Here is a 250359-nt window from a genome sequence, read left to right as displayed (position 1 = left end):
CTGAATAATATAAGGAAGTTGTGAGCAGGACATGAGGCATGCATAACGACATGAGAAATTTGCACAGTATAGGGACCGTTGGTAAGCCCTTGCAAACGGTAGTGAACGTTTGGCTTCCATAATAGGCAGGGAACATCCTAAGTAATTCAGCATACTATCAGCTTCTCAAGAACGACTGTGTTCCATGGAATTAGTTGCTTTCAATTAACTGCATGTCCTCCTCCTTATATTAGCAAAAATTATTTGGAGTAAAGTTCTCTTACTCTGATAGAAAAATGTAGATTGGCAGTGAGTAGGAAATTCTGAGGAAGTTACTTAGAACCTATGAAAAGTGAATTAAGACAGGAGTAGAGAAAATTACTTCACAAGGTACTTCATAATTTGTACTATTCGCTTAATATTCTTACCTTGATTAAATTAAGACAGATGAGATGGGACAGATATACATTGTTGCCAAATATGAGCAGCGCATACAGAATTTTGGTCAGAATGCGAAAGAAAGACTTGTTGATCGACTAATAGCCATGTAAAGGAAGACCATGTACAATAGAAAACCTATTTCTACATTGCACAGGATAATACATGTTTAATAATATTACCTATGTGTATGGTTAAACGTACTTGTATTATGATAGTGACTGTAGTCAAAATGACAGATGAAGAAATAGTACTTTTTCGTGAGCCAAGACATGAAATTTCATACAAAATCAAAAATATGTTTATGATCTATCTGCACATTAATTCAAAGTTCTTTGTCACTGAAATAAAATGCTGTGTTTACCATAATAGAAGCACATCTTTTTCATTAAATATTATCTGGGAAGTACATAATAAATTTGAAATAATGTTTGTAAAGTAGAAATATATCAAAGTGTTTTATTGGAAGAGAAGCTTTCTTCAAAATCTCCCACTAGAAAAAGCAGGCTGTCTATAAGTCAATTAAATATTGTGTTTGTTTTGGTACTACTGTTCATGATTATGACCGAAAGTTTGAAGTAATTCCTAACCCTGTGAATAGCTAAATATCTAACAGAGGAACGAGCATTACCTAAAGTTTGGTGCCAGTGTCACTGTCCGCTCAGAACTGAGGTAACCGCTGTGAGGGTTGCATATCCATAGAAACAGAGCGCTCACTTCTACCTGACACAGTCCCAGTGTCACCATCCATAGACTGGATTTCCCTTTGATCTCCATTCTGCAGGGCATATCTCCAGAGAATCTCGCCTACAACACAAAAGTAAGTGTCTTGCTACACCATGATTTTTGGTATTCCACTTTCTTGTCCCTCATACTCTCGTTATTATCATGCTGCGGAACGTGAGGTTTGCAGTGTTCCTTATTCTCTAAATTAGTTCTGCACTTTCTGTAATACCTTACCAGTTTCTTGGTTGTTCACATCATCACATGTTTTTTTTTCAGAATTAGTGGAAGCCGAACATATGTTTGCCAAATTCCCATCTCTTCTGTAATATCGACTTCACTGTGAAAATTGAGACCTGTTGTTTTGAGAGCCATGTTGTTTGTATGGTCCATTTTATTGTAACAATTTGTTTTTGATGCTTTATGATCCTAAGTATTTCTACTATGTGGGTATTTGGTAACTGCTGTTGCATTATCTTTACACTTCAAGTGATAACTGTGTCTTGTCACAAAATACTTTGAGTCGGTAGAGAAAAGTGATGCTCACTCCCTTGCAATATCACATGTACAAGAAACGTCGTGAAACATCGCAGCTGCAAAATATTTACCCTTCTGGGTTTTTCTGCATCTTTTTGCCCAGCATTATATTCTGTTGAACATAGTTGTGTGTTGTTCAAAATCTTAATTTTATTAAACATAGTGAATGTTTTAATCGTAAAATTGTTAGAGATGATGTTCCAGGGGAACTTTCATTCTTTAAAATTTTGTTGATTTTTTTAAGAAACAGGACTGGTGCTCACATTGCGCACCATGTTGTTCATTATTTGGGCAGTAAGAGAACTGTATTTCTGTAATTGGTCCTCCATTCAGTCACACAGTATTGGCATTATTGAGTTGGCACTCTGTAATAATGGCACAGTTTATTGTTTGTCATTTTACTGGTACCTGTTATATTCATGTTGTTCATATAGTGTATAGATTGTTTTTTAAGTTAACTATCTCTGATTATCCTTGGGGGGGGGGTTCCCGTGCCCAGTAATTTATGAGAGAGAACGAATGCATATTCATCTGTGTGTGTCGCATATGTTTAATAACAGACATGCATGTAAATAGCAAGCTTATTTATGGGTGATGGATTAATCAGGATCTAATTCTGCAGTCCCTAGTAAATGCAGCATTATCAGTTTCACATAAAAATTTGTGCTGTTATAGTCACTTGAGGAGACCTTTGAAAAAAATTGAAACTTTTCAAAATTTTCGAAAAATCAAAAAATGCTGGAAATTGTCTGAAAAGCGCACAAAACCAAATAAAATTAAGGTGAAATTTTTCAAGTTTTTTTTTTGGTTTTGTGCATTTTTTGGACAAGTTCCAGCATTTTTTGAATTTTTTCAAAATTCCACACCTGTGCCCTTCAGAACCGGTCTCTCTCTGCCTGTATCTGATGTACTGTGTCTCTGACGAATGTGATCTTTGCGTGACTCGGGCTGTGCACGGACCAGTCTCTGTATGACACGGCTCTGACGTGCCGTCCATGAGAAGCCCAGGTGCAGCAGACATCACGTGAGGCAGCCACGGAGCTGCAGAGACCAGAGGCCGGTTGGTGCAGACACCAAGGCATTCAGCAACTGGGTGAGATAGAGGCCGAGTACGGCAGAGACAGGATGTGGCATTCACCGAGACTGGCATACATCTCTTGAGGAGACTTTTGAAAAAAACATTGAAAATTTTCAAAAAATAAAAAAATTCTGGAAATTGTCTGAAAAGCGCACAAAAACCAAATATTTTTGAAAATTTTGAAAAAGTATTGAAGGTATTTTTTTGCGCTTCTTGGACAATTTACAGGATTTTTTATTTTTTAACATTTTTCAAAATTCCACCACCTGATGCCTTGCAGAACCGGTCTCTCGGACTGTTTCTCATGTACTGTGTCTCTGACGAATGCGGTCTGTGCCCGACTCGGGCCCTGCAGGGACCGGTCTCTGTATGACACGGCTCTAACGTGCCGTCTCAGGTGTGGCAGATATCACGTGAGGTAGACACGGACCTGCAGAGGCCGGTTGGTGCAGACACCGAGGCAGTCAGCAACTGGGTCAGATAGAGGCCGAGTCCGGCAGAGAAAGGATGTGGCATCCACCAAGACTGGCATACATCTCTTGAGGAGACCTTTGAAAAAAAATTCGGTGAATTGCTCCTGCAGTTTTTTCAAGTTCTTTGTTTACATGTAAAGGATTTATTAAGTTGGTATTTGATTTGTCAACCTGTTTTATTGCATACATGTAATATCCTGTGAGTACGATACTAGTTCAGTTTAAATGCACCTTAGGAATAGTCCTAAAATTTGTATGTGCCGAACTAGAATGACTATACAGAATGGGGCAGCATTCATTCATCATTTTGATTCACGTAGTACTGTGGTGGCCCCAGGGAGGTGATGAAACTGAGTGCACTATTATGATCGGCTAGGGACATTTCAGTAAATATGAGTCAGTGATTGGCTATGCATGTGCATTCCCTGTACAGACATTTTAAATATTAAAGACTGTGATAGCAACAGAACAAATATTCAGATGGAATATTGACATTGAGAGACATGGGAAGGTCCCTCATCAGAACACCGTACAGAGCTTGTAGAGACGTTTGAAACCACAGCTTCTGCAAGAAACAGAAAAACTGGAGGCAGTGTCAGAACTGTGCAGGCACCAGGAAACATTTAAAGGGCATGAGCCTCCATTGATCGCATATGGCAAGTGAGTTGTTATTTTCAGAGTTGCGCTGTAATGACTTTGACCATACTGCTATTTGGTTCCAACAAGATGTAGTTAAGGGCATCCTACTCAGCAGTTTAAAGAATATGTTCGAACATTGAATAATTTCCCACTATGGCAACATTTCTTGGCCATCACATTGCCCGATCTGTCGGCTTCTGATCTTTATGGGCTGCTGAAGTAAAGCGCCCCGCTACATGCCTATGCGGGCACTTGGGGGGGGGGGGGGGGGGAGGAGAGGTATAGCTCCTACTCTTTGTTGACCCCATCACCAGATGGGGGTGAGTGGTCAGCATCACACCCCGGCCGTGCTTTGCCCCCGGGAAAGGACCCAAGTACCCATTGGATATGAGGCTGGGTGGGATCCAGAACCACTCTGGACACGGAGGTTAGAAAAAAGTACTCTGCCCCCATCGGGGATCGGACCCCGGCCGTCTAGTCTGTAGCCAGTCACTATACTGACTGAGCTACACCAGCTCTTTATACAGAAGTTTAAAAAATAGAAATACACTTCCATGTAAAATGACAGTCCATTATCTTTAACTAGAATTAGGGCAGATATTAAGAATACATGTCCACTAAACATCTTCATGGCACAGTCTTATAAATATGAGAACTTTTCCTTCACCTTATATCTTACTACAGTAGATACAGCTATGATAATCTGATATTAACACTTTCTACTCTGCTAGGTAAACAATGGTTTAAACATGAGCCAAATGACTAAATGTGAAAAAATATTGCAATCATCAAGAGCAAGACAGAAGCTATACTGTAATGCAAAACGTAGACATCTCACAGTGGAGACATTTATATTATCAAATGATGAATAATTTAGTCATACAAAAGTAAGTGTTTATATTCATGAACAAAAACTTAATATGGTGCTTCTTGAATTAATTGAGGTCTGATTCATATTTCACTTGAAATCTGATATCACAGCAACAAGTATAAAAGTAGCTGTCTTATGAAATGTTACGTCATATGATTGGCAGATATTTCAGATGAGCTTACTGCATCAGGGTGATCTTCAGTTGATATCCAACAGACTGCCACCTAAACTTTTTAGTTGATAATTACATCTTTCTTTGCATAAGCTTCATTCATGACAATTATAGCACTAAACAATCAATTACTCTTTTCATAAAAGATCCTGAGAGAATATTTACTTTATTACCCATTTTAGAACCTCAACTTACTGTACAGTTCACAGCATAGTTTGAATGCACATCTTGATCAGCAGCAGAACTGAGACCAGAATTGACACAACATGACACACAGGCGTGTTTGTCTTGCTACCAAACGTCAGTGCCACCACAGTAAGAAGAAGGAAGATGAAATTTACTGCACATACCTTTGGAAAAAACATTAATACAATCGCAGACACACTGGATAACGGAGGAAGGTTAGACGCGATTATAATCGATTTTTCGAAGGCCTTCGATTTAGTTCCTCACGATCGGCTGCTTATGAAAATCGCGGCATCGGGCGTGGACTCGAGGACAGTCGCATGGATAAGAGAATTTCTTTTAGGCCGAACGCAGAGAGTTAGAGTAGGAGGGCAATTATCAGAGGAAGTCAGAGTAACGTCAGGAGTACCGCAAGGGAGTGTATTGGGTCCACTTCTATTCCTCACGTACGTAAATGATATTTGGAGGAACATTGAATCGACTATTAGACTTTTTGCAGATGACTGTATAATATATAGGAAAATTATAAATAGTAAAGATATAGAAAAGATGCAGATGGATCTGAACAGTCTGGGGGAGTGGGCGTTTGAAAATGTTATGAAAATTAACCCAAGTAAAAGTAAGGCAGTTAGTTTCACGAGAAGTCGGGCGAAGGAACCACCAAACTATTTGTTACGAGACCAAATAATTCCGGAAGTGAGCAGTTGTAAATACTTGGGAATTCTCTTAAGCAGCGATTTAAGCTGGGCTGATCAGGTAAATTATCCGGCGAAGAAAGCCTGGAAGGCACTTCATTTTACAATGCGTGTTCTCAAAAAGGGGAATAGTAACACTGAAAGTCTAGCCTACACGTCACTAGTGCGTCCGATTCTGGAATATGGGGCGGTGTGCTGGGATCCTTACAGGGAGGGGCAGATAAATGGATTAGAAAGGGTGCAAAAGAAAGCATGTAAATTTGCATATCACAGGAGCGATTCGAACTGGGAAACCCTGGCACAGCGTAGAAAGATAGGACGGCTATGTGCTCTCTTCAAAGCGTACACGAGAGAACGGGAATGGAAGGCTATAGGTGACAGATTGCAAAGGCCATACTATCTGAGCAGGGTCGATCATATACGGGAAATTAGAAGCAGAAAGCAAAGAACAGATATCGAGAAATATTCCTTTGTAAATAGGACCATCCAACTCTGGAACCAGCTACCTGAGGATGTTTTAGGGACTCTCTAATGTACACCAAGTGCTTTTAGGAAGAAGTTTAGAAAAGTGATAAATGATGTGGAGTAAAGGGAATACATGAGTGGGTGCAGTAAATTGGGGTGAGGATGGGAAGGCTTCATAAGTGTAGTGAAGTGAAGAGAAGGTCCTGATGAAATGTGAGTGCATCAGTTCATAACTGTTACTGTCCTATGTCTAGTTGGTATTAATTTTTAAGTTATGTACTTTAGGTTATATGGTTTTGTAATATTATGAGTTGTTTTATTTTGAGTGTGGTGTGTTGTTCTGTTGTGTCTTACGTCTTTTTGTCTTACTGTTTTGTTGTGTCTTATTGTAGGACCACTGCCACCGGGTAAAAACCCATTTGCAGTCAAATAAATAATAATAATAAAAATATGTAAATATGGATCGACAACAATGGTTATGTTACCTAAGAAACTAATTGTTACGTAATCTGTTTACTCGGCATTGTTGTGTTTCATTATCGCCGTCAACAATCCGCTTTCGTCATTCTGTTAAGAGCTGAGCTGTGAGTCGCTTGTAGAAAAAGTGCGTCGTAGAGTAGACAATTTTGTGCTGTTAAAATCCTTTTAGAACATCGCAAGTTCTTTTCTTATATAAGAATTATTAAGAAATCTGTGATCTTTGCCCGTGGACGTCGTGGTCTCGTACAACTGAACAAAGTTTGAGGTAAGGGATTCCTAATTATAAATATTGTTATTCATCACATTTAATGTTTTCGTCTGCATTTGTGAACTCGTGTAAGAGAATTAAACTTTTTTAACACAGTTTCAAGTAACATTAGATTGACTTCTGTTTGTTCACGGCATCATTGATAATAAAAGAATATTCCAGTAGGCAATTAACATTTTAAAGGAATAAAAGGTGTTTCGTAGCCCAGAATCTTAATAAAAATATGTGGATGCTAAGAAGTGGGGGTTTATATTCTGAACAATAATTCTAACACTTTTAATCTCTTGATACATCGACAATATTAAAGCGTTTTAGGGAACAATGAAGAATATTTATTTCGGATTTACAAGCCTAATTATCGACGATCTCCCTATATCAGCAGATTAAATCCGGGGAATGTTTGCTATTATTGAGTGCAAAGTATTTATGGGTGCAAAACGTGGTCTTTAACTTTGAGGGAGGAACATAGACTGAGGGTCTCTGAGAACAGAGTGTCGAGGAAGATGTCTGGACCCAAAACGGGGGTGGGACAGATAAGAGAGACGAGCTCCTCACCCGATGTTGTTAGGGGGTGAGCAGGGGAGGGGTGTTTACAAGTTATTGGGGAGACCTCGGCGTAGATGGGAGGATAACATTAATATGGGCCTTACGGGGATGGGACTCGATGGAGCGAACTGGATGCAAGTGACTCGGGATAGACCCCGGTGGCGGGATTTTGTGAACATGGTGATGAGCCTTCTGGTTCAGTAAAGGAAGTGGGCTGTTCTTCGACGAGCCGAGTACCACTCGACTTTTCATAGAATGTCTTGTACATTGCAGTATGTGAGTGGCGTGATCTAGGCCTCATCTGCGCATGCGTTAGAACAAATTAGAGCTTTTGTGAGTGTTCCCAACTGTAAATCTCGCCTTCATTTGATAAATTTAAGTGACGTATTGCGCTCGTGGTTTATATAAACGTGTAACTTAGGCAGGAAAGTCCTTAGTCATGTAACCTCTTAAGCACTTTTACTTCTACAGAGAAGAACTCGAAAATTTTATGCTTATGAAAAAGCGTAGCCTTCTTTTTCCAAAATTTATTTCTTAACTGTCTGGATCTGCATCAAAAGTCACGCAATTTCTATGGCATATTTTTTCGTAATTTTTAAAAATCGGTTCTCCAGAGCAGAGGCATGTAAGACTTAATGGATTACATTGATATTTTATAAGCAATGTCTACGTAGTTTACATAAAAGAAGATTTAAATTATGCGAGTAATGACAAACAAGCGGCATGACTTAATATTGCCTAAATCAGTCACATCTTCAGGGTGATTAAGCCAAGAAGTGTGAGATGGGCGGGGCATGCGGAGCGCATGGATGGGACAAGAGGTGTGGAAGCCTGAGGGGAAGAGAACTCTGGGGATACCTAGACGTAGATGGGAGGATAATCTCAGGCGGGATCTGTGGGAGATAGGAGCTGAAGGAGACTGGATTTTGTTGGCCCAGGACAGGGTCCGGTGGAGGGCTTTGGTTAGTTCGGTGATGAACCTTCGGGTTCCGTAAGCCATGTGGTTGGTTGGGTCCACTATTTGGGAAGCCTGAGGGGAAGAGACCGCTGGGGAGACCTAGGCGTAGATGGGAGGATAATCTCAGGCGGGATCTATGGGAGATAGGAGTTGAAGGAGACTGGATTTTGTTGGTCCAGGACAGGGTCCGGTGGAGGGCTTTCGTTAATTCGGTGATGAACCTTCGGGTTACGTAAGCCATCTGGTTGGTTGGGTCCACTATTTGCGAAGCCTGAGGGGAAGAGACCTCTGGGGAGACCTAGACGTAGATGGAAGGATAATCTCAGGCGGGATCTATGGGAGATAGGAGTTGAAGGAGACTGGATTTTGTTGGCCCAGGACAGGGTCCGGTGGAGGGCTTTGGTTAATTCGGTGATGAACCTTCGGGTTCGGTAAGCCATCTGGTTGGTTAGTTAGATTAGTCACATTTAGAGCTTTGTCATTTTGTATTGAATCTCAACAGGCATTTCTATAAAAAAAAAAGAAACAAACTCAGCTTGAGAATTTAACAGTAGCCCAGGTAATCCAATATCTCGCCTTTATGAAACATGAAGTTTCATGTCCGTGTATACAAGACCCCGCCTCTAAACCACATCCACAAGCAGATGAAGTGAATTCACACATTCATTCTTCACCTCTAAGATCCATTTTAATATTATCCCAGTAACGCATAGGACGCTCAAGTGACCTTTTCTTTTCAGGTCTACCGATTAAAAAGTTGCACTTCTTGTCTCTGCCATATGTTCTACATTCCCCGCCCATCTCTTCACCCTCGATCTGTAAGCCTACAATTTATTAATTAGTGAAGAGACCTATTAAGCTCCATTTTATGCAATTTTCACCATTCCCTTGTCAGCAACTCTCTCGCAGGTCCAGATATTCTTCTCAGTGTCGTGTTTCCACTCAGGCACTCTCAGTTGATGTGCACACTCGTGAGTATGAAGAAAACCTGTAACAGCGATCGACTGTTTTTCAGGAGATGGAGTCAAATCAAAGTTGCAGCTGTTTCCAAGTCGGCGGCAGGTGCACGTGCACCAAAGCGTTGGTCCGTCTGAATAAACTAAGAGAGAGGAACGTCTTGTGTGACGCGGTGTTGAGGTCGGAGGACGGCGGCGTCTTTCGAGTCAGCAGAGAGATTCTGTCGATGCGCAGCGAATATTTAAGGTTTGTTTATTGGCTAACGTGGTTTATTAACACGTGAATTAAGGACACAAGAGACCTCAATTCGTATGTGAAATGTTTTATCCCCTTTGATGCGGAAACCTGTATTTTTATACGGCTGATTGTCTTTTGTTATTTGTTCGTTGTCATGAAATCTCACGGCGCCGTAGAAACTGAGTGGCATTTCAGACGTACTTACTGCCTTCTTTCCTTGATGATGGAGGCAGTAGGCACCTCTGAAACGTCCGATAATTTCTAAGACACAACACGACGCAACATCCCAGAAGACGTAGATGGATTTTGTACTAACTTTTAAGTGTGGTTGTACCAAAGTGACAGTCAATCGATCTGGAAGGAGAATTAGAAACAATCCATTTCCAAAACGTCTTGGTTTTAATACAAAAAGACGACCGACTCAGTCCAGAAGAAAGTTGGTAATGGCCGGAACATTGAAAGCTGCTCTGTGTTGCTCTGTCTGAAATATAATAAACTATAACAAAGATCTTCGTGAGATGTGTTTCATTGATAGGAGAAACTCGATCGAGAATTTGTGCATACGTTATTTTGCTTGTGCTTTAAATAAATTTGCGGCGAGTTCTCAAAATGAGAAATGAATTTTAACCACGAGCCATTGCTTCTGTTTCCCAACAGACGTTGTGTCCCTTTTTCAGTTTTCCGACAATCAAATCTTTCCGTTTGTCTTGCACTGCGAAGCCCTTAATTTGTAATAGGAAATTGTTTCCTGGTTGGTCTTAAAGGCCGCGTAGAATCATCGGCTTTTCATTTAACTTGTTTATCGTCGGGAAAATGTTTTTACAGAACAAATAGATTTCTTATTACGAACTGCTCAATCAGTGGAATGTGCAGCCCGCGATGTATGTTGAAATATTTGCGTTGGTTTTAAAATATCTGTAATAATTATTATAACCTAAGATATCTCTTGAAGGCGTCAAGGTTATCTAAGAAACGAGGTAGCCATTCCATAGTACAAATGCTCGCTGCTTGCTTTCCGATTTTTAAGTTAAATTCTGTTAAGCCTACGTCCGCCCTTTACGCTCTCGCAGTTAATCCGGTCCCATTCGGACTTATTCTGGGAGTTTTTTAATTATTCAGGTAACAGAAATTCATTCACCACATTGACAAAAGATACTTTTATTTGGCTACGTGAGTCATAAAAACTTAAACTTTATGCGCGTGACTTGTAATTTTCTGCTCGCCGTTTCTCCAAATCGACGTTTCAGGACCCTCTTCACGACAAAACTGCACACCAGTGCGAAGACTGATGTTCTCCTCCACGGAATTAGCTCAGACATGATGACCCAGATACTGGACTTTGTTTATTTCGACGAGGTGGACATCCGCTCCGACAACGCGCGTCAGCTGCTCGAGACGGCTGACTCCTTTTTCATTCCGGACCTTCGTAAACTCTGCTGCGACTTCCTCATGGACGCGATGGACGCCGACAACTGTGTCGGCATCTTGCAGTTCGCAAGGTAATTGATGTTCATTTGTCATTTGCTGAGAGGTCAGCTTTACTCAAGAGATCAGTCGAGTGCCAGGTCGGAGATTAAAGTCTCTGACTGAGCACTGGGCAAATTATAATATTTAGCAGGTTATTATTAACGTCCCTCTAATTTAAATGTTCTGATTTAACTGCGTATGTTTTGATCGTCATTATGACCAGCAGATGACCTATTGCAGGGTCATACTTAAATCTGTCTTCCTCTCGAAATCCTTTTCTTCTTTCTTTCTTTCTTTCTTTCTTTCTCTGTGGAATTCCTTGCTTCTTACATAATCCTCCCAATTTCAAAATCAACATTCAGCCCCACATATTTCTGCATACAGCAAAACCTCTGTAACCGAGCCTCGATTATCCGATTCCCGCATTAAGCGACCGAATTTCAACCAGATCGGTTGCGATTGGATTCCACCGGCGAGAGTGGTTAAATCGATGTCCACGCGGCACAGTTCATTGATCTAACCTCACCCCAGATTTTGCTGATTATTATGAACACTTCGAGACATTTAGAGAACTGGTTATTATAGGGAAAAGACAAGAAACAACCCGCTGGTTCCCGTAGACGCTGAATCCTTACTCCTTCTTGTTCAGGACAACACAGCAAGCAAATCAACTGACATCGGCAGAATCACACCAGAAGCTCCAGTTCATGCGATGGACAGAATGACTGATAAATTCACTATTTTAAAACAGGGACTCCCTCGAACAGCGCCCTCGAGTGACTTTCGCCGTCGGCTTGTGCGTGCGACACGCCCGCATCATCCGCGGACGAGGAAGATCTGTATTGAGTCTCTACTTATTTGTTCAATTCCATGTCCACGTTCCCCTTCGCCCCGCTCATCAGACACGTGGTTCCCCCCATTTAGTCCGGTTACACGAGGTTTCACTGGATTAACACACGCAGTTACCAAAACGTCGTTTCGCCAAGGTTAAGGCCAGAATTAAAAATTCTACACTTCTCATCTCACTGCCTTCTTCACTTGCGTACGCCGTGCCCTTGTTTCAACATATAACCTTATCACGAGGACGAGCGGGCATTGCCTGGGTACCTTCAGAGCCGAAAACTTTCTATTTTGCCCCGGTTAAACGGAGCATCCTTAATCGTTGCCTCTCCACGTTTCTGCTCTCAGTCTCGCTAATTCGGGCTTCAAACGGCTAAGATCAAAACTGCAGGCGAAATGCTGTGGTGTGCAAATAGTTGAGAATCCAGTTCTTGCTGCAGTATTTCAATGTGTCAGAGTCCGAAGGAGATCGATTCTGAATCGGCTCTTACCCTCGCTGTCGAAGGTTGCACTTCATCGCCGACCTCGAGACTCACGCTCGTAGCTTCGTTCTGCGCCAATTCGTGGAAGTGTCTCAGCAGAGCGAAGAACTGCAGGAACTGCCTCCAGAGGAGCTGCAAGCGATAATCGAGGCCGAGGAATTGAACGTGAAGGACGAGAAATTCGTGTGGGAGTGCATTCTCCAGTGGATCAACCACGACCCGGACAACAGGAAAGGTCACATCGCGGGCCTTTTGAAGGGCGTCAGACTGGGACTCCTTGACGAAAAGTTTTTCAAGGAAGAGGTCAGTACGCCCCTGAAATCGTGGATGATTATGGGAAGTGAAGCCCGCATTTTCAATTCCATATTCACACGTGTTCGTAACCAATTAATGCAAATCGGGAGCCTTTTTCGTTGTCACGTGTAAGCCCATCTGTCTGTCCGCAGTTCCAGCTCGTTCATTAGATTTAATACTGATACGTTTTAACGGAATCTGTCGACATATTCCAATTCTGGTTAAAATGTTACAATGACATCGTAACATTCGGTCGAAACATGCAATGGCTCTTAATAGACATCGAGCCCATAACCACACGCCGTTGTGTTGATGGGCCTTCCGCCCAACCATCAGCATGTAGCAGGTTCCCTCTCTTGGCACTCAAAGCAACTAATTGTCATAATTTTCTTTAGATGCCACGTAATTTTGACGATTAATTAAATTTATAGAATAAAAAAAATGTGGTGATCGCATCGTGCAGCTCTCACGGGAGAGAGGAGAAATAAATTACGATTTTGAATGTAACTCAAAATGCAGCCATTACTGAAGTATTTCACTTTCGGTTGAAACACATTTCAATAGTTTTCTCTAAGATCGATTGAACTTTGATTTCGCTTCTCTCCTCAATCTGTGCATTTGTTAAAAGCGTCGTTACATAAACCAAAAAATATATTTTCCTGTGTATACCATAATTTATTTCGGTGATTTCAGAACCAGATTATGTGTGAATTTCTTGTCTCCTCTGCAATGGAACATTCCATTTCTTCCAAAAAAGTTCTTAAGGTCCACATTGAACTGTTCAACAGGTGTCAAAGCACCCTTACGTGACGGAAAATGAGGAGTGCAGACCCGTGATCTCGGAGACGCTCAAATTCCTGGACGACGTGAAAAGGTTGACGAAGGAAGACAAGGAATTCGTGACACCAAGGATTGCCTACCCGCGAATCCCACAGGACATTCTTTTTGCTATTGGTGGGCGTGGCGACGGAACAATGACAGATGTGATCGAAGCCTACGACGCACGAGCAGACCGGTGGAGTGTGGTGAGTTGTACGCATTTCTACTCTTACCGTGCCTTAGTTAAATGACGCCTCTGGGAAAACTAGTTTTCCTTATTTTACCAAGTAATTGTTTATTTAAGCTTAATCATGGACGTACTGCCTCCATCTTTGCGTCGATGAAACCCAAAACACCAACATCTGTCTTTGCCACCGTACGGACCTGAAATGTTGATCAGAAATTGATTCTACGTTTGTCTGTCGAACTTGACGAGAGCTTCTGTTCGAGTCTTCCTGTTTCCACCTTCGCTCCAAGTTAATTTCTCACGGTCTTTGTCGAGTGCCTCCCTCCACGGTGTAGCAATTTCGGTCCACTGTTGGGGAGTGCGCCCCTGCTCCGGTGGTTGGTAGCTTGGACTCTAATGTAAGGACTTCACTTCAGTAGACTAAGTGACCCAAAGAAACATAAAGCCATGACCTGTTCTTCCTGTGCAGGTGGAGGGGGCCGACTCGATCGGTCGTCGAATGGATCACAGCACGGCAGTGGTCGGTTTCGACATTTACGTCATCGGAGGTTTTGATGGCAGGGATTCATTAGGCTCATGTTTCTGCTTCAACGCTGTTACGAAGACATGCCGTCAGGTGGCGCCTATGCACGAACGCAGGTAAGATGCAGCTTGGTAACTGAGGAACTCCTGGGAACAGAGTCCTTCTTAAAAAAGCTGATAGTCGCTGTCTTAGTCAAGATATAAATCTGGGCAGGGGTTGTAAAATTGTACCACTCACATACAGGAACATCGTGCAAAGTGTGAATATGTGGGAGGACTTTTGCGACAATTTTGGTTTTAAGAATGCGATTTACTTGTTAATTCGTCTGAATTAAGATTTAACAATGACGAGCGAACAATTGCGTTCAGCGAGAGGAAATGCATCTCCATCAGAAATAAATGAGCATAGCAGAGCGTGTACTTTTGTTCGTTTCAGATGGGGTTTAAGTGTGGCAGTTCTGCGAGGTGCAGTGTACGCCATGGGCGGTGAAGATGGTCATGTTAATCAGAGAACGGCGGAAAGATACGACTGCATGGCGAATCAGTGGTCGTGGATCGCTCATATGAACACAAAGCGACGCAGTGCAGGTGCGGCTGTACTGAATGGTGCGTAAATCCTGTGAAACAGAAATTTGTGCAGAAGGCGAGGCGTCTGTCTGTCTGTCTGTCCGCGTGTAAAAACGCCAGAACGGTTCAAGAAATCTCAGGATTTGAGGTTCTCACGGCGGGGAGTACGAAGATGGCTGTCGTTTGACTTCTGCCGACGTTTCGGACGAACATTATGCCTTCATCATCAAGGCATTCCTCCTCGCTCTTGAACTTAGTTTCCGTCATTCCATCGTCCCATATTCTTTCAATATCCCTTTCTTTTATCCGTGCCACGGACTTCGTTATTTCACAGACTGCAACGGCTTGAAGTTCCGAGTGCGTTATGGTTTCTCCTGCTCTCGTAAGCTGTCCCTGTGCGTCGTCTTCTGCCTTTGTAGTGTGCACTAGGAGTGAATTCAAACAACCATCAAACTGGCTCTCAAATAATACGGATGTAATATGTTTTTGAGACAGATAATAATCTCATGTAAATAGCGCATTGTATTGTAAATGTAGAGCACCTTTTAGCAGCTCTTTCCGTACATCTCTGGCACTAAATTTAATAAAATTCGTTTCACAGAAAATGTAACTTACCATCATCTCCATTGTGCATTAATTTAAGCATTTTAAGCTGTTTATATTAAATTTTATCAGTTAAAATCATTTCCTTTGACACGCCGATGGCCTGCATTCGAAAGAAAGAAACAAATGAACAGAGACGGCCGTGTCTGTGCAGTTTCTGAGACACGAAGGGGGACTTAATGGATTTACAAATTTAAGTACGGATTGTCAATGTCTGTGCTCTGCATAGACGAGTTTAATTTTGGCTAATTTGTTTTTACAGACAAAATATACATCGCTGGTGGAAGATATGTTCAGTATTCTCTAAACTCGGTGGAAGTTTATGACCCGGACACCGACCAATGGACGTACGTTGCTCCAATGCTTTCTAGACGTTCGTTTCTTTCTTGCGTCGAGTTCCACGGCTGTCTGTACGCCCTGGGTGAGAACTCTGGACATTCCGAGTGATGTTCCTCTATCCTTCTTACAGAAATCGCTATTGCGAAATGTTTTCCAGGTTTTCTTTGAGTGACTGAGACTTTATCAACAGCATTTCACTCCCGTCATCACAGAGTTAGTTTGTCAGTAATTTTACCCCGATTCGTGGTTTCGATTACATTCTCCATAAAGAACACTTAACTAACTAACTAACATTGTATAATCTCTTGTGGTATCCAAAGTAACGTATGCCCTATTTTTCACAGAGTTCCAGTTTTACAGGTAAATATTTTGTTCTTGTAGCAGGGAAATTTCAGTTTGCCGCGCTGTTATCCCCAAAAAGCCGATGGTTTAAAGCAGTCCCTTCGCAAACTTTGCTTTTCGTCACTTCTTTGTGTAACGCCGTTTTGAACAGTGCATCTTGTGTTGTTGTTGAACTCTATTTTCGCAATCAGTTTCATGAAGCAAACAACAGAAGTCAAGCGCAATTTCCTGATGCTACAAGTACAAAAATAAAATTGTAGCTGTTCCTGGTACTAATTCCGACAATGCAAGAGGGAATGAATTTTCTTTGTTGTAATAATTCATTCGTTCCGTTCACGGAATTACCAATTTTAAGAGCGTAAATCCGTTTGTAAGACGGTCGGAGTGTGAAGCATTGAAGTTACGGGAAATACAAACATCTAGAAATTTGTAATTGGTAATCTTGAAGAGAAGATACCACTTGTGACACATTGGCGTAAAAGGAAGGATAATATTAAAATGTTTTTAAGGATTTAGAATATGTGAGATGAGGTCAACTACCGACTTTTGTGAATAAGGTAATGAATCTTGTGGCTCCATAAAAGCCACACACTTCGTTTTCAGTTCTCAGAGTAATACATAAGAAGAAGGGAACCGCTGAATGGGGTTAGGATAAGTTCCCTTTGGCAGCTTTTTTTATATCCTGTGACCTGTTACTGAATCTGTGTGTGTGCAGGAGGAGAAAACGAGACATTTCGCAGGCTGAAAACCGAAAAGTATGACGCTGCAGAAGACACGTGGACCGAAATCCCTGCCATGAATTTCTCTTCACATATACAAGACGCAAAAGTGATGGACGACAAGATCTTCGTCATCAGTGGAAAGTTTATCGGTGAAAACTTCTTCTCCCACGTCGAATGTTTCAATGACAAGGAAAATCGATGGTTTGTCTCTTTGTTTGTATGATTGTTCACAAACTGTTACTTTTGAAAAGCGCTAGGAAGTGAATCATTTCCGGTCAAGGTATCCGCGATCTTGCGGATGCAGCGCCTTGTAGTGTCGAAGAAAGTGACCGACGTTTCGGAGGTTATTTCTGCTTGCTCAGGGCCTCGAATAAACGCGCGAAAAGTGTTTGAGAGGAAGGGGGTAGAATGAAAGGCGGCAGGGCGACGTTGCGGTCAAGCTGAATCGTTAAATCAGAGGGCGAATGACTTTGTGATGCTAATCAGACGTAAACTGTAACCGCATTAATAAGAAGCTTTTGACTAAGTTTCCTTGATCAGTGGCTCTCTCTTGGGCAGGAAGTGTCTGGCGTTCAGCACATCTGCATCGCCATAACCTTCGGCTTTCGTCAAAGTGTTAGGCAGTTTCAGGTTTAACGACGCCTATTAATCCCATGTTCCCATTTCTGATGAAAGTTTATTTCAAAATGGCTGTCTCTTGGCGTGTTTGACCACGCAGTCTCCTGCCATCTGTTGACGGAGTGAGTAAGCAGCTCCAAAAACATCTCAGAATACAAATTTCTTCATATTCGTTTGTGCAAGAGCCAAAAATCCCAGAGAAATTCATTTAATTTTGGTTTTTGTCTATCTTACGTGTAGCAGAACCTCTCCAGAACTATTTTTGGTGGAACAAAATTTTTTTGAAAATATTTTCCTAAAAGAGGGAAATATTGTCATGGGCGCAAGTCTCAAACAAGACACGCTTATCTCTCCAAAGAGAGCGTGTGATAACCTCTCCCTCCACTTTGATGTAATAAAATGTATTACGTTATAATAGCAATATGGCCCGTGTTCTGTGTGCATCTGAGTGAAAGAAAGATCAAGTGGGAACTTAAGTGAAATATGGTGCATTGAATTCCGATTGGGGGAATTTTTGTTAAGGTTGTCAGGAAACAAATTATAAGCAACGACATTTCGGTGGAAGCCCGTGCCCTTAGCTAAAAGCAGTTTTCCATTCAACCCAAAGACAGAGCCAACCCATCAGACATGGATATTTTTAGGGCAAAACATTTTACGACTCCCAAAGATAATTCTTTTATTCTTATTCTACATCGAAATCTCTGATATTTTAGAACCCCAAAAGTACAAGTATATATACACACATATTTTCTGTAACTGTGTCTGCGAAATGTGATAAAAATTATATTGAGTGTAGATTATACTGATGGACGATGAAAGAGAATTTGTTTTCACTTTTAATATTTCCAATTGCAGGGACAAGGCGGCAGACATGAATGTTTGTAGATCCGGGATGTCGACCTGTGTCATCGAGAACCTACCGAATGCAAGCGATTACGCCTACAAGCACAGAGAGAAATTAATGGAGGAGAAACGTAAAAAAATGTTGAAGGAGAAACGTAACACTCCTTCTGTTGATGTAGCGACGGGTTTGAACCTGGTGTGGTTACATCGTTTCTTACTTTGGTGCGTGGAAAGAGTTAAAGGTTTTCTCTGGATACCTTGACATAGATTCAGTCGGTGGGCGAGGATCTCCGACTCTCATTGAATACACGGAGAGGCCTTAATTGGAGCGGCGCTCGCGGGAGGGCAGCGAAGTCACTGAGCTGGTGCAATTCTTCACGACACAGTTGTTGTTGTTGTTGAAAATAATGTAGAAAACTAGGAATTGGTGTAGTAGCTACAAAAACATAAAATAAAGAGAAATATTGTTTGCAGCAAAGAAGGAAAAATTATTTCTTTTCGTTATTTTCTGCTCAAGAAGTTTTATTGAAATTAATTATTTTAAAGACGTTTGATTTTATCTAAAAAATTACCATTCATCAACACACAGCAGTTTCTCTTTACGTCTTGTATTAAATGAATCCACTTGTGGCGACATGTTTCGAGTTACGAAACCATCTTCATGGTATTAGGGAAAGATTCATGAACATCGTTTACAAGAACGTCATTATGAAGGCAAGAGACTGTGAATTTTGTATCTATTTCTGATCTACGAGTGATATTTTAAAAAGAATTTTGAAAATTCATTTTACTAAGTTGCTCCAACATACCGGATAATTGTGCCATGTGCCTGAGGAAGAACCAACTGTAATCGTCTAGCCATGAGGTCGAGCTCGGACTACGACCACCCATCAAGGATGAAGCAATGTTTCCGTTTTCAATGCATTCACTCCCGCACATGTCGCGAAGGGTCACTGTCATCTGTCCTTTCGAAAAATCCACATCCAAGAAGTTCGAAACTTCTTTTAACTGGCCATTGCAGTATTTCACCCCTGGGAGGTCGGACCTCTATTAATTGAGTTTATGCAAAAGTAGGCATAAGTGACCTAGCGTCACCACGCGATGTAAACTGTCAGAGTTGACCTCGAGTATCGAACCGACCAATCAGAGAAAAGTTATTTTGACTTAAATTTAAAATATTCCACCAATCACAAAACTAAGCGGGAAGTCCAACCAATGATGTTACAAAATCTCAGATTTCGGAATGAGTGGGGGAAATTAATATATTTGAAACGCAGACTTCTTTTGAGAGGAGTCGTCAGTTGTTGCAAGTTGAAACGGTATCACGGACTCATCGGTGAATTACATTAACTTAACATGATGATGGAAACAGAGTTAGTCTCCGAAACATTTGTCTTTGACGCTGCTAGTCGCCTACTCTACATGGCGCAAAAACCAGGAACACGGCCGTGGACCTTTTAGTGGTCAGAGTCTGAACCCAATGCAAGGAATAAAAGGTCATTCCTACTGACCTGTTCTATGTGAACCGTGGACCACATGACAACGGTTTATGAAGATGGCCGACAGTCATTGAAGTCCTCTTGCAAAATGCACGAGATTTGAAAGTAGTGTGGAAATATTTTCGCGTGTGAGAAAGTCGTCCTTTTAATCCTCTGACGGTAGACGCGGAATGAGCTCGTCGCAAAATGCGCAGCTGCACAGCGCAGAACAGATAAAAGGCGAAAATGTCGTCAGCGGGATTCGAACCAATGATCCCAGTGTCTGATGACCCTTCTACACCGCAAATATGAGCGTTGGCTTCATAAATCTTGTTACAAACAAACACAAAAAATCAAATGTTACAACTTCGTTTATAAATAAATCTTAAATGTAGTGACGAGTATACTCGTCAACATTTAAATTTTAAATCCAACGTTTACAGCGCCGTTCTACTCGCATGACAACGGCGATACTTCGGGAAAGAAATTTCTGCTACAGGAGGTAGAATAAAAGAGATGATTTGCCCAAGGGCCAAAAACAGATGGCTCTGTCTCCATTTTTCCCCTCCTTCCAGTCCTTGGCTCTAATAACGCGGGTTGGGGTGGAGGCGTGGGGGGTTGTACCGATATATTGCGACTCCTCGGTGTGTGTTGCTATTGGGAGGTTTCGGTTGTCGAATGCCAGAACGCAGATCCGTGGAAAAGCCAAACATCGAACGAGAGGTAACATCACAATTATTATTGTGTTCCCTCTTGTTTCAGCTCCATCTTTTCCTATTCTCCTTCCCTGTTTCTTCTCCGTACATTTTATTCGTTCGCCGTTGTCTGTCTCTGTTTTCCAATGATACGATTCGAATTCAAAAGAAAAGTTACTTTATTAGAAAAGGCATCGCGTACGCCCCACATTTCTGACTACGGTTTACGCCGAGCTCATAAGGAAGTCGGCGTCCGCTGAATTTCCAAGATGATATACAAAGTATATAAGTAACGCCTCCGTCAATCCGGATTGGGGCCTCTGAAATGGCACGACGTTTCTTTCAGGCTACTAGCTACGAACTGGGCGTTCGGGCTTCAATTCTTGGCAGGACGGGGGTTTCCTTCCCTTTTCCACAATGTCTGGGGACAACCTAGAATCTAGGTGAAGTTATTATAGGTCCATTAACCTAATTAACCAATCAGAGATTGTAAGAGAAAGTAAATTCTACAGCATCTTCTATGTCACTTTAAATTTACCATGAAACATAAGAGTAAGTTGAAGGATGATATTAAAATGGATTGTAATGAAGTTAAATGTTAGAGAGTGGGTTGAATTTGAATAAGGATAATCTTGTGAACACGGTGATGAACCTTTGGATTCAATGAATTTCTTGAGTGATTCCGATGAAGGACTCTGATCCATGCAAAACAGAAATTAAAAAGTAGGAACAAGAAATAGACACAGCTTATAATCCTTTTAGTGCAAAAGAATTTGGAATGTAATCGCAATAAACCTTCGTTAGACTCCGTCTTTTGTTTAGATAGTTCTAGAAGATGAAGAATGTGCAGTAGAAGCCCATACTGACGATGGTTTTGAAGTGGCAGGCTCTAAGCCTCTTTTACGGTCAAAATTTCTCTCCAGATGACCAATATTCATGGGCCATTGACTGGTAATCATTATATCATATATTAATTATGAACCGATAAGTTGACAGTCCTTATAAAGTGGCATCGTTAAAGAATATTAACTTAAAATTCAAAAGAAGGCGACTGTCTTTTGGATATTTGGTCATGCAGTCTGGCATTAATTTATTTCTTTATTTACTGAGACGAGACAACAGATTTCCCGCGAATAAACTTTGTGTTGTTGGACCAAAAATTACCATTTGCTAATTACACGCCATAGTGAATTATGCTTATAGTTAAACACGTGCAAATTAATATACGTCGTCATTACATGCGCTGTACGAACAGGCAGTGGAAGTATTGACACGCGCGCTATCTGTGTCTGCGAGCTGAACCTAGCTGCGTGCATGGTCTACATCAACACTCTCCTGCCATCTGTCGGACGAGGAACTTCGGGACATTATTGATTTTTCTGTGCTTGAGGAAGGAAAGATGGAGGATGACGACTGTGTCCTTGGTTGCAGCGCCGATCAGTGGTCAATCCAGAACGAAAGAAATTTCGTTCTTACCGCCGTGAGAACTTTAGATTCTGCTGGTGTCCTCGAATAAATGAAACTGATCTGTCTTGTAACACAATGGACTCGGGCCGGAATAAATGATGTGTTATGTTAACCACGTCCTGGTTAGTGGCGCATTCTGGTGAGGTATTGTCCAGGTACCAGGCAGTTAAAAGGCGTAGTCTTCGTTCAGGCCCGGCTTATCATCTGTTAAGCTGATTCTGTATTCGATTTTATCTCCTACAGATACTTCGAATTCCCCGTTTGATTAGAGCTGTCTCATTTTTCCATTACTCCGTATGTACCTTAACTTAAATCAAGTTCCTAGTTTTGTGTATTTTGTAGTAATATTTTGTGCTTATTCATTAAAATACATAAAAGTACCTTACGAAATACCGTGAATAAATAAATACACCAGTTAACTGAAAGCATGGCATTTGAAGAGGTTGTGTAACCGTTCGCTTTCTTCTTTGCTTTGTTGCCAAGGTGGGATCGAGTTCGATGAACGGATTTATGGGACTCTTTTGCTGGGTTCACGGGGTTTAATTAAAGATCGCCTCAGCTGAGGCTTTAGTTATTTATTTTCAGGTGAAAAACGAGTTGACAAACAAGTTACAGAAAAGAACTCCGGACACCTGCAATTTCCCACGATGAGGCGCAGGGGAGGACGGGGAGGGGACCTTGAGACACGATGCACGTGCACTGAAAACAGGGGATCCGGACATAAGGGCTAAAGCGATCTAATCAGCGCTGTACGTGGCAAAGCTCAGCTACTTAACAAGTGCCTACCAGACTTCGCGGCGCTACAGCGCAGAAGACGGGCGTCTTCGTACTCCCCGCCGTGAGAACGTATTCTAGCTGAGAAAACATTTTCCTTATGCTCTGCGCGCACTACCAAGGTCAAAGCTTTTCTCGTTTTCTCGTAACTGGCGACAAATCTCCCACAACATTTTCCGATTTAACGGGCTGTTCTCCATTTAGGTTTTTCCGGTCACGGAGCACGGAACACTACGTCTGTGTGTACGTGCTCCATCACGCTCTAAAGTTATTTAATTATTTGACTGTACTTTGTAGAAGCTTCATTAAGTTATATCGCAGTAAATTTTACATGTTATTATTTTGAATATTCGTGTAGCATTGAAGTAACGAAGACGACAGTGTATAATTATTATGATACTTTGACATTCGGTCACAAATTGTCCGGATTTTTTATAAGCATACATTTATTTTAATTCGTACATCGAATCTAATAAAAGTGACATATGAGTCTAACAACGCGAATACACGTCCACCAACACAACACGAGCAAGTCTTTCGAGGATGAATCTTAACTTTTTTTTATCCAAACCCCACAATAACGACGATTATGCAACTTTACAAAATCTAAACCCGAAGTGGAAATTGAACCGCCTGTAAATGAATATGATAAAGACTTAACTAATTCATTCAACCAAGCGCTAAAACAATAGGACGAGTTAAAAATAGAATAAAATTTATAAATAACGTAAAGATAAGGAAAAGACATTAAGGTGTCGAAAATAAACAAAATCCGAGTGCACAGAATACGGACAAAATAAAGTTAAAAGTAAATTCTGGGTGTGGCTGAGGTCTAAGATTATAAGATTTGAACAAGCGAAACTTTGTCTTCCTTGTAAGTGGCAATTACTGCATAAAAACACGCAGTACGCCTCTGACCTTGAAATTATGACCAACCGTAAATGTACAGAGGTCAGGACAAAGGCAAAATCAAACACGGAAAAAGCTAATTTTGTTCTTAAACGAATTGAAAAGGGAAGTCATCAAGACGCCGCCTGAGATATTTACTGTAACTAAAATGCATTCGTAATTACCGTGGCACAAAGCACGAAACTTTCTCTGAACTCTTTCGAATTTGGATGATTCCGTTGTCGTAATGGAGTTCCAATTTCGACCGCACAAAACAGAAACAAACTCTCAGAGACAGAATCGAAACAGACGCCACGAGGAATTGATAAAGATGAGGCAATGAAATGTATCAAAGGCGACATTTTAAGCCCCTGAAAATATGACGTCAGGTGGACTTAAAACACAGCTCTCAGTCCAGTATCTTTTATACCATTTTACAATTCATAATTTCAGTTAATACTAACAATTTATCTCGTAAATAGTGACAGAAGTTTTAGCAACATCAATTTCAAAACAACATTTACACAGAATCAAATACGAGCTGCTAAGTACTAAGATTTGTGTTCATCCATCGCTCAGCGTTTCAGGAGCTGGCTTTGTTTCTAGGATATTGAACGACAGAGAAACAGCTGTACTGAATACATTGCACCACCATTAGAACACACGAGAATTATGTTTAAAAACACACGAAGGTTTGCTCCTAATATAATAGTCAATTCTCATCATAATTTCCTATGCGAGTGCGACGTAGGAGACTTTGGTAGCACGAGATGAAAACGAGGTGATGGTGGCGCCTCTTGTGGAACTGGGAGGAGTCTGGAGTAAGGCGCTCGGTTTTATTTACGTGCTTTTGGTAGTCGCCGTGAAGGTATTTTTACATTTAATTTACTCTAAAGAGAAATATTATAAACTGCGTAATTTTAATGTGATTTGTATTGATACTGCTGGAATAAATTGTGTTAACTGGACAAAGTTAAAATTAACATTTTACTGGACGGTAAAGAGGCTAATTGCACTTTCGAAACAAATATATTTTTGTTGAAAAATCAACATTTCAGACGCTGTAACACTAGAAAAACTCACTGGATGCAGCTCGTCTCAATCCCCAGGAAATATCCAAAAACATGCATCAAGTTAACAACAAAACTTCGTGATGATGAATTGTTGAAGGCGTAGCCCCTCTGCTCTGTGTTCTGGACGTCCTGTGCTCAAGTATTGGACTGCGGATGAGCTGTCCTGGTTTTTGTTAGTTGCTCCAGGTACCAGCAGGCGTAGTACCTTCCGATAAATCACAGATTTACGTACATCATTTTCACAAAATGTCAAAATTCAACTTGAGCTAGTGATGACACGAGTTACCTGAAACCTTTCGATGAACATTAAGCCCTCCATTCCACAATTCTTATACGTGACGTTAAGGCAAATGTTAAAAGTATTCTTGTGATAAAAGTCGAGTTAATTGACTCATGTATAGTTAGAGAAATTCTTATAAGAATGACTATTTCAGACATTAAATTTCAGAAACTGGATCCAGGCACTGCTATTACTACAGACACGTGAATAATTTCGGAAAGATTCAGAAAATCTCTTCGGTTAACATTCAACACGTGACATCGCTAACATGAAAATAAATTTAAGGTTGCTAGGTTACTGGTTCAGACTGAAATGGCAGGATTTGTAAGAGGGAACTTCTTGAAAAGCTAAATACTGAATGCATTTGAAGCTGTGAACGAGGGCTTGGTGACCAGGAAATTATTTAAAATTATCAGGTTCATCCTGTTTGGCCAAGGAACGATGCATCCCCATAATTTCTAAATTACCAGATTCACGAATACAACTCTGTGGTCACACAACAGAGGTTTAACAGAAGTTTATATCATCACACTTCCGTTGCTTGGCCAAAATATCAAAACGTTCTTTCATCATTCCGAGCATTTTTGGTCACCCTGTCAAATTTTTCAATTCTGTACATTCATGAAAGCAAATAATTGACACTTTTATAAGTGCCACAGAGTGTCACAATTAAGAAACCAAAACAATCCCCCTCGTCTGTGTTTTTTTAAAGACCACCCGTTAGTCTCATCGTATCCGTCCGCGAGTAATTGTCCAAATTACCCGAACGATATTAATCAAAATCGATGAATCACAACTTCGTAAAATACTGCCCGGACATTTCCATTATAATTTCCACGTCACTTATGTGCATAAGTCGACTCTCCTATTCAAATCCTCACAACCTGGAGAAAATAAGACAGACGAACACGTGTCAATAGGCGACGCGAAATAACATTGAAACGTTTAAAGGACAATTAACTTGGGCAAATCACGAATCATAACCGCACACAGACGAAACAGTGTGACCAAAATGGACGGATTTCCGTCAAAGTAAAACCGAACACCAATTTCGGGCGTGCATCGTTCTTTGTTTCACCCGCTCGCCACGTTGAGGCACAGGAAATGAGCGGGACCTGTAACAAACAAACAAACAAAACGACTTCTGTAAGAACGGCACAACAATCATACATTGGAAGTAAGAACACGAAAGCAGAAAACTTACCTGTGCTGTTCGTTGACTCCGTGACTCATCTCTTCTGCTGTGCGCATGCGCAGAGTTCAGTAGCCATTTATGATTGCTCACTGCAGTTGTCCGTTTTGACAAGCGCAACTTCGAAGCGACACGACTGAAGGGCATGCACTTCGGCGAACGAAAACGCAGACTAAAATTTATCGAGCTTTTACGACGTCGCAATAAGATCGGAAATGAAACGAGAACACGAAATTCAGATTTGTCGCGCTGGAAAGATGGTCACTGAATCGAAGAACGAAACGTTGGAAATGAGGACCAAACAACGTCGAACCTCTCTCACTCACCTTTATTCTGTCACTTACCTTTACGGCCGTGCAAGGAGTTCGCCGTCCTGTAAAAAAGAACACAGCGACACGGATTCGCGGCCCGGAACAACACACGAAACCAAAGCGCGTTATTACGTCGGCGAAGTTTTCGTCGTGTAAAATCCTAACTCCGGCGCGAATTCCGCGATTCTCGCTGACAAACGAAACGCAAAATGTTCGTGTAACTGATCTGCGTTCGATAACGCAGAATTACGCTTTCTTAAGAAAAAACACAAACGATGTCTTTCTCTAACGTCGAATAACCTGTAATTCAGTTCACAGAATAAAACACACAACAAAACATAATACGAGGGTCGCTCATTAAATAATGCCCCACATTTTTTTTCTCAGCCAATAATGAAGATAGAAAAGTGTACTTTTACCTGCTTGAGATTTGATGTTTCTCGCGTTCGTGTACGGAGTTTCAAATGATTCCAACCGATGGCGGAGCTGTAGTGAACTGTTAAAATGGCGTCTGTGAACGACTCTCGTTACAAGCAACGAGCTGTAATTGAATTCTTTTTTGCTGAAAAAGAAACGGTGGTGAACATTCATAAACGTTTGTGTGCTGTGTATGGAAGCTGTGCAGTCGATAGGAGCACTGTTGGTCGCTGGGCTAAGAGAGTTAAAGCTTCAGGAAGTGAAGAAACCGAGCTCCATGATCTGCCGCGCTCTGGGCGTCCTGCCACAGCCATCACTCCAGACATGTTGAACCGCGCGGATGCCATTATTCGTGAGGATCGGCGCATCACAACTCGACAATTGGCCCAACAGCTTTCAGTCAGCAATGGAAGTGTGATTGCAATTATCCGGGCTCTCGCATATTCAAAGGTGTGCGCAAGATGGGTTCCACGAAGTCTCACAGCAGACCACAGGATTCAAAGGAAAACGATTTCTTCTGAATTGTTGGAGCGTTTTGATGCTGAGGGAGAGGTCTTTCTGTCCCGGATCATTACAGGTGACGAAACCTGGATACACCACTTTGAGCCGGAGACAAAAAGGCAGTCAATGGAGTGGCATCATCCTCAATCACCGAGAAAGAAGAAATTCAAGACAACTCCCTCCGCCGGGAAAGTCATGATGACTGTCTTTTGGGACAGTGATGGGGTCATTCTTGTGGATGTGTGCGACCATCAATTCAGACGCGTACATCAGGATCCTGAAAACCCTCAAGAAGCATTTCTGACGAGTTCAGCCTCACAAGCATCCAGCAGAAATTTTGCTCCTGCACGACAATGCACCCGGGAAGAAATCACCAAATTGGGTTGGACGGTGCTGCCCCATCCACCCTCCGACTTCCATCTCTTTGGGCCACTCAAAGATGCTATCCGCGGAACAAGGTTTGAAGATGACGAGAGCGTAATTCAAGCAGTGAGGACATGGCTACGTGCACAGGACAAGAGCTGGTACCGGCAAGGCATGCATGCACTTGTTCCACGCTGGCGTAAAACTGTACAAGTTGATGGGGACTATGTGGAAAAAGAGTATGTGTAAAGGAAACATTGATTTATATTGTCACTAAATTTCAGCCATCTTGAATAAATATATTCTGAGGAAAAAAATGTGGGGCATTACTTAATGAGCGACCCTCGTATTTCTCTTCAGAATTCCTGACAATAAATAACCTTACAGATTCAGACAAATCTTTCAGCACTGAAGCGAAAGACTGAAGAACCAAAATACGTATTTTGGCTTTACTGAATCTTTTTCCTTGCAATGCGATTTGTTCACAGGAAGAGAATGCAAAAGTTCTTTTTGTCTGTCTCTCCTTCTCGCATTGATTTCATTGGTCGTGCCGACCGAACCTGTCAAGTTGTGCACCCTGTGATAAAAAAAAACACACAGAAATATCAAACCCTCCTGACTGAACGTCCATTGCCATGGACACAAAAGCTAAGTGCACGCGACCTAACTTGGGCACCTATCGGGGAGGGCAGGGAGGACACTTACAAACTATAAAAAAAAGTATAAAGTGCACAGGGTTGCCAACTTGACCTTAACCTAACATGCCCTCAGTCGTGGCGGGCGCCGCGTCAAATACAAGTTGCCTGGCACGGACCGACGTGGTTATCGTTGGCAACCTGGGGCCTGGCCGCTCTGATAAGACCGTGCCGATGCTATGGCGTACAAGATCTGCCGCGAGCACCCAGCCCATCCTCCAGCGGATGGGTCCTCGTCCACTAGGGGTTCGGCCGACACTGGTTTTTTCTCTTAACTTTACTGTTTGCGCGTTGCTCCTCTTGCCATGGTCCCTGGTTCGAAGTCTCTCGCTGGCACAACACAACACAACACAACCACAAATACTCAGAGGGCCGCTTCACTCACATACAGACTTTACACTCTTTCGAAGCTCTGAGCCAATCTTTACTGAACACTTAACACTTCGAAATCCCTGACGAGCAAATATTCTCTTATATTTCCTGGTTTATCGAAAATCTTACCGCAATGACCAGAGCCTGCCTGTCTCTAATACACCGCGCGAGATAACTACGAAATTTCGACATGTCTGTTAGTTCGCGATGAATGCGTACGCCATCGAATTCGGCAAGTTATATGATCGTGTAAGATGCGAGAACATCACAGCCATGAATAAATCAAAATGGTTACGATTGGCTGGACATTTAGACAGCGTACATAACACGTTGCGTATAAAATATAAGCTGTGGGGGGGGGGGGCTCTTCAATGGACAGACAACCAATTTTAAAAAGATTTGTTGCTGATGTCTGCAAATCTCAATTTAACAATAACAAAACAGTTTTGGTTTTCCGTGCTCCGTCCACCACTGGTTGCATTCATAAGCTCCTCTGATCAAAAAACTTCTCCTCTCTGCTTGGTTTCGTGATTTTATTCAGTCTCACATAGCGAAGACGGCCGTCCGATGTTTGGTCAAAATGAATTATTTAAAGTTTTGATTCCGGGTCCATGGAATCATCTTTTCTAGCGCAGAACAAATTAGAAAACTAAGGCAACGCCTACATAAGTTCATACTCTACAATAACTTAAATTATTCTCGACTCGAAGCATGATGATATAACAACGATGTATCAGTTGAAGGAGTTTCATTTATTTCATTCCTTCCTGTGATTACATCAAGAAGGCCACGCCCAAGGAACTTGAAACCTAGCACAAAACTTTGACACGGAAACACGTGACACGAGTTAAGGGGACTCGGAGTGGAGGAGAATATTATTAAAACGGATTTAAGATCCGAATTTAAGTTAAATGGTTCGGACTAGGAGTAGAATTTCGGTTTTTCTGGTGACGAGAATGAACTTCCGTGTTCTTTTGTGGCAGTGAATTTCCAAAAAAACGTTGTAATGTATGAAGACGTGGAAGAGAATCGAGAAGTCGAAACAGAGAGCCTCAGCGTCGAGATGTAAATTAATTAAGAGCTCTTATTGAAATGTCAGGATAACATAACACCTGATATGGAAGCTGTGTTCAACATTTGGAAACTTCACTGTGGTAATCCTGACCGAAACTTCAGAACAAAACACCTTAAACAGCAGGTTCTGTCCAACTAACCCTCACACGTAACATATTTAGCGACATTTTTAATATTATCATACAGCTCTTTATAATATTCCTTGAATTTGTGAGTGGGGACGCCTTTGGTCCCATTTATTTACTGTCTTGAATTCGACTGAAGTTCATTCTTAAGCTCTTTCACGAAACGAAATTTAAAATTTGTCTACATTCAAAGAAGCAACGGATGGCAGGGGCACACGAGAACGTACAAATCATGAAGAGTTAGTGTTCGCCGGCCATGCACACAGAAGGAAAGAATTATTAGGTTTATTAGTGAGTTAGTCATGCAGAAAGAATGATAATTTGTACGATTCGTGTGTGGAGTCTGCCCTCAAATAATTTTATATCAATGTTTAATTTACGTGACGTCAGCGGATTTGACAGTTACTGCTCTTACTCAGTCACAATCCAAGAACCTTGGCTATAATGGGGAATAATTTATTGGTGCAGGCTAAAATGTTTCAAGTTTTGTACAAATCCTGAATGCAATAAACCGAACTTTTTAAACGCACTGCAGTTTAGACTTCGTAGCCTAAGTAGAACAAACGACGGGAGATTACGAGGAGATGAAAAGTTTTCATGGTTTCCTATCCTGGAAAATGAAATAGTGGAAGAATTTCTAACTCTAAGGATAATGGGAATATTTTACGCGAGAGTACAGGAAAAGCTGCAAAGATGTAACAAATCATTTAACGTGTCGACGTAAAGATAAAATGCAACGTAGTTTGAAGGGGTGGAATGGTGCAGACATCCTAAGAAAAGAATTTCACAAGCAATTAGCTTTTTCATTTAATCACAGGAAGACAATTGTCCGTCATTCTATTGCACGCATCCCAAATCTGAAACATCCCAGGATCAGCAAAATAGTGCCCACGACTTAACTTTGGCACATTAGTGCTCATATCCTTATGCAGCTTCGAAAATAAAGTATAATATAAGATACAGTGACTAGTTATGCGCTGAGAAACTGGATAAAAACACGAAACCTTCTGTACCAGCTCGGGAATCTATCCGAGAGCCTTCCGGATGGAACAAGCAGTGAGCCGAGCGAGGTCATTTTACGATAATGTCACATGTAAATTGCTGATTATAAATATGTAAACAAAACTATTTAATATTAGCAATGACATCTGAGTGCATCGTAACCCTATTTGACGGAAATGTACTCATCAAATTATATGAAACCGAACTGACATAATATTATCACAATAATTATTTAAGTAAGTGCATTTAAAATTATTTGCATAAAAATATGACAATAACTTTACAATGGGACCACTGAATTTTTAGACTAAATCATAAGAATGACAATCAACAATTAATTTGATTCCCAAACGTTCGCCATAATTTTGAAGACAAACTTCTAGAAACTTTACAAAACTCATTCATTATTAATATGTAATATGATTCAGATCAGCTTGAATATTCATGTCGGCGAAAAAATACAACACTCGGAAAAATCAAATTGTCTACCACTTTCGAAACTATTTAATTATTCATATTAATGAGTACTCGGTGCAGTTCCTATAGGCCATGCGGATTACAAAGCCACTGGTCAGCAGTAATTTTGTTTTCGTGCTCAAATGTCGGCAAACAAATTTAATATTTTGGAAAAATTCTTCATTTCTGAATGACTTGAATATTTAATACTTCTACATCGCAAAAAGACGCCATAATGGCTACCAACTTCGCACGTAATTCTCCATTTTCGAATGGATATCGTGAATAATGATTTTGCAATTGTTGACCGAGCAAATGAAATCAAAGTCGAAGTTATTTCAAATCACGAAACTGTTACGACGTTTCTAGCGAACACTTCTTCATTGTTTCACACGACCTGATTTGCACACACCACGAACTACTTTTTATCCAACTATACAAACTAAAGTGAAGTAGCTTTTGGACGTGTCCGAGAGCATTTAATTTGTCTCTATTAATACGAAATCACAATTAATTTCACGTAAACTATTTAATACAACTTATGAACACTAGTTGCTTATTCTACAATACCAGATTCGTACGCTGTAGGCCAAGATAGACTGCAGGCAGGCTCACGTCTCACCCTTACGAAGGCTAATGGCTCTCTGATGCTACGCGATTAAAAAAATGAAGAGCGATTTCGCCCGTTAGATGTCACCCCACCTGACATCCTGTGACGGTTAAAGCTAAATCTAACAAACGGACGGCATTTAATGATCAAAATAATAAGTGCAGATGTCACTAAATATATTTAGTACGCCTATTATTTGGGTTTTAAAGTTCGACACACATAAAATTATATAAATTTTAACCTGGGGTAAGTGACTTCACAGACCAGACAAGCAAATGGCGCGCCACGGTTCCCACGCTATGTCACTATGTATCCCTCCGCTGTTACTAACCGAGTGCCCAATGTTTCATGCTTTTCAGCACAAAGAATTCGTCCAAAACGCAAAATGTAGGCGTTTGTGACACTGCATAAATGCCACTGACCAAATTTCGGGTCGTAAATAATCCAAACACAAGAGAATTATTGAACGTACATTAACTTGAAAACATCCAAGGTTCCCAGTTAAAATCTGAAGGCCCACAAAATTGAGCCATCGTAGGTTTAGCTTCATGAAATTCTGTATCCATTATTCAGTCTTTGTATAAATGTATTCAAATACATTAGGACTGTTCTCGTCACGTTATGGGCTCTAGATTTGACTGCGAAACAAACTATAGAACAGAATGCTTCTTGACAATGTAATAGTCGCTGAGCTATTCAAGAAATCTGACTCCATAGACTTCTGGAAAAGTATTCTAGACTTCCGTGGTTTGCCCTATTAGAACACAGCGCATGGAGCATTGCATTTGTTATTGAAGCTGAAAACCAAGCAACGAACACACTAAGACAGTGAAGGACGCTGTCTTGCTGCTCTGGGTACGATCAGGCAGCGACGCGCGGCTTGGGAACTGGGCGCTGTGGAATGGGGTTCATACTCGGAAGTTTACCGGTTTGAATCCAAGCCCGTATGCTCTGCTGTTGTACTTAGTTACTGTGTTTTAAGCGGAAACTCTGGATAATAAAGACAGGTGGATAGATAGAGATCTGCTCTACCATAATCTTAAGCTCAGAGGGGGTTGGAATCATTTATTACATGAATAACCATCCCCTCATACATAAAAAGTAAAGATCGAAACAGGTGTGTCATATATCTAACGAATATTAAATTTTATTTCAATAACAATTAACATGAAACACCCTGTTTCAGCTCAACCTTCTTTTAAATGGGGGGTGGGTGGAGTCACATAGGGTGTGTCACCAAGCAAGCTACCACAGCTGTAATTTTAGTAAGTTCACTGTTCAAGAAATTCAGGAACGCTAAAATTGTTGAAATAACACGCACGTTGCATTCTGCATTCATGGTCAGTTGCTTCGTAACTCAGTAAAGTCTCAAAATTTAAAAAGTTTGCTTGCCGCATTTGAACGTTAAACAGTGAACGAAAATTCTGACAGCTGACTCCAGCGACATGCCAGCACATACAAGCAGCATTGAGGTTCTACGCAGAGACACAACCTCTTGCACTCAAGAATTCAGTGTTGCCATCCCCGAATGTTAACCTAAACTACGAGAGCAAAGGTTTCTGGTCCATCTTGAAGTTCATTATGATTTATAGTTTTTGTGTGTATGTGCACGAGTGCGTGAGAATGTAAGGCAATTTCTGGCTCTGATGAAGCCATTATCAAGGCAAACAGAAGTTGCAGTGGGAGGTACGAGGTGCGATCAGAAAGTTTCAAGACTATGTCAATAGAGGGCGAACCGGATGTAGTACGAGCTTCTGCCGCTAGGGGGTGCGGCCTACATTCATAGTGAATCAGTGTGCCAGCCGGCATCATCGAATTAGCATTTCTTTCTTAGTTACGGGCGTTTTGGTAGTGCATTACACCGACCCTCCTGCGATTTCGGAATGGCGTGTGCATCAAATTTTGCCAAAACGGCTACGGAAACCTATGAAATGCTAAAGCAAGCATTTGGGGAGTCCGCAATGGGTCGTGCACAAACTTTTGTGTGGCATTCACGTTTTAAAAATGTCCGAACCTCTGTCGATGATGACGAGCGTTCTGGACGACCATCTTCGAGCACAACGCCCGAAAATGTTACGAAGATTCGGCAGGCCATTCACGAAGATCAACGTCGTACCATCAACGACTTGTGCGACATTGTTGGGATAGGCTATGGGACCTGTCAGCTGATTCTAAAGGAAGAACTCCACATGCGACGCATCATGACAACGCGCCAGCGCACACCGCCCTCGAAGTTCAGCAGTTTTCGGCCTCAAACACCATGGCCGTCATCCCGCACCCTCCTTATTCGCCGTGCGACTTCTTCCTCTTCCCAAAGATGAAAATTCAGCTAAAGGGAAGGAGATTTGAGAAGATAGAAGAGATTCAGGCATAATCGCAGATGGTGCTTGACAGGCTGACAAAGAAAGATTTCCAGGGATGCTTCCAGTCTTGGCAGCGGCGCTGGGATCGTTGTGTTCACTCCCAGGGGAACTACTTCGAGGGTGATGGATGAATTTAATACCTGAGATAAGTGTACGGGTTTTTATAGGCGTAGTCTTGAAACTTTCCGATCGCACCTCGTACGTATGAGAACTCCGTATTTGTTTTCAGTTTATTTAATGCTTTCGGTCTCTAAATTTTTGACTGGTGTTTTTTTTACAGTGAATTCTTAATATCTACAGTAATTGAGGGTTGAAGTAGTGCAGATGATTACAAATAATAGAAATACAATAATTTTATTCACCGTCTTTTACACAAGCTTATAGATTGTTAAAATCACATAAAATTATAACATTTTAACATTTGATATTGTTACATTTTAAAATTGACGACATGTTTCGATGTTCATTCCATCATCGTCAGGTCTATCAATTAAAATTAAAAACTGTTGCACTTGCTGCCCTGCGTATACTGATTTGTTCTACCCGTTAGATTTTATTTGTTTAAGCTCCAGGCTTCTTCCATTTACTTTTGAAGACTGCGCCTGGATGTCTTAAATCGGGTTGTGTGTGAGGTGCGTGTCCGATATTACGGAGCTGTAGACTGCAATGAAATGTTATAATTTTATGTGATTTTAACAATCTATAAGCTTGTGTAAAAGACGGTGAATAAAATTATTGTATTGAAGAACACAAGCATGACGCAATTAAGATATAAGTTAAATAATAGAAAATCCAAGAATCTATGTTACATTCAGCTCTGAAATCCACTTCGGTATTACTTAGAAATAATGCTATAGACTTGTGTTCTTCTGACTGTTGATGGTTTCATCATTGTTTTGGTTTTATAAGCTGCTCGTAGAATCAGAACTGCTAACAAAATGGACTAATTTATTTAAAAAAATTTCCGAGTGTCACGGAAGAGTTTCCTTAGACTTCTGTTGTTTGTTTCATTGCTGAAACCACATTTATCTCCCCCTCGCTTTTTTAACAGAATCTTGCAACATAAAAATGGATAGTAGTAAATAACACTGTGCAACTAATTTCCTTATTTTGGACTTTATCCAACATCTATTGAGAGTTTTTAAAATGCCTTAAAAGAACACATTTTGAAGAAAGGTGCATCCTTCAAGAATGATTTCTTAAACTATTTAAAGAAACTTACATGACAATTCAATTCAATTAATTTATTTACGTGTTTGCCAACAGCAAGAAGCCAATAACAGGCAAACACTGATAATATATACAATAATAGTGAAATAATAATGGATAATATTACACAAACGGATTAACTAAACTTATACATGTAAAATATTAAATATAACTGCCAAGTACAGGCAAACCCAAAATATAAACAATATTAACACAGAGCAAAAAATGAAGAAATATAAATAAAAACAAATAATCCACCTAGGGAACACTAATATAATTGTAAAACTTTAAAAAATATAAAAAGACAGATAACGAAGCTAGATCATTTCCCTTGTTGAGAACGTTCGCTCAAGGGAGACAATGTTTATGCGAAATACGTCCAAAGATCTACATACGTCATTTGCAGCGATGACGCACCTCGCTGAAGGACTATGTCTTAGTGCACTGCTCACACTAAAAGTAGAAAATTCTCTATTTGCCTCGCCGGCACACGTAAACCAACAGCGTCCATAATGGAATGGCAATTGACTTTGCCCTTAAAATACATACAATGGATAAGGCCATAATAGAAAGATTAGTAAAAACGGCCGTGTTCATAGAATCTTCTGTACTTGATATTTTCGTGATTAGTTAAGTACATTGACTGCAGATGGCAGTTGTCTGGAAGGGAGGATGATAGATAATTTATGTAGTTCATTGATTTTTGGCAAGAGATGTATGTCTGAGCAGAGTCTAACAAATCATTTTCTGTTTGCAATTGTTATGATGATTAAATTCCACTATCCTAATTCTTGCTTTGTTTCCCACTTCTGTCCAGAGAAGAAAGTGTCTACAGTAATAATTAAGTTTCTTTAAGATGGTAAAGTTGCGTCATATTGTGATATAATAAGTATATATTAAATCTTGTCCGTCTAATCACAATAAATTCTTATTAAATATTAAAATATTACAATAATTAACATTTCAACATTTATATATACAGAACAACATCGAGTGTGTTATTAAAAATGGAATAAAAATCTGAAAAAGAACATCATTTGATATCTGGTAAAAAAATCTGATAAAAATGTACGCTGGTATAATGTATGAAAATTGTATTTAAATTATTTATCGTTTTGAAGCTTTATATAATTATATACACCTGAGGATGGTTCTTTTAGGAACTGAAACATGTCGTGAAACATGAAGAATGATGGTCTAATGTAAATCGAATATCTCGTTAAAGAACATCATTTGATATTTTAAATGTTAATTATTGTAATATTTTAATATTTAATGAGAATTTATTGTGATTAGACGGACAAGATTTAATATATACTTAAGTTTCTTTGTACAATTTCATGTTGCAGGGTTTGTTTTTTAAATATTCCAATTCCTTGGCATATTATAATATCATGCCTGGTACAGTCATCAAAGCATATCATTTAATCGGTTACTATTCAGTATCTCTAATTGCAGATGCTCAAGCTTGGTAGGTTTCATTCATACAGAAATCATTCACAAAATTTGATAAGCCAATCCAAAATTCAAGTAGCCGTGGGCACAGAAATTAGAAAGTAGTGATTGGTTTTATGAAGAAGCACCATTGGGATAAGTGTGATGTGGTGGCATGCTAAATAGTGTTGAAATGCAATGTGCTGAATTCTTCCATCAATCGGGCGTTCTCCTTGTCAGTAGTCAAGGCGTCGGCATTGTAGCTTCTTGGCGGATGCCAAGGTGACAGTACTGGATGTGTTGCCATCAGGCTCTAACCTCTTCAGGTTTGTGAAATCTCAGCTGAAGGATGCTGTTCTGAAGATCATTCCAGGAGATGGTTTTGAGTGGTACTTCCAAGAACTGCACAGCTGACAGCAAAGTGTATAGTTGCCCAAGGACAGTGTTCAGTAATCTCAAATTTGCATCATCGGTTGGTGACAATAAATCCATATCAGAATTTTCTGAACCAACTTTATTAATGGAATGCAGCATTCCCTTCACAAATTGGACCCAATTTCTTAATTGTCTTAATATAAAAATATAAGATGAGATAACTTTCCTTTTGAAGTAAACAAGGTTACAGTCTGAACAGGATCATCACTTGGTCTGTGCTGTGCACTTGCATGGAATCAAAATATTACGTACACTAGCAGACCTTTCCTTTTTAGTATGCAATTTCTTATATGTATCTGAGACATTCTTCATCAAGAACGGTCTAAAACAAGGAGATGCTTTGTCTCCCTTGCTCTTTAACTTTGTGCTAGAATACGCCATCAGGAAAGTCCAAGATAGGCAGGAGAGTTTGCAATTGAACGGGACACATCAGCTATTGGCATTTGCTGATGATGTTAATTTATTGGGGGACGATATGAACACAATAAAGAGGAACGCAGAAGTTTTACTAGAGGCTGGTAGACAAGTGGGGCTGGAAGTAAATTCAGAAAAAACTAAGTACATGTTAGTATCTCGTCATCAGAAGACAGACAGAATTATCTTGCGGTGGCTGATAAATACTTTGAAAGGGTTTCAAATTCAAATATCTGGGGAAAACAATAACAAATCAAAATGACACTCATGAGGAAGTTAGGAAGAGATTAAATTTTGGAAATGCTTGCTACTTCTCAGTTCAAAATATTTTGTCTTCCCGTCTGATTTCTAATAACCTGAAGATTAAAGTATACAAAACAATAATTTTGCCTGTTGTTTTGTATGGGTGCGAAATATGGTCTCTCACTCAGAGGGAGGAACACAGATTGCAGGTGTTGAGGATGATTTTTGTTCCTAGCAGAGAAGACGATGGGGGTCAGGAGAAAACTACATAATGATGAACTTAAAAATTTATATTCCTTCCCCAGTATTGTCAGGAAGAATGAAGTGGGTGGGGCATGTGGCGAGCATGGATGGGGGAAGAGACCGCTGGGGAGACCTAGACGTAGATGGGATGATAGTGTTGGGTGGGATATGTGGGAGATAGGTGTTGAAGGGGATTGGATTTTGTTGGCCCGGGTCAGGGTCTGGTCGAGGGCTTTGTTTTATTCGGTGATGAACTTTAGGGTTCCCTAAGCCATCTGGTTGGTTACTTCGTTATATTTAATCGTGTTGAATTTTTATTTTCAAATATATAGTTAGTTAAGACTCATGTTTACTCTTTAATGCCATATACCCAGAAGTACATGGTTCTTAATTCTCTTTATAAGTATATATACATATACACGTACATACATAGAGTGAGTTAAAAGTATGTTTACAGTCTTTATGTGCTTGTACTGGCAGAAGGCATGCCTGATGATTCGAGGAAACCCTGGTGTGTACGGATGAATCCGTCAACCTTGTGTATGTCATGCTCGGGCATGTGTGGAGAATGGAGGAGCAACCTTTGAGCATCTGTTACAAAGAAACGTCCCTGTCCTTATTCTTGGCAATAAAGGCATACATTGAGACTTATTTTGGGGTATTATTTTGAAAAATAAGCATTTGCTGCGACATGTTCATAAAAACATTTTTTCTTATTTTTGATCCAGGAACACACACACACACAGAAAGTTTGTAAACATACTTGTGACTCACTCTGTATATGATTTTTTTTATTAAATTATGTTGAATTTTTGATTTTAAATATATTGTTATATACAAGACTTATCCTGACTCTCTTAATGTCATGTACCCATAAAGTAGTACATGGTTCATAGATCTCTTGAAAAGTAATCAGCTATTTGGCCTTTATATATATGTGTGTGTGTGTGTATATATATATATATATATATATATATATATATATATATATATATATTTAACAAACAATTCGTAGAGTATTAGTGTTTGAAGAAGGAAAAAGAAATAAGAACTTCATATTTGCACATAGTTGCTGATAACCCACAAAAATATAGTAACTTCTTCTCCAACAAATTTAAGGAAGAATTTTTAGAAGTGCTGAAAGATCAATTCGGCAAAAAGGATGTCAAGGCAAATATTGTCTACCAGAGTTACATAAAGGTGGAAAACGTTAGCGGACTTCGTGAAGTGGCTTGCACGGGAAGGTTTGTGTTGTGTTGAAGATACTGACCATGGTTGGTATATAACGTATATAGATCATGAAACCAACGCACGGCAAGAGGCCCTTGTCCGAAACAGGAAAAATAAGGCGTTAAAAAGGTAAGCATCAGCCCTTGATGATGAAGACAGGAAGAGGGAGCGTACTTAATTGGAATCCACCAGGATATACCGCAGTGCTGCTGGACATGCTGTTGTCATATGTGTGTATGGTGGTGTGAATTTGAACTGCACTTTCCAATTTTGGACACATTTTGTGCAACCTTGTACAGTGTTTTGGCAGCTCATATTTTGTGTGAGATCATTACTAGATGGTGTGGGGTCTGTAAATGATAAAAGTTTCAAGTGAGGTTATGTTCTGACCAACTGGACTATTCCCTTCTAAGGAAAATAATGTGTTTTTATATACTTCTAAATTTAGAGCTTATGCCAGTTAGAGTGTAAATAGAAGTGTAAATATCATTGCTGTTATTGGACCTTTGTTTCATTTTTGTGAATGAATTAGTAAAGTATAAGTTTGCACCAGAGAAGACTCAAATATCCATTTTTTGCACCTTGTTCTTATGCTGTTATGTATAAAGGAACAAACTTTGTCACATACAATATATCATCATCTTCTTCTTCATCGGTGTATAATTAAATTCTGGGCATCAAGCTTCATTCTCTCTGGGTCGTCTTTGGTTCATCATGGATACATTTCTTATTCTGAAGCAGAGTTATATGCGACTTGCCACTGTTTGAGATTATGTTTTACAAAAATTAATATTAAGATTAGAATTAGAAATTAAAAACTATAAGTTGTGTTCTCACAGTAATTTGCATTATTTTTATAAGCATATTTTCCTTCTACAGTTCCACCTTCATGCTTATCTGAATATATAAATCGTATATTGTATATTCATGCACTTTTCATTTTGACAAAAAAGCATTTCTGCTCTCAACTTTTTTTAATGTTTTTGTATTCTGTATATCTGTGATTATAGAGATAAAGGGACAGTAGCAAAATTAAATTTCAGGTTGACCTTCCATAAATGTTAACTAGTTTTCATTAAAATTGTATATTGTAAATACATGGATTATTGGGTGTATTCTTATATTTATTAAGTTGTAGCTGTCAATATTTGGTTCTATGAAGTATGTGGACTTCAAAAGAGACAGGGACATCTTAGATCTTGAAATGTTGCTGCATTAGGTATTTTTATGTCTTGTATGACAAAATCAAGGAGTGTATCTGACAGAAAAAGGATTGAATGGCTGAGGTAGTCAGTAAATAACAATGTTAAAAAATTAGTGCCAGAACTTTATTTCAGGACAGTTGTAACAAACATAACATTTAAAATTTTAATAATGTAATTTTATTTAAAATAAATCATTACAGGATTAAACCTTTGTTGCCATAAGAACGAATGTGTTCACTTGCACGAGCGCACACACACGGACACATCGAATTGAGGAATACAAATATTTCTTCTTATTGTACTTCAAACATTTAAATTTTCAAATTCGCTGCCATATGTTATTCCTAAATTCAGTAAATTGTTTATTAACATATTTTCAGACTTAAAATAACTCAGTCTGCAAAGTGACCAGCTAATGCAAATGAAATTAGCTTAATTAAATATTCTTGAAAATATAGCTGTACTGGATGAAAAATATCTGCAAGCATGAGCTGTCACACTGTGAGGGGAAAGGGCAAGGAGGCAGCAAAATGCCTTCCATGTTACTGCTTGCCCTCCCTCCCCATAACTCAGCTAGCTAGAAACTAACTTGTGAATTTCTAACAGTCAAACACTCAGAGAGTCTTTAAAGCCAAGAAAATTAACTAATTCAGATTTATTAACAACTTGCACTTACATCATGCTTGACTGAATTATATTTCCAGTACTAAATTATATTGTAACTATAGCGACATGAAGGTGGCTGTCGTGTGGGTTGTGGCACTGCGTAGTCTGGTGCTACCACATGCGGAATTCTGGTTGCTCAAGGATCTGTGCTGGGACCAACATTGTTTATTGCCTGAGGGTGCCACTAGCGAGGTATTCCCCTGGGATGACGAACCTCCATAAGTGGCTGCCCTCTCAGGTCATAATCCGGATCTTCCCAAGGCAAGCTGAAACGGGAACAGACTAATGGTGAAAGCCATGCTCTGGGGAGGGGGATGTAAGATTAAAGGCTACGTGAGTGAGGGACCACCTAACGCAAACACCTGGGTTCCCTTTGTCCCCTGGGGAATACAAAGTATTTGTGTAGTTCTTAGATGGTGGATGAAATTGAGGGAGACAAAAATGGCTCATAAAGCAATGAAGATGTTGGTCTATTGACATCTGACTGTGATCAGCTTGCTTATAATAATAGTAATAACGACAACAAGAACAATAACTTTAAACGTTAACTGAATGACATTTAACAAAATGTGTGTTCAAATATCAAAATATTAAAAACTAGATTATAAAAAAGTACTGGGATTATGGATATGATTCTAATCAGTTTTTTATGGCTGTAATGTAGAAGTCACTAATTCCTAATTAATAAATATGAAATTTGTTAAAATAAAGTCTAAATGAGAAGAGTACTGAAATGTTGTGAATTTTTTAATTTATATTGTCTGGTCTTTTTGTTATTAGTTTATAGAGGTATTTTTTCTACAAGTGAGTCTAAATGTAGATATGTTTTAAAGCCAATCCGTCCTTGTAAATGCTGCTGTCAAGGAAGATGCTGAATTAATAAAAATTATTTTAGAAATTAATTTTACTGCAGGAAGGCAAACACTTAATTATATTAAATTTTGTATACACAAAAAGCGTAAGTTTTCATCTCTGTAGATGTTACTTTAAAGAAATTGATATAGAAAATTTAATGCCAAGCCTTTTAAAGAAGATTGTCAGCTCAGAAGGTCCGATGCTAAATATACCATCATAACACAATTAACCATGTTTATACTAATGTTTGCAATTCCGGGTAACGAAATAAGTGATCACCTTAGACTTTGGAAGAGGCGAAGTCACACACTTCACTGTGCTTACAAATCAGGATCGCTATAGGACATATTGGGTTAATTTCTTCCATCATCTGATTTTGGTTTGGGTACCTGATAGAACTGCTCTCATTACAGTTCTCCTTGTGCTGAAAGTTCTGTGATTCATGCTGCCATTTCAATATTAATACTTAGCTAGACTGCCTTCCCTGTAAACCCTATTCTGTATTGGTTATGTGTAGTAAATTATGAAAGTGTTATTGTTCAGTGTTTCTCATTGACCAGACTTCAAAGAACATGAAAAAGCATCGTGACTTGAAATTAACTTACAAGCTTAGAAGTTCTAGTAGACAAAAATCCAGTGCTGAGGTGAGATGTAAAGTAGTTTTAATGGTTATTAATATCTGTTATATGATGTGTATGTATGAAATTGTTTTATTTGTTTTATATATACTTCTCACATATTATTTTCATTCAGATTGTTCCATCAGTGGAAATAAATTTAGAAATCCTTCAGGCATTTCTGTTGCTCAAAGAAAAGAACAGAGCAGAACAACAAGGGAATCCCTAAATGAGGTAGAAGAAATAACAGACCTGCATATTTTATTGTTTTCTTTTGATGCCAGAAAGATACATGAGGCAAAATGTAACAAATGATACAAGATTATGTTATAGACAGTACAGGAGCATTTTCACAGTCAGTGTAAATAAAACAGATGTAAGAAGTGGTTTTAGTCTGCTCTTTGATTCCATTCCATTACAAGCGTGACAAAGTTCAAATATTTGGGAGCAACAATAATAAATCAAAATGATACTCATGAGGAAATCAGGAGGTAACTATATTCCGGAAATGCTTGACACTTTTCAGTTCAAAATATTTTGTCTTCCCGTCTGATTTCTAAGAAACTAAAGATTAATATATACAAAACAATAATTTTGCCCATTGTCCCTCACTGTGAGGGAGGAACATAGATTACAGGTGTCTGAGAAATTTTGTATTTGGTCTTCCATTCTAATATAGACTTACATTTTACACATGCATTAACAATTTAAATATTTTGAACATGTGTAATTATGTAACTAATATAGTGCAAGACATTTTTGAAAGAAGTCCTATTCTTTTACTTGTGTGACCATGTCCATCTAACATTTGCTCCACGACAGTTCACATTTTATGGTAAAGTTTCATGCAGTAATCAAAACCAAAAAATATTGCTCCCCACCAAAATATTTAATCATGTTAACACTATAACAAAATAGTCACTAAAAGACAGCTGAGAAATGCTTCTTATGCATACTATACGAACAGCTTTCCTTAGTTTTATTTTTGATGATTCTCTCAAAGACCTTGTCCATCTACCGGTATCTCTGCATCATTATGTTGTTTCTACATTGTTCATAGATGGAAGGATGAGCACTTCGCAATTGTGGTTTGGTAATCCATCTTCTATCGTCAATCATTGAGCTGTGTATGTTCTAATCTGGTAAGGTTTAGACGAGAGTGGCTGGCATAAATGTACATAAGGTAAGTAATTTGTGATTAAATGTCCTCCTAAATTAACTGTCCGTGTGTCATTGGCCAGATTATTTTTACCTTCCTTGTTTTAGTTCATATGTGGTACAATTAATTGCTTCAAGCAAGATTATTATAGGTTATAATTTAATGTGAATTCTTACTGCAATTTCTTGTTCATCTGATAAAGATAATTTGGTGAAGTTTGTTTGTTACCGATTGATAGGTGTATGTGGATGAAGTGCCCTACTTTTGCCCTCTCCAATTGAACTCTGATAATTTATAGCAGTTATGTTGGTGCAGTTTTATCCATTGCTCTGTACTTTATTCCATTATGATTTCCAGTTGTATGTATTTACCAGTATTGACCGAATAAAGGTATTAAAGTTAAGATGTTATGCTATGTACCATGGGAGGCAGTTGGGGGAGAAGGGAACCTGAAGCAGTAGATCTGTATGTCTTTATTTCCCACACAAAGTAAACTTCTAAACCAATTTTTTATTACTTCTATAGTACTTGTTTCTTGAGGAACCTTTGCCACATTCTTATGTTAGGTTTCAGAATTGTTTCCCATAATTTGATGGGACTCCTTGGATGAGTGGTAGGTCAGCAGTTCAGAGGAAAAACTCCCTTCCCTCCAGTAGGATTCAAACCACTGATACCAATTTCCATGTGGCCAAGACCCATGCCTCAGACTGCGTGGCCACTGCCGTCATCACACAGAAGAGGTAGTCTTGTAATGACCAGAAATCATATGATGCCATTTGCAGACAGCAGAGGGCATTGTGTCTGTACTCAACACAATTCCTTAAAGTGTCCATTGACTTTCAGGAACAAATGTTCAGCTTCGTCTTTACTCACGTGGTGCGTTTCCCGAAGAGCAAAGATCAGTGCCTGAAACACATTAGGAAGACAACACCTATTTCAGAACTGTGATGATCTCAAGTAGAGTTATACATTCTTGTGTGTTTTCACTCTTAATAAGTATTCTTAATGTAAATAAGATATTGTAGTGTTCAATACAATATTGTGCACAGATGTACTACACATTATGAGACCAGGATATGATACTAGACATGAGCTATGTGTCATATTATCAAGGATGCTGTAGGCTCAAAGAGCTATGTTATCATGTAATCCTGAAATAATGTGGATACCCTCAGTTAACAGAAGCAGAGGCTTATGTTTGACTGATAGATATATCATTCTGCTGATTCATGAAAGTTAATTATTATTATTATTATTATTATTATTATTTATTATTGACTGCAAATGGGTTTATACCCGGTGGCAGTGTCCTACAATAACATACAAAACAATGAGACAGAACAGAACAATGAGATACATCAACACAATGAGACAGAACAAAACAATAAACAAAAGGACACAACAAAAACAATAAGACACACTTCCACTGGCCAAAGTCTCTGGAAGTAAAGCTGTCGTGTTATACACCATATAGGCGCTTGGGGGGAGAAGTTAGTTTTGTCTCTACCCGCAATCTGAACACAGAGATAATACATTTTATTGGTACTGAAATTAGTAATTAATACTGTGATGTGTATGACTGGCCAATGGTGATGACATGATTTTGAACAGTAGGCCAGCCATATACAGAGGATGTGGAAGCCGCATGCACCAGTTGTTCTGGGACCGTCATAGGAACTGGAAACATCTTCAAGCTAGTTGAAGGATGGGGACTTTTCTAGAATCATTACAAGACCTTTCATACCAGCCATTTGGCTTCAGAGACAATTGGCGAGCAAGCAGTGTGTGCATTGGTGGTGAATAAATGAACAGGACAACTTCGTACTATACGTGTGTTCAGATGCGAAGACAAGAACAACCATTACCAGTGTGGAGGTCATATATAATCAAGACCATGATCCAATGGCAAAGCTGCCATCAAGTAAACAATTAATTGTAACAATAGTGAGCAAAATAAATCCATTTTTCAACAAGAACCCACAGATAGTTACTGATATTCATTACAATATAATGTACCTACATCTCTAAAATTTAGCATATTTCTAACATGTATAGGCCATTAAATACTACATATCTTATTTATCCATGTAGATGGGACAGACTAAAGGGCTGTGAGAAAAACATTATGCTTAAACAACTCTCACTGAAGTCATTCTGAGCTCTTACCTCTGGCACCCAGACATAGAACATGTAGTCTGACTGATCTCGCACAATTCCAAGTCTATCAACATACTTTTGTAATGTGCTGGTAAATTCAAGTGCCTGAAATCAAGTCACAACAGAAATGAGCAGGCTAAAATTATTAACCCTTAATGTACAAGTAGATAATTATTTTATCGAGAAGTTTAAGCCTTTAATCATGATGAGGGAATAAATATCCAGCTAACAAGACCTTTATTTAATGTCCATGAGAAGATAATTTTCTAAAAACATGATATTACTAAAGAAGTCCTTGATTGTGGCACATGCAAACTGGTCCCACTTTATCTGTGTGGTATAAGCAGAGGACTGTTGAGGGAAAACTGATATTCTGAATTCCACGGACTTTGGATTGACACATCCAAAAGTTAGTATAAAGATAACTGTCTTCTGGGATGTTGCACCATGCAGTCAGATTAAAGTTTACTGACCACGACTGACTTCTATAAAGACCTAATATTCTGAACACCCACTGAAACAAATGTGGTGTGAGTCGTAGTTTATGCGGCGAGATGTATTGGCTAGAGAAAGCCAAAACACATTGCAGAATAGAGCAGTCTACTGCATTACACTTTTGATAAGGAAATGACACAGCATTACCAGCTTAAAGTGTCTACAGCTGAGAGACATTTCCTCTTGCTAAACACATTTCAATTTAGTAAACGCAATTTTTATCTCAATTTACTTGGGTTCATAAATCTTGAAAATGCTCTTTGTTGCAATGCAGTCTCTCAACAGGTTATCAAAAATATGGGCAATTTAACAGATGGAGAGAAATCAAGAACTTGACAAATTAAATCCATCCATTTGGACGTATATTGTTGTTTTTAATGCTTGACAAAGCTAATGTAAATACAGTCATACCCAAAATGTTTTTAAAGGGTTACAATCTGAATGATCTCTTTCTATCTGGTTCTTTCCTTAGCAACCGAACACCAGTTCCCAGAATTTTGACCTCAACTTTTCCATACTCAGTGACATAAACTCTTATGACAGAACTCTACTTCCTTTCTCCACCCTTTCTGGACCTTGAATGCTGTAAAGGAAGCACTGACCTACATGTGGACCCCCATATCCCAGACCCACACTTGTATAAATTACTAGTAATGCTGTGTTGTCCTCATAATTTCTCCTCTCTTTACTGCCAGAACTTAAACTTAAGCGGCCCATCCACGTACGAGTCTGGCTCGGCAAGCTTGACTCGTGAGTCTGGCTCGGATATATTTCACCACACATGCATAGCAGACTCGGCTCGTGACACCCCACCCACAAACGAGTTTGGCTCAATGGAATCCGAGCCGAGCCGGACTCGCAAGCCAAACTCGTATGTGGATGGGCCGCAGAGAAATGAGCACAAATGGAGTAACACTTCATAATTAGCAGACAACTGAACTACATACAAGTAAGGAACATGTCTCAACTATCAAATTTGCATGTCCTTTCAGTGTCAAGTACACAGAATGTCTTACATGACTTGAATGAAGGGACTCAACACAATTCAAATAAATCACTCAATGAAGAATATACAACAAGGTTACAATACTTCGGTACCTTTAGTTATGCCGAGTGGGGGTTTTACTGAAAGGTACTCACCATGCTGTCTGTTGGGAAGATGTGAATGCCTGTGAAATACTTCAGATTAGCCTTCAATTTATGATTCCCAGACATGAAGCATGAGTGCCTTTGACTGTAAACATCTTCATGGTATATCCTGCACAGGTGGTTCCAACAAGTATCACTCTGTATTACCCTCAGCAGTTTCCCGGCTTCCTGCTCCTCATGTCTGAGCTCCTACAAAAACCAAAACTTGTCACATAGAACCACAAATTAGTGACTTCTACAATAGATATATAATTTCAAGTTATTATAGAATTCATGATTTCAGACATTTTGAAGTAGTCAGAAGTCTACATAAATCTAGCAGAACAACCAGGCATTTACCATCCTGGCTGAAACATCTGTGCAAGAATGGCTTACATGCATCTTTGGAAAACAGTTGCAAACAATGGCCTTGAATAGCTTTAGTGCAACAACAACCTACCTGATGCAGTGTACAGAACACCTTCGGAATATCAGTGTACTCCAAAGAGCACACCTTCCAACCTTGTTTTATAGTTAAATCATAAATGCTTCAATATTCTTAAAGTTGGAAAACTTGAGTCCTGGTATCCAGATTTATCCTTGAATGCAAATGCTATTTTTTACTGGTAGAATTCTAATCCAGAGAAATCCAGCACAGTTCTATGCACAATATATTTATAGAAGTCATCTAGGTTTGTCGCTTTCTCTGGCATGTTAATTTTCTTACTGGGTGACTCAAGCTGGATCTCCCTGTGCACTAAATTTCTTTGTAGCCCTAAAACACATGATTTATGAATACCACATGCTTTCGCTGTTAGGTCTTGACACCCCAAGAAAGAAGTCTGCTTTATGCAACTTCAGATGAATACTTCTGAAAGAAACATTTGATTACAATACAGGAAACAGTAACACTTACTGATAACATGAATGTTGCTGAAAGCTAGCCTCATCATGTGATATGTATTATTGCATATTATAGGTAAAAAAAATTATCCCCAAACCAAACATTTTCACCGAGACTTGACACCACAAAAGATTTTGGGTTTGTGACCTCTGTTCCTGTAATCTCCTTACTGAAACAAACAACTTTTGGTTTAGCACTGTTCTTCTACGGTGCTTAGTTTTTGAGCTACAGGAACCACCCTCACTGAGACACAAACTGAGGACAGTTTTCAAAGTTCTGACCTTTCTAAAAACTCTTCCTGGTTCAAGGCAAAAATATGCCATGTCGGTTTCTGAGCTATAAGCAAACATACACATAAATACACACATCCACTCACAATTTTATGAATAATACAGTTAAATTATGTTACATGAAGACATCATCTGTTAAATGTTGAAAACTACTTGGAAAGGTCAAAAAATCTAACTCCTTTTATTCTGAAGCCTACAAGTCACAATAAATTATTTTATAATCATAGTATTTGGTGAAATGTACAAATTATGAAACTACTCACTGTAGGCTATTTTCTATACTTCCGTCACGTAAGCTATCTTAGGTCCAAATATTCTCCTCACCAATACCACACAATACAAAATTACTGAAATTTGAAAGAACCTGTGAATTTATTTTTAAGCAACACTTTCGAATCCTAGGCTGAGCTATTACTTTTTCATATGTAAGTATTAAAACCTGTTCAGGCAGAGTTGTTCACAGATAAAACGTGCCAAAGCCGGCCAAGAAATTCCCTGCTTGTATGCAAACCAAAGGTACATCGCCATATTCACAAAAGGTCACCAACAGACTGTAGCCTGAACCAATTCAGTCCAGTCACTGTTTTCCTATTCCATCTATGTCTATGTCTGTGGTGTGGTCTCATGGCCTTTCAACAGACAATAAATAGACCAATAATTATACTCACATCTTCTGACAACACTGTGCTACAGCATAGAGTAATATTATCATCAACTGCAGAATAAGAATCACTTTCTGAATCAGATTCAATCTCTTCCTCAGACAGTGGATATACAGGTTGTTCACTGGATGTACTGTTAGAATTTTCTGACACATCTGCATCTGGTATCGATCCACATGGTACGTCTGTAACGTACACAACCCATTATAAGTGTACATTGCTGGTTTTAAGATGCAGCCCATAGACTGAGTGTAGAGCCAAGAACCCATTAAGGCTCAAGTTTATTTTCTAATTTTCAAAAACTGTTTTTTAACATAATTTCATCACAATATAACTAATGCAATTAAATATATTTCTTCACTCATTCACTTTCATTTATATGTTCATCCTATTGGGCATTAGATGGTATCAAAGTAGTAACCTTATATACAAAAGTAATTATTTATGCTTTAAACAACAAAAATAATAATTTTTGCTATTGCTTCAGAAACAAGTAACTTTACTGATCGATTAGAGGCACAAAAATAACCTGTTTAGCTTAAATATTTACATCACTTACCACTAGGATCAAAAGTCAAGTAGCGAGCAGCAGACAGATTGTGCTGGTGATGCTTCCCTCCATAACAATCCTCTTTTGGGACTAAATTTATAGCATCTTCAGTAAGAGACTGTAACCCTTAAAAAGATGTCTCTAGTGCATTTAATTTTGACAGGGAAAGCATTGTTGCTCCATGTACTACAGGCTACACCAAATTTAAAACTAATCTCTGTAGCAAATAAGAGAAACTTCCATAACTAAAATGTCTCAGAAATACGGCATTACTTGCCTGGTCAGACTCAGAATTCCAACTAGACTCATGTACCATAGGATTCTTAGCTGTGAATAATGTAAATAAGTAAAGCTTTCAGAGACTCACACCAACACAAGGGGACTCACCTTTACTATCCCGGACTGATGAAAATGCAGGAGGTAACTGTTCTTCTGAATCAGACTTTTCATCAACGTGCAAATCTGGGCAAGGGACAGATTTTGTGGAAAGAAACCCCTGGTCTTTTGACCTCAAACAATAGGCAGGCAATGGGCTTTGTACCATGCCTGGTGAAACCGTTGGTCTTATCTGAGTCTGTGCATTCTCAACTATTTTTGATACAGAAACTCTCTGCACAGGATTTGTCAACATTTTTGGTTTTGGAGATGAAAGTCTTGTTATGGATTGAGATGTGCTACTATTAGCCTGTAACTGTCCAGTAGTTGTTGCTACAGGTTTGCCAAGAACAGTTCCTGAAACTGTGGTTCCTTGTGTTGTATTTGACTGAGGTTTCAGGGTACCAATAACTGGAGAAGCCTCTGCTACAGGAAGCAATTTTTCTCGAATCTCTTCATCATTTTTCTTCTTCTTTGCAGGCCTTTCACCTCCCCATTTAGAACCTTTCCTTTTCCCAAAGACAGGGATCTTAGATGATTTCCTTTCTGGAGTTTTCAACTGTTTTTCTCGACTCTTTGGTAACTGTTGCTTGGAATTTGCACCCAATTCCTCATTCGTTGTTTCTATGCCAGCCATATCAAGTTTCCTTTCAGGAGCACTTCTTTCTGCACCAACCTCAGCTCTGGGAGTATCAAAAGATGTTGGCACAGTTCTACTACGAGTTCTTGACCTGTAATCTGGATTGCTTCCAGAAGCTCTTCCTGCACCTTTACTCCTGTTAGCTGACTTTCCCTTAATACCAGCACCTTGGCAACTGCTGGTTGCATTTGCACTGTGAAATTTACTGTGCAGAACAATAACATTCAGTCTACTGGAGGTGAAGTCACAATGATGGCACTTGTATTGAGAGCTGGGAGTAGCAGCTTGGTCATATCGACTAGGCTGATGCCTAATATGTACAACATGATCAGAATTATCTCTCACCTCACTTATAAAACATGGGTGTGTAATCTGTCGTGGATGTTGAAGTACTTGAAGTGAAGGTGATGCAAGTTGACTTCGACGCCCATTAGCTGATTGTGACAGTCGTCTTACCTCCCATTTAACCTGATTTTTACCGTGGGAACCAATAAGCTTGCTCTTTTTGTCTGGTGAGCCAGGCTTTTTCTCAACCCCAAATATGTTGCGATAATCTGGCCGTTCTTCTGGTGCAAAAGCATTATCCCTTATAATGTTTGGATCACCTCCTGTAAGCCTTTCAGCAATAGCTACATCTTCAGGGAACTTATTCATAACCGTTGAACCTTCTCGACATCTGGTGTGATACATATCTGAAAAGAAATCTAATATTACTTTAAACCAGTAATTCAAAATAACTGTACATATGTACAAAATGGTTTCAGGACAAAACATAAAAATTTCTTAGGCTTCATAAGCGAAGTAGATGATTTCTTGGAAAGGCAATGGGTCAATATGGAACCTGCCTCATACTTACCAAAATTCAAAATACAACACTTTATAACTTTTACAGTTTTCTTCTTAAGGTGCTGAATCTGTTACTGTATGCAAATATCTAGACAAGGGGGTTTTCAGAAGTTCAAATATGTGGGCCTACAACATGAAATTTAGATTATAATTTGTGTGAGTTGTGGGAAAATTTTACCCTCTTATTTTAAGGGAATTATAAACATCTACAAGGTAATTCCTGTGATAACTGCATTTTCTTTGCATGTGTAATCTATTACTTACTGAGAAAAAGTATGAAAAATACTACATACACACATACAAAGGAATTCTGAATGTTGTACATTTTATCACTAGAAATGAAAATTACCAAGGCCTTTTTGGTAAATTCTTTCTTTCTCTGACAGTTGTACATACAGATTTCCCACATACTCACTGTTGGAAAAAAATCAGTAACCATAATATACATCACAAAAGAAGTAAACATTGAACAGTAAAGAGACATTCCACATGAAAACAAGACAGGAGCTGACATAACCACCTAGGATTTCAATTAAATCTTGAAAAGCTACAGCGTCTGAAAAGAAAGTAATCAATATGAAGCTATTCTTTCCTATGTCAATTCATTTCAGTCATTACATTTTGCATTTTTAAGGTTTCCTTAAATCTTCATGCATTCTTGTTCACCAAAATGCTTCTAACTCTCCTAACATACACTTTTAGTAGAATCAACAGCAAAATGACCACTACACATTGCTGGACTGTCTACATCCGGTGGTAACCCATTCGGCAGCATACCAGATTGTCTCTGATGTGAAGGACTTATGGAAGCTTGAATCCACATGTTCCTTTTGTTCTTTTTTTTTAATGCATACATTGTATTCAGGCAAATATTCATTTAAATAGCACAGCTGTATATTATGCAGCTATGTGTTTCAAAAGTTCCATGTGCAATTCAAAATAAGAGTAAACAGAAATGGATATTAAAATTCAAATATTGTGATATCTGAAAGAGAATGTGTACGTAATTATTGTTTGTTAACCAGACACAGACCACGAGCCTTTGTTAACCAACATGAAGTAATCATCAGTATTATCATTTACATTTTCACTGCAATATTTATGCTGCGTTGGTTAGGCTAAGTGTGAGGGAAGGAGTATCACTTTTTTATTATTTTTTGTTCAATGGCATTCTGATTTGGTGGTTCTGATAATTTTAACTGGGAAAAGCACATTTAAATATATTATCCTGAAACAAAGTTCAGCACGCTTTGCCATGAGAACAGTCATACCACTGTTCAAAGTAGTTACTGTAAAGTTAGTTTGCTTATTTCCATTCAATCACATGATATGGAATTATCTTCTGGGGAAATTCTACAGACAGCAAAAGAGTATCATATAAATTAAAATCATTGCAATAATTACAGGTGTTAAAATTAGTAAGAAGAAATAATAGTAGAAAAGAGTAACTTGCATAGAACTATTTAAGAAATTTGTATACTCCCTCTTGTGAGTTAATTCGTACTCTCATAATATCTTTCGTTGTGGACAACATACAGAAGTTCCAAATAAAGTCTGACATTCATAGCATAAACATAATACATAAGTACGATCTCCATCAGCTAAGCGCTAACCTCACTAGTTATATGAAAGGTGCTGAATATGCAGGAATCAAATTATTGAATACTCTTCCAGATAGAATTAAAAGTTTAAATCATGATATAAATGTATTTAAGCCAGCATTGAAAGATTACCTTTTATCTCACTCCTCCTAATCTGCAGACAATTTACTTCCATTAAAAATTATGAAATACTGCAAATATTTATATAAATAGGTGGCACAAGTTTGTTGTATTGGTATTTTATTACACAAAATGATCACAATATCAGTATGACATGTTCTACATTCTTGGATTTTGTCACGAAAGATCCACCGAATGTAAATAAATTCTAGGGTAACCTGAAGTAGTTATGTATTCTCCCCATGTTCTAATTGCCTAGCGTCAGTTACGTACATGTGGGGCATGTAAATTATGTATGAAGGCAATAAGCACATTAATTGCTGGTGATATAACCTCAATGTTGTAATTGTATAATATTATGTGAATTTGCTACATAGATACAGGCTGACTGAAACTAATGATAAAAAAGGCTTGAAACGTAAATCATTCAAGAACTGTTGCAATACTCTGAAAATAAGGAACACCACCACCACTGGACAACAAATATGTGAGATAAATTTTAAAAGTATGAAGGAAAATATTAAACAATTAATTGGAAACAAATGGTACGATACCGCAACTGGGCGAACTTGTCAAATATTGAGCTGACACACCACCCCCATCAACCCATAATATGGGGATGTATTCCACTCTCACCGAAAAGCACAGCTGCGAACTCAAACGATATAGTATTATGGTTTTAACGAACGTCAATTATAAACTTACAAACAGAAATACAAATGAGAATATCTCAATTCCCACTAATGAACAGACATATTTAGTTCCCACAATGCAACATCAGTCGCCGTGAGTTATTATCCCATAAGTCTTTGCTTAACGACAAATGTCGGTATGTGTGCGTTTTTATTGAATTTGGTGTGTAGCGGTGTCGCAGGAGTTTGACAGATTTAAAATCGTAGGTGAAAGTAAAAGGACAAACACAATGTATTTTATCAGTGTGGTATAAATTTGAATCACAAATTAAACCCTTTGATTTGAAAAGGTGTTGAATTTCTGCCTCGTACTGTAATTGTAAGTAGAATAATGGCGACAGCAGTGGCCTCCCGGTTTGCTGTTCTTAGCATGGACGATGATGAAGATTCTCCGAAAAGAAATCAGAAGAAGAAAGTCGAAAATAGGAAAGCTGGAAACGGCATACCAACTCAAAAGACAGATTCAAGTCAAAGTAAGAAATCTGATTCCGGGAAAGTGAGTTTTAAATGCATACATCAGTTAAATATGCAAGAATTAGACATTTTTAATTGTTATTAGTAAGTAATTAGTAAATTGAACTTGAAATGTTCTGAAGAATCACTGCTTCCATATGTGTGGGTTTTGAACTGTGGCTCTAAAACATTTAAGAAATTCACAATCTACTGTAATTTCATGTTTCACTTAATAGCATATGGAAGATGAGGATTTTTCAATGTCATCTCATGTGACAGGGTAGTCTGAAGTTGTGTTCTGTTTCAGAGTGAGTACATCTCACTTCATGTTGGCAAAGCTGGAGTAGAGATTGGCAATGCATGCTGGAAGTTCGCACTGGCAAGTACAGAAAGATATTCCACCCTGACAACTTGATTACTGGAGACAGACATGCCGCTAACAACTATGCCCGAGGTCGCTACACCATCGGCAGTCAGTTTCTGGACCCTGTTGTGAACTGCATTTGAGAGGTGACTGAAACCTGCAACAACCCTGAGGGTTTCCTGATCTTCCATTCATTTGGTGGTGGCACTGGCTCCAGCTTTACCTCTGCTTATGGAAAGGCTGTCGATTGACTACGGAAACAAGACCAAGCTTAACTTTGCTGTCCGCGCCTCCCGTCGGGATGCTTCAGTTTTTGAGACTTTCAACACTGTCCTCGCCACATATGCCATGCTTGAACATTCTGACTGTGTTTTCATGGTTGACAATACAGCTGTTTATGACATGTGCCAACTTAACCTGGGCATTCAACGCCCCACGTACACCAACCTTAACAGACTGATTGCCCAGTTTATATCTTCCATAACCGCTTCTGACTGGTTCAGTAGCCTACTGAAGGTTGACCTAACTGAATTGAAGTATACCTTGGTGGCCAACCACTGCCTGTGCTTCCATGTTGTTAGCTATACCCTGGCCACCTCAGCTCGCAAGTCACCATTTGAGCAGTTTTCCATACCTCAAATTACAAATGCTTGTTTTGAGATTGCGAACCAAATGGTGAAGTGTGACCGAAGACACGGAAAGTACATGGCCTGGTGCATGCTATACAGAGGAACTTCGTGCCCAGGGACGTCAACATTACCATAATGTCCATCATGGAGGAGCGCTCGTACCCATTCATGAACTGGCGTCCATCTAACTTCAAGCTTGATATTAACTCCCAGCCACCAACTGTGGTTCCAGGAAGAGACCTGCATGCTGTCCAACACGACCGCCATTGGCAAGGTCTTTGCTCAGATTAACAACAATTTCAACCTCATGTACACTGACAGTAGATATATTTACCTTTTCTTGCGTGATTATATTGAAAGAAGCGAGTTAGATGCTCGCGCGGATCTTGGAGCCATGGAGAGGGAGTATGAGGAGGTAGGCGGGCTTTCTGTTTAAGGAGAAGGAGAAGGTTCACAGTAGTAGTAAATGTCTGCTCCAATTTTGGTTATCAGTATTGACATGGATCACAAATTTAGCACTAGAAGCAGAAACCACTATAAATTTAATTCCCATACAAAAACAAGACCATATACGACATATAATAGCTAACAAAATTGAACTCCTAATTAAACAAAACAAAAGGAACAATCAATACAATAAAACACATATCAATGAATGGAAAACAATAAAAGGTATCAAACAAAAATTACAACAAAATAAATTAACAATTACACAAGCAGATAAAGGTAAAACCATCATAATACTATCCACAGAACAATACCAACAATACATTACTCAATTTATTAATAAAAATTCATTCACACAATTAACACAAAACCCAACATCAAAATATCAAAAAGAAATACAAAAAATAACCCAAAAATGTAATAATATTTTTAACCCACCTAAAACTCAATATTATAACCATAGTGCTACTTCACCCGTAATTACAGGACAAATAAAACTACACAAGAATCCATACTCCATTAGACCACTAATAAATTGGACATCCGCCCCAGCATATAAAATATCAACAAAAATAGCAAACATCTTAAAAGAATATTGCAATTTACGAAATACATTTAATATAACAAATTCCATCAAATTAATAAACGAAATTCAAAAACTAAATTTTAATAATAACAAAAATATACAAATTTGCTCATTTGATATAAATAATATGTATACCAACATTCCCACAAATATGTTACAAGATATTATAAGAGATATTCTAGATGGACAAAATATAAATACGGATATAATAAACGAAATTACGACTATAACTAACACCATCATTAACCAAAACTATTTCCAATTCAACAAAGAATATTGGAAACAAAACACTGGATTACCAATGGGTGCACCTACATCAAGCATACTATCCGAAATATTCTTACAATACCTTGAGCATAATTACATTATAAATATATTAAACAAAAACCAGATCAAATATTACAGCAGATATGTAGACGATATACCTATGATTTTTGACACAAAAAAGACAAAAATAAAAAGTGTCCTAAATGAATTTAACAATATAAACCAAAATATACAATTTACTTTAGAAACGGAACAAAATAATAAATTAAATTATTTAGATTTAACCATAATAAGAAACATTAACAATTTCGAATTCAAAATATACAGAAAACCCACAAACACAAGTACCATGATCCATGCCTCTTCATGCCACCCCAGCGAACATAAACAAATGGCCATCAGTTATTTAATAAACAGAAAAAATACATATCCCATAACTACAATAAATAAACAAATTGAATGTAATATAATAAAACAAATTCTAATAGAAAACGGATATAATAATTACCAACTAAAACCCAAAAACAAAATAAAAAATTGAAACAACATAAACGAAAATAATAATGAAAACGAAAATATACAAAACAAATGGGCCACTTTTACATACATAGGAAAAGAAACCAAGTACATAACAAAAATATTTAAAACAAATAATATAAAAATCGCATTTAGAACAAATAATACAATAAAAAACATTTTAAAACAAAAACCACAATCAGATATAAAAAACCAATATGAACAGCCAGGCATATATAAGTTAAAATGCAAAGATTGCCCACTAACATATATAGGCCAAACAGGACGTACATTCAACCAAAGATACAAAGAACACATAACAGCCATTAAACATAACAAAGACAACTCAGCATACGCAAAACATATATTAAACACTGGACATGCATACAATAAAATAGAACAAACAATGGATATTATAAGAATAGTACATAATAAACGACACAGAGATACAATAGAAAAATACTACATACAACGAACACACAAACAAAACATTGCACTAAATGATAACAACATCCATCTTCAACACCATACAGTTCATCGACCCAACCCCGTGAAACAACTTTCTCCCTATATATATAACCATGCTCAACATACATACTCCAGTTACAGTTTATCGTCTCCTGCTATCAGACGTAGGATACGTCACAAATACAACTTGGTATGTTTTTCATTATATTTTATATTTACAATCATATTAATATTTACTTAATATTTATTTCCTATGTCAATTCCATACTCATTTGCATAATAACACTTGGAAATTAATTCCACAGATAATGAACGTCTGAATACAGACACCAGATCATTATGAAGACGGAAAATTCTACAAACATACTAAAAGATCAATAAATGCAATGCATCAAAATGTATAATAGTTTTTAAAATAATATAGATTGATAAACCTGAAGATGATGTCATAAAACATCGAAACATGTCGTCCAAAAACAAAAATAAAAGCGCTGAATAATGTAATGTCGTACTACGATAAAGGAGCGCCATAAATATAACATAATATACTTTATACTGTAAATGTTATAATATTTTAACATTATTTTAAATAAGTTTGTGTATAGACTGTAAAATAAATATATGTATTTGATTCAACACAAACATGACGCACTTAAGATACAAAATGAATCTTTTTGTTGCATAAGTGCCATTTAACAAATTGAGTTTAGTTTTTTGTGATAGTGAGAAATAATTGAGTGTTTATGTATTTAGTATGAAAATGACTTGTAGAAATTTTGACAGTTCAGAGGTGCTTACTGCTTCCTTCATCATGGCCAAACCAAGGCAAATGGTGAATTACTCTTTAGAATCTTACCTGATAAATTTGAATATTTTAACTTAGTGCTCACCCATGTGTCCAGTCCCTATAAAAGGGTTTGTATTGCTAAAGAGTTTTAAGGTGTGAAGCTTTGTTTTGGGCAAGAGGAAGATTGTGGGTGGAGACTGCTATTACAGTACATTTTTATAAACTTAATTTCAAGTCTCAATATAATACTGCTTGGCAGATATTCTTTATTTCATGTACGTTTGAAATAACATTCACATGTTAATAAAACTGAAGGTAAACTCAGTGAAATTTCAAAAAAATATTTGCGTAGTTACAAAAATGAAGCATAAACATGGATTATGATGGTCTGCTAGAAGATTGCGTTTGATAACGTGAGTATGAGGGAATTGGGAACACAAATGATGATGCTTCCAGTGGTATTACCTTGGGCATGCCGCAGCTCAGATGGTTAGTTGCGCTTCTTCACGCAGTCCTGGGTTTGCACCTAGGTCAATCCAAATGAGAATTTGTTTCGAACAAAGTTGCACAGACACATTTTGCTCAGAGACCTTTGGTTACACAAGTTCTGATGACTGTTGCCTGTACAGCGTCTGGAGTTTCATAACACCCAGTCTCGTTGCCTGGCTTTCCTGATCCCGCTATCCTGCTACTCTGTACATTCACAGCCTTTAGTTTGTGATTGTACGAGTCTGCAACGTACAGAGTTTTGTTTTGATTTTTGTCAAACTGCTTTCCGTCTTTGTCCCCAAAAGCAATCAGATTCTAAAAATCACCAAAACATTTATCCCATTCAGTTTATATTTGAAACACAGGGAAAAAGGATGTGTGAATATCTTCAATGCTGCAAGAACTTCAAACCTCACAACAAATCAGTATGTTTACTTTACTTACTGAATTATTTGAGTTTTATTAAGTCCTACCGTGCAGCATCGAAAATACAGTAGGACATCAAATGAAAAAATCTCCCAAACTAAATTAGCGTTTAACAAATTACAAATTTGTAAATTAAAGTATATTTTTGGGGAAATTAATAACGGATACATCAGATAAAATGGAAGTTCAGATAGTCGGAACTCTGCCATATCTGTTTTACTGGAAATAATTATACTTTATGAATGCACATGTAAATGTTTCAGGTATGTTAAACTGTGTGTATTTGGTGTACTTAACATTAGAGACATATACCGTCTTTGCTGTCCGTGTGCTTTGGTCCCATACCAATGTCTCGTTGAATTTATAGCTACAGGAGTAGTGCTGAGGTATCGGAAACCTTCCCATGATATTTAAATAGGGAAAAGAAGTCTGCACTTAAAGTTTAAAGATTGTTAAAGACAATAAATATTTGTCTTTGTTCTGTAAGTTTTCAGGTTTTGGTATATAAATACTTTACAGCACTTTGTTGAAATTAATCAAGAATGCGATACCATGACATCAGTCGGATAGAAAGCTGCATATGTGCTAACAAGAAATAATTTATGAATGCGTCTTAACAATCAGAGGTTGGGCCTCCAGGGTCTGTTCCAAGTCTCAAAACTGATCAGACCATCTTTTCTTCTAGGCTCTCCCAACATTTCTTCTTTTCTGAGGTTTGTATAACAATGCTTTTCTGTGCAGTATGTTGTTCTCCATTCTTTCTGTTCTCTCCAGTGTACTTGGTATATCTCTGTATCTTCTACTGTATTAGTCATGCAAACACAATCTCTAATTATTAATTGATTTCAGGTATAATAACCTAATGTAATGAACTCGTGTTTACAGCAACTCCAATTGCAGGCAGTAGTAACATGCCTGCAAGCCAGCAGGAGACAAGTGAGGACATGGTCCAGACAAAATTTCAATCAGACAAATGTGCGCAAAATTAGTGTTAAAGAATGTATGAGGATGTAGGGACAACTGAACTAGTACAGGAAGCTTTTGAAAACGTGTTGATGAATCTTTGATTTCCACAAAAATGAAATTGTGTGCTTGGCTGAGCATCTGATGATTTTTAATTTTCTTTCATCTGTAGGCCCAGAAAAATGCTTTAGTGTTAATTTTTCCAAGGGAAAACAACAAAAGTAACTGCTGTGGAACGTTTCCACTGTCGTCGTCCACAGCTCTGGAACCGTACGTTTGTCAGAGCTGTTGCTGAACTGTGCCAGCAGTTTGCAGACTTGAATGAATGTGTGATGTGTTTTTTATGTGAGAGCAAGAGCCTTGTGACTGTCTAATGTGATTCACATGTGCAGCTGTGCAGGCTGCATTTGGGTGCATCAGTAGACATAATTTAATTCATAGACTGGAGACAGTAGAATGTAAGCTTTTTAAGAAGTTATGATCTAGGTGTATTTTTTACCCTAGGAACCATTTATAAAATTGAACTATACATTATATGTTACGTGTTCCTTTTTTCGTAGTTTCCTGATCACGTTCTGAGACTGGATCCATATTGTTACCTCCCTTGTCCTTCATACTTATCAGTCCTAATGCAGCATGTTTAATGCTGGTAAGTTATATCAGTAAGGAAGTGTTGAATATTTTAAAAAAGAATACAAAGAAACAGAACTTCTGTTTTTAGAAACATATTAGATGAGATTTGGATAAAAGATAATTTTATGTGTCACCATTTAATTATAAAATGTTTTTTTTAATACATAACCCTATAATTCTGAGCCTTGGAAGTTAACTGACCAGGATGTGTACTCGAGTGATGGAATATACATAAACCTCTTCAGTTTATTATTAATCAGATTCAAGAATTTATAAGCTTATTCTGTACTGTATTTGTATAAGGGCTAAATTAGCTGCAAGATTTATTGAATACTGGTACACAAAAAACAACTGACATTTTTGTTTGGATTGTGATATTCTGGTTAGTGATGCTAGTCTTGTGGAAGGTGAAAATTGGTAGTCGTAAGAAAAGTGTTCTCGCAGAAATACATACAATCATGATCATTGTCATGAATCTATGTGAGTAGATGTCTGTGATTTAAATAGTCAAAATACTGAATTATTTTATTTCAGCAGTAGTTCAAGAAGTATACGATTTAAACCTCAGAAAACCATAAGATTGTTGTTTATATGTATGATAATGTTTACAGGTTGCACCTCAAATTTTGAAATTCTTCAAAAATGTATGCAATCGATGGATATTTTGCCAATTCTTTATTTCTTTTGTAAAGTATTCAATACTTTGGTCAAACCTAACACAACTTAAATAAAACTAACAACCAAATTTACCCTAACCTGAAAACCACAACTAACGTTTGCCAGCTTGAAGGGTGTGTGCTTTGAGTTTTGAAAAAAAAAATATTTTTGTGAGATTTTCAGCTGATGTTAAAAAAATTTTATAATTCAAAATTTTAGAACAGGAATGCACACTATATATGTTATCAGTGGCACAATGTCACGTTCCCCAAAGATGAAAATTATACTTTTCAAAATTGATAAGAAATATGTGTCTTGGTTATGGGAATGCATTGAGGTTATCTGTGTTTCTGACGGAGCTACCATAACCGATCGTGTGTATGTGTATATATATATATATATATATATATATATATATATGCAGCGCAATGTCGTAAGTAAATTAATTCAGCATGCAAAATATAATTATTCAAAAATGTTATAAAAACCCTATTTTAACTGGACATAAGAAACAGCTAAATTATTGCAATAATGGAGCAACGTTTTAAATTAATCTTTCTGTTAGAATGGTGTGAATATTACCAATTGAACAGAACACATGTACAATAAATAACGTAATTACTTGCCGGACATAACCACAAACTATTTGTTACGGGACCAAATAATTCCGGAAGTGAGCAGTTGTAAATACTTGGGAATACTCTTAAGCAGCGATTTAAGCTGGGCTGATCAAGTAAATTATACGGTGAAGAAAGCCTGGAAGGCACTTCATTTTACAATGCGTGTTCTCAAAAAGGGGAATAGTAACACTAAAAGTCTAGCCTATACTTCACTAGTGCGTCCGATTCTGGAATATGGGGCGGTGTGCTGGGATCCTTACAGGGAGGGGCAGATAAATGCGTTAGAACGGGTGCAAAAGAAAGCATGTAAATTTGGATATCATAGGAGCGATTCGAACTGGGAAACCCTGGCACAGCGTAGAAAGATAGGACGGCTATATGCTCTCTTCAAAGCGTACACGAGAGAACGGGAATGGAAGGCTATAGGTGACAGATTGCAAAGGCCATACTATCTGAGCAGGGTCGATCATATTCGGAGAATTAGGATCAGAAAGCAAAGAACAGATATCGGGAAATATTCCTTTGTAAATAGGACCATCCAACTATGGAACCAGCTACCCGCTGAGGTTTTAGGGACTCTCTCCTGTAAACCAAGTACGTTTAGGAAGAAGTTTAGAAAAGTGATAAATGATTTGGAGTAAAGGGAATACATGAGTGGGTGCAGTAAATTGGGGTGAGGATGGGAAGGCTTCATAAGTGTAGTGAAGTGAAGAGAAGGTCCTGATGAAATGTGAGTGCATCAGTTCATAACTGTTACTGTCCTATGTCTAGTTGGTATTAATTTTTAAGTTATCTACTTTAGGTTATCTGTTGTGTTTAAGTAGTTGTGCGTTATGGTTTTGTAATCTTATGAGTTGTTTTATTTTGTGTGATGTGTGCTGTGTCTTATTGTAGGACCACTGCCACCAGGTAAAAACCCATTTGCAGTTAATAATAAATAATATATCACAAGAATATGCACACCCTGCACATGCATTGATGCACTGGATTATCCTATTAACGAATAGATTTAATGTCACTGAAATACAGTGTAGTCAATAATGAGATTACACTGGCAAAGGAATCATTTATTATATACATCACAGGAATATGGCCGCTCACCACTATGTATGCGTTGATGTCTCTTGAGGTCAACCTTTCTAATGAATGATGTATTACATACAAGGCACGTCCACAAAGTAAGTTTCCCTGGGGCCGTTTACAGAAACAAAACACAATTTCATGGAAATATTTATTGCAACAGATACAGCAAGTGTCTAGCTATTTTTCAACATATTCGCCACCGGAATTGAGACATTTGTCATACCGTGGGACCAACTTTTGAATACCTGTGTCGTAGAAGTCTGCCGCCTGGGATTGGAACCACTGTGTGACAACCATCTCCGCCTCTCTGCCTGCTGACCGGACAGGAATTTCTTGAGGTGTAGGAAAAGATGGAAATCACTGGGAGCGAGGTCCGGGCTGTAGGGTGAATGATTAAACACCTCCCAGCTGAACTCCTGCAGGAGACTTGCTGTCCGTCGAGCCGTGCGCGGCCTAGCGTTATTGTGCAGGAAGACAATACCGGCACTAAGCATCCCGCGCCGCTTGTTCTGAATGGCCCGTCGCAATTTCTGCAGTGTTTCGCAGTAACGCTCAGCATTCGTCTCACCTCTGGTCAGGAAGTCGACGTGGAGAACGCCCCGTCTGTCCCAGAACACCGTGCACATCACTTTCCACGCCGACATCTGCTTGAATTTCGTCTTACAGGGAGATCCACTGTGACGCCAATGCATTGACTGCTGCTTGGTTTCTGGGGTAATGTGTGCAATCCACGTTTCATCACCTGTGATGATCTGGTCCAGAAACTCGTCGCCGTCATCATGGTACCGCTGCAGAAATGTCAATGCTGACTCCATGCGCTTTGTTTTGTGTTCTGGTGTCAGTTGCTTTGGCACCCACCTGGCGCACAATTTCCTGAACAACAGGTGCTCCGTGACAATTTCGTACAACAAGGAGCGAGAAATCTGCGGGAAATGACTGCTGAGTTTCGTAATTGTGAAGCGACGATTATCCATAATGCGTTCCCGCACAAGCTCCACAAGGTCGTCTGTAATGATGGATGGCCTCCCACTGCGCTTCTCATCATGCACACTTTGTCGACCTGCTGAAAATTGTCTGCACCAGCGATGCACCATCTGCTTGCTCATGACGTTAGGCCCATAGACCCGGCACAGCTGACGATGAATTTCAATCGGCGCTATGCTCTGTGCATTCAAAAACTTTATCACTGACCGCACTTCACAGTCGGCGGGAGCTGGAATAAGAACCTCCATCTCCAACAGCTGCAATGATGCTACTGTGAGAACGCGGGAAGTACTGTTAGTGCATGCGCCATGCTACGTCATTGCTCTATCATGTACGCACAGTCGCTTCGCGCAATATAAGGTTTGCTAGGTGTGGGACGAGTGGGAAACTTACTTTGTGGACGCACCTCGTACATCACAGGAATATGGGCGCTCACCACTATGTATGCGTTGATGTGTCTTGAGGTCAACCTTTCTAATGAATGATGTATTACATACATCACAGGAGTATGGCCGCTCACCACTATGTATGCGTTGATGTGTCCTGAGGTCAACCTTTCTAATGAATGATGTATTACATACATCACAGGAATATGGGCGCTCACCACTATGTATGCGTTGATGTGTCTTCAGATTACCCATCTGATTGAATGCTTTGTTACACACATCGCACTCATATGGACGCTGTCCACTATGTATGTGTTGATGTTTCTTCAGATTACTCCTGTAATTGAATGATTTGTTACACACATCACAGGAATATGGCCGCTCACCACTATGTATGCGTTGATGTATCTTGAGGTCATCCTTTCTACTGAATGATTTATTACAGACATCACAGGAATATGGGCGCTCACCACTATGTATGCGTTGATGTATCTTGAGGTCAACCTTTCTAATGAATGATGTATTACATACATCACAGGAATATGGGCGCTCACTACTATGTATGCGTTGATGTGTCTTCAGATTACCGATCTGATTGAATGCTTTGTTACACACATCGCACTCATATGGACGCTGTTCACTATGTATGTGTTGATGTTTCTTCAGATTACTCCTGTAATTGAATGATTTGTTACATACATCACAGGAATATGGGCGCTCACCACTATGTATGCGTTGATGTATCTTGAGGTCTTTCTTTCTAATGAATGATTTATTACACACATCGCACTCATTTAGACGCTCACCACTATGTATGCGTTGATGTGTCTTGAGCTCATCCTTTCTACTGAATGATTTATTACACACATCGCACTCATATGGACGCTGTCCACTATGTATGTGTTGATGTGTCTTCAGAATATTCATCTGACTGAATGCTTTGTTACATATATCACAGGAATATGGGCGCTCACCACTATGTATGCGTTGATGTGTCTTCAGACTACCCATCTGATTGAATGCTTTGTTACATATATCACAGGAATATGGGCGCTCACCACTATGTATGCGTTGATGTGTCTTCAGATTACTCATCTGACTGAATGCTTTGTTACATACATCACAGGAATACGGTCGCTCACCACTATGTAACAAGTTCTGTTCATTCGGAGGACTCTAGCAAACAAATACAAAGAAATAATATTAGGGTAAATCTTATTAGGAAGAAGAATGATACTGAAAACAAGATATAAGTAAGCTCAATAAATATTGCATTAAGAAAGTTATGTTCTTTTCAGAACAGATTTATTTTCTCAGCGGGATAGCATTATATTTCCTATTTCATTTAGTTCCTGGCTATCTGTGACAAATAGGTTAAGTCACTTGCCAAGACTGTAATTGTATACATAGCAAACAAACTTTCGACTGACAACATGCAGCAATGCATAAGAGTTGCATATTCAAACCACATATTCACATCCTAACATGATGTCCAAGTTCAAGTTTGCTTCACCCAAAAAGATTCGCTGTTAGAAAAACCTACTCGCAATACTTAGCCTGATGGGGAGAGAAAAAAGAGAAATTAACCAATCTATTTGTTGGTATCTAAAGCATCGAAGAGCAAGGATACACGGATGTCCTTATAATGGTGACACATAATTTAATGCATTATAATGTATCTTCTGATAAAAATCTTTCAAATAATATAGTTAACCATTAACTGGGCTCAATCTACGGTACAGATAATAGTAAAGTAAAGCTGTCCCGCTATACACCATGTAGGCACTTGGGGTGAGAAGAGGTATAGCTCCTACTCATTCTTGACCTCAGCACTAGATAGGGGTGAGTGGTCAGCATCACGCCCTGACCAGCTTTACCCCCGGGAAATGACACCGGTACCCATAGGATAGGAGGCTGGGTGGGCCCCAGAACCGGTGTGGACACAGAGGCTAGAGGAAAAATCCTCTGCCCCCGTCGGGGATCGAACCCCGGTCCGTAGCCAGTCACTATGCCGGTTCCTTACAGATAATAGTGAAAGGAGAATCTACAATGATTTTCTATTACAACTTGCATCATCTACTTATTAACCTGTTGTAATCCTTACATCTCTTTATCCTGAGAACATTATCTCATAAACACTGAATAAGTCGGCTTGGCAAATAAAAGCAAATGAGGACAAGTGTGCCAAATGCAACAATTCTGACACATTCACAGCAATTTGGCATTTGTGAATGATGCCAGTGACCTCAGCTTGAGCAGGGTGTCTGGCCTCTGTTTGGACGGCTGATGACGTCAATATGAAGAATGACAACTTAGATTTGCTCAGTGTCATTGCGTAGCTAGCTGGTGATTGTCCACCACTACAACAAAGTCACTTTCACAAGCAAAAGCACATGTAGGCATTAATGTAAAATACCAAATGTTGCCAATATGACACTGAAAAAAACTGAAGTGTCTCCTCAAATAGAAAAATTCCCAAGCATAAAACATCTAGAAAATCCAATCAGCTGTTTGTTCTCATGTTCTTACATATGGACAGAGGAATAGGTAAAGCAAAGCTAATAGGTACATTTCTGTACCCTCCAGTTTCAAATGTGCTTAAAAATAAATCTGGGAAAAGTCTTTATGCGAGTCCCTAGTAACTACATCACAAAATGTCTTCTGGCTGTGGATTAAAGAGAAGAACTCATGAAGTAGGGGTAATTATTTCATTCTAAATACATCCAAGGAATTATTTGGGATCATCACTCATGAATTTTATGTAATCAGTCAACACTGATCAGACATCCCGCATCTTTCCGGTACTGGAGAAAAATCAGGATTACAATAGGAGACATTATCAGCTATTTATAGCCTTCAGGAAATCCTATGATTCAGTTAGGAGGGAAGCATTACGCAAGTATAAGGTTCAGATCATCTACCTCCCCAACAATAAATTACCTATCAGACCATAATATCCAGTAGCTTATGAATAATATAATGTAATATTTTGTATTAATATAATATTGCTGTAGCAGGTAACTTCTCTTTTAAAAAAGACAAAATTTCAAAATATATGTTTAACTCATTTTTGTATTTTTTTAAGTATCAATGAAGGTAGCTTTCTTAATAAATATAATAATATAGGCAAAATAAAGAATGATTGGATTACGCAAGGATTAGAAATATATTGCAAATATAAGAGGACTCATATCCACAGCAGGAACAGTTAACACCCAAAAACAACAGTATTCTATATTAAGTACAGTAAAATCCTGAATGATCTTATAAAATAGGCTAAAAAGCAGTGTTACAGTAGACTAATAACAAAATCTGGTAATAAAATAAAAAAGAACATGGTACATAATAAAAATGGAGACAGGAAAGATAAATTTAACTGAACTGTTAACTACTTCTTTGGAAGTATGAGGTTAGGTTATGTCATCATATGCACACTGGTCCCAGAAAAATCTGGCTTCAGGAAAGGTGCGTCCACTGAAGAGACAGCCTTCAAACCAACAGGCAACCAAAAAATGCTTGTCAGAGGAATTTACTGTGATTTAGCAAAAGCTTCTAACTGTGTAAGTCATTAAATTTTGTTAACTAAATTACATTATCATGGCATTAGAGGAATAGCTGCAAAATGGCTCACATCCTATTTAAGAGAAAGAATACAAAAGGTTTGAGCCAAATCACACAAAAAACTATCAATTTTTTTAAAATTGGGAAACACTTTTTACACTTGAACAGAACCTCCAATTATATTGTAAGGTTCCATACGAGTTTCTACAGTGAAAAACCCTGAATACCTGTTTGTTCATCTTTTTCCAGAGAGGCAGTTTTATGGCTCATTACATAATGCCCCACATTTTTTACCTCAAGATGGCTGAAATTTAGTGACTATATAAATCAATGTTTCCTTTACACATACTATTTTTCTACATAGTCCCCATCAACTTGTACGGTTTTACGCAAGCGTGGAACAAGGGCATGCATGCCTTGCCGGTACCAGCTCTTGTCCTGTGCACGTAGCCATGTCCTCACTGCTTGAATCACGCTCTCGTCATTTTCAAACCTTGTTCCGCTGATAGCATCTTTAAGTGGCCCAAAGAGATGGAAGTCGGAGGGTGCCAGATCTGGACTTTAGGGTGGATGGGGCAGCACCGTCCAACCCAATCTGGTGATATCTTCCCGGGTTCTCAGACTTGTGTGAGGGCATGCATTGTCGTGCAGGAACAAAATTTCTGCTGGATGCTTGTGAGGCCGAACTCATCGGAAACGCTTCTTGAGGGTTTCAGGGTCCTGATGTATGCGTCTGAATTGATGGTCGCACCTCTTGGCATCACATCCACAAGAATGACTCCATCACTGTCCCAAAAGACAGTCATCATGACTTTTCCGGTGGAGGGAGTTGTCTTGAATTTCTTCTTTCTCGGTGATTGAGGATGATGCCACTCCATTGACTGCCTTTTTGTCTCCGGCTCAAAGTGGTGTATCCAGGTTTCGTCACCTGTAATGATCCGGGACAGAAAGACCTCTCCCTCAGCATCAAAACGCTCCAACAATTCAGAAGAAATTGTTTTCCTTTGAATCCTGTGGTCTGCTGTGAGACTTCGTGGAACCCATCTTGCGCACACCTTCGAATATCCGAGAGCCTGGATAATTGCAAATCACACTTCCATTGCTGACTGAAAGCTGTTGGGCCAACTGTCGAGTTGTGATGCGCCGATCCTCACGAATAATGGCATCCGCGCGGTTCAACATGTCTGGAGTGGTGGCTGTGGCAGGACGTCCAGAGCGCCGCAGATGACGGAGCTCAGTTTCTTCACTTCCTGAAGCTTAAACTCTCTTAGCCCAGCGACAACGGTGCTCCTATCAACTGCACAGATTCCATACACAGCACACAAACGTTTATGAATGTTCACCACAGTTTCTTTTTCCGCAACAAAGAATTCAATTACAGCTCGTTCTTTGCAATGAGTCATTCACAGACGCCATTTTAACAGTTCACTACAGCTCCGCCATCTGTTGGAATCTCCATACACGATGATCGCCCTGATGACGGAGGCAGTATGACCTCTGAAACGTTGGTTAACATCGACCAGACTACACAGCGCAACAACCCAGAAGACAGAAATCTTCATACTCATCGCCCTGATGATGGAGGCAGTATGACCTCTGAAACGTTGGTTAACATCGACCAGACTACACAGCGCAACAACCCAGAAGACAGAAATCTTCATACTCATCGCCCTGATGACGGAGCAGTATGACCTCTGAAACGTTGGTTAACATCGACCAGACTACACAGCGCAACAACCCAGAAGACAGAAATCTTCATACTCATCGCCCTGATGACGGAGCAGTATGACCTCTGAAACGTTGGTTAACATCGACCAGACTACACAGCGCAACAACCCAGAAGACAGAAATCTTCATACTCATCGCCCTGATGACGGAGCAGTATGACCTCTGAAACGTTGGTTAACATCGACCAGACTACACAGCGCAACAACCCAGACGACGTGAATCTTCATACTCACCGCTGTGAAAACCTCAAATCTCAACTGATACATGTTTTATGATGTACACAGAAATTTATGAATGTGAGAAGCAACAGCAAGACAGGGAAAGCAATGCGCTCAGTGTGGTTCAGCATACCAGAACACAAGTATTTATTTTTTATTTATAGTGTTCTATCTGACGACAGGTCCATATATTATGAACAGGATCCTTCCATCCTCTTCAGGCTGTCAGGGACCTGTTTATATATATATATATATGATATATTATTCTAGTTCACAAGTGTGATTGTATGAATGACAGTTTTATGCTCACCAATATCACAATAAATGACTGATGTATCACGTACTTGACAAAAATTCATATCCTTTATAAAAACAATAAATCTTAGCCATTTTTTTTGGCATTTCATCACAGGAACATTTAATTGTAATGAATATTATTTGATGTCCTCAAACAAAATAATATTTTTTGAGATGTTAATATACAAAGAAAACAAGAGAATTTGCAGGGACAATTATATATAACTAACTAGATGGCTTACGGAACATTAAGGTTCATCACCGAATTAAACAAAGCCCTCCACCAGTCCCTGTCCTGGGACAAAAAAAAAATCCAGTCTCCTGCAACTCCTATCTCCCATAGTTCCCATCTGAGATTATTCTCCCATCTACGTCTAGGTCTCCTGATTGGTCTCATCCGCTCAGGATTCCCGAATAATACCCGGTGAACACACCGCACCCCATCCATGTGTGCCACATGCCCCACCTATCTCATGCCTCTTGACTTAATCACCCTGATAATATTGCAGGAGTACAAATTTTTAAGCTTATTTTTATACAATTTTCTCCATGCCCCATCGTCTCCTCTCCTAGGCCCAAATATCATCCTCAACACCCTATTCTCGAACACCTGCAATCTATGCTCCTCCCTCGGAATGAGAGACCATGTTTCACATCCATACAAAACAAGTACATATAAAAATCACCTGCCAGTGACACGGTAACAAGTTTAATTAAAAATCGCTTATGTCAGAAGATTCAGGAGGATCTGAGGAACGTACATCTGTTCATCATTCAGTAATAACCCTAATTATGAATCATGTCAAGGAAGAACTTTCAGACAGTAATCCAGAGATTCTGCTTACCTTTTTCTTTTAGTAATGAGTAACGCAAACTTAAACCTAAGTATGTTGTTTACTGGAGAAGACCTCATTTGATCCAAACTGCTGCTAATCTAAAATTGTCAGTAAATTACAATGAATTACCCAAAGACAGGAATACTGACAATGCATTTTACATTTGATGGTGTCTAATAATTGATGTAGCATTTCCCCCCCCCCTAAATACCTACCATTAAATCAAGTGTGTCTTACATTGATGCAGTCTTAAAATCAAGGCAATATAATACTTCAGAAAATTAACAATGTCCAACATAGTCACATAACAAATCAATTAATTTTACAATTGTAGAGGGTCATCAATTATCCTGTTAAAGGTCCTTAATGGAAATGGCAGGTCTATGCCACTGTAGTGATACACGCTGCAACAAAGTTAAAGAAAGAAAGGGGGAAAAAAGGACAGCAAGAGAAAACCTTCAAACATTCACAGATCCACAAAAATGTGCATAGAATTCAATGGGAATTAATGTCATCAAAACAAGGCTTACTGGAAAGTGTGGACAAACTAACAAAGACTTGTGTGGCTACAGCTGTTTAAAACACTTCTTGTATTTCTAAATATTCAATACCACACGTCTTAAAATAAATAAAACACAAAGCAGAAGCGATATTCCACAAACAGTAGGCAACAAATAAAATTCCCTTCAACTATTTTGCAACGGACACTTCAAAATCTATTCAGCAGAGCGGAATTGCTTCATGTGGACAGACAAATGGAGATGCAACGTACCTGACAATACTCACACAACTCACCTCATGCTCTGCGTTTACTACTGGAGATATTATCAGGAGAGGATCCTCCTCTTTCACACCTCCAACATTCTCAACTTTGATATCGATGACTTGATTGTCATCATGTGAAATCAAGACAGGATCCTCCTCCTCATCTTTCACACCTCCAACATCTTCAACTTTGATAAAGGTGACTTGATTGTCATCATATGAAATCATGACAGGATCCTCCTCCTCATCTTTCACACCTCCAACATCTTCAACTTTGATAAAGGTGACTTGATTGTCATCATGACAAATCTCGAGACTCGTTTCACCATAAGAATCAGGTACAACTTTCTGTAAATTTATGGAGTCCTGTAAAATAACCATACTCATTATGAGTCTTGACTTTGCTCTCTCACTGCATGAAATGGAATAATTATGAACACAATTGTACTGAATCAAACTAACAGCAGCTGCGGAACATCTTTAAAGGAGCCTGACGATGGTGCATTTCATTTAATATTGCTCTATTTCTTTACATGATCTATCACTTAATATTTCAAAACAAGATCACTACGATCTGGTCCCATAGAAGGGACTAATCCCAAAGGATTAATAAGATTCTTCTATGGGACAAATCAGAATAGGTATTTTCACCTTAAGACAAGAGCAGATCCAGATCTCAAAATATAGCAGATCTATTTTAGAATATCAAACTATGGACAAAGTCCATAAAAACACCAACATGCAATCATAGTAGCTGTTTCATAAAGATTTTCTTCCTTACAGCTATCAAAATCATTACTATGAACAGGATGTTTCTAATAAAAATATCACTTCAATAGTATTGTCTCCATGTAATATGAAATCAAAGACATCCACGTCCGTTTCCTTGGCATTTTCATGCCAAAGCAGTGACAATGGCCGATCTGATTATGGCTTGGTTTATGTAATAAAACAGTAAAGCACATATTCAATGGTCACAAAAAATTTTGTTACAGGGGTTTATTCCTTAGTTACATGTACACATCACTAATAAAGTGCACACAATAATGAAATTACATGTTGTATGTTCTGGACAGAAATACCGAGCAGAGTATCACATTAACGATCCTCCCTCCCAGCCAACTTTATATATGAAGTCAAGTTAACCTCTTAAATATTTGATTCAATCAAAGCTGTGCCAAAATTACAGAGCAAAGGAGAATATTTGGGTCTACGGAAACAAAGTCGAAAACAAGGCAGAAAATGTTATGACACAATTTGCTTCTTCATTAAAAGTCTCCATAGCTGCAAATTTCAATATTACATACTCAATGTTAGCTTCCCATATGGAAAGAGTTAATGATGCTTAACAGAAATGACAACACTGTTCTAATATATGAGTACAATTTGCATCAAGACGCAGAAGAAATAAAAGATAATCTTAAAACATTCATAGTTCCTGTGAACTGTATAGCAGGCAGTATTTTGAATATGAAGCCCACATAATATACAAGATTTATGGGCCACATTTGTCTAAAATATATCTCATTTTGGCCTATATTTAATTTCACATGTTTTAAAACTGATGCAACAGAAACTTAAAATGGTATTTCATAAACACTGAGCAACAGAATTCAGGCCCCAGGCGCCATTTTGCAAAGGACACTTCAAAATCCAATCACCGGAGTAGAATTGCTTCATGTGAAGAAGAACAAGAGAGACACAATAGGTAATCCTACATATTTCTTAAAAGTTAATTGTAATGTAACTTTATTAATGGATGTTTTGCTATAGGATCCTCCTATTCTTGTGTATCAGCAAAATCCTCAACTTTTATATTCATGATCTGCGAAAGAAGACGTTAGACAAGTCTCATTTTATGAACCAGGTACAACTTTAAGTAAATTGAAGTTAGGCAAAACCTCCATACCTGATGCTGATCACAAACACGTTTTGTCCACTTACAATTTCCATGTAAAATGTAATCATAACGCAATAAGACATGCTTGCAAAATAAAGGGCTAGCGCAAGGATCGATAACCTTTCTTGGGTGACAGGTAACTTGGAGGAGTTGATAATTATAGCGAGCATCATAAAAGAGCATCTATATATATATATATATGGACTGAAAGAATTAGATTACAACTGTGGTAGTGCATGTGCTGTACAAACAGCCTCAAGAACAACTGAACAAATTAAACATGTAAAATGGAATGTTTAATTTCTTTACTAAACAAAGTCTGCTGAACAGACTAGTTCTCAGGCAGTAAAGAAATTAGCCGCATATACGGAACCCAAAGGTTTACAGAGTGAGTTCAAAGAGCCTGCCACTGGTTGCTATCCTTAGCCACAAGGATCCAGTCCTTGTGATTATATCCTACTTCTTTAAGAACTATTTTAATATTATCCTCCAATCTTCATCCACCAAGGGGTCATATCTATTCAGGTTTTTGAACTGAATTCTTGTATTCATTTCAAATGTTTATATTCCCCACACATCCTCCTTGATTTGATAACCACGATAATTAATATTTGATGTAGACAAATGATTAAGAAGCTCCACATTAAGCGTCTTCCCCAGTCCCCATTATTTCCTTCATTGTTCCAAATATTGTGTTCTGTACCCAACTGTCAAAAAGCATCAACGACTGTTCTTCCCTTAACCCTTTACAGCTGAAGTCGTCTAAATATTATTAAATAATTCATTCAATACCTGCCTCAAAGGAAACACCACACATTCGCATTACAAGATCAATTAAATAAAACATACTGGAAGCAATCTCTAGTAAGCATGACTGTACATCAAACATGTCGTCATTCTACAGAACACAAAACAGCGACAATTTCCTGTTCAATCAAGTAACAAAAATATCCATCATAAAATTAAGAATCAAAGTAAGAAATTAAATTCCACTTGACAAATAACCAAAAAAAATTATCATAATACAAATATATGGAACAAATTTAACAACAGTAAACACATAACATCAACATAAAAACAACATAATAGCACAAATAAACAAACAAAGGACATAAGGAGAAATGGACCACATTTGTATACACATGGAAACAAACCTGGCATATAACAAAATTAAAAAAAACGGATAAAAATAGCTTTCCAAACCACTGATATCTTTAAAAAAACAACAAAAACCTAAATCACAAAAAAATTGATGATGGAGGTGCAAATAAACTAAACTGTAGAGACTGCACACTGATTATATAGCACAAAAAGATCACACACTTCAAGAGAGGTTTAAAGAACACGTATGTTCAATATGGAAAAAGAGATCATCAGGTAATGCACATCATATCCCAAATACAGGAGAATCCTATGGCCCCACAGAAGATTCTTGGAAATAATAAAAACAGTCAGTAAAGAAAGATGTTTAAATTATTAGGGAAACACCACATATACTGTACTCAAAACCAAACAAACAGCTGAACGATATCCACACAGTCATAACCTGATCTCTGACACACTATACGAACATTATTACCAACAGCACACATCCTCCCCCTAACGAGTGAAGTTTGAAAAGTAATGCGACTACTCGCATTACTCACCATCTGAGGATTCCTGAGGCTTTGGCACTTTCTCTGCCAAAGTTAGCGGCCTTCACGTGCTATACATTTTTGCAGCTTCTCACCAACTTTTCAAACATGTGCAGTAGCCCATTTCCAGACATCTTGCGTAGGGCAGCGGCGGCTTGTTTAACTTGTGTCATGTTCAAGCGCTGGAAATGCCCAAAAATCACATGGAGCAAGGTCTGAACTGTGGGATGGGTGTTCTACAGGTGGTCCATCGATGTACGGCAGCGCCTCCGTCGCCACAAGCAGGGCTGCGGAGTCGGTATTGAAATCTCTGACTCCTTCATATAAGCTAAATATGTATTAATATTGGAAAACCTACTACAATATTAAATGGTTCCACAAGAGATTTCATCACCACCACGTGGATCATCAGGCTACTTTTTAGACTTATAACCTATATTTAAATATATGCCTAATGGTTATTGCAGAAGTCGGTTGATTTGTAGACAGTTTGCATTCTTGGGGTGCCGGAGCCAAATTTACAAAGTATTACTAACACACCATGTGCCTCAATGTGTCGTTGAATCTCACTAAGCGTGAGGCTGCTGGCAGCTCACACAGTGGCGAAAGTGTTCTTAAGATGTTATATAGAGGTAGGAGTCGGTACATTTTCACCGACCCCGCAGCCCTGGCCACATGTGCAATATGTGGTCGTGCATTGTCTTGAAGCAGACACCACCTTTTCGTCAAGAACCCTGATCACTCCTTTCTCAACTGCATTCCCCAAATAAGTTTCAAGTATATATCCATAGTAAACACCATTCAAAGTTAGCTGAGGTAGCCTGTGCTGAAAAAAATGCCTTTTGGGTCAAAAAATTACCAGCATCATTTTTCCAGATGATGGTGCTTGGTCTCCCTCTTCGAGCGCCGTCAACCACCCATTTGTTTACATTTTTAAAATATTTCAAAAACTGAAACATTGTAGCTCGGCTAATTGTTTCTGTTCCATACACATTCTGTAACACCTTTAACGCCTCTTCACCGCTTTTTCTGAGCTTCACTCAAAATTCCATTGCACATCTCTGCCTTAAACATATGAAATGTCGTTCTGTTCCACCATCGCAAAACAGGATTTTCGTATAAGAGCTTTTACACACATGCCTTGGAAAATTATTATATCTGTATTAATAGCTAAACACACTTGAGAAAACAAACAACACAAGTGCCATCTTGATCAAGGTCACTAAAGATGAGTTGCCAATCTCATTACTCTTCAAACTCCCCTTGTACATAGATCATATAGCATGACATTATACTATGATACACAGTGCAGTACACTCCTCCACAACAGACGACATACGAAAGCCACAAGACCAACTGTAAGTATTAATGCACCACATCAGTCTCAAATATATTTAAATATATACACAAATATATGAAATGTTATTTATTACACATATTATTGTTGATCTTATTTACTCCACAGACATCTAATATCACAGAAGATTGTATCAACAGAATTCACAGAGCAAGAAGCAAGATACCAAAATGCAGTAAACATATCTACATAGGAGGAACTGCGTCAACCGAACATCATACGAGCATCCAGCCTTAACACGAAAACATAACAAAGCCACTGACGTTTGGAGTTCAATCGACACTAACAGTAACAGAAATGTAATATGAATATGGAAATGGAAATATATTTTTCACTTATACTAACTGTTGCATGTAACCTTAATTATTTTAACAGGTGACTGTGGTGTTGTAGTAATTCAGTGTATATATGGACATGTATTATAACCCAATAACACAATTATGGCAAATAGGGCATTTCAACATAAATATTAACTTTTAAATATTGCACTGAACATGCTGAAGTATATCATGATTAACAAACTACCACTTTAATAACATTACCAAATAGTTTGTGAGAACAGACACGTTTACTTTAGTTTGTGTTGTTAAAGTAACGAAAGAAAAAATATAATGGGCAGGGCTGTAATTTATAAATAAATCTTCACACCAAAATATAAGATTTAGTCAAAACAGATTTATCATAAGACTTGTAAGTGGAAAAATAACATGTAAATAAATCTAAAAAAGACATAAAGCAAATTAAATGAATAATGGAAAGAAATTCTTACTCATAAAAATTTCCAGATAAGCACAATCATTACTACTGATAATGTCTCTCCCTCACACACATGCATAAGTGTATACAGACAGCACTTATGCATAGTCAATGGAAATCTGTAAAATGGCTGCCACAAGAGCTTGGTTTAAAACAATCATCCATTTTAACCATAATAAGAAATGACTCAAAAATGTTTGCTTATAAAATTCAGATCCAACAAGCAGTGACGGATGATGAAGTCAACTTTTGTGATTAATTTCATTAATATTTAGAAGAAGAGCAAACAGTTAATCAACGCATGTTGTTCTCTGAAGCTCAGTTTCACATAAATGGACACATCAATAAATAGAATATGCATATCTGAGACAATGATGATCCCCAGTCAATAATGCAACAAATACATACATAACCCAAATTCAAGTATTTCTTCTCCATGGTTTTCCAAGTCACTACGTTCCTCTACTTTCTGAAGAAATTCAATGTTGTTCCTCGAATCAATACAATGTCCTCAGAGGCCGCCTCGGATAGTATGAGACGCATGCGTGGCAATAAGTCATACGCTCGATGAGGTTGTGAACCAGGATGGCCAACTAGAAAAAAACAATTCATTACACATGTTATCATGTGACGACTACAGATGTCACTTCTGTCATGCAATAAGCTTACATATGCAAGTGAATGAATGCCTGTAAAATTAGGAGGAAAATATGTATAACAAAATTGAAGTAAAAGAAGGTAAAGTATTTCACTAGTACCAAAAGCGATGAAAAAATGCTATTGCATTACTTAAAACATAACAAAAATTATGTTTGAAAAATATAATAACAATTTACAATACGGAAATGTCTCTAGAATATGATCTGCTTACAGGAGAAAGTGAACGAATTCAATTTCTTACGTACAAAATACATTAAATTATTTCTTCATATTGGGAAGAGAAATTACGGTTCGCAGTGAAGTTACACAAAGACGGGGAATCGCAAATAATGATGATCACACTGGACTGAAATATATTGTTCTACTGAATGGTCGGTGAATTGAATGTGTGAAAAGTGACGAACAAGAAAAACCAAAAATTTATAAAATTATGTGTAACATACCCTTCCACAGATGTAAGGAATTTTGTCACACTCTTTGAAAAATTGTACCTCGCAAGCAAGGACAACTCTCCAAGAAGCTAACTTGGTTTTTTTTAGTCTTCTGGCACATCTTCATAAGCGACGTTATGTTGAACTCACTGAATTAATGAGTATAACCTCACTTTGAGATTTGGTGCAGTCAAAATTAACGCGGCTTACAAACCGATATTTATCAACCCACTATCTGTACAAAAAGCTTTGGCCCAAATATTAAATTGCTTTTAAAAACACATTTCCCTGTTGAACTTTTTTTAAAAACATATTTTTCCACTATCTTATTTCCACCCCATGTCCATCAGCAACCAAGTCACACGCAAAATACATCTGAATAGCATGTCATTTTTTTCGCTACATGAACGGGTTATATGCTTGGACATTTATTTGTTGCTATGGTATTTTGGTAATCGACAGTAACGGCCTGTTCGTAGTGGGAGCGAATGTGCACGGCTTGTAATTAGTAATGGTAAAATCAAATAACTGGTGAATAATTCGCAAATTATAAACCATACTAATAATATATATTACACTAACAAGTCAGTATGGCAATTCATGATGAAATCCATAGAAGAAGAATTTCAGGGAATGCTTCCTATTATTCAGTCCTAAATGTTTCGTCCTAACTCCTAATATCATTACAAAGACTAAAGTACTCGGAAGTGTAATTTTGGCATCGAGAAGACTAAATTCTTGGACTGTCAATCATCTGTGTTTTTAAAAAGAACACTGCCTTTCTGAAGCTCGATCTACTTCCTTCCACAGTTTATAAAGTGGGGAAGGGCGCGTACTCAGTTGGGTCAGATGGAGAGTTCCTCTGACACTGGACCCTTCATTATTGATTTGTAATTTTCCAAGTTGTGCTGTATGGATGTGGAACTTGGTCTCTCACTTTGAAGAAAATTGATTGAGGGCCTTTCAGAACAGTTCTTTGAGGAAAATATTTGGGCCTAAATGGGGGGGGGGGGGGGGATGTATCACACAGAAAAATGCACAATGAAGAGCTTCACGGCGTATAAGATTAAGAATTAGTTGGATCTATACTACCTCTCCCCCAAGTGCCTACATGGAGTATAGCAGGACAACTTCACTTTACTTGCCAGTCATTACAGTAGTTATTGCTTCCTGCTTAAATTATCTTCATTGCCAGAGAACAGATCCTTGTCAGGAAGTAAAACTCTTTTAAATGCGTCTGATCATGGATTGTAGTTCCATGTTCAGGATTACGACAGCTGGGTTCCCTCTGGAAGGCTGCCATGCGAATACATCATTCATTCTACAAATATTAAACATATTGTTCTGAACACATTTCTGCTGAACTACTTTGTAATTTTGAATGTAAGACTGAGAAGTGACATGGTTACTTCAAAGTTGCTGCTAACCACCCCACAGGAGAAACAGTATTATAAAAATTTGATTTTTGTTCCTGTACGGATAATATATCCACAGACTAAAATTACTTCTTGCCTTTTCTGCAGAGTCTGAATGAGCCTGAAGCAGAGTTGATCAACACCTGGGCACAGCATAACTAGCATATATAGCCCTTAAAGGCATCACAATCATCGACCTGTGACGATTACGATGCAGGAATGAATTCTCAAGCTTACACAGTAATACTTAATACTTTCCTTACATGCATTTGTCATTTCCCTGATTTCTCCTACTAACTGTGAGAATCTTCCACCCGTGGCTCAGTTCATGAAAAAGGTAAAGATGGTGGAGTTATTCGTGTACTTTATTGGTGACTAAAGTATGAGGACATATCAACCTATGATCAGATATGACGAAATGGAACTGTAGTTCCTTACATTCTTACTATTGGTACTACATGGGGGTGAGTGATAAGATTCAAGCCCTCAAACTCAACCAAGACACTTGTTGGAAACAAAACACACTTACGTACTTCACAAATTCCTAGCATGTATCATCTGAAGTTTCCTGGACAAGGTTAGTATATTATCCTTTGATAACAAATAGTGATTAGAATATAAAATAAGCAAACAAACAACTATTAACACCATAAAAGAGATACTAGTGCCATACACGTTTCAACCTCAAGAGGTCATCATCAGTGGCATCAGGGAAATTAATTCTTTAATCAAACGGTATAAACTATATTTAGAAAATAAATAATGAATAGCCTTTTCTTTGTTACACACAACTCAAGTACTATATACCCCGACATCCTCAAATTTCGAGATGAAGATCTTTTATCATTTGCACATCTTCTAGCCCCCTAAGTACATGCTTGTGTGTGTACTTTCCTTTCCCACTACTTTTCAGTTCATTGTAAATTACCAGCGACCTGTTTTCTTTCTTACTAAGTCCCATATTCTGTGTCTCAATAAGCGCACAAATTTTGCTTACACAAAATGTTTTTTTAAAATGTCATGTGGCCTGGCAATGGCAAATATAACAGCCATGGATTTACAAGATCAAATTCTTATATCCAATCTATGTTGACACTGCACTACAAATCTAATCCAACACAGAAAGAAACTTTTAACCTTTACCATTTGGGAATAAGATATTTAAACCTCCCATACTACATGACTGTAGGACAAGCATTGATTCTTCTTCTTCTTAAAGTGCCTATCCATTCTGGATGTTGGCAATCAGCATGGCAGCTGGCAGCTACTTGAAACAGTCCTTCAGTGGACATCAAGAACCAAGTTTTTAGGTTCTGAAGCCAGGAGATTCTTAGCCTGCCAGATCCCCTCATTCCAAATACCTTTCCCTGGATTATCAGCTGAAGCAGCCAGTATCTATCACTAATTCTCATGATATGATCAAAATATTCCAACTTTCTCTTTTTTATGTTTTTAACAACCTCAACGTCTTTGCAGAGTTTCTCGAGAACTTTTTTGTTGGTTACACGGTCAATCCAGGAAATTCTGAGAATACGTCAGTACAACCACATTTCGAAGGCCTCCAACTTTTTTGAAGAAGCATCGGTCAAAATCCACGAATCAGCGCCGTATAAAAGCACAGAGAGAATATGACATCTGAGTAATCTTAACTTGGTGATTAATTTTATGTCTCTACTCCTGAACATTAACTCTGGTGTTTAATAATTTATGTCAAGCTGCTCTGACATATGGCCAGTTAGACCACACATATTCCATAACACATGGCTGGTGAAGGTTAAGAACTCTTAATTAAGACAAATACTGTGTTTAGAACCTCAATGCTGCACCCCATCTTAGAATTCTAGAATAGTCTGTTAGTTAAGATACATATTTTTTGTTGTGAAACAGAGTTGTATGCAACTTTCCATTGTCTAGAATTTTGCATTACAATAATTTAAAAAGTAAGTTTAAAATTGCAATCTGTGGTCTGACAATTAACACAATATTATAAATGTATTCACATGAAGGCACGCACAATTGTTGGCACTCCGGGACACAATAAGCGTGTATACATTTCTTGGTGTCTTCTTGGGCATGAGACACAGTCTGAAGGACACACGTCCAACATTACAGTCTCCATTGCAACACAATACACACACACAGCTGACATCCTTCAGATGGCGACTCCTGGAAACACACTACAAAATGAATATACATATATTGTGCTGTAGATTATTATTTTAATATGGTCTATAGGTAATTACTTTGAATAACTAAACTAATGTTTACAAATTTATGTTTAATTATAGGACTGTGTGTTATTGGTTTTGTATGCACTTACATTAATACAACTTGTAATTTTTAATCTCTGAATCTAAACTTAATTTTAATGTTTGTAATACACAATTTAAGAGAGTGGCAAGTCACATATAACTGTTTCATAGTAAGAACTGTATCCATGATGGACTAAATATGGTCCAGAATGACTGAAACTTGATGTCCAGAACTTAATTATACTCTGATGAAAATGTTGATGATATATTGTATGTGACAAAGTTTGTTCCTTTAAAGATGATGTAAATGTTGTTTTAAATTTTAACATCACAATAATTATAATTTAAAGATACATTTAATATTAGCTGAAAACATGTGAAATGTACTCTGTCTTATAATACGTAAAACCAAATATAAGGTATTCATATCCGACCATATCGTCCGCATTAATGCAAATTAACATCAACGTTAATGAAAGTATTTCAGCAGTACATTAAAGCACATTGTAGGCATGTAAAATACATTATAAATTTATGCAGTACTGAAATGTAAGAAATGTGTAATATTTACAAGAAGTATTTCTATATAATTTACATCAAAGTATGGTATAACCTTATTGCCTGACTCATTATTTGGAGAGGGATTTACTTGTAGGCTTGTAGCACCAATAGTATTGGTATTTGTAAATCTAACGTCACTCCTTTTTCATATTTAGTGTTCCCATTGTTTGCCTCATCACAAGTATTTGGTCATGATGCATCATGTTTAATATTTTCATTATTTCTTTCTGCATTTACATCTTTCTTACTTAAGGGTTCTTCAAAACGCTCAGCCCATATCTAGAGGGCACGAGAATACCATCTATTTAATTAATTTGGTTAATACCTTCCTGTCCTGATGGTTTCCAGGTACCTTTGTAAATAAACTTAAGGTAAAACCAGGTACTCATAATCATTAAGTTATTCATTTAGGTAAACTGAACTAATGGATTGCCATTAACACTAGTTTCATCACATATAGTCTATTTACCCTTAACTTGTGATACAAAAATAATAATTCTGTTAATTTGGTGCTAAGTTTCACAAAAGTGTCATTTTTTAAATACAGACAGAAGTATGTTGACTCAATTTAATCCTTGACTCTGTTCTGTTTGTGTGTTCTAGTACAGATACTGTGACAATGGAAGACTTAGATGCCTTTATCAACAGCATCCTGGATGATGAAGGTAAGACCTCTCTCCTCCCAAGAAAGTGAAGATTTTGATGTGTTTCCTCAGCTGTCATTTTCAGATTTTAACTTTGCTGTCTTATAAACAGCAATTATTGAAAATGTTTTATTATTTGGGCTCCTCTTTAGGACATGTTGGATTGTTCCGCAAATTTGTGCAAGTGCCTTCAGTACAAAAGTTGATCAAAATTACTCCATTGGTTTCCAAGTCATAAAAAGACAGCATGAGTCAACCTTGTGGTCCATTTATCTCTACAACTACTTGGCAATTTATGTTCAACATCCTGCCTGAGAAACAATTTCAATCCTGTAAAATATTTATTATATTTGCCTATTTCTTACAAGAAATTTAATGTACAGAAAACTTGAAAAATCTGTAATATCAAATTTAATGGAGATTCATTCAGCTGTTCCAAAAGATGCTTATGAAAAGTCATGAGAAAGCAGTTTTACAACTTTAGTGGTTGGTCACGTTAAAAGGTAGCTTTATAATAAAGTGAACGTGCTCTCTGTGGTCAGCTTCAGATTTAATTCAAGTGTTATTGTGAATTTGAGCCCTTAATGACAATTTAATTTTTTTTTCTTAATTTGCTATCTTTCACCAGGAGACTTAACGATAATGTAAATATTATAGGCAGATGTTCTCAGAAGGAGATTGCATTAAAGTGGTTTAATTTATTCAAGGTATGCGACTTGTACATCTATTTTTTTCTATCTCATTCTATATACATAAGCCTATTCCCTAAATATTTTGGGACTCCTATCTCCATAATGTGACCTTAAATGAAAATGAGTTGAGATTGCATTAGTATAATAAAAGTATCATTTATGACTTTCATAAGACTTTTGACAGAAGGGTTGACCATAAGTTATTACATAAAATTTCACTCATCTCTTAGGTCAAATTTCTACCAAGAAACGAAAGCAAGTTAGTTGGAAGGAAAAATTAGCAAGAACTGTTCTTGGGACACTGTTACTTGCATCACAAACAGCAAAACTAATAAGTTAGTTGCTTTATGGAAATAACTTATCAGATAGACAGAAAATACTGGAATATAAAAATCATGTCGATTCAAATTTGTAAATGTGTGCATTCAACGTATTTTAGTTACACAACACTTGAAAATCTTTCTTATAAATCAAGAACAGTTGGTCAACTAACTCTTATGGAATCAAAATGTTTGTTACCGTTTACCAAGAGCCCACCCCTGGACAGTAATGTGAGCCAGACAAATTCAGTAATACTATTTACGATCCATTTTCATTATCCTCCCGTGCATGCTTGAGACTTCAACGAGGTCACTTTCCTTAAGGTTTTCCAACTAAAATTGCATGTATTTGTGGATTTCGCATCTCTACCGTTGTCAGTACTATCAATTTTTGGACAGGATGAGGCAAAATACATTCAAAAAATCTTATGATAAGATGATTAGCTCACAGCAACATCCATTATGTTCTGTTCTTTAAACAATACTATAAATGGGCACTACTAGAAAACATTTGATTTTGTAAAAATTCTGTTGTGACACCATTAACTGCGTCTTTAATATTTCATTACCCACTAATATTAAGTTGGCCTAATTTAGACACAGATATTTTTACAGTAGGATAGTGTCTGAATTGTCATATATTAATCCTCTTTATGATCAATGTGTGCATCTACAGACCACCAATGCCAGTCCTTACCAGAGCTACGAGGCCATATGAAACAATGCTACAAAGCACATGGGAGAAATATCAATATCTCTAGCCAATTGTTGTGTACATTGTGGTGCATATACTAAAGACATAGAAGAACCTTTTAGTGTTTCTGTTCATCTACAAAATCATCTGGTTGTTGTAACTGATCTGTGGAATTAAATATAGTCAATTCTAATAATCTTAAACACCGAGTAAAAACATTGTGTGATCATTAGAGTGACAGATTATAAATGCCCATCCAGTATAAAGTCAAAGACCGCTATTTTTGGCTGCCTATGACTGTTTATTTGCATCTACTTTTATATCTGAGGGCCACATCCTCCTCAATCTTCAACCGGAGGAGGCGTCATACGAGGTGCGATCGGAAAGTTTCAAGACTGTGTCAATAGCGGGCGAACCGGATGTAGTACGAGCTTCTGCCGCTAGGGGGTGCGGCCTACATTCATAGTGAATCAGTGTGCCAGCTGGCATCATCGAATTAGCATTTGTTTCTTAGTTACGGGCGTTTTGGTAGTGCATTACACCGACCCTCCTGCGATTTCAGAATGGCGTGTGCATAAAATTTTGCCAAAATGGCTACGGAAACCTATGAAATGCTAAAGCAAGCATTTGGGGAGTCCGCAATGGGTCGTGCACAAACTTTTGTGTGGCATTCACGTTTTAAAAATGGCCGAACCTCTGTCGATGATGACGAGCGTTCTGGACGACCATCTTCAAGCACAACGCCCGAAAATGTTACAAAGATTCGGCAGGCCATTCACGAAGATCAACGTCGTACCATCAACGACTTGTGCGACATTGTTGGGAATAGGCTATGGGACCTGTCAGCTGATTCTAAAGGAAGAACTCCACATGCGACGCATCATGACAACGCGCCAGCGCACACCGCCCTCAAAGTTCGCCAGTTTTTGGCCTCAAACACCATGGCCGTCATCCCGCACCCTCCTTATTCGCCGTGTGACTTCTTCCTCTTCCCAAAGATGAAAATTCAGCTAAAGGGAAGGAGATTTGAGACGATAGAAGAGATTCAGGCAGAATCGCAGATGGTGCTTGACAGGCTGACAAAGAAAGATTTCCAGGGATGCTTCCAGGCTTGGCAGCGGCGCTGGGATCGTTGTGTTCACTCCCAGGGGAACTACTTCGAGGGTGATGGATGAATTTAATACCTGAGATAAGTGTACGGGTTTTTATAGGCGCAGTCTAGAAACTTTCCGATCGCACCTCGTATGTGGTGAAAAGGGACCCACCAAATATGTTCATATAGTGCAGTACGTAATGTCAGTAGGATTGCAAGAGAAAATTGGTTTTTTTCTGTAAAATGTCATCCAAGGAATAATTTTTTCTGAGAACTTTGCGCATCAATCCATGTTTTATTAACTGAATACTACTGGAATAATACTAGGAAATGTATTCAAATGGCTGACGGATACAGAAACTGACCATGTAATGCTGTTCCGTGGTATTGGATATTTTTATTCGTAGTGTCATCTGAAATGCAAAACTATGTCTCTTACTCACAGTTCAGATATTCTCTGTTATATGGATGTTAGTGAAACCTCACCTTCTACACACAACCACATTCATATACGTTAAAACAGCATATTGTATTACTTACCATGTAATAAATTTATAAAATTGAAGCCAAATATAGAGTCATTAAAACAAATGTACACATCACCAAAACCACAGGCAATGCTGTATAACATTCCACATAAGTATGCTTCTTGAACACTTATGTAAGTTACTAGACAGTTCACAATGGTGACAAATTCCATCATCTAATTCCCTTAAACATGCTCGGAGCAGCCTTAGAGTCTCTTATGTCTTTCTTCTTCTTGGCAGGATCAGGAGCAAAACATTTCCACAATCTTAAAGTTTCATCGCCACCAGCAGACAACACTGTGCTTCCATCTGGAGATATAGCAACCTGCAAGACCCGTGCTGTGTGTCCAGTTAATTCAGCAACCTGAAATTAATTTGAGACTTGTTTTAATTAACTTAATCAATGCTCTAATTTTATTGACAAAATTATGCAAGGACTGGTTCTTCAGCTTCAGGGTTTGGCATGGGGCCAATAAACTCTTCCAGTAGCCGCGCGACTGAGGCATCATGCTTTGGACCGGCGATACGGAATGCGTGCTGGTTCGAGTCTCGGGGAAAGAAATCGTGAGGAAATTGGGGAGCTACAATGGGTAGCATAATCTGGTCATGAAAATTAGCAATGGCTGGGGGTTCGTCGTGCTGACCACACGTCACCCTGTATCTGGTAGGATGATCGTTCACCTCTGCTTAGGCATATGAACGTGAGGCCAGCAGTCAAGCTAGTCGGCTTTGGCTCTCAGAGGGCTGTTTCGCCATGGATTATTATATATTATTATATCAGGGACCACAGAAGTTATTAACTTCTGTGGTCCCTGTACAAATTTAAAATATTCACAAAGTGCAAATATGAAAATAAAAGAGTTTCAATCCAAATTAATAGGCATTTAAGGATCATAATTCCTACGTTAAATAGTAAAATCTTGAACTACTAGATTAATGGCAGCAGAGATGTGATTTTTAATTATTTATTATTATTTATTTGACTGCAAATGGGTTTTTACCCGGTGGCAGTGGTCCCACAATAAGACACAACAGAACAATGAGACAGAACAAACAGTAAGACAAAAAGACATAAGACACAACAAAAACAATAAGACACAACAAGAACAATAAGACACAACAAAACAACACACCACACTCAAAATAAAACAACTCATAAGAAGCAAAGACTGAAATACTAATAGAGATAGGATAAAGATGGGAATGACAGGTTAAGAAACACAAGAGAGAGAGAAGGAAGGTCAAGAGAAAGAAGCATAGGAGGTGTGGGCTGAGACCAAATTGAGAGGCCAGGAAAACCACCCCATTTTCTTCTTTCATTCCCTAAAGCACTGCAGAGTAAAGGTGATGGGAACAATATCAAAATAAACATAAATTACAAAGTTTGTCGTGACAGTATTGGAAAAACATTTTCTAAGATTTCAGGTTCTCATGTACTGCGGCATAAATACGTATACTGACTCATGATTTATGATGAAGCAAATAGAGAGTGGGGGAAGAAGACTTTCATTTACAAAATATTTGTTAATGGGTGCCTGACTGGGCATCAGAAACATCATGTTTGTGGTGCTAAACACTAAGACAGACAGGAAGACAATAATATACAAAAGTGGCTGGTTTCACGAGCCTGTTCTACAAGAATTAAATCTCAGCCACAGGATGCTCAAAAATAAGTGTGAAATAAATCTATCTTCCAACTAACCAATTATACATGTATAATTTTAAAATACATGACATATCCTGAGTGAACATTCGTAGACATCCCCCAATACAAACCTTTCAGAAATAACCAATTCATTTTCAATCACTTCTCTATTAACATTTCATCTCACTAAAATTATGATCATTTACCTTTGTCATTGATGGATATTTCCATATAATTAGTTGATTATTTGCAAAACCATGACCTGAGATGAGTTCTCTGTATGTAGTTGACCACTGAAGACCACATACCTGTAAGCATTTTTTTACAGTGTAAATATTTACAGTGGATTCAAGGAAGTAACAAAATAAATGTAGTACTCTTCCACTAAATAACCCAGTCCAAGAAGACAAATGACTGACAGATTTAAAAATTCAAGACAATTATTAACTAACAGGTAATAATGCCTAACAAACTGAAGACAGTAGTTGAATATGAAGGTAATGGCCATTTTATTACAAGCTTCAACAAGATAATCATGCAGTAGTTAGGCAACAGTCCACACATTTCAGATGTGTGTAAATTGACAAACACAAGTCACGTTACTTACGAGGTGCGATCGGAAGGTTTCCAGACTGCGCATATAAAAACCCGTACACTTATCTCAGGTATTAAATTCATCCATCACCCTCAAAGTAGTTCCCCTGGGAGTGAACACAACGATCCCAGCGCCGCTGCCAAGCCTGGAAGCATCCCTGGAAATCTTTCTTTGTCAGCCTGTCAAGCACCATCTGCGATTCTGCCTGAATCTCTTGCCAAAGACTCGCCAAAACGGCTACGGAAACCTATGAAATGCTAAAGCAAGTATTTGGGGAGTCCGCAATGGGTTGTGCACAAACTTTTGTGTGGCATTCACGTTTTAAAAATGGCCGAACCTCTGTCGATGATGACGAGCGTTCTGGACAACCATCTTCAAGCACAACGCCCGAAAATGTTACGTAGATTCGGCAGGCCATTCACGAAGATCGACGTCGTACCATCAACGACTTGTGCGACATTGTTGGGATAGGCTATGGGACCTGTCTGCTGATTCTAAAGGAAGAACTCCACATGCGACGCACGCAGCCAAGTTTGTGCCAAGGCTCCTGTCTGAGGACCAGAAGCAGAATCGACTTCTTGTTTGTCAGGAGCTCAAAGATCTTGCAAGAACCGACCCCAACTTCCTTTCTAAGCTCCGTGTGACTTCTTCCTCTTCCCAAAGATGAAAATTCAGCTAAAGGGAAGGAGATTTGAGACGATAGAAGAGATTCAGGCAGAATCGCAGATGGTGCTTGACAGGCTGACAAAGAAAGATTTCCAGGGATGCTTCCAGGCTTGGCAGCGGCGCTGGGATCGTTGTGTTCACTCCCAGGGGAACTACTTCGAGGGTGATGGATGAATTTAATACCTGAGATAAGTGTACGGGTTTTTATAGGCGCAGTCTTGAAACTTTCCGATCGCACCTCGTATTTGTTATAAAATCTTCTCAAATGACCAGACATGTCAATGTGGAGTGAAAAATCAATGTTTCAGAGACTACGTCTGTCTCCATTATCAGTGTCTCTGAAATGCTGGTTTTTGACAACAGTAACATGGCTGCCTAGATTTTTAAATAAAATAATAATTGTTCAACTAAGAACTATAGATGTGCCACTGTATCTACCAAATTTAACTTCCTACATTTAACAGTGCATCAGCCTAAGCAGTTATGTATTTTCTATAGTCATGGGGTTATAAATACAGTATCCAGGTCTTACCTGAGACTTAGTGTCGATGGTGTTCAAACAACGACCAGTATTGCAGTTCCAAAAGCGAATGCATCTGTCAGCTGTTCCACCACCGCTTGCCAATATGCTCGGCTGCCATGGGCACCATGCCAGTGCCTTCACAGCTGCTTGATGTGCACTACAAACAAACACACAACAGGAAAATAAACATCTCTCTGTTGGAATGGAATGTCACAATTTTTGCAGTGCAATTCTACTAAACTAAAAACGTGTTTGTCATTCCCTTGTGAAAATCATTTTTGTGACTAGAGCAATGATGGAGATGGTCCCTGAAACACTGGTGATTTTTAACCAACTGATACGACTGGCAGCCCAAGAATGTTTGAATAAAATACAATCAAGTTTGCAATATCAGAACAGTTTCAAGATCCAATATACATATATTGGTACTCAGAGGCTTCAATCACATTTTATTTTTTTCATGGAATTAATTTGATAGAGTACGACGTCCACTCATCTCACAAATACGAAACTACATCATCAAGTATCGACTTACCTGAGAGAGTATAATGGCTGGGGTTGTGAAAAAGCCTGTCCTGCTACAACTGGCCATATGTAAAGCATATTGTCATTTCCTCCACTGGCTAGGTATCTGCCATCTGGCGACCACTTTAGTCCACAAACCTGAAAACAGTGAAGTTATCAATAACACATCTAATATAAATGACGTTATGGCCGTGGGAGTTTTCTCAAGAGACTGCATGCATGTGAATATTTTAATCTAAAACCAGAGGTTAAAGAGGGATGGGAGGGGGAAAATGCACATTTTAGTAACACTTATCTGAAACATTGCCTATTTAGAGTGGTCTGAAATCAGACTTTGCAGCTTCACTTTAACTGCGAGGAATGAGGAAGGAAGATGGACAGTCTGGGCTGATAGGAAACAAGGAGCTAGAGAGATTATAAGTGGCACTTTTAGGGATCTTTTGAATAGGCCTGGACCATTTCCATCTCCCTTCTTCATTCCTGGTCTCTCACTGGACAATCACCGTGGCCTGGTCCTTTTCCTGAACCTATATAAACTGACCACTTCCCAACACTTCTCACTTCAGCCTTTGGGTTGGAGACAGTAAACACTGGTAACTGTCTACAAGTTCACACTGTCACAGCCCAGAAAACCCCCATGATCAGATATGTAGGGGCCTGTCTCTGCAAGTGGTATGAGAGGTTACTAATTTCTTGAGATGAGGTATAGTGCAAGGTTTCTTGCAGCGACTCCAAGCGAATAAAGTATCTTCATCTTGTGTTACTGTAGCAATGAACTTTTGATTTGTGGAAGGGGTGTCGAGATTTGTAGCATCAGAGTTCCTTCCCAATACTATAATCTTTTCCTGTATGTTGATGTGAATTCTGCCATGAACACAAACTCAGGTCCCTGCAGTTAACTGCGTAAGTTATGGCATGACCTTTGGTAGAGAGATGAAGCACATGGTGTGGTGGACAGGGATAGCAGACCAGGGTAATGTTAAAACTGTTTGTCAGCAGAGGTGATTAAATGGTGGGTAGTAGACCTTCATTTAGTGTTGTGGGAATGAATCTGTCTGTAAACATGCCAATGGATTCTGCATAGTTAGCACAAACTATTGGCTCCATCCTCCGGGAGTTCTCTATGCACGGTTTCTCACCTCTTGTGTATGAGAAGACAACTCAGCCACACTGTGATCTCTCTGTCGAACATCATGATGAATGATCCGACCACTACGAGAACCACTGCTCAGGATGTAGGAATTCCATGACAGAGAGCTAACACGTGCTGAGTGACCGCCCATGATACGCACTCGCGTCATGTTGCTGCAATCCCACAACTTTAAAAGCAAAACAATTCGATTAATCATTTTGGGTATTCTAACATTACAAAACAATGAGAACAAAAAAATATTTATTAAAATGTCATGAAATGAAAGAAGAACATAAAAGTCTTTTTGAATGGGACAGCAGATAACGGAATGCATAAGGCACTAAACATTTGCAATTCCTGTACTACTATTACTACCACTATCATTATTATTTATTATTTTCAAACCACATGACCACAAATCAGGCTCAAATCCCACCATCTTTGTGCTGTCGTCAGTTTTCTAATTACTTCTGATCTCACACAGCCCACGAAGTGCGAACTTATTGTTTACTACAGTAATACCGTTCACATAAATAGTTAAGAGAAAGAGAAGTACTTTCAAGAATAAATATCCATACAAACTACTAGCAAATGTTTTCTTCACACTGTGACTGTGTTCAATGAGGAGCTGCTACATGACATTTCGTGATTGTCATTTTGAACCGTGCTCTGCTCTTCAACCACATTATTTAAAATACATTTTACCATCTGATTGTTCCTTCTACCAATAACACCACCATATTTATATGAATATAAGCTATGTGCATACCGAAGTCACACCTGAATTTCAATAAGATATAATTTGCAAGCTGCATCAAAACTTTTAAATTAATTTTCCCTTAGGTACCAGTGATTTTTCTTTTTTAGAAAAACAAAGGGTGTCGGTTTCTCCAAGCACCTAGAATGGACAGCATTACTGTTATTCTAAGTTAGCCCATAGCCATGTTTAACATCAATATTGTCAAGTTGGTAGTCATATCAAAGAATACAGGTGTTTCATCTGCATTTCCCACTAAAATTGAAGGTAACATCTAACAATTAATATATTTTTTGGGTAACATAACAAACCTGTATAACTCCCATACTTGTTCCCACAGCAAGACAATTTCCTTCTTGTATCCAACTCAGAGAACATACTAAATCACTCCCTTCCAGACTGAGCAACTTCTGAATATCACCAGTACCAGCATTCCACAGATACACACTGGTGTTAAGAGCAACTGCCAGAATGTTGTTCGGACTCCAATCAATCAGGTTCAAATCTGAAATAAGGACAATTACAATAAAATTTGTGACTCAAATTAGAACAAAATTTTTAAAGCACAGCATATTATGCATAACCAGAAACTGTGCAGCGTAAAAATACAATATATTTTTCCAAAAAGCCTCAAACTTTAATGGGTTATCTCAGATTCAGATAGAACTAATTATGTCCACTGAAGGACATTCTCTGTATGAACACACACATACAGAGAAAAATAAAAACAATGGAGATATATATGAGGTAAAAGACCTTTTACAACGTAACAGAACAATATGTACATATACTCTGACTGCAAAAAATTGTAAGGTGAACCAGATTCAACACATTGCTTGAGTGGTGTCCATTATACTTTAAGTCATTTACACAGGGTTTGTTCATACAATATAATGAAAACTGCATTGAACAAATGTTCATTATGTGGATAAAATCACCAGATTATTGCCTAGGGTTTCTTGAAATAAACTGTACTGAAGTGCTAATTTATTATTGTAATATTATAAATAAATATATCCACTAAAAAGCACCATAAGTGGCACCAAGGGTTTTCTTCAAATAAGTTGCATGAAATAATGAAACTCCTTCAATCTTGTGTAAATGCCCTTAATTGACACATAAGGATTAATCAATACAAACCCTGGCTTCCAAAATATTCTCTTCAACCAGAAATGAAATGCCTTGAATTATAACCTAATATCAATGGATTAAAATAAGCAACATAACTGCAGTGTATAAAGTCACCTTTCACAAAAAGACTGCCGAAAGGCTGGAACACCTTCAACATGCGATACAATTTATTCCCAAAAACCAAAATCATGCTATTACTCAGAATAAAATAATGTTCATTCATAGATAAGGCTTTGGTCTTGCTTCCATCATATTTATGAACCAATTACAAGCATTAGCTGTCTGCTTTATTACTACATAGGTAATTGAGATGAGGGAAGAAAAATTTACCAGCTTCTGCCTGCTCTAAGTCAATTCTTTTTAAACTTCTCTTTGAGGCAACCATTAAGTGTTATAGTCAAAACAAATCACTTGCGCTTGGCACATGAAAGAGGCCTGCGTTCCACTCTAAACCTAAAGTTTGAGTCTTGATTGTTGGGCTTTCAGACCTTGTCCATTGACCCATTTAGGGGCTTAATCATTACAAACATCTGAATTTGATTTCTTACAAGATACATAAATACCAACACCAACTTACAATAGTCATCCACAATCTCAGGAGCATCAAGAATTCGGTCTGGAGTTTGTGGTATATATCGAGTTGAACTTTTTGTTGATGTTGGTGCCTTGGAATTGCTATACACGACTTTCAGAGGATTCAAAAATCCCTGCGTTGAACATACATAAAAGAGTTTATAGTACAATGGCATGAAAAAATTGCCAAGCAGAATTCAATATTAGAACTATTTATAAGCTTAACAAATTGATTACAAACAATACATAAAAAATATTCAAACAGTTGTGTGTGCTCCAAAATGTAAAATGGGCACAGCATAAATAATTTTTATTTTGGTCACACATTGACAGAATATCAAGACAAATTGATTTCTTGGAAAAACTACATCTAATAAAATATTTAGAAACAGTTTTAAAGTCAGATTATAAATTGTAGTTATAGCAGAACTTCTCAAGTGATTTACAAGATGCCTATTAATTTTCAGAACACATTGTTCAAATAACAGCTACTTTTAAAACACAGGAGTTGGAACATTTATATTACACGGTGAACAAAACTTTTTAAATAGAAGCTAAATTATACTTTTGGTTACTCTCCACATGCAGCAAAGAAACATTCTGCAGGCGATTACACGAAGGAAAGCTAACTGGCTGGGACATATTATGAGTGATATCATCGAAGGCCAGATTGAAGGAAAGCAAGGACTGAGAAGAAGACTGATACAGCTAACCGACGATCTGAAACAAGGAAAGAAGATGAAGTTCCAGGAATTAAAACGAGAAGCTGAGAATAGGGACAACTGGAGAGCTCTTTTTGGGCAGAGCAATGGACCTGTCGTAAGACAGAACACTGAATAATAATAACCACATGCAGCTCTAAAATATTTCAATGTGAAGACATTATTAGATTAAGTTGTTTAATTTTAACTTGTAGGTGCTAAAGTCCTGTTAATGAATGCAGAAGTTCTCTGGCTAACAAAAAACTGATTTAAAAATAAACACTGATAAAACTAAACACACGAGCAATCTAGCCCTATAAAACAAGCAACAAATCACCTGAAAATGATCCAGAATTGAAGTATCTGTAAACAACACACACATATGAGATTCCTGACACAAATAAGAAGATGTTATGTGTTATTTGCAGTGTCCAACATGCTACTTTGGGTTTTACTGTATGTGCTGATCTTCCACATCGCATCACTAATTCTCTCAGTTGGAAGCAGTAAGATTAACAATCGTTGCGTTGAGGCAATCAACTAAGATATACCTGTTGTACCACAATGAAACAGAAAACTAGAATCCTTACATCAGGCCCTCCTGGTGCTTTGTTCTTGTACGACAGAATCCTCATTTTATTAACATCTCCACCATAAAGATTCTCTGACACGAAGCGCTGGAATTCTTTCTGTGAAGGGCTAATCAATTCGTCATCTGGTTGTTGTTCCTGGGTCACCTGACAAGGAATCACATCAACTTCATATAAATTCAATTTAGTTACAATTACATTATAAATATAAAATAACAGTTAACTCTACACAGGCAAATTTTGATCCCCCCCCCCCCCCCCCCAAGTTCGAACCCAATTTTTCTTTGTTATTTTGACACACACTGACATGAATAATGAACGTAACTTTCGCAGGTAGTCACCCACTTCTCAAAGCAATGCATCATGGCACATTCCTCAAAATTGCTTGTACCACCTACAAGACAACATTTTAAACAGTGCCTATATACTACAGAAATACCAGCAAACATCACGTGTTTAGTGACTCAACACAGTTCTCAAACATTTCACGTATCATGACGTAATCTCTCAAGGTCCACAACCATTACAACCTGCATGTTTCATAAACACCAACATATTTATTACCTTATAATGTGCAAGTTCAAAATTGGTTGCACACCTAACAGGAATAAATCGATCACCACCGATCGGAACCTTGGATCTTTTGCCTGATGATGGTGTTTTTGAATATGAACAAGCACCTGTTAAAATACAGGAAATGGTTAAAATACTATTTAACAATAATATACACATAAACTATAGACTCCCAAATAAAATACGAAAAGACATGAAGCATAAATTTCACTGACACATTTAATATTTATTTTAATTTGTCATCTATTATGAATCTTACAGGAATCGCCTTTTATCGGCCACACAAAAACCCACAGCCAATAAACCGGCTTGCCAATTTGTAGATAACACACAACAATCAACCGCATGACCTTAATATTTGTCGTACAACTCTTAACCCTTTGGCCACTACGTGCAGGACATCCCTCGTTAGCACAGACCTTACCTCATAGTTTTGCCCAAGATATTCCATGATGGCAATGGACCCTCCTCTGACTTTATCACCAAAATATTGTGTCAGCCCACCACTGAGTCTCTCTGATACAAAATGTCATTTTCCATGATCTTTATTTTTACTTGATACTATATTCACGGTCTGGCTCCTATAAAAATAGCCCCATCCACCCAATTGGCATATTCATTGCCCTCATGAAACGTTGGTAAACGTCGACCAGACTACACAGCACAACCCAGAAGACAGAAATCTTCATACTCATCGCCCTGATGATGGAGGCAGTATGACCTCTGAAACGTTGGTAAACATCGACCAGACTACACAGCGCAACAACCCAGAAGACAGAAATCTTCATACTCATCGCCCTGATGATGGAGGCAGTATGACCTCTGAAACGTTGGTAAACATCGACCAGACTACAAAGCGCAACAACCCAGAAGACGGAAATCTTCATACTCTGATAACGGAGGCAGTATGACCTCTGAAACGTTGGTAAACATCGACCAGACTACACAGCGCAACAACCCAGAAGACGGAAATCTTCATATCACTGCTGTGAAAACCTCAAATCTTACTCTACAGACTTGATTGTAAAAGCCTGACTGAGAATCAAACTTGAGTTGCCTGCACCATAGCCAAACAACTGCTACAAACTGAGTTATGGCAGACAATGCAGGGATGCCTTCTGCAATAACAGTAGAGCAAGAGGAAAATAAAACTGTTTTTTACAAAGAAATTGTAAAGTATCAACAAATATGTTGGGCAAGAAGTCACAGGAGGGTCCACAGCAATGCCGAAAAACGGGCCAAAAGTGGTGGGAATCAACTGACCAGATTCCCTTGTAACTTCACTAGAAGGTAGTGCATACAGAGATTATTTTGATATCAATTAGAAACTTCTGAAAACCTTAATTTCACATTATACAAAACTCATGGCCTCTGGCTCAGTAATTCAGAGAAAGAAGAAAATTTTACTATTGCTAAGGAAAAGCAGATTTGGACAAAGACTTAAGTTTCTGGTCCTAATTAAACATATATATATTACAAGTAATGAACATATTTTATATATATACTTTACCTGGTGATTTCTTAGGTGTTTTTCCAGGTGTTTTCTTTGTAGCAATGGATTCCCCTGTCACATTGCACTTGTTTGGACTCTTCGATAAGGTTGCATTAAATGAAGTGGAAGCTGTTTTCTTGGATACATTCAGGCTTTTACATCTAATTAAAAGAAAATTAGTGTCATAATCAAAGTTTCATAAACTGAAATTACTTACCCTCTTAAGAATTACAGGAACAAATTATAAAGATTAAATCAGTTTTGCACTATAGTCAGATTTGTTGAAGCAAAGGATTCACGCAATATGAAATAAAGCTTAGAATATCTTCATACTGCATGGCACTGAAAGAAACAGCATTAATTTTTTAAAGTTCCACTTAAGCTATAAAACATACTGAATCATTTCCACAGACCACAAGAAACACTGCTTTCAGCCCTGTCACAAAAATAATTAAACAAAACTGCTATCAGCACTGCAAACAATGTTACTGCACACTCGCACCATATTCTATGCGTAACTGAACACCACATGAAATTACCAGCCATTTGAAAGGTTAATCTTAATAATTCCCATTCTGAGAGATCAGATTCCATTTTTATTGCAATGAGGTCATTTTTATAAATGTTATAAATTGCTACAATAAGTTGACTGGGTATGTTACATGCCTTTAAAATTTCCATTAATTTGTTCCTGTTAACTGTGTCATCAGGAAAGCTTGCTTCAGAAATTCTTAATTTGTTTAATAATGAGTCAAACTTTAGATCAACATGATATTGCCATATATTGATCCTCAATATTCACTTCACAGATAAGTTTTACATTAATTTATTAGTTCTGCTTGGCTTAATATAACCACAACTTCCTATGACAACTGTTCAGCAATTATTAAGTTCAGGATGCCTTCATAAGAAACAGTTTAAATGTGAAATTTCTGAAACCTTCAACTATACTGATTCGTTTAAACCAAATTAAATACCATAAAGAGCAAACCTTAAATCGGGGGCCTCAAGACACTCCTTCTGCCACCGTGGAATCGGACCTTTGGTTATTGGTTCATCCATTCTAACACTGTTCTTTAAATCATTCGCGAAAGCAAACTGCGACATGGTAGAAGGATGTATAGATACAACTGAAAAAAATGCGAATACTATAATACATGTTGCATAGTAATTTATACTTCTGATAATATTATCATATCACCATGTATCGTTAATATACATTACCACACTATTTCGATCTGCAGATTTCGAATACGTCCGTAATACGCAGAAAACAACTTTCAAAGACTAATTTCAAATCTGATACTATTATGTCGATATCCGTTATACAATGTGACCAACATATGAGAAATAAATTTTGTTACCTGTGCTGGTATATCGTACGTGTTTGGCAAGTATGACCACTAATAATATAGGAAAAGCGCACAGGTGTTGATGGATTTGGTTCTGTTTTTACATTTTGTTATGTGGTATCTGTCGCATCGTTGATCACATTCGCATTCGGGTCCTTGTTAGTGGTAGAGTTTCGTTTTGTAAATCTTGTGATGGTAGCCGTGAACTGGCAAGCATGACGCATGGTTGGTTAGCCTGTCCATGCACGGTCGGTCATCGCGCTTGTGGCATAGAAATCCTGCCATGTTTCCACTTCCTTTCTTCAAGTAGTCGCGACGAGTTCTCCGTAGATGGCGGCAGTAGTCTGTAACGTAGATCTTCCATCAAGAACGTTTCCTTCGCTAGCTCGTTGGCCAGTTTTGATGGCACGTATGTTGAAATTCCAAGAGTAATGACAACATTTGTATCAAAAATTATATTCTTTGAATGTAATGACTGGGAAAATTTGTGACTATTCTTGTAAAAGTTATGATGAAATATATTACAATATACTGTATTCCAGAAGGAATATTATAATATATAGTATTTCCCCTTAATTTTTAATGTAGTAGCTGAAATAAAATGCTGCTGTCCATCAACAAATGCAAGTATAATTTTTGTATTTAATGAATCATCCTACATACTCATATAATTTTGTAATATATACTAATATGTATTCTTTAAACATTGTTTAAACAACTTTAATTTGTAGCTTCGCAGTGCTAGTTAACTGTGTGGTATTGCACTGGTTTTGTGTGCAGATAATTATAGGATCGAATACTGGTCGAGTTATGCTGCTTTCATTCTACGAAGATTTACTGAACACCAGCTCTGTGTTTTTCAAAATTATATTACCACATGTTTAGTGGCGCTAGTGTCTCTCCCACCTTAAAGTTTTTGTCGTCACGTTGGTGTCATTGATTATAAGAAACTGAAAAGCAGGAGTTTAGGGTAACCTCTAATAGCGTAACGTCCATACCAAATTTCGTCAAAATCCGTCCCGTGGTTCTTCAGTTGAATCGTGCATTTTGTGCACATCGCAAAAAGAACGCTTAAAAATGCGGTCATAAACGGAACGAACCGAAATCCGATTTGGTAAGTGGGAAAACAGACGACAGATGGCTCACATATCAAAACGCTCGAAAAGCGACCCAAGGCGTTACACGGACAAGAAACCAGAGTTAAGTTCGTGGCTTTGAAATGACAATTCACTTGAGCGTAATCGGTGAAAGGAAGCTGTTAGGTTAGGTTAGATCAGGACTGTTTCTCGACTTTAAGCCATGGGACAGCCTTTCAGCTGGAGGTCGAAATGATATTACGAGACTATCTGACGCAATATCGTGTCACCCACACAGACGTCTGCTTGTTTGCTGATTGAAAGCAAGTCGCTCGTCTCTTCAGATAAATAATATTCTTACGGAAAACGTAATTCTGTTGTTTCCGGTCGTCGTGATTCATGGATAAGCGGAGAACAAGGAATCTCAGATTTAATCAAGTACACGGACATTCCTAACCCTAATAAGATTAATCGTGTAGAACGATGCCTCGTAAGAAAATTGAATTCGTACCGCGAAGCGACGAGGTGAATAATCAGAGGGCGACCTATAAGATACGAATGAAACATGTTCCAGCGAATCACAAGTGAGGGATATAATATAGAAGATTTAGAATTAATAAATTTAAATTGTGATGTTATAGAATCTGTTACGATGTTCAAAGTTCAACATAGGCTATGTATATTCAACGGTATATGGCATAATGTGAGTGTAAGAGAGACTTCATCCACAGAACTGAAGTGAATTTGACACGTTCGACGATTGCCGGAAACAAGATGGCCGAATATAAGAGTGGATGGAAGTGGTTCATTATCGCGTTAGCAAAAACACGCCTGTGATCCCGTCTTTTGCCAGATGAATCCAATTCACGAGAGGCTGCATGCCCCGCCCATTTTAACCTCCTGATAATATTAGGCGATCTTCACAATTAAAGCTTTTCACAGAGCGGTTATACGCGTGCGATTGAAATTAATGGCTTAGTAATTAATGGGCTTAAAATTAATAGAAATGTTAGCATATGAAGCGTCGAATTGAACACGATCTATAACCGATAAGCCAAGAATATCTCCTGATGTAATTTAATAATGCATCTCGTTTATGCGAAATGTACATTTCACGCCGATATAACACGGTTTCACTCATTGGGTGGTGCATTACATCGCAGTGACTCGGTTTCCACATCCTCGTTCATGACAGTGCGGCTACCACGTGATGCCCTGCATAATGATGCGTTCGTATTGTGATAATAAATATACGGGAAACAGATAACTGTCTCTTGCTGCATATCTTGCGGGATTAGCCACGGTGGTCTAGCGGTCAGAACGCTGGCCTTCTAATCCTGGGGTCTCGGGTTCGATTCCCGGCGGTGCCCGAATTTATAACTTGTGTTGGGCAAGGCCGTGGTCTAGGCACCACGGAGTTTTCCTCCGTGGCATCCCAACAATTACTCCATTCACACACAGAAGAAGGCAATGGCAAACCACTTCTGGATCATCTGCCAAGAACGTATATGAACAGGTCCCAGTCCGAGAAAAGGATGGAAGGATCCTGTTCATATGGACCTGTCGTCAGACAGAACACTAAATAATAATAAGATGAGGTGGTCTAGCGGTTAGAACGCTGGCCTTGTAATCCTGGGGTCTCGGGTTCGAATTTATAACTTGTGTTGGGCAAGGCCGTGGTCTAGGCAACACGGAGGAGTTTTCCTCCGTGGCATCCCAACAATTACTCCATTCACACACAGAAGAAGGCAATGGCAAACCACTTCTGGATCATCTGCCAAGAACGTATATGAACAGGTCCCAGTCCGAGAAAAGGATGGAAGGATCCTGTTCATATGGACCTGTCGTCAGACAGAACACTAAATAATAATAAGATGAGGTGGTCTAGCGGTTAGAACGCTGGCCTTGTAATCCTGGGGTCTCGGGTTCGAATTTATAACTTGTGTTGGGCAAGGCCGTGGTCTAGGCAACACGGAGTTTTCCTCCGTGGCATCCCAACAATTACTCCATTCACACACAGAAGAAGGCAATGGCAAACCACTTCTGGATCATCTGCCAAGAACGTATATGAACAGGTCCCAGTCCGAGAAAAGGATGGAAGGATCCTGTTCATATGGACCTGTCGTCAGACAGAACACTAAATAATAATAAGATGAGGTGGTCTAGCGGTTAGAACGCTGGTCTTGTAATCCTGGGGTCTCGGGTTCGAATTTATAACTTGTGTTGGGCAAGGCCGTGGTCTAGGCAACACGGAGTTTTCCTCCGTGGCATCCCAACAATTACTCCATTCACACACAGAAGAAGGCAATGGCAAACCACTTCTGGATCATCTGCCAAGAACGTATATGAACAGGTCCCAGTCCGAGAAAAGGATGGAAGGATCCTGTTCATATGGACCTGTCGTCAGACAGAACACTAAATAAATAAATAAATATATCTGATATAATAATTTAATACAAAAATAAGGCAATGAACTAACTGATAAATTCAGATATTTTGTTTCCAACATACAGTTAACGTTGCAATATGCGTTAGCTTTTATGTTTATATAAATGAATTATCAAATTATAAAGCAAAATACTCTCTCAGCATTTCATAATTATATAAGAACTAGAAAAAATAGTTGACAGTGGAACCACGGTTCCGGAGAATCTGACGTAAATACGTCTCTGTAATGTAATGAAATGTAATGTAATAATTATTATATAAGACGAGTAATTGTGATATTCTAAAACGTTCTTTCTCCAATGCATCATAGAAGCCCTTCTCTTTATCCAAGGATTCCTCAGTTGGGGCGTGACCATTTACAATGCTATAATTAAAAAAATCTTGGACTAATAGGAGTGAACCCTATCACCAGATGTTTCAGTTCTGGGGAGACCACAAAACCTACACCGAACAAACTCTTCTTGTCATCACAACTTTAGAATATTTTAAACCCGTGTTATTCCAAGATTCCTTTCACAGTCCATCTCATTTCTATTCCTCTTTTGTTAGCCCCACGCCCAACCCCCAACCTGGAGGACTAGGTCTCCATATTTATGTCCCCTGGAGACTGGTTGGCCTGGCTATACCCCCCTGACTCTGGGTACCTCGGGTACCTCGGGGACGCCGCTCCCCGTGAGGCCCTGAGGGTTCCCGCAGTATTTACAAAGGGAAAATACGACAGGTCCTTACAAATTCATCTTCTGGGCCACAGGACAATTTTCGAATTTGTGACTTAGTGAATCAGATCCTTTTCCAGGAACAAGAACATCATTTGCCTAGTGCTTGCTGTCCGAACAAAAACACCTTTCCCGGGATTCGAACGAGGGAAACATTTCCTCTGGCCCAGGGGCGATGGGCTCAACGGCGCCCGGGCCCCTCAAAAATAGTCTCCAAAATTAATCAAGTAAAATAAACCGGACGTTATTTTTAAATAAGCGAAAATGAAATTGCGGTTTTATTTTTCACGTCTCTTCCGAATATTTTTAAAATTATTCTCTATTTTATAGGAAAAGTACTTTGTATTAATTGTTGAATGTAACCAAATTATAAGTTAGAGTAAATTATTTTTTCAACTACCAACAATGTGTAAATATCGACCGACAATGGTCAGGTTTTATGTGAACACCTGCGTCTACAACAATGATAGAAAAAGGATTCGAATTTCTAACACACGCCTGGAACAATGTTGGCTGAGCACGCCTTAAGGCTCTTTTCTCATTTATTATGCATGCTGTATAATAGCCTGAATGAACCGTATTGCACTCCACTCCTTTACCTAAGAAACTAATTGTTACGTAATCTGTTTACTCGGCATTGTTGTGTTTCATTATCGCCGTCAACAATCCGCTTTCGTCATTGCCGAAAGAGCAGAGCTGTGAGTCGCTTGTAGAAAAAGTGCGTCGTGGAGAAGATAATTTTGTGCTGTTAACAAACTTTCAGAATATCACAAGTTCTCATCTCACATAAGAATTATTAAGAAATCTGTGATACTCCATTTTAGTTTTGATTAAATTGATAAGTGTCGGTGGACATCGTGGTCTCTTACTACTGAAGAAATTTTGAGGTAAGGAATTCCTATTTATTATTATTATTCGTCACATTTAATATTTTCGTCTGCATTTGTGAACTCGTGTAAGAGAATTAAACTTTTTTAACACAATTTCAAGTAATGACTTCTATTTGTTCACGGAATCATTGATAGTAAAAGAATATTCCAGTAGGCAATTAACATTTTACAATTTTAAAAAATAAAACGTTTTTCGTAGCCCAGAATCTTAATAAAGATTTGTGGGAGCTAAGAAGTGGGGTTTGTACTCTGAATAATAATTCTAACACTTTCCATCTCCTGATACATCGATATTGTTAAAGCAATTTAGGGAACTGTGAAGAATTTTTATTTCGGATTCACAAGCCTAATTATGGACGATCTCTTACAACAGCAGATTAAATCCTGGGAATGCTTACTGTTATTGAGTGCAAAGTATTTATGGGTGCAAAACATGGTCTTTGACTTTGAGGGAGGAAGATAGACTGAGGGTATCTGACAACAGAGAGTTGAGGAAGATGTTTGGACCCAAAACGGGAGTGGGACGGATAACAGAGCAAAATGCATGACGAATTCCTCACCCGATGTTGTTAGGGTGAGTTGAGTGTTTACAAGGCCTGAAGGGAGGAGACCTCTGGGAAGACCTCGGCGTCAGTGGGAGGATAACATTAAGATGGATCTTAGGGAGATGGGACTCGATGGAGCGAACTGGCTCAGGATAGAACCCGGTGGCGGGATTTATTATTATTATTATTATTTATTATTGACTGCAAATGGGTTTATACCCGGTGGCAGTGTCCTACAATAACATACAAAACAATGAGACAGAACAGAACAATGAGATACATCAACACAATGAGACAGAACAAAACAATAAACAAAAGGACACAACAAAAACAATAAGACACAATAAACAATGAGATACATCAACACAGAGACACAACAAAACAATAAACAAAGGACACAACAAAAACCATAAGACACAACATACAATGAGATACATCAACACAATGAGACACAACAAAACAATAAACAAAGGACACAACAAAAACAATAAGACACAATAAACAATGAGATACATCAACACAGAGACAGAACAAAACAATAAAAAAGGACACAACAAAAACAATAAGACACAATAAACAATGAGATACATCAACACAGAGACAGAACAAAACAATAAACAAAAGGACACAACAAAAACAATATGACACACAAACAATGGGATACATCAACACAATGAGACACAACAAAACAATAAACAAAGGACACAACAAAAACCATAAGACACAACATACAATGAGATACATCAACACAGAGACAGAACAAAACAATAAAAAAAGGACACAACAAAAACAACACATCCAACTCAAAATCAACCAACTCATAAATTACAAAACCATCCAACCTCAAGTACTTAACTTAAAAAAAAGAACTTAATACCACCTAGACATAAGACAATAACTGTAATGTATTACAACGTCATGAACTGATGCACTCACACAACAATACAATGAGACACAACAATACAACATACCACACTCAAAATAAAACATCTGACACACAATAAAAAAACACACATCCACTAATTAATCACAATACTTAAGAGTAGAATATAAAGTCCGCTCTCAGTACATGAAAATTTTATCCCAAAGAACTACAGCCCTTCATCACTTGGAGACTAAGACACTTCACTTCACTTATCACCATTTATTCCCAACTTAATAACCCTTAGCTTGTAACTACTTTTCTGACCCTCTCTCTAAAGGTTCCTAATTTACAGGGGAAAGACTCTAGCACGCCTGGAGGTAATTGGTTCCAGCTTCTTATGGTCCTATTTACAAAGGAATATTTGCCTACATCCGTTCTTTGTTTCCTAGTCCTAATTTTCCGAGTATGATCGTCCCTGCCCAGGTAGCATGGCTTTAATAATCTATCCTCTATCATTTTCCAAGCCCGGCCCCCCGTGTATGCTTTGAAAAGGGCGCACATTCGGGCTATCAATCTACGCTGTGCCAATGTTTCCCAACCAGATTCGTTCGTGAAATTAGCAAATTTAGCCGCTCTCTTCTGCACCCGATTTAGTGCTCTTACCTGTCCTTCCCTGTAAGGGTCCCAACACACAGCTCCATATTCAAGTATCGGTCTCACTAGCGACGTATAAGCTAAACGTTTCGTATTGTTATTTCCCTTTTTTAGTATACGCATTACGAAATGGAGAGCCTTCCATGCTTTAATTAGTGTATAATTCACATGATCTGCCCAGCTCAGATCACTGCGAATAAGTATTCCTAAGTACTTAAAGCTATTTGCCTCTGGAATTAATTGATCCCCAAAAAAGTAACTCAGCTTATCCTTCACCCTAGCTCTATTGAAGCTGACTGCTTTACTTTTACCTGGATTTATCTTCATTTCATTTTCTACCGCCCATTCCCATAATCTATTCATATCTGTCTGTAGCTTATCAATGTCACTACTATCCATTATTTTCCTGTATACTATACAATCATCGGCGAAAAGCCGTATATTTGAATCAATGTTTTTCCAAATATCATTAACATAAGCTAGGAATAGCAAGGGACCTAATACGCTCCCTTGCGGCACTCCTGACGTTACCCTGACTTCATGAGATAGCTGTCCTTCCACTCTTACTCTTTGCGAACGTCCTAAGAGAAATTCCTTTACCCATAACACTACCCTCAAGTCCACACCGGTTGCAGCAATTTTTGTAATCAGCCTATCGTGTGGGACTAAATCGAATGCCTTTGAGAAATCTATTATAACCGCATCAGTCCTGATTCCCTCGTCCAATGAATCAGCAACATCTTGACAAACCGTGACTACTTGACTTTCGCATGAGTACCCTGGTCTAAACCCATGTTGACCCTCATATAACCACTCACTCCTTTCCCAGACTTGCCTTAGATACCCTGCTATAACGTGCTCCATTTGCTTGCAAACCACCGAGGTTAAACTGACCGGTCTATAGTTCCCAACTACCGATCGATCTCCCCCTTTATAAATAAACATGTGAACATGGTGATGAACCTTCTGGTCCAGTAAAGGAAGTGGGCTATTCGTTGAAGAGCCGAGTACCAATCGACTTTTTATAGAATATCTTGCACATTGCAGTGTTTGAGTAGCGTGATCTAGGCCTGATCTGCGCATGCGTTAGAACAATTTAGAGCTTTTGTGACTGTTTCCAACTCTAAATCTCGCGTTCATTTTATAAATTTAAGTGACGTATTGTGCTTGTGATTTATATAAATGTGTAACTTACGCAGGAAAGTCCTTGATCATGTAAGCTCTTAAGCACGTTTAGTTCTACAGAGAGAAGAACTCGAAAATTTTATGCTTATGAAAAGGCGTAACCTTCTTTTTGCAAAATTTATTTCTTAACTGTCTGGATCTGCATCAAAAGTCACGCAATTTCTATGGCATATTTTTGTCGTAATTTTTTTTAAAATCGGTTCACCAGAGTAGAGGCATCTAAGACTTTATGGATCGCATTGACATTTTATACCTAATGACTACGTATAAGAAGAATTAACTTTATGCGAGTAATGACAAACACGCGGCATGACTTAATATTGCCTAAATCAGTCACGTCTTCAGGGTGATGAAGGCAAGAAGAGTGAGATGGGCTGGGCATGTGGAATGCATGGATGGGGGCGAGAGGTGTGCACCGGGTATTGAGGGGAAGAGACCTCTGGGGAGACCTAGACGTAGATGGGAGGATAATCTCAGGCGGTATCTATGGGAGATAGGAGTTGAAGGAGACTGGATTTTCTTGGCCCAGGACAGGGTCCGGTGGAGGGCTTTGGTTAGTTCGGTGATGAACCTTCGGGTTCCGTAAGCCGTCTAGTTAGTTAGTTAGTTGGTTATATGTCACATTTAGAGCTTTGTCATTTTATATTGAATCTCAACAGGCGTTCCTGTAACAAAGAAACAAACTGAGTCCATGGAGCGGAAGCAAGGCTTGATAATCTAACAGAAGAGTAGATAATCAAATGTCTCGCCTTTTATGAAACATAAAGTTTCATGTCCGTGTTTACAAGACCCCGCCTCTAAGCCACACCTTCATTCCCCACCTCTCTAAGATCCATTTTAATATTATCCCAGCAACACTTAGGTCTCTCAAGTGACCTTTTCTTTTCAGGTCTTCCGATTAAAAATTGCACATCTTGTCCCTGCCATGTGTACTACATGCCCATCCCATCTAATCACCCATTATCTGAGAGCCCACAATTTATTAATTAGTGAAGAGATCTGTAAAGCTCCATATTACGCAATTTTCACCATTCCGTTGTCAGTAAATCTCTCGCAGGACCAGATATTCTTCTCAGTACCGTGTTCCTTCTCAGTCACTCTCAGTATGAAGAAAAACGTGTAACAGCGATTGACTGTTTTTCAGGAAATGGAGTCAAACCAAAGTCGCAGGTGTTTTCATGTCGGCGGCAGGTGCAAATGCACCGAAACATTGGTCCCTCTGAACGAGCTGAGAGAGGAGAACCTCTTTTGTGACGCGGTTTTGAGGTTGGAGGACGGCGGCGTCTTTCGAGTCCACCGATTGATTCTGTCGATGGGCAGCGAATATTTCAGGTTTGTTTATGAACTGACGTGGTTGATTAACACGTGAAATAAGGACACAAGAGACGTCGATTCGTATGTGAAATGTTTTATCCCCTTTGATGCGGAAACCTGTATTTTTATACGGCTGATTGTCTTTTGTTATTTGTTCGTTGTCATGAAATCTCACGGCGCCGTAGAAACTGAGTGGCATTTCAGACGTACTTACTGACTTCTTTCCTTGATGATGGAGGCAGTAAGCACCTCTGAAACGTCCGATAATTTCTACGAGACAACACGAAGCAACATCGCTGAAGACGTACGTGGTTTTATTTTTATTAATTTTTAAGTGTGGTTGTACCAAAGTGACAGCCAATAGATCTGAAAGGAGAAATAGAATCCATTTCCGAAACGTCTTGGTTTTAATACAAAAAGACGACCGACAAAGTCCAGAAGAAAGTTGGTAATGCCCGGAACATTGAGAGCTGCTGTGAGTTGCTCTGTCTGAAATATAACAAACTGTAACAAATACCATCGCGAGAATTGTTTCATTATTACGAGAGAATCGTACGAGAATTTGTTCATACGTTAATCTGCTTGAGTTTTAAATAAAGACGCGGTGAGTTCTTGAAATGAGAAATGAATTCTAACCGTGAACCATTGCTTCTGTCTTCCAAGACACGTGTCTCACGTCTTGTTGCGAGCTGTGCCCCTCTTTCAGTTTGCGACAATAAAAGCTTTCAGTTTGTCCTGCACTGCGAAACCCTTAATTTGTAATAGGAAATTGTTCAATTCTTAAAACCGCGTAGAAACATCGGCTTTTCTTTTAAGTTGTTTATTGTCGGGAAAATGTTTTGACAGAGCAAATAGATTTCATATTACGAACCGATCAATCAGTGGAATGTACAGCCTGCGATGTGTGTTGAAATATTGTTTGGCTTTAAAATATCTGTATTACTTGTTATAACCTAAGATATCTCTTGAAAGAGTCAAGGGTATGTAAGAAACGAGGGTGACCATTCAATAGTTCAAATGCTCGCTGATTGCTTTCCGATTTTTAAGTTATATTCTGTTAAGCCTACGCAAGCTCTTCACCCACTCGCAGTTAATCTGGTCCAATTCGTACTCATTCTGAGAGTTTTTGAAGTCTTCAGGTAACAAAAATCCATCCACCACATTGACAAAAGGATACTTTTATTTGGCTACGTGAATCATAAAAACTTAAAGTTGACTTGTAATTTTCTACTCGCCGTTTTTTCAAATCGACGTTTCAGGAACCTTTTCACGACATCACTGAACACCAGTGAGGAAGCTGACATTCTCCTCCACGGAGTCAGCTCGGAGGAGATGACCCAGATACTGGATTATGTTTATTTTCGCGAGGTGAACATCCGCTCGGACAACGCGCGTCAACTGATCGTGACGGCCGAATACTTGAGGGTACCAGGAGTTATCGAACTCTGCTGCGACTTCCTCATGGACGAGATAGACGCCGACAACTGTATCGGCGTCATGCAGTTAGCAAGGTAATTGATGTTTATTTATCTTCGCCGCTGGAGAAAATCAGCTTTACTCAAGACAGCAGCCGAGTGCCGGGTCGGAGATTAAGGCCTCTGACTGAGGACTGGGCGAATTATAAAGCGTTGTAGGTCAGGGTTGTTTGGCGGGTTATCATTAACGTCCCTGAAATTTAAATGTTCTGATTTAACTGCGTCATTATGACCAGCCGATGACTAATTTCTCCATGTAGAAAGTTAATCACGCTCTATTGCAGGGTCATACTTAAATCTGTCTTCCTCTCGAAATCCTTTTCTGTTTCATTCTCTGCGGCATTCCTTGCTTCTTACATAATCCTCCCAATATCAAAGTCAACATTCAGCCCGACATCTTTCTGCATACAGCAAACCCTCTGTTAACCGAGCCTCGATTATCCGATTCCCGCATTAAGAGACCGAATTTCAACCAGATCGGTTGCGATTGGATTCCACCGGCGAGAGTGTTTAAATCGATGTCCACGCGGCACAGTTCATTGATCTAACCTCATACCCAGATTTTGATGAGTATTATGAACACTTCAAGACATTTAGAGAATTGGTTATCATCGGGCAAAGACAAAGACCAACACGCTGGTTCCCGTAGAAGCTGAATCCTTACTCCTTCTTGTTCAGGACAACACAGCAAGCAAATCAACTGACATCGGCAGAATCACACCAGAAGCTCCAGTTCATGCGATGGACAGAATAACTCATAAATTCACTTTTTTAGTACAGGGATTCCCTCGAACAGCGCTCACGAGTGACTTTTGCCGTCGGCTTGTGCGTGCGAAAAGCCCGCTTCATTCGAGGAAACTCGGTATTGAATCCCTACTTATTTGTTCAATTCCATGACCACGTTCCCCTTTCCCTCGGTCGTCCGACGTAAGTCTTATCCGACCCGTGGTTCCCCCCATTTAGTCCGGTTACACGAGGTTTCTCTGGATTAACACTCACAGTTAACACAACGTCGTTTAGCCAAGGTTAATTCCAAAGTTAAAAATCCTACACTTCCCATCTCACTGCTTTCTTCACTTGCGTACGCCATGCCCTATAACCTTATCACGAGGGCGAGCGGGCATTGCCTGGGAACCTTCGGGTCCAAAAACATTATATTTTGCCCCGGTTAAACGGAGCGTCCTTCATCGTTGCCTCTCCACGTGTCTGCTGTCAGTCGGGCTTCAAAGAGCTAAGGTCAAAACTTAAGGCGAAATACTGTGGTGTGTAAATGCTTGAGAACACAGTCCTTGCTGTAGTGTTTAATTGTGTCAGATTTCGAACGAGATCGATTATGAGTCGACTCTCACTCTCGCTGTGACAGGTGTCACTCCATCGCCGACCTTGAGACTCGTGCTCGTCGCCTCGTTCTGCGCCACTTCGTGGAAGTATCTCAGCAGAGCGAAGAACTGCTGGAACTGCCTGTAGAGGAGCTGCGAGCGGTAATCGGGTCCGAGGAACTGAACGTGAAGGACGAGAAAGTTGTGTGGGAGTGCATTCTCCGTTGGATCAACCACGACCCGGACAACAGGAAAGGTCACATCGCGGGCCTTTTGAAGGGCGTCAGACTTGGACGACTTGACGCAAAATTTTTCAAGGAGACGGTCAGTACGCCCCTGAAATCGTGGATGTTTAATGGAAGTAAAACCCGCATTTCAAATTCCGTATTCACACGTTCGTAACCCATTAATGCAAATCGTGAGCCTTTCTCATCGTCACGTGTAAGCCCGTCTGTCTGTCTGTCTTACCCTCATTTCCAGCTCGAGAACGTCTAAACGGATAACCATTAGATTTAATACTGAAGATCTTTAATAGAATCTGTCGACACATTCAGATTCTGGTTAAAATCTTTCAATAACAACGTAAAAACTACACAATGATTTGAAAGCCTTATTCCGCGCAAAATTTGCTTGCAGTAGAAATCCCGAGATTGCCTTAATTTCCATGGTTACAATAACTTCCTGTGGAATGCCTTTGGTAACACGCTCTCATGTGTGTGTGTACAATATAAATATTTGATTCGTAATTTTATTCAGATATGTGGTTGGAGTTAATAATCATCTTTTATTCATCGTCTGTGCTACAATCTTTGATTGCAGTCTCAGGGTTTATTAAGATCCATTACGTGTTTCAGTTCAACTACAGCATTCCACCGTTAACTCCATTCAAACGCCCACTCAGCTTGAATAGGAAAATCCTCCAACAGATAAGTCACTTCTTCTGGCGAAGGGTTCTACTTAACCAAGGATCCTACTGTCATAAGAAGCGTGTCTTAGCTGCTATAACAATTCCACGCATCTCCGACGATATATATAGTCAACCAGAGATCACTTAGCATGATAATCTTTAGCTGATTGACCACATAGGGACAACAGATATCCGAAAAATGTAGCAAGATAGCTTCGTTCTACATCCAAGAGTAAATTTCCCGAGGGGCTTCAAATTCGTAGACAGCTTTAACATTCAAATATTTTAACCGTCATATCACGAAGCAGCCATATAATTTATGATCCTAGAGCAGAGCGCTCTTTTCGGAGCTCCTCGGGTGGTTGGTTGCGATTTAAAATCTTGAGTAAGAAACTAAACCAAGTCTTACTTACTCAAGTCATTTGTTTACTCGGCATTGTTGTGTTGGAACAACAATGCCGAGTAAACAAATATAATGTAACATTGTTTGATGGCGTCATTTTTTGATAGACGACAAATCACGAATGTTTATAGTAGATCTTTCTTCCATTTCACCATACGCTTTAACCAGAGATGAAAAAGTTTTTATTCAAGGTCAAATGCCCTGTGATTTCAGCCACTCACCTCTTACTAATACGTGTGAAAAATCCGCAAAGATTCATGACAACGTTATCTGCTTCAAATGTCTTTACAATTTAGCATTGGTGTCTACTAATTTCCAATACTAAAAGAGAACCACCTGATGATGACCAATTAAGGTCGAAACATGAAATGGCTCTTAATAGACATCGAACCCAAGATCACACGCTGTTGTGTTGACGGGCCTTCAACACAAACATCAACATGCAGAAGGTTGCCTCATATGAAACTCGAAGCAACTAATTGTCATAATTTTCTTTCGATGCTACGTAATTTTGACGATTAATTAAAGTTATCGAATCAAAGAGAATGTGGTGATCACAGCATCTCGCACGGGAGAGACAAGAAATAAATTACAATTTTTGAATGTAACTCAAAGCACAACCCTTACTGAAGTATTTAACTTTCAGTTGAAACACATTTCAATATTTTTCTCTAAGAAAGATCGATTTAACCTTGATTTCGTTTCTCTCCACATCCTGTGCATTTGTTAAGAGCGTCGTTACATAAACCAAAATCATATCTTCCTGTGTATACCATAATTTATTTCGGCGAGTTCCCAATCAAATTATGTGTGAATTTCTTTTCTCCTCTGCAATGGAACATGGCATCCCTTCCTAAGAGTTCATAAGGTCCACATTGAACTGTTCAACAGGTGTCAAAGCACCCTTACGTGACGGAAAATGTTGCGTGCAGACCCGTTGTCTCGGAGACGCTCAAATTCCTGGACGACGTGAAAAGTTTGTCGAAGGAAGACAAGGACCTGGTGACACCAAGGATTGCCCGCCCGCGAATCCCACAGGACATTCTGTTTGCTATTGGTGGGCGTGGCGACGGAACAATGACAGATGTGATCGAAGCCTACGACGCACGAGCAGACCGGTGGACTGTGGTGAGTTGTACGCATTTCTACTCTTACCGTGCCTTAGTTAAATGACGCCTCTGGGAAAAGCTACTTTTCCTTATTTTACTAAGTAATTGTTTATTTAATCTTAATCACGAGGATCTCTTAGCCTCTTTATTTCGTGTTCGTTAATTTCCATTGCACTGAACCCTTTTTTAATAAAAGCTCCAAAGACATGAATTAAAAAGAATAAATAAATAAATTACTCACGTGCTGAGTCTCGTGTAAAATGTGAGTTCTAATAGGAATCGACGAAGGATGTGAAGTTTTCCTTAAGTACCGTTTACAATAAGCGTCCTACTTCAACTGTCATGGCGACCTGTCTGCTGATTTTAGACATCGTTGATCGTCAGTGGATTTCAACGTAAGAAATGAAGCACTGAGCAGTGTCGATGTCGGCCATCTGTGTGGTCACGCCTCGTGAATTAGAAGGTTCTGGGGTGGGGTGGGGGACATACTGCCTCCAGCTGTGCGTCGATAAAACCCAAAACACCAACATCTGTCTTTGCCACCGTACGGACCTGAAATGTTGATCAGAAATTAATTCTACGTTTGTCTGTCGAACTTGACGAGAGCTTCTGTTCGAGTCTTCCTGTTTCCACCTTCGCTCAAAGTTAATTTCTCAAGGTCTTTGTCGAGTGCCTCCCTCCACGGTGTAGCAATTTCGGTCCACTCTTGGGGGTTGCACCCCTGCTCCGGTGGGTGGTCGCTTGGACTCTAATGTAAGGACTTCACATCAGTAGACCGAATGACCCAAAGAAACATAAAGCCATAACCTGTCGTTCCTGCAGGTGGAGGCGGTCGACTCGATCGGACCGCGATTCGCCCATGGCACGGCAGTGGTCGGTTTCGACGTTTACGTCATCGGTGGTTGCAACGGCGAGGAAGTCTTAAGCTCATGTTTCTGCTTCAACGCTGTTACGAAGACATGCCGCGAGGTGGCGCCTATGCATGAATGCAGGTAAGACGCAGCTTGGTAACTAAGGAACTCCTTGGAACAGAGTCCTTCTTTATAAGCCACGGTGGTCTAGCGGTTAGAACGCCGGCCTTGTAATCCTGGGGTCTCGGGTTCGATTCCCGGCGGTGCCCGAATTTATAACTTGTGTTGGGCAAGGCCGTGGTCTAGGCAACACGGAGTTTTCCTCCGTGGCATCCCAACAATTACTCCATTCACACACAGAAGAAGGCAATGGCAAACCACTTCTGGATCATCTGCCAAGAACGTATATGAACAGGTCCCAGTCCGAGAAGAGAAAAGGATGGAAGGATCCTGTTCATATGGACCTGTCGTCAGACAGAACACTAAATAAATAATATAGTCGCTGTCTTAGTCAAGATATAAATCTGGGCAGGGGATGTACAATTGAACCACTCACATAGAGGAGCATCGAGCAAAGTGTGAATAGGTCGGAGGACTTTTGCGACAAAGTTGGTTTTAAGAATACGATTTTCTTGTTAATTCACTTGAATGATGATTTAACAATGACGAGCGAACAATTGCGTTCAGCGAGAGGAAATGCATCTGAATCAGAAATAAATGAGCATAGCAGAGCGTGTACTTTTTATCGTTTCAGATGCAGTTTAATGGTGGCTGTTCTGCGAGGTGCAGTGTACGCCATGGGCAGTGACACTTGTCCGAGTCACAGAACGGCTGAAAGATACGACCGCAAGGCGAACCAGTGGTCTTTGATCGCTCCCATGAACACTACGCGACGCGGTGCAAGTGCGGCTGTACTGAATGGTACGTAAATCCTGTGAAACAGAAATTTGTGAATTAGTGCCTGTCTGTCTGTCCGCGTGTAAAAACGCAAGAACGGTTGAAGGAATCGCAGGATCTGAGGTTCTCACGGCGGGGATTACGAATATGGCTGTCGTTTGGCTGCCGCCGACGTTTCAGACGAACTTTATGCCTTCATCATCAAGGCGTTCCTCCTCGCTCTTGATCTTAGCCTCCGTCATTCCATCGTCCCATTTTCTTTTATTATCCCTTTCTTTTATCCGTGCCACGGACTTCGTTATTTCACAGAGTGTAATGGCTTGAAGTTCTGAGTGCGTGATGGTGTCTTCTGCCTTTGTAGTGTACACTAGGGGTTAATGCAAACAACCATCAAACTTTTATTTAATTTTATTTATTTAGTGTTCTGTCTGACGACAGGTCCATATGAACAGGATCCTTCCATCCTTTTCTCTTCTCGGACTGGGACCTGTTCATATACGTTCTTGGCAGATGATCCAGAAGTGGTTTGCCATTGCCTTCTTCTGTGTGTGAATGGAGTAATTGTTGGGATGCCACGGAGGAAAACTCCGTGTTGCCTAGACCACGGCCTTGCCCAACACAAGTTATAAATTTGAGCACCACCGGGAATTGAACCCGGGACCCCAGGCTTACAAGGCTAGTGTTCTGACCGCTAGACCACCGTGGTTGTCAAACTATCAAACTGGCTCTCAAATAATACACATGTCATATTTTTTTGAAACATTTAATAATCGTATGTTATGAACAAATTATATTATAAATGTAGAGCACCTTTTAGCAGCTCTTTCCGTACATCTCTGGCACTAAATTTAATAAAATTCGTTTCACAGAAAATGTAACTTACCATCATTTGCATTATGCATTAATTTAAGCACTTTGTGCTGTTTATATTAAATTTTATCAGTTAAAATCATTTCCTTTGACACGCTGACTGTCTGCATTCGAAACAAAGAAACAGATGAACAGAGACGGCCGTGTCTGTGCAGTTTCTGTGACTAGAAGGGGGGCTTAATAGATTTACAAATTTAAGTACGGACTGTCAATGTCTGTGCTCTGCATGGACCAGTTTAATTCGTCTCCCTAAAACAAATATGTGTACATTTCGTGTCATAATTTGTTTTTACAGACAAAATATACGTTGCTGGTGGATATGATTGTCGATATTGTCTAAACTTGGTGGAAGTTTATGACCCGGACACCGACCAGTGGACTTTCGTTGCACCGATGCTTTCTGGACGTAGGCATTTTTCTTGCGTCGCGTTCCACGGCTGTCTGTACGCCCTGGGTGAGAACTCTGGACATTCCGAGTGATGCTCCTCTATCCTTTTTACCGAACTTGCTATTGTGAAATGTTTTCTCTTTTTCTTTGAGTTACTGAGATTTTATGAACAGCATTTCACTCCCGTCATCACAGAGTTAGTTTGTCAGTAATTTTACCCCGATTCGTGGTTTCGATTACATTCTCCACAAAGAACACTTAACTAACTAACTAACAAATCTCTTGTGGTATCCAGAGTAACGTATGCCCTATTCTTTACACAGTCGCAGTTTTAAAGGTAAATATTTTGTTCTTGTAGCAGGGAAATTTCAGTTTGCCGCGCTGTTATCCCCAAAAAGCCGATGGTTTAAAGCAGTCCCTTCACAATCTTTGCTTTTCGTCACTTGTCTGTGTAACGCCGTTTTGAACAGTGCATCTTGTGTTGTTTTTGAAGGATATTTTCAAACGCAGTTTCATGAAGCAAACAACAGAAGTCAGGCGCAATTTCCTGATGCTACAAGTACGAAAATAATGTTGTAGCTACTTCATCCTTAATTTCGTTCCTCGTACTAATATTAACACTTCAAGAGGGAATCAGTTTTCTTCATTCATTCGTTCCGTTTACGGAATTACACATTTTAAGAGCGTAACGTCCGTTGGGAAAGACGGACGGAGTTTGAAGCAGTGAAGTTACGAGAAATACAAACAACTAGAAAGGTATAATTGGTAATCTTGAAGGTATAAGATACCACTTTTGATACATAGCCTAAAAGGAAGGATAATATTAAAATGTTTTAAGGATCTAAAGTATGTGAAATGAGGTAAACTACGGACTTTTGTGATTAAGGTAATGAATCTTGTGGCTCCATCAAGTTCAAATATTTCGTGGCCATTTGACAGAGTAATAAATATCAAGAAGGGTTCCGCTGAATGGGGTTAGGATAAGTTCCCTTTGACAGCTTTTTTATATACTGTGACCTGTTACTGAATGTGTGTGTGTGTGTGCAGGAGGACAAAACAAGACATCAAAAAAGCTCAGTACCGAAAAGTACGACCCTGCAGAAGATACGTGGACCGAGATCCCTGACATGAACTTCTATGCATATGACTTAAACGCAGAAGTGATCGACGACACGATCTTCATCATCAGTAGATATTTTGACAAGTGTGTCGCATGTTTCGATGACAAGGATAATCAATGGTTTGTTTCTTTGTTTGATTGTTCAGGGCTGTATAATCACAAACTGTTACTTTCGAAAAGCTCTAGGAAGCGAACCATTTCCGGTCGACATAACCGCGATCTTGTGGATTCAGCGCCGAGTAGTGACGTAGAAACTGACCGACGTTTCAGAGGTTCTTTGTGCTGATCAGGGCCTTGAATACAACGCGCGAAAAATGGGTTAGATAAAGCGGGTAGAATGAAAGCAGGCAGGGCGATGTTGCGGTCAAGCTGATTTATTAAAGCAGAGGGCGAATGAATAGGAAATGGTAATCAGACGTAAGCTGTGACTGCATTAATAAGAAGCTCGTAGAGTAAGTTTCTTTGATTAGTGGTGCATTGAATTGCGATTGGGGGAATTTTATTTAAGGTTGTCTGGAAACAAAATACAAGCAACGACATTTCGGTGGAAGCCCGTGCCCTTAGCTTCAAGCAGTTTTCCATTCTACCCAAAGACAGAGCCAGCCCACCAGACATGGATATTTTTAGGTCAAAACATTTTACGACTCACAAAGATAATTCTTTTATTCTTATTCTACACCGAAATCTCTGATATTTTAGAACTTCAGAAGAAAAAGTATATGTATTTTTTACGGAAATGAATAATTTCTCTAAGTAAATGCACTGACATTAAAATTTACATTTCTATTAAATTTATATTAAATAAATTATTTATGGTAGAAGACGCATTCCTTCGTGAGTTACATCACCTCAAGTTGAGTTACATATTTTCTGTAACTGTGTCAGTGAAATGTGATAAAAATTGTATTGAGTGTAGATAATATTGATGGATGATGACAGAGTTTTTGTTTTCACTTTTAATATTTCAAATTGCAGGCACCAGGCGGCAGACTTTAATGTTTGTAGACACGGGATTTCGACTTGTGTCATCAGGAACCTACCGAACGCAAGAGATTACGCCTACAAACACAGAGACTAATTAAGCAATTAAGTTGCCAGTACAGATGCAACTTTCGCACAGGTTAGGTTAGGTTAAAGTTAAACCTAACCTAACTCGCGGTCATCGCACACATCAGTTCCCTACGAGGGCGTTGGTAGTGCTGGCTGCATCACATCCCCTGCTGCTGGAACTCAACCTTCGGCAATTCAGAACGGCCAATCTGATTTCACCGAGTTTAGAAAGAAGCTTTTGGTTTCATGAAAATAACTAGGCCTACTGAAGTCGGTGGAACTGACGGTCCGCAGGCCACCTCCGACCAGAGACCACTTGTAATCAGACCCGCGAAATTATTTGTTTTGCATTCTTGTATCGTCTGCAGCTTTATGTACACTTAACATGCAACTGACTTTAAAATATAATTTTTCCAGGGTATACAAACAGTTAGAGGAACAAATTTAAAACAGCCTGCAACTCTGTAGTAATATGCGCACATTTTAATAAAATTTATTTTTGAATTTGTCATTTCTGAATAAGTGATGTTAACGGTAACAAGAACTGGTTACTATCTTTCCGAAATAGTACGAGAAGAGGATTTTTGGCCCTCCGGCCCAACGAGAAGGGGAAACTGGACTACCCTGGCCTGCTAGCTTAATTTTTCCCTGTAAAATGATAAAACTACCCTTGTTCCAAAAAACTACGACATAAAGAAGAATGGTGGAGCGGAGGTATGCACTCATGCGTTCTTAATGCTGTTAACAGTTGGAGGTCAGCTTCAAGTCTCAGCCGTTTTATTCCAGTGAAAGGGCCTCTGTGGCCCTTTCTAGGGCCAGTATAGAAACAGTGGAGAAAGAAATATATTTGTACTTGTCGGGTAAAGAACTCGGTTCTTACAGCCCAAGGTTTAGTCTTTATACTGACGTAGCCATCGCTTATACGAGAATTTCCACTCTTGTAACAAATCACTTACATACTAAGAGACCACGTCGTCTCTTCACTTAATCTCACGAATTAAGCAGCATTTAAGATTTCTACTCCGCCGTTGTGTTTCATAAATCATTATTGCAGATTAAAAAAGTTGTCAGTGGAATCACGGTTCCGGAGAATTTGACGTAAATTCGTCTATACGGAAAGGAGGTTTATATATTGGCTTTATTCTAAATATTTCCTTTATACATGCTTTACAATTGAGATAAATTTGATTAAGACTTTGCTTATTTAACTTGAATTAGTTACACTTAAGATGGGTCTGTGGTAGCTGAATGTAATGTAAAGTAATGAAATGTAATGTAAGGTAAGGTATTATTATTATTTAGTGTTCTGTCTGACGACAGGTCCATATGAACAGGATCCTTCCATCCTTTTCTCTTCTCGGACTGGGACCTGTTCATATACGTTCTTGGCAGATGATCCAGAAGTGGTTTGCCATTGCCTTACTGTTTGCGCGTTGCTCCTCTTGCCATGGTCCCTGGTTCGAAGTCTCTCGCTGGCACAACACAACACAACCACAAATACTCAGAGGGCCGCTTCACTCACACACAGACTTTACACTCTTTCGAAACTCTGAGCCAATCTTTACTGAACACTTAACACTTCGAAATCCCTGACGAGCAAATATTAACATATATTTCCTGGTTTATCGAAAATCATACCGCAATGACCAGAGCCTGCCTGCCAGTAATATACGGCGCGAGTTAATTACGAAATTTCGACATGTCTGTTAGTTCGTGATAAATGCGTACGCCATCGAATTCGGCAAGTTATATGATCGTGTAAGATGCGAGAACATCACAGCCATAAATAAATCAATATGGTTACGATTGGCTGGACATTTAGACAGCGTACATAACACGTTGCGTATAAAATATAAGCTGTTGGTGGGAGGCTATTCCATTAACAGACAACCAATTTTAAAAAGATTCTGCAAATCTCAATTTAACAATAACAAAACAAGATGGTAAAGTTGCGTCATATTGTGATATAATAAGTATATATTAAATCTAGGAACTGAAACACGTCGTGAAACATGAAAAAATGATGGTCTAATGTAAATCGAATATCTCGATAAAGAACATCATTTAATATTTTAAATGTTAATTATTGTAATATTTTAATATTTAATAAGAATTATTGTGATTAGACGGACAAGATTTAATATATTCTTAAGTTTCTTTGTACAATTTTATGTTGCAGGGTTTGTTTTTTAAATATTCCAATTCCTTGGCATATTATAATATCACGCCTGGTACAGTCATCAAAGCATATAATTTAATCGGTTACTATTCAGTATCTCTAATTGCAGATGCTCAAGCTTGGTAGGTTTCATTCATACAGAAATCATTCACAAAATTTGATAAGCCAATCCAAAATTCAAGTAGCTGTGGGCACAGAAATTGGAAAGTAGTGATTGGTTTTATGAAGAAGCACCATTGGGATAGCTGCGATGTGGTGGCACGCTAAATAGTGTTGAAATGCAATGTGCTGAATTCTTCCATCAATCGGGCGTTCTCCTTGTCAGTAGTCAAGGCGTCGGCATTGTAGCTTCTTGGCGGATGCCAAGGTGACAGTACTGGATGTGTTGCCATCAGGCTCTAACCTCTTCAGGTTTGTGAAATCTCAGCTGAAGGATGCTGTTCTGAAGATCATTCCAGGAGATGGTTTTGAGTGGTACTTCCAAGAACTGCACAGCTGACAGCAAAGTGTATAGTTGCCCAAGGACAGTGTTCAGTAATCTCAAATTTGCATCAACGGTTGGTGACAATAAATCCATATCAGAATTTTCTGAATCATCTTTATTAATGGAATGCAGCATTCCCTTCACAAATTGGACCCAGTTTCTTAATTGTCTTAATATAAAAATATAAGATGAGATAACTTTCCTTTTGAAGTAAACAAGGTTACAGTCTGAACAGGATCATCGCTTGGTCTGTGCTGTGCACTTGCATGGAATCAAAATATTACGTACACTAGCAGACCTTTCCTTTTTAGTATGCAATTTCTTAATTATAAAAAGGAAGCACGGCTATGTACGAATTCCCTTTAAAATCTTTTTAAGTTTATTTAAAAAGTGAATTTGTACAATAAATGTAAGTGCATGATGGCAATATGAGTCATGGAGAAAAAAAAACATCTGGCAAGAATACAGTCGGGTTAAGCGTCTAGACCAGGGGTCGGCAAACTACGGCCCGCGGGCTAAGAACGGATTTTACATATTTAAATTCTTTGAAATTTCAAAGTACGCGCTATAACAAAATTTCAAGAGAAGAATCTAACAGAATTCTATAAATGTCTTCCAAGCAATGAATACGGTCAACTAAGATCATATGCTCGGGGATTTATATCTGTATTTGGCAGCGCCTACCTGTGTGAAAAGACATTTTCAAAGATGAAATATGTAAAATCTCAATACAGGTCAGCGTTAACGGATGAACATTTACAATCAATTTCGATGTTAGGGAGTACTGAATCTAAACCTCAGTTTGGTGAAATGATATCTCATAACAGGCAATTCCATTCTTCTCATTAGTAGAGCTGTATTTAAAACAATTGTAGTCTACTTATTATTATTATTAAGTTACATTTTGTTCAATAAATTTGTTAAAACTTGTTTGTTTTTTTGTTACATAAGTAGGCTTACCTATATAAATATCCTCGAGTTTGCCTCTTGGCCCGCAGAGCCTAAAATATTTGCTATTTGGCCCTTTAGAAAAAAATGTTTGCCGACCCCTGGTCCAGACATGTGGACAGGCTGATTGAAGACAACAGGTTTGCAGATGCACCTCACCATTGCTTTCTGAACTGTTACTCTCAGTCTGAAGTCCTGGAAGCAAGCAATTGCATTTATCACAGATTTTTCGTGAATCGTTGATGTCGACTCAGCTGTCAAGTAATTCCCTACTCATGGAACCTCAATGGCCAGTACTGTCAAGAACGGCCCAATGCTTGATCATAACTATTATGTCCATGTTACATTCAAACATTCTCCTTAAGACACATTTCAGTATGAAGCTGTCGTCTGTGACCGACATAAAACAAAACTGCAAACAAATATCGCATGCGAATGAGTTTTTTACCAAGTCACACTAACAATATTTTTCTAGTGCATTCTTAGTTCCTTGCCATTCTCAATGCCTCTAGATGTATATATGTTGTACATATGAAGATGACATTTGGATCATTCAAATTAACAATTTAAAGTTTTATAGGAAATGGTCGGACAACATTTGTGAATGAACAGTTAGTAACATGTGTTCTCTGAACTGAACAAGTAAGCGTGAATAATGAATTGAGGAGAACAAAATGTCAAGTGCACCTAAATTATTTCCACTGACTTCAAGTCAATATTCATGTTCACGTCATACACTCTGGAGCACACGCATAACCACCTGTCCTATCAATTGACTGGTGTGGAAATGTTTGGGCACAATTTGGCTGGTTTAGAGAGATCTCTGCATGTTTTGACAACAAATGGAATTAATGAATTCTTCTCAGGCTACCAGCCATATCAGGTAGTTGAGAGTTTTGAGAACCATTTGTCCTCATTCTCAGTGTACTGAAGTAATGGTAGCCCAAGAATAATTCATTATACTTAATTACCAGTATTTTTTCCATAACGAACTCCCCTCTCCGAGTGTCAGGTTTGTGTATGAGGCTTCGTCAGAACACATCAGCACTGAATCTGTAAGAAGTAGAATGTTGTGTTGATTTTGCAGGATCAATCCCATTCAGTGCACATGTACCACTGTTCCTGTCAGTGCTGGAAGTGCATCTAAAACTCAGTTTTTGGAATAATCAATAGCTGCATTGTGTTCCCTTGCTTTCACATCATCAAATGATTTCACTTTCAGGGCTTCTTTAAATTCAGAAACAGATATGAGTCACAGGGAGTCAATTAGACGCCATCTCAGTCGTGGAATACTGTGTTTAGCAAAGTACTGCTGCATGAGCTAGGCCGAGTGGGAAGGAGCGTTGTCGTGGTGAATTTGCCACTTGGACTGGCTAATTCAGGCATTAGGTAGTTCTCAGGAGTATTTGCAGATAAAAATTATGTGCCTATCAGCTTGTCTGCATGTAACAACCTGAGAACTGCTGAACAGGGTTTCATCATATCAGATGCTCAGCAGGTTTTGCCAACATGTCTAAATGTTTGAAACTGGACAACCATTACAGGCAAATATCTACATGCCTTTCTGTGCATGAAAATGATGGGAAATCCCCAGCCAGCCAAAGAATCACATGAGGAAATTCTCTGTGACGATGTCTACCGGACACCCTGAAAATGTGCAGGTCAGAAAAGGTCATTGGTGCCTTCCATTCAAAAAGGGCAGATTCCACTGAATAAGCCAGAATTGGTATGACGAGTGAATTTCGTGTCTTGCTCAGAACACTTTTTTCCCTTCTACATAGCGTTGAATAAGAGGTCCATTGTGAATAATGAATTGGAAAGGATGTGTAAGGAAGCGGTCGTGGCCTAATTTAAGGTATTCCAGAATTTGCCTGGAGGGACTGTCACTCCTTGTGCATGCCAGCATTTGAAAGTGTAATTTTTGTTATCTTTCGTGAAAGTAATTACATTAATTAATGTAAATTATCCTATTCTTTTATTCTAACAATATGGGGGCTATTATATGTGGGCAAATCTAGATCATAGGCTCTTACTGTGACTGAAAATATTAAACTGTTACTTGTTAAGCATGGAGAGTGATGGGGGGGTGGGGGGGTGGTAAATATTCACCAATATTTTACCATAGCTCTAGATTGTGGTAAATACTTAGCTTCAAGCCAATGGTGTCCATTTGATGGCCCCTTAGGGCCAGTCTAGATCGGAGTCTTCCTGCTGCAAGAAATCGAATGCCAATCCAGTCCGCAGCACAACCACTACAATGAGAGCCTGTCGTGACCTTTGGTTTCCATCATGTAGCAGTCTATATTATGCCTGTCCTTTTGAGGTCGATAGAATATTAAAATATACCAACTCCGCCCTTGCAATAACCCAACAGACCAGTGTTTCATGCCAATTGTTTAGACGCTTCTAATATGTTTATCGGAGTGAGAAAAGGTAAACCTTTACGACTGGAACTGAAGTTCCTGAGTCAGAATCAATCTCGAGGCGGCAGCTAAAAAAATGATCTTGCCCTCCTAGGAATTGTGCCCGGTTGTCTCGGCTGCAACTTGGTCTCTATACAGCGAGAGCTAACTGGCTCCATATCATGGTTAGCACTATTCACTAAACCTGAAAGGGTTATAAAACAAAAGAAAATTAAATGGGTGTGTTCTTAAACTCCATATTAGGTGGAAAAGCAGTGCTTCTGGGGACCACTGAATTGTTAAAAAGGTGTTGATGGCAAGAATACAAACTACCTTACTGGAAATTAAATCTGGGAGTATGGGGAACATCCAGTCATTTCTAAGAAATTACTATCACAAAGACAGTACAGCATCCACTCAGAGGAACAGAGGGTAACAAGACATTGGAATAGCTAAATCCAATCTTTCTTAACAGTTACCATAATACACCTAATTTTCTGTATCTCTAAAGGTGTGTGAGAATATTATCTGTCAGGCACTGCCTAATAACTGATCAAATAATTTAATCCCTTAAGTCATATTCTCTATGAAATAGTAATGTATCTCCTCACTCTAACAAGAATATGTCAGTGTGTTATAACTTGTTCCTAGGTGCACGCAAGAGAGTCAACTTTATGCTCCGAGCACCACTTGCATGAAAATTAATCTAATCCACATGAGGTAAGGCATCTGGCTTCCTTCTGTCCATAGCCTTTCATAACTCAGAGCTCAAATAGCTCCACTCATTCTCTGAACCACACCACAATATAAGACAGCTTCCGAGGATTAAAATTGTATGACTGCACTGTAAGTCTTACCTCCAGGACCAGTTTTAAGTTTCTTACCATCAGCATGAGTTATGTTCTTATTAACATCATTCTGACTTCTGTTTCAAAGAAATTATGTTTGAATAATTCAGATCAATGCACTATACCTCTTCTGACATTATGGAACACAGAAACCATTTATTTCAAGTGCTCTGATTAACCAACAAAATTATCAAACCTGTGAAACTATGAGAGTCCTTAAAGAGCCTCTACATATGATCTTAATCTTTCCATAAAAACAATCGATGCTTTAAAGTTTGAAATGTTGAATGAAAAATATGGGAAACCTAAGGAGCTTTGACAGTATGGATCAGAGAAAGTATACAAGCCCATACATACAAACTGGTTTATTGTACAATACAAACTTCTACAATCACTTACATTTTACGGCAACTTATGGTTTCCTTCTGTAGACTGAATGTGCTGATAGACACTCATTAATGTTGTCCCGAAATTCACACAAAACAGATGTATCATGTATTTTACAACTTTAAATATATGCCCCCTCTTTGGAGGACTAGCAATTCAAACATGAGGACCAACTTCTTAATGTCAGCCAACCAACAGGAAGTACATAACCAGGCATAAGACTGAACTGAAATGGGGTTCTTTAGTACAAATTTTGGTGTTAGGATTCCGCTACAAGTGCAGTTCCCACTTCACCTCACACACGGTGTCTTCACACAAAAGAAAGAATTGAGTAAAAGTCATACAAAATTTCTGAACGATTCCTTCACCAAACGTGACAACAGTTTGGCCAGGGTGTGAGAATGCTGAGCCCAGGACTTCATGGAAGCGCTGCCTGGCGTGTGGCTTCTACAGCCTTTTCTGAAATAAATGTGACTCCTTGGGGACAAAATAAATACTCATTCCCACACAAAAAACAAACGCCTTAACGTGTGTCTTCCCTCAAAATTCCTAATTTTTCAACGAAATGAAACTATACAACATGTGGATAGCCTTTACAATACAAGGTCATTATACATCTAATTACTACAAAATCAGACAGTCTGATTTTTGTATCACACTCTCTTTCACACATCCAAGATACATTACAGTCTCATCTATTTATCTCTCGTTGGCTTACGGGTTTTTACACCGCGTCAGAGGCCACGTAATATCTTCTTGGCTTACGGGTTTTTCACACCACGCCAGAGGCCATGCACACTCATTCAAAATCATTCTCTTGGGTTTCAGTAGGGAAATATTAAACCAATATAATAATTTCAGATTTAGGTAAAGTCACAATATTAATGCATCTCCAAAACTCTAATTACGGCCAACATTCGGCTTGCCATGACAGCTCCTGGTCAACATTCTCACTTATGTGAACACACTTTTCCTTTGTCGTAAAGAACTTCCTACATTAAGACACTTTCTTTAAATGGCATTGATTTAACTGTACGGCTAAGTGACAAATAAAATTAGGAAATACAGAGTGATCAAAAAGTCAAGCAACCTGTTCCTGACACACGGTCTAAAAATAATAAAAAATAAATTACATTGAAATAAAAAAACATACATTATGTCTCAGAAATATCCACTGTGCTCAGCAATTCACGCATCCATTCTTTAAATCATGTCTGAAAAGGCCAGTGAAGTGCAACTTTGTTATAGAAACGGTTCATGTGACAATATTCTCGATTTGTTTGGCACAGGAGAATCAGAAAATGTATCATTCAGAAAAAGTAAGTTCAAAGCGAGATGCCATATGGTGTTTGACGACGAGCACTCGTTACACTTATGAAAAAGATCTCTTTGCACTTACACTGTTAGAAAACAACAGACTGTTGTATGTAAGGAGCTTACAACTTCAGTGGGTTTTCTTGCGTGAATTTAGTAAAAAACTAAACTGAACATAAAATTACACATGAATTACTCAACTACATCTCACTCTCAGTGTCTGCTCAAACCCAAAGTACAAACACATCAGGTAATATGTAAGACTTGAGGTTCTCACAGCGGTGAGTATGAAGATATCAGTCTTCTGGGTTATTGCGCTGTGTAGTCCGGTCGATGTTAACCAACGTTTCAGAGGTCATACTGCCTCCGTCATCAGGGCGATGAACAGCGCAATAACCCAGAAGACGGATATCTTCACATCAGGTAATAGTTTTGACACCAAAGAAACATTCAATCTTAGTGTGACTTAGTTCCACACAGTTTTGTTCTGCAAGGCTGAGGCAAGAAATATGAATGACCCACAAAAGGCTTTTCTGTTCCATCTTGGCTTATGGAATGGAGCTCACAGCAGCTGCTGCTTCTTCATCTCAGGTGAGTGCTTGGCTCATCCAAGTTGACTTGTGCTGATGCCTTTACCCCTCCATCTAGTCTGTACACTTATACACTCCTATGTAACACAGATTGGTAACTGGTACAGTACACATTAAAACAATGGAAACTTTCATCCAGAACTTGACGGTTTAAGGCTTTCAGTTTCATTTGTAAATCCTGAACACTGACATCTTTAAACTGAAAATCACTGAAATCCACAAAGCTTTCACCAAATTAATTAGTCATATTGAACTGCTGAGTGTATAAAATTCCTCTTTTGAAATCCACTGATGGCTGATACTGATTCATTGTGATAACAGTTGTGCAGTGAGTTTGTCAAGGCATAATACATCAATATCAATATTCTGCCAGTGTACTAGTAGACTATGTGGGATTTGAGGTTTTCATGGCGGTGAGTCTGAAGATTCCAGTCTTCAGGGTTGTTGTGCTGTGTAATCTGGTAGATGTCCAACATTTCAGAGGACCATGCTGCCTCCATCATCATGGCGATGAATAAGCCATGTGAGCGGAAAGCGCTAGATTTATAGGAACAGGACATAGAGTGAGGTCCGAAAGACAGCCCTTTTGAGGGCCTCAGGGGTCCATCTGGTGTGACACACAGGAATTGGGTGATCAAGATGCGGGGGGAAGCAGGAGAGTGGAAGGGAGCACTGGTCAGGGCAAGATTTGTCTGGAAAAGGGCAGAGTATTGGTGGGTGGGATGCTTCCAGAGCCTTAGGAGAGAGTGACTGAGAGGCTTCCATGACCGGCTCAGGCGAAGTTCATCCTCCCTGTTGACGTTATTGGGATGCAATTCAATTTTGATGGCCTCCCTGATCATCCGATCCATGTATCCAGATCTTGTCGACAGGATAGGGGTGTCCTGGAGTTGGATGCGGAGGCATGGATTGTCTTTGTTTCTGTCAGTTGAAGGTGTTTTGTACACACGTCAAAATGATATGCGAGTAAGTTCAATAGCTTTCACTACAAAAGCCTTAGATTCAAAAGCAGTTTTCTTATCTTCCACAAGATTATGTTCCGTTGTTTTTGGACTATGGCATATAAAAGCCCATACATTGCTCAAAGTATGAAGGATGCTGTATGACTGATGGAAAATGAAGGCTGGCAACCTTACAAAAGAAAGTCATTTGAACCTGGAAAATGATTTCTAATCCCTCCAAAGTAAAAAGTGGAAGCATAAGGCAGTCCTTGGAGTAACCACCAATCAAGTCAGATGGGCAGCCTACAATGTTGTTGAAGTTGAAGGGATAAATTATCCAATTTATTTATGAAAGTCAACGTCTGGTTGGTATTGGTGGTTGAAGAGTTAATGAAACCCCAAAGTCAACACTGAAAATGTGCTGCCTGCAAGTAAAATACAGTGCAAAGTGCCTGGAAACAATCCATCTGCAGAAATATTTTCTCAAACTGGGCCTACACCAGCAACCTCCATCACCCTGTGGTTCATGTGGTGGATTGTATTTGGACAACAATAAGAAGAAGAATGTTGTCAAATGGATTCACTTATAGTGATGGATCAATTTCACTTCATGTGTGATGGGTGTGGGGACTCAGAAGACTGCATAATTACAGCACGTCCACAAAAGTGGTGGCAACGTCAATTTTGAAATTGCGCTAAACTAAACAACAATATGGGGTTACAGGCCAATCTCATTTTTTAAACCAGGCCACGTTTCTTCACGTTTTGCATTCACTACCAAGACTCCTCAAGAAAGCAATTAAAACTTGTACCGAAGAATTTACCTAATGACAGAATTGTTTATGTCACATATTAAAGTTTAAAACTTGTTTTAAATTTATTAATTAAAGCAACTAATTCTGCACTCTTTATCTGACTCTAAAGCCAAAAGTATATTAATAAATTTGAGGAGATTGTCGATAAGTATTAGCATAAAAAGTAACCTGAACTTTGATTTAGGAAACTCCCGGCAGTGAGTCCAATGATGGCTGTCTTCTGGGTTGCTGCATTGTGTAGTCTGGTATACGTTTTCTAGTGTTCCTGAGGTCCTTGCTGCCTCCATCACCACGGCGACGAGTTGCATGGTGCTAAACTCAGAAGACAGCCATCTTCAAATTACCGCACGTTTCCCCAGCCCTTGGTAACAGGCCATAGTGCAGTGAAAAAGGCTTTCAACTGCAACTAACTTTTCAGAATGCCTGTACCTGAAACTGTTGCCACAGTAGTCGGTACTCTCAAGACATGTCCTCAGCAACTCTTTGCAACTTTCTTTATTCCTCTGAAACAGAAAATATCCAGAAATGTTGGCTGGTGCCCCGTACCAGACTGGTGACCGCCGCGCCCCCAGACCTCGAAGATCGCAAAGTTCCATGGCTACACCACCACTTCTCAGAAACAGCGCTGCTGGGAGACTGAAACAAGAACAAAACCTGCGGGACACGAGGCTTATGCCTCGCCGCTGCATTTGCTTATGTTAGTGTGACCTAAGAAAACTTAATGTCTGTCTGTGGTAACTACAAAATAAGGAACCACTGCGACTAACAATATCGACAAAGTAGGAATCAGTCCTATGATTTGGTGAGTTGCAACTCTTGTACTTGGTACAACTCATGGTATTTATCGGCCAACTTCAGAGGCACGTCTGAGAATATCCAAATCTACTTTTGGTTCCCAATGCATGGACAACCACTGAAAAAAGTTGTGAGCACATGAAGACCATGAAGGAAAGAAAATCTGCAATCAGTGGAGAATGTGTAGTGCCCAATCCATTTGTGTACAAGATTGGAAAGTGTACACAATTACATGCTAACGCAATAATAGTGAAAGTATGGAAGTCGCTTAAAGTGGCGGCCACTATGTTACATGGGCTACATCACAAGTTGGATAATTCAAAATGGTGAACACAAGAATTCAGTTACAAAACATTTTGCTGTAGACCACTCTTTCCCACAAATAAATGACGTGGAAAATGAATTCTGTTTCCTGTAAAGGCGATTATTTCTGCAGGAAGACTTTCAGGGAGGGACAGTGCGTCCATAAGGGTTACTCAGACCACGTAATTGCTAATTCATATTTTTTTAAACAAGTCCAATTGAAGTGTAATTTCGCGTTCTACATAATGGATAATGTGCGGTCCAAAAGTTTCCGGACTGAACTTTTTACCGCTTTTCTACCAACGCCATCTTCCGGACCGAGGTTGAACCACGTAGTAGAGACCCTTTCTGACAAGGGTGCGAAGTGGCGTTAGTGTCGAGTTGTCTCGTACGAGCAATTCTTGTTGCGCAGTGTCAAAGTCGTGAGATGGGCGCGAAGGAGGAACGTGTGGCGATTAAACTTTGCTGTAAAGCCAATATTTCGGCTTCAAAGACTGTGGAGCTGATTCAGAAGGCTTACGGTGATGCAGCGGTGAGTGGCACAAACGGTTTCGAGAGGGCAGGGAGTCAGTGAACGACGACGAACAAGTCGAACCGATAAAAACATTACCGCCGTCGCCAAAATGGTTCACCAAGATCGAAAAGTGACGTCTCGGTTAATAGCAGACACACTTGGCATCCCGAAAACAGTGGCTCTGCGGATTTTAAGCGAAGATTTGCGAAAAAGGAAAACTGTGCGCCAGATTTGTCCCGCATGCCTTGGGGCGAGCGAGTTGTTAAACATGATTAACAGCGAAGAGAACTTTCTGGACAAGATCATTACAGGTGACGAGAGTTGGTGTTTTGCGTACGATCCCGAATTGCGCTTCCAAAAATCAGGAGTGAAGACGATGTTGATCGTGTGACCTGACAGCCAAGGCGTTGTGCACAAAGAGTTCGAGAAGCTGAGAACTCTTTTTGGGCAGAATAATGGACCTGTCGTCTGACAGAACACTAAATAATAATAACGGGGGACAGCACCTATCAACACAAAACCGCACAGGCTACCCGAATCCCAAAAGGCGGAGGTAGAGAGACAAGTGACTAGATTGGTAGAAGAAGGAACAGTCCACTTTTGATAGGACCAAAGAAGTTAGACGCGGGTGGAGAGGAAACCTGGAGGCCGGCGTCCGAATGAGAAAACGGTGGGAAATGCACACCCACGTCCTGACACATCCGAGATATTGGATCAATTAGGAGAGTCCAAGTATTTTTCGTGCATGGACATGGTAATGGGACACCACCAGATCGAGCTCCGGGGAGAAGACAGAGAAAAAACCGCAAGGTCACTGGGCCTACAAGAGACTACCTTTCGGGTTAAAGACGGCCTCAGCAACCTTTCAGTCTATGATGAACAACGTCCTAAGTGGCTTAACAGGTTCGTGTTCCTAGACGACGTAGTGGTATACGCGAACACAGTCTGTCTGTCCAATGGTGAGCCAAATTATTATAGTCCCGCCCTCTTTGTGCAATTTTAATATCCCCCAATCTATGCCTATCAAGGAACTTATTTTCGAGGTCACTTGCAACCACATTTTGTAACCCTGTGTCGAGTAGTGCGAAGGTCCAGGGTTACAGTGGAGCGAAGAATAAACACATACGTGGATGTTAACAGTCTTTAGTGCAGTCCATCAATGTTTGCTCGATATTTATGCTCTGTGACGTAGTCCATAATATTTCCGTGGAATTTCTAGAAGCTTCCATCACTGAATTAAGTGTGTGATGTGTAACGGTTGCATAAGTATTTTGAAAAAAGTTTTGAGAGTTGTAATTAATAACTTGCTCTTAGTGTCATTTTAGTTTTAACATACGCGGTTAAGTTTGCAACCAACTTCGGTCAATACAAAAAGGAGAGGAAGCAGTATGTAAGAAAGAGAACAAAGTTAAATTTCCACCAGTAAGCAGGTAGGGTAAGTTGCATGTAATTCATCAGTTGGAGGAGGAGTTGGAATTACAAGAGCATGTTTTGAGCCTGAAAGCCAGATGGTGAGGTGTCACCCAGCAGATGGAAAGTACAGAGCCGGCCTCATGCTATACAGAGGGAACGTCGTGGCCCGGGATGCCCACGCTTCCGAAGCGACCATCATGAATGAGCGCTCGATCCACTTCGTGGACGGGTTTTCATCTCGCTTCACTGTTGGCATCAACTGTAGTTCCAGGAGACCTGGGAAAGGCACCGCGTGCACTCTGCATGCTATCCAACACGACCGCCATTGGAAAGGTCTTTGCTCAGATTAGGGAGGAGATCTGGCATCCCGATCAACGGGATTGTGACGGAGAAGATTTGTAGATTTAGAGCGTGGCCTTGTCCAACCTATCAAGATGGACTAAGCCAACAACACAAATTCACCTGTACATGCGTTGTACAGAAACAAAAAGGTTCATCAGAAGACAGGTGAGTTTGGGGCATGCGACCCACTGGGTCTACGATGAGCGCTGTGTTTGTGGCTATCATGTGCTTAGGCATACCAATAGGTGATGATTTTCTGTGGTCACAGAAAACGGAGTTTTACCAGACCCCCGGAAGGTAGCAGTGATTGAAAACTTTCCAGGACCCACAACTGTGAAACAGGTAAAGAGTTTTGTGGGAATGGCGTCTTACTACAGGAAATTTATCTCCAGGTTTAGCAAGATCGCAGCACCATTGCACGCCCTGTTAAAAAAGGATGTACAATTCGTTTGGACGCCCGACCTAGAAAATGCCTTCCAGGCACTGAAGAGGAAATTGATTTCAAAACACATTTTGCAATACCCTGATTACTCTAAGGAATTTATACTAACAACAGATCAAGGCGATTCTGTAACAGGGAACAATAGGAAAGGATTTACCAATCGCCTACATTATTCGACAAGTGAGAAGGAGCTTTTGGCAATCGCATGGGGAGTAAAGCACTTCAGACCCTACCTTTCCGGACGGACATTTAAGATATCCAGTGACAAAAACCCTTAACATGGATCATGAACATCAAGGATCCGGGTTCGAGGTTACTGCAATGGCGAATCAAATTGCAGGAGTATGATCATGAAATTGTATATAAGGAAGGAGCTGTGAACACTAACGCAGACGCTCTAAGCAGAATCAATAGTGTAACCCTGGCTGGCAATGAAACGTGGGCGAAAAGGCACAAATCCTGTACGAATATCACGATGCTCCACTGGGGGGGCACCGGAGGTATGAACAAGACACATAGAGCCATAAAATCACAATATGAAAGAGAAAGTTGAGGACTACGTAAAACGCTGCCAGAGTTGTCAAATCAATAAGGTACTAAGTCCAAAGGTAAAAGTCCCCATGGAGATTACCACAACCGCGAGTAAGCCTTTCGAGATAAGTAGCCTTGATATAGTTGGTCCTCTAGCGGAGACCAAGAAGGGAAATAAATACGTATTAACGTTCCAGGATGAACTCGGTAAATTCATAACGGCAATCCCTATCGTACACGGCAGGACTCTGAAACAGTCGCAAAAGAATTCGTAATGAACATTATTCTGAATATGAGAACGCCTGAGAAAATCTTGACTGATCAAGGGTCAAATTTTTTAAGTGAGGTCTTTAATCAAAATGCTTCAAACAACTCCGTTCCATCCAGAAACCAATGGCGGTCTGGAACGCAGTCACACGGTGTTGAAAGAACACCTCCGGCATTACATCAAGGAGGGTCACACGGATTGGGGCGAGTGGATTCCGTATGCTGTCTACGTCTATAACACATCGGTCCACACAGCTACTGGATATACCCCCTTTGAACTCATGTACGGTTTCAAGGCCTCCACGCCATCAACACTCAGGGGAAACCCTAGTGTACAATACAATACGACGATTTACTTATGGAATTAAAGAGCAGATTGCAAACCGCCCACAGCGTGGCTACGGAAAAGTTAGAAAATATAGACAAAACATCGAAGGATTTTACGCTGTTTGTGGGGGGACAAGGTCCTCCTGTACGACGAGACAGTGAAGCTCACAATGGCTGGGGCCCTATGAAATCATTAGCGTAGACAAGGTAAACGCTACCATTAGACATGAACAGGCTAAAACCCTTCGATTAAGAACAGTACTACAAACCGCCACGACCGAAATATACCTCGGTAAATGAATAAATCAATTTTGTCATTAGAAATAAGGGAAGAAAGTATTACATTGTAGAAAGAAAATGAGTTTACACACATTCATTCCTTTTACAGATGAGATCAAGATATATGTGGGTAATCGGAGCATTACTGATATACGCAGTTGGAACACGAAAGCCTGAACGACGGATTGGAATATACGGTGGAAAGATATGATGTCTCGCCAGGAATTTACTACGAGAACCTAGGAGAAGCCAGTTTATTATATAACACAGAGTGGAAGATTAATAGTTCACGTAGACTTAAAAAGAGACAAATTCCGAAATAGAACGTGTTAACTCATTATGTCACGCCACTGAGGTTAGGAATTGGACAGATTGCAATCATTTTCGCGAAATGGCAAAAGATAAGTTTTAACCGAATCCTAGAAAGTGAGGAACAAGTAGTGAAGGAGTTAATCGGAGACGGCCAAAGTTTAACTCGCAAGCGAAGAGGAATTTTAAATTTTGTGGGTGAAACTAGCAAGATCTTATTAGGCACATTAGATAATGACGAAGCAGAATATTATAACGAGCAAATTAGACGGTTCGAAGACAATTCTGAAGACCTGACTAGCCTTATGAAGCAGCAGCTCTCTATTGTCAAGGCATCACTGGGAACAACAAACGATAGTTTCCGATATGGAATATAATGGCAAATTAGTACAAGATGGGTTGACCTATTTAGAAACGTTCGCCTCAGAAACTCGAGCGCAACTAAACGTATTAACAGTTAAAATATCAATTGAAGGACATATCACACACGTTAATAACACTCTCAGCCCGATACAGAGGAATTTAAATCTTATAGTAGATAGTGTTTTAAATGCTCAGAAGGGTATTCTAAAACCACAGATAGTACCCCCTAGTTTACTAATAGAAACCTTAACGAAAAGTATTCCGTCTTTTCGTAAGGACACCGTGGCACCCTTCACATTGAACAAGGATGCAATGAATTTGGTTTATCCATCAAGAACAGTATTTTAGGGTACATAATAACTATACCTTTGGTAAACAGAGAAACATTCAGAGTGTTTAGATTGCTTCCATTACCAATATCGGTAGGAAATGATAAATGTCTATATAGAAACAGGGAATCCTATATTATTCAGTGACCAGTCCAGACAATTCTACTTCAAGACTAATCAAGATGAGCTTAGCCCACTGTAAGACACGAGAACCAAGGTCACTTGTGTGTAAACGACAACCGGTCATATCCAGTCACATGCAAGAATCTTGCGTCGGAAAACTATTACAGCCTAGAACAGACACACGGATTGCAAAAATCGCTCACACAGTTTGGACACAACTAGAAAAAAAAATGAATGGCTGTATTTTATTCCTTCTAAGGAACCAATAGACACCATATTACAAGGGGTACAGCCAAGCAGCTGTACTGCAAACTACAACAAAGTATGGAGAAAACTTGTTATCCAAAGTGAAATCAAATTACGAATGCTCTGAAAATCTAGGTATTTCAATTAATCTTAGCAAAATTGATTTCGATATGAAATTTAAGCACGCGGTAACCCACGTACAAGACCTAAAGCTAGCCAGCTTCGAGGTCTCCGAAACTGCTCAAGGAACAAGAGTGGAAAAATTCACACATAAGCACGCATAACGCTTGCTCAGCAATTTTGTACGTTATTCTTGAAATACTTTGTCTCGTACAAATCGTATAATTTCTTTTTGTTTCACTGAACAGAAATAATAACCTCAGAGCAGCGACAGACAGCACTGGGTTATCTTCAGACACCAGTGGAGCCAGTAAAATAGTGAAAATAAATATAAAAACACGCAATGAGAGTTTAGCCGTAGCACAGGAAGAGATTCGTTCCTCTTCGAAACGACCACGTGCATCTGATAACTGATAACGGTCTGTCCTTTCATTTGTTACGTCGTCTGACAAGATCCCACTCAACCCCGTTGTGGTATTGAAGGAGATGGCCTGCTCCTACTTTTAGAGCGGGACCTACCCAAGAACGTTCCTACACGTTTTCCTGGGTTCTCATTAAGCAAGATAAAGAAATCGTCTTGAAACGTCAAGGAACTGGCGAGTCTGAGGCATGCGACCCACTGGGTCTACGACGAGCGCTGTGTTTGGGAATTTGTATGCTATCATGTGCTTAGGCATAGCAACTGGTGATGATTTTCTGTGGTCACAGAAATGAGTGGCTATATTTTATTTCTTCTAAGGATCGCATCACTATCCGGTGTCCTCATAAGGAACCAATAGACACCATATTACAAGGCACGGGAAAACTTAACAATCAGAGCGTCGTGATCACAAACAATTAAAACTCAAAGTCACAAACCAATCGCGGCATCCAAGCAGAATCTCATTTCCGAAATGGAAAATAATACAAAAAAAGAACTTCATAAAGAATTTAACGCGTTAAAACACAAAACCGCATAGGCTACCCGAATCCCAAAAGGCAGAGGTAGAAAGACAAGTGACTAGATTGGTAGAAGAAGGAACAGTCCACTTTTGATAGGACCAAAGAAGTTAGACGCGAGTGGAGAGAAAACCCGGAGGCCGCCATTTACAAGGTCTTCAATCAAATTAGAGACTCTGTCGCCACGTTTTACAATACACCTAATGCTGAACAGTTCAGGGGTGAGGGTATGAATGCACTAGCTGACCTTGCTCTCGCAGGCCTGGTGAGTGATTACAAGAAGGTAGGCGGGCATTCTGTTTAAGCGCTGCCATAGCGATCATCAAGGCAGACGGCTCGATCCAATTCGCGGACGGGTTTTCATCTCGCTTCACTGTTGGCATCAACTGTAGTTCCAGGAGGAGACCTGGGAAAGGCACCGCGTGCACTCTACACGCTATCCAACACGACCGTCATTGGCGAGGTCTTTAATCAAATTTGTAGCTCTTACGACACATCCTTGTATACCTAGGTAGAGTGGTCTGAGTGCGGAGTCATAATAATCACATATATGATTAATTATAAGGTAGAATCATTAAGTTACTAATTAAAGTGTAATAGTTATATTGTATACTTTGTACAGAAACCAAGACTTTCCATTTCCAGCTGTTGCAGACAGGGGCGACAGGAAGCCATTATGGTGTCTGCTCCAGATAAGTTTATTGAAAAGGGTTCCAATTATATTCACAGACAGAGAAGGCCTGCCGAGGTCAGGACGCCCGAACTTCGACAGGGCAAGGGGTCGCTTTCCTAGGGGTTTATCGCGTCCTCTAATTAGATCCAGAACCACGCCTTGGGGCGACACGTTACAGCTGGCATGTAAAAAGCCGCCACTGACGTCACAAGGGTGACATCGAGATTTGCTTATAACCAGTGAATTACGAAGACACATTGGACATTTCACGTTACTCGTCAGGGGGAACCTCTGCTGGTCTACGCATTTATCTATACATAGCCAACATTCTTTGTCATACGACTGTACTCGACTCAATTATTAAATAAATCATCAACCTTCCAACGTCTTCTCGTCAGACTAGGCATTAACCTTAAGCTGTGTATTCAAACCTACCATCGCCGACCATCATTGTGGCCCTACAGAAGAGTCCACGACGCTCTGTAGCACTCGGCATGCCAGATAGGAATGTTAGGAGAATGTGGATTTGCACTTTGATCCATTCAAAATTCAAATGGGGCAAGAATTACTGCCTCGTGATCTGAATATGCGAAGGGAATTTTGCACCAAGCTAACGGAAATGATTGACACACCATCGCTATTTCTCGCAAACTTGATAACATCAGATGAAGCCCATTTCCATCTAAGCGGGTTTGTTAATAGGCAGGATTTCAGGTACTCGGCAGAAGACTGTGTCAGTCACCTTTGTATAGCCAGAAGGCCACAGTCTGGTGTGCGCACAATTCATTTTAGGACCACAATTTTTTGAAGACAACAACGGACATGCAGGAACTACGCCGACGCCACGATATACGCTTAGTATGGTTTCAACAAGATGGCGCGACATCTTACACGGCACGAATCTCAATGAACACAGTTCGACAAATGTTCCCAGGACGTGTCATCTCGCTCTCTAGATTCATCCCCGTGTGACTACTTCTCATGGGGATATTTAAAGCACAAGGTCTACGAGAATCGACCTCACACCATTGAGGAATTGAAGGAATCCATCAGGACTACCATTCTGCAAATTCCAGTGGAAATTCTGAGGAAGACAACGGACTCTCTCAGGCGACGTGCAGAGGATTGCCATATTGGGCAAGTTTGTTACTGCTGACTAGTGTGTTTACTAATACTGTTTGGTAATATTGTGTTGGTTGTTTGTGTTCTATGTGACAAACATGCCACAAACGTGGATTCAACGTCTGACTATGGAGCAAGCCATTCAAATGGCTGAGCAGTTGAACGTACCAGCAGGAGATTCATTGGAGGAGATTAGGGCGCGCTTAATGGATAAGTGGGCTGAGATTGAGACCATCCTGCCTTCAAGCTCTGAAGTTCAGGTGAAGTTAGAAAAGGTTACCCCGGTTAGTGCCGCTGCTAATTCTCTGGTGGATACCGCTCTTATGCAAGTAAATTCTGATGCTGCGGTTGGAAAGATGAGAAGTCGTGTTGTGTCCGACCTGGTGAAAAATGTCCCTTTGCTTCTCAATACTGATCCTGAAGACATTTTAAAATTTCTGATTCAACTCAAGGAAGTTCATGATTTAAAATTGGTTTCTGATTTTGAGTTTCTGTCGTTAATTGTTGGGAGAACATCTGGTAGAGTGGCCCAAATTATTGGAAAATATTTGGTTGGTAAGCCCGAGTGGGGTACATTCCGTTCTGAGTTAATTGCAACTTTCTTTCCTCCCAGGATTAGGGAGAGATTTCTGGCTTCGTATGTTCTCGATCGTTTTCAGGCAGCAAACGAAGAACTTAATCAATATTTGATGGCTGTCGTAGCTGCAGCCGACATTCTTGGGTATGGGGGTCCAGAACCTCTACTGGTGAATAGGATTCTTCAGAATCTCCACCCGTCAGTTAGGTCATATCTCCAGTTTTCGGATAAGCCGACTTCAATTGGTGAGTTGTTTTCCTTGGCGACGACTGTAGCGGAAGCTGTGGCTGTTGAGAAACAGCGAGATACTGCAGGTAGATTAACTTCAAGTTCAAGGCCAAATCCCAAGGTCGTTCCTGTGACTTGTAGTATGGTTATTACATCTCCTGGTAGATCCTTAACTTCTCGTGTAACTTATCGTTGTGGTGGTATAGGCCACATTGTAAGAAATTGTCCGTCAACTCCGGTTAGTGGTAATGTTGACCCTAGGAGTCAGGGAAACGCCGAAGGCGTTCGGCCAAGACAAGCAAGAAGGCTGGAAACCGGACGCCAGTGAATATTAGGTCTCCTAAAAGTAACGTTAGTAGTCCTTGGGTAGTTGCGGTCATTAAGGAATGGCGCTTGCCCACTGTTTTTGATTCTGGCTCCTCTCGATCTTTCATAAGGCGAGATGTCTTTGAGCGCATGAAACAACTTGGTCTTCATCATACCCTAGAATCGGTTCAAGATAGTTGTGTTACAGCAAATGGTCAATCTTGTACGATGACATAGGCCGTGGTGTGTTCATTCAAAATTCAGTCCTTTTCTTGGAAATTTAAGTTCCTGGTCTTCGACCAGTGTCCCGTGCCCTGCATTTTGGGAGCAGACTTTATGTCATAAGCTAAAGTAAGGTTAGATTTTGCGAGTCACAGTTTTGGTTTTGCTCCTGATAAGCAATTTGAGTTTTTACCTTTGGAATCTTGCAGGAAGCAGTTTAATGTTTTGCCATGTTCTGTTGACGTCTTTGACAAGTTAGTATGTCAGTGTCTACCTATGTTTGATGCCGAGAAGGTAGACGATCTTGTGTCGAGTTTTCCCCAGTTGTTTTCGGAGAAATTAGGTACCGTAAAAGGAATGGTATGTAACATCGATTTGACGGATGAGGTTCCTGTCCGGAGTAGGCCGTATCAGGAGTTATTGGATAAAGGGGTGGTGTAGAAGAGTCAGTCTCAGTATGCTAGTCCCGCTTTCTTGGTTCCAAAACCAAATGGATCTCACCGTATGGTGATTGACTACCGCCTGTTGAACAAAAAGGTCGTCTTTGATACTTTTTGCAATGCTAAGGTTTTCTCGGTTTTAGACTTGAATTCTGCATACTACCAAATTCCATTGTCTTCTAAAAGCAGGAAGGCGACTGCTTTTGGTTTATTTGAGTTCACTAAATTGCCCATGGGGATTAGTGTTGGTTGTCAAACCTTATGTCGCGTGGTAGATTCATTATATGGCGATATTAAACTGAAATTCGTATATAACTTCATGGATGATCTTGTAGTTTATTCTCAAAATCTCGACGAACATCTTGAACACTTAAAGGAAGTGTTTCGACGCTTGGAAAACGCAGGTTTTACTTTAAATCGCAACAAGGTTCATTTAGCCCAGTCCGAGATTAAGTTCTTGGGACATTCTCTGTCGGCCCAAGGAGTGAAGGTTTTGCCCGAACGAGTGGAAGTAATTCAGAAATTTCCGACGCCTAAAAATCTAAAGGCGGTCCGCCGCTTCCTAGGAATGGCCGGATTTTATGCACGATTTGTGCAGAATTTCTCGCTTTGAAGCGTAAGAACGCTAAATTTGTCTGGGGCGAGAGCCAGCAAACTGCATTCGACCAGCTGAAAGCAGCATTGTCAACACCTCCTGTGTTGCAGGTTCCTGATTTTTCTAAAGAGTTCGTTCTTGTAAGCGACTCAAGTGATGTCGCTATTTCGGCTGTTTTGCATCAGAAAAGGGATGGCGATCTACCTCCCATAGCGTATGCCAGTCGTTTGTTGTCCCCAGCAGAAAGGAAGTATTCCATCTATGAGAAGGAATGTCTTGCTGTTGTGTATGGGTGTGAGAAGTATCGTGCCTATTTAGAGCACAAGGAATTCACTCTACACACCGATAATCAGGCTTTGTCTTGGCTTCTGAGACATGTGAAAGAATTAGGTCGAATTGGCCGATGGGTATTGCGTTTGACTCCTTTTAAATTCAAGGTTTGTCATATCCCTGGAAAAACCAATGTGGTGGCTGATTGCCTGACTAGGCAATATGAAGAAGTGCCAACTGATGCTAAATTCTCTTCCTGCAGCTTTCCAATCCATTCGTGAGCATCAATTGAAGGATACCTTTTTTGTGTAGAGATGCGTCAAACAATTGATGCATCGGATCCGAGTATACGACATTTTAAGTTGCATAATGATACGTTGGTCTATTTCCCCTCAAGAGCAAAAGGAAGGAGGTTTGTAGTTCCTGAATCTTTGAAACCTATGATCTTCGAGTATTTCCATGACTCTACCTCGAGTGCTCATTTAGGGATGACGAAGACACTTGCGTCGCATTTCTAATGTCTTCTATTGGCAAGGCATGAGGGCAGATGTCCTCGATTACGTGAGGAAGTGCCAAGCTTGCCGACGAGCAAAACCTGCTCGAAATACTCAAGTCGGATTACACCAGAGTCGAGTAGTTACTAAACTTATTGAAAGACTGTTCATTGATTTTGTGGGACCCATCGTTCGTACTCGTAAGGGAAATGTTGCCATTTTAGCTGTCTTAGATGGTTTCTCCAAGTTTGTGTCTTTGTACCCCGTGAGGAAGATAGAAAGATGAAGAAGTTCTTTCCTTGCTATGGGATTCCACAGTGTATTGTTTCAGACAATGCGACTGTCTTTAAGTCCAGAGCTCTTTATAACATGTGTTTCTCTTGGGGGATTCAACATGTAACGACGTCTCCATATTACCCTCAAGTCAATCAAATTTAAAGGCGGCGTTGAAGATTTACCATCATTCTCAACATACACGCTGGGATGAGAATCTCCAATCCTTGTCTATGGCATTCAATTCTGCCTGGCATGAGTCAACAGGAGCTACTCCAGCGAGATTATTCCTTGGTCGGGAATTAAACCATCCCCTCGGGTTGAAATGGGAATTGTTTGATTTAGACATGCAGAAGGATTCTGTAGAAAAAAAGGATTTTTGGGCCGATGCCCTGAGTAACCTTCGTAAGGCTAGAGAGAGGGTAGCCAACAGATACAATCAGTCAAGGAGGCAGGCTGAGTTCCGTGAGGGAGATCTGGTATTGGTGAGGCTTCACTCCACCAGCTCGAAGTTGTTGAAACGCTCTGCGAAGCTTGAGAATGAGAGAGAGATTAGTGTGCGGATGGGTTGACAATGAATATGCTTGGTCGTTTGAGAATGCATATAGTTCTAGATGGATTTTGTGAAGTTAAGAAAAACGTGTGAACCGTGCCATGGGGCACCTGGTGTTCTGTTGAAGTTGGACGATTATATGTGTCATCACATCACCCTGACTGAGGTTTTCTGTGCTTTTCCTCAGTTGTAAGGCGAATGCCAGGGTATAATCTAATAGGGGCACGGCCCGCCACCCCGGCTGAAATGATCTCCCCCCATGCCGCAGAGGCCTTCAGCCGAAACGGCCCCTCAGTCTCTGGGTTCAAACCCCGGAGTTCCAACCTACCAAATTCTTTTGGACAACTTGCCTGACGGGATAACCTCCCATCAGCAGCAAAAGATCCCAGTTGTAATGGTCGAGGCTCCCGCCACGACGAAACCCCGTTAGCGTTAGCAAAATTTCCGTTTATTAAATTAAGACCGTGAATCATTCCCAGCAATGCGCCTTGTGCACAGGAATGGTGTCACCTAGGAAGGGACGACGCTCCGCCCTTAGTTAGCTTTTGGGTTGGTTGCTTGCTTTCGTCAGTCTGGAACGAATTGTGCTGTGAAGAGGTTATGGATAAAGTACTTCGAGATACGTTTGTTGCCTTATTTAGCAAAAGCCTTTCTGAATAACTCGTGGATTTACGTTCTATGAATCAGTAACAATTTTGGGACTGTCCCGCACTCGTTCGATTAATATTCCAATTTATAATTCAACTTTCGCTGCCTGGGACAGCGAGGTCTCCTGTTCACAAAGGGTTTCCTATTTAATATTATTGATCATTACATTTACAGGTCATCATTTACAATTGTGAGAAGGCTTATTGCAGTGAACCGCTGTCTCTTACGAAAGTTTACCGCGGTTTTAAATGACGTTCTTCCCTTCTGGAAGCTGTCGGTCTCCGCATTCCTGCTCGGAATCTGAGAGACTCTTCTACGTTCAGTTGCAGTTGGAGAGTCACCAGTGGTGAAGACAAGACCAAGCGAATTAGAAGAGCACGAACTGTGGAGCCACTAGTTCGACTGCGATCATGGGATCAGCATATGTTTTTGGCTTTCAACTATACAACGAAGATGGCCGACGAAATCTTCGTAGTCAAAAGTAGCAAATTAGAATATGCCAGAGGGTATCGGAACAGAGAGGTTTAGAGCTATCTCAATTCGACGAGACCTTCAGCCGTCAAACGCGATTCGAAGGATGATTAAAACACAACGTTAATCGTGAAGTAAAACCGCATTACAAACGAGAGTTTTGGAGCGGACCAATGCAGCGATGAGCTTGACAGAATGCTAAATGCATGCTCGCATCTCGATCACCGTGATTGAGAGTGAGCACAGAAGATCAGTTTAACTCATCACTAGTGTACAGTATTCGAGGATCGACCTATTGTGTAATAACTGATTGTGCAGACGTCTTTCGATAAAACATTACCCAAATAAAAAGCAAGGGCCCAAGAGGGGCAAGCCTCAGCTTCAGACTGCAGAGCCAAGGTAATTGGAATAGGACATCTCATTGAAGTATAATAAATAATCTGTAGACAGCTGAATAATGCTTCTTCTGCATACCACAAATTTTCCTGTTTAATCTCAACAGCTTTTCCAATGTCTGGTGTGTGTTGATTTCTCGGGTACGCCGGCCTAAAACAGTGTTGAGTGACAACGTAAAATGGAAGAATACCTGCCTGTAATTATGATGCCTGTTACAGGGCCTCGTGGTATCCCCGTAGAAGATTTCGGGTCCATTAGAGGAAGTGGGGGGAATCACGCAGCCACATTAATTATTTTTCAAACGATTTGAATTGAGCGCGCTCTTTTCGCAATGACATCTCTGGTGACGCCATAGAAACAGTCTAGAGCTGTTAATGGCCGCCTTTACAGCCGTCATTTGCTTATGGTGAAGAAAAATCTCGTTGTAGGCGCATATCTACTAAGTTTTAAAGTTAACAGATTGCACGGTAGGCGTAACTGAGTGTTAGTTATTCATAATACAAAACACATTTACAGACAAGACAAGAAATTTATCAAAAAAACCGATGGAGATCGAGGATTTGAAGAGCAGAAATGCGAGTAAGAACAAATAAAATGTGCACTTCAATGAAGAAAGCAAGAGGATTCGAGTGAAAGTGGACACATGAATGGATAGTGACTGTTGGACAGTGGACAACTTAACAAGTGCACCTTCAGACAGTGGTACTGGGGCAGTTTTCAAAGGATTAGTCAATTACATAATGTAGATATAATAAAATTGCTCTATGTTCATCAATTTTGTCTTAGCAATAAAGCATTAATTTATTATAATAATTAATTATTAATTCAGTACTCAATTATTCTCTCACTACTGAAAAAGAATAATCTGGATTCGAAGGAAGGTAACATTTTCCCTGTCGCAGGGGCGATTGGCTCAACAGCTCCCGGGCCCCTCAAAAATCGCCTTTAAAATTAAACAAGTTTCAAAAAATGACGTTAGTTTTGAACAAGGGAAAATTAAATTGCAAAATTTCATTACTTTTAAATCAATTTCCTTTAACATAGAAAATATTTAATATTAATAACTGACTTCTTACATTTATGATGGAATGTAACCAAATTATAACTTGGAGTAATTCAATTTCTATTTCTTTAACTTCAAAAAATGTGTAAATATGAAACGCAGTTTCTCATATAAAATACGAACACGTGCAACAATCTCGGCCTGCATGCTATAAGGTTCATTTCTCAGTCCTTACGCACGCCTCAATGATCCGTATTGCACTCCCTCTACTCACCGTTGCTTCATAGGTTACGTCAGCGTGAATTTATGTTATATGATTTAGTAACAATTTTGGGACTGTCCCGCACTCGTTCGATTAATATTTAATTTTTAATTCAACTTTCGCTGCGTGTGGACATCGAGATCTCCTCCTGTTCACAAAGGGTTTCCTATTTAATATTATTGCTCATTACATTTACAGGTTATCATTTACAATTGTGAACTCTTGTAAGAGAATTAGGCTCGTCTTATTTTTAACACAATTGATTTCTGATTGTTTACGGCATCATTTGTTCTCGAAAAGAGCGTGGGGTGAGTGGTTTTATTAATAATTTTTTGTAATTACGTGAATCTGTTGGAACAAACATTAAGAAAAATGGGGAATATCAGAACAAACATGTTAGAGACCTCTACATGGTTTAAATGAATTTAAGAAAGCTCACAAATGAAAGAGTAACTGGGTAAAAAGGTGAGAACGGTGCTCTACTTGCAGTCTCCCACAGTATTCTGAGAAGGTTTGTGAATTACACGACTTAAATCTTTTGAGCGCCCACGGGGTTAAAGATGTTGGATATGATCGCATGTGTCTGCATTTTTAAGTTTACACTATTTCTGAACGCATTTATAACAGTCCGACTTTACATCAAGTCCCTTCTGACTATTAAAATTTTATTTGTAATTTTCTGTGGCATCGTGAGGATTGGTAAGCAATTGTTAAACATCGTTGTTGTGCTCCAAATACCGTCTGCATTTAAGGTAAATATTTCAATTTCTGCAGCAATAGAAAAAATTTCGTAGCTCTTTTAATCCGAAGAATATTTAAGAATTCCGAATAATCGCTGCTTACAGAGTAACCCTTAAACACGGAATTAAGCGTTAACTCGTGTACGAACTAGCACTCGGTTTGAAGTTTCGTGAAAACTGTGACGTTCTTCTTGAAGTTCAGTGCGGAGCAACGAAGCTTAGTAGCTTGTTGCGTTCAAGTTTGAAACGATGATGAACCAACTGACAAGTATGATATCGTCTTATTAACTGAAGGAACGAAAATTGTTTCTGGGAATTAAAATCGTAGTAAGTCGATGTGCCTGATCTTGTTTTCATCGAAAGAGCAGGAAACCTTTTCTCATTCCGATTTATCGGGCAGTGCGTCCAAGGATGAATAATACATACAAAATATCTTATCCCTGGAGAGACAACCCAGGAGAAATTATTGCCTTCTTTATGCTACAGAATAGGGGCACAGGGTTGGCCATAAAGCTTCCTTCACCGAAAAATGACGCATGTAAAGAATCCTCAGACGGATTATTCAGTGCCTGAATGATCTTATTGTCATCTGTATCTAAATAAGTTACCAAGTTCTTAAATAACTCTGATCAACATCACACCTACCATTACAAATAGTTTTTAGTATAATAACAGAATAATCGGCCGGTCAGAGAGCAAAATATTAGTAATATAAATATAAGCACACGTAGTACAAATTTGTATTCGAATTTCGCGTTGAATTTAAAAGGGCTCTGATGCTTTGATAGCATTGGAAGGTAATAAGATGTATCTTTTTTGACTGCAGGTGCCTGAGGAGAAAAGCGATCTTTGTTAACGAACATGGAGAACGTTAAGAGATTAACAGACGATCTGATATTTGCTGAGAAGAAAGAACAAATATTAGCAGAGAGGGAACCTTTATTTATGATATTAACTCATTTTGCTGGCGTGGAGAGAGAGCTGGAGGTCCTTCGTGAGAGAAACAAAGACGTCGAGGATCTGAGAACAAAAATCCAGGACTTACAGAAGCAACACGTGATTGAAATGAGAAAAACACACGAAACTATAAACGGACTGATTCATGTAGTCTCAAGTATCATAAGCAGCAGATTCAGAGCTTTCGTGGCTGCCACTATCAGGAATTGGCACTAGCCCGCAGTGAGAACTTGGACGAGGACTGCAGTGAGAACTTGGACGAGGATTCCAGTGAGAACTTGGACGAGGACTGCAGTGAGAACTTGGACGAGGATTCCAGTGAGAACTTGGACAAGGACTGCAGTGAGAACTTGGACGAGGATTCCAGTGAGAACTTGGACGAGGACTGCAGTGAGAACTTGGACGAGGACTGCAGTGAGAACTTGGACGAGGACTGCAGTGAGAACTTGGACGAGGATTCCAGTGAGAACTTGGACGAGGATTCCAGTGAGAACTTGGACGAGGACTGCAGTGAGAACTTGGACGAGGATTCCAGTGAGAACTTGGACGAGGACTGCAGTGAGAACTTGGACGAGGACTGCAGTGAGAACTTGGACGAGGATTCCAGTGAGAACTTGGACGAGGATTCCAGTGAGAACTTGGACGAGGACTGCAGTGAGAACTTGGACGAGGATTCCAGTGAGAACTTGGACGAGGATTCCAGTGAGAACTTGGACGAGGACTGCAGTGAGAACTTGGACGAGGACTGCAGTGAGAACTTGGACGAGGATTCCAGTGAGAACTTGGACGAGGATTCCAGTGAGAACTTGGACGAGGACTGCAGTGAGAACTTGGACGAGGATTCCAGTGAGAACTTGGACGAGGACTGCAGTGAGAACTTGGACGAGGACTGCAGTGAGAACTTGGACGAGGATTCCAGTGAGAACTTGGACAAGGACTGCAGTGAGAACTTGGACGAGGATTCCAGTGAGAACTTGGACGAGGATTCCAGTGAGAACTTGGACGAGGACTGCAGTGAGAACTTGGACGAGGACTGCAGTGAGAACTTGGACGAGGATTCCAGTGAGAACTTGGACGAGGATTCCAGTGAGAACTTGGACGAGGACTGCAGTGAGAACTTGGACGAGGACTGCAGTGAGAACTTGGACGAGGATTCCAGTGAGAACTTGGACGAGGATTCCAGTGAGAACTTGGACGAGGACTGCAGTGAGAACTTGGACGAGGACTGCAGTGAGAACTTGGACGAGGATTCCAGTGAGAACTTGGACGAGGATTCCAGTGAGAACTTGGACGAGGACTGCAGTGAGAACTTGGACGAGGATTCCAGTGAGAACTTGGACGAGGATTCCAGTGAGAACTTGGACGAGGACTGCAGTGAGAACTTGGACGAGGATTCCAGTGAGAACTTGGACGAGGACTGCAGTGAGAACTTGGACGAGGACTGCAGTGAGAACTTGGACGAGGATTCCAGTGAGAACTTGGACGAGGACTGCAGTGAGAACTTGGACGAGGATTCCAGTGAGAACTTGGACGAGGACTGCAGTGAGAACTTGGACGAGGATTCCAGTGAGAACTTGGACGAGGACTGCAGTGAGAACTTGGACGAGGATTCCAGTGAGAACTTGGACAAGGACTGCAGTGAGAACTTGGACGAGGATTCCAGTGAGAACTTGGACAAGGACTGCAGTGAGAACTTGGACGAGGATTCCAGTGAGAACTTGGACGAGGACTGCAGTGAGAACTTGGACGAGGATTCCAGTGAGAACTTGGACGAGGACTGCAGTGAGAACTTGGACGAGGATTCCAGTGAGAACTTGGACAAGGACTGCAGTGAGAACTTGGACGAGGATTCCAGTGAGAACTTGGACGAGGATTCCAGTGAGAACTTGGACGAGGATTCCAGTGAGAACTTGGACAAGGACTGCAGTGAGAACTGGAACGAGGACTGCAGATTAGACGACGCAGACGAAGTTTCGGCTCGTACCTCTGAAAAAGCCGAGGATGTTCGTTCTCCAAGTACGGTCGAACATTCAGAGACCGGCCTTCCGAGGCTCAAGGACTTCGAGCCGCTCCGACTTCTGGGGACAGGAGGCAAGTACGATTTCTTGTAGTAAAAACTTAGCAAATTAACTGTGGATTTCTCTGCTTATAAAACGTGGCCCTGATCTTGTGAACCGCTCCAATAGCAGTAAATCAACTGAGACAACAGCAATATAAGTGAGAAGAGTGAAGCTCAACCTCCGTCTAGGAACACTCACGCGACTTACATTTACGCAAACGAATCTGCAGAAACAATGAATATTTTAGACGTCAGACATTTGCTAATATGAACAAGCGTTGTAGGATCATAATCTTCCTAAACTCCGAGCCAAGTCTTGATTAATAATGTTCTATAAAAATTAAGCGTCAGAATATCAGAGAACGTTTATTGCTTCAAGAAGATGGTTGCAAATAGCTCGGAATTTTGTTCTGCCGAGCCTAAGGCAATCAAAATTTTCTGTCAACGATACTTTTCTCTTTCTGATCTTTCAGAACGACGACACTCGTGGCGAGTGGTTTAATTGCTTCTTGGATAATGGGCCTGTGCAGAACGTGAATCGAAAAATATTACCTTTAATCATGAAGGCTTGATACTGCACACACGTTTTACAGAATTCATGTCTTAGTGAAGAGACAGGGTCTACAAATATCAGAGCCCTTGTTGAGGACTAGTAACAGGAAACATGACTGCGTGCTGTTCCAGGTTATGGAAAAGTGTACCTAGTGCGGAAGATCGGCGGCGTAGATGATGGCACTAAATATGCTTTAAAGACGCAAGACATTAAAGAAATTATGTCTTGTGAGGCTGGCCGCCAACAATATCGAACCGAACGAGAGTTACTCGAGAAGGGCCTGGAGGCTCCATTCATGGTTGGGCTATATTATTCATTCCAGACACAAACGAAGTTGTGCCTCGTACAAGGTGAGTACATTTGAGACGCGGAGAAAACAATACAGCGATGCGAAGTGGAGTGTCAGAGAGGAATGTTGGCAGAAACACAGTAGTTTCGTTATTTTAAATAGTAGTACGGAAAGTATTTTGATAGGCCTTTAGGCGAGCCACAGGACTAATTAACGCTGTAAAAGTTATTGTTAATGACAAGCTTAGTATCACTTCCTTGGGGCATAAGCCTCTTTCTTATGATATAAACAAAATCTGAAATAAAAATGTACAATCGTCACTCAGACTAATGTACAATATTAATTTTGAAAGTAAATTAAAGGTTTGCCTAGCGCCTCAAACACCCTCATGCCAACCCTGTGCACGTAAGAAACAAGGTAGACCCTCACTCATAATCATGGTTGACGCCACAGCTACAGTTCAGATTGGTTAGGGTTAGTGGTATTTAAGTTTAGCATTAACAGTAATAAATGTGACAGCTTAGTTCGAGTGAGATGTAGCAGAAAAGCAAAATACTGATACTGCATCTCACCACCACAATAAGAACGCAAGATGTACCATATTTCATCCCCTCTGGCCAAGGACTTATTTGTTAATTTGTTCCTTTCAGCTAAGAGTCATACACCGAGACCCGAAGCTGAGAAATATATTGGAAGACATTCAAGGGCAAATTGCTGTCGAGGATTACGGCTTATGCAAATAGTTTGTCTGCTCTAAAGAGATAAATATTATATCCACCTTATCTTCTGTTCAGTGTGCGTACAAAGACACTTCCGTTATCTGCCGATGTGGATTATAAATATATGGACGGGTACTCAAGAATTTCAGGATGTCACTTTTAGACAGTATTAATTTCGTGCAATTCCGTTTCTTTCTGCCATCATCGCGATGACCACTACATGTCGTTTCCAAACCATAGAGATTCAGGAAAATGCGATAAGAGAACTGCGTTCCAGGAAGCATCCCAACGTTAGGAACGGTGTATCGCCAGTGGAGGGAACTACTTTGAAGGGGACAGAGCTTAAAATGTTGTAAAATTAGCAATAAAAGCAAAAGTTTTTTTTTTGAATACACTTCATATACAAATTCAGCAGACGTTCACCTCTACATGCGTTGTACAGAAACGAAAAGATCACTTGGAATAAACCCCTTCCAGATGTGGGGTCACGACTGCGACGGACCAATAGAATTTGAACACAGCTTATGGGCGCGTTCCCGCCGTTGTGGGGTCACGAATCAGGTCGCCGCACTTGAACCAGATTCAATAACAAATTACGTAATGCAGGGGTATTTAAGCGCGATGCTCTGCTCTGCTCTCTGAGAGTCTGGAACGAATGGTGCTGCGAACAGGTTGGGGATAACGTACTAAGAGAACAAGACACTTTTATATGATTCAGAGGAGAGGTCGCATCGACAGATCAAGAACGGAGGAAAACGAATTGGCCTTGCTTAAGGCCCACCTGCCCCAGCTCAAGGTCGCCATCATCGAGGAGACGCCGTGGCAGCCACCGCCGGCAAGAGAAAAGCCAACGTGCAGCGACAGACACCAGTGGAGCCAGTAAAATAGTCAACATAAACATAAAAACACGCAATGAGAGATTAGCCGTAGCACAGGAAGAGATTCGTTCCTCTTCGAAACGACCACGTGCATCTGATAACTGATAACGGTCTGTCCTTTCATTTGTTACGTCGTCTGACAAGATCCCACTCAACCCCGTTGTGGTATTGAAGGAGATGGCCTGCTCCTACTTTTAGAGCGGGACCTACCCAAGAACGTTCCTACACGTTTTCCTGGGTTCTCATTAAGCAAGATAAAGAAATCGTCTTGAAACGTCAAGAAACTGGCGAGTCTGAGGCATGCGACCCACTGGGTCTACGACGAGCGCTGTGTTTGGGAATTTGTATGCTATCATGTGCTTAGGCATAGCAACTGGTGATGATTTTCTGTGGTCACAGAAATGAGTGGCTATATTTTATTTCTTCTAAGGATCGCATCACTATCCGGTGTCCTCATAAGGAACCAATAGACACCATATTACAAGGCACGGGAAAACTTAACAATCAGAGCGTCGTGATCACAAACAATTAAAACTCAAAGTCACAAACCAATCGCGGCATCCAAGCAGAATCTCATTTCCGAAATGGAAAATAATACAAAAAAAGAACTTCATAAAGAATTTAACGAGTTAAAACACAAAACCGCATAGGCTACCCGAATCCCAAAAGGCGGAGGTAGAGAGACAAGTGACTAGATTGGTAGAAGAAGGAACAGTCCACTTTTGATAGGACCAAAGAAGTTAGACGCGAGTGGAGAGAAAACCCGGAGGCCGGCGTCCGAATGAGAAAACGGTGGGAAATGCACACCCACGTCCTGACACATCCGAGATATCGGATCAATTAGGAGAGTCCAAGTATTTTTCGTGCATGGACATGGTAATGGGATACCACCAGATCGAGCTCCGGGAAGGAGACAGAGAAAAAACCGCAAGGTCACTGGGCCTACAAGAGATTACCTTTCGGGTTAAAGACGGCCTCAGCAACCTTTCAGTCTACAGTACTGAGCGAATTAGTTTCCAGACAACCATTCATATTCATTTTCCACGTGAATTTGATTCTACATAATCCGTGAAGTTGGAACACAGTCAAGTAGTCCACTAGAAAAAAATCTGCTCACATGGCATTGCATTGAGCAAAGAATAGGAAAATCAGGCTACGGTAAAAAAGACCGCGGTCTTCTGAGTCATCGCCATGGAAGCTGGACCTTCAAAAAAGAAAGTTAAGCGTGCTGGTCCTAAATCTACTCAGGATCAGCTGTCTGTTGGCTCGCAGGAAGATCCAGCAGCACGTCCAAAGGGTAATTAATTGTCCATCACTACTTTTCTCTGATGTACAAGGAATATTTCCTTCAGAACAGGAAACCTGGATTTCAATCCTATTTATACTTTCGGCATAAAAGTTAGTTACGAAATGCCTTTGTTTTTACTTTCATTTTCTGTTCTGTTTTGTTTCGCATCTCAGGGTATCCGGTTCGCTGTATGGATGTTGAGGGAGTTCGGATACCCATGGCCACTACAACGCTTCATCGAAAGAGACACGTGCGCAATGTTGATACATTGTGCATTTTATCTTCACTATTAGCATTGCCGTTCATTCTATGATGCCTTCAGGTGGCAATATAACGAATACCACATGCCCCACATGCCCCACATATAGTGGTGATTAGGTAGAAGCATTCCAGTGCTCTAGAATTAGAACCTGCATTAGACATGCAGGGAGAGTGCACTCCACCCAGAGATGTCCAAGTAAGTGCAGCTCTTCCTGAAAGCAGTATGAACACTACCCAGGGTGGGGATTCAGAGTGGGAATCAGAGATAACACACCCGCAGGTCACCCAACAATTATCCCAATAATGGGTAGTCAGGACGACATTGCCCGGGGTGGGAGTTCAGAGTTAGAACTGGGGACCGATCGACTGGGTGACTGCAACCCGCCTGCAGATCACCCAAATGAACATGAGGATATTGACAGCATGTGGAGGGAGAGTCTTCGGGAATCACTCCTTGAGCTGGGGGGGGGGGGGGGGGAGATAGGTTCTCAAAGGATGCTGCGGAACTTTTCGACAATATCAAGAAATCTGTTGTTGCTGGAAACCTTTCCCAAGAGGTTATCGACGAAACTTATTCCGCCGTCCTGGATTTCCTCCTTCATCCACTGCATCCCAGAGTTGCCCTAAGCGCAGTAATAGCAAGGGCAGGAAAAGGAAAAGAGCGTTCAAGCGCTATAAATACGCAATCACTCAGAACCTCTTTAAGAAGAACCCTGCACTACTAGCAAAGCAGGTCAGAATGGGCACAGACTACCCCGAGAGGATGTCGAACATCTCTATAACATCCTCTGGAGCACCAAGCCCAGCCTTCGGCTTCCAGACAATGTGGCGACCCCTGAGCCAATATCCCTGGACTTGTTTCTGGGTGAGCTTAAGCAGGAGGAGGCATACAAGAGGTTGGGAAAGATGAAGAGGTCTATAGCTGCGGGGCCCAGATGGTATTAAAACTGATGCTTTGGGCAACAAAATTAGCCAGAGAGTTTTGTGCGCTTTGTACAATCTGATCCTACTCTCCGGCCACCTGCCATCAGCCTGGAGGCAAAATCGCACCACCTTAATCCCTAAAGAGGGGAAGGACGCAACAAAAGCAGTGAACTATCGTCCTATAACAATTAGTTCTGTCCTCAGTCGCCTCTTCTGGGGTATTATTAATCAGAGACTGGGGGGCGGTGGTGCGACAGAGCCCCAGACAGAAAGGATTCGTAGCGGAGGCGGGTTGCTTCGCTAACATACAGATTTTAACGAAACTAGTAAGGAGGATGAAAAGAGAAAAAGGCGGCGTCGGTATACAACTCGACGTCTCTAAAAGCCTTTGATACCATCCCTCATGAAGCCATAGGTCCCGCCCTTACCAGGAAGGGCTTGCCTAGTAGATTTGTGGACCTAGTGGTAAGTTCCTACAAAGGGGTGGAGACCTCCATCTCACACCCCAAAGGCGATATCAGAATTTCCCTCAAGAGAGGGGTCAAACAGGGGGACCCCCTCTCTCCTCTCCTCTATAACCTCGTTATGGAGCCGTTGCTAGAGGAGTTGGACGACATGTCGGGTTATGCAATTGATGATAAAAACATTTCTTGCCTTGCTTTTGCGGACGATATATTCCTCTTTGCGTCCGACGCCCCAAAAGCACAAGCTCTGCTGGATCATACCGTGGAATTCCTTGGGAAATTCGGGATGACGGTATCGGCCAGTAAGAGCTCAGCATTCCAGGTTAGGAAGCTCAAGGATACCTGGGTGTTAATAGATCCCGGCATGGAACGGCTGGGTGAGAGGATTCCCGTGGTGGAGACCGGGTCCAATCTCCCCTACTTAGGAGTAAATATATCGCCATGGAGTGGAATCGACATGAAGCATACTCGTTCGAGTTTGAGCAGCTCCTTGGCGAGGCTCAGTAAGCTACCCCTTAAACCTCATCAGAAGCTTACACTCCTAAAGGATTACCTAGTACCCAATTACCTGCATCAGCTGGTTTTAGCCGTGCCAGCTATCTCTACATTGAGAGAAATTGATCAATAAATGCGGGTAGAAATAAAACGATTTATGCACTTGCCGATGAGCATTACCAACGGTATTATATACTGCGGCAAGAGAGACGGGGGTCTAGGTTTTCCAAAACTGGAATATCTAGTGACTAGAGTGAGTCTTGGCGCCGGACTCAGGTTTGTACAGTCCGATGATCCAGTTATTCGAGCCCTCCTTGGTAATGCCAGCACGACTGCACGTCTCGAGCGTCTGGCAAAATCCGCGAGACTGCCTTATCCGTATACTGCGGCAGACCTACGACAATTTAAAACTCGCATGCAGAAGGAGGAGCTCAAACGATGGTCAGCACAGTTGGCCCAGGGGCGGGCGGTTGACAGCATGGCTGGGGATAAAGTGGGGAACTCCTTTTTGTATGAACCATGTCGTTTTATAACAGCCCTGCAGTTACGTACAAACACTGCAGGAAATAGAACCACCCTCAACCGGATCTTAGCTGCCGTAAATGTGCTGCGGCCAAGGAGACACTAGCACATATTTTAGGCCAATGCACATTTACTAAAGCAGCTACGATCCGGCGCCATAATGCGATACGTGGACAAAGTTTTAGAAAATGATATAGCAGCAGAAGTTACAAAGGAACCGGAACTCCACAGCGACTTGGGGAAACTCAAACCCGATCTGGTTATAAAGAACCGGGCCGGGGTCTTTGTGGTCGACGTAACCGTCCGCCACGAAGATGGGGATTACCTGAAAGTCGCTAAACTTGAAAAAGAAAGAAAATATGGTATCCTTCTGCCAGCTATGCAGCGGGAGCGGGCTGCCCCGTTTGCTGAGGTCCTGCCCATTGTGGTTGGGAATAGAGGAGCTATGCCAGTCGACACCATAAAATGTCTGGAAAAATTGGGCATGGCTAGGAGCCATCAGAAGACTATCTCTCTGATGGCGTTAAGAAGTTCCATAGAAATATATCACGCATTCATAGACTACAATCGTGAAATCCTCCAACACTATGGGCAGGCTACCTGCTCATATCTGGGGGGCTGCAACCTCTCCTAACCAGCTATGTAGCAGGTGAGGGTCAGGAGTTCGACCCTCGTTAAGCATAGCCCACTCTTCGTATAAATTTGAATGTTAATGTTAAGTTCTAAAATTTTCTAATACTTGAATCAAAAATCTTTTAATTTGCCCCTTTACACCGCCATTGTTAAATTTTGTTATCTTAGTTTTAAGTTATACGCCCTTGTTTGGCGTTTGTACTGTTGTACGATTTTATCATACACCTTCATCTGTTTTGGTGGTTATACTTGCAGTACAAATTTAGAGAGTACATGTTGTACACGTAGTATTAGAAATTGTATTTGTAAACGAAGAGCGGTGCGAGTCGTGGGTGGTTCCCTCGGCGGCGGGTCGACTAAGGTCGAGTGGACGCCTCCACGAGGCCTTTCCTGGAAACGCACAACACTAGTGCGGCTAAGATCCACCCCCCCAGATTGGGGTCCCGCTTGAAGCTGATTTTCCAAACAACAGCTAACCCGTTCCCAGGGTTGGTGGTGTAATCTCTTATTTATGATGGTAGGCGAAATGTGAGACAGCCTTCCATCATTCACGATATCACAACTACGGGTTACCACGCCCTATAAGTGGGAAGTTGGTACTCGACAACTATCTTCGGGCACCTAGAAACAGCCAAATGCCTCGTCATCTAATTAGTTACGCGCATTAATGGTTAACGGGATTCCCACTGTCCCTATCTACTATATAGATCAAATAACATGGCCGAGGCTCTAAGATTGGTAACGCCATTTGGAGGGAACAAACGACAAGTGCTTACGTTTATTTCAAATGTAAATACGGCTTTCGAGGTGATTTCTGCCAGTCTGGTTTTTAAACAAGACTTAATTATTAGGAAGTAAACTTTATCTTGTATTTGCAGGCACCATGTGTATGTTCATCGACGTGGGACTGGACAACTCCAAATACGACCTGCTATTATTGTGGACATAATTGTAATAATATTATGCTTTCATGTTTTCTCAGAATCCATATCAAAGTCATATCGAATCACTCCTTTCTGGATTAATTACATTACATAATAATACATTATAATACTAATAAATTGCAGTCATGCTATTATTGATAAAGGGGCGCTGTCTTCAAAAAATTACGTCATCAACAATGTCAACAGACATTTGTTTAATCGGCACTGTTGCCGAGTACAACACAACACAAGAGGTATCATCCAGGAGAAGTAAAAAGTACTCCAACGTTCCAGGGGACGAGAAAATCAAGATCACAGCGGGTCGGGTCGGGTCGGGCGACCCACTCACACATCAGCAGTTCCACGCACAACGCAGACCGACATCAGGAAGACAAAAGATCGGGGAGTCCTTGTTTAATCTGATGAGTGATGGGAGAACGATAAATTATATATTACACAAGCCCAATGGGGAACTCTAACAAGTGGCTGGATACGGAATAAAAATGTATAGTTGAAGAGAGAGGAGGTCAGTTATATGGGAAATACATTAAGTGCATCAGGAAAGGAAATCATACACCGAGAAACTTGCATTTCTTAAGGTTAATGGTAAGTTTGTGTAGGACCGTGTCTAGGTGTTGGATATGTTGGTTGTTGGTCGTAGCTCGATGAGAACGTGCCGTGTGAAGCCATGTTTTTTTAAACAAACAAATTACAGACCTTTGTTCCAGACACAAATCAAATTTCTGCCACACCTCATAAGTCAAAAGGGAGTATCTATCACCTGATCCAGAGAGGATTGCCGCTGTAATAAGATATCCAGATGCGACTTAGGCAATTCCTGGGCACCTGCAACTTTCACCATAGATTTATAATCAATTATACGTAACCCCATTACTTCCGCTTTTAAGGAAGGGCATGAAGTCGAAGTGGGACCAAAATATGCAAATTGCATTCGAAGAACCGAGGCAAGGGTTCGCGATGAGCAGCCCAGCCGTTCGCTATCCACACGGACGCTAGTGAATTTAAGTATCAGTCAAGTATAGACTATATCAAACTTTAATAATGAAAGTTTGTTGTAATTTTTGAGTAATAGTATGTAATACAGAAATGTTGTACTGTCCTATAGAATCGATAATTGTCAGAAAGAATTATTTTCATATAGTCACCTGATTTGATACATTTCACAGATGTCAGCCTATCAGCACACAGGTGTACTCTGTGTAAGTAACAAATACCATATATTGCATGTATGTAAACTCTTTTCTTTACGTAGCAATACTCAACTCCTGACGACGTGTTTCTTGAAATACCGTCACATGAGGAATTTAACAGACCATTTGATGCAGTCGTGAATTGTTACAGACAAGGAGCTGAAAAACCAAATCCTGTTCGAGCGACGGCAAGGGGAGAAACACAAAGTCAGTCTCCGAGCCGTCAGAGAGGAGAAGGACAAACTAAGGATAGAAAGAAATCTGCAGGCTGAGCAGATAAAGGAGCTGCAAGCAGAAAGTATGTTTGCTCTCATTCTATTTAAGTAACAAGTCAAAGATTACAGGCTGCAAATTGCCTCAGAATGAAATTCTGTTCATTACCATGTTCCTGCATGTCTCATGAGATATCGAGATATTCTCCTAGGCATTTTGTTATAGTTACCTTCGCCCTGAGTTGCAGACTAATTTATGTACCCAAAGAAGAAGAGAGTTTGCTCTCATATTTTGAACTCGAGCCTTAGGAGCTGAAAGGCATTAAGGTTTGAAATTATCCATTTCACAAAACATTTCGGTTCCAATCTTTGCCCCGAAGACGGCAACTCCATTGTTAGTCGAAATGTGGGATAATTTTCAACATTATCAGCTGCAACTCTTTACAGCTAAGGCCCAAATATTCTCCGCACAATCTTGTTCTAAAACAATCTGTGTCTGCGTTCTGCACTTAAAATGTGACACAAATTGTACGCCACTGCATTAAAAGAGCCATAATTATTTCTGTGTCACTTAACCTTAATTATATATAGCAGATGAAAGGGCAAAGCAGCAGACTGAATTGTTTGCTAACAAACATTCCTCATATTATTTTTTAGACCGTGGTTCTTATTTTATACGGTCACGTCTCCTTTTCAAAAACCACGAATAAATGAAAAATCATTAACTACTATAACCACACAGAATCAGCAGATTAATTTGGAGACACCCGGTAGCTTATGGGCCTCATCATTAAACGTGCGTCGTTTAATACGCCCGTAAAAATGACCGCAGAAACCAACATCCTAACAGAGACTCGAACCGAGGACTGTGTATTCGTGTCCGTGACCTTAGACCCCGTAATTTCCTCTCCGAAACGAAAGAATTTTGCCTTGGCGTCGATTTCTTCTCGTGGGTGCTTTCCCGTCAACAGAAACCACCTTTGTCGGGTCTCGAACTCGGTGTCGAGGCCTTCGTTTCCGAAATCTCCTCTTCGAAGCAAAAAACTCTGATCCCTTCTTCTGTCTCGCTTAGTTTCGCAGCCAAAGGAACCGCCCTTGAAGGAAATCGAACTCAGGACACTTCTTCCAGAGTTCTTGCCTTCCTACGTTCTCTTATTGGTCAAAATGAATAATCGGGATTCGAAGGAAGGAAACATTTTCCCTGTCGCAGGGGCGATGGGTTCAACAGCGCCCGGGCCCCTCAATAATCGTCTTAAAATTAAAAAAGTATAAAAAAATGACGTTATTTTTGAACAAGGGCAAATTAAATTGCAAAATTTCATTACTTTTAAATTAATTTCCTTTTACACAGAAAATATTTAATATTAATAATTGACTTCTTACATTTATGATGGAATGTCAAAAAATTATAACTTGGAGTAATTCAATTTGTATTTCTTTAACTACAAATAATGTGTAAATATGAAACGCAGGTGCTCATATAAAATACTAACAGCTGCGCGAAAGATTGGAATTTGTAAAGCATATCTGCGACGGTCACGTGCAACAATCTCGGCCGGCATGCCATAAGGTTCATTTCTCATTTCTTATGCACGCCTGAATGAACCGTATTGCACTCCCTCTACTGACTGTTGGGTCACAGGTTATGTTGGTATAAATAGCAGGACACACCCCCACTCATCTCTACTGCACGGCCTAGAGGACACGGTAGCAAGGCCTTGCGGCTGGCTTACTGGAACGCCGACGGTGTCCGCGACAGGAAGCTGGAGCTGGAGCAGTTCCTCGGTGACTACGGAGTCGATGTTTGCCTCCTGAACGAGACGCACCTCACGTCGGGTCGGGCCTTGAGGTTCGCGAACTACGTTTGCCACCGTACGGACCGCCCGACGCTAGGGGGTGGCACAGCGATCCTTGTCCGCAGGGGCATTGATCATTACCCTGTGCCGGTATCGGGTCTACAACAACTAGAAGCAACCGCCATTCACCTGGTACTGGCAACCAGGAAAGTCAAGCTAGTGGCGGCATACCTCGCACCCACCCGGCCATGGATAGAGTCGGACCTGACCGAGTGCTTGAGCGGGGGTTTCCCGGTCCTCTTGGCTGGTGACCTCAACGCGAAACACACGGACTGGAATTCTAGCCTTATCTCTACTAGGGGCTCGCTCCTGCGTGATTACGCCAACAGAAATTCCTGCTTCATCTACGGGCCGGATTCTCCAACCACGGCTCCCTACACACACAACGCCACACCTGACGTCCTTGATATTGTCCTCATCAAGGACTTCGTCCTACCGGTGCACCTGACTGTCTGCCCCGCACTCAGCTCAGATCACCTGCCCGTCCTCGTCGACACCACGTGCCGATCGTCCTTTCAAAACCTGCCTGATCGCCCGGACTTCGCGAGAATGGACTGGGTTGCATTCCAGGCTTGCCTCGAAAGCAGACTACCGGGGAACCCCGTGGTAAACGACGAGGAAGAAATTGACAAGTGCGTCGACGAGCTGACCAGTGCTATCCTGGAAGCCACAGCAGCGTCCGCTCCCAAGCTTCGACCCCGCATTGACAGGCGACCGCTTCTACCCGCTAGTATTCGAGATGAAATACGCCTGAAGAACCGGCTGAGGAGGCGATGGCAGGTCACAAGAGACCCCGCTCTTAAGACCCAGGTCAATCGACTCCAGAGGTCGGTGACCTATCGTCTCAACGAGTGGCGGAACGAACAGTGGAGCGACACGCTCGAATCCTTGGACTGCGAGGACCAGTCGCTTTGGAAAATGACCAAGCGTGTGATGCGAGTCCCCACTCCGTCGCCCCCCTTCTTAGTGATGGGAGGACTGGCTCTCTCGAACCCCGAGAAGGCAGAAGCCCTAGCCGACAGCCTTGAGGTCCAGTTCCAGCCGGTAGACTACCCGTCGGACCTGACTACAATTGACATGGTTAACGAGGCGATGCGAGCATACGAGTATGCCCCTGTAAATGAACCAAAATTAACCAGTCCATCGGAGGTCGCCCAGGCCATCAAGGGACTCAAGCTTGGCAAGGCTCCGGGCCCCAACGGTATACCGAACAGGGTCCTGAAACATCTCCCACGACGCGCGGTAACCTTTCTCACGAAAGTGTTCAACGCGGTCCTTCGCAGGCAACACTTCCCCTCGGCATGGAAACACGCTCGAGTGGTGTCCATACTGAAGCCGGGGAAGGACCCCACGCTACCTTCTTCCTATAGACCCATCAGTCTTCTCGACACGGTCGGCAAACTCTGCGAGAAAATCCTACTAACGAGGGTCCTACACGAGGTCAGTGAACGCGGGCTGCTGCGCGACGAGCAGTTTGGGTTTCGACCCAGACACAGCACATCGTTACAGCTGGCTCGCCTCGTCGAAAGGGTCAACAGAAACCTTGATGAGAAGCGGCTAACCGGCGCGGTTTTCCTGGACGTGGCCAAAGCCTTCGACACAGTCTGGGTCCAAGGCCTCCTATACAAACTGACCGTCCTCAACTTCCCGTCGTACTTGGTAAAAACCATCTCTTCCTACCTCGCTGACCGGACATTCCAGACATCCTTCCAGTCGGCCATGTCCACACGTCGTACCATGCGGGCTGGAGTTGTGCAGGGCGGAATTCTCTCCCCTGTGCTCTTCAGTCTGTATGTCAACGACATACCCACACCGTCCCGCCACGTCGAGTTAGCACAATACGCGGACGACACGGCTCTAGTAGTCACGTCCCGTAGCCCAACGCTTCTCGTCAGGTATCTGGAGACCTACCTCAGTAGACTTGAGCTCTGGCTCAGGGCCTGGAGGATTGCTATCAACGTCTCGAAGAGCACCGCGGTTCTCTTCATTTCCGCGAGAAGACACATCCAACAGCCCCGAGCAGTGCAGTTCCTCGGACAGCCGATCCAATGGGTCAAAACAGCACAGTATCTGGGGGTCACCCTTGACGCCGGGCTTACTTGGTCGGCGCACGTCAACCAAGTGGGAAAGAAGGCAGCGCAACGATTAGGTGTGCTAGGCCCGCTTATCAATAGGAGAAGTGGCCTGTCAATCAGGAACGGTGTACTACTCTATAAGCAGCTCATCCGTCCCATAATGGATTACGCATGCCCGATCTGGAGGTCAGCTGCCCACAGCCACGTCCAGAAGCTGCAAGTTCTGCAATCCAAGTGTCTTCGAATTGTTACTAACGCGCCCTGGTACGTTAGTAACAGGCAAATACATGAGGATCTGGGGGTCCCTTTCTTTGCCGACCACATCAGAGCACTAACTGAGAGGTTTGACTCGAGGTTAGCTGGTGTGGGGAACCCCTTAGTTCGGCAACTCGGAAGACACTCGTGCCGAATGAGGGCTGCCAGAGTTCACCCAAGGGCAACCGAGGGCGACTGATGTTCAGCAGGCCAGCCGAAGCCATCCCCAAAAGACGGCCAAGTCAGCACAACGAGTGGTTAGACTACTCGGCTACCCTGACTGAGGTTTTTCGTGCTTTCCTCAGTTGTAAGGCGAATGCCAGGGTATAACTTAATAGGGGCACGGCCCGCCACCCTTCCCCCCGATCATGGAGGCCATCAGCTGAAGTGATCTTCCCCCCATGCCGCAGAGGCCTTCAGCCGAAACGGCCCCTCCCTCTCTGGGTTCATACCCCAGAGACCCAACCAACCAAATTCCTTCGACAACTTGCCTGACAGGATAACCTCCCATCAGCAGCAACAAATCCCAGTTTGAATGGTCGAGGCTCCCGCCACGACGAAACCCCGTTAGCGTTAGCAAAATTTCCGTTCTTATATTACGACCGTTTACCATTTCCAGCAATGCGTCTTGTGCGCAGGAATGGTTTCACCTAGGTAGGGACGATGCTTGCGCTTGCGCAGGCCTCTGCCCTCAGTTAGCTTCTTTGGTTGGTTGGTTTGGCACTCATCTCTACTCAGTGTGAAACATATGGTGGTGTGAGCAGCTTGTAGAACAAGATAATTCTATATATAGTGAAAATCTTTCCTGCAACCTGTTTAATTTGTTATTCAAATCTTGCTGCCTGGGACATGGAGGTCTCCAGCTCTTCACAATGGGTGAGTCAAGGGTTTCCTACCTATTATTAATATTATTATTTCGTTATCTTGAGGGATTGTATGTCATTCTTAAGAATTCAAATGCTAGCAGCAACACACGTCGGCCATCATCAACAAAGTTACTTGAATTCCGGCTAAGCTAAACAGCTGATAGGGACCTATGACTGGGTCACTTGTCACATTCAGACATTGTTAAAGGTTGTTTTCAGACTTAATTTTTTCGTCTAGAGGAAAGTTATTGTTGAGTGAACAGCTTAATTTCTCAGGATCGTTGTTTTGTATTACAGATTAATCATAAACTGACTTGTATATTGCAATTAAAGCTTTGAAACGTTTCCTAACATGCTAATTTTAAAGGTAAATCATTGATTAAAAGGAAGCCCTCGTTATCTGACACAGCCTTAATTTCTCTTTCTATAAGTGAGGTCTTCTTAATATTTTCTGGCAGAAACGAAAATCGATAGCAGGGCCAAGGCACAAACAGCCAAGGCACATGCGATTTGTGTGTGACTGGGACAACAATTTCATAATAAATATTAACCTCATCAAGTTGCAGAGAATTCTTGGACTATAAAATGACTCATTTTTTGTCTGTCCTCAGGAAACAGAAGATACGAGGATCACTTGCTTCTTGATGAACAAGATCAGGATGCTGGCAGCAGAGAGTAAGTGTGGTTTAATTCCGTGCATGCAGTAAGTTGTGGAGTACAGTCAGTATGATGTTTATGTACGTCTTTCTAGATGTTCAGATATGCCCCCCAGACTTCCAGCAACTCTTCATTATTTTAAGTGATTTTGTCAGAAGGAAAACCAAGAAATGTTACATGCATTGCAATTTTGCTTTTTTAATAGTCATTCTCAGACATTTTAAATTTGCTGGACTTCAAAGAATCATTTTCTAGTGAATTATGTACGTTTACTTTGCTCTCTGAGAGTTGAGACCAAGATTAATTTTGTGTCCACGTGTCAGAAGCCATCTTGTACCTTGCGCCTCAGTCACAAGTGACGAGGATGAGGTCTGTCTGATGGTCCCCCAGGGTAGACACCCATCCCTCTTTCGGGAAGACTCGATGAGAGCCAGGCTGTTTAACGACGTCTTCCTTAAGAAGAATGTTTTCCGGTGACCAGCATGCAAATCCCAGTTTTAAACACTGCAAATAGCAATCAGTAATGCATTGCGTAAGAGACACTGGTTTTTCCAACAAATGGTTCCCTCAGCTGAAAGTGACTCTTAAACTGAATTTGGAATTTGATCACGGGCAAGAAAAATGCAATTTCAAAATAACAACTAAACTAACTCTTTTCTTTACGTAGTAATACTTAACTCCTGACGGCGTGTTTCTTGAAATAACGTCACATGAGGAATTTAACAGACCATTTGATGCAGTCGTGAATTGTTACAGACACGGAACTCAAAAACCAAATCTTGTTTGAGCGACGGCAAGGGGAGAAACACAAAGTCAGTCTCCGAGCCGTCAGAGAGGAGAAGGAGAAGCTTTGGAAAGAAAAAAATCTGCAGGCTGAGCAGATCAAGGAGCTGCAAGCAGAAAGTATGTTTGCTCTCATTCTATTTAAGTAACAAGTCAAAGATTACAGGCTGCAAATTGCCTCAGAATGAAATTCTGTTCATTACCATGTTCCTGCATGTCTCATGAGATATCGAGATATTCTCCTAGGCATTTTGTTATAGTTACCTTCGCCCTGAGTTGCAGACTAATTTATGTACCCAAAGAAGAAGAGAGTTTGCTCTCATATTTTGACCTCGAGCCTTAGGAGCTGAAAGGCATTAAGGTTTGAAATTATCCATTTCACAAAACATTTCGGTTCCAATCTTTGCCCCGAAGACGGCAACTCCATTGTTAGTCGAAATGTGGGATAATTTTCAACATTATCAGCTGCAACTCTTTACAGCTAAGGCCCAAATATTCTCCGCACAATCTTGTTCTAAAACAATCTGTGTCTGCGTTCTGCACTTAAAATGTGAGACAAATTGTACGCCACTGCATTAAAAGAGCCATAATTATTTCTGTGTCACTTAACCTTAATTATATATAGCAGATGAAAGGGCAAAGCAGCAGACTGAATTGTTTGCTAACAAACATTCCTCATATTATTTTTTAGACCGTGGTTCTGATTTGATACGGTCATGTCTCCTTTTCAAAAACCACAAAATTCTTTGCATTTCGGACATTAGTGATGACGAGCAGCTTTGTTTGATTGTTCCCACAATTAGATTCCTCCACTTCTGTGTGAACACCGAAGCAGACGCTGGCTTCGTATTGACATGCGTTTATTACATAGACAACAGTTTCCCAATGCGCAGTCTGCGAGTCCTAAACACTGCAAAATCCAATTGGAATTACGTCTAACTGGCAACACTGTTCTTAATTGCGGATGTCTATTGGGTGTGGTTATAAGATCTTGCCAATTTTAATGTCACATAAAGACTTTAAATTTTCATGTTCTGAATAAACATATTTCAGCATGGAGTTTATAAATACAGTCTCCGACCACTCTTTATGCTGCATGAGACATGGGTTTCTGGTCTCGTCTCTTTCCGTCTTTACATTCGTAACAGTTTCGGAAGACAAACTTTCTTGTTTGTTAACATATAGTCAAAAGAGGAATTTTACTATCTAAAATAATTATCGATTGTTACAGACTTTGCAGCAAGGCAACACATTGAAAAGCTGAAACAGGAGATTTCACTGGCAATGAAGAATGACAAAAATCAGGTACGTTTAAACTTTCTGTTGCATTGTGGGGCATGGCTCTGAGTTATTCTGTGCATTAAAGAACGATAACTTGAAATCATAAATACTAAACAGTCAGAAAATTGTCAGATATTGGAAAAATGAAGAGGTAAGTGCTTTCTAAGGCATGTAAATAAAAGTGAGAAGTCAAATCCATTTCAGACTGAATCATTTGTTGAGGAGGAGGGAGAAGGATTTCATCTGTAGCTGTCAGAGTGTAGTTTGCAGGACGAAGTATAGCTTAAGGCAGTTACTCGGTGACTCGCGATGTCGATGGGGTCGGACACGAGTATTCTCTGTCAAAACTGAGGGTACCCAAGGCTTTTACGGATGCAATAGCATAATTTGGGTGTATCATCTTTCACTGATGATGCAGTTGTGACCATAGAAACTGTGATAGAAAAGAATAAAGTGAACTGCAGCAGAGGAAATGTATTTTTTGTGAGAGGTGATGAACACAACACCTGGAGCCTAATTTCAGTCATGTACTGTTTAGGGCTTTATACACAGAGGTCTCTTACTATCTGAGATGTAGGAAGCATCGAGTAATGTATTAAATGCGTGATTAAAGCCAAAAAATTGAAAAATTGTACGTAATACTGTGATCAAAACAACATTTAAGAGTGAACACTTTTGGTTAATGTTGTGTTGCTTTGGTGTCATTCACAGCAGCCTGCAGCAAGGCCAGCCACTGAAACAACAAACACCAAGAGCACCAGGCCTGTCATGGAAATCAAACTCAATGACGTGAAAACACCTGGCGACCTGGGCGAAGGAAGCCGGCCACAAACAACCAGCAGGCTGCACAGACTCAGGTATGTTCGTGGCATTCATTTAAGGACAGGATCCTGGAAACAGTCAATAATGCTGAATCTGCCCCAATGCAAGATGGCCGATTGTAACAGTCCAGCACTAAGAAACTTGACAGAGAAAAAACCGCTGTTAGTACGAAGTAAGGTCACTGGGCCTACAAGAGACTACCTTTCGGGTTAAAGACGGCCCCAGCAACCTTTCAGTCTATGATGAACAACGTCCTAAGTGGCCTAACAGGTTCTCGTTGTTTTGTGTTCCTAGACGATGTAGTGGTTATGCCAAGTCACTGAACGAACACGACTCAAAATTGAGGGACGTTTTCGGTCAAATTAGGAAGTATAATTTGAAGCCTCAGCCTGACAAGTGCGAATTCCTGCGCACAGAAATAACTTACTTAGGCCAAGGATCACAGAAAACGGAGTTTTACCAGACCCCCGGAAGGTAGCAGTGATTGAAAACTTTCCAGGACCCACAACTGTGAAACAGGTAAAGAGTTTTGTGGGAATGGCGTCTTACTACAGGAAATTTATCCCCAGGTTTAGCAAGATCGCAGCACCATTGCACGCCCTGTTAAAAAAGGATGTACAATTCGTTTGGACGCCCGACCTAGAAAATGCCTTCCAGGCACTGAAGGGGAAATTGATTTCAAAACCCATTTTGCAATACCCTGATTACTCTAAGGAATTTATACTAACAACAGATCGAGCCGATTCTGTAACAGGGAACAATAGGAAAGGATTTACCAATCGCCTACATTATTCGACAAGTGAGAAGGAGCTTTTGGCAATCGCATGGGGAGTAAAGCACTTCAGACCCTTCCTTTACGGACGGACATTTAAGATATCCAGTGACAAGAAACCCTTAACATGGATCATGAACATCAAGGATCCGGGTTCGAGGTTACTGCGACGGCGAATCAAATTGCAGGAGTATGATTACGAAACCATCAAAGTGAAAGTAAAGGCGTGACTTTTGCGAGGAGATGCAGTTGAAAATGGAGGAAGACTGATCTTCTCTGATGAGGCCACATTCCACATCAGTGGCAAGGGGAACAGACACGATGTCCGTATCTGGGGAACCGAGCACCAGCGTGACTCTCCGTGCCCCGCGAGAAAGTGCTGAAGCGACTGGCGACTCATTTTTGGACATGTTGGAAAGCTGGTTGTTGCCCCAACTGAATACCAATTACGACGATTACATTCTACAAATGGACATTTTCACAGGAATGTACGAGTGCTTCTCAATCGTGTTTTTCCACACACACAAGGGAGAACGATGATTTATATATTACACACGCCCAATGGGAAACTCTAACAAAATTTGTAAAGTGGCTGAGTAAGGAAAACAGTGCCTTTTCTCACTGTTGCGTCATACGTTGCAATGTTATAAATAGCAGTCGACAATCGGCTTACGTCAGTCTGGAGCGAATGGTGCCGCAGAGAGGATATATGTGTACAAGATTCTTTTATATTTAGTAAAATGTTTGCCTTTAATCTTTTGTTTAATTTTATATTTAGTGACGAGTTTGCCTACCAACTTTTATTTAATTTTTTCTTCAGATCTTCACAAAGGGTGAGTCACAGGTTTCCTACTTATTATTAATATTATTATTTCGTTATCTTGAGGGTTTGTATGTGATTTTTAAGTTATGTAATTAATATATAAATGTGTTACAGATGTAGCTTATATTTGTGCTATGACATGTTCTTCATCTGTGGCTTAGCCGTATGAATGATCTGTAGCTTGTAATTAAATTCTGTTTAGCCGTTCATTTGAATTAGACAATTACACACTAGCGAGTAGTTTTTGCAGGAAAAATTTATCTAGAGGAGGAGTTAGTATATTTGTTAAAAATAATCTGAAATTTAGCCAGATAGAGCGAGTGCAATTTTGCAAGGAGCAGGACATTGAATGTTGTGCTGTACAATGTTTCTAAATTATGTTTTTTAGCAATATACAGAGCACCAACAGGTGACTTTGAAACATTTATTAACAAGTTAAACAGCATTATGGAGTAACTTTACAAACCGAAAACGGAATTTGTCATCTGTGGGGATATAAATATTGACTATCTCTCTGAAAGCTGCCATAAGCAATGTACGAGTGCTTCTCAATCGTGTTTTTCCACAGACACAAGGGAGAACGATGATTTATATATTACACACGCCCAATGGGAAACTCTAACAAAATTTGTAAAATGGCTGAGTAAGGAAAACAAATGTATAGTTGAATAGAGAGGACAATTATATGTACAGTATGTAAGTACACTGGGAAAGGATATCATACACAGAGAGGCCCGTAAGAGAAAAAAATTTCATGGACAGACACAAACAAGACCTAAAAACACATCTGAGGCGATCTTAATTTAAACCCAGTAACCCAGCATAAGAGTCTCGTGTCTCGTTTACCCAAGAGCAGAATCAAGGACAACGAAGAGAAGGGCATGCAGACGCCTCAACTGTACGCCCAACGGTAGCGGTGACATAACTGGATTCGAACTCCGAACACCACTAAGGGCGCGGAGAAACGTCCTCACCAGAACCACCGAAACAACAACAGTAAACCTAACACAAGGACCGCGCGTGTAGCGAAGTGAGAACGGTGGCGCACGGAATGTCACACCATTTAATTATCGCATTAAAATTATAATATTGTAGCATCGATCATCATCACATGTCGGAATTGGCCATAGCTGTAAGCACACACACACACACACACCTGTCTGTGAGATGGCGGACAATTGGCGTGTAATAAGAGACCTAAGAAAGAATAATTAAAAGTGTAAATTTTATTGTATGATAACATTGTGTGGCTCGATTCTTAGATTATGACTAATCGAGGGGAACAAAGGCTGCCTGACACAAAAGTGCACACATGCTTGTAGTTGTCACCAAGTAATAGGAACCAACTGTCTTTGTGCAACTCTCATGTGTCACCACCACGTGCAGACTGTTACAGCCCCCACTCCTTAGACGAACGCCTAAGACGAGCATTACAAATACTCATATTGGGAGAAATATAGGATTCATTCATTTTTTTGGATCGCTTTCAATAGGACATTCTGTAAGTGCCCCTGGGCACTACATTAATATCCGTTTAATGAATCCTTCTTCAATTGGAGTTGTGTTTTTGGAAGTTAAAAAGTCACCTCTAACTCTCCTTGAGCCGGACTTAGCTCCGCTCCGAACCAACGACTATCCCAACTAAAAGACTTGATCCGTGATCAACATCCACGGTTGAACAAGTAATTTAAATTGCAAGACATTTCAGTTCCTTGTATGTATTTTGAAGGAGTACGAAAAGCCGTGGCCATTTGAACGCCGCATCACAATGTTGATACATTGTGTATTATATCTTCTTGTTATAGCTGGGGGCATTATCAGCATTTCTGTACATTCTATGATGCCCTCACATAGCAAGAATATAACGACAGTGGAACCTAACCTAACCATCACTTGCCCTATGTATAGTAGTTAATAGGTAACTGCAGTTACTTATTTTTCCATTATTTATTACAGCTCTTCCATTCTTATACAGCAAATTGACTGAAAGTGCCAGTATTTAATTTCAAAATATTACCGTCTATTGCCAATGTGGGTAGAGCATTGTTATTGGGTTGTGTTACTTCATGACATGAACCCACGCCAACCCAAGAGACGGTGCAGCAGTGCCTGAAGCGATGCGAACACTTCGAACTGCCACGAAATGTCACCACCATATCAATTACTATTCAAAAGTATATTTGGAGGCATTTTTAGAATCTCTTAAACGAGACTTTAAAAACAAATGGGCAAACGCAGAAATGGTTAACGTGAATGACAGAAAGGAGAATCATAAAATAAAGTGGATAGGTAGGAAACAAAGACGTATAGTTGAAGAGAAAGGAGGACAATTATACGTACAGTACATAATAAGTACCCAGGGAAAGGTAATCCTACACGCATAAGTTGTGATAGCGGAACCGGGGCTTTCAAGATAGAAGGTGCTGAGTTCGCTAAACAAATGTTTAGTTCCAAGACAGGACAGGAAACGGAACCACAAAATGCTAACGCTGCAATATCCCAAGAAGAGCTTCGTCGAATATTTCAAAACATGTTAATGAGATGTGAAGCTTACCTGCAAGCACAAGGCAGTCACTTTGAACATCTTTTGTGATTTAAGGTAAGAACAATTAACGTAACAACATGTATCAGTGACGAGAAATATTTGTAGTTCGCTGTTACTAGCGGCACTGAAACTGATTCGCCTGTGACTCATGGGAAGAACGTGCACAATTCCCGCCCACGTCAACAGAGTGCCGGCCGACCACGCAATGCAAGCAGGACCGCAGCCTCATAAATTGTAGACCCGGTACTACGAATCTATCAAATGAGGTAAATATAGATAATTCCTAAATTACTTAATTGCTTATGAAACACAATTACTTTCAGAAGTCTATGGTCTCATATTATAACCTCTATTCCAGACCAGAATCAAATGCAAATTACTGAATTTGTGTAACATACGGTAGACAACACAAAATCAGCGTATAAAGCAGAGATTACTGAAACAAATGCAACCAAAGTTCACCCACTGAGAAAAGTCAGCGGCATGAAAATGGCAAACCAGAAGGGCACGCCCCTCTATGACATACCAGCAATACTCAAAGAACTTCAAGAAGCAAATACAAAACAGACATAGAACACTACTTAACAATGCTGCCATTCCCCCCCCAAATAAAACAACTTCATTATTTCTGATTACATCAATTTCTGTTCACCATTTTAGTGATGCTTTCATCAAAATTACAGAACACCGTATTTCTGATGTGTTCAATGTAATAGGACTCTTGTACTTATTTAATAACATCAACCGCAGTATAGACAGACTATTCGGTGGGGGTAGGGAGGATAAACTATTTGTGAAAAACTACTTTCTTGTTGCTGCATGAATGTTATTCCTTAATCCTCTCAGTTGGTACTCTGGGGTCAAGTGTTTGAATCATGACGGCTTGCATCAGCAACAGAAATTTGTCAGAACAACAAAGAAATTTTCCTACACTTGAGTGCAGAGACCAGTTTAAATAATAAATCCAAATTAACAAAAACAAAAGGCAGAATATAAGTTTCAGCATTTTTCAATATTCATATACTGGTACACGAATCAACACCAACAAATGGAAAAACGTTTCATTACAAAATTATGAAAATGCTCGTTACTTTCCTGCTTCAAATCTGATCAACAAAAGCCGGCAGTCGGATGTCGCAGATTTGCGGCATGTAAAAGAACCTTAAGAACATGACGGAGGTGCTTTGTAAGCACGCTGTGGTGACAGCATTACCCACGCAACCACCGCTCACCGCAGACCAACAACGGAAACCTTAACTTAGGCCAGCGGGCATTAAGCCAACTAAATTTACATAAAGCTTAATCATTCAGTGTGGTATTACATTAAGCATGGTTTCAAAAAGTGAGACCTTTTTATGCGGAGTGCATTATAACAAACCATCCCTAATACCATTTTTTCGTATCAGTCTATATAACAATTCATTATATTACACATCATCGTGTATATAAATGTTAATTCCCAACCCAAGTTCAAGAATTTGCTTTACACACTGTCACAGAATAAAAAGAACACCATGTTAAATATATGTGTGGATCAAGTTTTCCAGTACTTTCAGCGTTCGCTACATGTAATTCATTAATAAATAACAGTAATTAACGTATCAACATTTTTATTTTAATGGGCCTTTATTTCAGTTATATAGAACTTTCTTTTCCTTGATTATATTTTAAATCATGTCTCAAACAAGATATAAAGAATACCAAGTCACAAATATGTGTGAATCTATGTCTCCAGTAATTTCGGCATTAATTAAATATGACCATTATATAATTAATTTAACCAAACTTTCCTTATTTCAATGGACTTATATATCAGTTATATATAACTGCTTCACTTCAATACATTTTAAATCATCTTTTTATTCTGTTCATTTTTGTGAAATACTTCCTGGTATATTAATTTTATTGTTGGTCTGAATATAAATTTATACACCCTACCTGAGTTGTCATGGCATGCTTTAGACATTGTCTCAGACAAGATACAAAGAATATCAAGCCACAAATATGTGTGCATAAAGGGCTCCAGTAATTTCAGCATTAGCTACATAAATACATTACATAATCAACAGTAATTAGTGTATCCAAACTTTTCCTATTTTAAAGGACCTTTATATCAGTTATATATAACTGTGTTACTTCATTATATTTTAAATCATCTTTTTATTCTGTTCAGTTTTGTGAAATAGCTCCTGAGATATTACTTTTATGGTACAAATCTGCATGTAAATAATAAATACCACACCTTACATGTTCAATGCGCTGCTTTAGACATTGTCACAAACGTACAAGGAATACCAAGTTACAAATAAGTGTGTATCAAGTTCTTCAGTACTTTCAGAATTAGCTGCAAATACCCATTAGACAATTAACTAACTAGATGGTTTAGGAAACCTGATGGTTCATCATCGAATTAACAAAAGCCCTCCACCGGACCCTGTCCTGGGCCAACAAAATCCAGTCGCCTTTAACTCCCATAGAGCCCACCTGAGATTATCATCCCATCTATGTCTAGGTCTCCCCAGAGGTCTCTTCCCCTCAGGCTTCTCAAACAGTGGACCCAACCAACTAGATGGCTTACCGAACCCGAAGGTTCATCACCGGACTAACCAAAGCCCTCCACCTGACCAACAAAATCCAGTCTCCTTCGACCCCTATCTCCCATAGATCCCGCCTGAGATTATCCTCCCATCTACGTCTAGGTCTCCCCAGAGGTCGTTTCCCCCTCAGGCTTCCCAAATAGTGGACCCAACCAACCAGATGGCTTACGGAACCCGAAGGTTCATCACCGAATTAACCAAAGCCCTCCACCGGACCCTGTCCTGGGCCAACAAAATCCAGTCACCTTCAACTCCTATCTCCCATAGATCCCGCCTGAGATTATCCTCCCATCTACGTCTAGGTCTCCCCAGCGGTCTCTTCCCCTCAGGCTTCCCAACCAATACCCGGTGCATACCTCTTGTCCCATCCATGCGTGCTACATGCCCAGCCCATCTCATTCTTCTCGACTTAATCACCCTGACAATATTGGGGGAGGAGTACAGATTTTTAAGCTCATCATTATGCAGTTTTCTCCATGTCCCATCGTCTTCTCTCAAACACCTGCAATCTGTGTTCCTCCCTCTGAGTGAGAGACCATGTTTCGCACCCATACAAAACAACATGCAAAATTATTGTTTTGTATATTTTAATCTATAGCTTCTTAGAAATCAGACATGAAGACAAAATATTTTGATGAAGTAAACCCATTTTCTGGATATTATCCATCGTCCAACACTAAATAAAATCAATAAAAGCCACTACGTTTCTGATATGGGAATCCATCTCCATCTTCAGGTAAAACCTAATCTGCTGGGCCCAATCGATAGAGCTAATCCCTATTTTGAACTGAGAAGTAACACATATTTCCTGAATTTAATGTGCTCCTAAGTATCCCAGGAATATAATTTTGATGTAATTGTTGTTCCCAGATATTTGAACTTTGAAACCCTTTCAAAGTATTTATCAGCCACCCTAAGATAATCCTGTCTTCTGATGACGAGATACTAACACGTACTTAGTTTTTTCTGAATTTACTTCCAGCCCCACGTGTCTACTAGCCTCTAGTAAAACTTCTGCGTTCCTCTTTATTGTGTTCATATCGTCCCCCAATAAATTAACATCATCAGCAAATGCCAACAGCTGATGTGTCCCGTTCAATTGCAAACTCTCCTGCCTATCTTGGACTTTCCTGATGGCGTATTCTAGCGCAAAGTTAAAGAGCAAGGGAGACAAAGCATCTCCTTGTTTTAGACCGTTCCGGATGAAGAATGACTCAGATAAATATTTAAGTACACAAATTTTGCTACAGGTTTCATTTAAGCACATTTTTATTAGACTCACCAGTTCCTTTGGTACACCAAATTCAATGAGAATATTGTATAACACTTTTCTTTTAACGAAATGGTAGGATTTTCTGAAACCTTTAATTAACTGATGTACTGTCCCATTTTCTTCTCTAGTATCTGACAAATGCAGACAATCTGATCAATCGTTGATCTGTTACATCTGAACCCACACTGATGATTCACAAATTCATCAATAATTAACAGGAATCTGTGTAAGTAAATATTTATTTTAATGGCCTTTTATATATCAGTTATATATAACTGATATACTTTATTATGATCAATTGTATTTTTTAATCCATTGAATTTGGTGAAATAGTTCCTACGATATTATATAATTGTAAAAGTATGCATATAAAAACTCACCATTCTGCATTCTCAAAGCTGCTTCCTCCCACACAGGATAACCGTTCCACCAAACTGGAAAGGAGAACAGATATAGCAAGATAATTAATTATTTTAACATTAAGGAGTTATATTATTTTAATGGTCCCTTATATCAGCATGCCACAGATACTGCAATTATGCCAATCCCTCACCGCACTTAGGTCTTTCAACAAAACTCTCACACTTACAGTCACAAGTACCACATAAAATTGGACAGACTCATCTCTCACACGACAAGCACATCAAATACATCCTAATGTTCATGTACTTACACAACGCATGCCTAGTTCAGACAGAGATGAATCTCTTGCAAACACCAGGTTCCTTCATGCTCCCAGCAGGTTTCCTGTTATGATATCAAGTAAGTCTGACAACTGTTGCCGTACACAGTCCACTGCTTCTCTGCAGAGCAGTAAGTAGGTCACGTGACACACAGCATGCCTCTCAGTTGAATCTGAAGGGTCAACCACTTTCTAGCAATTGGCTATTCCTAGAAAGACAAAATACATTCACATTCAAGTAATCAAGATTCCTCCATACATGCATCACACCACTCTAAGAATGCACAATTTTACTTCACGACACACTTAACACTTCTACCTTAGCCAATGAACATGCACCTTCCATTTTCACAAGACAAATTTTGTCATGTTCAGTACAAATGCATTCACAATTTAGCACTTTAAATATGAGTAACAACAGTGAAACAACCAGCCACCTGACAAAAACTAAACTCAGTCTTTCACAGATTCATACTGGAACTTTTCTTAGTATATAAACGTCACTTATCAATGCCATAAACGATAGGGTTCATTTCTTTGACTCCTCGAGAATCGACACATAACCTCAACTGACAAACGACAACACCACATAATTTCCAGTCTCTTATTCGGTAACCCAATAACAACACACGAAGCACACTGTTCGCACACAGAAACTTACAGCAATAATTAATGCATTATTTATTCCCGCCTGAACCCAGTATGTTATAAGACTGCAGATTCAGAAAGGTAGATAAAACATTTTTGTACTTTCACATGTTATCATTTGTATTAAGTATAAAGAACACAAAGTTACACTTACCATGCAATCTGTTAACTTTAAAACTTAGAAGAGACATGCACACGAGATTTTCTTCACCACACCCAAACAAAGACTAACCACGCGGCCATTAACAGCTCTAGACTATTTCTATGGCGTCACCAGAGATGTCAGTGCGAAAAGAGCGCGCTCAATTCAAATCGTTTGAAAAATAATTAATGTGGCTGCGTGATTCCCCCCACTTCCTCTAATGGACCCGAAATCTTCTACGGGGATACCACGAGGCCCTGTAACAGGCATCATAATTACAGGCATGTCCGAATGTGTTTGTTACAATCAAGGAAGCGCCTACACCTCAAATGGCTTTCTCCTTGGCGGCTGCAGAGTTCCACAAGTTCTCTTAAATATATGTACTGCAAGTTACAATATCATTGGGCATTGCTTTTATTTTCGTCTTACACATTAAATGATGTTATATTAGTCAGTCCTCAAACATACACAAGAAGATCAACTTAATTATTTAATACACGGAAACATATTTTGGCTATTATTGCCATTTTCAGGCTATACAAAAATATTATTATAAAACAGATTGTTGCAACTGCATGTGTCATCACTGGCCAATAAAGCCCAGGGCTTCCCCTTAAGAAGCCGGTGACTGACCGCCTGTATTCTGGCACAGTTGCCAGCTATAACACACTATGAACAGCCTACAAGATATGCAGCATATTTTAAAAGCTGGATGCTCTGTAACTAATAAAGTACATCATTTTCAGGTTGACCTGACAGATCGAAAGCATGACCATACTTTGTAACACTCACCAAACCATTAACAACATGGATTCATGTGTAAGGACAACAGCTGCAAAGGCAAACAGTGGAAACTTATTGAATCATCCACTATGAACCCTGGAGAGTTGTTTCATAAACATTATTATATTTTTATTAAAAAATTGTTTCTATATTGCCTCGATATTGTTTATCTATCATACCTGTTTTGAACGATGGGTAACAGCAAACTTGACGGATTGTTACATAGCGGATACATTTCCTAACTTGTTCTTTCATATTAGAGCAGGAGTGATATCTTTTGTGATTTCATGCAGTTTATTCAGATTTAAATCAGACTTTTAAATGGCTCTTTCACATCTGTTCATATGAAAATTGCTGTCTTCTGTGTTGTTGCGCAGTGTAGTCCACCTTCGTACTCCCAACCATGAAAACCTCAACTCCTATGATTGCATAATCACGACCAGTATTTTCACACTAAACAGAACAATAATTTCTGTTACAATTGATTGGTTTGGAATCCATATTTGATGAAAACTGGTAGCTGAACTGTATGTTACAATATCTGTACTCTCATCCACAGTTAAAACGGCAAGGTTAGAAATTATATTTTTGTACTCTTTCCTTAGGAATAAGAAACAATTTGGACCGATATTTCCTCGGTTGTTGTTGCCAGTTTGAATCTCATGTAAAAGATATCCGGCCTTGCATGCAGTCTTACCCACCTTTAATGGCACAAGAGTAGGTTAGTTAAACTACTATTTCAAAGTTAAATGTGGTGTTGATGACAAGTAAAGGTATCATTATGAGTGGTCAGCAATGAATTATAACCAGGTTTGTTATTAGAATGCCTTTTACAACTGGATACACTTGCCTGTTAACTATCTACACCAGAAGTCTCACAAATCATAATTTGTCAGAAATTCAAATAAATGTTCACATTGCTTAATGGACTGCAACCTCAAATACCTCAAATTAACCTCAACCATATTTTGAGCTCCTTGCCTCACTTTATTGTTTATAAAATATTTATATAATTTAATTTTTTAAAGTTCGTTCTAAAATCCTTTTCTACTCATAAATTTGAAGATTTATGAAGTCATATCTGCTCTGTTAAGTAAGTGGTAACCAAGTGCTTAAGTTTAGAGAGCTTGTTGTGCCACAGCTTCTGAAAATCATTCAGTTTCTCTTTTGATTTGACATCCCTCACAACTAACTGACAGATTTCAGTCAGTCGCTTCTAGTTACGAGGCCTTCCCTTCACCTAGTCTTCCTTTAAGCACAGCTTAGCCACTGCCTCACGACCGAATCAAATGGTAGGTCCTGATCTGCATGTACAGTGGCTTAAATTAATTGTGTTTTATCCAAGACTGAAACAGTACCTTAAAATATTTAGCTCTGGCAATTGCAGAAAGGTCAAGAAGTTAATTTTTAAGCCAGCAAAAACTAAATTATAGAACCTGCCGGTGTTAAAATTCCACAGCTCTTTTCCATTCATTCAAGTTAAATTTCGCTAAGCAAACAACAAAAATGAAATTTGGAAATCTAATAATACTCAGATACTGATGAGTTCGTGACTGTGTGTTCTCAACTGCTTGGACTGTGGAATGTATATATACACTTTATAAACCTATTTCATAGTATCCAATAACATCGCACAGAAATGAGTAACAAAAAGAAGGAAACAAGATCCTAGAAGAACATTTTCATTAAATACATTTATCCATACACAAATTACAATGTAATAAGTAACTTATGTTCATAGCCTCTCACCACAGGGTGTCATGTTACAGTGAAGCACGAAGAATCACCATAATCACTGAAATTGCACTTTGCAGCAAAAACATTTGTGCTCATAACGGAAATTTGCAGTAGATTTATACAAGCCATTTGATAGTAGAGATTCAAATTCTGTTCTTTCAGAATGATAAAAAAAATCAACAAATATTAAATTCCTACACAGGTATGACATTTTGTGCAGGTGTATCTTGCCACACTGTCAGTTACTAAGTATGACACTTATACAATCTTGTCAAATTTGTAAAGGCTGCAGATCACTTTTATACGCATTCGTTGCACAATGTATAAAATGCAGAGTTTGTGTCCATCTGTCATTGAAACTTGTTATACAAAAGCAGGATCTACTGTGCAAAATTTTAATGAAACTTTGCATTTGGTGTTTCTCTAAAACTTCAGATGAAATTTTAGTTTTCGTAACAATTAGTCTAATAAGTATACTAATTTCATGAATTTTGTATGAATCTTAATATTTTCTGAGAGAAATCACTATACAATTATCTGTACATAAACAGCTTTATCATGATCATAATTTTCTCAAAAACAGTTGGTTATAGATGCAACTGTCGTGTAATTTAAAATACAATCTGTTGGGTTGTCTAAATTATTTTATATTAATTGCATTTTAATATGTTAAATGTGTTGCTTGAATTCACAACTTCATGAGGTAAGAGAACATATTTGAGACAACTCTGTTCATATTCACCCGCTCCTAACTCCAAGCATGACAAAGAAGTGGGATGTGTTTGTATTTATAAATACATGCACTTGTCACCTTAATGTAAAGCTTACTACAAAATAAAGGTTTCAGACTCACATCAAAAATGTGTTCCATGATATGTTCTGTCTGTACAGTGTACATTGAGATAAATAGAGAAAAACAGGATTTAAACAGTTGACATCACAACTTTCTCGTCATAAATTTGCTTCTTTTATGCAATATGTAGAATGATCATACACATACTCTCTGAAGGTGTTTGACTACTGATGTAGTGCTCAAATTTTCTTTGGAACAGAGATAATTTTATTGTCTACATGAGCTGCTTGTAACAAACCAGTAGACTTTACATCCATCTAAATAAATTAATTATTTTGGAACAGTGTACAGCAGATATAATTCTTGCACCAATATTTTCACATTTAAACTCCTAACCTTTCGAGACAATTCACATTAAAATTTGTGTCACTCTTTACAGATAACAGTACATAAAAATTAGAGTAAATTTCAGAAATCCTCACAAAATTTGGTGACACTTCTACACAAGTATGATAAATTAGAAAACAATGTATGGCTAATGCCAAGTATAACATTAACCAGTATAACTAAATTATGAAGAAAAGTCAGTTCAGAATAATTTCATTATTATTCTTTGGTCCATTTGTTTGCACTATGCCATCTGATCATATTGTCTTTGTTACGACAGCAGCCACCTGGACAAGGTGCGTCCATAGAAAGTTACAGAACCAGCCAAAACCAATTTCCTTAAATGCAAATTAAAATACGTAGAAAGGCCTCATTCATCAGCACACAGGGTTGCAGCTATGCAAGGGAGAAGGCAGTAAGGAACAAATCACACGAAAAATTTGCCAAAGGTGACGACGAATAGGCTTCTCCCCCAGTACACTTTTGCTGCAGCATTATGGAGCAACACACTGATGTTAAGTTAGGTTAAACAAATTAGCAGTTACCTTAATAACGCCAAGCTTCATGATATCTGCCTTCTGCACGTAGTAACTCCAGAACTCTACACAAAGTATCATGAAATCTGACTTTGGAAGCTAAACTAGAATTTTGGATGAGAACTAACAGCAATAAAAGACACGTTAAGATACATGCTTTAATGTATGCATCTTCAGCAGCATCAGATGTTGTGAATGCGCCTTTAAACATTAGCATCTCAACACCATCACGGAACACAAACTAATATTCAGTTAGTTCTCAATTTTGATTTTACTGTATTACAATAAAAAGAGAGTATCCCAAGTATGCTGTAAGAACAAAAAGGTTGAGAACCATAGTATCAGAATCACTGCCTTCTAAATAATCTTTCTGCTATGTGCCCTAATAAACTGACGAAGAACTAATGCTAACAAAACAAGGTTGTAAGAATGGGGACAGAAACAAAGATTATCTGTAAGAACTGATGATTAATAAGATGACGAGTGTTGATCCAAATCTGCTTCATAAAAGTAATATAAATAAAAAACTGATAATGAGAGGCCGGGTAGCTCAGTCAGTGTTTTGTCTATTGACTGAATGACTGGGCTTCAATCCCCAGCAGGGGGAAAGGATTTTTCTTTTGGTGTCTGTGTGCAGAACAGCTCTAGGGCCCTCACCGAATGGGTGCCATAAGCCCCTTCTTTAAGTGTGAAGCACAGTTGGGATGTGATAATGCTGACCACTCACCCTCATCTATTGTTAAGGCCAAGGACTAGCATCTATATCTCCTCTGCCCCATTTGCTCCATGGCGTGTATTGGAACAGCTTTAACTTTCTTAATGGTGATGTGAGTGAAGCCAGCATTCATGGAAATGAGAGCTGATGATATCCAGAAGGTGAATGACAATGCCGACACAAACTTTTAAAATAACGTGCATCAGCAAAGGACTTCAAGCCTCTAGTGGACAAGTCACATTCTTCCCCATCGTAATCTTTATGGCATTCTTGTCAGAGTATTTGCAATGATGAATTATGAATAGCTGAAATCAATATAGAAAGATAATATTAGAAAGCATAGCTTAAAAAGAAGAATCTAAGAAACTTCTGGACCTGACAGAGCTCAAAGGAATTCTTGATGTAACTCTCAACATGGACGTGAATCCAAATCAAGAACCCAAAGATTATTTTTCTGAAGACTACCTCGACAGATGTCTGTTTCTAAAAACATGTACTTACTGGGTGCCAGAGATCTTTCAACTGTTCCATGTTGAAACCTCCGAGCCCTGTTGATGCTAAAAATTAGGGGAGACAAAATTTGCAAGTGGTGCTTCACCCTCAAATGCCACAACCCACTGAAACACGTAAAGAGGCACTCCAGTTCAGAAAACCGAAATACAATAAAATTACGCAACATTCAATCGATCTCTGATGTATGACCTTTTATTAGTCATAAAGAAGACCCAAAAGACTACAGTTCTCTGTACCATGGCTTCCAAATGTCCTAGCAATGGTTTGATATTTTTGTATTGTTTTGGCATTTTATTGTACCAAATGTCCATATTCATACTATGACATCTTTCACATCCTTGTCGTGTACTGTGAGGGATATATTCAATGCAAATAAAGTCTAATTGTAATTCTAAAGATATGCTGACTTCGTTCAGATTGAATTACAGTAAAGTCAATTAAGAATTTACTCTTGTAGTCACTGCTCTGATAACATCCTTCAAAAATCTATACTCAACCTCTTCAGGCTGAGTCGTAATTGTGTGTTATGCATTTAACACACCGAGTATATTTATCGGTTTTTGTATTATTCTCAGATTACAGTGATTATTTCCTTACAAAACAATAAGCAAGAGTTCCTTTTAATATTGATAAATTGGTTTCTTTCCAGAGGGAACTGAATTTTTAAGCATTACTTAAATGAACTTTAAATGCAAATAATTAATTACTGAGCCAAGTTTGAGTAGTCAACGTAACGGAATAAAGTTGCAAGTTTCAGCTGTGATCACTACCCCTGTGCACCATCTCCTCAAATTTAATTGGTGCTCTGGTCTCATGCACAGATGGTCACATGATCAAATCCAACTCAGGTCAATTGCATTATTAACACCTGAAACTGTAAATGTGGCAGAAAATGTCATTACTTTTCAGGGGACAGAATTTATTATATACATGCTTTATGTCAAATTTCTCAAATGCAACCTCAAAGTTTTGACATCATGTCTGTAATTGTTGACTTACATTTGTATTTGCATTTATAATGTATCTCTGTACAAAATGTAATTTCCCCAGATACAATGGTTCATTAGTTATCGCAGTCAAATTTAAGCTGAGGACAATATTTGCAAACTGTCATGTTGTTGAAGATTTCTGTCTTCTGGGTTGTTGCGCTGTGTAGTGTGGTCGATGTTTACCAACGTTTCAGAGATCATACTGCCTCCGTCATCAGAGTATGAAGATTTCTGTCTTCTGGGTTGTTGCGCTGTGTAGTGTGGTCGATGTTTACCAACGTTTCAGAGGTCATACTGCCTCCATCATCAGGGCGATGAATAACTTTTCACTGTCCAGAAATTTGCATCACAAAAATTTATAAAGTAAGTTGTAAATTAAAATTAAAAATTGCAATCTGTGGTCTGGAAATTAACATAATATTATAAAAACTATTTACATGTAGGCATGCACATTTGTTGACCCTCTGGGACACGATAAGTGTATATTCATTTCTTGGTGTCTCCTTGGGTAGGAGTCACAGTCTAAAGGAGACACATCCAACATTACAGTCTCCAATACAATACATACACAAACATACACCTGACATCCTTCAGATGATGACGCATGGAGAGACACTACAAAATGGACACACTCATATTGTGCTTCAAGATTATAGCATGTACAAAGTAGCTTTAATATGGTCTGTATTTAATTATTCTGAATAACTAAACTTGTGATTACAGATTGATGTGATTAATTATGGGACTGTGTGTTATTTGTTTTATATGCACTTATACTACTGCAAGACCACAACTTGTAGTTTTTAATTTCTAATTCTCAACTTAAATTTAATTTTTGTAATACATAATTTCAAACAGTGGCAAGTCGCATATTACTCTGCTTCAGAATAAGAAATGTATCCATGATGAACCAAAGACGACCCAGAGAGAATGAAGCTTGATGCCTGGAATTTAATTATACACTGATGAAGAAGATGATGATGATATATTGTATGTGACAAAGTTTGTTCCTTTATACATAACAGCATAAGAACAAGGTGCAAAAAATGGATATTTGAGTCTTCTTTGGTGCAAACTTATACTTTACTAATTCATTCACAAAAATTAAACAAAGGTCCAATAACAGCAATGATATTTACACTTCTATTTACACTCTAACTGGCATAAGCTCTAAATTTAGAAGTATATAAAAACACATTATTTTCCTTAGAAGGGAATAGTCCAGTTGGTCAGAACATAACCTCACTTGAAAATTTTATCATTTACAGACCCCACACCATCTAGTAATGACCGCACACAAAATATGAGCTGCTAAAACACTGTACAAGGTTGCACAAAATGTGTCCAAAATTAGAATGTGCAGTTCAAATTCACACCACCATACACACATATGACAACAGCAAATCGAGCAGCACTGCGGTATTTCCTGGTGGATTCCAAATAAGTCTGTGAGCCAGACGCTGGGAAGACTGTGAAAGACTTCAGAAATGTCCGACACACACATACACAAGGCTCATGTATACCAGAAATCAAACTCACAAAAAGCATAGGATAAAACTATCTACAATTCTGTGTACTATAAATGTCACAGAAACGTAAAAAATCAATAACGAGCTTTTCTATGTCTTGGTCTCTGGAGTAACAGCGTGCACATTCTATCCCTAAATACCGTTTCAATATTAAACTTCCTAATTCTAAGCATAACTACAATGTCTATACGGCAGCAGAAATCTCGGGGTGTCTAAAATGTCAAATTTCAGAACGTGGGAGAAAAGCCGATCACAACGCTAATTCACTTTATTGATAGAGCTACCGAAACCGGTTAAAGTTCTTCAATTCCCGACAGACGGCACAACGAGGAAGAACCCTCCCTCTTCCTAGTACCAAGGGTACTCAATAGAGAGCAGCCGCTACCGCATTGTATTATAGATCATTCCCATTTATACTGAACCTTTCACATTTTGTTACTTCCTGGTATAAATTTACCAGATATAAATGGATAATAAATTAATTGTATAAAAATGAAAGGTTTCGTGTTAGATGCAAGTGCCAAATATTCTAAGTACATGGACATTAAGGGTGACATAACTGTTTTAAATTTTATCATCACAATTATTCCAATTTAAAGAGGCATCTAATATTAAGTGAAAACGTGTGAAATGTACTTCGACATAAAATACGTAGAACCAAATATAAGGTATTCACATCCAACCATATCGACTACATTAATATAAATTAACATCAAGGCAACCGAAGTGACTGTGATGAATATTTTTAAATTTTGAGATATATTTCCAAAATTGCTTAGGTTGAGATCTTAAATTATCATCAATGCATTTCAACCAAACCAGTCTACCTGCCTTAATAGCAATTTTAACTACACTACGATAATACGAAAAAATACTATAATAATAATCAGATTTAAATTTCTTGGATTTCCTAAAGAACTGAATTTTATTATTGATATAATATATAAGAGAAATGGAAAAGGATGACGATAGGTGGAATTCCTTGGTTTAAGAAAAGGAACGGCAAAGTTCACAGCCTCAGACTCAGTAGCCGTGAGGCTATAAACTGCAGATTCAACAGAATTCTGTTTAAGAATGAATTGCCAGTCGATATTGCGCGAGGTCTCACGTTCATTGCCAAAGTTACGTCGAGGAACATTAATTTAAAGTCGAGAACAACTTATCAGGAGCGACCATCGGAGAATTTGAAAAAGAAACACTCAAATGTACTCCATAAAAGGTGAAGAGATGGAATAATAATAATAATAATAATAATAATAATAATAAATAATCGTGATTTTACTCAGGTGCAACAGATTTAATTAACAGTAATTTTGGGAAGATTTCACATTTGTATCCGGTTCTTTTCCAACTGTGCTTAAAATCTTAAGATGTGGTCCTCAGTATGTAAAGATGCTGAGAATATTCCAGTGGTAAACTCTTGAGTAATATTTAGACGAGCTCCGGGTTTGAAAGGACAAATCTGTCTGGAGACGGAACGGGTTGAGTAGCCCAAACTCTGCTGTTTATGATGATGATGATGATATTGCGAAAAATAGTTGTAAAATTTCGCGTTTCTTGATACATCGAATTCGCTGAAGCTTTTTCGCAGTTGCGAAGAATTATTTTTATTTTGCGTGCGTCGGCCGAATCCTCGTATGCATTAAAATTGCCTCAATAATGCGTAAACAACTGAAGAAACATTCATAATTATTACGTCACAGTTTTCGCCGGCATTGTTGTATTTAAGACCGATTGTTGACGACAACAATAATGTATGACTTAGTATTGTCGTCAACAGTCGGTTTTTGTCATTGTGGAACGAACTCAGCTGCGGATCGGTTGTGAGAAAAGTGCGTCGTAGACAAGATAGTCTTTCAAATTAATCCAATACACACGTTTTATAGGAATTATTAAGACATTTTTAATTCTGTCCTAGACTCTGTGCATTTTAGTATCAATCGAGTTGTTTATTGCAGGTGGACATCCCCTGGAACGAAGAGTTGGGTAAGGACTTACAATTTATTATTATTATTATTATCCCATCTTTTCACCTTTTATGGGGTCTGTACTCCCATGTACCCGAGACAGACGTCGTCCCTGAGGTATTTCCGGGATCCATTTTGTTTTTAATATGTGTTACATGAATTATATAATTTTATTTTATGAAAGCGTCTTTTAATTAATGTTTGAAGTTCCCAAGATGGCGGTCTTCTGCAGTTCCCTGACGTCGTGTTCGCCCGGGATGTTGGCCAAATATTTCCTGAGTGACCTGGAGACAGTTCCTGTCGCTCCTAAAATTATTGGGATTACTTTTTCTTAAACCTTCGACATTCTCTGTATTTCTATGAGAAGGTCCTTCTATTTCAAGATCTTCTCCGCTTTCTTCTTAATTACGTTCCTGTCAGTCGGCGTTGCTACGTCAATTAAGAGGCAACTTCCGTTTTTGTTTCGGATTATAACATCCGCTTTGTTATTTGTGATGGTTCCATCTCTTCTGATTTGCTGGTTCCACTAAATAGTTATTTTTAAATCTCCACTGGTCTCCACTGTCTTCGGGAGGTGTTCATACCAATGATTCTCTTCTAGCCTTACCCCAGCTTTCCTGCTTATGTTAAAATGTAACTGAGTACAAACACGATCATGTCTCTTGCCAGCACGGGGCATCCGGACATAACGTGATCTGTCGTCTCATCAAATCGCTGCTGTAATCTGACTTTCAGTTTCCCCTTTCAGATCTCCTCTTGTTAGCCACAGAAACGAGTCCTCTTTGCTTATGAGTTGTCTGTCCAAACTTCGAAGATGTTTTTTTGTTCTCCCATTTTCTCTTTATTCTCTCTTGAATCAAAGTCTTACTTTGTTTCCCTTCATCTTCAGACTTTAGTTCGTCTTTGATTTTCGATGCTGTCTTAGTTATTGAGTTCGTTTTGCCTGAGAATTGTCGTGTAATTTTACGATATTAATACATGGATCCTTCTGATGCTTTATGTGCAAATACTCTGCCATATTAACTTTATTATTAATATTCATCACATTTAATATTTTCGTCTGCATTTGTGAACTCGTGTAAGAGAATTTGGCTTGTCTTCTTTCGACGTAAATTCGTCTCTACGGAAGGGTCGTTCGGTAAAACAGCGTTAAGTTACGAAAATGTGTAAGATTCATACCAACAATGTGTAAATATCGACCGACAATGGTCAGCTCTTATGTGAACACCTGCGTCTACAACAATGATAGAAAAAGGATTCGAAATTCTAACAAACGCCTGCAATACCCCAGAGACCCAACCAACCAAATTCCTTCGACAACTTGCCTGACGGGATAACCTCCCATCAGCAGCAACAGATCCCAGTTTGAATGGTCGAGGCTCCCGCCACGACGAAACCCCGTTAGCGTTAGCAAAATTTCCGTTCTTATATTACGACCGTTTACCATTTCCAGCAATGCGTCTTGTGCGCAGGAATGGTTTCACCTAGGTAGGGACGATGCTTGCGCTTGCGCAGGCCTCTGCCCTCAGTTAGCTTCTTTGGTTGGTTGGTTGGTAATAACGCGTCGCCTAAATCCTATCAGTGAGAGTATCTTAGGAGAAGAACAATGTGGTTTTAGGAAAGGTCGATCGTGTTCCGACTGTTTTTATAGTAGAACAAATAATTCAGAAAAGAAGAGAATTGAACTTACCAACTTATATGATGTATGATGTACGAAAAGGCCTTCGATAGGGTCACGCGACAAAATATGAGAATCATGTACAGCAAAGGCTCTCCAAATCATTTGATTAAAACCATTCAGGTCCTGTATTATAAAACAAAAATTGTAATTGACACTGGGGAGAAGATTAGTAATGTAGCAACAATAGGCAAGGAAGCCCTCTCTCACCATTGTTATTTGATATTTACGTTAACGCAGCTATAGAAGACCGTCACGGTGGTCTAGCGGTTAGAACGCTGGCCTTGTAATCCTGGGGTCTCGTGTTCGATTCCCGGCGGTGCCCGAATTTATAACTTGTGTTGGGCAAGGCCGTGGTCTAGGCAACACGGAGTTTTCCTCCGTGGCATCCCAACAATTACTCCATTCACACACAGAAGAAGGCAATGGCAAATCACTTCTGGATCATCTGCCAAGAACGTATATGAACAGGTCCCAGTCCGAGAAAAGGATGGAAGGATCCTGTTCATATGGACATTATTATTGCATCAGAAGATGAATTACAGATAGTCTTCAGCTTTTCATGAAAGAATATAATTTAAAAATTTCTAGCACAAATAAAAAAGTATGTCTTTGCAAGGAGTTGAGCATGCGCGATGTAAATAATAGAGCAAGTTGGATGATTTGATTATTTAGGCTGTAACGTCTCCTATTGTTACAAAGAAAAATAAATAGATTTCAGAAAACGTGTGGCACAACACCTCAAGTTTTATAAGGTATTGGAGCCTCCCCAGTCAACATATGGCTGTGAAAATAGGTCCCTAATCTGCGCAGATAAGCGGAAGATTGACGCCTTACATGATGCTGTCAGGGGGTGGGTACGAGACGCCCCCAAACAATGGTTTCGTGAGGCAATACGGAAATTGCCAGAGACCTCCAGGGAGAATATGTGGAACTGGCCGATGTGTAACCTGGGAGCCCAACCGTCGAGGTTAGTCTAAATCATTTGTATTTTAAAACACATTGTAGACCTGTAAAATACATTCTAAATTTATGTAATTTATATAGTACTGTAATGGAAAAAATGTGCGAGTTTCAAGAGAAATATTTTTCTTTTCGCACCAAAGAATGGTATAACCTCATTGGCTGAATCATTATTTGTACGCTTCTATCACTAATAGTATTGTCATTAGCAGTTCAGCGTTTGAGGTGTACGGACGCGCGTGTCTTTTGTTCCTGCATTCGCTGTCTCATCGTAATTCTAGCTACGAGTTGACGCGAGTTCAGTAACTCCCGTGGCCACCAAGCAGCGTCGTCAACCTCTGATTGGAGTGCGTAACTGTGTCGCACTACCAATTGTTTCCCGTTTTAGTCCAGAGGTGACATCTGTCGATGTGGAAACAACACTTAAAGAGGCTGGTCTGCACCAGACGTAAAGGTAAACTTGACTCATATGCGTCATTTCATGTTTTAGTTAATGAAGATTACTTTCCTTTAGTTAATAACACTGTGTGTGGCCGAATGGGTGCCTCATTGCCCCCTTTTATGGTAAATTGACTCCTGATCAAGTGCATTCCTTCCGCACTCCTGGTAAAACTATTACAGTAGGTGCTTTGTCTGATGGTAATATACCTATTGTGCCTGAGGAAGTCTCTGTTTCCCAATGATTATGGCACTGGACTACTATGATTTTGACATCTTTTATCAAAATGTTAGACGTCTGCGGACAAAATATTGCTATTTTTTTAACAATGTTTATGATAACAAGTTCGAAATTTATTGCATTACGGAAACCTTGCAAAGCTTACAATGTGTCCTACACAGCTGTCGTAGCCGTAACTATATTACTCCATTCGTCTTCGATAGAGGGAGCCACAGAGCAGAGACTGAATGCAGTTGAGTTCAATAATCGATCTATATTTCAAAGTCGAAAAACACTGGTAAAATCGATTTGTCAGAGTCATGTTATATATCAATCGATAGCCAGCTTTTTTCTCTACATGGTTACTGGAGCCAGAATACATAAACTACAAGGCCAGTCGCTACGTAGAAGGAGAAATCTTAGCGCGCATTGTGCGAGCAGTGCTCGGCACTCCACGCTATGGGATGATTACGTCATGACGAGCGATGTTCGGCACTCCACGCTGAAGGGTTGCCTTTACCCAGATGCAAAACTTGGACGTTCGTCCTCCGGTTCACCGTACAACCTTCCTGTGTTCTTACAAGTTTTGCTTTTTCTATTTGTGGAAAGCCATGTTTTGTCCAGACACGCCAGGCAGATACAGGGCGTAAGAAGAGATATCCCAGTAAGTAATTAAATCTCTTTTAATGTCAATAAGCTTCCAAAAAATGTACCCGAGAATTTTGAGAAACATAACCGATTCAGATTCATTTGAGATTGACTACTAGCGATTTTAAGTACGAGGTGCGATCGGAAAGTTTCAAGACTGTGTCAATAGAGGGCGAACCGGATGTAGTACGAGCTTCTGCCGCTAGGGGGTGCGGCCTACATTCATAGTGAATCAGTGTGCATCATCGAATTAGCATTTGTTTCTTAGTTACGGGCGTTTTGGTAGTGCATTTCACCGACCCTCCTGCGATTTCGGAATGACAAAGAGTGTGCATCAAATTTTGCCAAAGACTCGCCAAAACGGCTACGGAAACCTATGAAATGCTAAAGCAAGCATTTGGGGAGTCCGCAATGGGTCGTGCACAAACGTTTGTGTGGCATTCACGTTTTAAAAATGGCCGAACCTCCGTCGATGATGACGAGCGTTCTGGACGACCATCTTCGAGCACAACGCCCGAAAATGTTACGAAGATTCGGCAGGCCATTCACGAAGATCGACTTCGTACCATCAACGACTTGTGCGACATTGTTGGGATAGGCTATGGGACCTGTCAGCTGATTCTAAAGGAAGAACTCCACATGCGACGCATCATGACAACGCGCCAGCGCACACAGCCCTCAAAGTTCGGCAGTTTTTGGCCTCAAACACCATGGCCGTCATCCCGCACCCTCCTTATTCGCCGTGTGACTTCTTCCTCTTCCCAAAGATGAAAATTCAGCTAAAGGGAAGGAGATTTGAGACGATAGAAGAGATTCAGGCAGAATCGCAGATGGTGCTTGACAGGCTGACAAAGAAAGATTTCCAGGGATGCTTCCAGGCTTGGCAGCGGCGCTGGGATCGTTGTGTTCACTCCCAGGGGAACTACTTCGAGGGTGATGGATGAATTTAATACCTGAGATAAGTGTACGGGTTTTTATAGGCGCAGTCTTGAAACTTTCCGATCGCACCTCGTACATAGAAGGATAATATTAAAATGGGTCTTTGATAAATAGGTTGTGAGGATGTGAGTTTGATTTAGAGTCAAAGTTTATGGTTGTTTGGCTCACATTGTCAGTACCCCCCGGTTCATTCAAAGTCATCTGTGTTTTTATTTTTGAACCTGTAATTGCAGAATGGGCTTGCACAGAGTGAAGGTTAAATTTAACCAGTACCTGATATGATTTTGAAGCATATATTTTATCTGTAGATATGTACATATTATTTTATTTTTATTTTAAACTGTTCATATTTTATATGCTATGTATTTATAATTCCATTAATATGGAAATTAACTGTGTGTGATGCACATATGTATTTTCCATGGTTTGTATCGTGTTATTTGTTTTACGTGCCATGCGCATGTGATATTTTTAGTCCGTCTGTTACTGCATGTAATTTTTGTAAAATTTCTGCTCTTTATTGTATTGAGTTCTTACAGGAAAGAAAATTGTAGAAAAAAATATAAATTGTTTCCAATATCGCTGGTATAGCCAGTGAAATTTTGTTGCATGTATCATCATGATAAAACATTGGTCCATATCAAATTACATAGCTCCAACATTTGCAGCTGTTTCTGGTAGTAGATAGCTTTTAAAATACTGAGCTTCTGTCATTTGGCTGCAATTATGCTAAGTATATTATCGTATTTTGTACTAGAGGCATGTTTTGTATTTTCATGCTATCACGATAACCACTGGATATTCCATAATCTATATAGAAGGGTAAGAAGTCTGCGTGTGTACTTTTTTATGCAAATCAAATTTCCTTTCTTCATAATTATTATGATTGCTTGTTATGTGTGTGGCTGGAAAGTGGTATTATACCAAAAGGGTAATATTTTTTTAATGAGGAGGTAAAATAACACTCGCTCGGTCCAACTTAATAATTCTTGTTGGAGCGTATGTCAATTGCTTATGGGTGCCACTATCCAGTGCCTAATACCAGGCTGGATGTGATGGCTACGTATTGTCGATTATTATGCCAACATCATGGGCTGTGGTTACTTGAATAGAGCATTAAACTTCTCTCCATTGGCTGCCCTGCTGCCCTCAATGGCTGTGTGCTATTGGAGCTGAAACATTTGTCCTGCAGCAACTAAGAGCAGGCGTGATCAACATGTTTGCGGCCACTTGTATATGGCAAGCCTAGAAATACAAGTAGCTGCCATGAATTTTATCAAAATTCACACATAATTAAGTCGGAGAACCTGAAAATAAGAGACTGTTTGGAGACCTAAACATAGATGGAATAGTATTATTAAAGTGGATCTTAAACAGAATATGAGTTTGTGGATTGAATTAATGTGGCTTAGTGGTGCATTCTTGTAGACACATGAAACTTCATAAATTACAGCAACGGAGTACCTTGGTTTTTCAAGGATTATATTCCATGGAGTTAGTTACTTCATATCACTCAGTGAGGCAGTATCTGAGTCAAAGGAATACTGTTACCTGATAACAAGCCTGATAAATTCGATACTGTGTTATAGACATTTATATAAGATTTTCTGTATCATTGGCAGAGAAATTCTGGAGTGTGTGTTACAAATCCGTAGCTGATTTTATATCCCCTGCCCTCGGTTCATCTGCTTGATTGGATGTTATTGTGTTACTGTCTCCACAGAAGAATAACATGTACACCGTGATTTATATGAAATGCAATATTTAACAAGCCTGTGAATTTCGATCTCCGCTTTTATCCATTGTAAACAGATGATAAAGATACGTGTGTGATGACTGTGTTTGTTAAACATCGAATGTCATGTTTATTAGTGTATGAGAAAGCATTATGACTTAATTAGTGTGTTGTTTCCTTAAACTTCTCTCTTTATAGGACGTTTTCTTTTTTAATTTGCAGTTTTTCTGTAAGGAAAATAACACTTCTTTCACGTTGGGTACCTTTTGAGGGGTTTAGACCTCTAGGTCAATCGTTGTACAGTGAAACTTTAGATTGGAGTATTGGTGAGTCTTTGCTTTATTTTGCCCAGCTTCAGTGTGTAACACTGAGGTTGCAGTTTAATATGGTTAGTACACTACCGTCAGGATTACTTGACGTAGACAGATCACAGTGTCGAAGACCACATCAACGTAGTACAATTCAACAGCTGCTCTGATGCCTACACCAATAGGTGAGACAACCTTCTTTTCTTTAGCAAATCATCAGAATCAATTCATTACACCTTCTCTCATTCCACTTAATTATCTTATGATTCCACTTGGCAGGCTAGACATCGAATTCGTTAAATTAGTTTGGTCATTATTATTTCCATTTCGACCACAAGTGACTTACGTACGACAGTTTGGTTATGTCCGTGGCCTTTTATTACCTGTGCTTAAGGATTAAGGCTCAGAATCTTTTCTCTCCATTCTGATTAATTTTTGTGTGTTCTATAATCTGTGCTGTGTACATAACGGAAGGTTCTGGTAGTGTGTGCCATTTTTGAGTATGAAACTTGACTTTTCATGGAACGGGAAGCACGAAGATGAAATGCTACGAAAATAATCAGACCTAAACGAGAGGAAGTAACAGGATGACGGAGAATATTTTTTTCGCACAGTGAAGAACTTTTTGTTGCTGCCTCCATCATCTGCCCTGATGAAGGTAGACTTTTAATGGTTCGCATTTCTGCTTCGTATTCGGGAGGTCTTGGGTTAAAGTCTGGACCCGGAGACCGGCTATCCTGACTCGGATTTTTTGTGATTTTTCTCAGTCCTTCCATGCAAGTGGCAGGATAGTACTTTCAAATTGTGCCTTGACCATTTCCCTTTCTAACACACTGTTCACTGTCATCCTCAGGATGTAGTCTGATATACTGAAAAAGCGCCTTCAAATGGCACTGCAATGTAGAATAGAGCCTTTTTGCTACTTTGAGAACATCAGGTAACTTCATACTGTTATATTTTATTCGATATAATCTATTATAAACTTCACAGTTTGTTCACTTCTCCATATGCTCCTAGGGTTGACCAAATGAAGGTCATGTAGTATGAATACGGAAGGTCAAGTAATCTGTAGTAAATTTTAGTTGGGGAAAATTTAAAGAATAGAACACCTGAGAGAGAGGCAGTGATAGAATGATAATAGTAAGGTTAGGTGTCATTAAATATGCTGCGAAGCTGTAATTATCTTATTGATTTTCTAGGAATGTGTTTTGAATATGTAAAGTTCACCCATAAGGATATTTGTGGATTTCACATTTTTTTACCATGTTTTGGTCTGTGGATATGAAATCACTTCTGAGAGTATGTTTTGTTATTGGTTCAGCAAGTACCTTTCCAGTGTGCTTATGTAATGCTCCACAGTAAACCCCCTTATCACTTCAGTTTGTGAGCAACTATAATTTTGTGTTACTTATTCACTGTTATTTTATGGAAGCGGTCTGACTGACCAGACTTCGGTAGTAACATTATTGGTGGTGTCCATGATACAGAATTTTTAAAGGAGAAAGGAAAAAGAAAAGGATCTTCAAATGACTAGATGGTGATATAGGAAGTGGCACAGGTAAATGTGAAGAATATTTTGTTTTGTTTTAATGACAATGCTTACGTTTCTGAAGCACTTGCACCAAATGCTTGTATTTTAAGTTAAGCGATTGGAGATATTTATTTAATATAGGCAGTATTTTTTTCCTTTGTACAGCGTTGTGCAATATTTTTTAAAATATGTGTGGGCCATGAAAGACATGTTGATATGCCACATTGGCCTGTAGATTGAGAACTCTGTTTATAGAGAAACTAGTTATTGCTGGAGATCACAGTGCAGAACTGCTTAATCACATATGAACTTCAGGGATAAATGGAGATCCTGAATCAGGATAAAAAAACCGCAGAGAGAAAAGCACATGACTCACAAGTGAATGGAATAACTTCATACTTGTTTTGTTCAATGAGAGAACCAAAAATTATGGTTTTGAGGGTTGAAGGAATGTTACCTCTGAAGGGTTCAATGTTCTGTGCTAATGTGCACAGAAATGTGTGTAATTAGCTTGTTCACTTTGCAAGTCAAAGAAAGGAAATATTTTGTTACAACCATGTTATTTTTCATTTTCCATCCTCAGAAGTCTGCATGCACATTACAGAGATTCTATTTACATGTTGTGAATTTCATTGAATGTGACAATGCATAAAAAAAGATTTAAATATTTTGTCGTTCTTTGTGATAATTGATTGAATTGGGATTGAATGGGGGCTAATTATGTGTCAGTAATGTTAGTCTAGGTTATGTACTTTCTGCATATGAAGAGTAATTGTAATTGAGGTTATGTGAAACTAATTTTTTTCTCAGTGGCCTTACATTTGTGAAAGAAACTTAGCTGCCTCATTATGTGAGATTTCAGAGCTGTTCTTAAACAGTTGTTACGTCTCCTTGGATGAGGGGTTAGCCCATTGCAAGGCCTATACCTACACAGGGCTGCACAACATGCTGCTTTGAGCAGGCTTTGAACCCATGATCCCAGTATCCAAACAGTGAAGACCCATGCCTTAGATTACAGTTACTGAGATTGGCTGTATAAACCTGATACCTACCCATAAATTACCTGATTTAGAATTCCATTCAGTATCCAGTTTGTAAATTTTGTGTTCCTGTCTTCCTTAATTACTTGTGGCGAAATCAAAGATTAATGAAGCAAAAGTATCATATGAAGCACTACACAACCTGAGAATTGGCTATTCTATCATAAAAATTCTCATATACATATAAACCCATCAAGAAGTTTGAATACTGAGCATTTTTATATGTGATTCAAAACTTTTAAGACCTGTGAATGCAATTATTCTGGGGTAACCAACCATAGGAGTGTGAAAATAATTTTCAATGTTTCAGACAGTCTCTTCCATCATAATTGGAGTGATGTGATAAGTGAGGTAACAGATATTTATGCATCTTCTTGACTTTTCGAGCATAGCGAATGTCGACAGGAATATGGGATTAATTGTTTCATTCCTGAAATTCAGCTACAAAGACACCTTATTGAAGTAGGACCATGAACAAACAGCCGTCACCCATGGAAGGAAGTGGGGAATGATAGAACGCACCCCTCTTTGGCCAGGACTTCAGTGACAGAGCACGTGACTGTCTGCTGTTTTCTGTTGGTCATGTCTCAGACAAGGACACTGTCTTGAGTCTTCTTCCAGCACATGACATTGCCACATTTCTTGACTCTAAGTAAGAACTTTTGATGTCAAAATGGTTGCCAGGTGTAGTTTTATCCTAAAAGTATTTGGTTTTAGTGTGTGGACACCATGTGCTCTTTTCTGAAGCCCCGCATTTATGTTTATAATGTTGAATGTGGAATCTGTTTATATATATTCTGTGTCTTGTCTTGCATTTTTATTTCACATAAGAAATAAACCCATTGGAATTTGTTGTAATGTGTCCTTTGCACAACGTGCATAGTAAGAACAAATTTTGTTTTTTTAATGTTCTCCATTGTTACTATGGTAATCGTGGTTCCTACTGATTTAAGTAGGAATTATCAGGAGTGTTTGTGTATATGAAGATTGTTTTTTGTTGTGACAGGTTAGTTAGAACATATATGACACGTTAGAGTAGGCTGTCAGATCCATTTGGGTAAGTGAAGTTATGTTAGGTTATATTTCTTTAATTTCGGTTAAGTAAATTTTAGGTTGGGAAAGGTTTATAAAAGTTTATTTTAAATGTTGGAATTTTTAATGTGTACACTATAAAATATTCAGACTCACTGCTGTGAAAACCTCAGATCCTACATTTTTAATTCTGGATTTTGAAATTTCAAAAAAGTTTTCAAGTTTTAAAAGTTTAGAAGATTTCAAAACTTTAGAATTTTCAAAATTTGTAAAATATCTTGTGGAAAGACAGACTTAATACCTCTGAATGCATGCTGCAAAGAATTTGTGAAGATAATGTGTGTATTCTGTTACAGAATACACTTTGCTGACTTATTTACAATGTAGAACATGATGTGGGTGTTCTGAGTGAAGAAGGTTCGTCTGGCATGAAAACTGACGAACTTTACGTACCATTACTATTTTTCATAGAAATGGCCGAATCTGAAGTAAGCATTGTTTTTGTATGAGTTTCGTGGTTGGTTGTGTAGCACTCACATGTGTGTTCTTACAGCTCAAGTAATTTGTAATGTAATAGGTATTGGTTGAATTCTGGACATCAGTTCAAGCTGGAAGTAATACATCGTGTTCTGAGCATTCTGGGACCCTGTACTTCCTTCTTCAGGAGCTCTGCCTAGCTTGGCTTTTTATTCTGTTGTTTACTGTCACGGCTTCCATCATGATGGCCTAGACCAGTGTTTTGTTCCTGTGTGCTGGAAATTTTTATAAATAATTGGATATTTTGACATAATAGTTCAAAAATATAATATATTATGTTTTGCATTTGGAGAGAGAGCGAGACACGTGCACAAAAACACACACACACAAGTTCAAACTGATCAGTGAATTTAGTTTAGTGATAAATTTAAGGATTTTTCTAGCCATATGTTTCACATGCATACTTTGTGCTATGATTTCATTCTGAATTAATTTTTATGTGTTAATGGTAAACATTGCCTTGTGCTAAAATTAGGCTATTTAACTTGCTTGAATTATGTAGTTTTCCGAAGTAGGATTTGAGGTTTTCACAACAGTGAGTCTCAAGATGGCTGTCTTCTGGGTTGTAGTGCCATTAGTCTGGTAGAAGTTTACCAATGTAAGGGTGATGATCTCATTACTCTGATGATGGAGTCAGCAAGGTCCTCTGAAACAGCAAACTTCTACCAGACTACACGGAGCTACAACCCAGAAGACAGCCATCATGTAACTTTCCTGTTATAAGAATAATGTAGCGTTGTGTCTTATATTAAATTGTACATTGAAGTTGCGTTTTTAAAATGAAGTGTATGTTTTTGAAATTTAATTTATTAGTAATAATTATGATTCATATAAAGAATATAATCTGTATGAAACTGTTGTTATAACTTTGATACTGTGCAAAATGATTGCATTGAAAATGTATTGTGTGTCATAATGAGAGTGCACAGTTATTATTGTTTGGTATGTGGTACGTTGTTTTACAGAAGTGCATTGATTATTTGAAAGTTGTACCTGATTTGTATAGTGAGACATGTCTCACACCTTCTCATGATGGAAATCAGGTCATCAGTATAAAAGCTGAAGATTTCACAGATACAGAAAATGAGGAGGAGGATCCTCTGCTAATAAAATTTCCAGTAATAAAGCCTGAATTTGAGGTAAGTTGTGTGTCTATGTGTACATAGTTATATTCTAGTTACTTACTGTCTTTCACATCTGCATCTCTCTGTAGTAATTCCACTCTGGTGAATGGATTTTGAAAAATCCTTTCAAAATGTCTCGAGACGATTGTATTTTGTTTCAGATTGTTTTTGGAGTACCATATCTATTTTCTCTGAAGTCAGTTTTTAGTCATGGCACAGTGCATTCACCGATAAACTGGAATGCAGCTGTCACTTCGTGGCTTCTGCCTGGAACTGCTGTAAAATCAGTAATTTGATTTTATTGTTCAACTGTAGTGATACTTGACTTATATTAACAAACTTTGTAGTGCTTGGCTGCAAATTGTATGGTTCCAGCCTGGAGCCAGGAAGAGACGGTTATGTTCTGGTTTATAAATGAACGTACCTTATAAATGTTGTGTAAATTAAAAATATTGTAGCTGTTGGGTAGTTTGTCCAACATTTCTAGTTATCCTCATTTTGATACCACTACCTGTCATTGAATACATTATAAGTTTTCCCATGAACTATGAGTTTTTTAAGGTTGAAGGTTGTCATTTGTTACTTGTGTAATTTTTGTAAAATCTGTATCCATAATATGTGAGGAAGAGTTGTCATTACTGCTAAGGATCTGGAACATTGATGTGAGCATAATGTGCAATTTTTGTCATGTTGGAAATGACGTGTTTCCACATCATGCCTTATGTATAATTACAAAACTGTGGCACTGCAAATGAAAAAAAAATATCCAGTTCTGAGTAGACATGCTTTCTTATTTGCGTATCTTGTGAACCATTCATTTCCACTTCAAGGAATAGGCCTATTGACCCATTCTGGGATAGTTGCTCAAGGCAACTTGTCCTTATAAGTCTTGTAGGGTGCATTTGAGTAATGAGTGACAAGCCCACTGCCTCTGCACAACTTCTACACAATCCTGATTTGTGTTCTAGAGCCATCTAGTAGAGAATCAGGACAGACATGGGTCAGAAATGACAGCTGAATTTTGCTTACAGAACATCTCATTCTTGCTTGTAAGATTCTTTTACACGCCTTAAATCTACGACATGGGACCACCGGCTTTACCTCCCCTTCGAAGGAAGTTCTGCTACAGATGTTTATCACCCTTAAAAATCCATTGACCTCAGCCGGGTTTGAACCCGCGAACCTTGGGTCAATTTTGTTTATTGTTTCACTATGGGTGGTAAAAGCACCTCAGAAAATGTTAATCCTTGAATTGAACTATTATAAGGAAAAGTTCACAGTTTCACATAAATAATGACGGATGTTGTTTGTATTTACTGGAACGTTGTGGAGTCAAATGAAAAAGATTTTCGTTAAATTTGATGTTGGGAAGCTGTAACTAAATTATGTCAACACATTGCTGTTGTAGTTTAAATTATGCAACAATTGTAGCAATGCTACATGAATACCTGCTTGTGTTTCTGTGTGCCAGAATTACTGGGTGGGGTGTCTCCATGCTTGTTTGGTTACCATGGATAATGTGGGTTTCCTTAGTAAAAAATCAAAGATCAAACTCCAATGAATGCTTCCCCCATATTGTCAGTGTGATTAAGTCAAGAAGAATGAGATGGGCAGGGCATGTGGTGCACATGGATGGGGCAAGAGGTGTACACTGGGTATTAGAAAGCCTGAGTTGGAAGAGACTGTTGGGGAGACCTTGATGTAGATGGGAGGATAATATCAAGCAGGGTCTATGGGAGATAGAGTTGAAGGCGATTGGATCTTGCTGGCCCAGGACAGAGACTGGTGGAATGCTTTGGTTAATTCGGTGATGAATCTTTGGGTTCCTTAAGCCATGTAGTTTGTTAGTTCACTTTATAACTTGTTTAATGACCATGTTACATGTTAATGCCAGCACTCTACGTAATAACTGGACTACTGCACATTTTTTACAGGCTAATTTATTGATAGAATTATAGCATTTTGCATTGTAATGGCAGGAGATGCATTCACTAAAATACTGTTTTAATTATTCAGCTTTCTACACTGCAGTGTTACATTATTAATTTAGAGTCAGCTCCACAACAGGCAGTTGTGTTGTAAAAGTAAACATGCAAGGTAGTATGAGAATTCTGCACTGAGTTTGTAGTAAAAGCAAGTATTCACCAAAGGAATGGAAAAAAAATACTGAACATTTTGAAGTATCCCTCACTGTATGTTTATAATTGCATATTCTTATAATTTATCATCAGATGCTGAACTTCTTCAGGAGAAGGGTCTGAAAAGGTTTTATTAAGACAGTGTGCTTTTTCACCCGTAAATATGAAAGGAATATAAATGTCTGAAAATTTATGTTGAGGGTGAGATTTTATAAGATTTGATTCTTCCCAATTCTCTTTAATCTGTCACATTCTGATCCAAAATATGCTGCCACAATGCAGTACAACACAGCACAGGAATGAAATCGATGTTAGTGAGTTGTTTAAGACAGAAAAACTGGAATGGTGCATGCACTATTCCTTTATTCAAAAAGAGGCATGTCTGACTCAAGTCTAACTGGCGTGCGTTTCCCATAAATGGCAAAGTGTGTACGTGTGAATAAGACTGTCTTGTCTTGACAAACCATTGTGCATCCAGCGTAACACAAGCTTTATCAATTTTCTTCCCACACAGGATTTTTCCACATTTCTCAACTGCCACAACATTATATGTGTAAATAGGTTGTTGGATACCATCTTGTCCTGAAAATGTTTGATGTTAAGACGACGACAGTCTTCTGATATGTTGCACCATTCAATCTGGCAGAAGTTTACTGATGTTTCAGAAGTGCTTGCTGCCCTTGATTATGATATTAGAATTTTAGTAGTGCCAATGTGATGTCTGCTTTTTTACATTCATTGTTGTTTTGCATTTATATTTGGCATATGTGCATTGGTTAACAGAATTATCTTTTATTTATAATTTTACAGCAGAACATAGATTTAATCAAAGTAGAAAATGATGTGGATATTCTGAGCGAAGAAGATTCTGTTGGCCTGGGAACTGATGAGGTGTATGTACCATCAGTATTTTCCATAAAGAAGCCTGAACTTGAGGTAGGTCTTCTGTTCAGTTTTGTGACCCTCTGTGTGCCATCTTGTGCGTTCATCTTTACAATTAAAGTCACTTATAATATGACATCCAAATCAGAACATGTTAACAATACGCCTGCCATGCCACTGTAATGATCAAGTCCTGTAAGAACACAATTAAAATACATGATCTGAATTGAATAGCATTTTTTCATTCTGTACCTTCACTGAACATGAGATACATATGTGATTCAGAGTAACAGACTTCCTGTTGCAAGCAGGTAATGTGCCCCCAAGTTTAAATGTCCAAAAGTATGACAATTTGAAAATCAGCTATGTAATCATAACAGTAGTGATGATGTTCTTTCAAAGGGTGTCTTGTATACAGTAAAATCTTAGTATAATGAATTCCAGTTTTCATTGTGATGGACATATTTTTGTCCACTACCAGAGTACATTAGCAGTAACGGATGTTGGTATAACAGAATTCCTTTGCAGTGCAGCAAAAAGTTGGCCATGTTAAGAAAAAAAAAGTTCAGTTGAATGAAATATTGCGTATTGTGTGATTTTGAATGTATTAACCCTTCCCGAGTTATATCTGAATATATATATATATTCAACCCTGAAATGGTGAACAGAATTGTTCATTTCAGAATTGAGAAACACCATTCTTTCTTTCAAATAGTTTGTTAAATGTGTGCTAGATATTGAGAACATACAGATATGTACATGTCTTCATTGTCTGTTTAATAAACTATAGAATGAACATGTTCTGATGACGATATTTCCTGGGAATGAAGCTTGTCCCAAGAATCTTCCAAATTCTGTAATTTCCCTAGTCTGCAGTGTAGTGCAGAATAGATTGATTAATGATACAATATTGTGTCAGTGATAGTAGAATCTATTGATAAAGAAGCTTATGATTCCAAAAGATAAGTGGCATATCAAACACTGAAGAAACTGATGTGCAAATGGCTTGATTTGAAATGGCTAGTGAAACTATGGCTCTGCGTGTCCCCCGTGGCATAATGTGTAGACTAAATATTATTGAAGTACTTTGGGGTCTGAGTACTTTTCAGAGAATGCACAATAACCTTTATCATAGGGGAATAGGGGATTTAAACCTGCATACAACATGATTTTAACTTTGGAATTACATGTTTACAAGTTTCCTACTGCAGTGTGCTGCCATCTGGACTGTGCATAAGTGTTGACACATAGCTGTTAAAGGGATCATATATAAAACTGGCTGATAAAGGATAATTACCTCATCACATAAATGTTAAAAAGGTCGTTTTAGTAACAGCAAGGGGTTATTTGTTTTTATGCTCACAAGTATCTGTACAAACAGTTAGTGTGCCACCTATTCAAGACAAGAATTCATTGAACATCATAAAAACAATAAGATTTACTTTATTACTTTGGTTTATTGCTTTTAAGTATTATAAATACAGTTTATAAGTGCATAAAGTTCATTATACTGAAATTTTTGGTGTTCTTAATGCTGTACTGTAAGTGAAGTACACGAGAACACTTAATGAGTGCTCCCATATCTGACTGTTATCTTTTGCGTTTTTCGTAGAAACTATTTAACGTGCTAACGTGAACGGCTCTCCCAAGGGATGAAGCGAGCACAAAGGGGCTACACTCCTAATGGTTCCTCCCACCCCCACCTTTCCCAGGGGGTGGCTTCCACCCCAGCTCTGGTTCTTTCGCCCCAGACTTTCCCTGTATTTGGCCTGCCGTGTTATGGGCTTTACATAACCCTGTGCCCAACTTTGCTTTGTTAGAAACCCCTGTGCTGCTACACTCTCTCTTTAGATCACCCAGGCCTTGGATGAATCGGGGCTGCTCCCAAGGTTTTGGTCACCCTCAGGATTAGGCTACTTCTGGGGATCACATACACTGGAGATATCACCAAATAATACCCGCTATGAAGATTGCGGTCTTCAATTGGCATGTTCATCGACCTGATGACGGAGGCAGTATGACCTCTGAAACATTGGTGGAAATCTACCAGACTACATGGCACAATAACCCAGAAGACAGCAATCTTCAGACTCACCACTGTGAAAACCTCAAATCCTAAATACCCACTGTGCCTGCACAAGCTGGGCTTTTAACTCCTGGGTCTTTAACACCTAGGACTTTCCCAAGTATGCTTGTTCACTGTAGCCTGATCACCTTTGCTTGCTTTTCCAGGGGCTTTGTCCTCTAGATTCCTCTGTGAGTCTCACCTATTATGGCTTTTGAAATTCACTGCTTTGCTTCACCACAACTGCCCACTCTACAGAGGGCTAGGCCAACATCTAAAGGGCCCTCCATTCCCTTCAATAAATCCCAGGGATTTAATCGCTACAATAAGACAGGCCTCAGAACAACCAGGACAGGTTTCAATCCTCCCATATCCGGTTATGAAATTGTTTTGCATAAGAATAATGTAGCATAGTTTGTATCTTGCTGTAAATTATGCATTGAAATTTGGGTTTTAATGTTAAATATATATTTCCACGGTTTCTTTTCTTTGTTAAGATTTTGATAGTTGTAAAGAAGAAAATGTGTACATATATTGTCAGTTTGCTGAGTATACAGTGATCCCAAAGGATGTGTATGAGAGAGCATGTTCATGGTTGGTAATTGTCTGGTGTCTTGCAGAACTGCGTTGAAGTACCTAGTTCGTGCAGTGAGACACGTCTCCCATCTTCTCATGATGGTAATGAGGTCATTGATATAAAAGTCGAAGGTACCACATATGTACAAGAACAGGAGGATAGCTTGCTAAAGAATTTTCCAGCAGCACAGACTGATCACGAGGTGAGTTGTATGTCTGTCTGTACATTGTTAGACACGTTTCTTAGATATATAGAATTGTGCATTATCTTCTCGAGTGTGATGAGCATTACCTGGAACAGAAGTGGCATTGCTGTCAATTCTCTTAAGAACAGTTGTGATCCTCTTGAGGCTTTGGATATTTAACCTAAGATTGTAGAATCCCAAGAGTTTCAAACCCATCAAAAGAGGCCAGTGAGGCATTGTCCCTGTGTGTTTGTTAAGGGGGTAGATCCCCACTGAGGTGGCCCAGCTTATGATACGCAGACCTGTTTGTGGACTAGTAACCCGTCATAGTGGAAATCCTGCAAGAGCAAAGCAGTGCAACCTAATATTTTTCTATTTCTGTTTACCAGAGTCTTCTGAATGAAGGTAATCTGATACATGGTGAGGAGCGTGCATATTCCTGCAATGTGTGTAATAAATCGTTCAGTTGGAGGAGTCATTTGATGATTCACCAGCGCATACATAGTGGTGAGCGGCCATATACCTGTGATGTGTGTAATAAGTCTTTTGGTCGGAGAAATCATCTGAAGATACATCAAAGCACACACAGTGGGGAGCAGCCACATTCTTGTGATGTGTGTAATAAAGCTTTCAGTCGTAGGAGTCTCCTGAAGAGGCATCTACATGTACATAGTGGGGAGCGGCCCTATTCCTGTCATTTATGTAATAAATCATTCAGTCAGAGGAGTCATCTCAAGGTACATCAACGCATACATAGTGGGGAGCGGCCATATTCTTGCAATAAATGTGATAAGTCCTTCAGTAGGAGGAGTATTCTGAAGGGACATATGCTTATACATAGTGGGGAGCGGCCATATACCTGCGATATGTGTAATAAATCATTTGGTAGAAAGAATCAACTGAAGATACATCAACACATACATAGTTGAGTTCATCCATATGCCTGTAAAGTGTGTAATTATATTTACACACTTTACACGCATAATGATTATGAAGTGAAAGTATTCAATACAAGATGCATCAGCACATACACAGTGGAGTGTGGACAGTTTCCTGTGTGATGTTTTTAATAAATCATTCAGTAATCACCTGTATATGCAGGCACGTAAATTCCTTAACTTACGGCCGTATTGCTTCCTGTTCATATAGCGAGACACTGGCCAGTGGATGGCTTGTTTCATGTAAGACCATAGCAGGCTACCACATGATGTGGTTAGAGGCTCCATCTGCAGTTCAGAAACATTTTTATTAAAGCCGCTTACATTATTACAGTAGCTCCCAGAATTCATGTTTAAATTCTTTAAAGTATATTGATTATTTCTGCAAACTTCTGTTTCAAGTTTCTTCACACACAGAAGCCATGTATAGATTTGGATCCAGGAAGTGCAGTGTCAGCAGTACTGTATTGATTCATTGAAAACCATCTGTGGAGCCTGCAGCATGTGCTGGTGCATTGTAATTGGGTATGTTGCACTGTGGCTGCTGTCTTCCTACTGGTTACACATTCATTTTCGTGCAACTTTTTATATTTTTTAACTTTAAAATATACACTTTCTTGGGTTTAGGTCACTACAGATACTACTCATGAAATGTACAAAGATGTTTGTTGTAAGATTTGCATTTTCTGATTAAATTCTTTACGGTAAACATGTTTAGTGCTTTATATCGCCCTGATATGACAAACACAAAGGAAGCTCACATCCACGTGGTCACAAGAACAGATGTGGAACTGTTGATACGTGAATTGTTAATTTCTTTTGATTGTTTATTAACATAATATTGTTACTAACTTACTGTTATGAACAGGTTCAGAAAATACTAGAAAATTAGAAAATGAAGTTGAATTAATTTTCACACAGAGCTTGACTAGACTACAGTGCAATATCTTCTGAACTGTAATGGAGAGATTTCTAGCTACAGATTTACCCCTTTTTGACTTCCAAATGGGTCCAAGGTGCTTCTCTACTGAGTAATGAACTTTGCTTAAGCACTGAAACATGGAGACAGATGGAAGCATTGAAATTAAACTACACACAGTTGAGCCTTAATACCAAACTCATGTCATTACCCTGATGATGGAGGCAGCAAGGACCTCTGAAACGTTGGTAAACTTTTACCAGGCTACATGGCGTTACAACCCAGAAGACAGCCATCTTCACATGTGTCTTAGGTTTTTCTGTTGATTAGGTATGGGCGTCCTGCCAAATGTTCATCAGTAAAATGATTCTTATGTGTTAATTTGACCAATTATGTTATTAATCAGTGACACAGAACTATAAAATGACAAATGTTTCATGAAATTCATATTGCCACCTTCAGGCCTGTGTATAGTTCTATTCTGAAAATGGATCCTTTTTTTTACATAAATGTCACATTTATTAAAATTTATAGAAAGATATAATTACTCTGGAAAACTAATTTTAACTATTTTCTATAGCTTCCTGAATGATGTTTAATTTTCTGTATAGATGTTGGCCTACTGATTCCAAATCTGACAACAAAACTTCTGTATCTCACAGGGTTTCTGAGAAAGAACCAAATAAATTTTCTAATCTTTAGGAATTCAGTCACTTTTATTTCCTATAATGTTACGCTCATGTAAAAAATGTAATAGTAAATATTTATTTACTTTTATTAAGAATAAAAAGTTGATTCCACTTTTACTTTAGTGTAATTTACTACTCGTATGTAATAGAAATCCAAAATGTGAATGCACATTTTTAGAGAAACTTAATTTTTATCTTATGAGCGACCCATATGTTTGGCTGTAAATTGTGGTATCTCATCCTACGAGTGAACCATATGCTGAGCTTCACACATTTTGCTACTGTTGCTTTTCAATCAGTGGAACACATTGCAAAATACATTTAATTTCCTTTTACGTCTTTGAAAGCCATCAACACTCCACAATATGCCACATTTAGTGTTTCTTGTACTCTTTAAAATGCCAGTACACCGTCTGACACAACTCTCCTTGCATTTTACTTGCACTTTCTTTCATACTAAATGTATGTAATGTATGTAATTCAACTGTATTGTTTCATTAATGGTGTAAACATGCAAAATCAGCTTTGTTTGAGGAAATGAAGGAATATGAAAACCGAAGATGGATTAGAGCCCTTGTTTATGCCATATTCTGTACTTTGCCAGCTGTGTCCATGGGTTCTTCCCATTCGGACTCACCATGGAATGCAAGTGGGGGTGATACCATCATGTTATCATCCTAATCACATTTATCAAGTGGGATATTGATCATATTTTAGACTAACTGATTAGGTCTACAATTAACTTGTAAGCCTTCTTGTCAACTTGCTGCAGATTTCATGAAATTTGCTTCCGGTGATAGAAACAAAGTCTTTCATTCATATTTGTTCTGGCCTCCGACACCAACCAGAGCAGACTGATTCACAGATGAAACAAACCTTTGATGAAGCCTGCACTTCGTGTGATGTGTGCTAAAGGGGTTTATTCCAAATATGGATCTGTATGCCTTTGGCCATTTTTACTTTTCATATTTGAAACTACTCATTGTTGATGAACAAGTCTGTAATCAAATTACCACCAAACAGAAAGTTTGTATTCATTTCACTATGAGGGTTGGCAAACCAAACAAAATGCTTGTAGTAGTTCAAAGACAAGTACAGTCAACTCCAAGATTTTCTACCATTCTAAATATGCAGTGAGAGGTTAGATTCAAATAATGATTTATTGAAATATGGAAATAAATCTGAATAACAAAATAAATATAATGTAAGTATGTGTATAAAGACTGATTATTATGAAACTTTATGTTAGGTACATGGGTTCATTCTAAATAACAAGAGTTTTATTGAGTTTTTAGCTAAATAAATGCAATAAATATAGTGTATTTTGTAACATGCAGCAGTCTGAGATCATTCAAATTCCAGTTAAATCCAGAAATGTGCAAAGGCCACAGTAATTTAAATGCTGTACCTGAAAGGTCAAGTCATACAAAATCTTTTAATTCTTCTTGGGTTGTAAGACATATTCATTGCCCTGATGATGGAGGCAGTATGACCTCTGAAACGTTGGTTAACATCAACCAGACTACACAGCGCAACAACCCAGAAGACAGAACTCTTCATACTCATCGCCCTGATGACGGAGGCAGTATGACCTCTGAAACGTTGGTTAACATCGACCAGACTACACAGCGTAACAACCCAGAAGACAGAAATCTTCATACTCATCGCCCTGATGACGGAGGCAGTATGACCTCTGAAACGTTGGTTAACATCGACCAGACTACACAGCGTAACAACCCAGAAGACAGAAATCTTCATACTCATCGCCCTGATGACGGAGGCAGTATGACCTCTGAAACGTTGGTTAACATCAACCAGACTACACAGCGCAACAACCCAGAAGACAGAAATCTTCATACTCATCGCCCTGATGACGGAGGCAGTATGACCTCTGAAACGTTGGTTAACATCAACCAGACTACACAGCGCAACAACCCAGAAGACAGAAATCTTCATACTCATCGCCCTGATGACGGAGGCAGTATGACCTCTGAAACGTTGGTTAACATCGACCAGACTACACAGCGCAACAACCCAGAAGACAGAAATCTTCATACTCATCGCCCTGATGACGGAGGCAGTATGACCTCTGAAACGTTGGTTAACATCGACCAGACTACACAGCGTAACAACCCAGAAGACAGAAATCTTCATACTCATCGCCCTGATGACGGAGGCAGTATGACCTCTGAAACGTTGGTTAACATCAACCAGACTACACAGCGCAACAACCCAGAAGACAGAAATCTTCATACTCATTGCCCTGATGACGGAGGCAGTATGACCTCTGAAACGTTGGTTAACATCGACCAGACTACACAGCGTAACAACCCAGAAGACAGAAATCTTCATACTCATCGCCCTGATGACGGAGGCAGTTTGACCTCTGAAACGTTGGTTAACATCAACCAGACTACACAGCCCAACAACCCAGAAGACAGAAATCTTCATACTCATCGCCCTGATGACGGAGGCAGTATGACCTCTGAAACGTTGGTTAACATCAACCAGACTACACAGCGCAACAACCCAGAAGACAGAAATCTTCATACTCATCGCCCTGATGACGGAGGCAGTATGACCTCTGAAACGTTGGTTAACATCAACCAGACTACACAGCGTAACAACCCAGAAGACAGAAATCTTCATACTCATCGCCCTGATGACGGAGGCAGTATGACCTCTGAAACGTTGGTAAACATCGACCAGACTACACAGCGCAACAACCCAGAAGACAGAAATCTTCATACTCATCGCCCTGATGACGGAGGCAGTATGACCTCTGAAACGTTGGTTAACATCAACCAGACTACACAGCGTAACAACCCAGAAGACAGAAATCTTCATACTCATCGCCCTGATGACGGAGGCAGTATGACCTCTGAAACGTTGGTTAACATCGACCAGACTACACAGCGTAACAACCCAGAAGACAGAAATCTTCATACTCATCGCCCTGATGACGGAGGCAGTATGACCTCTGAAACGTTGGTTAACATCAACCAGACTACACAGCGCAACAACCCAGAAGACAGAAATCTTCATACTCATTGCCCTGATGACGGAGGCAGTATGACCTCTGAAACGTTGGTTAACATCGACCAGACTACACAGCGTAACAACCCAGAAGACAGAAATCTTCATACTCATCGCCCTGATGACGGAGGCAGTTTGACCTCTGAAACGTTGGTTAACATCAACCAGACTACACAGCCCAACAACCCAGAAGACAGAAATCTTCATACTCATCGCCCTGATGACGGAGGCAGTATGACCTCTGAAACGTTGGTTAACATCAACCAGACTACACAGCGCAACAACCCAGAAGACAGAAATCTTCATACTCATCGCCCTGATGACGGAGGCAGTATGACCTCTGAAACGTTGGTTAACATCAACCAGACTACACAGCGTAACAACCCAGAAGACAGAAATCTTCATACTCATCGCCCTGATGACGGAGGCAGTATGACCTCTGAAACGTTGGTTAACATCAACCAGACTACACAGCGCAACAACCCAGAAGACAGAAATCTTCATACTCATCGCCCTGATGACGGAGGCAGTATGACCTCTGAAACGTTGGTTAACATCAACCAGACTACACAGCGTAACAACCCAGAAGACAGAAATCTTCATACTCATCGACCTGATGATGGAGGCAGTATGACCTCTGAAACGTTGGTTAACATCAACCAGACTACACAGCGTAACAACCCAGAAGACAGAAATCTTCATACTCATCGCCCTGATGACGGAGGCAGTATGACCTCTGAAACGTTGGTTAACATCGACCAGACTACACAGCGTAACAACCCAGAAGACAGAAATCTTCATACTCATCGCCCTGATGACGGAGGCAGTATGACCTCTGAAACGTTGGTTAACTTCAACCAGACTACACAGCGCAACAACCCAGAAGACAGAAATCTTCATACTCATCGCCCTGATGACGGAGGCAGTATGACCTCTGAAACGTTGGTTAACATCAACCAGACTACACAGCGCAACAACCCAGAAGACAGAAATCTTCATACTCATCGCCCTGATGACGGAGGCAGTATGACCTCTGAAACGTTGGTTAACATCGACCAGACTACACAGCGCAACAACCCAGAAGACAGAAATCTTCATACTCATCGCCCTGATGATGGAGGCAGTATGACCTCTGAAACGTTGGTTAACATCAACCAGACTACACAGCGCAACAACCCAGAAGACAGAAATCTGCATACTCATCGCCCTGATGACGGAGCCAGTATGACCTCTGAAACGTTGGTTAACATCAACCAGACTACACAGCGCAACAACCCAGAAGACAGAAATCTTCATACTCTGATGATGGAGGCAGTATGACCTCTGAAACGTTGGTTAACATCGACCAGACTACACAGCGCAACAACCCAGAAGACAGAAATCTTCATACTCTGATGACGGAGGCAGTATGACCTCTGAAACGTTGGTTAACATCGACCAGACTACACAGCGTAACAACCCAGAAGACAGAAATCTTCATACTCATCGCCCTGATGACGGAGGCAGTATGACCTCTGAAACGTTGGTTAACATCAACCAGACTACACAGCGCAACAACCCAGAAGACAGAAATCTGCATACTCATCGCCCTGATGACGGAGCCAGTATGACCTCTGAAACGTTGGTTAACATCAACCAGACTACACAGCGCAACAACCCAGAAGACAGAAATCTTCATACTCTGATGATGGAGGCAGTATGACCTCTGAAACGTTGGTTAACATCGACCAGACTACACAGCGCAACAACCCAGAAGACAGAAATCTTCATACTCTGATGATGGAGGCAGTATGACCTCTGAAACGTTGGTTAACATCGACCGGACTACACAGCGCAACAACCCAGAAGACAGAAATCTTCATACTCATCGCCCTATGACGGAGGCAGTATGACCTCTGAAACGTTGGTTAACATCGACCGGACTACACAGCGCAATAACCCAGAAGACAGAAATCTTCATACTAAGAATCGCCCTGATGATGGAGGCAGTATGACCTCAGAAACGTTGGTAAACATCGACCAGACTACACAGCGCAACAACGCAGAAGACAGAAATCTTCATCGCCCTGATGATGGAGCCAGTATGACCTCTGAAACGTTGGTTAACATCAACCAGACTACACAGCGCAACAACCCAGAAGACAGAAATCTTCATACTCTGATGATGGAGGCAGTATGACCTCTGAAACGTTGGTTAACATCGACCAGACTACACAGCGCAACAACCCAGAAGACAGAAATCTTCATACTCTGATGACGGAGGCAGTATGACCTCTGAAACGTTGGTTAACATCGACCAGACTACACAGCGTAACAACCCAGAAGACAGAAATCTTCATACTCATCGCCCTGATGACGGAGGCAGTATGACCTCTGAAACGTTGGTTAACATCAACCAGACTACACAGCGCAACAACCCAGAAGACAGAAATCTGCATACTCATCGCCCTGATGACGGAGCCAGTATGACCTCTGAAACGTTGGTTAACATCAACCAGACTACACAGCGCAACAACCCAGAAGACAGAAATCTTCATACTCTGATGATGGAGGCAGTATGACCTCTGAAACGTTGGTTAACATCGACCAGACTACACAGCGCAACAACCCAGAAGACAGAAATCTTCATACTCTGATGATGGAGGCAGTATGACCTCTGAAACGTTGGTTAACATCGACCGGACTACACAGCGCAACAACCCAGAAGACAGAAATCTTCATACTCATCGCCCTATGACGGAGGCAGTATGACCTCTGAAACGTTGGTTAACATCGACCGGACTACACAGCGCAATAACCCAGAAGACAGAAATCTTCATACTAAGAATCGCCCTGATGATGGAGGCAGTATGACCTCTGAAACGTTGGTTAACATCGACCAGACTACACAGCGCAACAACCCAGAAGACAGAAATCTTCATACTCACCGCTGTGAAAACCTCAAATCTTACATATGACATATATGTTTGTTTCATGAGGTGTGACAATTACATCCCTGAAGTGCCCCATAAAAGCTGTGTTTAATTACTTGCACAATAACTTCTTGCCATCAGTTTTGGGAATAGCCAAATGTGGTGAATCTGGTGGATGGTCCAGTTTCAACATCAATTTCTGGCTAAAAACTCGTAGTGCGTCATTAGCAGGGGCATTGTCACGATGCGTAGCCTTGCCAGTATTTCCAAATAACGCTGGTTTGCTGCTTGACGTCGTTCAACAAACTCAAAATGAACAGTTCTCTTCTGATCAAAAGGGAAGGAAGAGACAAACATGGATTGTCTTCACCTGACCTTCCTTGAGTCTTCTATGTCACTCGCAGACACTCAACATTTTCATGGCAACAGCACCTTCAACCTCTGGCAATGTCCGCACAGAAAGATAACCAGAATAATTTGTGAATATAATCATGCAAGTCGTTCAGTCACGGAGTTGAAGGTTGCTTCTGAATCACAGCATTCCCAAGAACCAATTTCTGGTTGATGATTATGAGGATGAAAGATGAGATGAAGATAACACAGCATCTACAAAATCAATTTTCACTTCCTTAAAATTCTTTTGCTACACAGTCCCATTATCATTGACTCTTGATTGAAAACTCCAGTTTCATTTAATACACGAGCAGGAGTCCTTTCTTACTTTCTTCAATCCTTTCTTTCTTGTTTCCTTCATCCCATTCCTTATTCCAGATGCTCATTCTTGAAAAAGAGAGCGCAGTTGCAGTGTTATTACAAAGGCTGCATGCAGTCAGACTGTCAACTGCCTCTTAGTCTGTTAAAGCACCTCGTACGCATTGTGTTTACATACGAAGCGCTTGAAAGGAGAGCAGCCCGTGAGAATTGACAGGGTGTGGGGCATTGCATGCCATTCAATTTGAAGGCACTCAAGAATTTCCATGCGCACGCAGTAGATGAAAGGACGATTCACTTCTCATAAGTGCTTTATGTTGGCAGATCCCATGGCTACTTAAATTAATCATGAAGATTTCTGTCTTCTGGGTTATTGCGCTGTGTAGTCTGGTCGATGTTAACCAATGTTTCAGAGGTCATACTGCCTCCGTCATCAGGGCGATGAATAATCATGCTGCAGGTCAGGAATGCCAAAAATGACACGTGCATGGCGAGCCATGAAACTAACTCTATTCTAAGTGGAAATAAAGCATTGGCTGATCCATGAGAACTGCCTACTATTCACGTAAATCTCACTACACGCTTTGCCTCGGCATGAAATTACAATGGGAATTTAAGCCTCTTGGTGGAAAACATTCAAACTGACACAAGGAAATGCAATGTAAATTTTTGTAAACATGTTTTGTGTTTAATTCCTCTCTGCTTAAATTCTAGTTACATACAGAAATTTGTATCATATTGGGCTAAACAAAGCAATCGGTAATGGGATACACTTATGCAAAGAAACTGTACTAATCTCGTAGGATTTGAGGTTTTCACAGCGGTGAGTCTCAAGATTGCTGTCTTCTGGGTTGTTGCGCTGTGCAGTCTGGTAGATTTCCACCGACGTTTCAGAGGTCCATGCTGCCTCCATCATCAGGGGGATAAATCTACACCGCAAGACACGCCCACGCTCTCCTATTGGCCGACAACGACGCCTGATTTGCTCTCATTGGCTAGCATCAGGCTACTCCAGTTACACTCCGGTCCCTATAAACCAGGGCATTTTCGCTCGATTAGCACATTCATTGCCCTGATGACGGAAGCAGCAAGGACCTCTGAAACGTCGGTGGCAATCTACCAGACTACACGGCGCAACAACCCAGAAGACAGCCATCTTCTGTATTAATAATATTTGTTGTAGCTTGTAAAATGTTGAGACGTAGAATTTAGGCCTTTTGAAAGAGACGGAGAGCAATTTATATGAAGTTTCAAAAGGAATTTAGTTCCTTGATTCACCTGAAGTGGATCTGGCGATAACCGCTCACGAATACATTGAGCGTCCAAATGTATGTTAGAGAGTTATCAGAAAATCTTATTGGTGCCAGTCTCAACGGTGAGTGATTTTCTATGTCAATATTCAGGTCCATGTTAGAGGATTCTGGAACATTAACTACGTCGTCAGAAGAATCAGTTTCGTTATGTGAAGTAAAGAAATCCAGTTTAAAGAAATCGAAGAGCTGAACGGTTGGAGATTTTTCTTCGTGGAAATTGAAGTCATTTGCAGACCGACTCATTCTTCCATAAAAAAATAAATAGCCATAATTCTGATCAATCGGATTATAAACGGAAGGTACAATGTATTTTAATGCTAACATAGAGGGACCTTTCCGAACTCGCAGATCTTTTCCGTGGTGGATCTTCTCCAGGAAGAAATGGTTCCTGCCATCGATTAGTTGGCGCATGCGCAGGTATATCGACCTCGGCTCTTCGCTCCACTGATTAGGTTGAGCATGAGATGAAGGCAGGCGATTGAACCACGTATAAGGCGTCCTGTAAGAAACATAAACACAGATTAAACAATTGTGTCGTGTTCATTGAAGGGAATTGAACTGGGTGCAAAATTCCAGGGACTTTCGTCTACGTCACACGAAAAGGTCAAAGGGGGCGAAGGCGCCATGTGCTCTGTTATTTTCACTCCGACACATTCTTAATATGCCAAATGTTCCAAAGTCCTTTCAGGGAATCAGATTTACAAAATGAAGTACCCGTTAAAGACTTTCGAATTTATCGATCAGTGGGGGTTCTCTTAAATGGGGGGGGGGGGGGGGGGGGGGCTGGACAGCGGCCCATTTTAACAACCGTTTACCTCACACGGTTTTAGACAGGGACACAAACATCGCTTTTCAATTTTTCCGGAACATCACGTACGACAGACAGACAGACAGACGTAAAGGAACGCGCAGCCAATAACTTATCCTGTTTTCACGTTGAAGTTCTATGCTTTATGCCTCTCAGCAATCGCCTGGGATTCTTCGAACAAAGAAACAAAAGCCATAAAACAGTGGACAGTCGTTCATGGAGTCTCACGTGAAATTCACAGTCGACCAAGATAACCGTCTCCGGGTTTCAGATTTGATATTTCTTCTTGCTTAAGCAAATTCACGCTCAGCATCGAGCAAGTTGATTCAGAACAAACAGGAAAAATTGCTCGATTCAGGGGAGTGAACAGACGATGGCGTATGGCTGAGATAAACGTAGGTTTTAGTAATCTGCGTTTACGTAATTTTCGATCAAGTCTCCGTGCTAAGTTTCCGGATTACTCTAACTAAAGAAGTCGCTGTGACTGACGGCATCAGTTTCAAGTTGAACAATAATTTATAGCACGGCGAGAAAGACGCATTTATACTGTAAAATATTTAAGACTTCGTGTTTATGCTTTCATTCCGCCTTGAACACAGAAGACGATATCAAGCACCCAAAAATATCGTAAGAATACTTCAGATCTGTTTAGGGGCTCCAGTTTTGTAGCCGAGCATTTTACAAGCGACTCTGAGTAACTTCAATATTCTGTCTTCGCCATTGGACCTGACGCTTAAACGAAGCCTTCCAGAAAGTGTTTTGCAAATTCATTCCAAACTGAAAGCGTACGAATACAATCGCACAGCCTCAGTGCGTTGGACCTATTTTGCGAACGCCGTCAGCTCAGCCATGCATGGAGTACTCAAAACCGCTGCGCTCTCTGGAGACCGAAAAACTAACCCAACTCCCTGGTAGGAGAACCCGCAGGTCCAACGCCGAAGACACAAAAGTCCGAAACCGGCCACGATCCTGCGCCAAGTTCGTCCCCCGCCCCCCCCCCCCCCTCCCCATGCTTGTCTGGTGACCCAGAGTGCTGTTAATTCGCAGTAGAAGCTGAAGATGGCGAGGTGACGTGATATTTATTGATAAAAGGATTCCCCTATCGCGGGTCCCCAAGTTAATGTGCAATTCCTTACCTATAATGAGCCCAGATGTGGCATTCCGTTCCATTGACTGTCACCGCCTCTTCATGTGGGGTCATCCTGAAAGGAGTCCATGTCAAGAGATAGCAAAGGTAAATAAGATTTGCCCCAGAGATGGAATAATTGCGTATAAGTGGTAAATGAATTTCCAGCAGAGAACAAACATTTTGATGACTTCGTGTCCCGTAGTTGGATTAAGCATGAAGAACCCCAAGAGGGTTGGCGAATGGCGGGCCAATCGCAGGAACCTGAGGAACTTGTCTAGCACACTGCCGGCGTAGAAGCACGCCGGATGTCCAGAGCCGGAGTGAGGGCTGTAAATGTGTCTCCAGGTGACGGCTCTCAACACGCGGTACTGCAAAACAAAGGGGCAACTGTCAGACGGGCAGCTGACCTCATCGGCTGTCAACTTAACTATTTTAACACGTGTGAAATTCTGATTCCTCTATTCAAGTGATGAGCAGCTGTTTACAAACACTGCAGTTGGTATGTCGTCGTTTAAATCATTGCCGAATGAACAGTCGATGTTGTTTTGGGTGGTTTTGCTGTTTATGCTATTTGTAGCCGACTCTCATTTACAAGAAAAAGTTAAGGAGAACCGAGACCGGTGGAGGGCTTTGGTTAATTCGGTAACGAACCTTCGGGTTACTTAAGCCATCTGTTTAGTTAGAACTGGGTTGCACTTTTAAGCAGATGATGTGGAAACTCGGAGGATGCATATGAGAAATATCACTTCCGTTTCATCAGTGATTTGGTTTAGCTGTTCCTTATTTATTATTCAGTGTTCTATCTTACGACAGGTCAATTGCTCTGCCCAACAGAGCTCTCCAGTTTTCCCTATTCTCAGCTTCTCGCTTTAATTCCTGGAACGTCATCTTCTTTCCTTGTTTAAGGTCGTCAGTTAGCTGTATCAATCTTCTTCCTAGTCCTCTCTTTCCTTCAACCAGGCCTTCGGTGATATCACTCAGTAACCCATTCCTTCTCATAATATGTCCCAGCCAGTTAGCTTTCCTTCGTGTAATCGCCTGCAGAATGTTTCTTTGCTCGTTGACTCTCCTCAATACTTCTTCGTTGGTCACTCGATCCGTCCACCTGATCTTCTCTATTCTTCTCCAACACCACATTTCAAAACTCTCCAGGTATTTCTGTTCCTTCTTCCTGAGTGTCCAAGTCTCTGCTCCATACGTAACACTTCACTAGTCTCTTCTTCATCTCCAAGCCCAACTTGCTAGTGAGAAGTATCCTCTTCTTGACGAAAGCTGCCTTGGCCATGGCTATCCTTGCTTTTACTTCCTTGGTGCATAGGGCGTCCGTCGTGACTATGCTTCCCAAGTACTTGAAATGCTCCACATTCTCCATCTGTTGGTTTCCAATTACAACGTTCAATGGTTCTGCTCTCGGTGCTATCCTCATTACCTTTGATTTTTCAATGTTGATTTCCATTCCATACTCTCTACCTGTTTCCACTAACTTGTCCATCATGTTCTGTAATTCCTCCTCTTCCTTCGCCAATACTACTAAGTCGTCTGCATACTTTACAGTCTGTATCACTCTTCCTCCAATTTTGAAGTCTCCTGTTCCCTCCAGAGCTTCCTTGGCAAGCCATTTCCCGTACAGGTTAAAAAGAATTGGTTATAAGCAGCATCCCTGTCTTACACCTCTACCTATCTCAACGCTGTTGGTGTCTCCTGAGTCCAGTCTCACTTTGACTTTTTGCTGCATGTACAGGTTTTCGATTAGTCTTCTATCTCTCCAATCAATTCCAATTCTCTGTAGGATCCTCATTAATTTCTTCCATTTTACTCGATCGAAAGCCTTCTTCTAGTCGATGAAGCAGGCACATACTTCTTCCTTGACATCGAGAACTCTCTCTGAAATTATTCTCATAACTCCGATGGCATCTCTGGTTCCTCTTCCTCTCCTGAATCCAAATTCGTCGTCTCCCATCACTCTTCTTTTCTAGTCTTTCAGTCAGTATCTTCGCCGCATGTGAGATTAGGCTGATGGTCCTGTAATCGCCGCACTTACTGTTCCTTACTAGCTAATAACTAACCAGATGGCTTATGAAACTCGAAGGTTCATCACCGAATTAACCAAAGCCCTCCACCGGTCCCTGTCCTGGGCCAACAAAATCCAGTCTCCTTCAACTCCTATCTCCCATAGATCCCCCCTGACATTATCCTCCCATCTACGTCTAGGTCTCGCCAGAGGTCTCTTCCCCTCAGGTTTCCCAACCAATATCTGGTGCACACCTCTTGTCCCATCCATGCGCGCTACATGCCCCACCCATCTCATTCTTCTCGACTTCATCACCCTGACAATATTCCGGGCATATTATACAAATTTTTTAAACTTGTCCTTACGTAGTTTTCTCCAGACCCCATCGTCTTCTCTCCTAGGCCCAAATATCCTCCTCAAGACCCAATTCTCAAAAATGAATATTGTTTTTTCACTGTTCCGTAAAGACGCGTATGTAGTAACAGCATCAGAACTGTAACCTGATTGCCGATCAGTTTCTAGGTCGCTGACAATTTACTCTGGTCGATTAAACGCACGACGTCACTTCGATCGCTGTCGTAAGCCACGTGCACTCTTAGCTTCATGTTGATAATGTGACGAACAGTCCTCGGCCTACAGAAGTTTTCAGTCCGCGTTAAACAACAGGAGTCACGCGTTTGTTTTAGAAACAGAAATGTTAAACCCTCCCCAACACAATTCAGGGTTTGTTCGTGACACAGCGCGCGTCTCATTCCTGCGAGTTGTTACAAAGATTCGGCCCTTCCCCGCTCTCTTACCTCATCCTTCATAAGCAACAGCGCGATGCAATGTTGATCCATTAGCAGTTGTTGTTCTGTTGGTCGACCTTGTCCTATACGTGGCAAGTCATCCACCATTGCTGAACTGAAAGGACGAGTCGTTACCAGAAGTTCTCCCAGTGTTCGACCTTCTTCAAAACGAGACACGGCATCCATCATAGCTCGATCTATCTTGGGCCCCAAGGTCGAGAACCCCCGATTGAGAAGTAAAGTGGCGACTTCGCAGAATCGTCTGCACACGAGCCTCACTCGTCTAGCCAAGAAATCGTAAGAGCAGTTTTCGAAAATGCGAGCCAGCGCCTCTGGCGGCAAGTCCGTGATGTGCAGTCCAGAGGGTTTCAGTTCTTCTTGAATGTGGGCTCCAACTTTATCCGGCCCTTCGTTGCCACGAAGTTTTGACTTGATACGTCGAATAAACTTGTTCATCCCGACGAAGACTTTATGACCAAATTATTCCTGGTGGTTAAACTATTTTATCTGAGTAAAATATTCACGGTCTACGATTAAGCGCTTGTTCACGTTTCTCGCCACACAAGACGTCAACAGGAAGTCACTAAGAGACGGTCGACAATGAGACAAACAGCCAACGTAGTACAACAATGCACTGACGTCATGTCTCGCAGTTTACTCTTCCAATAATCAATTTTCTAAACAAGGTATGTATTGTCGTAGGGGGATAACGGTCCTGTACCAACTGCATCAGCTACTTAACATCGTATAATAAGAGAGCATTATCTCTTTCGGTAAAATTCAAAGGCTTTGACTTAAATCTTCCCTTCATTGACTGTATCAAGGCGGGCTGCATACTACGAGGCAAGCCTACTATGAAACCAGTCGTTTAGAGTAGTCGATCTGTTTAAACCGGCCACATCCAGAAGCATTGCCGCATTTAAAATCCAGCGTTCTTTGTTTCAGCACCCACTTCAAAACGAAAATATGCAGAAAATGATTAATGTCTCCTACGAACGAAGTCTTGGAATCTGGAGCAGGAATTTCCTGTCTGAGTCCTAACTTGAGCTGCAAATCGTGTTGCATGCGAAGATGCAATTGTATGGATTTCATTTGTATTTCGATGTTGTGTCTTTTTAAGCATTGAATCTGTGTCCAAACAGATCAACTGCATGGCTTTTGTAAGCGACGTGACCAGATGGTTTTTAGTTAGACTTCCTGAAAGACGCTAGGTCTCAGTTCCTTTCTGTTTCAGGGGTGTACAATAGCCATTTCTCGCTCCAATGCATTTTCATTGCTTAACAAGCGAGTGCTGGCAGAACATTCCAGAAATCCGAATAAACCCAAGTCCACGTCGTTAATTCTTGAAAGGAACTTTGATTTGTATTGATTCGTAATTCAAGAGTCTCTGTCACATGCAGACTACACGTGCTATCAAACATACTCTGTCTATTTCTCATGAAAATCGTTACATTCAGAATCAAGTTTACGTTTTGTTTTTTAACGAAGACATAACATAAGTTGTCTTTGTTAAATCTGTCCTAGTTTCATTTAACTACAAACATCGCAAAGCAGTCAATGTTGGAAAAATGTACTCGCTACTTAACACTTAGCTAGAACCAGGGGCGCCTTCGACGTTGCGATGGCTTAGGCGCCCTGGAAGTAGAAATGTAACGTAAAAGTACAAGACTGACAAGAATAAACAAAGAAGACGTCGTTAAATACGTAGATTGGAGAAGAAGAGTCCGTCCCCAGCCATGGACCACATCTTCTTGGGTGAACACACCAAAGCAAAGGCTTGCAGAGGCGGGCAGAATTTCCTGTGTGTACAAGAACAGAGCGGGGCTGAACCCTTTTATTACGCGTTTCGTGGTTGGCTTCATGCACGCATTTGGACGCCGTTTAAAATGGAGATTGCATTAAACTAAAAAATTGTCAGTGGAACCACGGTTCCGGAGAATTTGACTTAAATACGTCATACCTGCCTTAAAATTGAGTTAAGTTTCATTAAGATTTTGATTATTTAACTTGAATTAGTTACGCTTAAAATGGGTCTGTGGTAGCTGAATGTAATGTGCACACTTCAAATGAGGATTTGTCTGAGAAATAAATAAATAACAATAGAACACAAGTGAAAGGAAACAATGAAGAATTGCGAGGTAAGATTCTTATTTCCTTTTCCTTCTTCAAACACTAATACTCTACGAATTTTTTGTTAAATATATATATATATATACACACATATATATAAAGGCCAAATAGCTGATTACTTTTCAAGAGATCTATGAACCATGTACTACTTTATGGGTACATGACATTAAGAGAGTCAGGATAAGTCTTGTATATAACAATATATTTAAAATCAAAAATTCAACACAATTTAATAAAAAAAATCATATACAGAGTGAGTCACAAGTATGTTTACAAACTTTCTGTGTGTGTGTGTTCCTGGATCAAAAATAAGAAAAAATGTTTTTATGAACATGTCGCAGCAAATGCTTATTTTTCAAAATAATACCCCAAAATAAGTCTCAATGTATGCCTTTATTGCCAAGAATAAGGACAGGGACGTTTCTTTGTAACAGATGCTCAAAGGTTGCTCCTCCATTCTCCACACATGCCCGAGCATGACATACACAAGGTTGACGGATTCATCCGTACACACCAGGGTTTCCTCGAATCATCAGGCATGCCTTCTGCCAGTACAAGCACATAAAGATTGTAAACATACTTTTGACTCACTCTATGTATGTACGTGTATATGTATGTATATATATATATATATATATATATATATATATAAAAAGGCGAAATAGCTGATTACTTATAAAGAGAATTAAGAGCCATGTACTTCTGGGTATATGGCATTAAAGAGTAAACATGAGTCTTAACTAACTATATATTTGAAAATAAAAATTCAACACGATTAAATATAACGAAGTAACTAACTAGATGGCTTACCGAACCCTAAAGTTCATCACCGAATAAAACAAAGCCCTCGACCAGACCCTGTCCCGGGCCAACAAAATCCAATCCCCTTCAACTCCTATCTCCCACATATCCCACCAAACACTATCATCCCATCTACGTCTAGGTCTCCCCAGAGGTCTCTTCCCCTCAGGCTTCCCAAATAGTGGACCCAACCAACTAGATGGCTTACCGAACCCGAAGGTTCATCACCGAATTAACCAAAGCCCTCCACCGGACCCTGTCCTGGGCCAACAAAATCCAATCCCCTTCAACACCTATCTCCCACATATCCCACCCAACACTATCATCCCATCTACGTCTAGGTCTCCCCAGCGGTCTCTTCCCCCATCCATGCTCGCCACATGCCCCACCCACGTCATTCTTCCTGACAATACTGGGGAAGGAATATAAATTTTTAAGTTCATCATTATGTAGTTTTCTCCTGACCCCCATCGTCTTCTCTGCTAGGAACAAAAATCATCCTCAACACCTGCAATCTGTGTTCCTCCCTCTGAGTGAGAGACCATATTTCGCACCCATACAAAACAACAGGCAAAATTATTGTTTTGTATACTTTAATTTTCAGGTTATTAGAAATCAGACGGGAAGACAAAATATTTTGAACTGAGAAGTAGCAAGCATTTCCAAAATTCAGCCTCTTCCTAACTTTCTCATGAGCATCATTTTGATTTGTTATTGTTGTTCCCAAATATTTGAACCTTGTAACACCTTCAAAGTATTTATTAGCCACCCTATGATAATTCTGCTCGCCTGTCTGCTGACGACGAGATGCTAACATGTACTTAATCTTAAAACGACGACATATAAAATAAAATATATCGCTAGATACATAGATGATATTATAATTATTTTTGACGAGTCCTTCTCCACAGCCGAAAACATCCAAAATGACCATAACATGCACCAAAAGTTAAAATACAACTTAGGAACAGAAAATAATAATAAAATTAACCTTTTAGACCTCGCTATTCACAGACACCTGACAGAATTCCAATTGGGCATCTACAGAAAACCCACATTCTCAGACATAATAATACACAAAACATCTAACCATCCCGACTCCCACAAACAAACTGCATTCAATTTCCTTGTAAACAGATTGCACAAAACACCAGTCTCCAAAGAAGAATTTGATAAGGAAACCAAACTCATCCAAGAAATAGGACACAACAACAATTACATCTTTAATATCACAAGATCTTACAACCTAATGAATGCACCTAAATCCAATGTCAATGTACCCCAACCCATTAATAAATTATGGGCTAGTGTTACATTTTTTAATAATAGCATTAGAACACTCACAAAGATATTCAAAAACACAAACGTAAAAGTAGCATACAAAGTTAACAACACCATAAAATTAAAATGCAGTTCAAGAAAACAGTATAACAAATACAATAGTAGTGGTGTGTACCAATTGAAATGCGGAAGCTGCGAGCAGGTCTATATTGGCCAAACCAGTAGGGATTTTAAAACTAGATTTAAAGAACACGTCCACGACAGCAGATTCAGTTTAAGTAAATCGAAATATGCAGAACACATCCTTGAACACGGACACGAATACGGCCCCATAGATGATATCATGGCCATATTAAGAATAGCTCCAAAGGGTAAAATGCTAGATATCTTAGAAAAATTCCATATATACAAAAGTAGTAAACACAAGGCCATCATTAACGAACAAATCACCAAAGATTCTAAAGTATTATTTGACCTGGCATTAAACGGGAGAAAGTAAAAAAAATTTCAGTAGTTGGCCACCCTGATTTCAAGCTTATATACACCCATGCATTTCCAACTGACAGTGTCTCGCCGACGGTTCTGGAGTTCACAGGTGCAGACGACGCAAGTACAGCTCGCCGAGACCAGCAACGGCCACCGAACACGGAATCAATAGCCAAGTGCGAGTTCATCTCCTGTGAACAACAGCATCTAGTATTTTAATTCTGAATCCAGTTTGAACCATTTGACTAAATGTATTAATTTCCCTGATGCCACTGATGATGACCTCTTGAGGTCGAAACGCGTATGGCAATAGTGTCTTATTATAGTGTTAATAGTTGCTGGTTTGTTCACTCTATATTCTAACATGTACTTAGTTTTTTCTGAATTTACTTCCAGCCCCACGTGTCCACTAGCCTCTAGTAAAACTTCTGCGTTCCTCTTTATTGTGTTCATGTCGTCCCCCAATAAATTAACATCATCAACAATTAATTATAATAAAACAATTAATCAGAACAACATAATAAAAACGAAACAGCAATGCATTATGCAGCATCTGGTGATTCTTCGTCCGATGCTAGTGAAGAGATCCAGGACTGATGATTTCTTCTCCTGAAACAAGAGATGAAAATCACATCAAACATTTTTATAAATGTCTACAAATGTAACCTTAAAAAACATTACAAGATACAAGTCCCCCCCCTCCCAATGAATGAGTTAAACATCTTACCTACTGTGAACGATCTTTAGTGAACACTTTCCAGAAGTGCAGTCTCATCGTCAGCGCCGGTTACGATATTTTCTACATCTGGAGACATGGCCAGATGGGGCACTCCAGATGAATGGCCAGTGAGATTTGCAACCAGTGACAGGTTTGGATATTTCCAAATGCGTATGTGGTTTTTGGAGTCACTGTTGGTGCTAACCTACAACAAACAATTAAATTTCCATAAGAAATGAAATTAAAAGTGACAAACTGGAACAACCTCCAATGACATAACATCCACACCAAATGCCATTAAAATTTGTCATCCATTCTCGTTAAACAGGTAATTATGCAAACAATAACCCAGCCAATGACAGCGTAACAGGTGATGACATCATCAGTTGATGCAATATAATGGATATTGACGTCACTGTAGATCGTAATCCAGCTACATCACAACTTGTACCATTTCATGTTGGTATTACGGATTGCAGAGTACAATTTTGGAGTAGCCTCAAACATGCCAAACGTCTAGAGTTGGAAGTCAACTGCATGGATTCAAACACGCCTAGAAAACGCGTATTGGTACATCGCGCGCACCAAAGGTATTCTAGGAAAAGGAAAATTCAGCTCTTCATCATTTAAATGTTTCTGGCTTACAGTGTCTCCACGGATGATCTTTTCAGGCCTCTGCCAACTCTGGGCAAGTCTAGATTCTCCTGTTCAGGTGGGGGCACCCACAGGGCAGATTCCATTACCCCAACCAAAAGGGTGATTATTAAGAGGGGCCCTATAGTTTAAAGTGTGCTCTGAACCACGGTGGGGGGTACGGTATACTTCATTTCCCAAGAATTTATTTTTGGAAAATGTGTAGACATCAGTTCATAAGCAGATTCTGGGAAATGAAGATGAATGAAAATCCTGTTAATTCCAATGTAAACGACTAATGAAAACATATTCGTTGTGAAGCTGGCCCTTTTACACTGACAACTCAGGGTGAAGGTAAGGAACCGTTCCAAGTGGAGATGGCTTCACAGTTATAATTTTATGGTTACATTAAGTCCAATCTTCATCCAAGTACAAATGTACAGATTTTATAAATTATGTAAGACTTGAGCTTTTCACAGCGGTGAGTATGAAGATCTCTGTCTTCTGGGTTGTTGCGCTGTGTAGTCTGGTCGATGTTAACCAACGTTTCAGAGGTCATACTGCCTCCGTCATCAGGGCGATGAGTATGAAGATTTGTGTCTTCTGGGTTGTTGCGCTGTGTAGTCTGGTCGATGTTTACCAACGTTTCAGAGGTCATACTGCCTCCATCATCAGGGCGATGAGTATGAAGATTTCTGTCTTCTGGGTTGTTGCGCTGTGTAGTCTGGTCGATGTTAACCAACGTTTCAGAGGTCTTACTGCCACCATCATCAGGGCGATGAGTATGAAGATTTCCGTCTTCTGGGTTGTTGTGCTGTGTAGTCTGGTCGATGTTTACCAACGTTTCAGAGGTCATACTGCCTCCGTCATCAGAGTATGAAGATTTCTGTCTTCTGGGTTGTTGCGCCGTGTAGTCTGGTCGATGTTTACCAACGTTTCAGAGGTCATACTGCCTCCGTCATCAGGGCGATGAATATATTCATATAAAATTAACTTTGTTACCATAAAACCGAAAATAAATCTTGCTGTATGAGTTATACAAATTGCGGTACATAAATGGATGTCATTTATCATTACGGATAAGCAAAGATAATGGATCAGTTAATGTAATTACATAAAGAGACGACGTAATGCATTACGTGTACCAGGAGACATGCCTCCAAGAAATCGATACGTTTTTAGTCAAGGATAAATCTGATGTACTCGACATAACATACAGACAATAATACCAATTTGATAACAACACAATTTATTATATTTATATTTATATGTTAACTGCTATTTCCCATATCATGATGATTCATTTTCAAATTAAATTTTCTTTGGACAACGTCGGCATCCACAGATGCAATTTCACCGAATATAAGCCGAACATGGAAAAATATCGAGGAAAATCAAGGATGGTGTGAAGTTATCCGAAATGATAAAAGTACGGAACCGATAACGGGAAGGCGGGAAATACGTTCTTCACCGTTTTATTTCAAATAAGTTTGTAGCCAATCTTTTACAACAAAAAGCATCCAAGCTTTTTCTGAATATTATTAAAGTTACAGGTAGGTGAATAAGGAGGTTCAGAAAATGGGATTTTAGGTCAACGGATAAGACGAGAAAATCTCCATTTGGTTTATCCTACCATTCAAGCAGTTCTACTGCAAGTTTAAATATTTATTATTTCAGAATTAATTATAAACACATGTGGGGAGTTACTATAAACACGCGTACTAGTGAAATGAGTGATGTTAAAACGTTGTTAAGCTCCAGACCTTCAGAAATATAAAAGGTACCAGTGCAACGCTAAGTGCTTCTCAGTTTTTGTTAATCTTTAATGAACACCGAAGACTTCAAATTCTCTTTAATCGCTGGAAAATAAGCTTAAAAAGTGCGCGTTCGGTTTTGAGAGCATACGATACAACGATGTCTTTCTTGCGAGTTCACAGATTACATTTAACTGGTGTACATTTTTTTAAAAAAACCTAATAATAACACAGACATCGGACTGTAATACTTAAACATTTAAAATATTTATTTAAATGTCAAGAAAAAATCATAAAGAATAATTTATGCCATGTATAATTTTATTTGAGAAAATCTATACCAATGATATTACACGCTCTCAGTGTGTAATTGGCTGTTTTCCAGGATTTTACTACGTGTAATTTGACATACGTTTATCAAAACGTCCGTCATCAGGTCACTCTGATGATGGAGGCAGTATCTCTGAAACGTCGATAAACTACCAGACTACACGACGCATATCGTAGAAGGTATTCTTCAGAACAGATACAGCTCTATGCAAGTATCACGTAAATACTGGTGTTTAGTAAACAGCTAGTTCCGTTGTTATCTTTCTACGGTAACGCAACATTTTTAGTGTCAATAAGTTAGGAACAGTGACAGCTTCGAAACTCAGGAATGACGAGACAGAATTGTTTCACGCAGACACAACTAACGTACTTGCAAAACGCATTCACTCTCTAAATGTCTCCTAAGATGAAGAAAACAACGAACAATATAAATGTGTATATTAAATCTTGTCCGTCTAATCACAATAAATTCTTATTAAATATTAAAATATTACAATAATTAACATTTAAAATATTTAAAATATTAAAGAACATCGTTTGATATCTGATAAAAATCTAATAAAAATGCACGCTAGAATAATGTATGAAAATTGTATTTGAATTATTTATCGTTTTTAAGCTTTATATAATTATATACACCTGAGGATGGTTCTTTTAGGAACTGAAACAAGTCGTGAAACATGAAAAATGATGGTCTAATGTAAATCGAATATTTCGATAAAGAACATCATTTAATATTTTAAATATTTTAAATGTTAATTATTGTAATATTTTAATATTTAATAAGAATTTATTGTGATTAGACGAACAAGATTTAATATATACTTATTATATCACAATATGACGCAACTTTACCATCTTTTGAATATAAATGTGCATGTTACAGACTATTACTAAAAGCTTGGAATTTCTTGGACATGCTGTATATTATTACTTACGAACTCGCTGCTAATGCGAAGATTACAAGAAGTCGAACTGCGATAGCTGAGTAGTTGAAATGCATCCTGTTACTTGTTGAGGTACCAGTAGCCCTGTCTTCAGGTCCGAGAAGAATTCCCTTACAAAATGGTGGCCGAGTCACACTGAACGATTGAATTGCACCCTGTCACAAAAAACACGACAGAATATAAAAAAGATTCTTCCGTTTAATTATATCTTGATATCAACACCGTAGCACATGCAAATTCCACTTTTACATCTGTAGTTACTTGTCTGTAAAAAAAATACAACTCTCCACTACTGTGCGTAATACGGAACTACAGGGAAAACTCTGTTAGAACAGTTCGGACACTGAGAATTGTTAATTAAAACACGTACATATCTTTGTTACAAAAAGAGTTCACTAATATTTCAGATGCGCTTGGCGAGGGAAAGTTGGTTGTATTATACATCCCGCTTTGCAGTAAAAACCACTCACTTTTTACTTACAAGTAGGCCTAACCATCAATACAGTTCCTGAGTTGCTGAGTTCACCAGGTACGAATGATGTAACAACGAGATTACTGAAACTTCATTTTTAATCACTCAAAACACTTACTTCCTTTTAAATTTCTAGATTAACATTGAGAAATTACGAATTATGCAAAACACGGAATAGTATTCACTTTTATACATTTATAAATATTAAATGTTTAATAAAAGAAAACGATTTAATTTACTTTGAAAGTTTAAATTCAAGTACAGTATCATACAACTTAGCACTGAGACACTGACAGAGTATAATGTCATGTCTGTAATTCAAAATGTATTTCTTTACTTCACATCGACAAAACATAACTATTTCATGAGATAGTGTAGTAGCGTCATATTGTGACTTATTAAATTAAAATTAAATTATTATTTGGTTATTCCGTCAAATCACAATGTATTTAAAATAAGATAATTGATTCAGTAATAAACCTTGATCGGATACGGTAATACTTCTGCATCACCTCCAGACACAACTGAGTTGTCTACTATTTCATCTCTGACCGATGTAAACTTCAAAAGCATCACTTCAAACAATAAAGTTGATCCATTATATGAAAATATCTGGACACGACCTCCAAAAAACTACACTACGAAAAATTGTAAAAAATTGTAATTGAGTTTTAAATTTAATATAATTTTACACCTGATGATGGTTTAATAAAACCGAAACATGTTGTAACTGTTCCAATTGTAAATCGATTATTCGATATAGAACACAGAATGATATTTTAATTATTTTAATTATCTTATTTTAAATACATTGTGATTTGACGGAATAACCAAATAATAATTTAATTTTAATAACTATTTCAGTTGACTGCAACATCTATTTTAGCGTGTAGTACGTAAGAATTTGATTTATCACACCTGTTCCTTCAGTCACTTATACACTCACACATCATTTAACCAGATCAGTTATTTAAATACAAATATAAGGTTCTCAGAGTCACACGTCTTGCGTAAAAATATATCCAAAGGTTGAAACTTGCTCGTCAAATGAAACACAGGTTCACACCAGAATACAACAAGTGACGTCATCACTTGTGCTGGCAGCCTCCTCTCGGCAAACTGAGTGCCTGACCGAGGCACAACCACTTAGATACCTGGCCGCGCAGCTTTGCGCATGCGTATTCTGCGAACACAAAATAATACATTTATTGTTACTGTCCTGTAGTTAAAACATCGAATTCTTTTGACGGTTACACAAAGTTACATTTTTAAATAACCTATATTAGCATAAATATTACAAAACTTTTTCGTATTAGCTTATGTCCTACACGCAGAAAATACGACTCTAAAGAAGTTTTCGTATATATTTATAATGATTAATTCTTACTTTTTTAAACGTCAAAAGAATTCGGAAAAACAGCTATGTCTCGCGTGGGATTCAAAACCACTATCCCAGTACTGGATCGGTCACAATGGTGCCTGTTACGTGCCTAGAAATTACCACAGACGGCAGTTAATGTTTCCCATGAATGAGCATTGGATGGGATGATGAATGTCCGACAAGGCAGATCTCTTACAGCGCCTCTTCGTTTAGAAAGAACCTTGAACGTTCACTTTGCGTGGGGACAGTACAAAACGGAGTGATTGAAGACAAATCTCCCGATCTTGGCGACCAGATCTCTAGGTGCGCAGAACCAGAATAAATGTTTATCTGCCTAATGTCAGCAATCCATCACTGTTACCAGAGCGCACTGAAGGAAGAAAGAGATTGCCTCCAAAGAAGAAAATTAAAAGATTAAAGGATTACAATGCGACGTACAAAATTGGAAGCCATTTTAACACTGAAAAGTAATCAGAATTAAATGTATTTGTGCCAAAATTTATGCTAATCGGAAAATGCTTACTGTCACTCATTTGAGAACCTTCTATCCACCCGCGTTCTATCTGAAAGGCAAAATGTTAAACCATAATAGACCTGTGTCGATATTTCCGTTGCTCCATCCATGCTTCGTGTACACTCATCACTGGGAATGAAATCTGACAACATTCCATCAAATTTATCAAACTAATCAGCCTGGAAAAGCCGCTGAGACTGATTATTATTCAGAAACGTAATTTCAGCCAATTCGTTACGAGAGACGTTGCAAATCGTTGACGACCACCGCTAGGTGTCGCGCAGGTAGCGCGTATACGTATCACGCTCTGTAGTTAGCCAAAACAAACACAACACATACCACAATGCATTTGTTGCGGTTGAAGAAAAATTATTATTTCGGGCAGTCTATCACTGCGTTTAAAACGTTAGGATTATGCATACAGCAACATCATTACAGGGGCGCGGAATTCAAAGACACGACAATGATATCAAAATGTAACCTGACCCACAAAACCCAGTAGTAACGTTGAACAATCCAATTACGAGTGGAAATAATGTGCATTTTGGCGTAAAATTCTATGGGATTAAAGGAAAATTCCTAATGCCTATGTAAAGAAGAGGTGTTGTTTAAGTATAGATTAAGCTCGCAAAGAAAAAAGATGAAAAATGCATACAAAGTTTTAGTCATTAAACCTGAAGGGCACTTGGGAAATCAAGGCATAGTTGAAACTACGCGTTAAATCCGATTTTAAAGACTGCACTGCATAATATACGACGAAGGATAGGGCCCACTGACGAGACTTTCGAAGAAAGTGACGAGATTTACGATTTTAAAAATGCTTCTGTTAAATTTGAGCGGACAAAACAGTCGAATGCTGTGCTCGCATCTCGCTTGCCCCCATTGGGCCCTCTTCGGTGTTTAATGCGACCACCAATTTCTCAAATTACACGCGATGTGCGACCCAGAATGTAACAAGTTTTAACAAATTTAAAGTTTCAAATACCTACTTCTGTAGGCCCTATGGCAGTTTTATACTTCAATTAAATAAAGCGAAAATGTGTTTCAATAATATTCACATTTGTGTCTGCTTGCGGGAAAAAGGACGAACGAAAAATATGTGCAGAGCTTAAGCTTAAAATTAGTAAAAGTAGGCGGTTGTGATTTTCACGTAAACACGATGGTTCCCAGGACAGTCGCCTGTTTGCCGAGCGGCCCTTATTAGACAAAGAGTTTGACAATCCTCATACAGAGGGATTGTCTTCGTAAACGAACAGTAGCAGATTGCAGTCCTACGGAAACTAGGGACCTGTTAGGGACGGCTGTTGAAGCTAATAGAGACCTAAGTTTGGACGGAAAAGCAATTCTCCACCGTCGGATGACGGCGATAATATGAAACGGTTTTGAATTTTCAAAATTAGTGTTCATGTAAGAAAATTTGGCTTGTATTGTTGAAGTCCTAAGTTGTTCTTTCAAATATGTTCAGTTTTAAAACTGATACAAATCCAGTACGTCCTTCACATTCAGTGGAAAACTAATATGGCATTTGAAGCTCCGGGATCTTTTGGAAATGAATTCTCATCCGTCCCCTTATGACATCGAAAATCATAAAATGATTTGGGCTATCTTTCGCGATTAAATATCAAGTTATCCCCTGTTGCTTTCGTCTGTACAGCTTCCAGGTTCAATATACTGTTTTGCCTATGTTCCTGTAGAAGCTTAATAAAATTCATTTGAAATGCTTTATTCCTTATAAAACACAAACAGTTACTAATTAATTATGTGTTCGTCTCATAGGAAATTTGTTACACAAGCGGTGAATGTTTATTTTAATGAAAGTGAAACACGTATGTATGTTTGACTAAGGATTCATACTATGAAAGCAAGTAAAATTAAAATATTAAATTAAAATGTATACATTGTTAACATTTCAAAAATACCCCGAACCACGCAGAATATAAGAAATAAGGAATGCCATAATTAAAGAGAGCGAGTCATTATTGTAGCAAGAAATATAGAGAATAGTTGAGATGTTCGTTATGAAATGAATTCGCGAACAAACTCGGGTATTCGGTGAATAACCGGATATCAAACCTATCACATTTAAAAATTGGAAACAAATGAATCATAAACCTCCAAGAGAGGTAAGAAAATGCAGGCCCTACAAAAACGGGACAAATGTGAATGAAGGAAAAGTTGACAGTGGAATCACGGTTCCGGAGAATTTGACGTAAATACGTCTATACGGAAAGGAAGTTTATATATTGGCTTTATTCTAAATATTTCCTTTATACATGCTTTATAATTGAGTAAAGTTTGATTAAGACATTGCTTAATCAACTTGAATTAGTAAGGCTTCAGATGGCTCTGTGGTAGTTGAATGTGTCTCCTTTCTCAGACGTCTCTCAAGCTTCGATGCATTCAGGGGTATACATGTATTCTCCCTTACGAGATTGCCTCAGAATTCCACAGCGCTGTTGAGGCGGGCAGACCGCGCTGCAGACTGGAACTGGGGAAACAAGCCAAACAAAGAGGGACTGTCAGTTCTGTTACCATTTTCACTACCACCCGCTCAACGCTTGTGATGCAAGCTAGATACGTGTATACAAACAAACAAACAAACACGCATATATCCAAGAGGAAGAACAGTGTCTCAAACGAGGCTGCTGCAAGCTCGGTAAAGACATTTTCGTCTGTTGATACACACCATCTTTTTTGGGCACGCACTCGGGTACCCAGTAGCAGTAACCCGGAACGCAGAACTTATCCAGAACACAGGCCTCTTCTGGGCCACAGGACTTTTTCTGACATCGCGACCAGCTCACGCAGGAAGCCCATTGAGGACACACTTGAAAAAAAGAAAAGAAAAAAGATCATGAACATAGTCGCTTTCTCGGACGTTGCGCGATGTAATCTGGAATGACCGACGTTTCAGAGGTACTCACTGACCACACAATCACAATGATGACTAGCTGGGCTACTATTAGCTTCTCAAGATAACTCTGACATTTCACAGATGTAAGCGTACGGAACAGTAACGCAGAGTTCAGCCGCCTGTTTCGTTTTCAGCAGTTTTAAAATTTTCGGATTCTGTTTCCAGGTTCTTAGTGCAAAAATAAACTCAGTGAAACGTGACCTCACGCCGTGACCCCGAAATGACATCGACTTGTTTACTTTACTAGCACCTGAGATAACACGACTGTGACAGGAAAACACGGCCTTGTAACATGCTCTGCCATGCCAGTGACCGCTCTCCCCAACCTCAACCGCAGTCGAAACGGGAAGGAGGTGTCAGTTCTAAATGTCGGAGGGTCGCGTGCCCCACGCCCCAGACAATAATGTACTCAAACACAATAAGATACAATTAACAATAAACCAATTTAATTTCTTAACATAAATGTCAAACATGTACGTACACTACCAGGAGCCACTGATAAAACAATTACAAAACCAAAGGCTCTTAATGAAAATATATAAATACAATCAAGGCCCCACAATACGGTGCCCTCTCGGCCTGGACAACCCCCGAGGGACCCAAAATAACTCAACAAATCAGTAGGGGCCCCGTCCTCCAACAAACAGGACGGGCAGCTACTACAATAAAACACATACAACCTGAGGTCACCTCACAGGGCGTACCCAGCCGGAGAGAGGTTGCAGACAACTACAGATAACTAGAGAGAGAGTGTCGGACTGACTTCCTTCTTTCTGTGTTCTGGCGAGAAGGGTTGGTCCGCATCAGTACCCCTCCAACAAGCTCACCGCACGCATGCGCACCGTCCGCCGTCTCAAACACCAGAGCCAGCTCTAGCTTGGCTCAATTCAATCTAATATAATACAATTAAATCCCGATTCAGATCACAGATCCATACTTACACAAAACAAGGACAAATGCTGAAAGCACCAAAGAAGCAGCAAGCAACTTCATAGTGGCGGTTGTCGTAGAACTCGGAGTGCTCGTAAGTGGCTTCAGCCTCTGTATATAAACACTCCGGTTATCGACTCACTTCCCTTGGACGGACTGGTCTTATCTCCAGACTGACCAAGGTAAAAAGAAAAACCCTCTTAATCCCGAATCGTTATCTTAAAAGTTAACTACGTATTCACGGCATAATTTCAGTTTTGCATAAACAAGTTTGGAGGAACGGAATGCCTCGGGAGCGGACGATCGTGGTACGTCTTCATACTCCGATGACCGCCAAGGCACACACACACGCCATTAATAAGACACTCGGGCTGTTTGCTGCCACGATAAAATAATATAAACCTTTGCAATGCCGGTCCCTCAGTGCGAAACCGCCTAAAGGGTAGTTCAGTGTCGATATAATCGACTATCGATCCTTCAAATTGTAAATTTACCCTTCTTTCCTGTATCCCTTCTGCTTGCTATGTGTTCGGCCAATCCTATTGTTTTCCACCGTCCCAAGAACTCAATCAATAATCAGAAATATCAAGTTATTTGCTTAAAAACGCCCCGAGCAACCAAGGGGGACAGACGAATTTTACAAGAAAAATGGCAGATTTGAATTCAATTTTCTTTCTCTGAAAAAAATAAGAGGAAACAGGAGTTAGTATGGTTGAAAATAAACACAAAGATTGATGCGATGTCATCACCTGATACAATCAACATATCAATGCTGAAACCAAGAAAAAAGAAGGAGGAGACACGACAAAGCTCTTGTCCGCAAAATATGCAGGGGGCCGATGGACTGCAGCGCCATCGCTTTATCCCGCTGGTATTGTTGTTGTTGTTGGTGTTGTAGTCGAAGCCAAAGACAAATGCATTTATTCGTTTTAGTAGTAGTAGCATTACCAGTAAAAACTGTGAGATTCAAAGTTTTTTCTAAGTTTAATTTACAGTCTCTCTTCTTGCAATTTTTATTGTAATTACAATGAACTTATGTTTTATTTTGTTGGTTCAAGTCGCAATATTAACGACAGTTGAACAGTCACAGAGGATTGCCCATCGCCAAAGAAGTTGATGACACGAAAGTGGATTGAACCTGTGGTTATAGACACACAAACTGCGAGCCGTCTGCAGTCTCCTCGGAAGCAACGTTCCGGTCCACACACAACATCGTCACACGTGGTGCGTGGTCTACGCTCTGCGGACATAAATGTGGACGTCGTGTGAACTTCGAACTGTACCACTCAACACAACGTTACACGTGTCACGGGGAAGATAAGACAAGAGGACAGATAAACAGATCAGTGTACATTTAAGACGGGAATTTACGAACCTGGCTGGCAGGTGGGTAGAGGGTAGCATGGCGCGTGGTGAAGCACTCCACCTTTCGCATTCTGCATACCTCACCTGATGGCGGCTGAATTACGGCGGTACAGGAACGTCTTTCAGGGACCACAGATTTAGACAACTGTAACGCTTTGAATCCGTGAAGTTCGTATTAACAACATTTAAGAATTCGATCCGTACCGCGAAGAAAACACAGCACTTTACCATTACAAAGATCGATTGGTTAGTGCTATTTAAGGAAGTTATCTCTGTTAGCCGTGAGAATCACATGACACCGAAAAACAATTTTTCTGAAAAAAAAGTAGAATTACTTAATGAAAAAGTACGTGGAGGAACGTATTAACTCCTTCTTCAGGCTAAAGATATCAGAGCCGATGTTAAAATTAGAGGAGATATGAAAAATTACCCTCTACTGAGGACAGGCGTGTACACTCGGAAACAAAAGGGTACCGGGTTGCAATGTGTCCCGTAGCAACGAACTTGCTGCATTCTGCATACTGTACCCAATGGACACCGCCGGGTGGGTGAGGACTGAACAAATAAAACGGACTGTAGAAATTTATAACAAGATGAACAGGCCTATTTGCGTTAATCAGCCGATTGTTGTTGTTACTATTAACGCTTCTGCTACTAATAATACTACTAATTCTAGTATATTAATGCTAAATCGCAAATCGCTTCACTAATGTACGTAACACTGAACTATCTCCGAGCTGAGGGTTCTAATTCACAACCTGTACCCACACTCACCCATCATTACCAAGACGGCTGATACAAACAGAGAAGCAACGGGCAGCGTCATAGTGACGGATGTTCTAGCACCAGTGCAAAGTTTCCACGAAATTTATGTTTTTAAGTCCGGATTATATGTACTTACTGCTGACTTCCTGCCCAGCCTTTTATGGATAGTTAGCCTCATAGAATGGCAACATAAACTCCTTCAGATGACTTTTCTGGAGTTTAGAACGATGGTTTATTCCACTTCATAACATTTAGGCTATTGACAGATAAAGAAACTGAAACAACAGAATGTGAATGCCCTTATTTAGTGAGTCCCCCGAAGCCACAAGGAAATGAGGCCCAGCGTTGGGCACCGCTTCCAACCTAACCTAACCTAACCTAACCTAACCCAACCCAACCAAACCTAACATAACCTAACATAACCTAACCTAACCTAACCTAACCTAACCTAACCTAACCCAACCCAACCTAACCTAACCTAACATAACCTAACCTAACATAACCTAACCTAACCTAACCTAACCTAACCTAACATAACCTAACCTAACCTAACCTAACCTAACCTAACCTAACCTAACATAACCTAACCTAACCTAACATAACATAACCTAACCTAACCTAACCTAACCTAACCTAACCTAATCTCTGTTTGCGCTGATGGAATGGCATTACTTTTGCACTGACGGTCTCTCGATACGAAGGTACGGAAATCGACTATCAGTCCTTGACAAATAATATTAATTTTCTGTTTGGGAACTTGTGACTGCCAACCGAGAATTTGCAGGGGCGAAATGTGAAAAAAAAATTCCTGTCTCCCGTTTGTGTGCTACATGTTCGGCCAATCTCATTCTTCCCATTAATATCCTAACATACTTATCCGAACAATGCTAAATATTGTACTTTCTATTCTGAAATTACCTCGACCTGAATTCTACTAAAAGCGAGAGATTAAAAAATTACACGTGCATGTTTCTAGATTATGTCAGTCCTTGAAAAGAGGAGTCGATAAGGTTCAAAATACATACAAACTATGCCAGAAATCAACAAGTCTACTTGGCACAGCGTGTTAAAATCGTCACATCAAAGCTGAAGCTAAGCAAACAGCTGAATGTTCAGGAACATGACGCATTTCTTGCCCGCAGGATATGTGGGGGGGGGGGGGGGGGGCTGGAGCTCCGTCTCTTTATGCTTTTTCTGAAATATTTAATTGCGATTAATATTATCATTATGGTCACCAGGATCACAACTGACATCATTATACGTGTCATGAGTTTCAAGGTATGCATCCCGCTGTGTTCAACGTTACGTTGACAGCCTGTCTATACAGTTAGTTTCGAACATTTAAATATAAACGCCTGAAGATGACTAATCGAAGTCGAAACATGTAATTGATCCTTAATAAACATGAAAACTATAATCAGAAATTGTTGATGAAGCCGGACTGTGGACGCATCGCTTAAAACTTCTTTTGAACTCATTTTTCGATTTCTTATTTTTACTTATTACTCACTTCACGTGGTGATAATATTACTTTAATGGAATGAGGCTAAGGTAAGCGAGTTTCGCAATGGGTAGTTCGCATGTCTGCGTTCACACGGTTTGCTTACGAGCAGACGAGCAGATTACGCATCACGTGACAGCTGATACTTACCTGAGAACCTAGACACACATATGGGCCGATGGCCACAGTTAAAGGTAATACGAAACTTTCCGATCGCACCTCGTACACCCTCCTTCCTCCATAACGCAATACTTGCCCGATTGACAATGCCAGGTAGCGCAAGATGGCTCCGTGACAGCTGCAGAAAAAGTAACCTCCGGCCCCATTGAGAAGGAACACAAAATGTCAATAACATTGCCCTTCTTTATAACAAGAATATGGAAGGATAATATTAAAATAAATCTTAAGGATGTGAGATAGGGATTGACTGGATTCATCTGGCTGAGGATACGGAGTGGCTGCGCGGCTGTTGTGAACGGGGCCCATAAGTCACGAAAGGAGAGAGGATTTCTTGACTTCCTGAGTGACTATCGATTTCTCAAGGAGGACTCTGGTTCATGGAGTTGGTTAATTATAGCAAGAATCAATTATTTAATAATGTAAATATACGGCAATAATTATTTTCTTCTTTTCAGGAAGAAATAATTACGGCAATTTCTTATATGAAAATAAAATATTAAGCGCATTACTGGATGAAAGAATGATGCAATGAAGAAGTTGATTATCAACAAAGTCGAAGTTCTCGCGAAAGAAATAAAATAAATAAAATTCACGTCCTGACGATGGAGGCAGCAAGGATCTCTGAAACGTTGGAAAATTTCTACCAGACTACACAACAACAACCCAGAAGACAGAAATCTTCATACTCACCGCTGTGAAAACCTCAAATCTTACATTTAAGCCTTTTGTTTATAATAATCATCCGAAATGAATATGAATGTACCGAAATTCGATGTTAAGATATCACCAACACAAATATCTACACAATAATAAATAAAAGAACAACAAATTAACAAGAAAATCAAAAGGGAGTGTCATTCGTGAATATAATTGTCTGAGGAAAACTTCAGTAAATCTTAGCTGAGGGCTGTAATTCCGATCCTGAAAGTACACTCACACATCGCAATCAGAACGGCAGAAAGAAATAAAGGAACGGGGTAGAGCACCATGCTTCAATTGAAAACCAGATGACGTTTCCTAGGTAACCATCTTACACATTTTCCTTTCACTTTTTCGTCACACTTTTTTACCGAATGACACTGACCCTAAAATATAGACGTATTTACGTCAAAAAAAGTTGCTGATTTGTGGCCTTTGTTAAGCAGTTTCCGAAACTTTGTGTTCTGTTCGGAATATTAGACGATGGTCAACACCAGATATCCCATAATTCCATCCGATATACCACCACAAGAACCATTTCAATTGTTTGTTCCTGTTGTTTATTTGCTTGACAAAATGATTTTTGACGTAAATACGTCTATATTTTAGGGCCAGTGTCATTCGGTAAAAAAGTGTGACGAAAAAGTGAAAGGAAAATGTGTAAGATGGTTACCTAAGAAACATCTATTTACTCGGCATTTTTGTTACCTAGAAAACATTACATTACGTTACATTACATTCAGCTACCACAGACCCATTTTAAGCGTAACTAATTCAAGTTAAATAAGCAAAGTCTTAATCAAACTTTACTCAATTGTAAAGCATGTATAAAGGAAATATTTATAATAAAGCCAATATATAACCTTCTTTTCCGTACAGACGTATTTACGTCAAATTCTCCGGAACCGTGGTTCCACTGACAACTTTCTTTTTTGGGATAGATGAAAAATATATTTCAAACCTCTAAACGCCAACTTCTCAAGGCAGGTAATTTGCGCAGGAAATGGATAACATTACGTAACGAGGAAAGTCTTTATTTGTACAAGAAACTCAGATTAAGTAAATTAATAAAATGTGAGTCGTATTACGAAAAACGCAATGCATAAAGAATTTTGATGGGTGAACGTGGGGAGAAGTCCCTCTACTCTGAAGGCAGTTCAAGGAGGGAGGAAAGACCAATTCATTCTTCATTGTAGCACAAGGTTTCGAAACAATGACCTCGGACAATATAAGAGCAACAGTGGCTTAAGGCAATCGATGAACCACATTGTTCTTTGACAGTAACCTCTGACTGCATTACCACGCCTAGAATGTATTTGTCCTCTAAACAGCACATCCTTCTGATCTCACTTTTGTGTATCTTGAACGTGTGTTGGTGCAGTTCCGTTGAGTAGCAGGGGCGTTCTTTACAAGAATTCTCACTGTGACTTGAAATTGTAAAATCTGTTATGTTTGTCGTGAACGAACACGGTTACTTTCGAAGTGTCTGACTTTCACAGTTTTAATCAATAATAATGATAAATGATAATTACAAGCGGCGATAAGTAAAGATAAATCTTGTCATTTACGCTGACACCTAGAACAATACTTCGAAACAAATGTCTCACAAAATTCGTTAAACCCGTGTCATAGTTCTTGGACTAAGATCTACTCCGTTGAATGATGGCGTTAATACCAGTACACAGTCATTTTATATCGATATCTACAGCAATAAATAAGAAACTTTGACTCAAATTATTCCCAAATTATAGCATGTTATTTTGTGTTTCGAAGTCTTATTAGCCAGTAAAGTACATCTGTCCGCCAGTCCCATAACTCAGTTACAAACGTCAATACATCAATAATATAACAAATAATAAACGTGAAAATAATTTTCTGAAATATCGCACGAGCACGAAACTGGTACTGAAGTGATAAATCTTGGGCGATCGGCTGCTTCAACCCGGAGCGTAAGTCCATCATTACAGATGTCGTCACTGTCTCCAAGATCAGGGAATGGTGATTACGTCCGAAACGTCTGACACCTATTCTAGACTGGCGTGCCTGATCTAGAAACGTACTCCTCGGCACAAACAAGCATACGACTGAAGAAAACCTTGGTCAAACTTTCTGTTATCAAATGCTACATCTTGCGAAAGCACGTGTTTTGGCCTAGGCCAAGTTTTTCCCTTGTTACCAGGTCATGACAAGTCTTCACGTTATGATGAAAGAGGAGGCCTCCAGAAATGTGGGGTAGCTGGGGAATATACTGAACAAGCAGTCGCGGACAGCCGAAAAGGGGCAGGCCCTCTAGCTTTAAGGTAGCGAGAAGGGCAAACAACTAGCCAACTAAAAAATAGAGCATGTCACAAAATGTTGCACGCATTTTCGACTTCTCAAAACAAAATCAACAAGAAAAGAAAGAAGAAGGGGCAGGAAGGAAAGGCGAAATAAAGAAAAAGGAGGGTGGAAAAGCGATCAAAGGTCCCAATCAAGTAATGGGAAAAATAACTCTCAATATCATCCTCATTCAACGGGGTACTGCCATAATAAGTCGTCGTTTGGTCCGTATTGATACTGTGACCCCTGAACTCAGTACTTGGTCACTCAATAGTCACTCGATAGCCGTCATTAGTCATGCATTCCGAAGAAACTGTTCTATATTGTCCATATAACAAGAAACTCTTTATCATTTTTCCAATGAGTGTAATTACCGATTATATCAGTAACATTAATGGAAGTGGTGAAAGTCAGAGAGTAATTTGTACGTGTTACTTGCAGTCGAATACAGTCAAATGAAGAAGGGACACAAACACTCACCATCGCTTTTTCAGTTCTCCGTTGTCTGTGCCAGAGGTAGGTTCAATTTAGCCACACTGTGAGTAAATGTTTGTTGGACACCAACTACAAAATTATATCTGCGCTTTAAAACTTGAAAACGAAATTAAGAATTCGTGATAATTTTTGAAATAGGTTCAAATGAATAGCTGCTGTAACTTGTAGAAAAATTCTACTTAACTACTTCTACTGAAGAACTGTAAGTTATTAGCACTATCGAATTTCTACAAATGCTATTATAAGTCTATGAAGGTTTAAGACCAAATATAACTAAAGACTGATATCTGGTAGTCCAAAAAACATGATAGAATTCTAATATTTTGCGTTACAGGAAAGAATTTGTGGACGTGTGACGGTTCAACTGTCAAGCAATCAAGGAAGCCTGTGAAAATACAAAAATTCCACAACACTTTTCGACGCAGATTGGAACGTTGTGGTTTTGAACAATTCCGTTTGTAAGTGACTGTGAAAGCGACAATTTTTGTATTAGTTTGGAATTCTTGTAATATATTAGGCAAAAACTATTTCACTTTTCGGAACTTCAAAGATCGCACCGCGCCATGTTTGTTCCGCTGTTTTACGCCGTAATTTGCAGAACATCCCTTGCGTTTCTGCAAGTCAATTTTCGTAAACACCCTTTGATGGAGTGCACCAAGTCCATCAGCGAAGAACATTTCACTCTCGGGCGTCCTCTCGTGATAGTCCTGCCTCTTGCTGAAGAAGATTCAACTAGCGAAGAAGTTGGGTATTTGATAGAAAAACTTCACAAGTCAATTCGCTGGCCAATACTCGTGTTGAACACTGCTTATGAGATCGACAGCAGCATGAGGAAAGAAATAAACCCTCATGGAAGTTACATTATTTTGGCATCAGGAGCCTGCCGGGAGTTTAATAAATTTACTGAACATATTTATAAGCAGTTGGCGGGCTTGACTGTAACGGACTCATGGAATCCGAGAGCGAGATCTGTTGTCCCTGTAATGAACGCCTGCCCAAATTATAACACTACAAAACTTTCACGAGCTATACTCACCAAACTCTGGCTTCACAAAGTTACAAATAGCGTTGTTCTCTTTTCTGAGTCAAAACACCAAGCGACTAAGGTAATCCAACAACACGAGACTAATTCGACTCAAGATACACAATGGAGTTTACACACGTGGCTGCCTTACGAGAATTCAGAGAGATGCAATCCAATAGAAGGCACTGTGCCTCTAAAGATACTCTCGGCACGAAATTTGAACGATGTCAGAAATGGCGGGATATTCGGAGGAAATGTCGGGAAGAATTTACATCGATGTCCCATCAAAGTGCTACTCAGAGAGGGGTACCCTTACGTGGTATCGGAACTCATTTGGAATAAGACTTCTGGGACGTATTCTGGTGAAGTTTCTGGTTGGGAAATAGAAATGTTGAAAGTAATCGCTGAGACATTGAACATGACTATTGTACCCCTGCCTGCACACTATCCAAATAGTGAAGAAATTACAGATAGTATAGAAATGGAGGTTTTACAGGCAGGACTTGAAGACGGAAATGCACATGTAGCAATTGGTTCTGTCGATAGACTAGAAAATCTTTCGAACAATCTGGAAGCCACGCAGAGCTACTACAACGTAAGAGCAGCTTGGTGTACACCGTGTGCTATTAAACGTCCAAGATGGAGTCGTCTCTTCGGAATATTTTCTGCAGAACTATGGATTTCTTTCATTCTCTCAGTTGTCCTCGCTGTAATTGCAATGGTCTGCATTTCCAAATTTGGACGAAGATTCCACTTGCCGGAATTCGAAGCTTACAGGAATGTTAAAAGCATTACAGACAACACTATAGCAGTGGTGCTGGGGATGTCAGCAACTACACAACCTCGTACGAGCCAACTTCGAGTGTTCTTCTTTTCGTGGGTTTGCCACAGCGTCGCATTCAACACCGTCTTCCAGGCCTATCTCACTTCATTCCTTATCGATACAGGATATGAAGAACCGATTAAAACTATAGATCAAATGTTAAACTCTGGAAGGAAATTTGGTTTCAGCGAAGAGGACCAGCACTTATTTGAAGACTCCACCGATTCTGTGGGCAAGGAAATTTTGAAAGGCATGGTAATCTGTCCTGACTCCGAAGCGTGTCTCAACTGGGCAAGGAAATATCAAAATATTTCAACACTTTGTTTCGATGTGTACACAAAGTACGGGAAATCCATTGGATTGTCAACAGATGAAAACAACAGACCTTTGCTTTGTGGCCTGGATGATGGCGACGTCATGTATTTCGAAACAGTAATGGCAGTCCTGAAGGGAAACCCGCTGCTAGAACATATTAATGACGTCATAGACAGAATTGTGGAGGCAGGCATTTTTATGCAATGGATAAACAGATTTATTGACGAAGGAAGAATTTCGACTAAGACAACTCTGTCTTACACGTTAGCTGACACGTACCATAATTTCAGCATCAAACACGTTCAATCACCCATTTATCTATTAATGTTTGGCTATGCACTTGCATTTCTTTCTTTCTTTATAGAAATCGCATGGCACAAACTGATCTCAAAAAGACGTCTGTCCCATGTGAAGACAAAAAACACATCGCGTGAACAAGTACAACTATTTCTAAATTATGTACTTCATCATATTAAACGTGGCACACGAAACACAGAATGACTGCCAACTGTCTGCACTATATTTTCACTAAAATGAAAAAGTTTATGATTTGATTAATGACGGGAGAAGTTTGTATCATAGTTGTTCTTAAACTTGAAAAACCACATGAAAAATATTAAGTGTAAAACTGTCTTGTTCAATGTCAAATATTCATTCCTGATGTGTATGAAATAAATGTAGCTTACGCTAATACTTCGCTTTCAGTGTCTAGTAAATTGGTCTCGTACCTTAAAATATGTAAAAACTATTAAAAATCTTACATATTCTCATCGTTACGGTTTTTATTATTTTTAAAGTCTATGCAGCAGATATTCTACTGACTTGGAACGTTTTTCAACTAATTCTTAATTTTCTTTCCCATTTCCTTGATTGCTTTCTTTTTATCTCCAATTCTCTTCATTCCCATTTCTACCTTCTATTCGTACCTTAAATAACATTCTAATTCTGTAATTATCAAGACCAAGGAACAAACAAACAAACAAGTGGCACATATACGAGTTTTTCACAGCTGTGAGGATAACGACGTTGATTTTCTAGACTATGGCGCAGTGTAGATTTGAAGGAAGATGCCAACATATCGGAGAAAAATGTTGCGTCCATCGTCAAGGCTGAAGATGGAGTAACTAAAATGGAAAAAGTACGGTTTTCCAAACCGTTGACGTCTACCTGCGAGTCTACACAACGCGAAAACCCAAAGCAAATGGAAATTTACATTTCGGTCTTCATTTATAGCCCCTGCTAGTTCAGGCCGTTTCAACTACAGTAATTATACTACCAAATATGTTATATGCAAATTATTAGTTATTTAAAGTCAAAGAAATATCTCCTTCGTGTCCACCGTGAAGAAATGTTTCAAAATAATGTTTCATTGCGCATAAGAACAAATTTAATGAAAATTAAGATAACTATCTTCTGGGACGTTGTGCCATGTAGCCTGATATACACTGAAGAATGTTTAAAGGCGGTGATGCCGGAGGCAGTAAGCACCTCTGAAACGTCGGTCAATATGTATCCTACTACACTACACTACACGGTGCAATATCCCAGAAGACAAGCATCTGTCTCGAAAATTATGATTTTGAAAAACAGTGATTTTAAAGCAACAAGTCAAAAGCAGGAGCGACCAGGACGAAATATTCGCCTGTTTTTAGGCCGTGTGGTAATGGCGATCGCATCCAAAAGCAATGGACTGTGAAAAGTGACCCGTACTGTCCACTTCTAAGAGGACCGTGCAGAATGGAGCCATGGTAACGATTCGTACAGGCTGCTGCAACCGAAGAAGTGAACACAACTGGAGGGAGAGACCCAGTTTGTCGGTCTGAATCGGAGACGGTTCGAAAATGGGAGGGGAAGACGAAATGCCGGCTGGTAGATTTCTTTTCAGGTTTCTCTACTAAAATACTACATTAACTTCTTACCTCGGCCATGCGTGCTACATGCTTCATCAAATTAATTTCTCCTTTATTTAACAGTATAAAATGAAATGTACAAAATATAAAATCCGTAGTTATGTAGGCCTTACTTATTTCAATCCTGAAATAAAACTGTGTTTTAAGTTAGATTCATGTTAATTCTTTTTACGTAATAAATTTAAATCCTTGTTCAAATTTCCAATCTTGCTTTGCTTCTTTGTGTTCTACAAACTCTCCTTCAGAGATCGCTTTCAGAAACGCACTTGAGTACTGAATGTTCAACAAAGACTCTTTGTTAACTCTCATATCCACTTGGGTCCAAATCGAACAATATTCTGGCTGCCTGCTATCACGTAACACACTCTTTCATAAATCATGCCTTCGACATACTGCATGCCTACAGGTTACACAGTTCCCAGGAGTGAGTGTATAGTGTATACACTGCACATAATGGCACAACACAGTGGTACGTTGGATACTGTTCGCTTTGCGTGTGAGCGAACCAATTCTTTAATACCACATGCATAAATTCACTGACCCATACAAATTTTAGTCGATACTGAGCATAATAGTTTGTGAGTGAAGTGTTCTGGCATTATAACCAACGAACACCAATGAGAAGAGTAGTTCCTGACAATCTGATACGTACTCAGCTGAACGAGAACTCCCCTCGTCTTATCTAACATGGAGGTTAATTAACGGGCGCATAAGAATCCGCCACTGGACTATCGTGAGCCAGATACATCCAGTCCAGAACATTTTTCAGTAAGATCTATTTGTATATTATATTCCTATTAATTTATAGATATCCCCAAATCCCATATGTACCCACACTTTCACGTTTGCCGAATAAAATCTTGTGTATATTTCTTATTTCTTCTAAATATTCTACACAGGCGCCTAACCTCACACAGCGACATCATTCGTTGCTGTTTTCAAGACCGGCTCAAGTCCTTGGTTAACGCGTTTATTTATTGCACTGATTTCTATTATATATCTCATTAAACAACTCCCCAATGATCCAGTACCACGCTAAATAATTTTGCTTAAAGCATGAAAGGGTGGATAAGTGTATTTTGATTCAGAATACAAACAGTTCTGCTGATTCGTTCATTGAATTACATCGCCCCACTAGCATTGATGTTTCTTTCTTGCAGATAAAAGTCTTTCGTGAACTCTTATCACTTCACGTAACATTGAATCGTACATAATTTCTCTGATCTAGTCTATATACAAAATGTGAATAGATTACAGTAAACCAGAATAGAAAATCTTAACAAACGCGTTCATTTTAAGTGATATTTCAGATTCTCAAAGCGGCGAGTAAAAATATGGCTGTCTTTTTCGACGTCTTTGTAATCTCGAAAATCTGTCTCTCAACATTTTAAACGTATGATACATCACAATACAAACTTGGTATGTTTTTATTATATTTTATATTTACACTCATAATATTTATTATATTTCCTATGTAAAATCCATACTCACTTGTATAATAACAAACTTGGAAATTAATTCCACAGATAATGAACATCTAAATACAAACACCAAATCATTATGAAGACAGAAAATCTACAAACATACTAAAAGATCAATAAATGCAATGCACCGAAATGTATAATAGTTTTAAAATAGTATAAATTGATAAACCTGAAGATGATGTCATAAAACATCGAAACATGTCGTCCAAAACCAAAAATAAAAGCGCTGAATAATGTAATATCGTATTACGATAAAGGAGCGCCATAAATATAACTTAATACAATTTATACTGTAAATGTTATAATATTTTAACAACATTATTTTAAATAAGTTTGTGTATAGACTGTGAAAAATAAATATATATATTTTAAACTTGTCGCTCCGTCCTTGTGCGCAAAAAGCCGTTATGTGTGCCACCAGAACACTGAATTTACCTTCAGATACACAAGTATGTCATGAGGAGTTATTTTTATTATATGCATCAGTCAACCTCCCGTGCTCAGTTGGAAATATTTCTGGAGAGCAAATATCCTTCCTTTAGTTGACGTGAATTATAACGAAACTGCAT

At 39.6% G+C, this 250359-nt stretch overlaps 8 protein-coding genes, 5 long non-coding RNA genes and 2 pseudogenes across 57 annotated transcripts; 8 read left to right on the top strand and 7 right to left on the bottom strand.

The window, feature by feature from the left end:
- The first annotated feature begins 4852 nt into the window (after window positions 1-4852).
- On the top strand, window positions 4853-18824 carry LOC147872919 (kelch-like protein 10). The gene is made up of 10 exons (XM_087354559.1): window positions 4853-7001; window positions 9524-9711; window positions 10950-11201; window positions 12515-12794; window positions 13574-13810; window positions 14261-14430; window positions 14750-14919; window positions 15746-15904; window positions 16880-17087; window positions 18360-18824. Exons 2-10 carry the CDS (start codon window positions 9527-9529, stop codon window positions 18607-18609), a joined length of 1911 nt encoding a protein of 636 aa, XP_087210685.1. The 5' UTR covers window positions 4853-7001; window positions 9524-9526; the 3' UTR covers window positions 18610-18824.
- A 22181-nt stretch (window positions 18825-41005) lies between these two features.
- On the bottom strand, window positions 41006-54779 carry LOC110840067 (uncharacterized). 8 transcript variants are annotated; one of them, XR_015536684.1, is made up of 7 exons: window positions 53974-54483; window positions 50767-52086; window positions 49836-50014; window positions 47986-48183; window positions 46360-46455; window positions 43023-45099; window positions 41006-41828 (listed from the first exon to the last, which is right to left on the bottom strand). XR_015536684.1 is itself a non-coding variant. In XM_022084837.2 (6 exons), exons 2-6 carry the CDS (start codon window positions 52082-52084, stop codon window positions 45001-45003), a joined length of 1890 nt encoding a protein of 629 aa, XP_021940529.1. In that variant the 5' UTR covers window positions 52085-52086; window positions 54667-54779; the 3' UTR covers window positions 41006-45000. The 8 variants fall into 8 exon arrangements, 6 of the variants coding, with proteins under 6 accessions (XP_021940529.1, XP_021940530.1, XP_021940528.1 ...); XR_002546750.2 differs by having other exon boundaries at window positions 44711-45099; XM_022084837.2 differs by lacking the exon at window positions 53974-54483 and adding an exon at window positions 54667-54779 and having other exon boundaries at window positions 41006-45099.
- On the top strand, window positions 45061-46169 carry LOC147872918 (uncharacterized). Of its 2 annotated transcripts, none has more exons than XR_015536693.1 (2): window positions 45061-45150; window positions 45808-46169. It is a non-coding gene; the product is annotated as an uncharacterized LOC147872918 (long non-coding RNA). The 2 variants fall into 2 exon arrangements; XR_015536692.1 differs by having other exon boundaries at window positions 45081-45168.
- A 230-nt stretch (window positions 54780-55009) lies between the features above and the next one.
- Window positions 55010-61582, top strand: LOC110840068 (tubulin alpha-1 chain-like; annotated as a pseudogene). Its single transcript, XR_015536687.1, has 3 exons — window positions 55010-55149; window positions 55414-56514; window positions 60971-61582. The product of XR_015536687.1 is annotated as a tubulin alpha-1 chain-like (transcript).
- Window positions 61583-64010: 2428 nt separating this feature from the next.
- LOC147872917 (uncharacterized) lies at window positions 64011-79700 on the bottom strand. Of its 3 annotated transcripts, none has more exons than XM_087354451.1 (5): window positions 79567-79700; window positions 78872-79056; window positions 76363-77706; window positions 72847-73182; window positions 64011-66587 (listed from the first exon to the last, which is right to left on the bottom strand). In XM_087354451.1, exons 3-5 carry the CDS (start codon window positions 76363-76365, stop codon window positions 65415-65417), a joined length of 1512 nt encoding a protein of 503 aa, XP_087210577.1. In that variant the 5' UTR covers window positions 76366-77706; window positions 78872-79056; window positions 79567-79700; the 3' UTR covers window positions 64011-65414. The 3 variants fall into 3 exon arrangements, with proteins under 3 accessions (XP_087210577.1, XP_087210578.1, XP_087210576.1); XM_087354452.1 differs by having other exon boundaries at window positions 76363-76532; XM_087354450.1 differs by lacking the exon at window positions 76363-77706.
- Window positions 79076-89457, top strand: LOC110839335 (uncharacterized). Of its 4 annotated transcripts, XR_015536690.1 has the most exons (6): window positions 79076-79201; window positions 79337-80068; window positions 81078-81546; window positions 82446-82622; window positions 84391-84447; window positions 86115-86328. It is a non-coding gene; the product is annotated as an uncharacterized LOC110839335 (long non-coding RNA). The 4 variants fall into 4 exon arrangements; XR_015536689.1 differs by lacking the exon at window positions 82446-82622 and having other exon boundaries at window positions 84386-84447; XR_015536688.1 differs by lacking the exons at window positions 79076-79201; window positions 79337-80068; window positions 82446-82622 and having other exon boundaries at window positions 81426-81546.
- LOC147872912 (cell division cycle protein 20 homolog) lies at window positions 82620-232295 on the bottom strand. Of its 5 annotated transcripts, none has more exons than XR_015536686.1 (13): window positions 99880-100019; window positions 99647-99785; window positions 98674-98816; window positions 97155-97270; window positions 96591-96737; window positions 95304-95433; window positions 93907-94100; window positions 92846-93025; window positions 91717-91844; window positions 91191-91338; window positions 89604-89705; window positions 87766-88116; window positions 82620-83146 (listed from the first exon to the last, which is right to left on the bottom strand). XR_015536686.1 is itself a non-coding variant. In XM_087354448.1 (13 exons), the coding sequence occupies exons 3-13, from the start codon at window positions 99760-99762 to the stop codon at window positions 87925-87927; spliced, it is 1596 nt and encodes a 531-aa protein (XP_087210574.1). In that variant the 5' UTR covers window positions 99763-99785; window positions 230691-230854; window positions 232090-232295; the 3' UTR covers window positions 87501-87924. The 5 variants fall into 5 exon arrangements, 3 of the variants coding, with proteins under 3 accessions (XP_087210574.1, XP_087210575.1, XP_087210573.1); XR_015536685.1 differs by having other exon boundaries at window positions 82620-83135; XM_087354448.1 differs by lacking the exons at window positions 82620-83146; window positions 99880-100019 and adding exons at window positions 230691-230854; window positions 232090-232295 and having other exon boundaries at window positions 87501-88116.
- On the top strand, window positions 104941-120600 carry LOC147872916 (kelch-like protein 10). Of its 2 annotated transcripts, XM_087354589.1 has the most exons (10): window positions 104941-105134; window positions 109531-109718; window positions 110960-111211; window positions 112539-112818; window positions 114696-114932; window positions 115736-115905; window positions 116519-116685; window positions 117827-117985; window positions 118967-119159; window positions 120015-120600. In XM_087354589.1, exons 2-10 carry the CDS (start codon window positions 109534-109536, stop codon window positions 120115-120117), a joined length of 1746 nt encoding a protein of 581 aa, XP_087210715.1. In that variant the 5' UTR covers window positions 104941-105134; window positions 109531-109533; the 3' UTR covers window positions 120118-120600. The 2 variants fall into 2 exon arrangements, with proteins under 2 accessions (XP_087210715.1, XP_087210716.1); XM_087354590.1 differs by lacking the exon at window positions 117827-117985.
- LOC147872914 (uncharacterized) lies at window positions 122200-178699 on the bottom strand. The gene is made up of 5 exons (XR_015536724.1): window positions 178390-178699; window positions 177579-177796; window positions 177286-177339; window positions 124672-124753; window positions 122200-123895 (listed from the first exon to the last, which is right to left on the bottom strand). It is a non-coding gene; the product is annotated as an uncharacterized LOC147872914 (long non-coding RNA).
- On the top strand, window positions 132719-135359 carry LOC147872915 (uncharacterized; annotated as a pseudogene).
- LOC147872913 (uncharacterized) lies at window positions 180125-183727 on the bottom strand. Its single transcript, XR_015536725.1, has 2 exons — window positions 182623-183727; window positions 180125-182415 (listed from the first exon to the last, which is right to left on the bottom strand). It is a non-coding gene; the product is annotated as an uncharacterized LOC147872913 (long non-coding RNA).
- LOC110833618 (uncharacterized) lies at window positions 188151-208012 on the top strand. Of its 21 annotated transcripts, none has more exons than XM_087354595.1 (8): window positions 188151-188345; window positions 190818-190974; window positions 191249-191421; window positions 192001-192289; window positions 200361-200534; window positions 203468-203593; window positions 206225-206383; window positions 206755-208012. In XM_087354595.1, the coding sequence occupies exons 4-8, from the start codon at window positions 192101-192103 to the stop codon at window positions 207292-207294; spliced, it is 1188 nt and encodes a 395-aa protein (XP_087210721.1). In that variant the 5' UTR covers window positions 188151-188345; window positions 190818-190974; window positions 191249-191421; window positions 192001-192100; the 3' UTR covers window positions 207295-208012. The 21 variants fall into 21 exon arrangements, with proteins under 21 accessions (XP_087210721.1, XP_087210719.1, XP_087210718.1 ...); XM_087354593.1 differs by having other exon boundaries at window positions 190719-190974; XM_087354600.1 differs by lacking the exons at window positions 188151-188345; window positions 190818-190974; window positions 191249-191421; window positions 192001-192289 and adding exons at window positions 193657-195440; window positions 196688-196813; window positions 198137-199346.
- LOC110840783 (uncharacterized) lies at window positions 216733-222299 on the bottom strand. The gene is made up of 3 exons (XM_087354380.1): window positions 221629-222299; window positions 218828-219188; window positions 216733-217382 (listed from the first exon to the last, which is right to left on the bottom strand). Exons 1-2 carry the CDS (start codon window positions 222073-222075, stop codon window positions 218910-218912), a joined length of 726 nt encoding a protein of 241 aa, XP_087210506.1. The 5' UTR covers window positions 222076-222299; the 3' UTR covers window positions 216733-217382; window positions 218828-218909.
- A 3002-nt stretch (window positions 232296-235297) lies between the features above and the next one.
- Window positions 235298-237521, bottom strand: LOC110833235 (uncharacterized). Of its 6 annotated transcripts, none has more exons than XR_015536631.1 (3): window positions 236922-237521; window positions 235753-235893; window positions 235298-235554 (listed from the first exon to the last, which is right to left on the bottom strand). It is a non-coding gene; the product is annotated as an uncharacterized LOC110833235 (long non-coding RNA). The 6 variants fall into 6 exon arrangements; XR_015536632.1 differs by lacking the exon at window positions 236922-237521 and adding an exon at window positions 236671-236769; XR_015536634.1 differs by lacking the exon at window positions 236922-237521 and adding an exon at window positions 236685-236767.
- A 6729-nt stretch (window positions 237522-244250) lies between these two features.
- LOC110840103 (uncharacterized) lies at window positions 244251-247095 on the top strand. Its single transcript, XM_022084906.2, has 2 exons — window positions 244251-244436; window positions 244569-247095. Exon 2 carries the CDS (start codon window positions 244798-244800, stop codon window positions 246895-246897), a length of 2100 nt encoding a protein of 699 aa, XP_021940598.2. The 5' UTR covers window positions 244251-244436; window positions 244569-244797; the 3' UTR covers window positions 246898-247095.
- The last annotated feature ends 3264 nt before the right edge of the window (window positions 247096-250359 follow it).

Source organism: Zootermopsis nevadensis, unplaced genomic scaffold (genome assembly GCF_977971745.1).
Source record: "Zootermopsis nevadensis isolate Lab colony 2312 unplaced genomic scaffold, Znev_1.0 Znev_ptg000023l, whole genome shotgun sequence".
Classification (NCBI taxonomy): domain Eukaryota; kingdom Metazoa; phylum Arthropoda; class Insecta; order Blattodea; family Termopsidae; genus Zootermopsis; species Zootermopsis nevadensis.
The sequence above is the reverse complement of the archived record's forward strand: the minus strand, read 5'-3'. Positions and strand labels throughout refer to the sequence as shown.

What these genes read in the sequence shown, in the direction of transcription:
- LOC147872919 (XM_087354559.1), top strand. Translation starts at nt 9,527, where the DNA reads ATGGAGTCAAATCAAAGTTGCAGCTGTTTCCAAGTCGGCGGCAGGTGC. An exon ending in ATGCGCAGCGAATATTTAAG is followed by an intron (nt 9,712 to 10,949) that starts GTTTGTTTATTG and finishes TCGACGTTTCAG; the next exon opens with GACCCTCTTCACGACAAAAC. An exon ending in GCGCCTATGCACGAACGCAG is followed by an intron (nt 14,431 to 14,749) that starts GTAAGATGCAGC and finishes TGTTCGTTTCAG; the next exon opens with ATGGGGTTTAAGTGTGGCAG.
- LOC110840067 (XM_022084835.2), bottom strand. Translation starts at nt 54,016, where the DNA reads ATGGAAGTAAATTGTCTGCAGATTAGGAGGAGTGAGATAAAAG. An exon ending in TAGGAGGAGTGAGATAAAAG is followed by an intron (nt 52,087 to 53,973) that starts GTAATCTTTCAA and finishes ATTTCTTTTCAG; the next exon opens with ATATGTATCACACCAGATGT. An exon ending in GCACAGTGTTGTCAGAAGAT is followed by an intron (nt 48,184 to 49,835) that starts GTGAGTATAATT and finishes TGGTTTTTGTAG; the next exon opens with GAGCTCAGACATGAGGAGCA.
- LOC147872917 (XM_087354450.1), bottom strand. Translation starts at nt 78,901, where the DNA reads ATGGAGAAGAAATACTTGAATTTGGGTTAT. An exon ending in AATACTTGAATTTGGGTTAT is followed by an intron (nt 73,183 to 78,871) that starts GTATGTATTTGT and finishes GTTATTTTACAG; the next exon opens with GACTCCATAAATTTACAGAA. An exon ending in TAGTAAACGCAGAGCATGAG is followed by an intron (nt 66,588 to 72,846) that starts GTGAGTTGTGTG and finishes TTTGTTTGCTAG; the next exon opens with AGTCCTCCGAATGAACAGAA.
- LOC147872912 (XM_087354448.1), bottom strand. Translation starts at nt 99,762, where the DNA reads ATGTCGCAGTTTGCTTTCGCGAATGATTTAAAGAACAGTGTTAGAATG. An exon ending in AACACCTAAGAAATCACCAG is followed by an intron (nt 97,271 to 98,673) that starts GTAAAGTATATA and finishes GTATTTTAACAG; the next exon opens with GTGCTTGTTCATATTCAAAA. An exon ending in TTGAACTTGCACATTATAAG is followed by an intron (nt 96,738 to 97,154) that starts GTAATAAATATG and finishes ATTCCTTGTCAG; the next exon opens with GTGACCCAGGAACAACAACC.
- LOC147872916 (XM_087354589.1), top strand. Translation starts at nt 109,534, where the DNA reads ATGGAGTCAAACCAAAGTCGCAGGTGTTTTCATGTCGGCGGCAGGTGC. An exon ending in GGCGTCATGCAGTTAGCAAG is followed by an intron (nt 111,212 to 112,538) that starts GTAATTGATGTT and finishes TCGCTGTGACAG; the next exon opens with GTGTCACTCCATCGCCGACC. An exon ending in GAGCAGACCGGTGGACTGTG is followed by an intron (nt 114,933 to 115,735) that starts GTGAGTTGTACG and finishes TCGTTCCTGCAG; the next exon opens with GTGGAGGCGGTCGACTCGAT.
- LOC110833618 (XM_087354591.1), top strand. Translation starts at nt 191,669, where the DNA reads ATGATTTTGACATCTTTTATCAAAATGTTAGACGTCTGCGGACAAAAT. An exon ending in TAATAAAGCCTGAATTTGAG is followed by an intron (nt 200,535 to 203,467) that starts GTAAGTTGTGTG and finishes ATAATTTTACAG; the next exon opens with CAGAACATAGATTTAATCAA. An exon ending in TAAAGAAGCCTGAACTTGAG is followed by an intron (nt 203,594 to 206,224) that starts GTAGGTCTTCTG and finishes GGTGTCTTGCAG; the next exon opens with AACTGCGTTGAAGTACCTAG.
- LOC110840783 (XM_087354380.1), bottom strand. Translation starts at nt 222,075, where the DNA reads ATGAACAAGTTTATTCGACGTATCAAGTCAAAACTTCGTGGCAACGAA. An exon ending in TGTTGCTTATGAAGGATGAG is followed by an intron (nt 219,189 to 221,628) that starts GTAAGAGAGCGG and finishes TTTGTTTTGCAG; the next exon opens with TACCGCGTGTTGAGAGCCGT.
- LOC110840103 (XM_022084906.2), top strand. Translation starts at nt 244,798, where the DNA reads ATGTTTGTTCCGCTGTTTTACGCCGTAATTTGCAGAACATCCCTTGCG.